A 249,352-nucleotide genomic window follows, 5' to 3' on the forward strand; every position below is an offset into this window, starting at 1 on the left:
CTCCTTTATGTCACAAACAGCTTAGGAGTGTGACAGCCTTACTTGGTTTTTCCGTATGGGGATCTAGGCTCTGCTTTGTTAGTCTGCACAAGCCCAACACTGTTGTCAAATCAATTACTAGTAGTGATCGCAATCATTGCCTTGCTAAGGCTTAAATTACAATCTTCTTCATAGTTCTGGAAAAAACAATTCTATTTTGTGACATTTTCTGAGAAAAAATGACATTTTTTTAACTCTCCTAGAGAAGTCATGGGAAGGATCACCTGTGTTTTATGGCAAGCCTTGGATGGGATTTTCCAAGTCTGAGTAGACAACGGAGGGCAAAAGCAGTCTTGATTGGATTTTAAACATCCATTTCAGGCAGTGTATATCCTTGAGACAAAGTAGAAGTAAGCAAGATCATGAGTATGAGCTTGAGTATGTTGCTAGCATGCTGTGTAAACTGTGTTACTGGCCCAGCATCCAGGTCTGGCACCCTGGGCTCCAGCTAAATGGAGAACAGAGGACCACCTGCATTGTGCAGCTTCTGGGAAATCCATCCTCCTTGTCCACTCCAAAGAGCTGGAACTGAGGAGTAACAGTGGAAAGTCTGAGACCTAGTTCTCATCTCTCTGAACAGGAAATACTGTCATTTTCTCTCTCTCCCCCCAGTGAAATTTCAGAGCATCTGTCATTTTTTTCTTCCTTCACCATTTAAATGATAGGAACCAAACAGAACTGAAAGTGCCTCCTGCAACTTACAGCACTGAGCTTTGATTCACACTGCCTTTAATTCACTGCAGTGAAAAATGGGCTGGCATCCTACTGTGAATTTAAATACTCCCAACCCAGGAATAAATGGATCCCATGGCTCATTTATCTTTCAGCTATTAATTAATAGTGGTTAATTGTAGTTATGAACTGCAGCATTCCAATCTCCAGCATCCATACCTTTTATTTAATATATTCTGATTAAAGTGGAGTCAGAGAGTTGCAGGATAAGTAAAAGAGCTCCTCGCCATTCTTCCAGAACTTCAGCTTCCTCAGGAATTCTCTCCTATAGGAAAAGAAGACAATTGCATCTGCTTCTTTAGTGAGGGAGTTGTTTTGTGACTGAAGCATAAAAACGCCTGTAAAAAATCCATTTGAACCACAGTACTCATTTGCTTGTCCTTGATGTCACAGATTAACCTCTTGTTACCTTTCCCAGCATTGCACTAAGAGACTAACATTGCACTTACATGACTGCAGTCCTGTTTACAATGTAAATAGGGTAGTTCATGCCTATACGAGTCTGCAACCAGAGATAATTCTTTGAACAGCTTCTTTCATATTTACTGAGAGACCCGTTGCCACCCAGAAAAGGATGGGTCATAGAACAGGGCTAGGGCAGTAGTTTTTGCCTTAATTTACTATTCACATTTCCTTGTTCTGGAAGCTCTTTCTGTGTTTTATTGAGACACCCTTTATTGGTGTCGTAATAAATAGGTTTTAGGTTGGTGGAAGTACAAAATGTTATTTATTTGAAAGTGTTGATGAGCTTTGGTTTCAGAGCTAATCCCCAAAGTTTTATTTTGGGTGTAGACATACACTTCCCACAGCTCCAGGCAAAGTGGGGGCCCATGAAGACTGGCAGGTGCTCAGGGCGCATGCATTGCAAGCTGCAAGGGTTGCTTCCTGCGAGACTTCCTCCCGAAGGCGGCTCTTGTTTGTTTAAGAGAAAGCCATATCCACTATGCTCCCGGCGGCATCCTGAGACATACTTGCAACCCAGCAGAAATGATGACTCTCAAATTGATTTGACGATAAAGCTTCCCCCCACCCCTCTGACATGCTCGTGGCTGAGCTCTGGCAGAGAGATGTCCTGTTGGAAATTGAACTTGGCTCATCTGTGCTCTGGTGAGAACCCTGTGTTCAAGATAAACATGCTAGTTCGCTTTGAAGTTGTTTGCTCATCAAAAGCGCAGTTATTTTATTTGTATTATGCTTGTTACTCCTGTGAGATGTAGGTCAATTTATGGTATAAAATCTTAGCCAAAGGAAGGCAGTTTCAAACCTCCCCCCACCCCCTGCCCCCTTTGCCCTGCTGGGAAGGTGGGAGTGTTGCCCTCGGAGTCCGTCGTATGATTCTTTTCATATTATTAACCAATTTTACTTGTACTGTTTTCATAGACAGTGTACATGAACTATCTTCCTCACCCCTCGCTAGTCTCATTGCTCCAATACTTCTCAAAGTATTCTTCGATAAGTTAGATGTAAAATCTCTTGAGATCTTGAACTGGGCCTGAGACTGTTTTAACAAGATGTAGCTACTTTTGTTACCATCTTTGACTCCTGTTGCTACAGGAGTAAAAATATCCCTGTGGAAGCAATCATTCATGCCTTCTGTCTGCATCCATGGAAGGTTGAAAGTTATTGGCATAACTTTGACTATGGCTTTTATATGGCTTCATTTCCTTCCCGATTTGAAAACATCCGTACACACAAACTCAGATCTTATGCTCTAGGTCAAGGTGAAGCACAGCTGTTGCAATTAGAGCATCAAGAGGCATCATGGTGGCTTTATGGCAGAATGTGGGGATAAGTAATGTTCCTAGTGAAGGCACCATCTTTTCTCCTGCGTTCCAGGACATATGCACAAGTGCTAGTGACCAAAGATAGTTGGAAGATATTTACATCAAGCTCATACGGTTCATTTCAGTTTTGTGCAAAGACTGGAGTATGTTCCTTCCCACTGGCTCACAGCTGTTGGGAGTTGAGCTTCACCTGGGAAAACCGTCTCTGTCCCGTACTGCTTTTTGTCTCATGGACTCAATATGAGTCCTACTAAGCTTGAGTTTTGGAAGCGCAGTATGTTTCCCTTGTAGTACGCTTGTTTTCACAACTAAGGGTTCCTTTCACTGGCTCATAGCCGCTGTTTTCCGATTTCTTTGATTCAAACTTACCTGGAACCTCCCAGGAAGCTTTTCCTGTGAACTGAAACATCTGAATTGGCAGCATATCATCTTCTGAGTTGAAAGTGAGAAATTTTCATCTGCAAGTTAAGTAAGTTTTGAGTGCTAATGGCAAACTGTAGTTTAGGTCTTTTTTTCCCGCAATTTGAAGAAAAAATGTGAAGTCATAATAACGAAGTACTCATTCCAAAATGCTGATTTGTAGGTTTTGTACAAAAATAATTACATAATCTCTAAGAGTGACCCATCTGTGAGTACTGGTAGTTTATAGCCAGGATTACGCTGTACCGTATGTTTAAAAGTGGATAAAAATGCATTCTGAACAGCCGTAATTTGCTTGAAGGGAGTTTGTACTGACTTGCTAAATGCTCAGCAAGCTAGGAAAGGAGTATGACTTATTTTTTTTCTGGTGTGTTTGCTTTTTATATATATATATATATATTCCCCTTCTTTTATTCTAGTCTATGTTAATGAAAATTGATATATCTGAAGAAGTAATGATAAATTAAATATAGTTTTAAGCTTCTCCAGTGCCTCCTGAGAATTTTAAAGTAATTTGCTCTTGATAAAGAATTTAAAAAGAATGCCACTGTTGTGAAAATGGCCATCATTATAATGATGATAATTTTTTAAAAGGTGGGGAGAACTAAATCATAGAAAAGCTAAGCTCAGGATTTTCAGAGCACTTTAAGTACATGAATTTTGTGGTTGCTTTCTTTCAGATTGCTTAATGTAGTCATCTAAAATTCAAGGCTCCTAAAATCACTCCATGGAGTCACTCTGTCACTACATGGATTTTGCCCAAGATCACAGTGGGAGTCTGTAATAATTCTGGGCCCAGAACCTACATGCTGATTCTGACCTTCCTTAAGCTAATCTTAAATCTTCTGTAGCTATTAATGTCAGTAGATTTACTTTTAATCTGTCCCTGAGATTACAGTTCAGATTTCCAGATTTTTCATCCTTTAGCTCAGCAGAAAATAATTCTTTCCCAGTTTGCTTTTTTTTTCTGTAAGCCTTAGAAAAAGTTCAGATGCTTATCTCAGTCTCTTCTTCTGGCACAAGTGAACTGGAAATCTCAGCTGGAGTCTTTTCTTCTGGTTGGGTCAGAAATCTCTCAAGAGGAGCTTTCTTTGCAGTGTTTCGGTGCTGCTGTTTCTGCTTGCATTCACAATGTCAGAAAGTACAAAACAAAACTGATATTCTGAGGGTGTTTATGCTTAAGAAAAGTGTTCTACCTGACTGGTTTAGCAGTTGTTTGAAAGAATTCGTATCTTTAAAATAGCGCTCTGTAGCTTGGAGAAGACATCACAAAACTTTTTTAGTAGATTTTAAGATCCAAAATACTTTTTGTGTTCATGTATTTTGAACACTTACATAATACCAAAGATTAGCATTTTAATATATAATTTCTGATGCAGCTCATAAGTCCACACTCAGCTGGACTGCTTAATATATCTAGCTTGTTGTGGAGACTTTCTTGCCATGTCATGCAGCAGTCAGCTTAGGGCCTTATGCACGCAACTGTTTGTCTTTCTCATCCTGTCTTTACTTCTGCCTGCATACAGTGGTAGTGATGATGGAAGGAGGCAAAGTTCAGGTGCACACAAATTTCAGGCTTTACCTGCTTGCTCTTGCTTATAAAATCATCCTTTTCCAAATGCATTTGACTTGCTTCTTCTCTAGCTATGAGCATCTCAAGCCAACCACCAATATAGTTATGGTTTTACTCATTTTGGGGAATATGCTTTAATCTAATCAAGATTGCCTTTTCTCTCCTGTGCACGGGAAGTGCTCGGATTGTGTCTGGGCCTCTTAGCTGTGGTTCAGGGTGAGAGAGCATGCTGCTTTTTGCAAGCAAACTTCACCAAAGGCTTCAGTAAAGTTAGTATTTTAAGCCCTTTCAGAGGCAAGTCTTTACATCTTCAACAAGTGCCTCTTGAGTCTTGGTTTAGGCTCGAGTACTTATAATGGTATATAATTGGCCATGAGAACAATCTCATGTATTCAGCTAAGGGGAGGCAGTGCCAGGTAGCCTGGCTCGCTCAAGCTAGCTGCATGAATGCCATGGTTTGTGCTGCTGTCTCAGCGTGTTTTACTTTGTGTGTCATCTTAGAGGGAGCCGACTCTGAAATTAAGAGTTGGTGGAATAAAGTTCGGCAGAGAACAAAAGAATATTTCCAGTATTCTGTAGAGTCCGGATAACCTGGTTTTGGACAGCACGTCTCCCGAGGAGTCTAGTCTATGCAAGTACTCATTAAAGTTGGTTATTCCTTAATGTCATGTCCTAGATAAAAAATGCAGTATTGTTGAGTGGATGAGCTACACTCTTTTTTCCCCTTCCTTCAGTTCAGTGTTTCTTCGTCTGGAACATCTATGTTTCAGTACTCTGTTTTTATTTCTGTGTGACTTTAAATAGATTCCGTTCTGCTAATGAAAATCAGAAGTCATCTATGAATCAGTAAGCACAGAGTTAAGTCAGGAAGCAACAGCTAAATAATTATTGCCAACAATTGAGCCGTCTCTAAAACGTACACATAGGCTGGAGGCCTCTTAGGATCCTTTTGTCAGGGTCTCCCCAGACATGGGTGGTGGGGACTCTGCCGGCAGGGCAGCTGTGGCAGCACGTGGGCTTTTGTTCCCCCATCCCTGGGGGATCAGCAGTGGAAAGAGAGGAGTCCTGACAAGCCAGAGCGCGGGTAGTCAGGTGCCTGGACTAGTCCTTGTGCACCTTTCCTTGGCTCTGCAGGTCTCCTAGGAAAAGTAGTGTTAGCAGAATGTGGCGAGCAGTGATTCTTGCTACTAAAACTTCATGGCAATGACTGCAGTAGCTCACAAGCTTTCAGGGTATGGGTTGAGGCTTTTTGTATTTTAAAACAGATTTTTTTTTTTTTTTTTAAAGATTCTTTCTGACTGACTTGCTTGATTACGGGAACTGGAATTGTAGGTGGAGTCTTACATTGCCTGTAGTTTAATTTGGTGTCTTATGACTTCAGCTTTTGAACTTGCTTCTCGTTTGATCAAAGAGCATCTCAGTTTATTGTCCTTCAGTGCCTGCCATATGAGGGCAGTCTGCCCTGACTCTCCGAGGCTGCAGGGAGGGGGCTTGAGGATGTTGGGGGATTTTGATGCTGTGTTAATGCAGGAAAAGGGGGGTGCGTTTTCAGTCTCGCATTTAAGAATTGTCACTGGCTACCCGCTCCTGTCCTCTTCGGCGTCAGTTCATTTAGCTAATGCCTTCTTAAATTGTTCCCTTCTGCTCAACGGCCTTCTCAACTTGTTTGCACCTCCCGTAGTCACTGCGGTCGTGTGTTCCTTTTCTGGGGGATATATTAGACTGTTTATTTAGGCTGAAAGCTGCTAAGGGAAGGTCTACAACTGTGTTTTCATGCTGCCTAGCACAAACAAACCCTGACCAATGTTTATTTCGGCATGCACTGCAGTAAAAACAATTGATGTTGCATGCATTAATCAAATAAGTTGTAACACAGTTAAAGCCAAATCCCTTTATTAAGTGGTGGCACCCCAAGTCCGTGGGAATAGGCCAGAGAATGGCAAACATGGCCCACAGCACCTCCAATACATGGCACAGTAATTGCTGCTTGAAGAGACCGATTCACCTGCTCTCTCCTCCTCGCTTGTTCCCGTCACTGTCTCCACTTAAAGCTTGTACTCATGGCTCCAATCAAGCGAGCACCCAAATTCCTAGAGGTACCATTTTGCAGCAATATGAGCCTAATTGTTTCTAGATTGAATTTTTTCATGGGATATCAGTCTCGGTGTTCCTGGAATTAGCATGCTCACTGAAGGATTGAAGATGCTTATCGGGCCCGACAGCTTTAGTGTCAGCGGGATCGTCGACAGCTCTGCGAAACTTAGCTGGGCTGGCGACAATATTTATTTATGCGGAATGGAGACATATGGCCAGAATCATCCGCTCCCTTTCCTCAGTAATTAAAACATCTGGGAGCACAAAAGGACTGTAAGAAGAAAAAACCGTCTCTCTGCTAAATAAAACAGGAGCGTGGTGCCTTTACATAATTGCCAAGGCTTTCTGTTGCAGTCGTGGCAGGGGTCTCTGGAGGACCAACCTTCTCTAATGTTTTTTGAATGTGTGACGGTCAATAGAAATACAACTGAACTAGCACAGCACTCAAACTTTTTATTAATACTGTATCTTACTTTATTTTCCAAAGGACAGATTTTAATGCTCCTGAGAGGAATGGGGGATTATTTAGAGTAGCAAAAGCATACTGAAATCATCAGCTGTTTTACAGACCATGGTTACACGTTGATAGCTTTCTCTGCCTAGTGCTCTGTAGATGTATCTTTGATAAACACTATTTCACTGAGAGTTTTAGAGTTCAAATTCAGACCAAGGCAGTATGACAACATATGTTTTTGTGAGATGGATGTTCAGTACAGTGTGTGAAGTGTGTTTAATACAGTTTTATGTAATTTTCAGAGATTAGATGTCCCAAACAGAGCACCATCACAAAATGAAGTAATCTGCTAACTTCTTGGCCCTTAAAAAAAAATCCCCAAATGAGCTGAATGCTCTCAGCCTTGTTGGGTTGGGCTTTAGAGGAGGGATTTTATTTTTGATATATGACATTTTTAAATCCTAAAGTCATCCTCTGCAGAGATGGGTAGCCATTTTCAGAGCTATTACTGTTTTATTATATACAGAGCTCACACTGTGCTCTCTCGGAGAGACTTTATTTGTCTTATTGTTTTTTTTCTTTAACCAGAATTAGGATCAGGGTTTGAGTGATCTTCTTAAAGTACTCGAACAACATCCCATCCCTGTTTTGTAAGCAACAGTGTATTTATCCTCAAAGGTATTTCCTGTGGGAAAAATGAGAAACTTGGGCAAAGAGATGGGATGGGATTTGCCCAAGATCATATAAAAAGTTTGTGGCTAACCTGGGAATGACATAGCGCTCATCTGAGGCTCCTGTGGTGGTAGCTCCTTGGGCTCTGAAAATGCAGCAAAGCAGCGTGCCCAGTGAGGAACCTGACTGAAGGGTCATAACGCTCTTTTACGATGTTAAAATCTGTGAAAGTGGAAAAGCCACTGCTGTCTAGGAATGACACAACAGCATATATTTGGGACAAACACTCATTTGTCAGTCTCCATCTGAGAGATCTGGAAGACAGAGCTGGTCCAAGCAAAGACTGAGTGGGTAATGATGGTGATCAGTGCACGATGCCTAAAGTAACTTGTCAGCACCTGGTCTTGTAGGGTGTGATGAGGGTGTGAAGCTGTAGGTGATGTAGGTGTAGGATGAGGGGGTTTGCTGTGGATGGGTGATAGAATTGATGCCTCTGCGTTCAGGAAAGGGTGCCAGGGGTTGTGAGGAAGGGCATGGTGGGTAAGACAGCAGGAGAGGGGCAGTGAGAGAGAGAAGAGTGTGAAGTTCTGAGTGAGAGTTTAGGAGAAAGCATGGGACCCCTGAGCTAGCTTGTTGATCTCGCTGGGTCACAGCAGACCGCACTGCGCTTTGGGCAGTACCGTTTGAGGCAGAAGTGAGGCATGTAAGGAGGGCAAAACAAGGAATCCTGTTATCCAGCTCTTTGCCTGGCTACTCCTGCTGCAGGTACTCTGAGGTTTCTGCTGGCTACAAGTGGCCAGTCCTGCATTCTTAGCAGCTATTACACTTATCAGAATACCCAAAGCAATCATAATAAGAGATTTTTTTCCTAAAGAAAACTTATCCCCATAGAGGTCCAGTCCAATATATTTATATGACAAACATTTGAAGTCTTGGCATTGTCTAGCTAGCTTAAAGATTCGATTAAACCCAGTCCAGTTATAGGTGTAGTTCCTAATTAAAGTATTTGACATCCACACAGACATAAATATTTATGCTTGGTAGAACCTATCCTGAACAGCAAAACAATTTGCTCTGACAACATGGAAAACGTGAATGCTCTCCGTGTGATGGCTCTATTATCTGCACTAATAGCTTAAGTTTCAGCAGGTGTCATTTTACAGGCGGTGGAAGGAGCTGTCAGATGTGTTCAGACGGCAGCTGACATCGCAGGGGCGGGTGCCGGTTTTAGCGGGCGAGAACAAGATGTCTGCAAGAACTACCTTGGGCCCAGTTCTGCCACGCTAGTGTCCTTCTGCCCTACCTTGGGCCCAGTTCTGCCACACTAGTGTCCTTCTGCCCTGCCTGTGTGCTGTAAGGACCCTGACAGTGCACGCAAATGTGGCAACAGATCATTTTTATCTTAGGAAATAGTAGATGAGTAGTTCAGTTCGGTGGGTTGCACATTACTGCCTCTCGCCTTGTGGCCAGCGCCCCAGCCAGATGCCTGTTCTGCTTCCATGATTCCTGGCTTCCTAACGAGTCCAAAAACCTTCCAGTCCCTAATAAATTCCAGCGCTATCAACCCGTAATTCCTTCAACCCCACAGTCTAGTACAGACAAGCACTTAACAAAATATTTAGGCTCTGTTTGCTGCTTGCTTTGGAAGATATAATTGCTGGCATAAGTGGAGTTTTTCTTAATTTATAGCATTAGTTAATTTGCACTGGAGACTCAGGATCCTACGCTGTCCTAATTCTGTATTTAGCCCATATCAAATGGCATAATGAGGGTGATCATGATTTACTGCTGTTCTGGCAGGAGTTAACTAAGGCTCTTGGATTCAGATAGACCCTGGTGGTCAAACAAAAAACAAATCTCGGGAAAAGAGTTCTCAACCAGCACACACACAACATGAGATGTTTCTGCTTTGTTTCTTTATCGGCCTTCATTTAACCCCCAATCTTCATTCCCGCCTGTGCTATGCTGCTAGAAATGAGATTTAAAAAAACAAGCCTAAGGCTGGGGACAGCCCAGACATCAGAAAACACTTGCATTTATTTAGCAGTGGTCATATATTTTTAAAGGAGTCAATAATCACTCACATCCCTGCTTCCAAGCAGGGAAAAAAAATGGTCATGAATAGTGTAATAGATTTGGTGACAGGCAGACATCTACATATTTTTTCCTTTTATCTCTCTTTGTGCCAGTGATTTTCCAGGGTCTCAGAAAACCATACTCAACTCCCTCCGCATCCTTGTCTCCAGCGCTGCAGTCACTTATGGGGCTGCCACCGCTTTATTCCGGTGACGGCAGTTGTTGCCCACACAAATGTGCCGTTGCGTCGGACTCCGTCCCGCGTAGGGGCATGTGAGCCAGCGCCGCTCATTTTAGAGCAAGGCCAGAGAGAGGTGTAAAGCACGATGCTCTTCAGGGGCAGCTCTCCTTCTGTGCCTTTTCCGCAGGCAGATCTACATTTGAAAGAACACAGTTAATAGACCCCTGTGGAGATGTTTATCAGAGTGCAAATGGCAGAGTGGAGAAACCCGCACAGGCTTACCGCAGAAAGCATTTATAGGACTTGTTACTTGGGAGAGAAGCCCATATTTACACTCCATGACTGTGTAGCTGGTTAGTGTTAACATTGCTTCTGTGAGCATAGGGGGAATTGTAGTAAATCTTCCAAGAATGGAGAGCTAGTTTCATCTTGTTTGACACATTGTTTCCTGATAAGGGCTGCTGGGAAAATACTTCAGTTTTCTTGTCAGCCCGAGCTTGCTGAGTTGCTGGGAGAGGCTCTGAATCCACAGGGTCCTGGAAAAGAAATTCAAACAGCCAAGCTCTGGAGGGAGGAAACAGTGAACTGTGAAATGGCTGGACATCGGGGGCAGCTTTCTGAAATATGGGCAAACATGGATATATATATGGAAGTTAAATGTCTCTTTGGCTCTGCTTGACAAAGAAAGGCAAAGCTTTTCATTTCTTCATGATTCCTGGTTTGCGCCTGCTTCTGGTTCCCCCTAACTGTGCCTCCTCTTGGGCTGTAGTGTGTAGAGCTGAGTGTCTGCACTGGTTGACTCTGGCTGAAACGTGCAGTAGCCAAAAGCTCTTAGTTTCAGGACTTGTTCAGACAGGGAAATTTTAGAAAGTTCAGTGACTCAAATGATGCTGTGCAGTTAATGCTCACAAGGAAAAAGGACACAAAGCCTCTCTGAGGTGTTCATGATTTGACTTAAGTGGTTCTTCTTTGCTGTAACTTAGGCCTGCTGGAAATCTGTTCCTTATGTTGTAGTTAGTGTTCCCATGCATCCCAAAGTCTCTAATAATCCTACTGATTCTTCTTGGAGTCGCAGTCTGTATTACAGATCAAATGGTTTTGAAAGAGTGTGTGTGCATGTGAGCCGGCAAACATGGAGGCTTATATTCTGAAACCCCAAAGCATGGATAATTCTTGTGCTTTTTTTTACAAAGTCAAACCTCAGTCTAGTTTTTGGTGGAAAACCCTCACTAAAATTTTATGTAAACCTGTGTTGCAAACCACAGACTGTTTGTGCTTGGACTCTACATGATTTGATTGCTAGTTTTTGCCTGAAGTTTTTTCAGACTCTGAAATTCAAGGGTTGCAAGCTCAGATGAAAACAAAGCAGACTTCCCATGAACCACAGTGAACTGAAGCTACTTATTTTCAGCAGAACTTGCATTGGTTTGTATTCAGCCCTGAACTTAGCACTGACTCCAGCAGAGCTAGGACATTTGCTATAAAACCATTGCAGATGTTTATTTTTAGCATCTCTGAAAATCCAGCCACTTACATAGGTGTCTAGTGAGGAGATATTTGGCCACCTGAACTGAAAAGTATTTCCTGTGCATCCAGCATGAAAAAACCCCCATCAAAACATGGATACAGAGAGGGATATATTTGTACCAGTTTATCAGCAGTGAAGTAAGAAATATACCTACATACTTGTCTGTTTTCTGTGAACATTTCTTTTCGGTCCGGATTACTTCCCGCAAAAGAGGATAAGCACTTGTGGAAGAGCACACTTGTGACAGACACACACAGTGACAAACTTTTTAAAAATAAATGTCCCTAATTTTCTGAGCAGCTGTTTAAAACTAGATACATGTCAAAAACTAGCCCAGTGATGTCAGCTCAGCCTTTTGCATTTTTCACTACCTGTCCCTAGGCAAATCCTGATACATCACCCTGCACAATCCAAAATGCGTTCCTTCTACAAATTGAAGTAGTTAAACAAAATGGGAGCTTGAATAAAAAAGTTTATAAATTAGCTATGAAGTTTTGTAAACATCAGCTTGCTGCTTTTTCTTTTAGATTTAATTGCAGCTCTAAATGTTTAATTCAGAGATTTCAGCAGCAGACATGGTAGACTTTCTGATGGGGCTGCTGCAATTCGGTCTCCTGTCTGTCAAATGGACAGCGCTCCCAGAAAGAGTAACCCAGATCCCCCAAAAGACATCTGTGTCAAATTGATGATGAGCTTGGCTGGCATCTGAGAAAGATCTTGAGATGACAGGATTAACCCTCAAATGCCCTGGGATGCAAAGGGCATGCCATTTGAAAAGAGGGCATGCAGAGGACTTGGCGGATGGAAGAAACTGCCGGGGTCAGCTATATGCAGGTCTTCTATCGCATGTGGAAATTTCAAAACTAGGAGAAAGAATGCAATTAATTCTGTTAGTTTCGGGCCTTTTTTTATGCTATTAACATGAGTACTGTGGAATGCTTCACAGAAGTTACAGACTGTGTAACATCTTTTCAGGCAGTATGTCAGGAGCATCTTCTCGCTAAGGCTTTAGCACTGTTGTCGTTAACTGGAGAAGTTCTTCACAGCAGGCATCCAGTGCTACTGCAGTGCTGTTGGTACTAATGAACCACCTAAAAAATGCAACAGTAGGTCTTTGGTGTTTCCCTGGAGGAAAAAAAAAAGCACTGAAGACTGTCACCCTGATAGTGAGGAGAGGGCAGTTGGCTGTGTTTGAATGCGTGTGCTAATTGCTGCTACCTTCGTGTCCGTGATGTGACTCTTGGAATGGAAAGAGCCGGTTCCTCCACTGGCACATACTGGTAGGTCTGTGCCGCAGGCAGCGGAGCAAGATTTATTTACGCCGGAGGAAGAGCTGACCTTCACAAATTGTAAACAGTCCTTGACAGAAATATGTACCTACGGCCTTGTCAGCTCTCGGAGGTTTCATCCGTGCTGGGCTACTGGCAAACTTTATTGGCAAACTTCCTCTAGCAAAGGCAGCAAAACTGCGTCCTTCCTGGCCTCTTATTCCAGCCCTCTCCCACTGCGGGAGAAGTCACTCTACCCAAAGGTGAATTTTGCTGTTACGATCGTGTCTTTCTCTGACATAGTTATATTGGTTAGAAATTGCATCTCACGGTGTTCCTGGCTAGCAGTATTCTTAGCAAAGGTGTGTATTGTAGGCATGGCTTGATGTACATCATAACTGCACCACTAGAGGGGAGTTGATTGTCTCAGTGAATTTAGGGTTATTTTTAAGGCCTATAAATATTTCTCGAACCATGAAAAGAATTTGCATCCTGGCCTTAAACAGCTACTATATCTCTCTCTCAAACATGTTCTTTAGATCCGATAAAGATACAGACCGAGGCAAAGATATCAGCTTATGACATACCACAGGATTCAGTTTGAGAATAGCCTTTTGAACCCGAAATAGAAATTGTGTGCAAGCTTTAATATTGCTAGTCGTGTTATGAGAGCATTAGAAGCCCCTGTGGTTTCCTCCATTTCTTTGGAATTAATCAAAGTGTGCACAAGTTTTTATAAGGGATCAAAAGAGATATTTAAGTGTGCATAAACACCAAGGGTTTTTTATTTTTTTTAATTCCTAAAAATGAGCAATAATTTGCCTAGAAATAGTCACTGAAAATATAAAAAGTGTTTAATATGTATTAGACAGAAGCTGATGGATCTCAAAGTCTGCATGTATAGATGTGAAATACTAATAGAGGCTTTTAGCAGAAGAGTTAGGACTCTCCTGGGATTTGCCATATTGGTTTAGACTGGTCGCAAGCAGAAGTTAGCAGCAAGTTGCAAAAGCTGTTATGTTTTTCCCCTGCTGTATATTGTCATTTCAGGGACTAAAATGAGAATATCTGAGAGAGTGAAGAGGAAGAAATAGACTGTGAAAATGAAAGCTTATATGAAAACATGCATTTGAAAAAAATTTGTGGCCATCTGAAGTATGTATACATAGTGTATGTAGTATATGAAGAAAAGTAGAAATCCTCAAAGTTTGAGAGTTTCAGTTAGGGCTGCAGGCTGAGATCAGGCTTAAGCAGAACCTGAACACAGCTGAGTGTATAAATTGGGATAGTAGATGCAGCTCGAAAGCTGAGACGGGCTGTGTGCAGCCTTCAGATACCCTTTCTCAGAGCGTGGGTGATGCTCAGGAGAATTGTGGCCTTGATGGAGATTGCGTGGGTGAATGGCTGCATCTAAGAGAAATATTTCCTATTGGTCTATTCATTAGTATCGTAAATGCAGGTGCCCAACATATTAGCCTTTGGTATAGCTGTGTGCGAGGACATCCACTATCCTTGGCTTTGTCTCTTACTAATATCTTGAAGTTTGAAACTGGCACAGACCGGAGTGGTTTACAGCAAGTGAATTAGATCAATGAATTTCCAAAGCAAACCTAATGGGCATTTTAGAAGAGGATTTAATGTCTCATTTACTCTCTATAGCTATCTTGTTAAATGCCAATTAAGTATCTAAATATTTCTTACAACCTTAATGAATTACAGTATAATAAGTAATAAATGATCACCAGTTTTTGCTAACATGCTGAAGTCTGCTGTTAACTTCAGAAAGTGGTCATTAAATTTCTCTAACATACTTGTTTGCGCCAGTAAGAAATATTTTCAATATTCAGATAATGTTTAAGAAACGTGGAATTACTAGCAGAATATAGACTTATATTGTCCAGGAGGATATTGTCAAGAAGTAAAAGTCGAAATGACCTTTAAGAGTCAAATGTTTGAATAAGTTTACAAAGTCATGTTTGCCCCTAAATTGTGCCAATACTTCAGTTTCTTCTAATTAGTTACTTGTTTATATAATTAACCCTATTTTCACACGCAGTTGCCCAGCTAAACTGGAAGTCTGGCCCCACATTTATTCAAACTGATGAAGATAATCTAGTGGAAATTATTAGTGCAGTGGCGCAGATATCCTTTTCCAGGTGTACTTGGTGTCCTCCAAAAACATCTGTGATTTTTTTTTTTTCATTTGCTGTGAACCCCAACTGAATGTATGTGAGCATGCAGGCACAAATAAAATACAGGTGATTTTTTTTTCTTTATTTGGGCTTCATCCTTTCCCTCTATTATTTGTGAATCATATGCAAACATCAAGGAGTTGATTTTTAATCATTCCTTTCTGTTATCTTCAAAGAGAAAGACATCTTGCTTGTTGTTCTGGACAAACTGGTTTATGTCAAGATAAGGGGTGCATAAAACTTCAATGAGATCGTGCAAACAGGGTCAGGAAGGCTGATTCAAAGGACGGGACTTTCACGTGCCTGTGAGTAACCCATGAAATAAAATGTCAACTGTTCATTTTCCACGACAACGTGCTGCTGTTGTGTTTCAACCTTATTGTGAATGGGCATCTTTGCAGGGAAAGGTGTTTCATTCTTGCAAGACCAGTTCAGGGGTTGGTCCCTCCTGTGGAGTGAACGTTAATAAAGTCACTCTGCACAATGTGCTCACTTGAGTTAGAAAAGATGCCCCACCTGCAATTATTTGACGTCCAACCACTCTTGCACAAGAGCAATCTCAGTCCGTTTTGCAGCAGTATGAAGCGTCTGCAGTTGGCAGCAGATTTTTCAAGAGTGTTGCAGCACCTAAATTCAGTGCGTGCATTTCCCTGGGTTGTGCTGAGCTGCTTGGAGAGCGACGGGTTTTGTCAGGTGCTAAGCGCTCTTACAGACATAGCTCCTGCTTTACGTTCCTGTGCAAGTGCTGTTACTCTCTGAAAAATCTGACCATCTGTCTTGCAATTTTTTTTTTTTCCAAGGGGTTTTCATGCCCTGTTCCCAGGACTGGTGCTTTTAAGAGTATTCTCCATGTATTTTTTCCAAGTATTGTCTTCTATGCTATATTAAAGAGAATGCAGAGGTATTTTAGGATTATCTTTCTTTAATGTTGCTCCTCCTATTTATGTCAGCAATTAGTTTAGTCTTAAAAGAAGGGAAGAAAATAGAAAAAAAAGCACACAAGCACTCAAACTGTACAGCTCCCTAAGTGCTTTTTTTCCAATTTATGAAACAAACAAAACAAAAAATACCCTCCGAAGTTAAACTAATATGAAACAGCCCCAGCATTTGAACTTGTCGCACGAAGCTGGTTTAAATTTTAATGTGAGCTCTGGAGTAGATTTGTGTAAGGCAAGGTAAAGCAAGGCCCATGAAATATTGATTCTGTACATTTTCTTATGAATTTTTATACTCCAATTTAGTAAATTTTTCATCTCGCCTGCACTTAGAGGTTGCCTATAAAGTCGTTACTACCAATTGTATTAACTGTTGTAAATAAATCATCTTAGTCTGGGCTATTTGTATGAACATGGGCCGACAGGACCCGGTTTTGTTTGAGCTCTGGCATTTCATGGCCTTAGTCTGAAAGGGCTAAAAAGGGATTATCAAAATTTAAAATCCGTCATGGCGCAGCAGCTGAAAGACAAAACTCATGAGCGCCTGTCAGAGGCAAGTGTCTTCCTTTAACGTGTCCCACCTGGATCAAATAAAGGAGCATGGAGAGCTCTCCAGTAGAATGGCTTTTTTCTGTTTCATGTTAGAAGAAAATGAGGGGACTGGCATTGCATCCTGCAGTCCTTACGCTTACAAATCTATCCATTGAAGATACAGGTAAAAACTAGAAAGATTAGTTCTGCTTTGGATGTCGCCTAGGCATTGCAAAAGCTCTCTCTCTCTATATATGTATACTTAAATATAATCCAAATGGGACCTTGGAACATCTGATTTGAGGGAAATTCCATAAGTAAAGATTTTTCATTTGGCAATTTTAAGTCTGTAACTCTCAGTTCTTTCTATACCTAGTGCTTTATCTCGAGTTCAAATTAATATCCTGTATCAAACCTAGCTTAGATGTTAACACTGCCTCCTCATCTCTAATTATAGCATATTAAGTGGGTAGGTAGGCAAGATGCTGTTCTGCTACTTTGTGTCTCTGTGTCAAATACAGTGAAATGTAGGTTTTCTGGTGCCTTTTTTTGTTAAAAGTACTCCAAAACAACTTTTAAAGCATTTTGGTTACATTCAGTTGAATAAACTTACATTTCCTTTTCTGTGAAGATTACCACGCGTCAACTGGACTGCTTCACTGTTAATAGAAAGCACAGCATAAGAGCAGCTCAAGGTGTGTTTGAATGTATTCTTCTATTAATGTTGAACTGATTTGCAAGGGAGGCATTTTTCATTATTGTTTATTATTTCTGCTTTTAATCCCTTTTTTTGTTGAGACTCAGCAGGTTTCATGAACATACCCTCTTCGTCTAACGTTGGTCAGGTCTGAGCTCCATGATGGACACAAGAGCAGGCTGTTTGCTGTTGACACTGTGCAACTCTGGATCATAATTGTCAGCAATCACTGGGTGAGGATCTGACTTTAGAAAAGTTTTCAGCATGTGCTTATATCCAGTCGTCCTGAGTGGTGCTTAGGTAAGTGGTTAAAGCTAAGCATATGCTTCAGTGTTGCTCTGAAGATGGATGACATGAATGTAGCTTACTGTGGCTGAGGTGTAAAGCAGAAGAGAGGTTTTTCCAGATTCTGGTTAATGGTAATCAAACCCTAATTTATTATTTTATCCAGAGTAAATCTTCATTGAATTTCTGGTTTTGTAAATATTCTGAAACAACATTTTTTGAAAAATTGTCATGAAAATTTGGGCTATTTTGGTTGAGGAGGAAGTCTTATAGCAATTTGATAACAAAACGTACCAGGTGCCCTTTTCCAGGTTCTTTGTTGGTTAGGTGTAGTTTTCTAATCAGTTTTTAGTTCCCCTACTTATAACTAAAGATTTTACATTCATTTTCATTAACTCCTAAAGTATTACTTAGTTAATAAAATTATTTCTTGAAGTATTTGGAGGCAACAGAAAAGCAATTCACAGCTGAAGGGAATTGAGTGAAAATGTTTGAATAGTACTCTGCCTGTCCCTCTCCTACACTAGCCTAGTCCAGCTCGGAAAGCAGCTACGCTTTGTTGTTTCATGTGCTGCTTCTAGACTGATTTGCTAAATGTGTTTAAAGCTCATTTAATTTAGAATAATAATACAAATAGCAATAGTATTTAAAGAAAAATAAAGTTTTTTTTGAAGAAAGACAGCACATCATTAGTTAAATGGCATTCTATAATAATCGCCTCCATATTCGGTTTAATTTGCACTAGGTATTTGAAGGTGACCTTTCAGCCGTCTGTGTATTTTAAGTGTTTATGTAAACAGCAAAGGATCCAGTTAATTACAGAGCCTTCCTCCCATTCAGCCAAGCGATGTCCGGCCTTCTCTGATTGCGAAGGAGATAGGAGAAGGCCACTCGGAGACAGGAAGGAGCTTGCAGAAAGGGAAAACGGCAGGCAGGAGGCACGCAGGAGTGCACGCTTAAATAAAGAAAAGTGAAATGGAGCAGGGCACAGCAGTAGCATCTCGCACTGGCTTCTCAGGAAGCTGTGAAAGGGATACGTATAATTACAGGGTTGAATTCTCTGTTTGTGTCGAGGTTACCAGGGTTATGCTGCTAACAGGCCTGGCCCTAAAAGTTCTCACCACATCTGTCTTACTGAATGCTGGAGTTCAATTTTGTATGGGAAATGCAGAACAGGTAACGGGTGGACTGACGTGCTGGCTAAGGGCTGATTGATATCTTTTCTTCAAATCTACAGCTACACTGACCTCCAACTTTTGTGGAATTAAAACAACCCATGTGGGTGCTGTTCCCCACACAGTTGTTGCTGAGTTGTCCTCTTCGGTTCAAAGTTTTGCATCTTCGAAGTCTGCCCGTCCCCTACCCTGAGGCAGCGTAGCTATTTCTTCAGTCCTGTGATGTTACACAGAGAGTGCTGGTCTCAGTTTGAGGTACCCGTTCTCCAGGGACATGGATTTTATGCATGCTGGTGAAAGGAGTTACTGCTATATATAGAGAGAGAGGTATCTGCATTTCCTTAGTGTACAGTGTGAAGACCGGAAAGGAAAAGGAATTGTAGAACACAATAATTCTGCTCAATTTTTGTATATTTATTTTTACAACCCTCATTGGTGTTGGATATTCTAGATTTCCATGCTGGTCAGCTTCATTGTAGATATGATTCTGTTGAAGTGATGGATGATGGTGTTTCACCAGTTTGGGGTGGATGGCTGCTCTGTCTAGAGCTGTAATATTTGGGGAAGCTTAGATGCGACTCTCTCATTGCAAACCTATATATTATTGATTCTTTTTTTTTTTTTTTGAAGGATACAAGTAAAATCATACTGTTTGGTTGGAACAGACAAACTGTAACTCAGTTGTATCTGAAAGCCTTCTGAGGGCAGCTAGAAACGAATATTGCATTAAGTTTGGTTGTTTAGACTTTAACGTACATGGCAAAAGTTGTATTTTTAAGTTTTTAAAAGCCATTTGGCTATGATAGCTTTCTGAACCTAAAATTATCATTTTTAATAGCCGTTAAATGCATCACCTTCAAATCCTGTATGTGCAAACAATTACAATATAGGCACAGCTAATTGATCTGTAAACAGAGTGTCAGAGAAGGAAGAGGAGTTGAATGCGTGGGAAATACCTTGCATGTATTCAACTGAGTTGTGAACAAATTGGATATTAAGAGCTGTCATTTTGGCTGTGATATTGTCTGATGTAATAACGCAAAATCACTCTCATTATAAATGAAACTCTCGGGTATTGCTCTGTATTCATGTAGCATCCTTCAGGGACCTAACTGTTGTACAGACACCGGCTAGCTAGGCCTCCCACTCGTTCTGTATGGCGAGGGCTGTGCAATATGAGTCCGGTGTTTTGTCAGCTGGGGAAGCAAAAGCTCAGAAAACTAAATGCTTTGATAAGAAAAGGTGTAATTTTTAAAAATACTTTCCTGCCTTTTGCATTTAGGGTATAAGTGGGAGAATGGATATCTAAATACTATTTTTATATGTTTAAATGGAACACTGAACGTGTAGGTATTAACTCCTAATTTAAGCTTTGGATTTGGCATGTATCTTCTTATTTGCCGACTTCCCTTAGCTCCTCATAACTCACTATGAAAAGACTTGAGTGTCAGGTGCTGGAAAGTTTAACAGAGAGCAAGGTCCAACCTAAGGACTGAGCATTTTAAGAGACAGGAGCAAACTAAGTTCACACTTCAACCCTCTCCTGTGAGAATCTGCCACTTCTGTAAACCCCTTTGCAGTCCCCACAAGTCTACCGAACAGAAACCAGAAACATTTCAGCATATATTTCTCCTGGAAGCAATCGGTGTCAAGAAATGCAATTTTGTTAGATGACTGCATTAGCCTTGAACTTTTCAGAAAAATCTCGGTGAAGGGAAAGAGCTTATTCTGGCGTCTAGAAACTCATGGGAGCCCTGCGGTGCATAGGTTCAAATTTTTAAGTGTTCACACCAAATCAGAGACTGGTATCCACCCCCTCAGAAGCTCGACGGGAGGAGAGAAGCAGAACATACCAGTAAGCACATGCAATCCTTCGGAGTTCATTATCCAGCAAGTGTGTTTCAAAGGACCTTGAGAGCATGTTTCCAAGGGAGGGGTAGGGTCGATGCTTGGATGGGAGAAGCCAATTGAAATCAATGGGAATTGATTTAGAGTCCAGGGGCACTGTGTTAAAATCTCCAGTCTTACGATATAGCTTCATGAATATTAACAGGGCTAGGATCAATACACAGCTGATTTTCAGATGTACAGCTGGCTCCTTTTCGTCTGTAGATTAAAGAAATGGCAATCTTTCGTTCTTTAGATAAGATTCAGAATTCCAGAAAGTGACTTGTGGCTTTAAATCCCATTCTCTAGGACTGTTTGATAAGGTTTATTATATTTCCCTACTTTTTAAGTGTGCGTTTCCCTAGTTATATTTATCTCTGGTGTCTCTTTCAAGGATTTCATCTGCAGTAGTAAAGATGAGTGGGTTTCTTTGGGGGCACTGAGATGCCTCTTGTGCATAGGTGGCTCTTGTGTTTTCCTAAATGTTGCGGGTTTTGGGGAAGCCCTGCGAGATAACTCTCCTTGCCTCCTACCTGCCAGCAGATGGCTGCCATTCTCTTAAGGAAGTGTATGGTTTTGCAGCACATTTTACCTTGTGCTTCACAGAAACGCATACACTGCTGCAAAATACTCTATTTGTCTAATATATGACAGGCCTGCCTCTGAATGCCTGATTCACCAATCTGCAAGCCCAGGTGACGGGCACCGTCCACTGGGAAGAGCTCCTCGAGGCTCAGAGGAAGAAAGCGGGGCGGCCGCCGTGCACTTGGTGTATCAGCTGAACCTCTGCTGTCCCACGCGCTGCCTTAGCTGCGAAAGCGAAATCAGCCTTGAAAACGCTCTCCGTTAACAAAAGATGCACGTTATTTGAAACATCCGGAACGTTTTTGTTTGTTTGTTTTGAAAGTGCGGGTCAGGATCCAAACTTGGCAGCTTGTCCTGATTTCCTCAAGGAGCTGAACAAATGCCCCTGGTCCAAACAACCTACTGAAACTTGGGGAATGTTTTGGGCTCTTCTCTGCAGCAGAAAAAGATTTCCTTATCCAGCATGGCTAATCACAGAGGGTCGTGTCTCATTTAAAAAAAAACAAAAACAAAAGCGTCCTCTAAATGGAGAGGATTTTGGTTAAGCCCTGATAAATTTGTTTTTGTTGTGTTTTCTTTGTTATCAGGAGTGTGTCACTTTAACCCCCTCGAGAGATGCGCTGCACTGAAGCGTTGCTAGTTGAGCAGCGCCCGCTTCGCAGCCGGGCTTCGAGCAGCAGCACTTTGCCCTCCGCTGGAGCGCGCAGCACTGTGTCGGTTCGGGAGCTGGTGCAGAGTTCCCACCATGGGGTTTTATGGACTGTTAGCTCTAGCAATCCCCATTTTGGGTACCGAGAGGAGGGAAGAGACCCTTCCATTCAGGATAACTTTGGGTAATTCAGGGATTTCCTCAGACTAAAACTTCAGACAGAGTTCAGCCCAAACCAAATACAGAAATTTGGGTTGGGGAGGCGGGGGAGGTAGATCTGAACCCAAACATTGTAGTGCTGGTCTAGCTTTACTCTTCAGCTATGGTCTCGCGTTCAGCTAGCCCTCTTTTCTATACCCCCTGCTCATCCTGACGTGCTTTATGTGGACACCACTACTGTAGTGGTCATTTGTCTCATGGTGGCACTGGAAAACTCGCTCAGGATGTGCTTATCTCTGTACCAAAACAAGATACGTATGAGCTACGGTCTGTAAAACCTCCAGAATGCCCCAAATCTCACTTTGGGAAGGGACCGCGGCAGATTAGGTGTCTTAGTCGTGTTTAAAGCAATGATAATTAAATTGCACATCCATTCAGGGCTTTTGGAAATCTTTCTACAGTGGGATGATTTGTTACTTGCGTGTTGGTGTAGTAGTGCTTCTGAGGTTGTCACGTCTCCACCAGGCCTTTAAATGATAGAACTGAAACCTTTCAGGGCTGATTCAAAGCTCTGTAAAGTTATTGGGAAATAAAAGTCAGTGAGTTATTCCTTTAGCTTAAATTTTGTCTGAACTGGGACTTTGAATGCACTGCAATGTACTTATGAAAAGCTGAGTCTTAGGACTGCTAGATTTAATGCTGTTCCCTATGGTAACTTTAGGTAGTATTTGTCAAACTGTATCAGAAGTTCATTGAAAATGTGTTTGTTTTATTCTAGTGGTATCACTGTGACTAGTGATAAAGGCATCCACAAATGCAAGGTACGTTGTCTCAGACAGCAGATAAGCTGAGTATGTTGCTATAGTTTAGCAGTTCACCATGGAGCTCATCTCATCCATGCGTGGTCTGATGTGCTTCAGTAGCTCAAGCCGTGAAGTCCACCTGTGGCGAGATTTGTTGCTGGCCGCTGCCTCTGTCTCTTCCTTCTGCTTCCCATCTGGGAGCAGCCAGCGGGGCAGCTCTTTGTCCGCGTCCCTGCTCTGCGTGCCTCTGCGTGGGGAGAAAGGGGAAGGTCATTCCCCAGTTCCCTAAACTGGTGGTTATTCCAAAAGTGGTGGACTTGGCTCCACACTGAGCACTGGTAACTGCTTGCCCTGCTAAAGGGATGATAGCTGCCTTTACACGCTCTGCTTGTTTGACATTTAGGGGAGTGCCCTGGTTGGGACAACTTGCTAAAATTGATTTTTTTCCACCAAATTCTGCAAAACTGGGACTTTGGAGGTTGAGCTGACATTTATGAAGAAACAGAGAAAACTTAAAAATTTAGTAAGAACACTAAAAAACGATTCCTTTGAGGTTTTTTTAAAGGTTCACAGAACAGTATTGCAGTGGGTTTCAGAACAATTTTTGCAAAATAAAAATGTGCATGAAGATAATGTGAACAATGAAATACAAAATGGGGTAAACTTTGAGGTTTTGTCTTTCTATACATTATTCATTGCGGTTAGTGAAAAGCAACTTGGCTTCTCTTGTGTTTTTGATGGCCAATTGGAAATGGTGAAAATGTTTGTAACTTCTATTGTGTTTTTTTCTAATTAGACAAGGCCAATAGTTTATGAGGAGCAAGGACAGAATTAATCATGGGCTCTTGCTCATCACAGCTGTGCTCTGAATGCCTGACAGAGCCACTCTATGGCATATAATTCAACATATAGAATAAATGTACTACAAAGAATGTAGTTGTGAAAGCATTGTCAGTGCCGGTCATGGTTTTTTCAGAAGTCCTGAGCACAAGCGATTACAATTGAACTGAATGGGAGCTATGAGATGCTTTGGAAAGTGAAATTCTTGCTGGCATTTTTTAAAAAGGAGATCTGAATCTGGATTACAGCTTTTTATACAATTTGGATATCATTTTCCTGTGTAATTTGGTGGCTGTATAAGCGTATTGAGTATTTTCTGCAGGTGGTTGGTTACCTAGGTGTCCAACTATCTGGGTGTAAAAGCATAAAAATCAGGAGGTTTGCAAGCCTTCTTAAAGGAATATTAACCAATTTGTTTATTGCACTTCAGAATTTTTTCTTCTGTTTTTGACCAAATCAATTAGCTAAACTGAAGAACATTGACTGCGCTTTTTTTTTAATGCTCTCTCCCACTCTTGCTTTAATAAGCATGTCCCAACTTTAGACTAAAGTTAGCCTTTGAATAGAAAAACATTAATTTATGTGTACAGGGTGCAGCTGGAAGTGACTTCTCAGTCTCTTTTACCTGAGCCAGGCTTCCAAAATGATTCACGATCATTTCCACTTGCAAATGGATGTTTGTCTGCGTTGTACCTACGTATTCTGAATAGCTGATCTACAAGTACAAATCCTATCTAGACATGCAAGCCCTATTAATTTGCAAGTTTAAGTAGCTGTGTCCACACTTTAAAGGTCTGTTTTAAATCACTGTGAGCATGTCACTGACAGACATAACTGTGAATGTAAATGCTAGTTTATAAAATGTACAGGATAAAAGAAAGGGTATAATTCTCTATTGTATCATTTTTATATTGCAGTGATGTCTCTAATGTCAGCTCTGAAGCACAAACTGAACTGAATGAGAATGTGGCTCTTTTGGCTCTCAGTTTATCCCCTGTTAGAATGAAATGTTCACAGATTGCTGTTTATTTTTGTTTAATATAGTGTGCTAAAACACCTGAATATTTTAAACTCTTCTGGCAATGCTGTTTTGAAATACTGAAAGTGTTGCAACTATACAGATCAGCGTTTCAGAGAGAGTAGATAAGTGTGTGAGTATACAGGTGCTTAGTAAAAAAAAAAAAAAAAAGGGGGGGGGAGTGGGGTTCTTCAAATCTTTTGAAGTTATCTCGTGTGATACAGTGTAAGCATATTGTGGATGTTGAATCAAATAGGCTTCTGGATATTGATTTTTAAGGCACCAGTTTCCATGGAGGAGAACGTTATTCTTGACTTGATCACTTGTATTATAAGTAAGTCACAACTGGCTGGTTTGTTGTTAGCAAATGCCAAGAAAACCCCAACCCTTTGTGTCTCAGGAAAATAAAGAAAATTTCTGATATCACAGGCACTTGAGTTTAGAAGAGGTCTTTTTACTTAATAGATCATGGAAAACAGAAGGGCTACTCCTTACTGGGATTTGATAGCATAGCAAATTGAAGTTTTACTTTGTTCAAAAATGCCAAAGCAGCACATATTATACTCAAAAAAAATATCAGCGTCTGGAAACGAAAAACATCTGCATCTAAAACAGGCCAATTAACAAGAAGACACGAGTGATGCTAACACTCTTGATCTATTTTTGGTCACTGTCTACGTGATCAGGAAAGACAAAGAGTGCTACTTCTGTAACTCTTTCATGCCTTTTTCCAAGCATTTCTCTTATTTTCAGTAGGGAAAGGTTGAGGAACAAGGCATGTCCATAATAGATTTACAAAAATGGCTGGAAGAGCTGAGCAAAGACATAGTCATTGGTAATTTACTTGATATATGTGAACTTCAGAATATAAACTTTCTGAAGCCCACTGAGGATAATTCTTCACCCTCCCATAAAGATAGCCAAGAAAGGTATTATTAAGTCATATTTATCTATCTAAAGCTTGGATTTTCAAATCTGCAATTTTTATTTAGTTGTGATTTCTGTTATCTTGTTTGACATTGTGTTTTAAAACTGAAGTGACAGTAAGCCAAAAGGAAACATAAATTTTAGTTTCAAAATCATTTGAGATCTTCCTCAGTGCAAAAATTGCTTTGAGGTTAGCTTTCTAATGCCGTTCTCTCCCTCTGGGAGCTCTCGCACGTCTTTGGGTTACTCAGTGCTTGTCTACATGTATCTCAATGACTTTGTGGCAAAAAGGCAAAAGTTTGGCCACTGTTAAAATTAATTCCCTTCTTCAGAAGTGACTTCTCCTACAGAACGCGAAAAACACTGTGTTTGTCTGTCAAATAATGTGCCATCGTAAGTGAAATACAGAAAAGTTTCAAATGTGCTGGTGTACAGTTATTTTTTGAGCCTTAAGTTTGAAGATGTGATCAGACTTGTAGCTGTTGGAGTGTACCAGGTTAATATTCACATCTCCTGAGCGTTCATGTGAATGATGCTTAACTGCTCCACTGTTATGTGGAGGTGATCTCCAGAGGAAAGTAAATGGTGAAAGAAACTCGCTTAGATATTTGTTTGGCATTACAGATGTTCTTCTCTTGAAGTGACTTCCTTACTGTTTGATGTATCTTGATTCGAGGAGCGTCCTGAGTTTGTGTGTAGGTTTTGTACAAATAACCATGAGAGACTGGCGGGTCCTGGTATCATCTTCTCTATGAATTCCTCATGTTTTTTTTTTTATCATCTCTCTTTTTCCAACGTCTTTGTTCTCCTTTTCCATTAACTTAAACCAAAATTGCTGTTGAAATAGAGACCAGAAAAAAGTGTGGTTTCCTTCTGTAAGTTTCTGTTATTAACAAGAAAGTGTATGTTAGTTATTCAGATGCATGAATGGTAATACCAAACACAAGTGATGTACTCATATTTGGGGTGAAAGAGTTGCTCAGAATCACACAGCAGCATTTTATAAACAGGACAGAGAGAGAAGACTTAACTCGTTAAAACTCAGAAGTTGTTCACAACGCTAAATTTTGTTTTTATTATTCTGGCCACAAATTTCAAGGGATCTGTAATCATTCGAAATAGGTTGGACCTCTGTTCTACTTGTTTCTTGCAAAAGATGAAGAACAGTCGTCTCTGATGCAATATGGTGTAGCTGCATTGTGCGAAATGCATTTAAAAATCTGACCTGAAGTCCAGATGTGAAATAGCTGGAGATTTGGTCTTGATCCCTTTTGAAAATGTTTTTATCCTTTGTTCCCCCGAAAAGTTTTAGTTTACTACCATCTTACTGCATATAATTTCTTATTTCAACCCAGATCTCTTCTGAACTATCCATGATGATGTCTAGACATTCTAAACCAGTGATTGATACCAAGCTATGCTGGCAGAAGAAATCTGAACAAGCCCTATCAAAGTTTCTTTAAATTCAGTTGATTTTCAGGGAACAGAAATATACCGTTCGTGTGGCTGCCTTTTCATGTGCGTATCTTTATTTTTAGTAATTTTATCATAAGATAGACTTCCTGAAAAATTTGTTGAAAGGTCTGTGAAAAACATGCTTTAGACTGTTGTAAAGCATAATGGTGAAACATGTTGTAGGCCTTCAGTTTTTTAGTCTGTTTGTCTGAATATTTCAGAGTCACTGAAGTATAGCAGAAGGACTCTGAATTTTCACAGTACTGCTAAGCCTGTGCACTTTTGCATCATTCATAAGTAAAAAGATTTATCCGTTCGGGAATCATGAATCATTGCTTCATATGCAAAGGCCATTTGCTTGCAGTACAAAGAGTTCTAGAGTTGTCAGGTGTGTGAAGGTTTGCCTGGATTGTCCAATACATGGGTCTGGATAAAATTGTGTCACAGGAATCTCAGAAAAGTTACTGTTGATGGAATGGCTTGTTTCCTGCCTTGGGGACCTACCTTCCAATTGCTTTGATTTTTCTTCCCCCTAGTTCAAAGGGCAAGTGGTAAAATATGATGGATAAGGTCAGCAGAAGACCTTGAGTAAATTCAGAAAGGGTAAAAGTTAACAGTCCCAGTGGATTAAATACAATAAGGGCAACTATGGACTTTTCTCATGGAAAAAAACAAGGCAGAGTGAACATCTTGGCTGTCTGTAAGAACATGACAGAACTGAGGAAGTGCTGACGGCAGTGAGCACTCTGGTGGAGTCCATGACTGTCAAGAGCCTTTTCTATGAGACATGTCAGAGAGTGGCTTGTTTAAGGCTTTTAGATGCCAAACTTCTCCCTTCTAGATTAAAGCCCAGACTTTCTCCTGAGCTGTACATTATTTATGGCTTTCTTCATGTACTTTTTCCACTGCTGGGAGTAGTAAAAATTGTGTAAAGGAGACTTTGTGGTCTGCAAAAATCTGATGGGGTCATAGAGAGTAACAGCTACAGTATAAGGAGAAGACAACAACAACAACAAAAAACATGTAATTTTGGATACCTTAAGTTCTGTGCATCCAGGACACCCTGAAAGGGCTTGTTTCATCAAACATTACTTAGAAAGTGTGAAGAGGATTGCCTAAAGCTTGAAGCATCCAAAATTGATGATTTTTGAAAGTTTGATGAAAATCTGAACCTTCATCCCTGCAAATTCCAAAAAATAGGGGTAATCGGGGTTTGCAGCCAGTCCCAACATGTTCAATTACTAAATGAATTTCTCTTCACTGTTTGATTGGAGAGAGAAAGAAATTCTTTTCATTTACTGAAGTCTTTGTTCTTTTTCTAAGAAAACCAGTCTTTTCCTTCATGTCCTGTCTTATATTACTGTATGATAGTTCTGGGTATTGGTGAGCTGCTGCCCTTTCTCTAAGAATGTGACTGTATTTTGACAGTGAGTGAAAGAAATCATGCATACCAGAGGTGCAAGGTAGTTAGTCTAGACATTCCTGTTTGGTTTTGGTTAGTTTTTCCACTTAAAAGATCTGGATATTTTTCTAATTAAAAACTATGTCGTGTATTCAGGAAGCAGAAACTATGTTAGGTGCATTGGATGACCAGCTGTAAAAAATGAGTAGCGAGTAAGATAAACATCTCATAGACAAGTCATGATCAAGAATTTATGTACACCACTTAATTTAGTGGGGGAAAGATACAATCAAGTCAAATTGGTACTGACCCAAGAAAAATACCTTAATTGGACATTAGACTGAGTTTGCAAGAAGTATAACCTGTAGCAAATAATTCTGTTACTTGCTATTTGTGTGAACTATGTTGGAAATTACCAAGGCTCAGCTTGAGAATTTGCATGAGTTCTGTTATGTACAGAGCATCTCCTCTGCAATTGCTCTTTTTCATCCTTCCAGAGGTCAGGTGTTGTCAGTACATAGTACTTACGGCACAGGAGGCCATATAGATGGATAACGGTGGCCGCTGGTAGGTGGAATCCCTGATGGCCTGCTTCAAATCCTTTGATATGAAGGCAAAGACTCAGGTGCATTCTTTTGGGTTTGAAGCTGTGCCTTAATGGCTTTGAAGCTGATCTGTGAATATTTTGGTGGTATTTTCTCTTGAATGTTTAGTGATTTCTTGTCCTGTCAGGTAAAACAAACTCAGATCTTAATTACTGTTTTTTCAAAGCATAGCATATGGGAAAGTCAAAAATGTGTCGCAGGTGCAGCAATAAAATAAAATCTTAATTGGTTATTGGGTAAAACTGACAACAAAAGAGGGCACCAGTTCTCCACAGATCCCAGAGTGGGGATGTTCGTTAGCTGCTTTCTCCGTAGGTTTGGATCAATGATAATGGGACAATTATCTTTTTGGGGTGGAGTGAAATCTCTGTTTACTCATATTTGTAATTTCTGTGGCATCCTTCCAATGCTATTTGTGAGACCTTGACTAGATTTGGAGATAATGAGCAGGCTACCCCACTGCGGAAATGCAGTAGGCTCTATTTTAATCCCTCAGACCTGATGCATTTGAGACCACTACTGTCTCATTGCTGCTATGGGTTAACAGTTGTGACCTTTTAAAGGGACCACTTACTTTGTGCAAAACTGCACAGAATCAAGTGAATAGGGCAACGTGCACCCTTGAGCAATTGTTCTGCAGTCAGTGCAGGATGGATTTGTACCATATTGGGGTTGCTGAGACCTCTGTATTGCTTTCAAAGTTTCTTTTTAGTGTCTGCTGAAATTAATGCTAAGACGCCCTGAGAGCTTTGCTGTGCTGACTTCGATGGCTTTCAGGTCTGGTTCAGAAAGTTCATAGCATCCATTTTTCTGTGCTGCAAAGCAATAGGTCTCTTATTACCTGAAAATTTTCTCTCTTTTTTGTCAGCAAGAGTTACGGAGGGTGACTAGCCCCTGGTTGGGGGAGAAATAAAGAATTAGCAATAATTTTACACCTTTCATCTTGCTGATTGCTTAGGCTCTGTGGTCTTCCAGACTTCGTATTTTGTGCATGTTAGCTGTGGTATCCTCCCCCAGGAAAGCAAATGGCTAAATTTGCACAGAGCTGGAAAATGTGATTGCAGTGTGAACTAGTTTAAAACTAGTTCAGATAAAATACGGGGAACCAATATCTTCTGTATCAGTCTCCAGAGGGCTTGAATGGACTAGTTAGAGGCATGCTGTTATTGCTACCGGCTATAGGTAGACTAGAGCTCTGAAACATCTCAACTCTGGTGAGAACAGAGTGTCTAAAAACCTGAGCAGCAAAAGTCCGGGTAGGACCGCTACTCAAACGCCTACTAAATAAAGTTTGTCATTTGTGTTTTTAAAGTATAACTTTGTCCCAGCTGTTTCCTTAGTTCCTTCATTTAAACTTTGACTTAAATGGTAGTACAGTTTCTAAAGATAGCCACTGGATAAACCAATGTGAACAGGAAATGATCCTACATATACTAGTTTTTCCAGCTGCAAATACGAATGATAGATAAAATCACAGTATATTTTTAACATAGTCATTTTGAAATGGTATTATTTAAATTCCAGGCATTTTCAGCATTCTGGATCCATTGAAATGGAGAAATGTAGTTAGTGTTTATTCTGTAGCTTTTGGAGTTTCTCATTTAGCACATTTGGTGACCAGCAGGATCTGTTTGTATTAGTAGATTATACATGTCAGCGAAACTAAAATCAAGCCAGTGATGTTGCTTAAACTTCCTCATGTAGTGGAAACATTGAAATCCTCTGACATTGCTTAAACTTGCATTTAGGTCTGGCAAAACTGGATGATGATTAGGCATCAGATGGTTCAAATACCTTATAACTGCTCTCTTTTATATACCTATTGATTTTTTTTTTTTTTTAATGTAGCACAGCCTGAGGTTTATCTCATACAAAAAGTAGGTCCTGCCTTTCCCAGATTGGAAGAGTTGATTCTGGAGAGATTTGCCAGTTTGAGGTTCCTGTTAAACTCTTGGTATTCCCGTACAATTCCCTAAGGTGTGTGGTGGTTTATTTTATTTTTAAGATTTGGAAGGGATATGATGAGTTGCATGGTCTGGTCACTACAGTAAAAAGATAATAGTGCTCTCGGGAGAAGTTGAATGTGGAAATTGTACGTGAGAAGCTGCCTGTCCATCCTTGGAAGCTGTAACAGCCTTGCCTTATGGGGTACTATAAAGAAGTTTTAACGGCCATAATCAGCAAGGACCATCACCACCACTCATGACAGAGGAATGGCTCTGCTGTATGATAACATCTGTTATTGCTGATGGCCACAACTGTAGGATTTTCTAAGCATGTGACTGTGCTCAAGTCCAAACTTGTCATGTGTTGAAATCGTTTGGATGGAAGACCACAGCGAGAGGAGGACTTTGGCTGGGGTCTGGCGTGGGGTGGGGGAAGCTTGGATTCACATTACGTCTGTCCATGAGCGCACTCCTCCATTAAAGGCGCAGTTATAAGGCCGTTTTGTTTGCCTGCGTCTTCTGCTGGCTACGTAATGCTGTGCAGCGGTGTCAGAGGGCCAGAGTAGAGCAGACTGGATATCTAGTTTCCTTCCTCAAAAAAAGAAGAGAAGGCATTAGCAGCAAGGCAGCAGGGGGGTGGCAGGCAGCGGAGCTAGCGTGATCCCCTTGCTGGCGGTGTGGCTGTGCCCAGCGCCTGGGGCAGCGGCAGCTTACTCCGGGCCGTTCCTGTGCACGCGCTTGGAGCCACGGTCCCCACGGGCTGGCTGGGGGGTGTTGTCACGACTCCTGTACTCCCGCAGTGCGTTACAAAGGTGCTTGTGGAGTCTCGCTAGTCACTTTGGTGTGTATTTGGCAAGGATGTGGAAGGAGTTGTGGCATGTGTCTGCATTAAAGCAAAGCGATGTGTTTTTGCAAGAGTTCTGGAGAGGTTTGCAGCGACTCCTGTGTCACAGCTTGCTGGCAGCGGTTTGCCCCGAGACCTCCCGGTGTCGCTTGCAGCCAGGGGACGCTGGAATTAAAACAGGTTGCTGTCCCAGCAGCCCAGCTTGAGTGCAAGAATAAAATAGCATGTGTCCTGCAGCAGGTTACTTTCTTGGTATCACTGCCCGTAGAACAGCAGAAGTGCAGGGATCCTGCTGTAGGGGTATTGCAGTAGTCTGTCTCTCTCTCTCTTTTTCTTTTGTACTGGAATTTGAGCGTTCTTATAGTTTGGTGCAGACATGTACGTGTTATTCAACATTTTGGAATGATAAAACAGGATTTTATCTCAAATCTTTGAAAACTATGCTTATTTTGAAGTCTGAAAAATTGTGAATGATGTAGCCTTTTTGGGGGGGGGGGTAGAGTTGCCCTCTAAATTAAAAAGGAAAAGCTGAATTTTTCCTTTAGAAATAACTAGTTGAAGGCACAGAAGACCTTTCCAGCGTACCGTGGCTCGAGCCTGCCGTGCTGAGTATTTCCGACATGGTTTGCATCCCTCCCTCTTCTCAGCCCTTCCCTCCCCACCTCCTCTCCCAGCACCATACATGTGTTTAATCTTAGACATGGATGTAAACCTGTCTATCCCGTATTTTGCATTCTTCAAGTATTATTATAATCAGGCCAGTTTATTAAGAATTAATGCCCCTTCGTGAACTGAGGATAATGGAATGGCCACATTTCCTCTTGTGCTGGACTGTGATTTACTAATAGGAGCTTCTAGGGAAAGGATCATAAAAGAGTGAGGCCCCCACCTCGGGATTAATATTTAATCAGGTGTTAAGAGAGCCTTGTGTAGGATCCCGGAGTTGCCAGCAGAAACCTGCAGGGGAAATGAGAGGGTCCTGCATCTTAAAGGGGCAATGCAATTATAATTAAAGGTTTGATGCAAATGCAAAAAAGCATTTTTCATAAATGAAAAGCTCCTGTTGATTTGAAGGACTTTGGATCTGGCTCAAAGGGAACCAAAAATAATGAATTGTTTTGCATGTGCGGCAGAAACAGAGAGGCGAGCGTGGTTTTTAATTCCAGGGATCTCAAAAAAGGTGAACACGCAGGAGTCTAGATTTAAAAGGAACAGCATGGAAAGGTCTGCTGTTAAAGACACACATTATATAACACAAGGGCCAAACTCTTCCAAACTCTTTGAATATTCAGATATAAATTCAGCTGGTTTCCTTCTTGCATAAATTAGCTAAACGGGGGCGAGTGGGTCGGTTCAGTTGTTCTACACTGCGTTGCAGCTTGTAGTCTGTAGAGCAAGGGAATCTATTTTTAAGCAGGCGGAGAGTAGTTCCCTTCAGTTTGCAAATAAAATTTGCCCCCCACCCCTGAATCAGCTGCAGGAGCAGATCAGGAGTGACGGCTCTCGTCTCTGCGAGCGCCTCGACGGGGCGCGTGGCTTCATGGACCGCCAGCACGGGAGTGAGGTGGCCCACCCGGCAGGGCACCCGTGAAGAAGTGCCTTCACGCACATCCAGGCTTAAAGCAGTGTTACTGCCTTGGACCAGTGTTGGGCAGGCAGGGTTGTTAGTCAATACAGTTGACTACTGTGTTTTAAACTTTGCCCTGTAAGAGGAGCCTCCAGCTGATACGGAATCCCTGATAAGCATAAAAGAGGCAAAAATCAGGGTTGCCCTGAGGGCAGTTATCTCCAAATGAGGTGGGAGAGAAGTGGCTGCTGCGCTCCTTCAGTTGATGAGAGAGAACGAAACTTGACCATGGCAGATTTCTCCTCGCTAGAGAGAATATTTTGCCTTCTGGCTAGTGTGTGTGTTACGAGGGGTCACCCAGCTGAACTCATTTATAGGATCTCACATCATCCTTTTAAACTGGCCCTTCCATCTGATATTCTCCAAATGTATGAAAATGCATTGAAATCACGCAGGAAGCGGGAAAGAGTTCACCTCTGCTGGTGTACACACTGCTGCTTGGCGTCGCTTACCAGGACCTGCTGTATTTTGTTGCAGGCTGCCATGTCCTAGGTCACTTTGTGTCAATTGGCTTGGGTTTGCATCTGCTGTGCGCCTGTGCTGCTTTTGCATTTTTGCTAAATGCAACGTAGATGGGGAGCAGTGATTAGGAAAAACGTTTGTGTCGAGAGATCTTCTCGCATTCTCTGCACATTCTCTGTGTGCGTTGCACAAGTTAACTCTGTGCGATACAGTACTGAATGATAACACGGTGCATTGCAGCTAGTTCATTTAGAAAATCTGCTGGTATTCTTTCAATTGATTTTGGCTTTTTGATTTAAAAAGAAAAAGAAAAAGACTAAAATAAAGCCTGCAGTTAAAGTGTTTGTACAAGTGATAAATCCTTTAAGAGAACTCAGGTTGGATGTTTTCTGTTCTTTGTTCTGTACTCTTGCAAAATTCTCAGGTATTGGATTTTAAACATGAATTCTAGTTTTAATGCTAAGTTACATCTCCTTCTATCCTACAGAGTTCAACACAGAGCTGTAAAATCTTGCATATTCCAAAACCAGTGGATCTGCATTTTCCTAGGCCATAGCCTGGATCTTGGAAGAAATTTTGTCCTACGGTCTGTTTTTCATCTTCTGCAGACCAACTTTCTTCTGTTAATGGTAGTGACACCCTTCTGTTGAAACTATGTTGTGTGTTTAATATGGAAAAGTGACATTAGTAATGTGCTGAATGTGATTGGTAGTGTTTGTGCAGTGGCAGCTGGAAAGAAGAAAAAGCCAGGAGGGTGTAACGAGGCAGGTCCTCCCATGCCACGAGCCGCTGGTTTGAAGACTGTTGGTGAGTATGTACTGAGAAGCTCTTCACGTGCATCTAGTGCACAGGACTGAACATGTAGAGGGGCAAGGAAATGCAGAATTGACAGTGCACAACTGAAATGGTTTATCATGTAAGCAATACATCTACAGCTGCATCATTGCATGGGCAAGTCCACTGCATAGTTTGTATGGGGCGGGGAGAGTAGGGTGCCTTTGAAGGACACTTAAGGTGTCACAGGATGTTTCTCGTATGGCCAGCAGAGTGGAACAAGGTTTTTTTTTGTTGCCTTTGGCTTCTGAATCTCTTGATAGATCAAGGGTATCGTGTTGTTCGTTTTCAGTGAGCGAAAACCGCAAAGCTGAGCACTTTTGCACCCAGAGGGTGCAACAACCTGGCCTTACGCTGCTTTTTGTGTTTATTTATTTTCTTTAAACTGTTCATTTAAAAAGTGCGTTAAAAAACCAAGCAAACTATATGTAGTGTTAGACAATTTTGAGGGGCTCTTGTAAGAAGAAGCTGGAAGGAGGTGTGACTTGTGTGCAGAACAAGACTAGATTTTTCTTTCCCTATCCATTAAGAAAGGCAGATATTCAGAAAGAAACGGATGGATGCCTTGGAACCGGATATGTGCTAAGTCTTAATAGCAAAATTCTTTTGTGTTATAACTAAAACCAAAGTATTTGTAATAAGCCTCTTCACTCCTCTTTCTTGCAGTCTTCTCCACGTTTGTCTGACTGTTTCTGATTTCACTGGACTTTGAGAATTTGAGGGAATTTTTAGCAGAATCTTTAAAATGCTGGGGTTTTTTTTCCCTTGGCTTTTTTGTAGCTAGAAATCAGAAACACTGTTTTTAGTTTAGGAATTGAGACCTGTGAAAATAGAGTATTTTTCACTTCAAAATTATACTGAAAAAGGGGATCTGATCATACCCTGGAGTCCTCATGATCTAAAGGCAAATAAAAACAGGCTGTACGCTTGGGTCTTTTTTTTTTTTTCTTTTTTTAATCTTGAGGTCTTTGCATCTACCTCAGGCTTCATAAAATGTTATGATTCCTGAATTTTGCATTTCGAAGTATTTGCAGTATGCCCATGCTCTCTGTGGAGTATGGAGAGGTTAATATGTTTGAGGATCAAGAGCACAGAGGCACAGAAAGGATGGCCACCGAAATCAGGAAACGCAGGGTGTAGTGAAGGTGGCAGAGTAACTGCTGCCTGCTAGGTCTTAGCTGCATTCCTGAACAACAAGGCCACATAGCTTCTGTCTGATTTTGGTTGCCAGACAGAGAAAGACAGAGAAAGTCTTTCCCTGAAAATCTCTTTCCAATGCCATCTAATAAGCAAGGCTTATTTCAGAATTTTTATTCCAACTCATTTAGGTTCAGGGACCTTCTCCGTTGCTTATTATTCTGAAGGAAAAACGTAGATGCAAGAAGTTCGGTCAGTGTGCAGCCACTCTAGATGAATCTGGGAAAGGTCTTTCCTTTCCCCCCGCTGGCTGAAGGTCAGGAGCCATGGCTGTTTTAAAACTCTCCTCAGCAAAGCAGTGCCCAATTACACAGTCTTTTAGGAGGGCTGGAGATTGTGAGACCATTACTACTGGATGGCAAGAACTAGATCTGTACGTAATTTGGTGGGAGATGAGAAATGATCATAGAAAACTGGTATTTGAAATGGAATAGGTAAGAGACTTCTGGCTTTTAATGAAATGGTAATGGCCACAATGGCCATTTTGTGGTTCAGCCTGCCGTCCTCTCTTGAAAATAATACAAAATTGTCCATTAATGGCACATAGCACTGCAATAAAACTTAGGAAAATTATTTATTGCTGCATCAAGCTGTATAGTCTCTTCTTATAAAGCAAGACATAGCAGAAATGGGGTAAATGCCAAGACATTTAGCATTTAGTTCCCAAATACTAAAGTCTTACCTAATGTGAAATCTATCCTTTTCAATTAGAGTAGAAGATAATGAAGTTTATGATGGTCCTTATTTTTTCACAGAGTAAATTTGGCAGTCTGGGGCTGGCTACAGAGCAAGTAGTCTGCAATTCATGCAAACTTCTGCCCTGCTGAAAAAAGCTTCCTTCTTTTCTAAGAACATACCTATTGACCTTATTTCCCCCTTTTTTGTCTCCAAGACTTTCATGCTCTCTTAGTTATCCTGCACTCAGCTGGTGGAGTGGCCTTACCGGTAAGAACGGAGACCTTAAATTTGATTGGAAATTCAGTGCAAAGGGCAGAGAATTGGTGTGATGTGCTCACGGTGATGTGTGTTACTGTGTCTCTTACATGGCTGAAGGCTTTGAGCTGAAGTACACTGTGTTGCTGTGGCCTGACTGAGTGGTAACGAAGGTGTGAATTATTTGGGCAGAGACCGCATCTGTTAGGGTTTTAGCCAGCCAGCCTCTGGGAGAGAAGTCATTTCTTGCAGATGTTGCTGCACAGAAGTTTGTTGTGGGTGTGCGATCTAAGAGCGCTCCTCACTCAACCAGTCCTTGTCCCCTTGGTGCTTGAGAACTTCAGCAGGTAACAGCAGATAGCTGGTCAGAGCAGCGGTTGCTTCTGCTTTGAATCTGTTGAAACCCACCATGTTTTGTGTGATAGGAAGTTCAGTGATGTTGATTCTTGGAGTAGATGTACATGAGTATGCACGTAAAATAAAGCAATAGAGCAGGGTGTTAGGCAAAGCTGAAGGCCTCATCTTGCTATGGTCCATGGAAATTTTGCTACTGACTTGTTAGACTTAGGATTTCAGCCCTAATGTTCTCAAAGAGATATTGATTATGCATGGTAAAAAAACACTACAAGGTATTTTATCAGAAAGACAAGCACAAATATGCAAATAAAAACACAGAGATAACAAAGGTCAATGTTGTTTGGTGGGCCTTCATAAAGTTATATACCACTTAAATTGTTATTAACTTCTATTTTGGGCAATTCAGTGGGATTTAATAAATAGACTTGTGGAGAACCTCTGCACAGGATTGAATTTCAACCTTTACAAAGAAAATGGGAGGATGTTAGTTTACATTAGGCATCTGTGTATTTTGTTCCCAAAGAAGCATTTAGGAAAATGGCCACAAACAGCACATGCTGTGTTACAGCCAGCAATTTAATCTACAGGCACTAGTATATAAAATCCGCGATGGGATGAAGCTGGCATTGCTGGGAGTGTTGTATAATGGAAGTCCTCACAAAAGCCAGAAGGCTTTGCAACAAGTGGTACCTCAAACCTCTGAGCTTTGCTAAAGCCTCGTGTATTTTGCACCCGATGGATATTTTTCTTAGGTTTCTTGTATTTCATATACTTCAATTATCATGGAAACAAGGAGGCTGCATTAGCATGGGTGGAGCTGAGTGGTGTTACTACAATGCGGAATAAAATCAATTTATTCTGTGGCTTGCAACTTATTTCATAGTTGGTGAAATATCAGTTTATGTGATGATTATGTTGCCCAAGTATGTGGTACACTGTCTCTGTGTCTCCTACAGGCCACAATTGCTGTATTTGGGTAGTATGTGTGGTTATAATGTGATGGTGGAGTGTGGTGCAGAGATTTTATCATGTGTTTAGGCTGATCACATTACTTACCAGTTCAGACTTTCCTTTTGGTCAAAATCTTAATATTTGTGCAGGTCATCCCAAATGAATGTGAGCAAAACCTTTACACCACAAAATTATCATCATATATTCTGCAGCCATCACATATGGAATGGGCACGTTATAGGTTCAAGGTTTGTAAAGTCTTTAGAAATGCGAGTGGGACTCCAGCTGGAAGGGCTGACTTCTTTACTGCCAACAGTTCTGTGGAACAAATTGCTAAGAAAAAAGGTAGTTAATTTCTTTATAAAGAAATGATACCTGGCTGTTATTAGCCTGGAGATGCTCTGTGTTGTCTCAAGATATTTTGGCAATACAGACATAAATTGTTGATGTCTTCTTGAAAGCGAATGGGGAACCTGCTCTGTCCAGTAGTGCATTTAGGTCGCAAGACACTGGAGTGTAAATCTGCCACTTTCTGGACTGATCCTGCTCTCCTCTTAATCTGTTCTCTGAGTTTATACCACAGAAAAATTATTTTCAGAACTGCAGAATCTGGAAAACAAAAGTGCTGCTACTCGTTTCCGCCTCAGTGCTGGTCCGAGTCCGGGCTGGGATGCCTCCGCTCCTCCGTGGCCAAGGCAGGTAGCAGGGCTGTCGCGGGCTGGCTCCCACCGTTCCTGGCAGCGTGTCTTCGTGCTCCTGGAGGTTATTCCCGGCCCCGGTGCTGTGTTTTGCAGGCTGACAGACAGCGGGTGCCCTGGGTGGAAGGTCTGGCTCAGGTAGGATGGGCGGCCCCATCGCAAAGTCCCTGTGAAGAGTCGGCACTCAGCTTTTGGTTAATCGCAGGTGGAAAAGAGGAGGCGAAGAGGGCTGGATGGAGCAATTTTCCTTCATAGCAGACAGATAAGTGCTACTGTCTTAAGACAGCATTTCAGTCTTGCCTCTTACTTGAACTCCCTCCCCCCATTCTCCCTTCAGCTTTAATACCTAGGTTTGTCTGATTTTAAACTGGGTTATTTGAATGTCAAACTTTCAATAACACTTTAATAGAGGTGTCCATTAACCCATGCTAAATTACAGCAGAACATCTCTGGAAATACGTGTGACATCCACATGAATACCAAATGAATTCATTAGGATCAGTGCTATTACAGTGAATACCAAATGAAACCCCCGGTGACGGGGACATCATCTCTCTGCGAATAATCGCCGGCGCTCCTTTGGCACTCGTCAGACAGATCAGCTGCTTGTCTCCGGTGACGAGAGGTGGCAATCTAGGTTTTGGTTAGGTAAACAAATTGCGGCACCAGTAATCACTTAGTTGGTGGCTGTAAAGCTCAATAATCGCATCCTGATATCATGCACAGTAGAAGCAGCGCTGCACTTTTTATGCATAATGAATCCCAAACACTTCATAAAAGGTGATAACTTTCTTTGACCACTGAATATATTATTTATAAAAGTGTTCTGTTCCCCTCCCCCTCCCACCCTTGGAGATCCTTTATTTATTTATTTTTTTTATCATGTAGAATACACTGGTAGCGCTTCCTAGACTATGAGGTCTCATCTTATACATAATTTATAAAACAATTTACAAGTGATTTATTTTTAGCAATGAGATAAAACATGGTGTGAAGGGTTTTGCCAACAGAGATATAGGCGGTTTGGGAGTCATACTTGTGGAGGAGCCTGGGGTCAAGTGAAATTTATTTTTCTGGTTTCCCCTGAGGTGAGCCTTAAGGAGACTGCTTTTGCGCTCATTTACACAGTGCACTAAATACACACACTTCCCTAAAATTACGGGAGGTTGTATGGCACCATATTCTGGATGGCCTTAAAAAATTCCTTTAGCTGAACATTTTGGTAGTTAGATCTATTTGATGATACTGCAGCAGTGTCCTTTTCAGATGTTCTCTGCCTGTTTTAATGACTAGTTCTTTCTAGTTGGAGCCCCTACTTAGTGGTGGAGCTGTTGCTGTCCATGTAAATGATACCGACTCCTGGTCTGTAATACACAACTTCTTGTCGATCGAGGAAGGACTGTGTTATCTCCTCTCTCCCAGGAGGTGGCAGTGTTTGAGAGCATTAGCAGGGCATCTGGAACGTCATTAACCTCGTGTCCTTGCACCAACTGTGGTTCTCAACAGTCAGTAGTTTGCAAATACCCATGCTAGTAGCCTGGTGGAAGAAGAATTACAAGTTGACCCAGGGATGGAGAGAGGGCCATGCTACAGCAGAGGCTCATTACATCAGCTGTAGTGGCCTCTGATGTGAATTAGTTGTTCTTCTTGGTTTGCATGTGGCAAGAACTTCAAAGACCTTGACCTTGTAGCTTTGTTCCATTCCCAATCTGCAGTTGCCTGTATTTCACAAGCAAACCCTCCAGCTGCCTTTTCTTTCATACTATACCTTGTTTCAGTCTAGCCGAGGCTTTCTGAAAAAAATGGAAAGCTCCTTTCTAAAGGGACCTTGCTTTAGACAGCTGGTAACCAGTGTGGCACAAAACGTAATGAGCATCAATGACAATTTGTGGTGACTGATAACCAGTGCGTTAGGTTTGAGCCTTCTTCTCTTCCTTAGTTTCTTCAAAGGGACATCAGGAAAAATTGCTGGTTGTCCCTGACTGTGTAGGAACGCTTGTTCAGAACTGCCTGCTGGGAACACCAACTGGTGGCTTGCAAAATTGAGGTAAAGCTACAGGCAGGGTTTTGCAGCATTGCGTGTTGCACAGTCATCTGCATCTGTGCAGTATGCTAGCTAATCAGCATGCTGGTACTTCACTAGGGTGCTCAGACGACCTCTTACATTTGTTTTACATGGATGTACATGATGGTTTGAGACAGCTGGGAACAAGACTCCAAATCTGTGCCCTCTATTTTCCATGTAACAAAGTGAACTGGTTCTGAGTGTTGGCATTTATATAATAGAATTGGGGAAATGCTTCGTTACTGCAGGCTTCCAGGTAGAATTAAGGTACCAGCACATGGGTGCTTAGAGGGAACGTTCTCCTGGAAGGTCTTCTGAAAGAGTAAATGGAAAAGTGGAAAAATTTCCTCTTTGCTAGAAACTTAACCAGAGCAGTGCCCAAAGCAGCGCTATGTGCAGACATTGAAATGACCGTGACATAAGGTGACAGTACAGAGATTATCTGTATTCAGCCATTTTTAGGGGACTTGTTGAAAAAATCTGAGAAAGCACTTGGATGTACAGCATGGGTTATTCTGGGGTCTGCTTTGTTGCAGGATTGTTTTTGGTGCTCTCTGCTCCTCCGTTTGTCTTGACCTGTGCTCCTGAGCTGTCACTGTATTCTCTTGCGCAATTCTGGCCTTGAAACTCTTCAGCCTTCCAACTCCTAGGGAGCTAATTCCCCAGTAATCTATTTGTTTTAAATTAGTATCTACAAAGTTAACTCCTCGAACAACCTGGACTTTGATTCAGGGAGATTGGGGACGTACACCCTGGAAAACCATAAGTGCAGGCGCTGCTTTCCTTTGCATCCAGAATTCAACAGAGCTGTCAGATAACACATGAGAGATGGTTAATAATAAATTAAAAACATTGCAGCCACAGGGAAACTGCATCTCTGCCCTCCCCCCAGACTCCCCCTCTCTTTTGCTTTTTTCTACCCCATGGGCTTAATCAGCATCAAAGAGTAACAAATCCAATAAAATGTTTCCCTGAGCCAGGAACCAGCCTGAACTGGATGCACACACATACTAGCTCTCTGCCTCTCCCTCACTGCCAGCCCCTTTTCAAAACAGCTGACAGTCGAGGTGAAAATAGAACAAAGAAAGGGATGGGAATGGTAAATCACAGACCCCCCCACCTCGTCTGGCATTAGAGAGCTGTAAGAGTTCTCCTGCGCTTTTAGGCTACCAGTCCAGAAAGAGCTTTTGCATCATCTTTCTTGTTTTTTATCCCACCAGGATCAGAGATTTGGGGAGAAGGCAGGGAATGAAAAGGGAAAAGCTTATATTAATTTCTGCCCCCTCCCCTTAAAGCTGAATTTGAACAGCCGCATTTCTGACCCATTGCAGCGGGCCATATCTCTACACATCTGATGGCCTTATGGCTGCTGCACTCACAGACACCTGTCAGCATTTTGCTAAGCTGAGGGAAATGCTGGAGCTGAGAGCAGATCCAGGATCCCGGAGAGGGACTGGTCTGTGCTTCGTCTCACCTCCCTGCCAGGGCGGGCTTGTCCTTGGCAGTATGGGCTCCTTGCAGAGTCAGGGAAGACATATGTCACCAGTGATAGCTTCCCAAGCAGAGGTAGAAGAAGGTGTAGGGCCAGGTGTTTGGGGTGAAAATTGGCATTGCTGTATTTGAAGTCACTGCACTGATATACTTCTCCTTAGTTGAAGATTCAGCCTAAGGTATCCATCTGCTTAGGCCAATGATCCCTGTCTGGGTGGTACGTGGACAGTGTGTGAGCCATTGACAGTACTCCAGTAATGCTTATGAGAAGATAAAAAGTGGTTTTTTTTTTTTTTTGTTTTAAAGAGGGTTAGTAGGAAGAACTAAGGAGAAAGTAGCCCCAGCAATGGATCGCTTGTCTGGGTATGTCTATGTCCCCCAAAGCTATAATATCTAAGCACTTTCTATTTATTAATATTGCAAGTGCCTCTTCTCCATCGCCCTGGAGAGAGAGTTGCCATCATCGCTGTCTTACAGATGAAGATGGAGCACAGAGAAAGGAAGGTTTTGCTCATGGCCATGATGGCTATGGCAGGGTTAAGAAATGTATCCATATACCTCGTACGCTGTTCTGTATTGGACTGTAGGCAGAGCATTGTTGTCTTTGCCTGGTCTGAGAGCCAAAACACTTTCAGGTGAGTTCAGGCAGTCTCACTTTCTGAACCTGCTGTACTCTGCCGGTGCATAACCATCCTAGAGGTAGAGGTTTAAAGTAGCTGACAGCTCCATCTGCCAGTGTAATGGTCATCTGGACAGTGAGCACTTTATAACTCAAAAAGTTTGGCTTAGCCTTCTGAGCAAGATGAATTGGGCTGTGCATTTTGCTTGTGCATATGTCTTTCAAATGAGAGCCTAAAAACCTGGTCTTGTACATCAGATGAAAGATCCCATGGCATTTTTCATAAGAACAGATACTGTACTACATTTCTTGTTATATAATAATTCATCGTGTGTGTTGCTGTGCTGTGGATGCTATCACCCTAGTTAATATCTATCTCCCAAAAGATAACTACTGAATGAGTGAATTCCGTTGTGTTTGGATAGACGAGGTAGGGTAAGAGGGACCTGTGGCTCCTGTGCTGACCCACTGTGTAGGGCTGGGTCACATCTATAGCATATACAGTATTGGGCATGAAAGGCACTACAAAAGGCTGAGGTGGTGCTGCTCATAAAGTAATTCTGCCGTAGTACCAGAACATTTTATCTCTTGCAGGGTGTAGTGCCTTGGATACTTTTTCTGTTATGAGATGCAAGTCTGTCCTGTGAGAAGCTCCAGCATGGCTGGTGCTATGAACTGGCCAGGCTTTAATGAACAAATTCTAAACTTCCAAAGAATTCCTATGGAAATGCAGCTGTATTATAGCCATAATTAATTAACCAATCAATTATGATGAATGCTATTTTAACGAATCAGTTGCAAATCGTTTTCAATTCTTATGGTTTTCATTGGGAGCGCATAAATCATGGCAGATGCTTTGGGCTGCACAGGAATGTCAGATGTTAACCCAAGACCTGAGTATATCTTTGACAGAGATGAGTCAGATTCTTGGCGATCAGGTCCAGATGCAGGTATGGAAAGCTCTCCCTGAAGGTCAGAGGCTCTTCAAATTTGGAAACGTAGTGCTGGCACATTATAGCGATTGGCCCAGAGTGTGAAACAACTGAAAGCAAGGTCTGAAACTGCCTCGGATTTGACATACAGAGTTTCCTGCTAATTCTGTTTATACTAGGAAGAAGGTAAAATCATCATAATAATAATTCATAGTAACTGTTTGTGAAATGTTGGATCGATCGTACTGCTTTTCTTCCTGATGCTAGTCTAGGTTTTTTGTAGTTTTGTATAGTGCAGTTGACTTCAGTGATACTTCTGCACAGGTGAAGTTACCTGAGTAGATCTGTTTGAAGGGCTGGGACTTAAATCTTTAAAAGCTGCTCTTGAATGTCTGCCTGGACGTTGCACTTAATTATTTTCAGTTTGAAGTTCCTTTACTCCTGTGGAGAGCATGCTCGGCTCTACCACTTCTGGGTGCTTCCAAGTAGTGTGATTAACAGAATACTATACACACTATAACACACTATAGAATGCCTATTTAAGTTAATGATTAGACTTAAACCCATGGGTATACCCATCTTTATTTAACTGCGTTATTGCCAGAACTCAGTGACTGCTGCTAGAATTAGCCAGGAGGGATGCTGGCTGAGTGCTGGCGGTTCGCAGAGCTATGCTTGCAGCTCCCTGGAGTCAAAGCTGCTATGGGCAAGTGCAGTAGATACATAAGGACCCATTTGCTATACACTGCAGACTAAAATGCACAGCGTAGTCCTGGCAAACAGGAGCCTAATATTCGTTTCCTGAAGTTACAGAAAAGTGTCTGCTGATTTTTTTGAAAGCTGTTGGAAGCCCTTGTCTCCTGATAGGATGTGGGCACCCAGTTCATGTAACAAATACAAAAGCTTGTGAGCGGTCCTGACATGGCTGTATTAAAAAATGTGAAGAAATATTTGTGGGATATTTTTCTGGAGTTTTTATACTGCTTTACTGGCAATCACATGAATTTTATATCTGTCATGAAATCTCCTGACATTTCCACCGATATGTTGCAAGGAGGTCATTAGAGCAATTACTGAGACGTGGGGAAAGAAGCAGCATTCCAGAGCATCAAGTGCCAGCGCTGCCATCTCTGAGCAATTAGAAATCGTGAGTGCAAAAGTCTGATGTTTTTCTGGACTGTGTACCGATAGGGTGCACTTGCGTTTTTCTTTTTGAGGTTTTCTGTACTGCTGTACCACTAGACTTCTTTTCTTGCAAAGGATGAAGCTGTCTGGAAAAATCAAACCTGATTGAAAAAAATCTCAGGGAAACTTTTTTTTCCCCCTTCCGTTAAGACTGGCTGACTTGATACATTAAAACATTTTATAGAAACTGTTTGATTTTGAGAACCGCGGAGGTTGTGGGGCTCCTGGGCTCGCCACCGCAGGAGGACCGAGGAGGAGCCAGAGTGGCCGAGAAGCTCGTCCTGACCAAGGCCCCTGGAAGCAGGGGGAGAACAGCGTTTCCAGGTTCCCAGCTCCGTATCAGCCTGACATGTTGCCAGGGACCCGGGGGTTTCACAGGCTTTTGGATCTCTGGGATCTTTCACTGCCAAATGGCTGCAACAGATCTGAAAACGAATGTGATTCTTTTCAGCACCGAGTGGCAGCGGCAAAATTGCTGAGACGCTGTTTCGCCCACCCTTGGCAGCGGTGGGCAACACTGGAGCCAATGAAAATCTTGTCAGGTTTGGGCTGTGGTGAGCAGGGGCTATCTGTTACACTCGCTCTAGTCCTCTAGGAAGGGATTTAGAGATCCGACAGAGCATAATTCATTGTGGAAATGGCATATTTCGGTATTAAAGTTGAATTTCAATTCCATGACATGGAGCTGAATTCTGGCTCCAGATGGAAAAAATTCCAAAACTTAAATAATTTAATGGTGCTGGTATCTGGTTTCCTGAGCAGCTCTATTTCCTATGCAGTGGTAAGCTAGAGTCCTTGAGAAAATTGTCAAGTATCGAAGGAATTGAGGAATGGGTGTACCGAAAGGCTCAACCGGTCTCCCGCTGGCAACGAGGCACGTAGGATTATTTTGCTGGAGACGCGGAGCGGAGCCTGCTGACAGCGTGGCCATTAATAATACAGGAGAAATACTAGGGAATGTTGTCCGAGACCTGCTTTCAGTTTGTGGAAACACCTTAGAGTCTTCCTGGATCCAAACACATGATTTATCCTTTTTAAGTCCAAAGTATAGAAAAAACAAAATAGACCTGAACTTCCTCACGTAAGTAAGGAAGTTAAGCACGTTGCGTTGCCAGCTCTTTGTTTCCCTCTCCCACCATGGACTGTGGGTTTATGGATTATTTCTTAGCGCAGCAAGGGGGCTTCTTCATTGCTTTGTGCCGGCTATGCCCCCCACTACGTACGGTCTCTGGACGTCTCTCTCCTTTGGGAGCGTTAGGGTTGACGGTCTGCATCAGTAGTAACACCGGCTCCGGATGGGGTGCGAGACGCCTCTGGGAGCTGAGGCGCGGGCAGAGCGGTGACGCGCGGCCTGAGGCAGGTTTCACCTGCTGCTTTTGCTCCGCCGGAGCCCCCTCTGCCTCCCCCCGGCAGGTCGCTGCCGCCGCAGAGGTGGTGGCTCGGCTCTCCCGAGCGAAGCGCGCGATGTTTCCTGCGACGCCGAACAAAGAGACGATTTGCCGCTTTGCGATCTGCGGGTGGGGGCGGCAGGGCTGAGTCAGGAAGCCCCCGGAGGGTGCTGGCTTTACTGGTTTCAGCTGTGAAATCAAAACACGCGCATGACTCAGTGCGGTGGTTGAGTCCTGCTCACTTTGAGGCCCTGGCTTTGATTAAACTCATGTGTCATTTTCAAAGGTCTGTGTTTAGCTTGGTTTTAGATCATGCTTGCATAATTAGTTTATTTAAACTATGTCTCATGTTAAATCAGATTTTGCCTGTGGACTTAAGTACAACTATGTAATAAGATATACCTATTAAACAGATGTTTAATCTTAATGACTATGTTCTTGACAATCAATTGAAATTGAACATCTAATAACTACACTGCAACTAGACATATCTCTTTGCGTTTAATAAGACACTATAGTAGTATAATTATAGTAATATGGGATATTATAAATAACATATTCATGGCAATACACCAGTGTTTGTATAATACATATATAAAATCATCTGAGAAGTGAGGAGGATTTAGCTCAGCTCATTTCCCTGATGGCAGAGAACGAAAATGCGAATGTTTCCCTGCCGCAGAGGAAGAGCGGTTTGTGTCGGCACTCGGGAGCGTGCGTCCTGCTGTATTGCTGTGTCTGCGGGCCGCTCGCCCCATCCGAGCTGTGTCTGGAGTGGTGCCGTCGAAGGCAGCGGTACCAAGCGAGCAGAGCTAAGCTCTGCCATTCCCAAAGAAAAGATAGGCACGTGTTCACCTATATGGTGCCTGTGAGAATATTTATTTTCAGGCTCGATAGGAAAAAAAGGGAATGAAGAAAAATAAAACTGAGAGAGTACAGGTGTGTAAATACATGTTGGAAAAAAAGCCAAGCAGCTGTGTGTGAATGGTTATTGCGATGGTGCTTACGGTTGCGTGTAAATATGACACTTCTGCATTTCCACACCTGAGTCCCTGATTTGCAATTGTAGCCATCCCTATAAATGAGCCCTTTCATTAGCAAACCCAACCGAATGTCTGGTTGTTCCAGCAACTTGATCTGATATTCCTGACTCAAGAGCTTTGTATTCTGCTGTTAGTACACATACAAATTAACTGGTTTTTATCCCTTTGTTATACTCTTTTACCATAAGCATATAGCGGTAAATATTTTGTTTGTTTTTTATAAATAAATGTTTGTATTGATCTGTTCAGAGTAACCTGCTGTGTGTCAAATAGCCAATTAAAACAATTGGATATTTTGGTAGATGTGCAGTATTTTAGGATTTTTCTCATTTAGGCCCCAGTTGAAGGGAGCCTTTAAACCATGCTTAAATATATCTTTTCAGGAGATCTGTTACACATGTGTTCAGTATTAAGGGCATGCTAACTAGAAATAAGCCAGTTAACTTTTGTCTTTTGTTTGGACCCAGTTTTCATTGGACTCCATAAAAAGATTTCCACTGAAACCCTGAGCTAAGCAGTTAAAAAATGTGGTTGAAAGCAGGGAGAGAGGATGGGCAACAGGTGGATTGAAACTAGACCTTGGATTATCTGGTGTTTTAGGCTATTAAATATGTACAGAATGGGACTCTTGTTAATGCACGTTACAAGTATGTTTCAGAATGTGTTTTATAGCACATATATGGACTAAATGAAGAAAGAAAATGATGGACTAGGAACTATGAAAAACACATCAGCGATGGGAAATGTTACCCTGGCCTTCTGCTCTCCAGCATTGCCCAAAAGGGGGAAAAAAAGTCTTCAAACTTTTCATGTTCCATGGAAATGGTTTTCAAGCTCCCTTTTCACTCAGCCTCCCAGATTCCTCTTTATAAACTAACTTGGTCCTGCAGGCATCTCTTTGCCAGTGCATTGTAGTTTCCACACACCTTCCTGTGTTAATTTTTATTATTGTTGTTGCCAACTTAGCAGTAAAAAAGGCATTAAGCAGGGAGAAGTGTGTGTGTGTGCATGCATGCACGTGTGCACGGTCCCTTCCCCCTTTCCTCATTTTAGACACCAGGCAAAAAAAAAAACCCACCCCAAACCATAATTTTTTAAAAAATCTTATCTCACACACAGCAGCTTTACAGTGTAAAGCTAGTGAATTCTCCAAAGTTAAGGCCAGTTTTGGTGGCCTTTTTGTGCTTGTACTGTTGAAGAAAATGCCTAGCTATCACTGTGCTTGGGTAAATTATAGGTAAAACTTGTCAAGCGATTATTTTTACTACCTTTCTTATTTAGTTCGCTTTATCTCCTGTTCAGGCTGAGAAGAGGATCGTGCTCTGGGGTTTTGTTTTGCTTTGTTTTTCCATTCAGCTTGGTAACTTTTTTTTCACACACCTTTATTGAAGACAGTGATTGCAAACACAGTCAACTTGATATTCAACTCACACTGGAAGTTAACAAGTGGTTCAAAGATTAATTACCACGAAACTTGCAGTTCATAGATTCTATTATGATACAGCTGAAGCAAAGCGAGCAGGGGGAGACACGGGCTGATTAGCCGCTGCTTCTGCGTTCGCTTGTGCTTACGGGATCTGACTGGTTGTCACTACATGATGCAAGAACTGCTACGTGGTTAGTTTTTCCCATCTATGTTAATTTTAATACAGTTAAGTTTCCAGGAGTTGAAAATATTAGTGGCAATATTTGTCAGGTTATTACCATTGAAATTGTTAATGCTTAAATAGGTGAAGTTAATCTTCGCAGCAGCTGAGCGAGGGAGCTCGTGTTATTCCCGTATTACGCAGGGCTATTTGGGCTGTGGTTCTGCTGTCATTGACAGCAGATTTGCACCCTGCCAGGTCACCTGCAGGACAAATCTGAGCGGGACCGAATGTGGACACGTCCGTGCTTCTGTGAAATCAGCCAGCGTGCAGCGTGCACGCTCCACTTGCTTTCTGTTTCTGTGCTGGCTTGCTGGCCCCAGGAGGACAGCTAAGGCCTGGCTGGGTGCTTTGTGCCCCACCGGACTTCTGGACAAATGTGAACCAGCCCACTGAGACCATGTGTGTGCAACCAAGCCACGTTCGAAGGCTCTTGCCTTACTGCAGTGCAAAACCAGACATTTCTTAGTATTCTGGTGGAGTTCATTGACGTGGCTCGTAGTGTGGCCTGCAAACAGCTTTTGTGGATACAACAGAGTGGAAAGCAGCCTGCTGTAGGGCAGGGATGCAGGTAAGGACAGGCAAGACAGAAATTCCCTAAGTTAGTGTTGCGGCCAAATACCCCGTAATACGGAAGCACAGCCTAAAACTGTGTTAGGTTTGTGTCTGTGGTGCTTTTGATTTGGTAGTGCCAATCCTAAGACTGGATTTAACATCTCCTCGAACTGTAGCATCCAGGGAAAGAGTAGTGTAGCAAGGTGTGGAAAGCCCCAGATGAACTGTAGTCCCTCCTGTTCCTCCTGTAGTGCCTCTGATGAGAACAGAAAATCTACATTTTAAAATTTGCAGAGTGAGACCTGTCAGAGATGTGATTAGAATTTGCTTCCCCCTCTGCTCTTGCTCTGAGCGACTGTTCCCCTTGTTCTGGAGTCAATTGGCCGGGACCAAGCAAAAGGCGCGGGAAGAACCTGCTTGGCGGCTCTCAAATGTCTCGGCCTGTTCGGGACTGTGCCTGGATCCCCGAGCAAGTGGGAGCTCTTTCTAGTGCGAATTCCCCGAATCCATGGTTTTGCTGGCTAACAAGGGAGGGCAATATACACAGGACAGAACAGGTTTCTATTCAGCCGTGGAGAAAGCACTTGTGAATGTTGCAGGAAATGAGATCTTAAGTCAGTGCATAAAACAATCTAATCCATCACAGCCCCTAGAATGGCCCCTCATAACTCAGGGGCTGTCATACCCCTTTGTGCGCGTGAAGGCAGTTGGGGAAGAAGTGACGAACTGTGCACATATTCTGCTAAATCCGTTCTGGCAGCTGAGGTAATATATTTTCAATGCCAAGTCACATAATTTTACTTTAGCTCATTTGACTCCAGGCTACAAAGCTATTCCAGAAAACAAAGGGATGGTGTTTGAATAATGAATAATAATGAATTTAATTCTGTGGGCTTGCGCTGGGCTGAAGCCTGTAGGAGGTTAAATGCAGATACAGTAATGGAAAGCAAAAGTTTTACCTTACAAAACAGTGTTATTTTATTCTAGTCGTCTTGACTTCATTAGGCACTGATACCTTTGGACAGATGCAGGTGGCATCTGAGTTTAGAAGTAATGTATCTTTAAGTATGATTTACAGATTTACGCCTATAAAATAGCATAAAATTCTTCACAGCATCTCCTTTTTGCCTTCTGGTTTGTCGTCTGTCCTGTTGTTTTCTCTTGCTTTTGCTGGTTGTAGACCTTCACAGGAGTTGCAAGGAGATGTGAGTGCATCCTTGCACAGTGATGGATATACGTGCACTTTTCTTGGTGTCACCCAACATCCTCAGCTGATAACTCAGCTGCTTTTCGAGGAAGAAAAAAGGCAGATCTTCCTCAGTTCTGGGCAAGGAAACAGTGCCTTTCTGCGCCTGTACAGCACCTAATATGCTGCACTTTTGATCGTAGTTTATTGGCAGGTGGGCCGGTAAGGAGAGGGGTTACCCTGTGGAGTGATCTGTGGTGGGCAACTTAGAAGACGACTTTGGTAGTTGTTGACTTGCCACAGACAGGAGATTAAACGCCGCAGTGGCATTAGAAATCATTGAGCCCTGGGTGCTTAATTCTGCTTTGTCTGTTTGAAAATCCCCCTTTCCTTTCATGTTTTAAGGGAGTATGTACGAAGTAATTAAGTTGTTCATGGAGTTGTTTAAGACCCTCAAAGACTCACACAGGCAGACTGAAGCCACCAGGAATGCGCCGAACTGCTACAGATGGTTGTCTGGGAGGTCTCGCCCCATCTGGAGAGGAAGCTGGTGAATGCGTGCACAAAGCTATGCTAACCTTTGTGTGTCCTATACGGCACGCGTATGTACTTGTGCTTGATCTGAGATGCTATTCCAGCTCAGCTGCTTTATCTGCGGGTGGGTCTTTTACTGCAGATGGTGTCCTCAGAGCCGTGGCAAGGGCATGTGGGAAGAGGTACGTGCCCCGATAGTGCTCTGGGAGAAGGGTGAGGCTAAAGAGGGAAGACGGGAACACACTCCTTCCGTCACTGTACGCTGCTTCCCCAGGAGCTGTGGAAAAGCCCTGGGAAGGGTCTCCCTGGAGAAGGTCAAAAAGGCCCATGGTCAGGGGAGCCTCCCTCCTCACCTACAGCATGGCTACGTGAAATTGGTAGCTGGCAATTGCAGGGGTTGTGCGGCTCTGACATTTCCTGTGTTTGTAACTTTGCAGCCTGGTGCAGTGGAAATCAGTGCAATGCCAAAGATTCAGCCTCCGTTAATGCATGGTGGAAGAGGATCAGATCAACCAGGAAGGCAAAACTGCCATTGGAAACCATTTGGTAGGTAGCAAGCATTTAAAGGAAAAAGGTCAAGAGACTTGACAGGCAAAGTGGGTTTATGTAGTGCCATTTGTGACAAAGAGGTAGATAATAATGTTTTCTGGTGCTGTTCATTGAGAAAACTGGTTTCTAGAAGAGCTATGTGTGGGATTGTTCTTTGTCTGCAGCCCAAATGTGGCAATACTTTGTTAACTTGAGAGAATGAGAAAGTGAAGCTGATGTATAAACAGAAGTGAAACAGGCATTCAGGCACCATGTGCATGGGACTTCCGGGGAGCTCCACTGGAGGTCCGGGCACTGAATATTTGGAGGATTATGTGTCATCTCATGGATCTGTTTTTACGTTCCAAGCCATCTGGCACACAGGGGTAAACAAACAGCAGAAAAGATGATAACTGATTTTTAACTATTTTTTTTCCAGTCTTAATGATGTAAGAGCAGAGGAAAAGACTTTCAATTCCTGAAAATAGATTAATTTTTAAATAGATCTAATATTAAGTTCAATGATACATGGAAAGTTTCCACCTTGCAGGAAGCCAGTCTCCTGCTCTCCTTGTCTACACAGCTGTGGACATGCGTTCTCTCCCACTTCTAGCTGTGGTGAGGAAGAAGGTGGCTTTTCCCAAGGCTGCTCCACTCTCAGGACTACCTGTAGGGCTGTTTGTGTGATTGTTCCTTCACTCATTTCGGTCGGTGGTAGAGGTTAACAAAGATTTATTATCTAAAGCAACTAATCTAACCTAGTTCATTTTGGGCCAAAGTGCGTTAGGAAGCAGTCGCACAAGCAGCTCAGCTGGCTGCTGGCAGGGCACGGTCACTTCTGGCATGGAAAAGGAAGATGAGCAGCAGGGTAGTGTCAGCGTCAGGCCTCTTAACTGACAGTGGTTTTGCAGCTGGAGAGTGATACGTACCCAGTGCTAGTGTAGGCAGCTCTGAGCCTGACTCTAGGTGTCACTGGGACAAGTTTTACTGTAGAGTATCTTTTGGTTACTACTGCCTTGTCCCACAGCAGTGAATCACAGGTGTTTTGTTGTAACGCTGAACACAGAATTTCACTGCAGTGAGAGAAGTAACATTAACCCAGATTTGTTTCTTTCCTTCTTTCACTGAAGAGAGTCTGCGTAGAAGGGTTATAGCTCCCCTTGCTTGAATACACAATATTGGTTTAGAAAAATAGTGTCGCACAATAGCTAAAACTGTTCTGAATATCGTCCACGTCTTGAGTCTTTAAAAAATTTCTGTTGCTGTCGATTAACCGTACACTAGTTTTAAAACGATGCCTTTGTTAAAGAAACTCAAACTCCTGTGTAGTCAAGGCCCACTGATACCAGCTCTCATCAGTATTGCATTATTTCATGATTTCCCTCGAAGCCCATGCTTTTGGTGTAATTTCATTTTGCAAGAATCTCACTTGGACAGGAAAGAATTTCTGTCTTTCCTGGCTACAGAGGAAACCCAGAACACTTCAACCTAAAAGCTTCCAAACCCAGAAATGATCTCAAGTTCTCATGTTTTGCAGGGAAGGGCCTCCATCATGCGTGAGGAATTACCCCACACCGCTTTTGCCCTTCCCTGTAGGGCGTTTGCAGAGCCACAGCCTGCCAGTGGCCATGCTGGCAGAAGGTGTTTGTGCTAGAGGTTATCACCTCTTCAGAACTGCTTCGAAGGCAGCTAGGTTAGACCTGTTTTTAAGAGGACCATGTGTGTTGGCTCAGGGTGCCATTTGTGAGCGTGGTGCTCTAGCACGTTCCTGCCTGCTTCGTTGCAGACGCTGGCATTGATGGGAGAAGTCAGGCCAGTGAGTCAAGCTGGCTGGGAAGGAACATTACGAAAAGACGAGTCCTCTGCCCGCGCAGCCACTTGGCTTGGCTCATAAGTCAAAGCTAGTGCAAAGGCAGGAACGGGAAGGTGTGGTGGACCAGCACCTTTGAAAGACAACTACCTGATAAACTGGTTTAGCTGTAATATTGTAGCGTGCCTTTGCCTGCTCTCATCTGAAGCTGTCTGCGGAGGTTTTGCAGGTGCCAGGCTGTGCGGGGCAGTAACCACTCCTGGGGGAGTCAGGAGAGCAGGAACAGCTGGAGGCAGACACGTATTTGGCACCGTAGGATCCAAGAGAGGAATCTTATCTACCTTAAACTGCGTACACCTAACCAGGTAGGTACTCTGTTTGTTTGAAGATGGAGAAGAATTTACAGCCATTTTTGTCTGGTCAGTGTGTCGCTTCCAGGAGCTCGGCTCCTTTTTTGGAGGCAAGGTGAAGGGCCCTCCCGTCGCAGACCGCTGTTTGTCGGAGCTTAAACCTCCTCCTAGAAAATGGCAAAGAAAGCAAAGCCCTTTGAAGCTGCTTGGTGTTGACATTCTCATTTCTGAAAGGTATATCATGCCTTCGAACGTTTTGAAGGGAATGAGACATGTTAAAGAGAGGATGTGGATTCCGGGGTCAGGGATTGTCTGGATGCTCTGAGGTGCTCAGGTGCCACGTTACTCCCTTGCGTGTACGTAAGCCGGTGTTTGTTTATGCCTGTTTGATCTCGATTCCCAAAAGTGTTTCCCAAGGTGTGCTCAGACAGAGGCTGTGGGAAGGAACTCTGACTGAAATGGAATCCCTTATTCAAGACGAAATATGATTATTATTACCTTTTTTGTTTGTTTGTTTTGGGTTTTTTTTTTTTATTTTTTTCGGTAAGCTGTTTCCTGGCAAGGTTTTCCTGTGACATTTGCTGGGAGGGTAACCCATTAATTTGAATCCAAGCACCAGCGGGAGCTAATCTGGATGACACTAGATCATGCTTGGCATTTGTTTCCTCACTGGTTAGGTGCCATGTGAAATATTTCCAGTGTTGACCCATGTTTCCAGCTCTGGAAGCAATACTGGAAAGTGCCGTTATGCTAGAAGAGTTGTCTGATGGGTTTTTTTTTTTCTTCACATTAATAGTGCAGTGGAAATGTTAACTAGTTCACAGAAAATTCAGGTGCAAGCACAATTTCACACCTGTGTCAGTACTGAAATGAGCAGTTGGCATGTGATTGCTGTCACTGTTATTTATTATGTTTATTGTGGAAACACTTAACTTCCCAACTGAGGATGAGGATTTTGCTGTGCTATGTCTATGCGTGCAGCTTAACCTGCTCTTGAACTTCACCGAACGCCTCAGCACAGCCTGTGTCCACACATACCGGGCCCATGAGACCGAGTCACTTGAGCTTTGGTCCTTGAGTTTGGCAGAGCTACACCTGGAAATGGCGGGTCATGCTCAGAGCTGGCACTTCGCGCGGTGTTGCATAGACTTAAGTAGCAGCCAAGATATGAGTACTGAGCAGGAAACTATTTTGATCATTCTGCGTTCATGTCAGCAAATAGCTGCTGCCCTGCTTCCCGTGGGCATTGAGTTTAAGTGCTCTTCCCGATAGGGAGCTGGGGCATGTATCGAGAGAAAGCTTGCAAATTATGTGATTCCATACCAGTTTCATACTTCACTGTTATGGTGCAGACTAGTTAGTTTCTAAGGACATGATATGGTTAAATATTTTGTATATATTTTTACCTCTATTCAGAAAAATGATTAAGACATTTGCCAGCAATTTCCTGGGGTGATAAAGGAGGGATGAGGGAGCAAATGGCTAAAGCAAAACAAACAGAAATCTTGTCTGGACAGGGTAATGTGTGTTGAGATGTAAGGGCTGACTACAAAGGAGTGAGCTCTTTGGGAAGCAGATTTTCGGTTTGTTCTGTCCCTTTCGCAGTACCTAGCGCACTGGGCTTCAAGATGCCACTGCAGTGTAAGTAGTAAACGACTACGAGGTGGAAAAACAGAGCGAGAATTGCAAGGAGGTCGAGGCGGTTACCTGGGCAGGCCAAGTGGTTCTGATAGTTGAGCATTGCCAGAAGACAGCTTTGAGAGTTGGATGAGGTTATTGACAGGAGTGAGGAACACCACGTCTGGAGCCAAGAGGCGGATGGGACATGTTTCCAGGGAAGGGGGCGGAGAAGAGAAGGAGGGATGGTTCCCCCTTTTGGTGACTGTGAGTCATATTGACTGTGAACCGTTTGTGGAATTGATTTATCTGGGATCGGAGAAGACCAGCAGGGCTAGAAATAGAAACCAAGTTTTCTGAAATGCAGTCCTTTTGCTGGGTCCTCTTTAAAAAAAGTAAAAAATAATTAGAAAAAGCTTTCCTTGCCAGGGCACTGAGTAGCAGTTAATAGTGCATAGCATGCCCCAGCGCCAAAAGCAAAGGGCAGGAACAATTCTTGAGCAGTTCTTGAGCACGCTAGCTAGGGAGTCCTTGTGCTTCAGCAGCTGGGCTGCTGGCGGCTGCCTTTCCCCGGCCCACTCTGAGAGCGAGAAGGAGCTTCTTCACCCTCACTTTGGGCTGAAGGAAGAAAGGACAAGACTGAAGAAAAAATTCCCTGCAGGAGTGAGGCCAGAACAGACCTAGATCCACTGTGGACATTTCCTAAATGGATTTTTAAGCGGCAGTTTTCAGCCCCTGAATTTTTGACTGTGTAACTGTCAAACCTAGGGTGAAGATTATTGTTCTCTTGCTCGAAGTACCATAAAAGAAATAGTGGGATCCTGATGTGTTTTTGCATCCCAGGATAATTTCCAGGGCAGAGTGCTGGAATTACCCTATTGCCAATTCTGCAATTGGGATTTGGGAATTCCGCTTCCTTTGCTATAGATGCTTAGCCTAAAGTGTGGTCAAGCTGTTGAGTGACAAGGTGAGCTTTAAAACATGCTAATTGGTTTTGAAAAGCCCTGGAGTAGAAAAGAACCTGCTTCCATTGAAACAGAGAAGCACGCAAATGGATTTCACCTGGAGTTGCTCCAGTTCCTAAGCCAGCCTCTGCTACAATGAGCTGATTTCTAAAGCTGGCAGCTGTCTTAATTGTAAATTGTAAATTCAAACCTCACTATTATCTTTTTTGCCAGTTTTGGATATCTAAGGCCTGATCTAATGCCTGTTGAGATTAGTGGGATTTTTTCAGTTTGCTTGAATAGAAGCTGGGTCAGGCCCCTGTTAGATGACTGTCACACTGGTATCTAAGCAATTTGTAATTCCATTGAGGCTTCAGGTTTGATTAAGAAATCTTTATTATATTTGCTTTTGCATTTAAGCAGCCCATTTGTAGAGACTTCTTTCCCTTCAACGATAGTAACCGGAGATATGTTTTACTCTAAGAAAATAGTTCTCAACCTATGTTTCTTTGCTCTTTTAACTTAAAAGAGCCTCTTGGCTTCTTTGTGGTCAGTGCAGCCCATTTGTAACTGCCTGGTGCAAACTGATGTCTGTACATTCTTATCTCCCTTGCTTTGTTTTTCCTGTACCAAACTGTAAGCAAACCCTGAAGTTTGTTCAGATTAGGGATCAAACACTGAATTTCTATTTCTTTCCTTGCAAATTCCTGGGGGAAAAAAAATCAATATGCTAACGCTGTTGCATCAAGCTTTCACTTCTGTGCACACATCAATAAGCAGCTGTTCCATGCTTTGTAACATTTTGGGCCAAGTTTCTGATCTCAAAGAGATTGATGTAAAACCAGGGGAACTTCAAAGGAAGTTCTCTAGATTTACACCCCTTGTTCAGACTGGGTCGGGCTGTTAAATCAATCCAGGATAAAAATTTTGATTTGCATCGACCATTAATATCATAATTAAAACTTGATGAGAAGTAAGGTCTTCACATCTTTATAGCTATTCCTCTGGGAAATTAAAACATAATTTTATGACATTGTATACAGCCCAATATATATGGCTGTTCTTGTTTGTTAAATGTATATGAAATAGTATTTGCTACTTCACCAATTTAATACAAAATAAAATCCTTTCAAGTCAGAGAGTAATGTTCAGGGGCTTTATATTTGAAAAAACGAATGAATCCCATGATACACCGTGATTTGCAATAAAGTTGATCAATGTGATCTACCCACCACAAATTGCAGAACATACCAATCACATTCTTTTGAGTAATACTGTTGTTCTACCTCGCAGTACATTGCTGTTGTTCCTGGTGTTAAGTATGGCATCTTAAGACTTTTTAATAGAGAGAAACTAAATGAAAATTGATTGATAAAAGCTCCGTCAAGGTGTTCATTGTTTTTGCCTAGGGGTAAAGCAGAAACTTTTGAAAACCATGTCATTTGTATTAGATACTGTTTTTCAAAGTGCATGGGCAATGGAGATGTGAACATAAAGGCAGGAAATTGCTTTTAATCATTAATAACTTGCACAGGGAGCTTGTAATACAAGGCAGAGTGTCCACCTTCGTGCTGGATGATGATGATTTGTTGCAAAAAGTAGTGTACGGAGGTGCAGCGGAAGATTGTGTATGCAGCTGTCGTACTGAAGCTGGCATCCAGAGCAGCTTCAAGCATATTTGAATGAATGAGAAAATACTTGATTAACAAGTGACACTGCATTATACTCCAGCTATATCGTACAGAAATACAGTAGTAGAAAGAGGATATGGCTTAGCAGCAGTTGATCGTAGGGCTTTTAAATGATCTTAACCCTTTGGAGTAGGGCCTGAAACGACTCACCGCTCCCCAGAGCTCGAAGTATTCTGGTATTACCATGGCAGAAACAAATCTGTTCTTGTCAGTAAGAGAGTTTTAGTGAGGGTGGGAGCTCTGAACTGTCCTATGTATATAGGGACGTAACACCCAGTCTGAGAGCCCAAAGTAAATAAGAGGAAAGACGATGTTAGCAGAAGGAGGCAAGGGGGCTGTTGGTTCGAGGCGGTTGTGATGTGATGCAGGCTTGCAAGCAGCCGCTACGGCAGTCGCCTGCTGCGTGGCTGCCATTTAGCCCTGGCTGTGTAGGCAAATGTGTTACTAGCTCAGCTGTAGGAGTGAGCAGGCTTGGGCTAAATGTGTTCTGCTTTGGGTTGATTTTGTGCAAGATTATTTTCCCAACTTTATTATCCCAGTTTCTTTTTTTCTTATCCCAGATTATCTCTAATTTTGAGGAAGCATGAATAGGGATTATGGTCAGAAACTTATTTCCTGCTCCTCATCACTCATGGTGGCAAGGAAGCCCAGCTACATTTTTCTTTGGTAACTTAAGATCATTCTACATTCTCAGGTCTCCCTGGGCCTTTTAGCACTTCAGAGTTGCTAACTGAGTTGGGCAGTGCCCCATTGTGAAGTGTTAAAGGCTGTTATTTGAAAAGACTGAGTCGGTGGGCCTGGCTCCCCTGTACGCAGATATGCTCAGTCAGTAGCAATGCAGGGCTTCCTTGTGTTGTCTAACCATCGTCAGTGGGGGGGGGGTGTGTGGCAGCAAAGCGAAGGGCTGGCCTTACAGTGCTGGACTCTGAAAACGCATGCTGTGACATCCAGCTCCTGGCTCAAAAATCCTCCAATCTAAATGGAAAATCCAAAACCCAATGGGAAATGGCTTTTGAAATTGGAAGATGTGACTTGCCCGAGATTGTGCAGAATCGTTGGCAGAGCCAGAACTGAATTCCAGAGTGCCTCTGCGGCAGCTATCACGGTGGATTAACCTGCCGTATTCATCACAAGACTCTAGCTGAATTTCTGGACTGAATTCTGGACCAACTCACTGGTTGAGTGTGGAGGAGTTTGCATATGTATGGTGATCTGGGTTTTTTTGTTGTTTTCTTTGAGCAATATAGACAACGTGTAAGTGGCATACATGGTGAGATTGCTTCTTTTAGCCTGTTGGGAAGGTAGCCATTAGATCCGTCTGGAAAGTATCCCAAATTTCCCTTCCACCTCTGATGGACTTTGGTTTTTCTACCTTTGTTGAAGAACATCTTTTTGGATTTTTCTAGGGAAAAATCAAAACTTTCTATTGAACAACGTACTGCTGTCTTTTGAATACGCAATTATCCATCAGTTAAATAATTCAGGTGGAAAATCGTTAGTACTACCCAGGATGCTCATGGTCAGAACACAGTTTAACAAAACCCAACAATCTAAAAGCGGGAACATAAATTCTTTGTTTCTATATACCATATATATCCACGTAAACTAATAGCGTTGCTTGGGAAGGAAGAGAGAAACTGTTCAATTAACTGGGAAAGGTTCAAACACTGTGGTGAAAATGTCCACGTTACTATGTGCCTAAGAAAGGTGTGTATTTGTAACGTTATTCTGTTACTTTTACTCTTTTCTGGTTTTGGCCTTTCTTATTCATAGTCATTTTCTGGAACCTGCACTGGGTGTGTGCATGTGCTTGTTTAAAAACACAAAAGAAGGTTTCACACTCGTTTGTAGCTATGTGGTGCAGCATCTCTTTCGTGCTTGAGTATCAGGTAAGTATTTGAGAAATAAACAATTTTGGGCATAATTGCTCAATGTGCACAAACGCTTGTAGTGACCATGCACGAATGGAACAGGCAAGACGTCCAGTTGAGATTAAACTCTTCCGAGGTCAAGCCCTACGAATATACTACATATCAGCTGTGCGAAGAGTTGGCGAGAGGACTTGAACTGAACATGTGACAAACATATGGCGAATATATTCCTTTCCTTTGTATGTTTAGAAATGGGTCATACTCGATGTGCTACTGCCTTTGAGGACTGTAAGATAAAATGTGACAAAGTTCAGTGAGATGGGAATCCTGGGTGCAATCCAGATGCAGGCCTGATACCAAAAGCCGCTCTCATCTTTGAACTTTAATGGCCCCAAGGAACTGAAATTCCTTTGAGGTTTCCCCCCACCCACTTTAAAACAACATGAGTACAAACGGTTTTCACTTGTTTTTGTCTCTGTGCCAATCTGTAGTTTGAGCACCGAGGAAAATTTTAGGAGTCCTGGCTCACAGGTCCTCTCAGAAGTCAATGGCTTGGGCTCTGGAGTTCTTTAGGAGGGTGTTAAAAGCCCAGCTCAAAGTGCTCTGAGGTTGTGACTCTCAGCGCAGCTATTCTGGGGTTGGCAGGAAAGCTGGTTTCAGAGGGTTGTTGCCCTTTATGCCTCTTTCTCAGCACCGTGCTCATATTTCACCCCTTCTCACCCTGGCTGGGCTGACGTGGTCATTTGTGGGTCTGATCTTTGAGGTGATCAGAACTAACCGTATGTGCATTTCTCCTTCCCTTTTCCATTTCATGGATGGTTATTTATACATGGCATCACTTCATGCTGTGGCCTCAGAAACACTTGCATTAGTCAACTGTCTGGGGGGTGGAGGGGGTGGGCAGGGAGGAGATATGAGTGTGGGAAGGGGTGCTGCTGGTACTAAAATCAACCATCCAACGATAGCAGCGGTACTTTGTGAGGCTTGTGCTCTTTATGCTGCTTTGGAGACACAAATCAGCTATTAACCTTGGAAACCAGATTGGTGTTTGAACACCCTGTGTGGATCCTGTATGATGGAGGATGTCTGGAGGACACTCCCTGGTAGAAGGTGCGAGAGAGGCAGGGTATAGCAGATGGTGAGTAAGGTTTGGCAGGAGATGACTGCTCTCTGGCATCTGCGGGGCAGAGCCTCACTGTAGCAGTGAAGAGGGTACAGCTGACATTGTGGCCAAGGCAATCTGATTGCTCACTGACGCTGAAGGAGCCATCCTCCTCCAGCCATCTCTCCTGCCCCTTCTCTGTGCAGTGCCGCTTTCTCCATTGCAATCCTGAGGTGAGCTGCTTCAGGCAGGAAAATGCTTTTTAAAGGCCTATTTTTGTTTCGTTCGAGTTCCCTAGACTGCTCTTTGCAGGGTTCTGCAGTTCGTTGCAGGATGTCAGTTTTGACACACAGTGTGCTGGGAAGTGGGACCTCCCTTTTTGGTATCACGGTTAAAGCACACACCGGTCTCTGTGCTGGTCCCAGCCATTCTGGTGGCTGCAATGTAGAAGGTGAAAAAATGCCTTAAGCCTAGCTTTTCCCTGCCTTCTTCCAGTCTTGTGCCAAATACGGAATGAAGAAATTGGCACAAAAGCCTTTATTTTTTCCTGTTCATTTTCTGTTATTTATTACTTTTCTTTTAAAGTGGAGTTCTAGGCTGAATGTGATTTTCCTGTGGGAGTAAATGCTGAGTCCGTCTGCGTTTTTATCTCCGTAGTTGACAATCATAAAAATTCCTAACAACTTCCCCCGCATTCCCTGCTTTGCTGTTGTCATGTTTTCTGCTGGTTGACAAAGTCACCTCTGTGGCCTTAATATTTGGGTACATTTATTTTGCAAAGTGCTGGGAGCTGCACGGCTTGTTGATGTTTTCAAAAGCTTTCACAAAAGCTGTTGAAACACTGCATGTTGCACAGTTAAGAATTTAGGAATTTTCCACTCCTACTCTCCAACTGTTTTTTAGATTAGTGTTTGTGTTTCTCTGAAGCACCCTGCAAACACCTCCTGTCAATAGGGGCTGGGACGGTGGCTGGGGAATCTGTACCGTAGTCTTGCTTTCATTTGCTTGTCCGCTGGATCCTGTAAGATAGTCCTGGAAGATTAGGTACATCTTCTCTCCTCCGCATGCACGGGCCTTTCAGTGGAAGTAAAATCACAAAGCACTGAGAACAGCTGCTTTTGTGGGTTTTGCTCTCCATTATATGCTCCTAATATATCTTCTCAGTGCTTACAGGTATCATTTTTCCCCTCAGGTTTTGTACTAGGTATAGATGCAGCCACTCTGGAAAACAGACGGAACTCGGGATGTGGATCCAGGTGTAAGGTTTTCCTTCTTTTCCTTGTTTCAGCAAACCAAGAACTTAAGATATACAGACACAAGATAGGCATGGTTCTGCTGGGCCGTTTCTGGCAGGAAGTACAGACCTGTCCTACACCACAGGGAAGCTGGTCTTAGTATCTAACACAACGTGGATTCATGGCGGGGGAGTCAGGCTGTAGGTAATGCGATATGGACACCTGTGCGTCTGTGATGAAGCAGAAACTGAATTCAGGTCATTAGTGGTTGCCACGGTCTGGTTGCTGGCAAGTCAACGGATAGAATAATCCAGTCTTTTTAGGCAATTTTTATGGAGCAAACATGAGTTAAATCCATCTCCTCCTTTCCCATTCCCTGCTTGCCTGTACCCTCCCCACACCCAGGTATTCCAGAATATATTTGCCTGCTCAGTAGCTCTGTTTAACCTACTTAAAGAGGAAAAAATACTGGGAGAAGTTAAAGGAAATGTAGCTCGAGAGACATTTGTTTGAGGAACAACAGGAGAAAAAGATAAGGCTTAACTTTACAGTCTGCAGTTGATGTGTGGCTAGGAGATCTGGAGTGAATGCTGCTCTGTCTGAGACAGGAAGGAACAAGCTATGATTTTTGTGCTCTTTTACCCATCTCATGTGACCCATGTATTCTTGGGCCAGGGGTGTCTGGTGGATGCTGGATGAGGAGAGTAAAGCTTTGATCATAGCGAGGACGAAGGGGAAACAAATCTTTTTTTTTTTTTTTTTTTTTTTTTCCTTACCGTCCATTTGCAAATGAAGAACCCACAGCAGAGACATCGCTGATTCCCCTGGCTTAGGGTCTAAGTGATCTTTAAACACTTTCTTGAAAGATCGATGCTTTATTTAAAGGCAGAAGATACTGTTCTCTGCACTCACAGCCTAGAATATGAAGCTTGAGACTTCCAAGGTGGGCTGAAGCAGAAAGGGCTCTGTGGAGCGTGGCCATCTCTGACAAATGCTGCAAAGCCTTCTCCTCCGAAAGGCTATTCCACCATTAAACGATACAGAGGCAACATCCCTTCTACTCAGTTTTCAACTAGCAAATCAACAATTCCAAATCTTACTAAGAAGCTAATGCAACTTACTGGTTGAAAACAAGACAAATAACAAAACAAAAATGAACACAACTCTCTCTAATGAAACAGAGGTCAATTAGAGTTTTTATTCCTCCGTCAGCTCCTGCCCTTTTCCCAGGCAAAGGGAGAAATATTGGAAACAGCACAAACTCCGCGTGTGACTTTGCTCTGACTGTTTATTCTAAGTGGGTAATGCTTGGACACCACGGCAGTGGATAACTAGTAGCCTCTGAATTAGAAGGAAAATAAAGACAAATTACTTCAAACACTGTCATATTTTTAATAGGCTTTGTTTATTCAACTGTAAATACTAGCTGTTTCATGGATAATGGTCTCTTTACACAAAGGTAGTATGTGTAAGCTATTCATCTCAGTCATGTGTTCTTAGTTAACAATGTTGTGTAAGATGTTTCTGATGCTGTGAGACAGGGCAGAGAAGTCACTGTTTGTATCTTGAGGAACACCAGGGGCAGAGTAGCTTAGCGTCCTCCAAGCATTAGCCTCTAGAAGTAAATCTTCCGGGCTCTGTCATCCTGATATGAAAAGATTGCACCTTCCAGAACTGCCAGACCTTGGCATGCACCAGCTTCTCTGTGTTTCCAAAATAACGCGAAAAATTAAATTGATTAATTTAACCCACTGAGCCTGCTTCCCCTTTCCTACATCTCCAGTAATACCAGTAAATATCGTTAACACCATTCATTTTTTAGTCCAATATTAAATATAACTAAATGGTACTTCATACCAACAAAGAATGCTGATAAGTGAACTTCCAGGCTGGATTTCAGATAACGTAGCAGTTCAGAAATTCCCACCCTTCATTTCAGCCCTGGGTTGTACAAGTCAAATTACAAACGAAGGCTGGTTCTGTTTGATGGTGCCAACAATCTGATAGAGGTCTTAGCTGGCTATTCCTTGTGGGTCTTAAGGGAATATACGAAATGAATGTTTGTAATTTTTATTGCTTTTGGAAACTACCATTTTTTATGCCCTACAAAAACTGTATAATCAATTTTCATCTTAAATCAATTTTCACAGAGACTTCTTTCTCTCTCCAGACTGTTAAGCTTTTGTATGCCTGAGTTTATCTTAATAATCACAAAAACAAAAAAACCCGATGACCCATAACAGGATTCACTTGGTTCCTTTTTTATGTTTCATTCTGTATACAATTTGGAAACGTCTGATTTTGAAGGGAGCTGTGACTGAGAGTCGTCCAGGACGGTCGGGGCACACCGAGTGTGAGCAGAAAGCCCGCACTACTTTGTCATCTCCACCAAGGTCAGCGTTCCCACTTGTGTCCTGACCCTAGGCTACAGTTGCATTTTAAGTTTCCTTTGATGGTTGTACTGCTTGGATTTTTGCTGTAAAAGTAAATAAGTAAGTACAAATCTGCTGTTTTAAACTCAGACTTGGCCCTTATGTGGTTGATAATGCCCCACTCCGGGCAGTTGCTGCTGGGGCAAGAGGGGGACACGCAGTGCTGGGCAAGCGCAGGCAGCTGCTCCGCACACCGGTTCAGCTCTGGAGGAGTGGAGTGGGAAAATGTAGTCCTCCTGTCTCCAATTATTCGTGCTATGCTTGGGCTCAAAGAAGTTGTCTCGGTTGGATGTTAGCACCAGTCCAAGTGGATTGATTTCTGCAAAGTGTTAATGAACTGAATTAGCACAACGATGAAGCTGATGTACAGTTCTTCTTGTATATTTGTTAAAAGGTTAGTATTATTTACTCCAGCTTACATGATTTCTAGTAATATGAATTTGTAGAAAGAGTTTTGTGTGTGTGAATATTGACATATATTCACATCAAGTAAGTTTGGAGTTTCTTATCATCTGCTGGAACCCTTTTTGAAGAGTTGAGTTTGCTTATTGTCCCTGTAACCTGCATTTATTGATTTTTGTACCCTAATTTCCGAAGCCTGGGCTATGTTCAGGTGTATGGATGAAACCTTCAGTCAAGCAGAGCTTGCTCCTTTAGATGGTTTGCTCCGTGCTTCCCAGCATGAGGAGGCAAGTGAGAAGGGGACACAGTAAGCAAGAGTGCTGAATAGCGAAACTACGGGCCGGGATGTCTCCACAATGATTAACATCATTATCAAAATGTAATTTACCCAATTAGTTGATTCCATTAAACAGAGTCGATTGACTGTTTTTCTCCTGCCACATTTTAACTTGTTTATATCTTGAAGGAATGAAAGATGTATTGTTTGACATGACAGCTTTCTTTGAGTGTAGCTACCTCTTTATTTCAATGCAATGACTGACAAAAGACAGGAGCGGGTCTTTTTGATGGAGTGTAGGGAATTGTTTCCTGATTTGACATCCTAATTGATTGGAGATTTCTTAATATATTAAGGAATTTTCCTTCTGAATTGCTCAGGAAAACAGTATCAGTGCCTTGCAGCAGGAGTGTGAAAGATGAAGATGTCAAGATGAATCAAAAAGGAAAAACTTTTAGGCACACTTTTCTGCACTGTGATTATTAGACGTGGTTAGTAAAAGGTTTCCCTCTCCCCTTACTCACTCCAGCCCCTGTGCCTCCCTTTGCTGGAGTGGCTTCCAAAAATGGGAAAATAAAAGGGCAAAAGGGTATGCTGGAGATTTTTAAGATTAAAAAAAAAAAAAAACACAGAATATTAGGAACAGGGATGATCCATCTATTATTGTTAGACAAAAAGAACGCTGTTTATAAGGAATTTGCAGATAGTGCTGGTTGAAAAATATGAAGCATTTTCCTGTAAAAAGTTGACAGTCTCTGTATTTCCACTGCAAAACCAAAACCATACTTTGAGTTTTTGATTACCCCCTCTCTCTTCAATGGCAAATGAAAAACAAATGGATTAAGATGATAAATGATAGGGGGCAGCGGGAAGAGAGGGCAGGATGGTGGAGAAGGCCTTTGGTGACAGAGGAAAGGTACTGCTAAAGGAAAATTTCATCCTCCTCTACTGAGCAAAATCTGGTAAGTCATATTAAGCCTGTGTGGTTTACTGCAGTGCAGAAATAGTGATGCCAGTGGGTGAGATGCAGGCGGAGGGTAAGCACGGACTCAGCACTAAGCTACCTTAAAAAAGTTCAACAAATGAAGCAAATTGGTTATTTTTACAGAGATTTTTCTTTAGGGAGAAGATTACTTTGATTTCTGGAAGGAGCCGGATATTTCGCCACATTTCTGTGTTTCAAAAAATGGAAAAAATAGTGGTGATGATGGTGATTGTTTTTAAAATGAAGCTGTCTGTAGTTATCTCTTGAGATAATAAGCCCCTGCTGGTTTAGTGCTTCCTTGATTTTGTTGTTATAAATCTGGAGAAAGAGGCACTGGGAACCCGCGTCAGCTCCCCCAGGCCACCTTCAGGTAACGCTTGATTGTCTCAGCCACCTTTCAAAGTATAGTTTCTAAACCTATTTTGTAAGGTTTTGGTGGGATGTTTTTGCTGTGTCATATTTTAATACCAAAGCCTGATTACAGCAGTTCTTTCTTCACTGTTTATAGGGTTTTATTGGAAGCTAATTATCTTTGATCCTTCAGTTTGCAGCAAATATGAGACCTTATGTCACGTCTTTGTTTTATGTTGAGGTGTTTCAGCTTCACTGAGGATGGCTCAGTTGTTGTCCTCCCCTGCCCAGTACCTCGATACTGGGTTGCCGCTGTGCAAAGCGGGTGTGAGTGGATGGAAGGTCCTGATTTCACTGCTTTCCATTTGCAGTTTGCCCGAGTGCAGAGGACCGTGTATAATGGCAGGCTGGGATTCAGGATTTGCAGGCTTACGCTGTTTTTGCTGCCTCACCGAGACCTTCAGCTGCAGTCGATGAATGAATTGACAGTTGTTCCTTTTTCATGGCAGCTTGGCTTTGTAGCTGCCCCTTAATTTTTTTATCCAAAGATCTGAAAGGGAATAACATAGGGAATGGAAAAGAAATTGGGGAGCAGCTGAGCATGCCTGCCACTCTGTGCTTCTTATAGCCACAGCTGGATCTAAACCAAGTTTGCCTCATGTCCACCCTTGCATAGTTACTGCGAGACAGTTGTTTTACATGAGATTTTCACACGTTTATTTTGTGCTTGCCCCATGGTCACTCTTATCTTGTTCTGTTAAAAAAAAATAATGGGTAGAGCTGCTCTTCAGAAGCAGGTTTATACTTTGATCCCTACAGTTTCATGTGAGAAGATCTGTGTTTGTGCTCACAGATGGGACACAACCTGTGTAATACTGGCAGTTGGACACCCAGCATGGTTTGATGGGTATTGCACTGGCAAAACAGGTTTGCTGCCCTTGTTGGCGGCTGGGCCACTGGAGGATAACAGTGTGCTGCTCCTGCTAGCTGGTGGAGTTAGTCTTTCAGTTGAAGATAGATGTCGGCGCAGCCATGCTGAAACTGTGGGGATTCAGTTGCCACCGAAGACTTTTACTTAGACAATGTGTATGCAAAACTGAAATTTAAAGGTAAAAGCGTAGCTGTGTATAGAACAGTTTAGAGACCTTTGGGAGCTGGAGGCTTGGAGCGCAATAGGCCTCTCCTCCGAGTTGTGTCAGGATAGCACAGCTGATTTGGGGACCCAAAAACACGTGCTTGATTCAAAGAAGTGTTTTCTCCAAATATCAAGTTAAAAAGAGTTGAAAGTATAATGGGGAGGGGGGGCAGACATGGGAAGGAAACCTCCCGGGAATCTGCCACGTGATCGTCCGAGAGTATGAAAAGCCACCGAGGGGTTAATCAGCCCCCACGGCATATGAAATGACAACAAGCTCTTGGCAACTTTCCCCATTCTTTATATAACACTTCCAAGCGCTGAAGCTTGTATCCTCCTAGTAATGCTTTTAATTTGTGTTCTGTTGGGGAGAGGCCAAGATTTAATCGAAATCATTAGAATGGCTTTGCTTGAAGTAGCTGAGGGCTTGTAGTGAGCCGGAGGAGGTTACTTCAGAATAATTAAAAGAAATACATGAGGTCGTCATTGGTGTCTGAGCTATTCCAGACACCAGGTTCAAGGGGGAAAGGTTGAGTTTAATGACAACTCCTCCTAACTTAAGTAGAATGCTTGCACAGCCACATAGTTTTAGTAATTAAACTTTGCCTTTTTCCTTTCCCACACACCTACCCAAGTGGACTTTGCTTCTAGTTTTATCTCAGTACAGTAAGGATGGATTTGAATCAGAGCCCGGGAGCCAGATTTCTTAGAGATTCAGGGCTTGTGGAGATCTACCACCTGATCCAGATCTAAAGTTTGTGCTTTATCTTTTATCACTAAAATGGTATGAGTCCAGATGTGCTTATAAACGTGTGTGAGTGTGAATGTGGTTATGTAGGTGTGTGAACACGTGTGCATGTTTGTGTAGAGTCTCAGCCGAGATCTGGTCTTGAATTTTGACTATTTGAAGGGGGCTGTCAAAGCTCTGGTGCTGTGTGCTTTCAGTCTGATACTGATGTCTATGTCCAGATTTTAGTCCTACATGTGCCTGAAAGGCAATGCCAGGGTTTAGGTGTGTGCACAGGAAAACAAAATGCTGAGATAATTTTGAATTTTGAGGCATGATACATGCTAATTGCGTGGGGTAAATTATTACCTGTACTTTCTTTCTTTGTTGGACATAAATTAAACAACAAGGTACTCAAAAAAGAGTAAAAATAAAATCAGATAATTTCATATCTCTTGCACTATACAGGCCCAGTTGCATGGAGTGACAGATAGGCAGCGATGGAACAGACTGGCGAGTGATGAGTGATGTGTGTGAGAAACTGTCTTTCTTGAATGACTTTTTATGTCTGCATTTGAATACAGCCTCTTACAGCAGACTAGGTTCAAATAATGAACTAACAGTGAATGTTAAAGATTTAGGGAATTGACTGTGAACTTGTGACCCTGGGAATATAAGGAGGTTTGCTTTTCAGGAGAATTAGTCTAGCTGGGCTAATGGGTGCCAATAAGGGCTGTAAGCAGTGTGTCAGGGACCAAATCTTTTAATTAACCGCTGAGTGAAAAGTAGTTTGGGAAATGCAGTAAGTCAGATTCAGGTCAGATCAAGCAGAATAATATGTGGGCACTGATGAAATTAGCATACTCGGAAATGCGAGCTGAAAATCTCAAAACTTCCTTTACTAGACTGAAAGAAAATAGGATTTCATTTGATTGCTTGAAGAAAACATTGGGCCTACTTCTACTGACTTGTCCTAGCAAGGTTTAGACTGTCTTGGCCAACATCATCCACAGATGGTAAAGATTAAACTGGATTAAACTGGAGACATACCGTGGTCCAGCTTTGGAAACAACTGTGACCTCTAGTGCCGGCTGACTTGGAAGCATCAATTCTGCTCCTACAGTTTTGTTCCAGGCCATGATGCCCACAAAGTTGCAACAAGAATTAATTGGTGCTATACTGGTAATTCAGCCTTCCTTGTTGAATAATGTTGTCTCTGGCTTTCTTTGCACTCTGACATTTTTCTGGATCTTCTGTAACGTTGCAGGTTTTGGGAGGTGGGGGGGCAGAGGGCAGAGTCTGTCTTTTTTGCCATGCTCATATCATACCTATCACAGTGGAGCCCTGATCTGAAGAGCAAATACTGCTAAGGATTAAGACAGCACTGATGATTACGATCAGTATTGTCCTTGTAGATGTAAGAATCTCAATTTAAGTTACACCTCATTAACAACAGTGTCAGTAGAATCCAAAGTACATCCAGAGAGTTTAGATGGTGAACTAGTGCATATCAATGCATCAGTAAGAAGCAGGGTTTAAATTATTTAATTCACATCTAATAAGATTTTAATCCTATTCTGATTGTTCTCTGTGCACCTGAAAAAGTATAATTTTACAGAGGCCCATGCCTTAAAGTTTGGTTCAAAGAGCTTTGAAATCAGAGTGGAAGAACTTCAGCTGAACTTAGTGAGCTTTGAATCAGTTTTGAGTCCTTTGCATCAATGCTGAAGTTTGAACATACTTATAAAACTTTGATTGCAAGACCGTAATTTCCCAAGGACCTCTGTCAACAGAAACAATGTGGTATCTGGTCTATCAAGTAGCTTATTGAAGCCTCTGCTGATGTCTCAGCCATTACTAACTACTCAAGTCATCTACTTTATTGGAAGGTGTGAGTGCCCTGACTTTAGTGTTACATGCAATGCAAGGTAGTGATGGAGTCCATAAGATCAGAAACAACTTCCCAAAACCCTATTGCATTCTGTCCTTGCTCTCTCACTGGCTTCTACTTGCAATGTTTAGGCAGAATAACATTTTCTTCTCTCATAATTGTTAAAAGTTTCAGCTCTTGCCAAAAATGAAAGGGCTAAATTGCATTCACTTGCTTAAAATCAGTCCTGCTGTCAACTGCAATGCACGTTTAATTGTTCTCTCTGTACATTGCTGGGCTGGAGCAGTTTCAAACAATCTACCAATCATGAGCAGAAGAAGAAATCATTAGAAAATCAATTTTTGCTTAATTGAAGATCCTTCTTCCAAATGGGAATGAAGGAAGATTTATAACCTCAGATTCACTGGCTACACAATGATGGCACTTTAGCTTGTCACGGTTTTCATTTGGTAGCTGTGGCATGGACAGCATTTACCTTCTCCGCCTGCCTGGAGTGAGCACAGAGGGAGGGACAACGGACTGCATACAGCATGTACCAGAGGGAGCAGAACAGGCTACGTTTACAAATCAAGAGTGGAGAAAAGGCATTACAGGAGGGAGAAAAGTAGTAGAAGGGCATTTCAGATGCATAGTTTATTTATACGTTGCTTCTGAATGCTACAAGTGGAAATCCCAGTGGCTAACTCATGGAGATGTCCCTTTGGCATCTGATCGCTACTGCTGACAGTGGTGTGCCCACATCCCAGAGCTCCTGGGCAGTTCTCACCTAGAGTCCTCTGCCCCCAGCACAAAGATCCCCAGAGATCGTACTCTAAGTCAGGGAGGGCTTTGCTGCTGCTTTCAGTAGGGTCACAATTTCACTTCAGCTCACCTAAAAACTTGTAGCCTAATTTTTTTTCTCCCTGTGAAAGTTGAGCAAATCTGCTGAAATGTTATGTGGTTGAATGGTGGTAGGCTAGGCTAGGATGGAAAACAGAAGGCTGGGATGGGAAAATCAGACCTTTTGTGGTTATCCTCGCCTTCTCCCCTTCCTGGTTTCACTTGCTGTGCTGAGCAAATGGGGCACCATTCTCCTTTAAGTCCAAAATGAGTAAAAGAGGGAGTCACAGTGTAAATACCAAGCAATAGCTAAAAGTGAATTTACCAAAGTTCAATAAACATAAAAATGATGAATTTAGATGTCATGTAATTAACTCAGAATTACACGAGCAATAACCGAGTAATTACACCTTTAATAATGCATTAAACTTGTCAGGAATACTTAGTCATTCAACTAGAATTTAACAAGATAGCCTATAGCAAGTTACAGTAATTAGATATCACTACTGAAAACATTGACAGTTCCTAACTGATACCTTTTATTATAAAGTTAAATGCCAAACATTTCTTTTGAGTGGATTAAGGAATAATATTAGCTGGGTTTAAGACCATAATGCCTCCTCTCATAAATTGTATGCAGGTATAAAAAAGCAACACCAGCAAAACCCTAAGAAAAAAAATACATCAGCTAAACCCATGAATCACTTCTACAAATTTGGTTCAAGTCTTCCCTCATGTGATTTAAATTACAACCGGAGAGTGTCTGTTCCCTGGCAGGTCTGTCAGCAGCAGAGGAGAAACAGAGGTGGAAGAGAAAACTTTGTGAAGCACGTTAAGGCAACAGTTGTGTCATCAGGAGCATGCAGGTCTTCCGCATGAGTGTGGCACATGGCAGCGTTTGGAAGAGCAGGAAAAAAAAGAGCTCAGGAGTTTGTAAGTTAGATATTAAGGTAGGGCTTGGGCTTGCTTGTTTTTGAGAAAGAGATAGAATAGGGTTAGAACTATGTGTTTGCCTGCTGTTTCTGAATGTGTTTCTAAATGCCAGTCTAACACTTGGAAAATTATGATTTATGCTTATTTTCCCTTGGTAACCAAACCAAAAAGTGAAATTTAGTTCAGAGAAAACAGGAAAAAAAAATTGAAAACAATTTAAACTATCCTTTTGTTCAGTTCAAAATGTAGTTCTTCTGAAATCAAAATGTTTCATTTAATTATTGGTATGTTTAACCTTTTAACCATTTTCTTATTTACAACAGTTTTTCCCACATTTGACCTGAATTCACAAATATTTTTTCCAATACTTCATCTTTTTAGCAAATTTCTGGGGAGAGAAAGTATGCAATTCTATTCTGGAAGTGTACTGCAATCTCTGATGCTATGAGGGATGTCTGTGCTTTAAAACAGACTGAATGTAGACTAATGCTCTCTGTATGAAACAGCAGAGATCAACTGGAATGATCACGTACATCTCTTACCATTGTCTTCAGCTGTATAATTATGAGGCTTATCAGGCTGCGTGCTGAACGATGTGATTGTCACCAAGACCTTTCCTGATTGCATCATGTAGAAATATTCCCTGTCAGTCTGTAGGATGCAATTCCAGGTTCCCAACGGCTGTAGCCGCATCCGCAAATGCAAGGCCCCTGGCCTTTTTTGCTAGACTGATAATTGAATTAATGCCTAAAATACAGGCTCTCAGCCACTAACTAGTTAATTCTGCTTCACCTTTAATGCAACTCCACTGCTGTGATGTATGGTGGCTCTGCTGAGCCCTTCTTTCCAGATACATAACATTATTCTTAACAATGAAATGACTACGTTTATTTTTACAGGATTCCCAGCCAGTTGCATGGCAATTAGAATTGTCTTTATTTTTATGCATATTATTACTCAATAGATACCTTTTTAGTAATTAATTGGTAATTAATGTAGAGGCTGTAGAATGCTCTATCTGATGTATTTAGGTTTTATCCCATGGTTAAACTAAGCAAGCTTTGTTTTTCTGTGTTAGGACTGCTTTAACAGGAGATGCCATGCACTGTCCTTAAAAATAACAGGCAGTAAACAAAACCCCGAAGGAGTCGGCTGACCTAGGCCAGCATCAAGGCTAGCCAAGGGTGTGCGTTTGTAACGTACGGCGCAGGAGGAGTATATGTTGCAGAGGCAGACTGCAAAATACAAGTTGTGAGGTAGACGGCAGCAATTCTCTTTGTGCTTTCAACACACCTGATGCTTTTGACAGTCTTCTCTTTGGACTCTCCCAATCTGCAGCACCAGCGTGCAGCTTTCCCTTCAAAAGGTGTTAACAGCAGAACAACAATGCAGTGGTTCAGAGTAGCTCTGTTAGCTCTGCAGCACTTCTCCTCCTCTCTTGATTATAAAATAAAGGGTTTCAATTACACATAGATAGTTAGGATTTATAGACTCAGTAAATACTCATCTAGGTCCCTTCCTGCTTTTTATCCTGGGCCACTCCAGCAAAAAAGTTGTCAACTGATGGCAAAACTTCCCCATTTAACCACATCACTTTGGCTGGCAAATTTGATCTGCCCATCCTACCTTTGGGCCTTTCTTGATAGTGAATGGGGATTCCAAAATCAAAATCTGTAGTGGCTGGAACTGGCCACTATTTCCTCTTCATTGGAAATGTCAGCAGGACCCATTCTAAAGAAAAGAAATCAGGGAAGGAAATCTCTGAACGGCTTTCATGATTGTTTTAACACATTGTTGAGTAAGAGGTTTCTTTACACTCTGAAACTCCTTTAACTGGACCTGGATGAGAAGAAATTCTCATGCTTAATAGGGAAGTTATATATAAGCTTGTTTTGCCTTGCTTGTCTTACACTAGTTTTGTGTGGATGTTCATGCAACTGAATTCATCAGTGAACTCACTCGCTGTGTTACTTCTCTCCTCGTCTTCAGTATATCCGTAGCTTAAACATCACTGTTTTGTCCTTGCTGCATTTCTGCTTGTATATATGCATGTGATGAATGGACGCCCTGCAGGGTCCTCACTAATTCTGTATGCCGCAGTAGCATGGTCAAGGTATCTTTTTGATGCTTCTTCCTTACTAGTACCATTAATGTAATAAATTAAATCAGTCGTGTTACTTTGTTTACAGATGCATGCATGTGTACATATATAGATACTGATCTATTTAATGCACTCATATCAGTTTGCTGCTATGAATTTTATTCTATAGAATATGACTTTGACATTCAAAGTTAGGTAAAACTAGGTATTCCCAGCGCCTGGGATGGGAACTTGCCCAGCTGCTAAGTGTATGCATCTCCCGCTTGTTCCTGCTGTTCCTCAGGTGGGTGCACAGTCACCATGGCTGCAAGATGCCATCATGGTAATTTTTGTAAACGAAGGATATTATTGATTGTTCATTTTGCACACACTTCTGAAAATAAGGCTTAGCCTGTAACTGGTTTTCAGGGGAGATGCACTGTGTTCACAAAATCACAGAATGCTTGAGGTTGGAAGGAATCATCTTTGGAGATCACCTAGTCCAACCTCCCTGCTCAAGCAGGGTCACCTGGAGCACATTGCCCAGAAGTGTGTCCAGGTGGCTTTTGAATAACTCCAAGGAAGGAGACTCCACAACCTCCCTGGGTAACCTGTTTCAGTGCACTGTCACCCTCCCAGTAAAGACATTTTTCCCTGTGTTCAGATGGAGCTTGATGTTGGCTGCATGCATTTGGATTCCCATACATTTTAGAGAGGTATTCATGCTGACTCTCCAAATCTTACCTAGTACTTTGAATTTCCTTCTAGATGTGCCTCTCTCTCAATTACTTTTGTGTTATGTACCTAAAACAGATGATGTGTGTAACCTTTCAGATATGCTGGCGCTGTTCTGCTTTACCTCTGCAAAACGAAAGAATTAAGTATTTCTCAAAAGTGTTCCCAGGTTTGTTCCCAGAAGTGAACGTGTAGGTGTTTGTTGATAGCCTGAGACAAGAAATGTGTGGAAGTAGGTTTGACGAAGTGGTTGGTGGGTATACTAATGAATGAGTTGAAGGGAAAATTCAGAGCAATCCCTTACTGAGATCCAAAGATCGCACAGTATTCATATTCAGGACTCTTAATGTTGATCCTAAAGGTGGGCAGCTGCAGGTGGGTGCTTTTCTGGGCCAGCCATCCCACTGTTCCCTGTGACAGACCTCACACCGTCCACAACAGAGGATGCACCTGTGTTCTCCCAGCCTGCCAACTAATGAAGTGACAATGGGGTGTGATAAGTCACCAGCCAGGGCTGGATTATATAGAGTCACTGCAGCCCATTAACACTTCGTAAAAATCCTGCATGGCTTAGATTCACTGAACCTGAAAGGCATTAGAATAAAGACTGAAAAGCTGAAGCCCATATGAAGTCAAGAGTGTTCCTGGGATAGCAAAACTAGAGGCTTTCAGATGATTTTTTGAGCCAATTTGAGACTGAGGTCTAAATAATTTTCTGTATGGCTGTCTGGTGTGTTGTATATGGGGATTTACAAAAGGGTGAATTCTTTGGGGTTTCTGCACAGGTGCTCTGCTCATCTCCCCTAGCATAGTTAAAACAGAGCAGGAGAAGGGGTACATTCAGTTACCGCCCAAGTATTTTGTGCTGACTTTCTTCAGGGACAGGTCTCCTGGAGACTGTGGAGTTTCAGCCTGTCCTCACATGACTTGATTCAGCTAAGGATCTGAACCTTCTTTGCATGTCCACTGTATGTCCTTTAGCCTGTCCTTTAGAGTCATGGACTTGGAGAAGAGTTGCTGGAAAAAGGCTGATCTGGTCTATTTGCTGTTGCTGAAAGGAGATCATCCGTTCCCCAGAACAGATTGTTTTGGGCCACTTAGCTGCTGCCTCCTGGGCTGGTGAGCTCAAATAGCTCAGTGAAGGGTCTCATGAGCAGCAAAGCTGGTGCAAGGGAAGGGAATTGTGCTGCTGGGAGAAGCAAAGGGAGAGGGAAAATGGGAGGACAGCACAGTTCCCACCCTTTCGGTGCCAGTGGCATATAAGATTTGTTGATGTGTCCAAGTAAGGTCATCCATAGAGCTTTCTTGCACTCCAGCGGGCAATCTTTCTTCTAGTTCCTAGCTTCTAGCTCTCAGGTCTGTCAGTTTTCTGTAGTAATAGTTCTGTAATAAGTGTCATAGTTAAGTGATACTTTCTTAGATCCCTTTTTACACTAATGTATTGTTCATTCCAAAATAATCATAAGCAATGTCTCTCCTGATTCATACACTCAGGCCTACTCACAGTCCTACAGCTAAGGCTGTGGTGCCACAAGACAGAGGCTTTGGTGGTTATACTGGGTATTGTTGCATTCGCCCCTGTGCTGTTTGATCCCAGGCACTTGCTGCAGTGTGCTGACCCTCCGAGTTCTGCGGGTGCAACTGTTTGTATGACTGTGCTGTGAACCAAGTGAGGAAACATATCTGGGTTGAGAATAACCCTGCAAAAAGGAGTTGGTTTTAGTCCATACCAGTTGGCTGTATGCAATTAAGGGGTCAACACGAAGAAAGGAACAAGCCAAAGGGAGTAAGAGATAAATGGAGAAAGAAGAATGTCTTAAGACATTGTACCACTGCTACCATGAAAATGGTGTATAGAAGAGCTTCTGTAGAGCTACAGAAGTTAATCTATTGGTTTTGTCATGTATTAATTGTATTTTGCTTAATGCATAAATTATCCTTTAGTGATGTGCACCGTATAATAATCTAGCTAGATAAATACACCTTAACTAATACCTTTCCCCAGTAGTGCAGGAGCACCGCACCAGTGCATTATGCCATAATTACGGGCAATCAGACTGTAGATACTTGGACTGGAAAGGTCCTCAGAGTATGTTTCTCATACTTCCTACTGGCCACACAACATTTTGCAATGACTTATTTAAGACCTAATGAAAAAGACCAAAAGACTATAGTACCCTAGAAGAAGAGAGCAGGAGAAATCAAAGTATCAGCAATGTCCGAAGGTCTGGGAACAACAGGTAACTTACTGAAATCCCCAGGCAACCTTAGGATGCTGACTGTGCCCCATGCTACAGGGCAAGACAAGAAATCTCTGGTGGTCATTGTCAAAGTGGCTTGGAGAAAAGTTCTTTCCTTCTTGATATGAAGTCTTGTAATGGGCTAAATTCTGAGCATGCAAGTAGGATATGCCAATCAACAGCTAATGCCTCTAATGTCACTGAAGGCCCCAGTGCACCTCTCCTGACCTCCTGTTTCTAGCTATGTCTGTCTTCAGTTGTCAGAGGAACACGGTAAAAACCCTGAGTCAATTTACATATGAAGAGTTGAAAAAACATCTTTGTGTTCCTTGCAACACATTAGTGGAAGCCCTGAAGTATGGGATTAACACGATATAAAAATGAGGGGGACATACTGTGAAAAGATTTGAAATGATATATTTATTACTTATTTATTCAAAGCAGTAACATTCAGTGATGGGAAGGGGGAAAATGAAGTTAGGATGACCTGGCTTTTTATAGCTGTATCTACAGATATCTCTGTTTCAGATAGTGATAGGAATTTTCACTTTCCACTAAAATCTAAATGTGAGTCTTTGTCTTATTAAAGCCCTGACTTAGCAAATTGCTCCAGCATCATTTTGCTTTCGATTAAATCATTCACAAACTGGCTTAAAAGCTTTGGGCTCCCCAGCTTGATTCCAAGTGGGATAGACAATGGCAAAACGTAGAACATGGAACCAAGAGGTGCACTAATCCCCTCATGTCCTTAGTGCCAAGATATATTTCAGATCTGGCCCATGTGCAAATAATTGTCTTCCCATTTTATAGTTCATTTAATCATGGGTGTTTTTGATAGAAACCAGCAAGATATCCTGGAATTACCTAACATGGTCCAAGTGATTGTCCCATGGTTTGTGTAGCGTTCCCATGCAGAGGTTATATAAAAATGTTCTGTTGCTATGTGAACTGAAGGTTTGTTTTGATGTAGCATCAATACCCAGGAGGGAAGAAAGGCTGGGGGGGAGGGAAGAAAAGACAAGACACTGGCATAATGCCAACCTCTGGAGTTTTTTGTGATGATAAATGGTTCACAAGGAGTCAGCGTGACCCGCCAAGTAAACCCAAATGCTCTCAAAGAGCCGTGGGCTTCAGATACTGCTGACAGACAAGTACTCCTTATCAGCTTTCTGTTTAAACATAAATGCAGAGCATGCACACATAGGATATCTGCTATAGCGAGCGGCAGGGCATGCCAGCAAAGTGGACTGGACTGGCAGATAATGTCCAGCCAGATGACAAGGTCTGATTTTTTTCCTCAGACTTCTACAGCAACTTTGCATTTCCTTTTAGCTAGAAGCCTAGGTCACAGTGCGTGCTCTTTGCTATTGCTTCGGATGCATCCATCACGGAGCACAACGAAGGCCTCTGCCTTGCTGGATTCTGAAGGGAAGAATTTCCTTAAGTACCGTAATTTTGGCTGAGCTATAGAGAGGGAGATCTTTCTGTAGTTGCTGGTTCAGAGCCAGAACTTCTGTTCCTCTTGTTTCGGGTTTGGTTTGTCTTACTTTTGTTTTGCACTGTATTTGACTCAGGTGAGAGATCTGGGAGTGACAGCCTTGAAAATGGGTGCCCTATTTATTGCCCCATATTTTGTTCCTCATCCACTTTCACCTAGAAAGCGTCAACCTCGCTCTGACGGGCAGGATTAGAAGTGAGCTTGGTGGTGGTTTGGGGAATATGTTTGTGCAGCACTTAGAAATTGTGACCTATTTTATGAATATCTATGTATAACTGTAATCCCTATGGTGCATCGAACAGCCATTTACTGACAGAGACCATAATACACACACACACACACACACACACACACACACACACACACACACGTTTACAGAAAACTACCAGAGGACAATCAAAGACGTTATTAATGTCTTTGGAACGACTGTTCCCTGGTAGGACAGTGAACAGACGAAGGGAACTGATCAAGCTGAAGAGAACTGTTTTGCTCCACTTACCCTCAGAGAGCGGTTTTGGAGCACTGGAAAATCTTCAGTAGTGTAACAAGACATATTAGAAAGATCCTGTTTTTAACTGAAGGGGAGCCATTCAGTCCCTCTAAACCTAAACAAAACAAAGCAAAAAAACCCCAAAACAAGATAGATCAAGAAATTAAAGGTGTGAACCAGAGAGAAATGATAAAGGGATTGAATTGCAAATCTTCCACTGTCTGGGTGAATTAATTCACCTATTTCTAATCCCCTTCCACCGCGTATGCAAAGGGGAGCAGAGGGGAAGTAGCAAGGACATTATGAAGCATAAGTAGTCACAGGACATTTGAAAATAGAAACCATGTTAGTAGTGATACCTCTGAGCAGAGTGGATTAAATAGGTGCCTTGGTGAATAGCCGGGTTAAACAGTCTGCAAGACAGGAGTCAGAAGGTGGTGTCGGCTGGAGCGAGACTGTGTTGGTGAACAGGCAGGAGAAATTTCTTCTGCGAGCGAAGGGAGAAGAGACGCTTGGAACACGCTGTGCCGTGTGTCCCTGAGACAGCGCTGAGTGAGCTGGGGCGTCTGTACCGAGCTGTGAAGTGTGCAGAAGAAATACTGGTGCGGTCTTCAGGAGTGGTGTAGCTACGTTAGCTTTGTGCCCCAGATTAATAGCTCAACACGTTAGCAGGGCTGATTAGCATCATGCTGTCGAGGCCGATCTCCTTCAGCACTGCGGTTGACTTCAGCAGTATTGGTGCAGAGTTTTGTGGGCTGCACATTCAGGTAAAGCATTGATGTGCCCTGAAGCTCATCATGACCATGAACTTGCGATCAAGTTAAATCCTCTGTGATTTCTATAAAGCTCATGGAGTTAGTGGAATAATACGTTGTGGTAGATAGACTGCAGATACAAGAGTTTGGTGCTCTGCAGTCCATACCTGGCTTTCAACTCAGTTGACTTTGTCATGACACTTTATTTATCACTTTATGCATCTGTAAAATGAGGAGAGGTGGCAGTAGGTATCACCTTTCTGTTGTGATTGGAGGAAAATGGTAAGCAGATGTTGAAATGGAGTCTAGGAGATAGGCTGCCGCAAGCGGGGAGGCTCCCAGAGATCGGGAGGTGGATTAGTTGATGGGTAGCTAACTGCTTCCTCTCTAACTTGTTTTTGTTGCCGTCAATGTGAAGGCCCAACGCCTGCCAGACATACTTGATTTTTGTGCGGTGGCACAGCTTCCCTGTCCTGCTGCTGTTGGCGCAGTATGGAATGGCTTCCCCCAATTTCCACCAGACCAAAGAAATAAAATACTGTTCTGTCAAAACCAAACTGCCTCTAGGCAGCAGATGAGGAGGGTTTTGGAGTTCTCTTTTATCTTTTTATTGTTTTAATTTTTTTTCCCTTTTCCATCCTGCGTTTGCACTTTAAGAAATTGTCGTTGAGGGGGGAAAAAGAGAAGGCAAACAAAAGTTGACTTTTGTTAAACGACTGAGACTTGGCAGTTGTGTGGAGGTCACGGTGCTCAGTCAGTGTCAGCCTCCATTCCCCAGAGTTGTATCCTGTAATGTATTTATTTATCATTACAGACGGCCAAAAATTTTTTTTTCCCTTTCAGTTTGTTCTGTCCAAGGCCGCAGGGTTCCGACAGAGATCAACAGCGTTCCCGCAGTGATGAAGCAGCTCGTCAAAAGCTGAATTAGATGTTAAATCTTTCTGAAGTGGGGAGGAGGTGGAAGGAGGGGAATCACATTGTGCTAAGAATTTATCATGTGTTGTTTCCTGTGAGATAATGTATAGGAGAAGATTTGTTATGGTGCAAGTTTCAAACTGCTGTTTCAGGGCTACAGTGTCTGCCAGGCTTATGATGTATTTGATCTTTTTTGAAAGACCTTCTTCTCCTCTACCTTTTGCTAAGTGGTGTGTCTTGGAGATGTAGGTACATACTTGAAATATTCCACCTAATTAAATATGTACAGGTAGCACCAAAATTTTCATGGATAAGGAACAAGCAGAAACCTGCTAGATTAGACGGTGAAATTCAGTGGGGCTCTAGCTCCTGTACAGAGGGTGAGAGACTTGAATTTTCTCCTAGATTTGCCATTGGGTATCTTAGATAAATTGTGTAGGCACGCAATTTTGACAAAACCATTACAAATTTTGGTATTGACCTTGAGAGAAATAAGGCCCAGCTTTTCAAAGGTGCTGCATACTCCCAGTGTTACTTAAAGCCAATGGGAGCAACAGCTTAATGGTGCCTCTTACAACATGTATTGAGGCATTCTGCATCAGTGATCAGCTTCTGCAGTGCAGGGCACTGTCTCAAGCTTGCCTGTAACGTGGTGGAAATGCTCTTTGTTTACTTTTTTTGCCTTTTCACCACACTCTTTTTTCCTCAGAAGGAAGTACAGGTGAGTATCGTATTCATTTGTACTTTCTGCTAAAATTATATGTTGTATAAAATTGTATGTGTCTGCAGTCATTGACCTAGGTTCATGGGACACTCGTGTACCTTCTTAATGGACCATAAAATGCACACCTTTTTAAATTAAGAGGGGGAAAGTGTCAGAAAGATTCTCTCTCTCATCCACTGAATAAATAAGCTGGTGGAAGAACCTTTTGGGTAAAATATTTTGTTCTGACTCTTAAATAAAATGTCAAGTACAATGATAGATGAACTGGCAGTCCTGCAGTTTACTCAGTTTTGTTTTGTTCTCGCTATCTAGGTCAAGATATTTCTGGTTTGCTTGGAACAGACAAAATTTCCACAGATCTTAAATAACATTGTTAATATTGTAAGTGGTTTGGTTATCAGGCAGGAAGGAAGCTTATTGATCAGCAGGATAAGCAGTGTGTGCATATGAGCCATCTCTTCCTGCTTAGCTGTAATGAATCTGAAGACCAGAAGTGTGTGCTGCAAGTCCCCTCTGCTGAGGGGTGCTGAAAGGAAGTAAAGCAGCTGGGACTTTATAAAACTATAATATACCTGGCTGGCTGCCTTAGCTACTTTCATGGTCTTCATTACCAGAGCCACCTGAATAATCTTTAATACAGCTTTTCCTTACAGCCCTGGGAACTGCTACTGTGCACCTCTTGCAGCTGAGGGAGTGAGGCTCAGAGAGGAAGCTTACACTGTCGTATCAATGTGAACTTCGACTTTACACTTAAACCCAGTCTAGTTGCTCCTCCTCACTGCCTGTGTGTTGGTTTGGCCTCTGGAGTGAGCCAAGAGGTTCGTCACGTGCTGGTTCCCACCTGAGTGTCCCTGCAGGGAAAAGACGTGGCTGGCTCAAGTCACTTAGCTCAGAGAATCTGAGCATATGCCAGATGCATCCTGGATGAGGGATGACTTTGGCTCTGCAACACTTAACTGCACTGCCCCCAAAGTTTAGGACACCAATTAGGTAGCCAGGTTGCCCGGTATGTGTATAAGAGGGTTAGAACTCAAATCTTATCTCTTCCATAAAAGTGCTCTGACTTTTCTAGAAGGCCCCAATTGGTGCTTTTTTCCATCCTTCCTTTTAGAAGTTTGCTGCATTGCCAAAAAAAAAAAAAAAAAAAAAATCTCAGATAAATTGTATTAGAAGAGTGACTGCGTAACCTGCCTTTGATCAAGTGGAAAGGGACATAAGTTATGCCACCTATCTTACAAATTGCTTACATCTTTCACATTAAACTCCAGAGAAACAGCTCATAGGACAGTAGCAGAAACCCCTGAGCACGACAGTCATGAGATTAAAGATAAAATCATGCTGTTTCCCCTGTGAAACTTGAAGTCACTGTCTAAAGTAGCACAGCTTTGACCAGAGCAGCGGAGAGCAGCTGGCAGCCGGGTGCTTAGAGCATCCTTCTGAGAAATAAGAGCTGTTTGTTTGCAGGCCTCTTGCTGGGGAGCAGAGCTGCTACAGGAGTGCAGTAGCATGGCATACCGTCACGGTCTGGACTGAAAGGAGGTGGCAGCGGCACGTTTTGGGAGGAGCACCTCCTGCCGAGGCGTGCAGCACCCACCCACTGGTCCCCTGAGGGGTTTGGGGAGAGGTATGCTGGTTTGGTGGATTCCGAACAGGGTTAGTTGTGAGCGTGGGGTGAGCCCAGCTCAGGTGCTGAGGTGTGTAGGGAGCTCTACTGCTGATAAGGAAGGCACATCAAAAGCTTGGGAATTAGGCACATCACCTTCCTCAGCGCTGGTGCCCGAGGGGGAAGTTGCACAAGGTGGCGGGAGCTGATCTGACAGTTCATCCCTGCCAAAAAGAGGGAAGTCTCTCTTTACCACCCAGCCCCTGTGAACTCTGCACTGAGCCAGTTCCACTCCCTGACTGCAGTGGTGGTGAGCTATCGGATCAGGTATCTCGTGGGACTTCATCCTGGCATGTGTTTGTAGAAGTTCATGATGAAGCAGAAAATTGAATCCTTGCACCTGGGGGACTGTGTTAGCACCTTATCAGCCAAGCAGTTTTATTTACCACATGTTCCTGCTTATGGTTTCTGGAGAATCTGGAAGAAAGGAGGAAAGTGGTGGTTATGAAAAGGGATGTTCTCCAGGTTGGTGAGATTGGCTCGCGCTCTGTTACCACATCGCCTCTTCCTGGCAGAATGGACACACTGGTGGTATTCCTTGACTTTCTTGAGCTCCCATATTAACTCTGGTAAGTGTATAGAAGTGGAAGAATGAGCATGGTAGAGCAAATAACATTTTAGTTTTCAGCTTTTTATAGAAGGCCTGTGTTTGAGTCTGGAAAACACTGCTGCAGTCCACTTGGATGGGAATGTTGCTGAATTGCTTTTCCTGGTTTTCGATTTGTTCCATATTCCTGTACGTGGTATCCAGCCTTCCAGTCTGTGTTTCAAGGAGGATCTAATCCTCGTTCTGACACTGCAGGTCACGTTGTGAAGCCCCCTGTTAAAGCAGTGTATCTGTCACAATAATATGCTTCCAGTTCACAGAAGAGAAATCCAATAGAAAAGTGACATGATAAAAGATAAGCTGTGTTAAACAAAGACATTTTCTGTGTATCACACCGAAACATGGTGTATTTCATAGCACAGCAGAGCACACTTCATCAGAGTCCTAGGGAAGAAACAGACCTGCTGAAAGAGTAACACTGTGGTGCCAGGGAAGTTATGCATTTAATAGATCTCTGCTGTATTTTGCAGAGAGATTTGCAGCTGCATTCATCCTTGGCTAAAATGTAATGGCAACATGTTCTAGGAGCCAGTTCTCCTTCGGGGTTCATATTGCAACAATGAAGCTGTAAATGCTGGTTTTGAAGTGGTAAGTGTCAGAAGGCAAGCAGGGTGTCATTTCCATTGGGAGGTGCCTTTGATTAATTGGCCTGTTTAAATGCTGAGCTGTCCATGAGAAAATAATGCAGTCATGATGCGTTTTAGACACTTGCAGAGGATGGAGTTTGATTGCGCCCTGTGTTGTAATGGATTCTGCTCTTTATCCAGATCCACCCTGGGTAGAGCAGGAACTCAGGGAGAAGGTTGATTTTCCCTCATGTAACTTCCCTTAGCCACGGTGACATGGTGCAGAGCGATGCCTTGCAGCTGCCAAGGTGACAGCTACCTTGCTGCGAGGCCAGGCAGATGACTGTGGCTGGAATCACGGGTCTTTTCTTAACCTGTCTCCTGCTGGCACCTCTTGCCCAAGAGAAACCTCAGCGAAGTATTTTAACTGGAAATCTCTGCTTACAGTGTCATCCTCTAGTGAAAAAATGAATGTGGTGCTTTGTGATGGGACCACCCTCAAGTTTGCGTAGAGGGTTTGAAAAAGAAAATCTACAGCGTGTCAGGGAATGACCATCTCTTGCAATCTTTTTATGGGCACTTCCTTTCTGCAGCATTTAGAAGAGCAAGGAGCTGATCCTCAAGTTACTTTTGTGTTTGCTTTGGAAAGGATCCTTCTCTAGCAAAACTGGGACCGTCTCTAAGAGACCAAGCTGTAATTACAAGTCCAGTGTATTCCGACTATTAAGAGGAAAAAAACCAAGTTCATAAAGAAATGCCTCCCTTTTCTGACCTTGTCTCCCCATACCCACCTACCCTCACTTTGAAAGCAGACCAAAAGGGAACTGGATGGCTGAGTACAACAGTAACAAGCCAAAAAAGGGCTGTTCATGGCACTGAAAGGGACAGTGCCAGCAGTAGAAGGACAAGAACTAGGTCTGAAGGGACTTATGATCGAATGGTTTGGGTAGAAAATACCAATAGGGATGTTTTATACTTTGGAGTCAGTGGGTTTGTCTTGTCTTTCCTCTCCCCTTTCTGGAGTTGTTAAGCCACTATTTTATGACCATAGCAAGAGGAACTGGTTGGGTGTTAGTCTGTAGCATATAAGAGTGGGAGATCTTACTGGGCTTGCGGTACTGCCGTGAGGAGGAGAGCATCAGTCGGTGGTGGGACGGTCTGGAAGGGCTTGACCCATGGACATGAGATGATGGGTGGGACTCTTCACAGTAGGCGTTTAACCCTAGTGCTTCAGGACCCGTGCTGTGGGGAGGCTAAAAAGGGTTCTCGACATACTGTGTTATGTCTTGGATCTTGGATCCTCTTTACTGAATAGATTACTTTGTTTCCCTAGTGTTACCCCTGCAGCTGCAAGCCACAGAGGCTTTTTGGCTGAAGTCCCCTAGTTTAAAAGAGCAAATACAGGATAGATCCCTGCTGCAGTGTGCATGACCAAATGCTCTCATTCTCCTCTGGCCTGGAAGAGTCCAGTTCCACTGACCTTGGGGCACATCTCATGTACCAGGCTTTGGAGAAAAGGGAAATAGTGTATGCAGAAGTTTTCAGTTTATATAGAAAGATTTGAGGTCTCTGGCCAGAGTCCTTTTTGTGCCTTCTTTGGCTTTTGGAAGTTACTGAGTTTATTTTTGTCTGTGTGAGTTGGCCTGTTTTTTTAATATATGGCAAAGGTGCCTAGAGTCCTGGATAGGCACTTTTTTATATTTCGTGTAAACCTAAACAAATACATTAAATAAAGGTCCTTTCACCTCTAGGTTGGTGGTTCAAATCCAGTCATGCTTGGGAACAGAACTATTCAAGCAGTAAAAATAAAACATCTCCTGATTTATGAATAGAAGTGTTAAGTTTCAACTTGTTCTGATTACTGGCATCACATTATTTGTGAACATTCAGAGAACTGCCAGAAATTCATGGAACACGTTTGTGAATCCCAGAAGTTTCATAAACTTCAGCCTGAGTGATTATTTGCTTTCTGGTGAATAAGTGGGCTGGCTAAAGCGGTGTGAAAAGAACGGCTAACTAATGCCTAGGTCCCATAGTAATCATGAGATGCAAAGGCCCTGTTTCTGTTAGCAAGAACAAGGGTGACAATTCTGCTCCAGTTTACATCAGTGCAATGCCGTTTGCTCTGAAGAATTATTATTACTGGTTTGAGAAAGATGAGGCGGAAGGAATCCGGCTTGATTTTCAGATCTTACGTTGTTTGCTGGGCCTGCAGTTGGAAAATGATGTCTTTCCTTGGAAGCTGAACTGATACACTGGAGAAACCATAAAATGCAATAATGATGCTAGGAAGTGCTGGTAGGGTATGGGAAGGGGGAAGAGTGGAGCTGCAGTTCAGAGCTGTGTGCGAGATGCGGGCTCACACTTCCCTCGCAGGGAGAGCTGCCCCGCAGTGCACGAGGAGAAGGTCAGTGGCTCTGTCTGAAGGTAATTCACACTGAATTTGCACAAGCGTTCAAAACGGGGCGCTCGGCCTCAAAAAGAATGCTGAATGAGCCAATCCTGGTGGCTAACCCACCCGGAGTGGAGATGCCACAATCAGAGGCCAAGTTCAAGGCATGGCTGTCCGAAGAGGACTCGCTCTCCTGAGCAGGTTCAGTCATACACCTATTTGTTAGGCATCCAGAAGCTATTGTTGAATACCAGGCCAGGGGAAACGTAACTAAACCAGTGGCAATCCACTGCCTAAAGTATTTCAGAGCTACTTTGGGACTAATTGTAAATGACATTTTAAACATTTTTTTTACATCCTTTTCCTTCCTCTGTGCGAGTCTTTGTATTCTCTCACTTCTTTGTTTCCATCTGCAGTAGGTAAAATTTAGAAAAGGTTATTGTAGCTGATTTGTCACAGCAGACGGTGCTTGCACATGGAAGTTGCAAGACAGGGATAACATGACATGGTCTGCTTCTGCTGCCGCTTTGCCTAAGTGTGACTTTAAGACATTACTTGTAATTTCTATTGGTATTATAAATAATAGATCAGGTCCACAATTTATTTGCTAAAGGCTCCAACAGATGTAGTGTAATTAAAAGACTGTAATCGTTAGGTCTTGGAGAGAGGGTGACATATCAACTTTTTAACTGCTTTTCAGCTTAGAAATACATCCAAGTAGTGATGCCTCCAGAGGGTTATACACATGGATGGATGTAGTTTATGCATGCCATTTTATATACATTCTCACTTTGCTTTCCAAGTATTAACTTGTGTAAATCCCTTTGGCATGTGCAGATACATGCAAGTCGGTTGTGCGTCTGCAGCACTTATTTGCATATGGAAGAAAACATATGTGGAATTGTGTGTGCTGAGTTATGTGTATGGTGAAGTCCTCTGAACATTTGACCTTCCATAATATCTCTTCAAGTCTGCAGCTCAACAACTTGGTTCCTTTTTGCCTTAAAAATAAAGGCAGGGTGACTTTGGATAGAGTAATAATGCTGCTATATTAGGAAAGAAAGCTTTGAGGCATACTACTCAGTTACTCTTCCTTTAATCTAATAACACAAAAGCCACAGAGGCAAAGAAACCTGATTTGGTGAAAGTCTACCAGTGCAGCTCAGTGGTGCACATATCTAACTGATACAAAAGCCTCCAGTGAACACACCCGGTTACAGCCGGGGAGATTGTTCTTTCTGCGTACGCCGCGTGTAACGCTGTGGCTGCAGCACAGCACCAGAGCTTCGTCACCGCTCTAGGTCCCATCCGTCAAACATCTTTGTCCAGCCAGTTGTATTTAGCTCATGGGGTCTTAGAGCAAGGGGGAGATCGCCGTGCTGGGATGCCAGTTCTCCACTGGAGCGGGAGACGTGGCCCGAAGAAGTGAGACGTGTGCAAGTGCGTTAGGGTAGTCACTGTAATAACTGCTGGTAACGTTAATACATCCACTTGCATTTTGACACTGGTTGAAATATGAAAGAAAGGTCTTGGGGAGAACGCTTTTTCTTCTAAGTTTTGGGAGGGCTTCTAAAGTTTAATTTTGCCCAGCAATTCCTAACTTCTGCCAGTAAATTCCGTTCTTTGTGCATGCGGGTAAAGATTATGATAACATTCAAAAGCTTTTCTTTGCAATGCCAGGTAAAATCCAAGAATTTTTACCAGGGACATACGTGCGAGTGTTGTGGCAACCTGACGGGTCTTCCACCTCCAAACAGCTACCCTTGATAATTATATGGAATTTTATGATAGGTAGATGAGAGTACACCTGCCTTTCCCCATGCAGGCAAATGTCCACAGATTTTCTCCCACTTTGGAAGAAATTGGGAATTTCGTTTTGTGTTTTGTGCTGCTCTAACACAGCTTCCCTGCTGTTATATCACTTTATTTAAGAACAGTGCTGGAAGCAGGAATCTGAACTGACTGCCTGGTGCTTAAGAAGGTGAATAATGACTTGAAGAAGACCTTGTGCGTATCTTTTGATCTTTGGGCTTCAGACACCCCTTCACCCATAATTAACTTCTGTGTTGACTGATCACCTGAGTGATCAAGGGAGACTCAGTATGTCAGTGGAAACCAGGAAACTATTATTCTATGGCAAAACAGCAATCAAGCCAACTCGTCTATGATACAAATCAGATACCTGCAAGAACAAGTCACGTAATGGTAAGCTGTACTGGAGATGGATGATATCCTAAATCATTATCTTCAATAGCATCAATTATGTTTAAAGGGTGAGTAAGACCATGATATCTTCATGGCAAGCGCTGCATTCAGATAACAGCAAGCAACAACAAAAATTAAAATTACAGCATGAATTTCAGAAGGGGGAGTGCACTGTACTTGACTAACCAATAAATCAAGGCCATCAGTGGGTTAGACGGAGTGGAACGGTAATGGTTATCATTCTGTTTTGGAAAATGCACAGCTTAAGGTATATAGATCATTTAAAATATATATGAATTTGAAATCAACCAAAATATATGGCAGACATTTTTCTTCTTAGAATTATGATATGTTTTTAAAGCATAAGTGCTTTTCAGGGAAAATTTTATCATGTTTGGCATTCAAATGAAACATCTACTATATGGGTGAAGCCATTGCATTCACTGCCTGTGCGAGTGAAGGAAATCATTGGATTTATAGGTTCTTCTGCACATTCCATCAAAGTTAGAGTTTCTGCCTAATGTAAGGCAAGAAAGGTTTTTATTGCAGAACTTTCCGTAAGCGAGAGATAGTGTTTACTGTCTGACACATTGCAACATGTAAACAAAGGCTCAAAATAGGTCTGTATTAAAAGGAGGAAATCCAACTGGAACAAGATTAACTTAATAATATTTTCCGTAATCTCATTATCAGCATTTCTGAGGCCAGTTTATGGTAATCAACTGAAAAAAAAAAGATCATGTTTGAGACAGAAGTAAATTTCAGTCAGATATGAGTGATGTACCTCATAACCAGTTATAATTAGAAGGGAGGTGAACTTCAGCACTGTTCCTCTATAAATCATAGGAGATATTACCCCAGCTTGTACAACAACTGGGAAATATGCTATGAAATGTGAAACTCTTGAAATCAGATGTTTTGTCCTCAAAAAAAGATCTGATTTTACAAGAGCTCTTGACGCTTTCTGAGGGGTTGCTTAAAAATGGGGTGAACAGCCCCAATTCCCCAGAAAAAATAATTTAACATTTAGTAATGACTGGGGTTTTTTTTCATGATCACAGTTTGTGCAAATTGAAAGCATTGTGTATTTTGATACAAAGAATCCTTTCTTGGAAGAATAGTTTTAAAGAAAACCTTGTCTATGGCACAAGCTTCATATTAAGCAAAGTTTTATACTAAACATGAAGTTAAAAATACCTGGACATGTTTGAAATAAGTAAGTTAGTAGAGAAACTGCAACATTTATTGGCGAAACCTGAATTTCTGCCATGACTTACAATGTTGTGTGTCTAACTTGAAGTACTGAGGAAGCATGCTTCAAACAGGAAATGCTTTGGAATTTAGGTTTTGCAGAGAAATCCCAAATTGGGCATCCAGCAGTGAAAAACACCCCAAACTAGTAATCATTTTTTGTAGTTTGTGTTGTCATTGGGTTACGATAACATACGCCTTTTTCTTTTTAAATTCCAGATGTCCATTTGTTACTGTTTTTGTCACCATGCTTTTCTTTTCAAGGGTAACTAAAAAGATGCATATTTTCCTTTATTCTTCTGATAGAGATTCGGCTTAGACCTGGCCTGGTGCCCATCCACGTTAATTCCAGATGTTACCATGGAAAGCCTATAGGGCCAGCAACCATAGGGAAGACGATGTTGCTGGCTCGAGGCCTAAAAACAAAGCAAAAAACAAATAGGAAAATATCCTGAGTCTTTTTCTTCTATTAGTATCTCAGTCTTTTTCCTCTGATGTTTTATTATTTTTTTGATAGAAAATGGATGGGTTTGTTTCAGGATCGCGCTCTGACAAAACCTACCAACCTTTCCGGACTGTTGGTATGGTAGGCCTGTAGCTGCCTCTATTGATCCTAATTTAAAGCTGTAATTGCAAATAAAAACATCATTATATCCCCCAGCTACCTTAATTGAAAGGATCGATTCACAGGAACAAAGCATGATAAGAACTTCTATATGGGCCAACTGCTTATGGACGATTTAACACCTTCATTTCAGCGCCGCCTGCACTCTTTCTCGCGTAGAGCAATGTCACAGGGACCAGGGGAGAAACCTCCGTTGTTCCAATACCTCCGTTGTTCTTGGACTCCGCGTGAAGCAATGCAGGGTAACTAGCTAGGACTCTGTAGGCAGCAGGAGGATCACTGGCTTTGTCTTTCACGTGTTAGAACTGCCCAGAGATGCTGCATGTGTGTGTCTGTCAAGGATTTGTGCTCTAGCTGTGTGAAAATACTAGCATAACAGGTTCCTAAAAGCATAGGAAGAAGAATATTATGACTGTGAACCAACCTTCTGGTCTGAAATGGATTAATTGTTTACCTCTTTGCAAATGCTCTTTCTTTCAGTCATGTCCTCATAGATAAACCATGAGACTCTTTAGCCTTGCAGTACTTTTTCCCTTGATACAGTGCAGAGTGAGCTAAAGCAAAGTCATCAATAGCATCAAACTGCTATTTTCCAGCATTTCTCATTGTAAAGGATTCAGCCCTGAAACTCATCTACTCTGCAGAATCATTTTCTATACCTCCTAAGCATATGCAATGACACCGTTGGTCCATATGTCAGCCTTTCAGCATTAGCCTATTTGCAGTCTCATGCCAAAACTTTTCTGGTCTCAGATGAGTATTTCAGTTAATTAAATAAATCCTTCAAAAATTAAATAGCATAAACATGCAGGGAATTTCTGTAAGTCCTTTTCTGAACAAACACACAAACAAATCTAGACCAATTTGACTGGGGCAAATATAGCCCCAGTATAAATGGTTCAAGCAGGGGATGTTATAGGGATGCAGTGAGCTTTGCACAAGCCAGTGTTAATAAGAACACAGGGCTTAATCTCTCCACCCCCTTTAAATCCCTTCCTAAATATTTGTTCTATAGAGCAATTGATGTGAGAGGTTTGGGGGAGACTTAAGAGCACGTTCCCCCTCTGCTCATGAAAGTTTTCAGGAATAAATGTCTCCTGAGGCTTTCAGGAGGAAGTAAAAGTAGAAGATTGTCCAATCGTAATTTCTCCTCGTATCTGTCTATATTACAGGACTAGGGCGTGCATAACACCGTAAGTATGCAAGGTCTTTTATCTTGACCGGTCCTCACAGAATATGAGAAACTGTGTGTGTAAAAGAAATTGTGAAGATTTCAGACACTGGATTCCACTTTCAAATATGAACCTGAAATACAGCAGCGGGCACTCCTTGCACTGGCATTTCCTCAACACGCAGGAACATGCCCCTTTCATAACAAGTCGAGGTCAACACCGATGTCCTCTGAGGTACCAAAATGCTTTCAAGGATCTCAGCCCAAGAAGTTTGCTATTCTGTAGCAACTCAGGATACATGTCTTCAGAGCCACGTAATTCTATTTATGATACAATATAATCATCCAGTCATATCTGCTTAATATACTCACTTCAGAGGAATAAAGCTGTAGGACTTGTTTTTATAAGTCTTTGATTAAGATGAACAGAAAAAAAGTTTTCCTCTTTGACTGGCTGGAAACAAGGGTGAGATTTCATTGCTCAAGAGCACATACTCTGTCATGCAAATAATTCAAATATATGGGACAAACTGAGATCCTTTTTTAAAAAAATAGAATCTTTAAAGAATTAAACAAAACTCTTGTTTATTAGATGAACTTATCGGTCATTTTATCTTCCAGAAGTAAACAAAGACCTGAAGGAGTCTCAAACAATCTCTCAGTCTTATGACCTTATGGTCACTGTCCAAAATACCAGTGGTAATACTGCATGCTGTATAACTAAGAAGAAAAGCAGATTCTCAGCAGGGTTAGCCTATGTCTTTCCAAGTAATCTCTTATTTTTGCAAAATATTTCCATATAGGAAACTAAGTCACTGAGCAGAAACACTGAAAACAGTGTGGCCAGTTCTTTGTATAGATACTGATATTGGCAGCTGGATACCTAACACAGTTTATAGGCCTTTACAGTGCTGTTCTGCATGTCCAAATGTAAAACTGTTCGCTAGCATTAATGCCCGAGGCTGAATATTGACTTTCAGTGTTAAACCCTAACCACAGAATGGATATGACCATTTGGAAGGGAAGCAGATAGCTCCTATCAGCTGCTCTGGAGAAGATGAGTAGCTAGAGAGGGTCTGAAGAACTGCAGATATGAAACCCTTGCCCTGAATTTTGTGAAAGATTTGGATCAAAATACTAATCTGCAGCATATACTTATCTCTCTAATGGCCCTGAGATGTAGCTCTGAATAGAAATCCTTCCTGCTGGGGAAAGTCTGGGATCTGACTCTTCACTGGCCTTGTGGGCAGACCCATCTACAACTAATCCTAGAAAGCAAACATAATTTCTTTTGAGAAAAAATTTCTCTCTTTTTTTTTTTTTGAAAGGGAAAATGTGTTGCGATAATATTCAGCATACAGAAAAACCGTGCTCTCTCTGGTTACAGCTGAACGACGCTACATCAGCAGCATGATATGTACAAATTAAACTGTAACAATGTACCAAGGAGAGGCACAGTAATATCATAAAAATTATCCACAGTACAATATGACTAATGTTGTGTGAAATGCATTCATTGGCGAAATGATGTTTAGGTGTATCTTAAGGAGTTATGCTGATGGAGATAATGGTTATGGAACATAGATAAAGGAAGGAAAGGCAAGTGAAAGACGAAAGGTTGCAGCAAGGGCAGTGTGGCTGCTCGGCTGGGGAGGGCTCTCCAGACGGCGTGTTTGAACGTGGGAGAACCGTGTCCCCGTGGCATATAAAGGGGAGTGGTGGAAATAAAGCTGCTCACACACCCTGCTTGGAAGTGTGTGCTCTCTGTTTCGGGCACACGTGCACATTCCTACCTTCTCTCTCACCTTTCACGCTTTTTTTTTAATCAGCCATCTATCTTATCTAAAAATACAGGTCTTATGTACTTTTATCGTTCTCTAGCAATATTACCGAGCGAAATTTTCTTCCTCCCCTATCCCCCATTACCGAAGCAAACAAAAATCCCAAAGAAAAAGGGCTGATATTTTATTGACGTGTCTAAAATGAAAAAGCCAGCCAAAACTCACCAGGAAAGGGGATGGAGAGAGCAAACACTTCATTGAGGTGCACCCTGAAGTCATCAGCTCCTTCCTTAGGCTGAGACTCCTTCTGAAGTCAGTAGATGTTTTGCCTGAATAAGCAACTCTGGTATTGGTAAACTAAATTGATTTTTCTCTCTCTCTGTTTAACATAGATTTGGAAGAACTTGTCCTGTGACCCATTATGCCAAGTAAGTGCTCTTTCACAGATGTTTGTGCAGTACTTAAACATTTTGTTCTTAAAGGAACTTAGGGATTATCCAAGTCCTTTTTTTTTAGCTAAATTCCATTTTCAGAAACAACTGAGGTGCTGAGGAGCTCACAACTTGCTGAATGTCCTTTAAAAAGCTCTCTAAGCACTTTTTAAAACTGGAGCACTGGACAGCAAAGTGGATCTGTCTGAAACAACATCAATCTTTGTGCAGTATGTTGTTGGAGTGCAGGGACTGATCTCTGACGCAGTCAGAAACTCAAATTCCTAGAAGAAAAGGAGTGCTTTTACGGAGTTCTTGATCGGTTTGCTACCTGCTTTGTTACAAAGTGAGAGCTTAGGACAAAATCATGGGAGAGTTCTTGTTTCTGATGCGTTGGAGTCCTGTTAGCTGAAATCTTGCTCGTTTGTAGATTTACACACGAATAGGAGGTAGTCCCAGCCAAAAACGTCAGCATTCAAATACTTTCAGAGTCCAGAGAGATACCCAGCGGTGGGAGTTCAGTTTGTTTCGTTGTGATGAAAGGGTCCACTAGCAATATTTCCATGAGGAGTAAAGCTTTCTTTCAGTGCTCGGTGTGCTGAGACTGAGCGTTTTGGTTGTGTTCCTCAGGCAAAAGGGGAGGGAGAGGAGTGATAAAATCAGTGTTTTTTATCACAAAGTTTGACTTTGATTTGGGGGTTCTTTGTGAACCTACCTCATAAACATAAAGCTTTTTCTCCAACCAGCTAAACGTGCCAGCAATTCCCTGTGGAGCAAAGCTGCCAAAATTCGCATAGCAGTGATAACCCTCCTTTATCGAGCTGCATAAAACTCACTGTCCGCGTTGCACTTTCCGCTGCGCAGGCAGGGCTGAAGCAGGACCAGACATGCATATTCTCCATGTGTAACGTGGCTCTGTGGCTGTGCTCTCACTCTGTGCCACAGGTTCTGTTTTTACAGGTCTGTGACAACTTCACAGGGACACATTTCTATCTGCCCTTCTTCATTTGGAGGATAAACTCCAGCCCTTTACTCTTTGCAAGGGAAAGTGTACTTCTCCTTAGCTTTGGCCGAAGGACGTACAGTAATGCTGAAAGCTCAACCTTGAGAAGGGGGGAGGCACCCTGGGAGCTGCCCTGGTTTATATCTCAGCTGATTCTCTTCTTTCTCTCTTCTGTAGCCCTTTAATAGCTTGACAGGGGAGCCGGAGGGAAGACACGGCTGTCGGACGAGCAGTGCCGGGGTGGAGGCCGCGGGGTGCCGGGGATGGGGGGAGCAGGGTGGCCGCCAGCCAAGTTCCAGCGAGAAACACAATCTCTGGCTTCCTCTAGTCTCTAGAGGAAAATTAAGTTACAAAAACCTTTAGTGGAAACTTTGCATACGTTCAGTACCATAGCCATGTCTGACAGAAAAAAACTGATATATTATTTAGTTTATAGTTATAGAATTAAAGGCATAAGCTTTCCCACCAGGAATGAAGAAAAAAATCCTCTCAAAAACCGAAGACAAAACTCCTTAAAAACCCCAGAACACTTGCGCTATCAGAGCTTTTGAGAAACTCTCCTTTTAGTGTTGATGGATGGTCATGGGTGAACTGCATGTCTGAACATCTTCCCAGATGAGTAGGATGACTTTTTGTTCCCTCGTCCAGGGAGAAATCCCGTCTCCTGTTGTCACGGCAGTTTGCGCTGCCTTCTGAAAGGGCAAAGTAAGGCAAGGGAGGAGGCTCTGCGTTGCCTTGAGAAGACATTGGTGGCCAAAGCAGGGCCTTGGGCTTCTGGTGCAGGTAGAGCGGTGAAGGGCTGACGTTGTCCTTGGGGTGGGCGCTCCTCGCCGCGGTGCCCAGGGCACCGTGCTTGTTAGGGACATGGGCAAGGCGGGGGGATTTCTCTCCCCTTTCCACGTCTGTCATCAAAGCGTTGATGAAAGATAGTGGAGTTTGATTTGAAAAAAAAAAAAAGCATAGGTGTAAGTGAGCAACAAGTCAGGGCCTATGGGCATGAGATAAATAGCTGATTAAAATTAAATAACCTTCTTGCAGGTGACACCTAAAGTAGTTACCATGTAGTAACCATGAGGAAAGTGTTATTTATCTGTTATCTAGTTTTATGAGAGGAAGAAAAGGAGCTAGATTCACTCATTAGATCCTTCCTTCATGTGGTCTTTAGCGATATGCATGGGGTGAGGTTTCTGCCACGTCTGAAGCAGGGCTTGTGGTTCTGAACCGCGTGGCATAGCTGGGCTGCGTGCGTTCCCGCGCCTGGCTGCCCTTTCCCCTTGCTGGTGTCTCGGGCTGCTGGGAGACGGGGTCTCTTTGCCCAGGGAGGAGAAGGGCTGGATGCATCGCGAGGCCGCCGCTTGCTCACGAGCATGCTTCCCTGCCACCCGCACGCCAGCAGGCCCTTCCTCGCATGATTCATTTACCAGCCTCATCCGAGGGGAACGTTTTCCACGCTGGGGAACATAACAGCCATGTTTACATGCCATTTCCCCTCTGGAGAGCTTTATTTCTCTTCAGCCTCAGGGACCTCAACACCAGCCAAAACGCAATATGGGGCTGAAATTGTATGCTGTCCGCCCCGGTCCCCGGACGGTCCCTGCGGCAGACTGAGAGGCTTGTGTTTGTGTAAGTGTGCATGTGCACGCACACAAAAACAGATGTGTGTTGTCCAGAATAAATGAGGCTATTCAAACTGTCACAAAATGGACAATTTATGGCCGGTTTCAGTAATTAGTCAGACCAAAGAAGTGACGTGGGTCAGTATTAAAAATGCACTGTTTTGTTTACTTTAAAAAAAGCAACAGGGAGTTCCAGCTGACGAGCAAAGATTCCGAAGGGAGGATAATTAAAGAGAAACAATCTTTGATGTTTGTCTTATTGCAGTTTCTCCTCGTTTTGGTGTGCTCCCCGTACTCTGTCTTGAAAAACAGAGCTGCTGCTTTCTTTTTGGGAGGGCAGCGAGTGGGTGGTTGCCTGGGCACTGCTGTGGCAGGAGTTAGCGACTCGCTTCCTGTCCTGGGCTCTTGCCCCCTTCAGGGATTCAAGTCCTTTGTGCAGAAGTGGTGGCACATATCAGAGCTTCTAGGAATCAGGCTACAGGACCATCCATTTATGGGACCACTTCCATTGTGCTAGTGGGAAAAAAATTCCCCTGGAAAGAATTGGTAGCTTCAAAAATATGCCCCACGCTACCCCAGGAGTAACTCCAGCAGAATAAATTAAACCTTAAGAGCTACCCCTGTCTCATAATTAACCACCTTATTTTAGTATAAATATACTGTTTCATTTGAATCAACTGTTTTATGTAATTAGGTCCCAGTTGTTCTGCCACTAACACTTGATTTTGTGGCACAGCTGTATGATCATGGATTTTAAAGGTGGCCTTAACAAATGCTCCTGAATAACCTAGAGCTTTGGCATGTCTGCAAGCAAGCTCTGGCCCTTTTAACTGCAGATCTCTAGCGAGGGTCTAGGTTGTGAAAGCACCAAACCTCAGGGAATGATGGTGCTTCCTGGCTTGAACTTCTCTGTGTGCTTGCTGTGTGTTTGCGTTTCTTGGTCCATATGAGCCCTATGTGACTGGCTGGCTACAGAGCATGGATTGGGAAGCCCTCTTCTTGCCAGCTACTTACTTGTCCTTCATCTGGTACACCTGCAGTCTTTTTTCTGTGGGCCACCATGATGGGTGGACCCTCTGAAGGGACATAAAAAAAAGGGAGGCTTTTTCTGACTTGCATCTTGGTCATATGTAGCGAAGCTCAGTCATGCTCAAGGATGCTTTTTTATGTGTGGGAATGTGGCTCCGAGGTGGAAAGTGGGAAGGAACAGTTGAGAGTTATTTAACAGATATGTTTTAATGAAACAAAAGATGATGTATTTAAATACGTGGTTTGTTTCACTGCAAATTTTTGGCAGTAGATGGGGCCCTTACTGTAATAAAATTCCAGTGTGTTGGGAAGCCTTCTGGAGATGGTGCCCAGATGCAGTATGTCGGCTGCGCCTCTGGGAAGATCAACCCTCATTTTACTCAGGAACTTTGTTGTTTCCACGTAGCTGGCTAGCATGAAAAGAAAAAAACCCCAATATATAGGCCTCTATGCCCACTTGTTTTCACTCTAGTCTGTCCTAATGCTTTCCTTTACTGCCCTCCTTTCTAAACAGCTACAAACTCCACATCTGTATTGTGGCTGGGCACCTTGACTGTGGCCCGGCCGTCTGTGGTCCGCACAGACGGTGTGATCGGGGTGAAGCACTCCTCAGGAGCAGGCTCTGGGGCAGAAGCAGGACCTCCACCGCCCGCCGCGACGCTGCGGACGAGGCGTTTCGGTCTCTCAGACGCGCGTTTCCTGGCAGTGCCGGGGCTGGCCTGGAAGGCAGACCTGCCCTCCTCGAGGTGCTGCCATTACCCTAAAGTGCTTTTATTGATCTGTTGCCTTTCTGTCTCCCTCCTTCCCTTCCTCCCTTTGCCCTGCCAGCCTCCTAAAGACTCATATCTTGTCTCATACAACCAAGGTATTTTAAGGGGCGAACAATGATTTTGAAGTCAGATCAGACAAGCTGTACTTGACCAGTGTGAAAGCAGATAGCCCCTGAATGACGCCTGAGGAAGGATCTGTCTCCACTTACCAACAGTCCTTCTTTCCCTCCCCCTCTTTTTTTCCCCCCCTCTATCTATGTTCCTGTGATCTTGAAAAATTTGAGAAGTGTGAGAGATGAATTTTGAGACCAAGCACACGTTTTTGCAGCAGCCTATTCCCCAGAGAATGGCAACGCCATATTGTCATGCTTTATTTTTGGTTGGTTGAAGAGAGCTATAATAATAAATCTATAAGCGTGCTGTGATATCCAGCAGTATTAAAGGCTGAGATTTACAAAGAGGCCTAAGAGACTTGGTACTTGAGGCCCACAGAAAGCCAATAAGAGCTGCTTGCCTTACTGGAAATTTCAGGCTAACCATGTTAGAGCGCAGTATATTACAGTGACCCAAGCTACAAATCCATTTGAGTTGGAGATAAAGGGAGAAAGATAAATACTGGAGAAAATGTTTACAATCCTGTGTATTAGCAAATACTAAGACAGGGGTTTGAAGTTGGTTGATTTATTTCGATTTGTTATTTCAGTGTTCACAGCTTCTGAGGTTCCTGGAAAATTGTCTGTCCTTCCAAGTAACAGTACTTTGTTAACTAATTAGCTAATGCATGGGCATTTAGGTAATGGCCTGAAAAATGTACAGGTACATACAGAACGGTTTGAAAAGGCTAAATTTGGTTATAGGAATGTATTTAATTTTTTTAAATACAGTATTTAAAGTCTTTTAATACCTGAGTATATTTCCACTGATGAATAGCATATTTGGCAGATAAGTTATCAGTAGTTTATAGTCAGGTAAACATAAGTATACATAAATGCCTGACCAGGGAATAGTTCTCTAATTGTTAAATATGGAAACAGTCTTAATAAAACCATACCTGAATAAAAAACAGACACTTGCTTTGAGCTATCTTTCCTCATTCTGGACAGGACTTCAGCCTGTGAGGAATACCACTGAAATTAATGTGAGTGTTTTGACTAGAAAATATTAATGAATAAGGACAAAAATGTCTCTAGTCACATTTATTCCTTATCCAGTTTATTCATATCACCATTAATTTTTCTTTTACTAATATTCATGGAGGAGAAGAAAAATTAGTCAGCAATACTAATGAGAACGGTTGCCCTTGCACTGCTGAAACCCTGTTTTTGAGCATACGCTGTCCCTTTTGCAGGCAAGGAACAGAAACAATGCTGTGTAACCCAAGTGCTGCACGAATCATGGATCGCGACTGGTGCTTGGGGCAGGAATCAACGTGAAGAGTTTTTAAGCAATCCACTGAGTGAAATATGTTCATGTGAAACATTTATCTAAGAACTTTGACTATAGTCAAATGCGTGTGGGGAAAAAAAATCAAAGCCTTCAAAAAAAGTTTTTTTGATGATCGGTTCCTCAGACCATGGGATGCCCCTGTTATGCATTGAAGCTAATGGACCTGCATTGGCTTTAGACCTAATGTAATGAAAAGCAGTTAACAGTTCACCGCATTGCAGATGGTTTAGCTGGTTATAAGAGTATTTCAGTAACAGGAAACTTTCTTTTTGAGATGCTGGGCAGTTAGAAGGGCACGGGGGAGTCCTGGACAAAGAGAATCTCGAGGAAAGATTGAGGCTTGACAAACACCTCTTGGTCGTTTACTTTCTCTTTTGTAGAGACTACAGCAGGACCAGCTTTATATAATCTAAACTGAGTTGCTAATGCAAATGAGCTTAATAGCATACAATGAGCAAGTGGATAAAAGCCAAAGTTGTCTTTACTTCCAAACAGTAGTTCAAACTGATGCTGCTGTTGAAGAAAACAAGTCAGTGTACTCCAAGCTAGACCCAAATTTGCATTTCCTCATTAAAAATGACAAATTAGAGCTCCTAGATTTTGAGGCAATACGTTTGGTTCGTTCTATAGAAATCTCAATGGAAGCACTGGCCAACCTTTGTGAGATGCTGCTAACTTCATTCAGTGTTTCCTGAATATAAGTAGATTAATAAATTTGCTTCTGTGTCTCAAAACCTAATTACGTAGTGAAACTACCTGAGTAAATGGGTTTTGCAGCCAGAGAAGTTTCAGAATCTTGCTCGTCTGGTGGAAGAAGTTATGAAAATAATGCTGATGTTCATTCTAAGAAGCAAATATTTCTTCATGCAGAGCAAGGTCAGCTTGTGGACATGGCTGCTGCAAGATGTTATCAGGTCAAGCCATGAAGTTGGGTATTTAAAATGGAGGAAGGTGATTTTCTGAACATCGGTATGCAAGTAAGTGCTGTAAGTAATTCTCAAGGTAGAGAAAGCTAGCCAAAAATCATGTTTCAAGGCATAAGTGATGCCTGACCAGAATTATGTAAAAGTGTTTTTCCTCCGACAGCAACACTGAACGTTGGCGAGTGCATTTAGTGATGTGGCACTGCTGTGTGTGGTCCAGCTCAGGAGACAAGAATTGGGGCAGGTGAGCTGATCTGCTGCGGGAAATCCTATATGGACATTAGTAGTCTTACCTGTAGTCTCTAGAGCTTTACATAAAAAGAAGTTTTCTACATACTAGAGTGCAGTGTTTGGTGTTTTCAATTACACAGCATTAAAAAAAAGCCCAGTGAAAAGGATTATGAGCTGGGGGCTGCTTGGTTATTTTCAGTGAGTATTTGTCAGTCGGGTGAGCCAGGCAACTATATGTCTGCTCTGTGGGACATAGATAAAATAGGAGGAACAGGGAAGGGAAACCTTCTCCAGTAATTTGGGGGAAGGAGTGAGCGGTGGAAGGAGCCCTAAGTACCTTCCAGCTCACACTGAACATAACTGCTGGTGGAGCAGTTGTGAGCTGCTAGGTGAAAGTCCCAAAAGAGCCCGCTGTAATTAGCCCTCCTAGCAAGGTGAGGAGGGGGTGTGAGCTCTGCGATAAGCTAATCAGCAGTGTTTGCAGCAATCCCCCCCTCTGCTCAGATGCCCTTTGGAAATCTGCAGCATGTTTTGTGTTTGTTTCAGAGCCAGGAACAAATGCTGGCAAATGCCAAGGTGTTAAATGTTGGCCAACCTATCCCAACATGCCCTACAAGGCACGGAAGGGAATATTATTCTAAGTGGATGATGAGCTCAGTTCAGCGGCTGTTAAGTTAGAGCTTATTACCCTCATTAAGCGATGTGTGTAATGTGGTTTTGGGCTTCTGATATGGGAAAAACAACATTTTTCAAGTGTTTTGTTGTCCCGACTGTTATGCTTGGAGGGGAATTCAGTTTCTATTTTCCACTGGGTCAAATTCAGCCCAGAGATAAGATTTGTTCACAGTGTCAGAGTTCGGAGCTCCCTCTGTGGAAGCAGAGGCTGAGTCCTGAGTGATGTGTTTTGACGGAAAGAGGAGAGGTTCCTCTGGGCTCCTAGTGGGGAGTGCTAGGGAGCAGAGTACAGGGACACTGAAGAGTTTCAGCCTGGAACCGGTCCTGGTCTGAGAGCACTGGGCCTGAAGTACAGTGCGATGCAAGTGTCTCTCCCTGCCCCACACTCCTGAGAGCCCTGCGTTCCAGGTGACCAGGTTGTTTTGCTCACAGCAGGGTGCAAATGCCAACAGCCTGCTTGAATTTAGCTTTCCATGCAGTTTAAGAAGCCCTGCAGAACCAGGAGCGCTGGAGCAGGAGGTGCAGAACAGGAAGCGGTTTAGATTCAGCAGATCTTCCTAGCCCTAGTTCAGGCCTGGCCCTGCAGGACTGGACTAGTTCGCACAAGAAGACTTGAGCATCTCTGCCGTGTGCTCCTCATCTTGATTATCTGTGTTTTTCTTTTATCTGGGGTACCAGAGCTCCTCCCAGTGATGGAGCGTTGGCTCTCTAGCCAGCTTTAATCCCTAGCTGTCTTTGGAGGGTCAGGTTGGGAGAGGTTTGAGGTCTTCAGCCCTGAAGTGAAGCCCTCCCTGCTTCAGACGGGACTGCAATTGAAACCAGCTGATCCCAAGTCGCTTGCAAACATTTCCATTTCAAACCACTGAAGTTTTATGCCTTTCTAGTAAATTTTTTTCTGAAGCCTCATAAATCTCATAAAGATCTGGAACAGCTAGTAAAGTTGGCCATTCAGATACATGTTTTCCAGTAAAGAGGATAATGATTTCTGTTTCTGATGCCACTTGCCCCCCCCACCCCCTCAGCTGTAGGACTGTGCCTCCCGGCGGTCTGACTGCTGCTTGCACGCAAATTGGGCCATCCTCTGAAAGCAGCTCATACGGGTTACGTTTGCATTGCTCGTTTTGTTGGGAAAATTAAAAGGGATTCTGGTCAGTGATTCAGAAAGCAGCTAGGAGTTTCTGGGTTACACAGTGGGGGTCTCAAAACTCCGGAGGGGCCGGGGGACTAGGGCCCCCCCAGAGTCCCCCACCGAACACGGAAGGTGAGAGGGCCGCGCTGTCAGCGGGGCCACAGCCATAGTGCCTCCCGCCCCTTCCCCTCCGAGCAGCTTGGTTTGCGACGATACCTGGGCAGACTGCAGAGCCGCGATTGTCTCCAGTCCCTGAGACAATCGAGAAGAAGAACTGTCTGCATCCTCCTCACCGTACCGATGGGCAGCCTGGTCTGATCTGTGGGGCTTGGATTTTCAGGTAGACTTGAAAGCGTATGAACCCAGGGACTCCACTTCTCAGACTGTCATTGGAAATGCCAGGCAAAAGTGCTGAAGATACTTAGGAAAACATACTTTAGAAATAGAAAATTGCAAGCGTATTTTCCCTTTTATTTGTTGTCTCCTAAATCCTAAACAAGCTTATTTCCTTTCCTGTAATGCTGCTTTTGATAATCTTATGCCAAAGGCATTGAATCTGTTCTTACTGCTGTCAATAGCAAGATGCCTGTTGCGTTTAATGGTTCAGCTATTAAAGCGCTGCATCCTAGCTGTTTGGCTGTGAGCGATCCCAAGATATTGCAGTGACAATATGGAACCTTTTTCCTCTCTGAATGTTTCTCTGCAAAGTTTGACCATTTTGGCTGGGGTAAAACATGTGTCTATCTGGGAATCTTTCCAAGGATGAGATTTTGACAGCTGTGCTCATGTTGGCAAAAATCCTGACATCTTGTGCTTCGTCGAAATAGCAGCTTCTTAGTGGAGAGGGGTGGGAATCTGATTTCATAGATGAACTCTTATGAATTGAAGACTGTGAGTCTAGTTTAATTCTTTATACTTGGGGGAAGATTTTAACCCATTGTCTGAGAGCAGGGTGGAACCTCTCTTTGGTCCCCCCTCCACCTGTGGGCGCAGATGGCTGATGGGCAGGGAACTGATAGGAGTCCTCTGTGCAGCTGCCAGCTTTGTGCAGCAGCTTGGGACATGCCTTGGACTGCACCCATAAAAGTGGGTGTCAGCCTGTTTTGAGTACAGCGCTAATGATTTTCATTTCCATATTAGATGTTTGGGCATGAATGGTGGGTGGTGTTAGCACACTTCCAGTGATAATCCACCTTTGCGGCCATGATCAAAGCTTGGCCTGTTGTTTATGCCAAATAGCTTATGAAAAAACAAAGCCCTGATATAGCTTGAAGTAGCCTATTTGGGGGCGTTTATTATTATTACTATGGTGATGATGGTTGGATGTTTATTTTTGCTTTTTTAATAGAACCTCCATCTTGACATAGAGAAATATTTTCAAGAAAAGCTATAATTATTCAAAGACACGTATTTTTCCAGTAGTCTTTGGTCTGGTGAACTGTCATCCTTCTAATGAAAAATCATGTATTTGGAGACTAGAATTCTTATATTTACAAACAGAGGACTGCAGCATAGAGAATTGTGTCACAAGATCACCCAGGAACTCCCTAGCAAAGCCGAGGATAAACTGGAACAGGACTGGTTGAAGATCACCAAAAAGTTTTTAGAAGGTATTTTGCAAATATTACATTTATTTCAGGTTATCTAATGCCAGTTCGTTCCTTTCTATTTTACCAGTACAAATGAAAAAAAACCAAAGCATTTTTAAATCATGTCAACAACTGTTTTCCATTTCTGGTATTTCATTGAAAAAGAAAGGAAAAGTTTATTTTATTAAGAAAAACAGCAATTAAACAACAGAACCCCAAACAAAACATACCTTCTGAAGAAAACAATTCAAACAATTTTGATCAGGAAAAGTTATGTCTTAGGGTTAGACACACAAAATGAGATATTTGTGGCTTTAGTCCATGGCAAATCTAAAGTCGTTTGTGTTACTTTAACCTTCAAGGAAGAACAGCTAAGCTAACTTAAGTTACTCATACTTGCTGTGCATTATTTGATGTATACAGACATTTACATATAGGCATATGTCATTTATAGACATTTAGATCAGCAGACACCTGATAGGCTTTAGGGCTTAGGCACATGAAGAGGCTATCTTAGGGTTTTGCGAGGCCGTAGGTCCCTGTAATATGGTAGATGAGGCAGATCTGAAATGGTTAAATTTGGGACAGCCCCAGAAAGAGAAATCAGGCATGTGCAGAGTGCCTGCACACAGTGCTGTGGTTGCAATCAGGCATGCATATGAGGTAGAGTGTCTCTGAACATTTATCTCCATGTACAGTTGGTGCTTTGCAGAAGGCTAGCAACCTAAGTTGAGTCACCAGAAAAATGACCAGTAACCATGAAGTTATTTGGGGAAAAGCTCTAAGCCATACACTTTTCTTATGGGTCATGGGGTTTAAGAGTATTGGAAAGGACGCTCTGTATTGTGCAGGGTGTTTGGTGAGCGTGGCACTGACTGATGGCCTGAGGGGCCCTTTCAAACTCGTGCCATAGTAACAACCTCTCCCTTCCTCTCCCACTCATTTCTTAAAAACCACGGCAAATATTAGCACGTCGCTGAGTGTTGTGCTGCTGTATTTAAAATGCTTCTAGGGCCCAGGTTAGCTTGATTAAAACTAGCACGTCCGTCTCTGCACTGAGGAATGCTGATTGCGTGTCTGCCATAAATTACACCAAAATTCTCGCTTTAAGTTGTCTTAGAGATCTGCAATACACATATTTACTCTGAGATAGCATAAGGCAGATGTCTTCATCTATGCTGATTCTGAACAGGTCATGGGCATTGATTTTAAATTACTTACAGCCTTTAAAACAATTTTTAAAATGCTTATTCCTTCCAACACAACTTTTAGCTGGCCTAACCCAGAAATACCAAGGATCACATGATGCTAAAACGGCCCACCGTAAACCATGCAACAGCTTTAAATCCACAGTGTGGTTGTTACCTGTAACCAGTGAAGAGGCTGGAATAATTATTGCTCGTGTTTACACTTCTGTCTCTCGGTGGGTTACATTCAATCCCTTAATGATGATGCTTAAAAACATCCTGAAAACACATAGCAATTAGAGAGAGCACTCACTGCGATGCTGGAAGCACGGAGGTAGCTTTGCAGCGTGACTGGACACAGTGACAGCTGCCAAAGCGCTGCGAGAGGGAGCACCGTGCAGCCGGGAGTTGATAACTCGAGGCCGGCTGAATGGGTGAAAATGTGTCCGGTTTGGTACCTGCCTGCTGCACCGACCTCACGGGTGCTTCTTGTGCATCAGCGGGACTTCCGCGAGCTGCAAAGGGAGCAGGTTGACTGTGGGTGAAAGATCACCTCAACACTCTGTTTTTTAATTTATGTAAAGCCGAAGGTGAACTTTGATTTCTTTCCGGGGGGGCTTTTTATTGCAGGGTGAGGCAGTATTTAAGAAGAGGGGGAGGAGGGAGGAAGTTTGGTTCGGGTGCTTTGTGCCCTGCTGGCACAAAAGAGTCACATACGAAAGCTCTGACATAGGAAATTTTTCTCTAATAGCATGCTATAAACCTCGTGTTTTAAGAGTGTTTCTGTGGTTGAGGGATGGGGCCATGTCTTCTGGAATGTATCCATTTGTTTGTTTTCTGCATTTAAATGAACAAACAAACTAACTCTCATTATAATAAGAAAAGATGGAGGGAGGAGTGATGGAGGTTGTGCTATAAAATTGGGTTTGCTGGAAAAGTTGTCCTGTTTTCCATCACTTAATTTGGACTGACAAGGGGAGTGCAAAGGCTAGAGAAAATACAGCTACTTTTTTGGAAATATTTTTGTGAGCGCAGGGGATGAGTTCTTTCAGGAAGGAGCAATTTAACCGTATCTAAAGAAAGCAGAGGCAGAGAAATGGGTGCTCCTCAGCATTTCCTAGTTTTCCTTGGAGGTTCAGTGGTCACTGTCTTCTATGTTTGTATACCGTAATCCTCGCTATTTTTTTCTGCAAACGCAAATTCAGCGTCTCCCTCTGCTGATGCCTCAGTTACCTGCTCAGACCAGATGCGTCTCCCGTTCCTGCAGTGTTCCTGGTGTTCCTGTCTAGCTGACGTCTCCTTGCAGATGACCGGCTGTCAGCTAATACTCAACATGGCTCAAGCAGGGCTCTTAATCACTTCCCCTAAGGCCTATTCTTTCTTAAGCACTGTGGACAGTCTTACGATCCTGCCTGTCACTCAGACCTGCAGACATTATCTTTGACTCAGACGCTCTCTCTTGGTTCGTGCCTTCAGGCTGTGTCTAAATCTTGCCACTTGTTTCTGCATAACCTCTCTAAAACACTGCCACTTCCGTCCCCTCTCATGGCTTATACACTTGTTCAGACTGTCATTATTGTGCTTCTCAATTACTAGTACAACATTGCTAATTCTGGCCTTGACAAATCCAATCTCACCCCGTGCTGCAAAAATGATGATGATTTGCCTAGCCTGCCTGTCACCCCTCTCTGTGCATCTCTCTTGCGAGTCTCTGCTTTTGATCATATCAAATATAATCTGCTTGTCTTCATTCTCAAGGTCTTTCATGGCCTATCTCCACCCAATATAATATTTTTCTTTTGTGGTTATGATGTTGGTTAAGGCCTGTGAGCAGCCCCCTGTGCCACTCTCTGTTGCCCACTTCTTAAAATTTCAGAGCATCCTCATGCATTTTCCTGTGCTGTTCAGGCCGCTTCATTATTCTCTTCCCAGTTTCTCTTCAGAACTCCTTTTCTGAGATACGTTTAAAGCCTTCACAGCAGTGAAGCTGTCGGTGTGCTGGCATCTATGGTGACTGTTAACTCTGGTGGTTTCCATGGACCCTCCTTGTCTGTAACATCATCTGGCAGCTTCCAGCTTGCAGCAAAACCTCCCTTGTTCAGGAACCATCTGTTTGTTCTGGCTTTGCCGGTTGTCTGTCCCTGTGGGGCTCTGTCCCACAAAGGGAATACCCAGGCTCTGCAGTAATACAAAGTAATAAAAATAAATAGAAAAAGCCAGCATTGATGGCACCATGGGTCTCTTGTCACTGGCCTGTCGTTGCTCATGTGACACTGAACGCGCACTGATCCTGGAGAAAGTTCATGGTTTTTACTTGCTTCTGGAAAAGTGCAGAGGAATGGACTCCCCTCCCTCTGCCATGTCTTTTGCCCAGGGCCCTTTCAGTATTCTGTCATCTGTTAAAATGAAGGTAAAATGCCTGAAAAACAGGATGCCAAGTGGTAGGACCAGCATTATGGAGTCCCACTTTTGGGTCTCCTGCCCATCCTGGTGGGGTTCAGAGCTCAGCGCTAGCTGGTGGATAGTTTGGGGGACTTGCAGAAAACGAGCTGGCATCTGGAGTCTGTTTACTAGAAGAGAGAGCAACGCCATGGGTCCACATCTGATTCAAGTTTTTATTCTTGTTGGTGTGTTCATCGGAGAAACCCGTGTGTACAGGGAGTCCACGCTGGCCTCTCTCAGCCCTGGCCTTGCAGGTCCGTGTCAACGCATACTGGTGAGGCTTTGCAGCACGCTCTGTAGCTGTACTTCAGCCCCCAGTTCCCTGGAGCTGCCAGTCACATCAAACCTGTGTGAACAGTGGGTTTAAATCTTTTTTTTTTCAAATGCAGTTTTGCCTATGGAAAAAAAAATCAGGTGCCAAAATGTCAGACTGCAAACCCCAACTGCAGAGCAGTTCGTTTTCCTCTCTGAGAAGGAAGAACTCTGGTGAAAACCAAAAAAACCCGCCCCGCGTCAGGAACAAAGGTCGCTGCCTCTGCAGCGGCCAAGTGCGTAGCCCAAGGCCAGGCAACATCTTGAGCTTTCTACTGTGGCTTTGGGACCTTTTACAAAAGCTGGGCACGTTTCCAGTGCTGAGCTGTAAGAGGACAGTTGACCCAGTTTGCACCTGGGGCATCTCGGCCTTATTTCAGTTTCACATAAGGCTTTGTCTCAGCTTATTTTATTTTATGAGTTTTTTTTTTTTTCTGGTTACACTGTCACAGGAAATTCTCGCTGTTCTATTACTTTTTTCCTGTTGGAAGTAGCCTTAAAATAAAAAGAATAAATAAATTTATGTACAGATACATAAAAATATGCAGACAGGAAAGCCATTCAGATCTGGAGCGGTCTTGATAACGCTGCTGATGAGGTTGCCAGAGTTTTCCCTGTGTCTGAGCTGAACAATTCCCCACCGCCTCCCCAGCCCCTGGGAACTGAGGCCGGGGTAGCTGTGAAGCATCTAATTCTGACTACAGGTGTTTGGTTTGAAAGACTCCACATGCCATGTTGTAATCTCATTTAGGAAAAAGCTAATTAAATAAAAATACAGATGTGTTACAGTCACAGTTCCTGAACATCTGAAATGCCCGTGGGTTTAAAAAAAGTACAGGATAAACCTCTCCAAATAAGCGCTATCCACTTGTCTTTGGTAATATTACCTAGTATTAGTAATTTAAATTAAAAAAAGAGAGAATTTTGAGTGCTAACATCTGCTTCTAACCATCTCTTTGCAGCAGGAACATTGTGTTTAAAAAACAAACAAAACAAGCAAGAAGGGAGTGCTTCTCCTCTGGTTCTGTCCCTCTACGTATCCAAATATTCTAGCTGCTGTTTACTTCTTGTATGTTGTGTACCATCATTTAGTGTTTAGCACTATTTTCTCAAAGTACCATCAACTGTCAAAAGCATTCCTGGGTGCAAAGCAGTAGCTAGATCTGGTCAACTTTGTCGTAACAAATTAGATAGTTGCTGACCTGGCTCTTTTGATTCATTAACTTGGTATCTGTAAATACCAGTATATTCTGCGTTATTTGGATGAAAAATTTATGTTGAAAAATGCTAGACAGCTTTTAACATGAGCTCTGTTCAGTAGTAATGATGATAGTGGTAATGATAATGGTAAACTAACTACAGCATTCATCTGGTCTTAATTCAGCAAAACATTTAATCCCATGCTTAGTTTTAAGCATGTGTGCATTCCTGTTCGTCAGAGTTGAGCATGTGCTTTAGCTGTTTGCTGTATTACTGTTTTTTGCGGCATGTGCTTCTACCATCCTTTGTTTGAGATGTGTTACTTCTGGTTTTGACTGGACAGAATAAGCTTTTGGAACTAGTAGATGCTGCGGAATGACTATATATGTTCTCCAGTATGATTTGGGGGGGGTTACAACGACAGCTGAGTGCTGTTAGCTTGTTTGTTTACTACTAGTTTTAGAAGGTTGCTTGTCTCTCATTGCTACCGTTTAACCAGTTTTCCACAGCACTCCCCAAAGGAGCAGATCCTCAGCTGGGGGTGGAGACTATTTGCCTTGGAGGGAGTGTATGAAGGTAGCTCTGTTACCAAACCTGGTAATTTTGTTGTGCATCTTCTGAGGAATGCGTCAGGTTTTTCTTAAAGCCTGAGCTCTTGGAGTCTTGCTTTTTCCCTGCACACTCACTTTTCATGCACACAGCACCAAACCCAGCACATTTTTTCTTCACACAGATGCAAGCAAGCACATTTCTGGTCTTCACGGTGGCGGGTGAGAACTTGAAGTGCGACCTGGCGGTTATGTTCTAGGCTCTCAAATCAAAAGGCAAATGAAGAGCACTTCACATTTATATGATTTTTTTCATGATTTTCAAGCCGATTTCAGGACTTTCCTGAGACCTGACTCACAGGTTTTGAACACTTTGTTTGGCAAGTCCTTGAGCTCCTGAAAGTCTAGCTTGCAGGGATTCAGATTTTTATCAAACTTTTTAGAGAGTCCATCCTTTCTTGCTGTGCCGAGCATTGTGGAAGCACCACGTAAGAGAAAGTGTGGGCCCTAAAGACTGTACAGTGTAAAGTGATTGCCAGAGAGCAGGGAGTGCCACTGCATCAGGTTTCCCAATCCCAGAGCACGCTGTGCAGCATGCGCTGCAGAGGGCAGAAGCCTAACGCAGCGCCGGGCTCCTTGCGTGCATGACTAACGTGCGGCTGCGGCTCGAGCTTCAGGCTGCCGAGGGATTTCTCAAGCCTGCCGCAGTGTCAGCACATGCCGTGGTGCCACGTGGCTGCGTGTGCAGCGAGTGCAAAAGCCTCAGCGACCAGGGAGAGCGCAGAATCCTAGCCGGCTCCGGAGAGCGCAGACTTTCCACGTGGAGTCATTGGGGTATTATTAAATGCCTACGAAATCAGTGAGAATGCATCCATTGTCCCGACTGGTCTTTGAATCAGGGGCACTGAAACAGGGAGATATTGTTATTCTTCTTTTGTTCCACATTCCCATGATTCTTTATTATTATTTTTTTTTAACTGAAATGCGATGATGTCAGTTTTATCCTGAACGCCAGAGGTGGAAGGAATGGTTAGCCAAGATTAAAGTCTCAGGATTTTCAATTTCCTTATGTAACTTATGGCTGTATGTCAGTAGTAGTAAGCAAAGGAAAATGCACTAGCTAGACCAGTGTTCTGTTCTGTTGCCTGAGGCCCCAGCTGAAATTTAATAAGCAAATGTAAGATTTTAGTGCTTTGGAATGGAAACTTTACGGTAACCTCTTTCTGCAGTCCCTTTCTAAGTGATGTATCACATGTATGGCTTGTGCAGTACACCTTAGATGCCGAATCCAGCTCTGTGATGCTGTTGTGTTGTCAGTCCTACCCTTCTGTTGCCTTTGCTCTGGACAGGACAGCATCAGCGTGGTTGTTGCAATGCGAAATGGCAGACCAGACCATGTGGTGACACGGCCTTCCTCTCCAAGCTTGGAGCCACGTGAGCCTTGAGGTCGCAGAGCAGTCTAGTGTTGAATATAGTTATGGCTGGGAATATATTCCCTGCAGCTGCCATTCAAACAGCTTCTGAAGCTGTTGGTTAAGGAGGGTGGGGAGATCTCTACTGGAGAGTTTTTTAAAGAAGAGATGATCAGAACATGTTCAGAGGTGGCTTATGGACAGCCGATCCTGGCTTGGGGAATGAGAGAAAGGGGGACATGACTTCTCTCAGCCCTGTTAGTTCTTATTCTTTGGCTCATTCTTCAGCTTCCAAAACACAGTGGTCTTCTACAGGATTCTCTCAAAATTTTTGGTTTTTATCAAGACAAAAATTCTGTTATTGCTCAAAGAGTCACCTGTCAGAGCAGGTTTGGCTCAGCAGTGAGAATGCAGAACCCTTTCATGGGAAATCAGAAAAAAGATTGCCGTTTTAAATATCCAGTGCCTCTGTCTCCTGCACAACAGTAGGTGACCAGTGTGTGCTCTCCCCTGTTTGTTGCTGGTTTGTGTCTGGCTCTACCTGATATTTAAAGTTTCTTCATTATGATGTTTCATGGAGACTTGTAAACTGATCCTCATCTTTCTCCAAGCATGAAAATCTAGTCTTTGAGGGCTGTGTTCAGAATCAGATCCTATCAGTAGCTGTTGGCAGGAACGCACTGAGATGGCAAAGGGAGTTTTACTCTTTCCTCAGCTCCCCACTGCCCTTCCCCATCTGTACCAGCTGGAACAGCCCATTAGTCTGCAGTTTTCTGCATGTTACTCAATACCTCCAATATCCGTTGCTGTCTTTAGATGAAGAGACTGAACAACTTTCAGGAAGTATATTGCATCTTGAATTCAGGCTAACCACAAAAAAAAAAAAAAAAAAGAAAAAAGAAAAAAAAAAGAAAAAAGAAAAAAGAAAAAAATCCTCCTTCCCTTGCACAACTGCATATTCTAGCTTTATGTCCAAACAGCACATGCAGGTGGTGTGCAAGTGGCCAGTCAAACATAGAGACTCCTGTCTAGGAAAGCACATAAACATGTTCTTAATGTTATGCCTGGGAGTAGACCCATAAAAGCCAGCAGTGTATGCAAGTTATGTTCCTTGGGTACCTTTCATGTGCTTTTCCTGGGTTAGGGCCCAAAATGAGGCTGTCTCACTCTACAGGTTCAGGCATGGTTATTGAGGATGGAAATTCGGTATACTCTGTTTTAATAATCAGATCTCCGTATCTGTAAAGTGTTTAGAGTTCAACTAGTGAAAGGTCCTACATGATAATAAACCACTGTTCATTCCTCTTTCCTTCCACATGTGTGTTTATTTCTGTTTGCTCCTCTTTCTTTTGCAGATGGCCGATAAATCTTGTCAGTGTTTTTTTGGCTTTATAGCCTTTTTTCAATCATCCTTCTTTTTGTGTCTCCAGCAATGTGCAAATCTGATCGTTTGCTATTTCTGCTAAGCGTATTTCCTTTCTGTGATGCTTGTCTAATTTTGGGGGCTTTTTTGCTGGATGATAGAAGGGACAAATTTGCAGTAGTCAAAAAATATCACCATCCCTAGTGCATGAAAAAAATGAATCCTTTTTAATCATTGATAAAATATAATAGTTTGATGGGAATTTCTTGTCAAGGTTGGAAGACTAACCAGTAGATTCCTGAGAAGCATCTTGTAACGTGTCTGTTAGATCAATTGGAATTGTATCTCAGGCCAGGGGAACAATACTACACAGGCCCTTAAAGTGGAGTGAACACAGATGACATTTTTATTCATTCTCAGCCAGATTGCTTGGTATTGTGTCCTCTCTGTGAAAAATGACACTCTGGCAACAGGCCACTGACTGCAAAAGAACTTGGCATGGATCTCCTGTTTGTCTCAGCCTGGGCTGAGCATCACCAGACTTGCCAGACCGCTACCCCCAGGCTAAGAGTGTGAAAGCACCCGCTTTCTTTAAGCAGCACCTCTCTGCCCTTTTTGATGGAAAATACTTGAGGGAGGAAGAATAGTTCCTGACTGTTGAGATCTTTGGCGGCACCAGTCATGTTACTTTGCTCTCCCTGTAGTCAGAGCATTAGCTCTGCCAGCTGAGCATAACTGGCAAGCTTGGAGCAGCCTAGCCAGCTCCAAACACAGATTTTTTTCAAGGCTTCCAGTTCTTTGTTTCCCATCTCCTTTTTCCTTTCAGGTATCTTAAGTGGGATTTTCAAAACCCTCCAAGTGATCCAGAAGACAAATCCAATTAACTTCCAGTTGTACCTGGGCCACCATAGCTAGTGCAGTGGGTACTGACAGCCAAACCCCACGGATTTCCCTAGGACTTTTCAGAGGGAGACTCCCCAGCTCCACAGTCTGTCTCAAGTGGAGAGCTTCTGTAAGGTGACGGGGTACACTGTGGACAAGCTGACACGCTGAGCAGCGGGTTATATTGCAGCAGGGGTCTTGCTATGAAAACCAGTGCAGTTCCAGGGTATTTACATCATTATCCAGTAATCCATATCATAAATCATCTTGACAAGGTTCCTGTTGGAACCTTCCAGCCTAAGAGAGTGGTTTAAAATAGAGTGTAGGAAGGTTTTTCCTCTTTGAAGAACACCAGTTTAACTATTAATTTTGTAGGATTCCCAGATACGTTGTGTGAGTTGAATAGTTTTCATTCCATCCATTCCATCCATCCTTCCTTCCAGTAGGAGCATGGTGAGATATACAGCAGCCACGGCTGTGCACTAGGACACACTGGACGGAAAAACTGTCTCTGGATTTCTGTTCTACCCGCTGGAACCAAATTCTCATTGTGCCACTATGGAGCGGGTATTTCTCTAGCTGAATAGTTGCATTTTTGGGGGTAAGGACAATGTCTTTGCTTTCAGCTGCAATGCAGTGTGACATGTACAGTAGGACCTGTCAGGATTCATGAAGTCAGTTCGGTTTCAATGTTAATAAGCGCTTAATCAAGTCGTTTGTCTCATCCAGGATGTCACATTCAGCAGTGGATTGTGAAATGCTTGAAAACAGGAATCATAGGAGCATTATTTAATGCTAAGTGTTATCCACATCATATCTGAAGCTTGAACATGCCAGGAAAGCATCCTTCACATTCTGCAGCTAATCTGTCCGGGCTTTCAGGATCAATCGTAAATTGGCCGGGTACGTACACTACTGTTCTCTGTATATGTGTGGCATAATATTATACGCTGTATTCAGTAATTCATTCTCATACTGCCTATCTGTTACCTATTTTCTATGTGTAGTTCTTTTGCTTTAAAATAATACTGTGCACTGTTGGACCATCGCTTTAGTCCAAGATAGACACTTTAAACCTAACAGAAACTTGCTGAAACGTAAAACCAATAGTCCTCCCTCTAGTCCACTTGTGATATGTAAGGAGAAAGAAAGAGGTTCAAGCCAAGCAGCTGCTGGTGGGATTAAGTTGGAAGCTATCCAGAGGGACCAGATTTATGATTATCATCTCCTGTTCTTGATGTAGCCTTCAAGAGGCACAGGACTAGGGGCCAAAATTGCATCTTTAATATTTAGGTCCCATAAGTTTTTTCCAGTTACAAAAAAGAAAAGAAAGCCATAGCGAACTCATGGTAAATATTGTCCCCATGTATTTTCCTAAAATGTTTAATTTACATTTGATGTTGCGTCACTTTTTTTTACAAGCTTGTTTCTGTCTGCAAATATGCAGGTATGGTACTCTCGGCAATAATAAAAAAACATACCGGAACACAGCATATGGGACATATGTTGTTGTACAGCTATGTCATTATGTAAAAAATTTCTGCAGAGTGAAACACTGAAAAGTCATTTTTTTTGTCTTAGGGAACCATTTTCATTTTGTATTGTAGATTTTTAGGACTCTTGCACGTAGGTGTACTTCTTGTGAACCAGACCCCTTGTGGTAGCTACTGTGCAGATACAGAACAAAAGAGTCCAGGTCATATCTGGGAAAAAAACACTTTGGTTTGGCATTTTTCCAAGAGTCTATCCTGAAATACTCGGTGAACAAAGATGGAGAAGGGGAATTATAAGAAAAGGAGAAAAATTTAATTTTCTCTGAATTTTATTTTATGCTTCCACAGGTTCAATCAAAATGAATCCTGCTTACTTCCAACCAGTACATCAAAAATACTGAATGTTTTCAGGATTAACGTTTTCTGTGAAAATTTTTTTGTTGTCCCAAAAGCCATTTCTCCCTAGAAAATGTTTTACCTGAATTTAGTACAAGATCTAATGAGTGCTGGAGCAATTAAAGATTCAGAGACTGTAAGGAGTCTCAGGAGTGCAGGAGACGGATAGAATCACGGCTTAAGCTACTGAAATACCTTCCATCAGAAATGAGTGTTTGGAAACCTCAGTTTCAAACAAAATGTTATGTTCACATATACCAAGTTCCAAATACTCATCTTCTCCTCCCACCCTCCCACTAAACAAATGGAAATCTATGAAATACTCAAATTTATATCTCCAGGAAGACAGAAAATGCTTTATTTCTATTTTAAAGTTTTGGGCAGGTGCTCAATATTTATGACGATAGGATCATAAAATGACATAGATAGGTTGGTGGGAAAGGTGCTGTGGGAATTTTGAATATGACTTTGTAAAGTGTCACATTTATCAAATCTTAAACTTCAAATTTGAACCAGGTTGTTGGTTCATTTGCATATATCATAGCATAGATATTGTGGGTAACAAAATTTTTAAATCAATGAAATGTGTATATGTAGGGCTGGATCATGCCTTCATATTCTACAATCAGTTAAGTTGCTTTTATTTAATTCTTGTAACCACTACCCTTTTTTTAAAAAAAGAAAAAGCCTTTTAAATATTTTTCATTAACACATACTATTAAGTGGGTAAGTGCCCTAAGTATATTTTAATTTAATTTAGATTTAACAGCAACATTTTTCCCATGCTAATTAAATGCCAGTTTGTTATTAAAAAAATATTTATTGAAGTTGAACTCAATGATAGATACATATCTATCACATCACTGTTAAACCTCATTAAATAGTGTTTTAATTGCAATTTGTTTTTAATTACCATTCATTAAGCATATTATTAAATCTAAATTGCATACTTATGAGTGGCGGGTTTGCCGATAAAAGTGGCTAAGGCTCTTAACTACTGCATTGCTTCTGGGTTCCCATAATTTGAGGTGTATAGGGTGAAATTTTGACCTATTCATGTTATTGCTAACTGTGTGCCCTCCCTGCCTGCCTGCGTGTCCCATCTTTCTTAAATAGAACTAAGAGTATCTGAACCAATCAACAGATATAAAAGGAAAATAAAGTATGAAAAATGGTGACAAAACAGCTCTTTGGGCAAAGAAGGAGGGAACCAGTGGGGAGGAAGCTGGAGCGAAGAGGGAACAAAGGCAGAGAGAATACAAGTTAAACAGGACATTGAAACCAATCATCTAGATTTAAAGAAGTACAGGTTGGGGACTGGCTGCCTGAAGGATGCAGAGGGATACTACTAGTGGGTTGCAGAACTTTTTTTCTTTAAGTCATCGTTACAAGTTCAGTCAAGGCCAGTTGCTGTTACCATCCGTTGACAGCCTGGTGGCTTTTCAGCAAAGTGAGCTGGTGGTCTCAGTCCATGTGATGCTGGCACAGCTGTTGGCATGGACAGCCCAGTCCCAGAGATCAGGACAGAAGCATGCTGTTTGTCGGTTGTTGTGCCATATCAGTTCACAGATAATAATTATCAAAAAAAAACAAAAAAACCCAGTGCCTTTCAATTTTTTGTGATGTGTGACCCTCTAATTTTTTTTTCCAGAGGCAGCGTGAACCCCATATAGAAGTGCTGCTCAGATGACCAGCCTTACGGTATGTGTCAGCTTGCTTTTCTCAGTCACATTTGCCAGACTTCTAAGAAGTAGTGCATGAACCTAAGGCAGACTGAAAAACCCCACTATAGAAGGTTTTCCTTTCTAAGGATAATCAATTTATATCTCAACAAAAAGACCTCAGTGAGTTGTCTTATCATTTGCTGTCCTTTTTTTATTTTAGTTTCCAAAAAAAAGAGAATTCTGGAGCCTTTCACCTGGAAGTGATGCCCTATTTTGCCAGAGGGGAGGAAAGGCTTGGAAGAATGGTGTAAGGGTGCTCTTCTGAGGGACACCAGCTCAGCATAACCAGTTAGCAAACTGGAGAGCCATTCCCCAGGCTGATTGGGGGGCGGGGGGGGGGGGGGGGGGTAACAGACCAACGGCCTTAGTGCCTCATGAGGTAGAGCCTTGCCATCCTCTAGACTTTTAAGGACCAAGAAAAGATCTCTGCAAGTGTCTGACCCTGTCAAAGGACTAGGGGAGGAATTAATGGGGACAGGGGCCATTGGGCAATGCCATAGGGCTCATAAGACAATGAAGGTGATGTATGTTGGAGTTTAAGGTGATGTATCTTGGAGATAGCTAAAGTAGCCTGAGCTATTGCAGACTTTCCCATGGGCTCGGTATGGAAACGGAGTCAGGCTTTGTACATTGACAGTACATGGAGCACTCTTTGGCTCAGATTCTCCGTGTACTGAGAATGGGTTTGTGCCAGGTTATCTCCATTGACTCATGGATTTTCTCCAATTCACAGTGCAGTTTAAATCGGATGCAGGACTTCTTTTCTCCTCTTTCCATTTCATGAATCTCTTTCAAAACCTTCTGTACCAGATGTTACAATGGTAAACAAATCATCCTGGCAAACCAAAGTATCTTCTCATATGTTAATGTCAGTGTCACAGTAGGCGAGGTCCTAGCAGCAGTGCCTGTATCTGCCTCTGGATCTTCTGCTCATAAAACATTAGTTATACAACATTTTTTTGGCAGATGGGTATCTTCCATGAAGAAGCCCTTTCCATTCCAATACAACAGTGCTTTTATATGGACTGTTTCAGTCTGTGTTGCGCAACCCTTTTGCACAATGATTCATTATGCTATCTTACTTCTTGATATGCTGAATCATTGGATGACATTTTGCCAGCTTTTCTGTATGCCAACAAAAACTTGCTCATGTTTCAAAGACAGAGAACGCTGCAGAAATTGCTGCAGCACAGTGAGCCTCAATGTTTGGCTGGGAGAAGTTCTCAGCAGGCTTTAAACTCCTCCACATGGGTGGGGAAGTTATCTTTCAGCTGCCGCTCGCTTTGGCTGGCTGCAGGGAGTTGCACATGGGTTCCACTTGTCATTAGAAAGCTGCAGAAGGCCCAGGAGGCTCCTGCTCCCTCTTAACTGATGGCAAGCAACTCTTTTTGCACTGTGTCACTTTAACTGGGAGGAAATAAATCAATCCATCTATCCATAAAGCACAACCTGCATTTGAAGACTTCACCTAGCGGAAACAGGGAACTGTGGAAAAGACTCGAGGAGTATTTGTGTTGCCATGTTGGGGGGACTGCGTATTGGTACAGGCTTCTCCCAGGGTTCCTCCATGACCCCGGGTGCTCTTGTTATTGCATAGAGCTGCTTATTTTTCATAACTCAGGGGCCTGATAATGATTTCTAACTTCCTTTTTAGAAATGAATTTACTTTTTGTCAATCCTCTGCAGTATTGGCTCCTTGCAGCGACGAATGACACTTGGCCATTCTGGGATTCTTTCTGATTTCTTTTTGTTAAGAGTTTTTAACTGTAAATATTTATCTGCTTACAAATATTTCAGAATTAACTGAGTGTATTCACAGCTGTTCTGAGAAGACGGACAAGATCTTGGCCTGAAAGGATTACATTACAGTGTTTGAATACAAGCTTTTTAAGGAAATACTGTTGTATTTTTTAAATGTGTTCTTTGAATACTTTGTTGTATTTCCCAATGTGCTTCAGTTATGTAGCGCAGCGTAGTGGTATGTACATTATGTGCTTTGTGGCAAACATTTGAAAGGCCATTGTTTTTCCTACAAGGAGATTAACTCTGAATCCCGAGGGAAAACTCTAGGTTTTCACTTTGAAGGAGATGTCCTCAAAGACCTTAAGGGTGCATTTGCTCATCTGATTTTTAAGTGTAATTATCACACTCCTTGCATATACAAAAATATCCAGTATTTTTGATGTCGTTACCTGAGACAGGCAGTTCTAGTGACTTTTATTTCCCCCTGTGCTTACTGCACACACAAATTCAGAGAATCGGTCCATCTGCAGTTAGGCTTTGATGTGAAATATAATAAGTATCAGATTTTAAAGAGCAGCATGTACATATTTGTCTGACACGTATATGTATAGACAAGGTCAAGGAACTTACTGTAAGTGTTTTTATTCAGGGTCCTGGCTATGTGAAACATTCTTCATATGGAAGCTGTAATTACCGTAACATGTATATCTGTGCTTTGGTATTGCCTTTCTATACGTCTGTCAGTTCACTGTCTCAGCCTTATTAAGAGTTGTGCATCATTTTTCAATGCAATGCAATTTTGCGATGTATTTATTTGTTTACATCTTCATTCCTCGTGCTACAAGCTGCATGTCACACTCTTGTCTCACCACCTCCTCTCATGCCCAAATGATTTTGCAGGGCTGCCCTGTCAAAGAAATAGGTCAGACAAGTTACAAGAACTGTAGTTTGGTTGGATGGGGATCCACCTAGCAACACCACCACACTAATGCGGGATTGGGAAATTTGCCCTACAGGAGTTTGTCTTGATTAAAGGCTTCAGCCTGTCTTTGCAACACAAACACAGGAGCCCCCATGCTGCTCGCTGAAATTTACAGCGTATTTTCTTTTTACTCAAGCATATTGAAGCAGAACAGAAGAAAGGATCAAAGGTACCGTAATGTTTCTATAAACAAGTACTACTTAGTTTGGTTTTTTTTATCTTGGGTTTATTTTTTTCCAAACAAATCTTCTAGGCACATTAAGCTCAGATTTCTTTTTATTGCCAAATCACCAGCTGGCAACAAAATCACATATGTCTGTGTAAATAAAGTAGATGAGAAGCTGAACAGGAGATTGGGAGATGATTCAAGGAGTCGTATTGGCTACTACACCTTAAAAATTGACTGTTTTATCTGTCTATTCAGCAGTGTCTTATACAGACCCCTTTTCAGCACAAAGTACAAAATAACCCCAAGCTGAGATTTTAGTCTGTGGTTTTCCTCCCTTCTAGTGAATTTACAGGAAAACAGATAATTCTCTGGATTCAGAGCTTTCTCAGAACTTCATTTTTTGTTTGCTCATCAAGTGATGAGTAATCCACTCCCTGTTACTCAAATATAGGTGTAACTCTTATGATGACTGATATTATTATGAGGCATTTTCACTTGGAGGGGAAGATCTTCCTTCCTTTGAAGGTAATGCGATTTTGCAATTGGCTTGAGGGCTCTATTACTGTCTTTTTGGTATGTTTGGATTCACTTGGCAATGAAACCTCAAAATTGATTAATTTATCTTTAAGGTGAATGTTACTATTCCTTCTCCATTTTTAGACTGAAATGGCACAATCACCTCAATCTGTAACCTTAAGTTACGTTTCTTCATGCCACCCAGTAATTTGTAGGGAAAAGAAAAAAAAAAAAAGGAGCCTGTCCATTTTTTTTTTTGACGAAAGTATCAAAAGCTAAGTAATCATCTTCTTACATCTAAAACCAGATGAACAAAAGCATCTCTTCAGACCTGGGTGATTATGAGACAGACTTCCCCAAGCAGATATGCAAAATGGGTTCCTTTTGCCGGTGCTTATACTCGTGTTAGGTCCCCGTTGAAAGAAAGTTTTGCATAAGTATTGAAGAAAAGGACATTTAGTTGTATTTGTCTGTTTGAATATCTCTAATCCAGGGGAGATGTTGCTAAGGAGAACGGAGTGACAGGATTCCCTTTGTCGGAGCAGTGGCACAGAAACCTTGTAACAGCTAGCCAGGATCTGTTTGCGGGGGCAATTTTGCCCTCAGTCAATAAGCTCTAAAAGAGCTTAATTAATGAGTGGAGAATGAGCTCCATTATCTGTGAGGTGGAGGACAGAAATGAAAGGGGTTAAGCATAGACAGGCTTTGTTTCTTGCTAAAACTTTTTAATCCTTGCCTTCTCCCTAACTTCCTCTTCTTGGGAGATTTCAGTCCCAACTGACTTCTTCAAGCTCTCGTCTCTACCACAAGATACGTTTTTCTCTGCAGGGACGTAGTTCTTTTGTTTCCTCCCAGTGTTTCCCCTTAGTCCCTTGGCTGTAATGTGAGGGTGAGGTGCTTCAGTTTGGGAAATATCAGTGCATGCTCACCAGCTGCATTTTTCCCAAATCGGAGAGAATAGAGAACACTTTCTACCCCACTCCAAATCATCTGCGTAGAAAGATAAACTGGGAGTTAACAAGGGTCAGGTTTATGACAGGGAAAGAAGACTGCTAATGACCATTATCTGTGCCACAGGTTTAACTTCATTACTTTCGCATTAAGTTCTTAATGCCCAAAGCAATAAGCAAACTGAGTCCTGTTGAACTGTAGTAACCTAATCTTCTCTCCAAATGAAATAGAGGGGAAAGCAGAGCCATTTGACGTGGGCTTTACTTCATCCTTTCTTTTCCCATCCTCCGTTATTAGGCATGATGGAGTTTCCCTCCCATCTCACAGCCTTTTTCTTTTTTTCTTTCTTTCCTTGAATTCCTTTTCCTGAATTTTGCCGGCTCTCCAAAGCTGTATTTGATGCAGTGATTTCACAACCATCTGATCAGAGGTGGATTTAGGCCTCCCATAGGAGTGAGGCCAGGATTTGTCACTCAGAAAAGTCTATGATGATAATTTTTGAAGGTAAAGGCCTATGCAAACTACGTCCGTAATCAAAAGCTTGTGCATTTCAGAGATAAGTCAAAGGGCCACCAAAATTGAGCTAGTCATGGCATTGTGGGTCCCAGTAAGTCAGAGCCCAAATCTACAGGAATATATTTACTAGATGTTTTGAAACGTGATCACATTTTTGCAAGGAGAATGGAAGATGATCTTGGGCAATTCTGCCTGAATGTGACTTGTAGGCATACAGTAGCCTTGATCCCACCCGTACGTTCCTCTTCTGCACATTTTCTAGTTAAAAGCCCTGCTGACATTTATGACCCCAGACTTGCATCGCTGCATGTGTAAACAGTTCAGGTGTAGTGAGGAATGAGCAGACACTAGCACAGAACTAATTATAATTCATGATTTTGAATGAGATCAGCATTCCTGTTGTTTCAACTCTTTTCCTTTTCACCCCCAACTTTATCAACCAAAAAATAATGAAATACCCTCTTCTGGTGTGACCTTGAGACTTTTGTTCTGTACCTGGAGAAGGAAAAGCCATAGAGTCAGAAGAGGGAGCACAAACAGATTTCCAAATAGCTGTGGTTCCTGGACTGAAATCCTTAGCTTTTGGCAAACGATGAACTCAACAGTGCATCGTTTTTTGGGTTCCCCAACAGAACTAGAGGGAAAGAACTGGTGTTGGCTGGTGAGTGATGTAACTGTCCAGTGGGGAAGAAATACAATACTGCTTAAGAAGAAGGATCCCAAAGTGATAGGTGCCTTAGAAAAATGATAGATTAGATAGGTATAAGAAAATAATATAAACTATGGAGAGTTAAGCAATGAAAGTGAAACCTATGAAAAAACCCTATCAGCAATGCAATGTAATATATTACCATAATCCAATATTATATGGTAACCTCCATATGCGAACCTTGCACTCTGAGTAATAAGTGCTGAAGGCTGAACATTTATCTTATGACCTGTTCCCTGTTCAGAATGATCAGGGTTACCAGATATTCAGGATGCTGAGAAAATTGTCCCTCTGTAATAATGTTTCCCTGCCATGCAGGACAAAGGGTTTTAGTTTCCTTGCCCTTCTCTGCTTTGGGAAGGCTACAGCAATGTTTATGTTCACTAACCAGGAAAGTGTGGCTGGAATCTGGGTCTATAAGTGTTGCATTAAGGCTTGATATATCAGTCTGACAGCCATCAACTGTTCTGACCAGTGCTGTCTTCTCTCTACAGACATGTCTGCTGTCTGACTGCTTGGCTTGACACTAAGGCCACCCTTGCCACTTGTATTGGTCTCAGATTCTTCTTCAAATTGCCAGCACCTTCAGGACTTTTCTCCCAAATGAGGTATTTCTTGTGTTTTGAAATGAGGGGGTCAAGTGAACTGCAGGGCATATTAATTCAGGCTGCTGGGAATGGCACAGATAGGAAGAAGTGAGTGGTGGATCCCACCTCAAGTATGTGTACATGCCGGCAAATTAAGTGGTCGTTATTGGGTCCTTAGTACTGACTTAGGAGGAGGAGGAGGATCAGCAGAGTGTATGAGAAACTGGAAATCCAGAAAGTCTGCTGTTACAGGATACGGAGCTTGTTCTGTGAGGTGCTCAGCTTTGCTTGCCTTCTGTGGGAGGGAAGGGAGTGTATTTTATCCCTGTGCTGGGCTCTTTAAGACTTGCTAACCCTAAAATTCAAATGTCTCCAACTTTGATAAGTTTCTAGCCTTTCCCACTTCTTATTTTCTTGGAGCTCTCTCCCATCAGTGAAGAGAATCTCAGAGATGCCAAACCCTCTTCTTCTTTTTTTTTTTTTTTTTTTTTTATCTTTTTAATCTTCTTTTACCTCTCTGGTAAAATAACCTACCCCTTCCATGAAAGAATTCAGAAGAGGTGCAACCTTTCTACATTCAGACTGCAGCCTCCTTTCGGGCACTGGAAACAGCTTCAGCAGCTGCCGGGCTGGGTACTTAGCCCTCGGTGCCTCCTGTTGAACAAACAAGCTGCCACAGTTCTGAAGTTCAGGGTGAAGAGGGCTTAGGGAGAAGCAACATTATTTTCTAGGAGCCCTGAGCAGACCAGGGGCCCCTGCGCAGTGAACTATGTCTGATGTAACGCAGCCTGCAAAATTAAATTTTGTTCAGTTTAAGCATTTAATCACTGCAGATGTTCAGGAGATACTCTGTGAAGCATCACCTACTGGGGCCCTTTGGACAGATGCTGTTTGCTTTGACACTCCATCTGCCACTTAGAAATAATCACTGAAGCTTTAACTAGCAAAACCCTGCAGGGCTGGCATCAGGGCATGGCATGTAAGAGGTTAAAAATAATCTCAAGGTCAGTGCATGCCATGCATGCTGGAAGGTCAGTGACTGATGATAACCAATTCTTGCTCTCCGTGCTTCTCAGCAGAGCACTGTGTGTATCATTACCAAAAGGTTTTTGTTTTGCTTTTTGGAAGATCTTCTAATACCAATGATATTGGCCCCATAGATTGTTAGAGTCCATGCATTCAGAGCGTATTTTGCAGATGAGCAAGATACAGCACCAAGTAATGGATGTGGCTTAAACCAAAGGAAAAACTTAGTCATTCCATACCAGCAAACAGAACTATGTAGTTTAGTATGGGAATGGGGCTCCATTGGGATCTAGCAAAAGACAGCATAGTTGCTTGAGAGGTGTAGTGCCTTTGAAAGACGTTTTCTTTTTATTTTGCAAGACAGCAGGAATTTGACCATATCTCTCAGGAAGAGCAAGCATGGAGACAACTAGTCCAGTAAATATTTTACACCATGTTCGTAAACCCTGATGAGCCCAGACACTGATAAGCCTAGACCATTCCAGGCCCTACTATGTCTGAATGGTGTGTCCCCACCGAGGCTCCCTGCCAGCAGCTCTTGTTGCTGGTGGCAGACTGTAGTTCCCCTTCACTGGTGTTCCCAACCCTGTTAGTACCGAGGATTATAAAACCAAAAGGTACAACAGAGCGCTCCATTTTGATCCATTGTATAACATTTGATTCTGTGTAAATCTATTATCAGATACCTCTCAGAAGTCTGATCGTCAGCTATTGCCTTTATTAGCTCCGTTTCTAATCTAAGAAGAGAAACCAGATTGGTCTGGTAGGCCGTAGTTGCCATAAACTCGTTGACTATGGATAGGTTTGTCCATTTCCATGTTTTGAGTTTTCCTTCTGTTCATTTGTTTTCATCAGGCTCAGTATCAGAGTAATGTATCATTCTGTTCATTGTTTTAAGACATTGGCATCATCAGGTTTATTTTCTGGAATTTGCCTTGTTCTAAGGTATACTGAAAACATTTGTTTCCCTGTTTGGAAGCTCTTAGATGGGAATTGCTTAGGCATGTTGTCTTGAAAAATGTCTTGCTCTGTTAGGATTTTGCAGTTGAACATCAGCTCTGAGCACAGATTCCATTGTTAAGATTCCTAATAGACTTTAAATTTACTGTATTTTATGCGTTGTTCTACTGGCTGAATATTTTTCCTTGCTCTTAATAGGCTTCTGCAATTTAACAGTGTGGATTAGTTATTTGACTGGTACCATCTCAAGAAACTCCTGTCAGTGAGGCTTTTTTCTTTCAACTGGTTTGCCTATTATAAGTTTCACGAAGGTGAAAACTGACCTTTTCAAGGCACCAAATATATAGCATTACTAGTCTGAACTTTGATTTTGTTGCCTGCAACAAGTGTGATGAACTCTTAAGTAACTGTACTTACATTATCATTAAGTCAGTTGTCTGATGAGTTCCTCTGTTTGTCAAGGGTAAGTTAGAGGGATTTTCCCCAGGATGGTGTCTTCTCCCCCAGCCTAATGGGTTACAGCCAAAATATTTATTGATTTTAAGGGGAGTGATAGGATGTGTTTGTAGAGAAAAACTGCTAGCATACATCTCTCATGTGGGACACCCTCAGGCTAATAGATTATCTTTTCATGCTACACCTCACAATCAGCCAGTTTTTTACATCAACTTTCCTGCTTTCTAGCATGATTATAGGGGATGTCAACAACTATGCCATTTTGTTGTTTTATCGGGGTCATCAAGAAGGAAGCATTCAGCATAGCTTTTTTCTGAGTTGTTAATGACTTGGAAATAGGTGATACCATCTTTTCCACTCCTCCTTTTCTTCCAAGACCTGGGCCATACCAAAATAGATGACAACCATTGATTTAAACATTTGGTCATGGAAATCATTGTAATGCTTCCGAAATCATTGTACAGCTTCAGTAATGCCAGCTAGGTTATATTAGTGCTCATAAATGACTAATTCTATTTCCTCTTTTTTATTACTCAGGCTCTTGTCATTGGTGTGTGGCTAATTAAATAATTTCTTCTTATTATTCTCCCTTTGTGTTTGATGCCTTCCCAAATTCCTTAGTCTCCAGCGGAATTCCACCGAGGGCAGAGTTTGTCTGATCCTGCTGATGGTCGGGTGTCTCCTCACCTCCCTGGGGTCCCTCCAAGTGAGAGCTGAGCACACCAGCACAAGAAGTTGCTGCCTTCTCTGCCATGCCTGACTTGTGTCTAAACTAAGAGCTGAGAGCACGGAGGTTAAAGGCTCCCTTGTGGCTTTTTGTTTGTCCTATAACATACACTCCTTTCTCCGTCTCTTCTCTGTCCTTCTGAATCAGCAGATCATTGTGCTTTGCCTTTTTTTGGTCCCTACCCTCTATTGAAAGATGTCTGAATTCAAGGGATGTGCCTTGCATCAGGAGATCAGTAAGGTTTGTTCAGTGTCCCTTCTGGAGCACCTTTTTTCTGATACCACGACTTACACTTCAGATTGTGGTTTGTATTACTGCTTGTCCTTTACATATACTTTGTTTCCTCCTTCATGTGAGGGAGAACATTTTTTCCTATTAAGTGATTCCTCATCCCAGGATTTAAATAGATTGGCAATTTTTCTTTTTTACCAGCACTAAATTCTCACAAAATAACAGAAAACCAGGCCTATACACTGTCAAACTGACACTCTCACAGTGTGATGACCCTCTTTCTGTCACCTGCCACATTTTTCATGTTCAACCTACAGCTGTGAAACTGTTTTTTCTTCCTCGCTTCCAACAACAAAGTCCAAAGAACACTCATCAGTTTGATGCCTGTCTCAATTTGCAGAACATCCTTGGGACAGAAATAACATTGAGAGAAGAGTCTTCTTGAAAGCAGTAGGAGCCTTTCATTGCCGGCTCCTCCAGTGGTCTGAGATAGTAACAGCCATGCTGTAAACTTCATTTAATTTGTATAGGCCTGTTCCAGAGCCGCCTCATTGACTTCAGGGGGCATTGGATCAGGCTGTATGTTAGCTACAGCAGCGCTTTATGACTCAGTATCACTGCTTTGGAACAGTCTCTGTCAGATCAGTCAAATTTTCCATTGAAACATTCTGTGAGGGGAATGAGAAATGTTGTTCAGCTAGCTGCCTAAGAAAAATGTCTGATTTTTCACTTTATTTTTTTTTTTCTTTCGCAAAGAACTTTCCCCTCCACCAGTAGAAACTTCTGGGTTTCAGGTGGGACACTCTGAGTGTCTTATAAAGAGTTGAAAATACCTGCTGAAAACTGAATTTTTAACAGCCAGTCCTGCTCATGTTTGCGTGTTCTTTATAGCCCTTCCATCCATTTCCATGATGTTACCTGAAATGAGAGGAAACAGATTTTTCAGAAGTAAAATTTGCAGACCACATTTCCAGTTAATCTTCCATAATAGCAGTTGCTATTGTATGACTCAGTGACCTGTGACTAAATAACTATAATAGTAGAATCATTTTAGCCTAACAGCATAAAAATCAAAGTTAAAGCTGTGACTGTAAAGCAGTATTTGTTACATGCTGAACATATACTTTATTAGAGAAAAGGAGGCTTTGTTTGCATTGCCAAGCTAAAGTATATACTTACCTCTTTGCATGTAAATGATTTCCAAAAGTTGCATTTTTGCTTGTATTTTTTCTGTTTTCAGAACTCAAACATGAGTTCTGTGATCTGGCGTGTGTTTCCTCTTGGTTCTTTTATGTGTGGAAATGATTACAGGTGTGAAGCTGATCTATCCATATAACACATCTACTGTTGCTCTGACCTCATTCCTTATCTACTCCAGGGTTTTAGTTGTTGATCCATCCGTCTTGCACCTAATGGTATTTCATGTCAGGACTAATGGGATTATTTTCTCTTCATACAGAGTAGCTTTTTGGTCACAGTTTTCTTCCAACCTTCTCCTTTAACTATTAGGGAGATGTGCAGACCTACAGAAAGACTTCAGCCAGCAGGAGAAGAATATGTATCTGAGCACTGGCAGAAGCAGACAAGTGCATAGTGAAGTGCAAGAAACTGTGAATAGAAATGCTGAAGTATCCCTTAATATCCATCTGATTATCTTTCACCCTAATGACAGGGAAAGATAGAAGGGCTGATCTGAGCAAATATAGGTAGAGGTAGGTGGAGCTTTATCTTGTGTAAGTCGACAGATCTTCAATGTCTTCATGGGAGCTATGAAAACCCCTACTGGTCTCCCTAGAAACTTAGAGTTTCACTTCTTTGATGGAGTTATGACTAAACAAGGAGAAGTTGAGATGGAGTAGACTGAAGTTACAGAGCACACCGTGGCACACAGTGGTGAAATCAGCTCATTAGCAGAAAGAACTTCCTTCATCTCAGTACTCAGAAAAAGAAAAGAAGTAAATAATAAATTGTTGTCAGTTTACGGTTTTGCTCTTCTCCTCTTGTTGGTTTTCTCCCCCTTTGTTCTAGGAATTCTATAGTCGTGTTCTGAGGAATAATCAATTAATGCTTAGAAAGCAATTATAATGATTCCCACTTTACACATGAATAAACAGAACGTAGTTTAGGTGCCTGAGTCACAATCGTTTTCTGAGTCTGATCGGGCATGGACAGCAATAAAGAGCCTGTCTCAGCACTTGTGCTCTAATTGCTATTTTGCCAGGAAAGTTGGGATCGGAGATCAAACAGACAGAAATGAGTTATGAAGCTCTCTGAATGTAAATTGCAGGGCACTTCGTGAAAAAAAAAAGAAGCCATTCAGTTTATTCTGTAGTGATTTCATAAGTATTACATGGCAAAGGCACGATTTGCTTGAGGTTTCACTGGATGACTGAGAGTTGCACCAAGGAGAGGACCTGGGAGTTGTGATGTTAGTGCTGTGCTGTGCGTAACCACACACCCATCCTTCTTGCTTCTTGATACTTGATATTTTAATATATTACAGAGTACCTTATCATATTAGTCTGTATGTAATCCTTTCTTACGTGTTCAGTCTGAAACATGGTTAATGTAAAATTGTCTTTTTCATGTGTGTCATAGCTCATAATCTCTTGCTTTTATAGGAGAAGTCAAAACCTCAATTCACACGACTGGTCTGGTACTATAATCGCTCATGGATGCTATTCATAGTTTTCCATATCCACTCTGTGACTTTTGTACTATGTGGTGTGATAGAAGAGGACATCTTACAAGGGTCACTTTATCTCTCTTTTCTCCTCCAGCGATGAAGATGTTACAGCAATGCAAAACCAGGTCAGAATGAATTTTCCTCTGTTCTGAGGACATGTTGTTGTTGTTTGAAAACTCTCAGAGACCATAGAACTGCAGAAGAACAAGCACAAGCCTTGCTATCCTACTTCATGTCCAATCAGCCAAATGAGCAAGCCAGCTTTTGAGTCCTCCAGGGTCATTTTATTTTTAGGGCTGATGCCTGAAGCAGGAAGAAAACAGCATGATCTGTAGGTTCTGCTTTGAGCTTCCAGTGCTGGCAGCAAAAAATAACTTATTTTGACATGCAAGCTGAGTTTAACCAATGGAAAAAAACCATATAGGCCAGTAAGTTGCTATATTTTGAGTGTTGCTGTTCAGAACCACAGTACAGTTCCTTGTCTATCATAGATTTACTTTTGATCTTTTCAGTCTATACTTGACATTCCAGCTGTTTTTCTGTCTCTTTATTTAATTTCAGGCTTTTTCTCTCCATGCTTTTTCAGGTTTTTCATTTTTCCTTGTTTGTATGAAATCCATCTTGGAGACACTTGTTGCCCTGTTCTCTGATCTGTCTTGAGCCTCTGCCAGCTGCTGCTGCCAGTGGATAAAATGACTGAGTCACCACTTTGTGAATTTTACATTTGCTTGTGGGGTGGCAGAGCCAGGGCCATCATGAACAAATCAAGCAACCACAACAAAGGCCCAAAACACAAACACTGGGGCTTAACCTCAAAGCACATGCTGGAGCCCAATGAAGTGACAGCCAGCAGAATGCATACCAAAGGCCCTCAAAGCATTACGCAATCTCAGCCCTTGATTAACCACATCAGAAGGATACACCTCACACAGCCCCAGATCAGGGGAGACGGTGGAGGGGAAAGGTAGCATGACCAAAGGACCTTTTTCCTCCTCACAGAATGAGTTTATCAGAGCAGAGCAGCAAATGAGGGCAAAAAAGGAAAAAAAGATGCCCAGCATACAGCAAAGCTTCAGTTGAACAAAGCAGCATTAAATGCAAGAGAAGAGAGAAGGTCCAGCTGGTCAGGATGGCTTTGTTCTGCAGTACCTTCTGTGGCTTTGGGCCCAGACAGCTGTTTTGCCTTGCTTCATCCATGGCAGGCTGGTGGGGCAGCTTGCTTCTCCACACCAGCTCCCCTAAAGCAGTGGTGGTGAACTGCTCCTGAGCAGGACTTCCACCGGTGGGGCTTTGCTCTGTACCTTGTTTCGTGAGGTTGCCCCAGCACTGACTTCTCTCCGTGACTGCATCTTATTGTTTCTCGTGCTTTCTAAAAGCCCTACTTGTTAGCTTGGGAAAAGAGAGTGTCTCTTGTTGACTTCCATACCTGAAGGGCCAGAGAGTGTTTGTGCTCTTCACACCTCCATTTGCTGGGGCTGGAGTTTGCCAGCAGATAATTTATTTGCTGTGTGCCAGCAACGATTAACTGAGCATGGGGTTTAACTGGTGCTGTGGAAGTTTTTTTGATTAATTTTGGCTTGACTGGGGTCAGTCCCATCCTTCCAGCAGAGGCGTGTGGGCATTTAAAATAAACCAGGTATCGGGGCTCCGTGGCCACCTTCGGATTTGGTCGCTTTTTTTGACTGAATATTTCATTAGAGATGGACAGGGGGTAGGTGGAAATGCGCTCATCTGGCCTGCAAGCAGAGGACGGGACCGTATCCACATGTTTAAAATACCCTGGCCTGTTTGGGGGTTAAAATAGCCCTATAATAGAAGATTTTTCATTCTTTAGGCCTGATGCGAAGGGGAAATGGGTTCCTATTTGCATGGTCCCCACAGTGTTGGTGTAATTAATGTACGTGGGGGTCCTCCCCTCCCCCACCCGCCTCCGAGGTAAAAAATGACCTTGTCAAAACTTAGATTACCAAATCTTAGTTACTAAGCAATGGGGAGGGCCCCACAGGGATGGCATCCCAGCTCCTGAAATGGTATGTATAGTAAAAACTAATAAAACCGGTGTCAGAGGCTCTCAGGCTTCCACATCCCCTGCTGGGTGACCCCCTGATCCCAATTTATTAGCTGAACCCGGGGAAGCAGGCGAGCTGCTCCGGCTCCAGACTGGAGGCTCCGGGAGAGGGAGGAGCGCGCGCTCAGGAGCCGCCGCCGCTCCGGAGCAGGGGTGGGGGGAGCCGGTGACGGGAGCCGGCTGAGCAGGAGGGAGAGGAAGACGTGCTCTGTGCCATCGCCCTACCTTGGCGTTCACGTGCTTTGAAGGTGGCAGGCAGGAAGGGGGTGGGGAGAGCGGCAAGAAGCCAAAGTTGTTTTCTTTTGCGTGTTGGCAGCGCGCTGCGGTTGGAGATCACCTTGTGCCGGTGACGGGAGGATTTAGCAGCTGGGGGCCGCAAATGGAGTGGCAGGGCCTGTGCCCCAGCGGCACGGGGGGGTGGGCACGGCTCTCCCTGCCCGCCACCGAACGGCAAGGATTTTCCCTTCCCGGCGTTCGAGGGGATGCGGCTCGCCACGTTACTGCCTGGCCTCTGTGTTTGCTTCTGGAGCACAGCAGCGGGAGCGTGGTGCACAAGGCGGGGGGTGATTTTTTTTCCTTTTTCTTTTTCTTTTTTTTTTCCCCCCTCAAAAAGCTGCCAAAGCAAAGCAGTATTGATGAGGATGGCTTGCTTTGATTAGCAGCGACTGGCTAAGGAACAGGCCCCTCCATGCCGCTTCCCTGCCCCCTTTTCTGCCTCAGACATGAAACCTCAGTATTTTCTCTGCTTTCACAGGTTTTCCCTCTGTTTTGTGCTGTTAATCTACGCTCAAATCAAGCTGAAGCAGGGGCAGGAAGCCTGACAATACCTCCCCTTGTCTAATGCCAGCCGTCGCATTTGGAGCGCCTTGGCTTCCCAAGGGCGATCTTATCAGGAGAAGGTGATGCACTTTTTCTAAAAGCGTGATTATGCAGTAAAGCAGCTAATGATGGACGCGAGCAGATTAAGGCCGTGCGGAGGGAAGCCTGCAGCGACAAAGGAGGCCTGTCCCATTTGCCAAGGCTTTATACGTGTGTAACTCGCTATTTGGAAACGAGTATCTGGGGGTGTCCTGAGGGGGCACAGGCCTTGCGTTTCTCCTAGCGTTGGCCTTCGTGCTTGTTTCGAAGAGCAAACAAAAGGGCTGGCCCTTGGCTTTGGCTGCCGTTCCTTCGTGCCCTCTGGCTGGTACAAAAAAGGGTTGCGATTACACTCCATCTTACCCGGAGATATTTTGGAGAAATACCCCTGGGTGTAAAGCCAGCACAGATGACAAATTTGGGGAGTGGAACAGCACGTGTGCACAGGCAAGGTTTTCTTGCTCACACCACTGGGAAGCAGGTTGCAGTTCTATAAATCTGGGCTTTCCTGGCTCTATTTTATTTCTTTTTAAACCACTGCCAAGGTGATCAGTTAAAACAATCATATCATTTTTGTTGTCAGTAGTCAAACACAGGATTTTTAAAGTGTTTAAATAAAAGAAGTATAACATACTCCTCCTCTCTACCTCTTTAGCTGTAATCAGTGCAAGTCTGACAGCTAGCAGAGGTCCTTGGTCTTCAGTGTAAGCTTGAGATGTACTTTCTTCTCTGGGTACACTCTGCAAAGAGAGACCAAACCTGCCACCCAGATGTGGCTCAAGCATTGCTGTTGTGGCATAGCGGAGCCTGAAACAGGTGATGATCTGCAGCTCGATGGTTCCCAGCGCCGCCACCACTCTGTCGTGTACAGAAATACTGTGGTTCTTCCATGGGAAGGATAGGCGGTGAGGAAGAGCTGAAGGCTGTGTCCACAAGAGCAGAGGGTGGAGATGAAGAGGACTGTGGCTGGATGTGATGCTGCACCTGCACTTGTAGTGCTGAGGGTTTCCACTTTTCTAATAAGGATGCAGTCCTGGCTACTGTTAGCTAGACCGTTCAAGTGGTGTGTCCATATGACTGAAAATAGAGGAGGAAAGATGTTCCCAACCAGGAAGGCATTCATTAGCTTCCTTCCTCCACAGACTTCAGCAACAAGCAGCCTCAAACCTGAGTTAATACTGTAGTCACACTGCATTAAGGTGTGTGTTAGGCTTTCTGCAGCACATGCGTGCATCATCTTGATAGAGGCCTGGGGATAGCTGCACAGTGCAGCCGTGCCTGATGGCTGCCGCTGAGGTTTGGGAAGGGGAAGGAAGCCCCTTGGATGAGTGCTAGTGCACAGTTTGGTTGCGGTGGAGCCTTGGCACCCACAACACGCTAGATCATGGCAGAGAGCCCCACTTGTCTGCTGAAGCAGCGCAGTGGTGAAGAGTCTGAGTTCTCCTTCATGTGGATTTCCCCATAACCTTTGGCAGGTTGTGTCCAGTGAATAGCCCTTGCTGTTTGTGTCTCAGGTATCATTTTTCTCAAGATAAGCTGGAATTCTGTGGATTGTTGGATGCTTTTTATCATGACATTGCACAGCTTGTGTGTGTGCTTTAAGTGTGAAAGAAGCAGGTTTGCTTTGAGAACTTGAGGATGGGGAGGGATGTTTTGTAAGAGGTCATGGGAGAGTGAGAGAAGTTACGGTCAAATTGTGCCCTTGGACACATTCTGGAATATGCTGTGGGATGAAGATGTGGAGTGTGATATTTTCACTTCTCTTCCTCTTTGTTGATGATTCAGAGCAGAAATGATCTGGGTCGTTTTATGTTAGGAAATATGATGGGCTGATTTGAAACAAAGGGAGGAGAGCAAGTCACTGTTCCAAGTGACTTTGTGGTTCACTTGAACCAAAGCCCAATCTTGCCAACTCATGATTTGATCACCAGTGCTGCAATGCATAGTCCTTTCTTATAGCTCCAGCTCTGAGTTCTGGAATCCACCCCTCTTACCCCCCAGCAGGTTTTGTGATTTCAAAGAAAATATGGGAAACATGACCTCAGTGTACCCTGAGGGCTGAGGAACTGGAAGGAAAAAGCCAATAGATATAAAACTGGTTCTCACATGAAGTGAGAAAGAAGGTGATAAACAGTTCATATAAAAAAGAAAAATGGGATTTTTGGTATCGTCAGCTCCCACTTTGAACAGCACAAGGGAAGTTCCTGGAGAGGGGATCTGAAAAGGAACTACAGATCGCCTGTTTGTAGCTCCATGCATGGAGCGGGTGGCAATTGAGTGTGCTGAAGTGCCATGGAGATCTACTTTGCACATGTGAAGACGGGAGAGCAACTTCTGTGACTCTTGACCAGCACTTTGATCTTGGTCATGTTTGTGTAAATCTGGAGGAACATAACTCTTGTGTAGAATTGATGACTTCTCATATTGTTGACCAAACCAAAAATGTGAGAAGTGATTCCCTTGTGCCTACCTGTGACCCCAAATGATGGAGGTTTTTGTTCTTTCTTTTTCCCTAGTCGTCTTAAAAATAAGTTTAGATGAAGGAAAAAGAAAGTTAAAACAAAATCCCTGCTTATCTTACGACACTGAAATATCCTTACTGGGACAAAGCAAGATACCTTATGATGCATGCACGTAGTAAGTATTGTGATTGATTACTATGAATGTCATTGTATATTCACATTTAGTGTCATTAGAAAATGCATGAATCAATAGAACAGTAACTGCTTTAAGAGAGCTGAGAGTTGCATATGGATTTGGAAGTATGGCAAATAAAATGATATGAGAGCAACTAACAAACTAATATTCAAGCTTGAATGAGAAATCTCCTACTCCCATGCCTGACCTTGAGAACATGCTTGGGAGCGTGAAAGGTATTTTGTCTCTTCCTGCTGTATCAGTTGGTCTAGCAAAGAGATCGCTTTTCCCTGCCAAGCCTCTCTCATCTGTTGGAGTGAGTGAGAATTACATGCTTTCAGATTTTTGTTATTGTTTGTTTTGAGTTTTTATGTCAAAATTACCTTTTTTTCTTATTTTGCAGGAAGTGGAGATTCAGTGGAAAAAACGACCCAGCTTTGCTTTGAGCCTTCCATTCATGAGATTATTTTTGCTCCATGTGAGTAATGATGCTATTAAGGTTTTTGCATGCAGCAATGTTTTGAAGTAGATTTTTGCTGACTTTGGACCATATGCATGATACAGTGGGATGGTTCATGGAGTTGCCTCTTGCCTGAAGAACTTACTTACAGATGGAGTCTACCATTTCTCCAAGACACTGTGGGGATATTCCTTCGGGGAATGCTTTTATTTCCTAAGGCACCAACTACTCGCATAGAATAAAGCAGAAGTGGAGTGAGGATGCTTGTGTCTTCACTTAGTGATACAGGAATCAGAGTGGTTTTACACCAGCTCAGAGCTTTGCACTGTGTGACTACTATGTTTTAATGAGGTACCACTCACCTTAAAGCCAACTTTATAAGCTGGCAGGGCTGTTCTTCTCTTGCTTACATGAGAGGTTTCTTGTTGGTGAAAGATACTCAAGAGGAGGTGTAGCTGCCACATTGCAGATTCTTAGAGATTTTGTTAAACTGATGCTGCTGATTGTAACGTTGTATGAGACAGCCTGCTCTGTGAGTCTCAGCTGGAGCTAAAGGTTGTCCCCGCAGCCAGGACTGGCAGTCTTGCATCCCCACAAGGCAGTGGCTGTTTGCTCCAACTGGGTCTGTGAAAGTGGTTTGAAGTAAATACCATTGCTTTCTTCTGCCTTCATGGGGCAGTGGAACCTGCCCCCCAAACCCACGATGTCTGTCTGATGGAGTTGGGAGCTGCTGCTGTCTTGATAGAGATGAGATACCCATTTGCCGTTTTATAAATTTGTTGAGGTTTTAGGACTTCAGCTTCGGGGACACGCAAGCAGAAACAATGTTGGTCTAAGATGTTTGCTTGATGTGAGCGAGCTGAACTGTGAGTGTGCTAAAATGCTCTGAGACTCCTGATTAGAGTGGTTGGTGAGTCCTTATTCCTTGGAAAGGAAAATGAAGAAGTATTCTGTAGTTAGTCAATTATGGGTTGGTTTCTGGCTGGCTGTGAAGGACAAGGTTAGATTAGACTGTAGCAGAGATACTTGACAGTATAAGTTTGCTGACAGTGGTTCAAGTAGTCAGTAAGAATGACACCTAGAGTGCTCACCTGTGTGTTTAAAACATGCTCAGTGAATTCATATGTGAAGTAAGCCAAAGAAGATACAAAAGACACATGAAATGAGTACAGGAGCTTTTCCCTAAGATGAGTTTTTGGATGCAATAACTTGTTCCTGTCAGGCTGTGTTAAATAGGTTAATAATTGTTTTGATTTTTACTATTAAAGAACATTAATCCTATCTCTGATTTCTATTTAAGTATATTTATGAGTTTGCCCTAGGGCTGGTCAAAGGTGAATTTAGCAAAGAAAAAAAAAAGTTCAGTGAGTCCACCTTAATTTCAGTGTAACCAGACAGAGATTGTGCAGACACACTGCTGCTGCTACAGAGCACGATAGTGCTGATTAGCCATGTCTTGCCTATTTGTATGGCAGTGATTTTTGGCATGGAAGCAAACTGGTGTGTTGTTTCTGTGAAGGCAGTAGCTCCCAAACCCTGCTGTGTTCCTGTAAGCGCTGCAGAGCACATGCTGCCCTTTGGACGGTTGAAATATCCTCTTTGCAGCACCTGCACTTTGCATCTGTCTGCTCTGTGCATGTGCTAGGAGATATAGTTTGAGGCTGAGCAGGCTTGAAGTAGGAACACGGGAGAGGAAAGTGGGGTATGGGGCAGAAAGGTAGAAGGCCTGTGCCCTGCTCTGGAGGAATGAGTGTGTGGGATTGGGAACTGGTTCAGGAAGAACATAGAAGTACCTTATATTTAAAGAATTGCCCTTTTTTTTTTCTAGTTCATTATTGTGGCAATTTCTATTTTAAATATTCTCTTTGTTATAGGAGAAAATCAGGTTTTTTTTTAAATTGAGCCTAACTTATGAAAAGATCAGGGACCTCTGGCCTACGCCATGTTTCCTGTAGCTCTGACATAAGGGATAAAACCAAAGGGCAGAGCTGAGCCTGGGGAAGAGAGAATAGCATTTTCAATGTAATCACGTTATCTGCAAAAACATTCCACTTAATAGTCCTAGCCAGAATCAGCCACCTTTCTAAAGAGAGGTTGTCTAATATGTACAGAGCTAGAAAGATGAGAGGGGTAGAAAAGCCAAGAACAGGACAGAATAAATACTGGTTACACAAAGCCTGAAGGGGAGGGAGCATCTAGTGATCAGACTATCGAGCTTTGGATCTATAAATAATGGTACCATGTTTATTCCCCCCAGGCCCCATTGTCAAAAAGACTTTTTTTTTCTTGTCAGCCAGAGAGAGACAGACATGGTTTATCTGAGTGAGAACAAAGTAAGTGCCCCTTTCCCAGGGCTTGCGAAAGCCGTGGGGATGTGGGTATGACAGGGAAAGGTGCATTTCAAATGGACCTTTTCAGGAAGGGAGCTCATTGTCACTTAAAGAATCAGATGATTTAGAGTGTCTGTTTATAGGCAAAAACATCTTTCTCCAACTTTCTGCAGTATACTTGGGAGAGATATAATAGCCTGGTCATGTGCTGGAAAGATATGACTCATTTCATGTTGGTTCTAAGTGAAACTAATGTATTACTCATTTTTATGCAACTCTAGTAAATTGTACTTATTAAAAAGGGGGGGGGGGTGGAGGAGAGAGAATTACCTAAAGCCTAACCAATATTTACTAGAAAATTAATTTAGAAATATGGTTGACCTCAGCTTCCTTGTAATGAAAATCTGCTGACATATCTTGTGATTTTGTTTCTCTTTTTAAAGCAGCCCTCAGGGTTGTTAATAGTTCAGGTATCAGGACCAGCTGCTGATTCCAATCAGGGCTGGATGATTTTGCCTGTGTTGTTCCAAAGAAAGGTGCTGGATTCAGTAGTCTTCTGGGATTTCTGCAGTGCTTACTGCTAAAGCATCTTAGCGCCTCCCCATTGCTAAGCTCTGCTCATCATGTGTCAAGGCACTGGGGCACATTGCTGTATTGGGTGCACAGCTTTAGTGGCTCTGAATATCATGGTGGTTGCTCATTTTTCTGATGGTACCAAAAGTGTCTGAGATGTCTATGGGCCAAGATAGACCTGATCCTTGCCTTAAAGCCCCTCTTTCATTTTTTTGCTGACCATCTTCTGCTCAGAGCAAACAATCCCCAAACCATTCTTATTCACAGCACCACTTATCACTGAATCCTGATTAATTGAAGCCACATATCCAGAGGAGCTAGGAAGACGGCAGCAATGTTCAATTAGAACATTAGAATATCCAGAACAACCTTGTCTTCTCTTTCATACTCATTGCATTTACTTTCAAAGGTTAAATAAGATCATTTTTAACAGCACAGAGTGCTATTTTTCTTCAGCCATGCTTGCAGTGTGTCTGTGTAGGACTCCCATGCACCACTAAACTGTGATTAAGATCAGAAAGAGGGCTCTGTGTTCTCCAATGTCCCTTTTTTCATCAGTGATTTCCATTCATATCTGCTGAGTTCACAGAATGGGAAGTTGGTGGTACCTGGGAGAAGTATGCTGTTTTGTGCATTACCATCCTCCTCCCTTTCTCTCCATAAAGTTTATGGAATTAGAACTAAGCTGGTGTTTCTGTCAATGTCATATGAAATATCGCGGAGTCTAGTTTGCTCTCCAGCAGCTCTGACACAGGGTCACTGCATTGGGAACAATCAAAGTTTCTTTTCTGTGGATTTTGGAGAGAGTTTGACTCAGGAAGAGACTAAAGGGAATAGATATCAAGCATCACAAAGGGGGATCTCCTTTTGGTTTTGCTTTTTGTTTTGTGTTTTTGTCCGTTTATGTTCTAAATCACTTTTCTGGCCGTACATAGGCATGCATACAAATGAAAAGGAAGATGCCTGGGAAAAAGAAAAGTGAGTAAAGCAAGTGGAATTATTCTGGCTGTCTTGAGGGATGGGTAGACACTTCGGTGAGAGTGGAGAGATCTCGTCATTGCCCTCCATTCAAGCAAGCTGTAAAAAGCCCTTAAGCTTCTGGGAACAAGTACTGAAAGCAAACCCAAGCAGAGCACGTGCTCCTCCAGCTTGAGGGATTTTCATAGACTTGTCTTAGTGACTGCAGGAGAAACTGGTTAGGAAGCACCTGGAAACTTGTCTAATTTTTCCAGCTATTCCCGTAGATCTAATGAAAAATCTTATTTCTGCCTACATTGTTCTGCCTAGGTCCTTAGACCTGCAAAGTTTGAGTAAAGCACTGCAAGAAAAATATTTGCAAGATTTAAGGGAAATACGATTTCTTCCTGTTGCTGGTCCCAACTTTACCCCAGTTCTCAAGGGGCTATGAAATCTTGTGCTTTATTGGTGCTCAGATGATGATGGAAAAAAGAAGTTATTTCCTTTTTTAGGTTTTTGTATTCACTTTTCAATTTGTCATTTAAAAAATGACTGAAGTTTGCTAGTAGGCTAATTTTGACATGTTTACAAAGTAGCACAGTGCTTTGGTTATATATAAGAACAGTCCGATTTCCATTGTTTCTTCCATTTCTAATTCAAAGCTCACTGAAAGGTGGAAGATTTTGTAGGAAAAAATGAGGAATAACTTAGATGGCTTGTAGCTGCGGAAAGTAGTTATGCAAATGTGGACAAAATAAAAGCAGAGTTGAACAAATTCACTGCCTCTTTATAAAAATCACATCTGTGAGTCAGCAAAACAAGATCCTCTCCTGTCTATAAATTTTCAACTCAGAAAAGTTCACAGCTTCCACATTTCCAAGTCCCAGCAGGGCTTGCGGGAAGAGTGGAACGGGTGCAGCTTGACTTCAGAAGCCGGCGGCCCCTGGCAGCGGTTCAGCCGTGCACTGACCATGCGGCTGCTGGCACACGCTTGCTCTCGATGCAAGTTTGTCCTGGCCGTGGCAGACGTGGGTTGAGCGCTGCTCCGGGAGCAGTGCCGCGCGCATGTGCTCCGCTGCACAACTTCGCCTCGCGCACAGATGCTGCTGCTCATCACTGATTCATCCGGTGGCTGCTGCACAAGCCGGCGTTGCAGCTCGCTCCGATTCCTGGACTGGACCGTGGTTCCCTGCACGCCCAGTGTGGGCTGGAGCAGCCCTGGCAGCCAGGGAGGTGGGCAACCAGGACTCGCATTAGTGGGGTTTTGTATTCTGCTCATGCCTGGATTTGCACTAACCTTTTGTTTCCAAAGAGCGTTTTTCATGCTGTGGAACCGATCCAGGCATCTGTCCTACTCTGTCAGCCTTTCCCTGGCAAAGCGGCCCTAACCTCCCCGACAGAGTGACTCAGGATGCTCGTCTTGCTGGCTAAGGCTTTCTTTCCCTCCCTACTTGCCACTGTACACCCTTTCTCTCCCTGACAGCCACTGCTCCCTCTCACTTTTAGCGGCAGAGCTCGTTGAAAAACAGAACCATCTTCTTTGGTGTTGTTCCGTCTTTGACATTTCCTGACCTGCTCCTCTGAGCTGTACGTTGCTGATCAGAATCTCAAACAAGTTCTTTCACCCACTAATGCTATGTTAAGACGATCAGCACTCAAATCCTTGAGATCTCTCCTTCTTCACAGAGGTTAAAGAGAATCGCTTTTGAAAACTTTAGCTTTCAGCTGAGTTAAAAGAGAGGAGATCAATGGGATCTGTGCAGTCCTGATACAATGGCCTTGAGGTTGCATTCCCAGCCTGCTGATAGTATCGAGGCTGCTGAGCCGTTCTGGTGCTTTCTGAATGTGCCCCATCTGGAATAGTTCGGGGAAAGCTGGGTCTGACGTGTTCAGGGCTCCATGGAGAGCTTTCTTGGGTAATCTGGGTGGCCCTCCCTAGCAGCGTCCTCCCTAGATGCAGCCACAGCTTGCCCATATGTAATTCTTAAGGCCCCTTCAGCAAAGCCATGCCTCCATTCAGCATGTCTGTGAGACTGTCTTTCAAGAGAGACTGTTCTCATTTGATCCTCTTGAGGTCAGTCCAGGTTGACCAGCCCAACGAGGGTGCTGCTTCTTCCTGGGAGTAGGCTTGTATCCTCCTCTCCATATGGTCAGAGCGTACTGAAGGGGTGACCTTCCACAACAACTTTGCTAAAGCCTCCCATAACTTGAGTGGGGAGAACTCTGCCCACTTCATCTGACAGGCCTCCAAGGTAGATTGGTGAGTAGTACTGAATTAAGATGGAGAAACTGGAGGGAGATAGCTTCAAAAATTGGGATGTCAACTCCTGAATGTGGATGGGAAGTGCAGGACTGCCTCTGGTAAGATGTTTTGCAGAAAGTTTTTGGCAAGGAAGTTACTTCCTAGCCTGTGATCATACATAGCTGTAGCAGAGGGCAGGCTGCCGGCAGCATGCCACCTCTGGGATTTATAGGGCCATTTGGCTGCTGCAAAGTGAGCCCATAATGATTTACACCAAACCATGATGAAGCAAGCAGAAAGGAATTAAGCGGGCAAAATATTACCCTGTGCAGCATCTGTGGCTTGGTCGGTGAAGTGATGTGCCGTGAAGACAAGTACTAGCACTAGAAGAACCAGCAAGGACCTCATAGTTTGGTGGTCGCTGTCTGCAGAAGGGCTTCTCTGACACTGCTGCCCCACAATGGCCACACATCTCCCTGCATTGCCTCTAAGCACCTGGGAGCTGGCTGCACAAGCTGGACTGCCAGCTGATGTTGTATGCACCCAAAGTCCTAAAACTGGAGAATCCAGTGAACCATCTTAATCTGTGGGCAACAGGCCAGGAAGGGTGACCACGCGTTTCCTTCAGTTTTGATGATAGCTATCTCTGGCCCAAGATAGTTTACCAAGTCATTGTGGGTCAGGAGGCAAAGAGCTGCTAGACAGAAGGGTAGGCAACAGGACATTTGGGATTCATGGGCTCTTGTGATGGGAGGGTATTTTGATGCTCAAGTCAGTGGACTTTATTTTGGGGGAAGGAGAGTTGACTGGGTTGTTACGGTGATCATGGTAATGGATATTCTTCATATGCCTGGGTGGACACAGTATCTATGAGGCAGTGTATTTCTGAAGAGCCTGTAGAGTCCAACCCAGAAGACAGTCTGTGCTTGTTTCCCAAAATTTTCCAAGATACTAAACCTAGAGAAAATATCCATGTGTACTTTAATATGAATTGTTTCGTAGAGAATTCATACAGCAACAGCACATGGGACAGAAGTGGGGGGAGTACTATCTATGCAATTAGGCATGGGACTGTCAAAGAGGTCCCAGTAAAAACAAATAACAACATAAAAGACTAAGGGTGAAAATACTTTGCAGCTGTGAATTCTGAATACTGTTTGCCAGTCTTTAAGTAAATGGTTTTTCTTGATTCTTGGACTTATGATGGAGCAGGCAGTCCCCTTGAGTGATGTTAAGTGGAGGCTGGATTTCTGGTGTTTCTCTTTGCCAGTAGTTTCTCTGTGTGGCCAATTTATTCTGCTTTTATTTGACAGCAGGAAAAGGTTTTATATGCTGGCATCAGAGTCTTTTTGCACTTTACAATAAGTGTCTGTTCACTGATTACATTTCTGGCCCAACAGTGCAGGGTCACCTGCAGTCCCTGTAGGTCAGCCACATAGGGCTGCAGATACCTAGGAAACAGGAAAAACATCTTCAGTGACAATACAGGTAGATATTTGTGTGTGTTGTCATGCTGTGGCAAGGAAATGTCTGCCTGTCCCAAACTGTAGATAGATACAGGAGTTACATGCATACATAATCCTTGTGGCTGTATAGTTGGTGGAAGTGTTCGTGCATTGTCCCCGGTGATCTGTGGGAGCCTGGGGTGTGACTGCATGACATCCCGTAGACCAGTGATGATCTCAGGCTCTTTCTGGTCATGTTGGATGGAAAAGTGTGTCCTACATATGACAGCACCATGTGTGGGAATGTCATATTTACTAGATGTGTTAGTGTTGTTCTGGACATCTCTGATAGTGACAGTGGTGTTTGGCAGCGGCATTATTATGGCAACAGTGGATTTGATGTCAAATTGCTGTGCCTCCCAGCTGAAAAATTTCTGTCTTGTCCGGCATCTAGTGGGTGATGCCCAGTTGCTTCTAGTGTGGGGTGGCTGTCTGGCAGCTCTCGCAAGTGCATGCCACCTGACAGTACTGGGCATGAGTTTCTTATCCTTTGACATTCTTGTATTAGCAGCCTGGTATTGCTTATCTCATGTAGGAGGTCAGTGGGTCTTCCCAGTGGATGCCAGTGAACTGTTGAGATGTATCAGGTGTCAGCTCAAGAGTGGGGTCCTCCAGCAGCTCAGCTATACTGGACAGTGACTCAAGCCTGGCTGATGTAGCCCCCAAGATGAGCACAGGTGTCTGTCACCCAGATGCACGCTGTCTCTCTTCCCCTGCCTAGCCCTCAGTGAAACCTTCAACACCATCTCTCTCCCTAGTCCTGCCTGTCCTGCTGCAGGAGCGTCAGACTGCTGGAGGGTGCTGCTGGGGCCTGATGTGGGTGCTGGAGGGTAGCGGTGGGAAGGGATTCCCAGTGTAGAGCTGTTTGCTGTCCTAGGACTCTGGGAAGAATGGAAGAAACAGGCAAATGGGGTGTGAGGTAAGGGTGGGTGTGAAAGGGCTGCAGGATACACTTTGGCCTTTGATGTACAGCATAGGGCAGTCAGTGAAGATCCCAGGAGCTTGTGGTATGGATATGAACAGGCCTTCACTGGGGCAACCCATGGGAATGACACAGTCACCCAGTGTGGGGATGTAGCCTAGGAGACGGTGAGCTCATGTGCCTCTCTGCTGTTAGTCTCTTAAGGCTATCTCTGCTAACCACAAAAAAAAAAAAAAAAAAAAAAAAGACAAATGGCAAAGACAAAATGTAGTTTAAGCTAGTGAAACACAACAAAAAATAGGGTTATTTATTTAAATTGAACTGTGTTTGAAAGTCTATTTTAATCTAGTCCCTGTGCTCCATTCGTCATGCTGCTGTCAGGGCATCATTTCCAGGGTTGTTGACCCCTGAGCGCGTTGATGCCGAGCTGGGAGTGCATTTCCCCGGTGGCTGAGCAGGCATCCACGTTAAAACTAGGGGTGAATTTCTCAGGGGAAGGGAGTAAGGGGGACCAAGGAGCCCCACCAGCCGTGTGGGAGTAATGCATGTGCTCGCTTGGTTTATGGTGGGGTTGTCTCTGACGGCAAAATTCTGTCTCTTCTGTCTGGATTAAGGCTAGGTCTGATCTGTAGAGGGTAGAGCAGGGGACTGGGAGGCAGAAATCTGGTTTCTATTTCAGGCTGTGCCACTGCAACATGCTTTTTAAGAGGGCTGGTGGATTGTGTGTTTCCCACAACCGAAGGGAAATGTCCTCAAGAGGGAATGTTAAAAGGCAGCCAGAGGAAAAAGGAAAGGGGTGATGTGATTTGATACCAGCTGACCTCCCTTGTATCGGCATATCTCCCCTTCTCTTGGGTACCCTGAGAAACACTGAACCTTCCACAGAACGGATATTCTCTCAGTATGCCCCCCCCTTTTCCCTTCCTTTAGCTCTTGATCTGTTGAGAAATTCCCATTTGTTTGTCTCTCCAGTTTCCATAACCTCACTGACTCTGAAGCAATGAGGAAAACCTAGCATTAGCCACTTAGCAGGGGAAGTTCAGTTCAGTCCAGCTGTGGGCTGTTCAGTGTTCACTCTGCTTTGGGGTTTTTTTCCACTACCATGTCCATTTCTGCAGAAGCAGCTGACACCTTAGTCACAAGATCAGAGTCACAGATCTACCAAAGCTCTTAATACCTAGTTGTATGTTTGTGTGTGCATTTTCTTTTTCAGGGTAAGTACATATTTTAGGGATGGAATAACAGTTTGTCCAAAAATCAACAGTCTACAGGGAGCCAACTAGTCTAGCAGCCAAGACTTGTGCTGTTTCCTTGAGGTTTTGGGGATGGGTTGCTTGCCTGTCCTCTTACATAAAAGCATAGCAAATTGTCAGAATAAACACATTTTTAAACATACGATACCATCAGTCAGAGCTGAAGAGAAGCTGATTGGCTGGAAAAGAGATCAAGGCAACTGGGAATTTGGATGACCTGACTCTGAGGCGTTTGGACTAAAAGGTTCTTTTTCATTCACTGGAGCTGTTTTTTTCTTTTTTTTTCTTTAGGTAATTGACAAGGAAAGAAATAAAATATCCTCCTCCTTCCTCCAGGCAGTGAATCTGGAATCAGAATCCTATTGTATTATTTTATCATTTTAATTTTTTGCAAAAGACAGATTGCTACTGGGTATGAATCCTTGCCTCAGGGCCTGCAGAAAAAGGAGCCAAAATGCAGATCTCCAGTCTCAGATCTGTGCTCACTGATTCACAAGCCACTGGTTAATTTAGGTTAACTTTGGTTATCTGGGGATGGTCAGTACTGCCCCAGGGGAAGCTCTGGCAGAAAGTGCACTGAGCAGGAGAAAAGCCCGATGCTTTACCTTTAGGTGAGCTGTGTGACATTTCCGTACAATTGGTTGGCCACATGGAGAGGAAAGTTCTTGCAGCTGCCCTTTCCCAGCCTTGCACGTCTATCCCAGGATGAGTTTGTGCTTCCTGGGCACTGCTAGAGTTGCCGTTTTCTGTACGATTGCCTCAAGGCCGGTGGAGAGGCAAGATGGGAATGTGCATTGAGTCATCTTTTCTGCATATCCTTAGAGCAGCGAGACGCTGTCTGGGCCATAAACTCAACGGAGTTGTCTATGAAATTTCGTTAAATTTACAAGGCAACAATCGTTATTCCAGAGCAAGGAGAAGAGATGGAAATAGGATGAAGTCCAGCTAGGAATTGGCTAGACTAGTTCTTGGATCGTTTTCTACACTTTGTGGTTATCCTTATCTACATCTGGAAACTAGAGTGTGTTTGTAAGAGTAAGCGGATGTGTGAAGTATTCTGGCAAGTCAGAAATCTCATTTTCCCTTCAGTATAATGCAGCCTAATTAGATTGCTATTAGTGTGCTGAGAACCTGCTAGAATTGTTACATCTATGTGAAAAGGCATCTGTATTTCTCTCCTGCCTTCTGCCTGCAAGGACTGCAGAGCTGGAAATGGGAAGGAACTTCCACACTGCAAGTTCCAGCTGTGAAATAAATCTATGAGGAGAGCGTGGTGCGCCCGCCAGCTGACCAGCAGTTTGACAATGTAAGGGGAACTATAAGCCAATTAACAGAAGTTTGGAACAATCAGTAATTCCCTACCAGAATAAAAAAGCCCCACATGATAAAAACCTCAAAACAAAACTGCTGCAGTATGCTGGATGTTTTTCATCCTGCAGATCATTGCTGATGAGATTTACTGTCAGTGGTTGGGTGACCGGTTCAAACAGTGGGGGTAGATTCTTACTTGTCTGACTTGATTCTACCATGTCACTCAGACACGTGGATCTGTGTGTTTTTGGATAACTTTTTTTAATATCTCTGACTGTTGAGGATAAGGCGGACAGGTGCACTGTGTCTACAGGTGACTGTGCAGAGTTACATGGATGTACTCGAGTTAGCTGTTTCGGGTGCTGTATCTGCAATTATGCAATGTGGAACTTGGCCTAACTCATTTGCACAGCTTGCCACGTTAATGTGTCTATGCTGCTCTTGGTACTCGCACTAACGTATCTAGTCTTAGCTTGGTTGCTTCTGCATAGCATTGCACTGTGGCTCACAGTGAAACCAAGAGAGGATGTGGACTAACTGGCTTAAGAATATTCTCCTTCCCCAAAAAGGCTCTTGTGAACCTCACACTGAGATGCTCTGATAGTGGCAATTTTCACATTCAGAATTTGCTTTTGCAAAATGCAGGGAGGGTTGGTCAAAATATCTTGGATGTTGCTGTCTTAGCTCACACGTGATCCAGCTGTCTTAGACCTCAAAAATCATCATACTGAAAGCTCTCTGAGGACTGATAGATCCCCAAGAATCATTTTGGCTTCAGTAAAATTGTGTGTTTCAGTGAAATGATGTTTCTTCTTGCTAGCTTATTTATATGTATCATAATTGTGTCACTGTGATGCGTCCTGTTCATTTGTTTGATCCACTTATCTTGCATCTTATTCTGATTCCGAGTGCTTCTTAGGGTAGTCCTGCCTTTCTAGAGCACGCATGAATATCCGTGGTTCCATATTAATCGTTTTAAAATGCTTGCAATAAGTACATGGCTAAGCAAAGAAAGGAGAGAAGCTGGGAGAGATGAGTGGAAAATGACTGCATGAAGAGGAAAGAATTGCAGTAGATGGCAAGGAGTTAATCAAATAAACAAAGGTCATTTTAAATCTCTCTGTTTCTCTCTGTTGCACTCGCTCTCTCTGTTTTTTTTTTTTTTTTAATAACCTCATTCTTGTAATGATTACACTGGCCAGCCCTTGATACTTCTCTGTCTGATTAGAGCAGAGTTGTAGTGGCCGTGATGAGTTACCACAACAGTCTATTTACTGGCATCGTTAACTAGTGTCCCTCCTTAAATTAAACTGAAAAGGACAGGGAGGGGAATCTTTCCAAGGTGTTACTCAGCTTATAATTATTTAAATTTATTTTAAAGGATAAATTTATTTTAATTTATCTCCTTATCTTGAAAATAAAAGCTCTTCTGATTTGGGGGCTTTTTTCCTTTTTTCTCTGAATTTATGCATTGGGGAGGGTTAATTCACTCTGCGAAGATTTTTTGAAGGTCATACTCAGTGCCATTAGCATTATACAGTACCTTTGAGAATAGCAGTTTGTCTGTGCAGGTATTTCTGTGGCCCCATATTGCTCGATGTACCAGATGCCATTTATCTACCAAAACAGTAGGCACCTTTCTGCCCGTTGGGGTTTATACGCTAGAGAGGAAATTCTTGTATATGAAAATACAAAAAAATATAGCAAAAGGGAGCTGCTGTTTTCCTCAGTCCTGGCTTGCTAATCTATGAAGAAGGCCATTACATGTGGTAACCACCCTAAAGGAGCAGAAGGGCTCCAGGAAGGCTGGATCTTTGAAGGAAACCCCCCTTTGGGGAGTTCAGTGGAAAGATGATCTGCTGGGCTTGTTCTCTCTTCTATTCTGCAAAAGTGTAGTGAGGAACTAGGGGAAGTTTTGCATTTGCTGTAAAGGATGAGTTTTCCCAAGGATAGAGATTTGTAAGGTGAGGGATGTGTCCAGTGATGGGGAAAAATAATTTACTACTCTTAAGGCAGAAGTCGAACCTACTGAAAATATACTTTAGGCCTCTGAAAGGTTTTCCTTAGGATAACAGCTCTTCTCTCAGGATTCCTGTGGATCTTTTAGTACTACGTAACTTCCCCTGCATGAACTCCGGTCCTAGAAATTGCACGAGGGACAAAGCAAAAACCTGTTTTTCTTTGCAGGAACAGAGCTGTGGGGGTAAACAGCCAGGTCCATTCCAGTCCCCTATGCTTACAGTTATTATACATGACGTGTAAGCCAGAAAATCCCCAGATTATCTATAAACCTTGGTGTAGGCAACAGAAGCTGCCAAATACTTCCTCATGCTTTAGGAAGAAAGAAAAGGTATCTAAAAAAAAAAAAAGTGCTACAACTGTGAGTCTAGAGTTGCGTTTGTGAACCGCTGAAGTAAGAAGGTATGATGCAAGATCATTTAGTTCCTTTTTAGTCTCTCTTGACTTCATTTTGTGTTGAGAGCTTTGAAGGTTTTCCCCTACCATCCAGCAGATTCCACGTTATGTGTGCTCCGCATTGATGAATACCAGTTCTGTCACATGTTTCATGGGAAACAGCACAGTAAGTTACTTCTGCTTGTAACTTGCCTTAAAAATCAAGTACAAACCATGTATCAGTCACCAGAAATAAATTGAGAAAGCTCTGAGATTGGAACCATCTGTGTACTTTAGGGGAAAAAAAATGTTCTCCCAAAGAATCCTGCATCTGCCCATGCCCCTTTGCTTACAGAGCCGCTTTTTATTTAGGATTATGGCTGCCCAGAAGAATGGTCTGGTGCCACGTCGGGTATCGGTTTACCCAGTCTTTTGGCTGGGAAAGTTGAGTTATAAAACTTCCTAGTAGCATTTACTGACTCCCACCATATCAATCTTGTGATTATAGCTGGCTGGTGAAGGAGCCTGCGCTTCCAGCGTGAGGATGAGAGAAGTAGGCAAGCTGGTTAGTATGTGTCTTATTTATCCAGTGTACAGATTATTGTTTTAAAATGTCGATATACCCATCTGAGGTGCTGGTACACTAGTCTGAAGTTCCAGCATGGTATGCTGATGTATAGCAACTCGATTTGAGGGTTGCAATAGCTCCCTGAGCAGATACATTTTTCAAAATGTCACCGCAGTATTGGCTGTGATGAGAGTTTGGATGAGCACAGGCAAGTAGTAACTAAAAGTCATTACCTGAGAGAGGAGGGTTGCTAGGAGCTTGTTGTGTATACTGCGAGTCGCTTCCTCGCAACTAAGCCTGGGACTTCGCCTTAGGTCCCGTGGCTAGGACCTCAGAGCTGTTACGCTCGTGGGGTCTGCTTGAGTCGCCCTCCTCTGGCCCCCGTTTCAGGGTCTTTCACCTGCTTGCAGTTCGCCTGCACCTTTGCTGCCCGAGGGTCCCAGGCAGCAGCTTCCACTGGTCCTCGGATCTGGCATTGCCACGCAGCATGCGGGCTGCCCGAGGGAGAAAGACGTGCTGTTTGTTAGCAGGTCAGAGAAGCGTGCTACACCCGTCTGCAAGCCGGTGGCGGTCGCATCCAGTACTGTTGTCTTCACCTGTATACCAGTGCACATGTATGCATCTGCTGTGGGATGGGTGCCCCTGATCCGAGATCACAGATATGACCGTGACTTACTGCATGGATCTCGAAAAAGATAGATATGGAAAGGTAGAGGTAGATTTTGAAATTGCCACTTAAGAATAGGGATATGCTGTTGTGGCGTCTCGCATTGTTTTCCTCCAGTCTGTTAGAGGAAACAGGAGGTTTGTCATTCTGTGCGGCTGACAGTGCGGTACGGTTCACCAAGCACTTGTCCCTTAAAGTATGAAGTGCTGCGAATGCTCCAGCTGCAGAAGTCATAAAGCCTTTGACTGGCAGGGGTGCTAGGAAGACATCTGAATGGGGCCAGACAAAATTAATGAGAGTCTCATTTTCAGCCTTTTGATTCAAAACCACATTTGATCGATGTTTACACTTGATGAGTGGTGAAAATAGGTTTGAGGGGAATGCCGTAAGTGTCTTTACACTGTGCTGTCCAACTATTGGCATTGAATTTGTGTGGTTGAGACTTGCAGTCTTCTTGCATCAGCTATGGTGTCTCAAAATTAGCTGAAGGAGCAAGCCAAGGAGAGGCTGTCTGATTTTGTTCTGTCTCAAACAACGTACTCAAAATGATAAAAACTATTGATGATTCCTTTTGTCAGGAATTTCAGGATGTCCTCTTCCTGACATCCAGATGACATGCGATGGAAATCTGGCATCTTGCACTCAACCGTTATTGGGAAAAGAGGAATCCCACCACTACTTTGTTTTTCATTGTATGTGAACAGCCTTTCTTAGTAGTGGTTAGTACTTAGGCAATACCCAGAAAACAAGTCATTAGAGCTTCTTACCTTCATGAACTACAGTCTTCTTCCTCGAAAAATGCCTGTGGCCCTGACTGCTTTTCTGTCTATTAAAACCAATAATGTGGGGTTATGATCTGAGCCCTGGGACTTCAGAGGGATGTAAGTCTGTACCTGAAATTAGACATCTGTATGTGCTTTGCTGCATCTGTATGTGTTTTGCTGAGTAAGGGTGTCCTAGCTAGGTACTTAAATTTTAAACGTGTTGGGGCCTTCACTCAAAAAGTAAGCAAATTTCAATCTAGACAGCAGTGAGAAGAATAAACATTAAGCTCCAAATATTCTGTTGTCAAAGTAGCTCTTCAAACTATGCAGAATTGCACTTTAAGATGGGCAGAACATCTTTAAAACCCTTTTGCAGTAGCTAAGAGCTTACACATTAGCTTTCATGAGAGGCATTACAGATGTCTGTGAATATTATATAAACACTAGCCTGTTTGCAACAGTTTATAAACCTGAATATTTTATAAGAAAATACTGAACGTTTAACTTGCCTTGTATTTTTTATATGACAATAAAAACACCATTTTTATCAAAAGATGCTGGAGGACTTGACTAATAATATGACATTTTGTTATAAACTAGGAGGAAAGCTCACTACTCTCAAATTAATAAAATGGGTAATTTTTACAGGAATTTCTACTCTAAAGGGGAAAACTTTGGCTTTGCTTGCTTTTGCATAAAGATGCATGTAATTTGTGAGGACGTTCTCGGGTGTGTCTTTATAGCTCTGTGGCTAAAGAGATTAGCAACACTTGAGATTTACAGTGCTTTTAGTGGTATCCAGCCGGACATTGCTTGGAAAATGAAAATACCATGTCTGCGCCTGATCTGATAAACACATGCCATTTCTTACCTTTGCAAAGAGACCTTCCTACAGGAGGCAGGGTTCAGCAAGTTTTATTCTCAAACATATTCTTCTAAAATGTATGTACCAATTTCAAGGAGACCCAGGATGTGCTTTGAGGACACTACAATGAGTTTCAATCCAAAATTCCTAGACAGACTCCAGTTAAGTAATGCCCTCATAAACGATACGGTCAGTGTGGCCAAATCTGACCCAAGAATGTGTCAGGATTAATTCCTTGGTGGCCTACAAAGTTTTTCCCATTTTACGTTTGGTATAAACAATGTAGAAAGTAGGGTTACCATTTATGCCATTTACAGAACAAGTATCAGTGCCAACCTGAGCAGAGCAAATTTCTTTTTGGTCTGTGTTCTTTCCTGTAGCTTAAATGATCCCTCTGATCTCCTTTATTCCGTGAGTATAGCAGGTCACGTCTATGTCCTGAGGCTGCAAAGGGGGACAGAGTTTTCTCTTTTTGTCTCCCTGAAGACACTTTTTTTGTTGTTTTACAAGGTTTATCAATTCCATTTCACAGTTTGGAAGCTAAGGCACCCAAATACTAACTGGCTTGGCCAAAGCCATAGATGAAATGGGGGACAGAGCACTGAACAGTTGCTACCAATTTCCAAGTGAGCTCTGAAACCACTGGACATCTCCTCAATTTCCAGTCTTTTCTGGCACTGCCAGAAAGTTTTCAACTTTCTGGGCCAATTCTTCAACTATGCTATACCTCTTACTCCCTCTTGTAAATAAAAGCAGCCTTGCAAGGTAACATACCTGAGCAATCAATAGGTAGCTAGTAATTTCCTTGGCCAGTTTGACTCCTCTTTCAGTTCACAACTTGTCCATCAACAAATTTATTCCTTGCTCGAAGCGTTTTACTGAATCATTTCTCTTAAACTGTCTGTTAGCACTTTGCTAAGCCTCAGATCTTTGATCCACCCATTTCAAGATTAGATGAATGACAGAACCCAAACTCTATATCCAAAAGCATTCAGGTTTTGGAGGTGCATTTGGAGGTACACCCTGAGCTTGGATTTGGCTCAGAGTGTAGTTGCTTTGATCTGGCTTCAGATCTGAATACTGTGTTCGGTGACACCTCTGTCTCCAGAACAAAATCTGGTGTTCCTGTCTCTGTGAGAGAGCTCTTAGCCTTGCTCGGTACTTCAGTGCCTTGGGTGGGAAGTGATACCTGCTCGTCCTCTCCAAATTCATTCAGATGGTGTTTGCATGCAGTGGTGGTGGTGGGGGGGGAGGTTAATAGTTGTTCATTTGGTTTTTTTAGTGGCATTTTGACAGAAGGAAGAGTGCCTAAGAAACCCCAGCGCAGCATGTTATTGTCACGGTCATCTCCCTCTTGCCTCTTTTCCTTGCAGTGTGCAACTGCTTCCCGCTTTCTAGAAATCAGATCACCACCACTCCTCCCTGTTTCTCTCTTTTCCCTGCACGATGAGAACATTGGATGTTTTTTTTCCCCTTGAATGGCAAAGTCAGGGCAAACTTGGTACTGTGGTCTTTTGCGCTAACAGCACATCGGCAGCACTTCACTCTTTCCAGGGAATTATTCTAGATTCATTCACCACAAAGCATCCAACCATAACAACTCAGTAATTTTAAGGCCTAAGGAAAAAATGTAACAAGATGTTCAAAAATTTTGGTTTGAGATAATTGGGAGTTGTTTATATCCTTGTGCTGCTGATTATGTTGTCATATACCACTGTTATTGGTGTCCTCAGGAGCAGGATTGTCTTTGCTTGGAAAAAAACCCTTTGTTTTAACCACCTAAATGCTGGTTAATGTAGCTCATAAATGGGAGGGAAAATACTCCCCTGCTGTTATTGGATTTATCAGATGCTCAAAAACCATAGCATTGAGGATGGAATAAATGACTAGATGGGTGGATAAACAGGACATGTTCATTGGAAGTTTTAGGATAAAACGTTAGGGCACTGCAGTTTTTCTGAAGCTTAACTAGGGCAGAAAGTTCCCAAAACACAGCAGAATACAGCCCTCACTCTTCTTGGGCTTGAAGATGCCTTTCTTTGCATACTGATCATACAGACCTTTTCAAGCTGTATCCTTCTTGGGTTTTATAGCATACTATTATTTCTATGTGAATCTGGAATTTGCATCTCTGGCCCATTGCTTACCCCCGGCTCACTGAAATGCAGGTGGTATCCATGAAGTCCCATGGACACTTGTTTGGATAAGATATGGGACTTGAAAGTGCTGCTCCTGTTGAGGTTCCCTGTGAGAGCTAGAACTAGTATCTCTTACTAATCCGGTGGAAAAGACTATGCAGAACGGGCTGGGAGCTAAATGCTCTTTACACTACCTTGACAACTTAAAAGAAGTTTAAGCCGATATAAATGATATTTGCAGTCATTTAAGACTTTCTGGATTTCCAGAGTGGCCTATCGAGGTTTTCCTGTAAAAAAGAATCAAGCCCTGTCAATAATGTGTTCTAATATTTTGTACCAAGTTCCAACCTCTCTGAGGTTTCCGTTAGCAATTTCACTCTGATTTCACAGGAACTGGGACCCACATTGCAGCAGGCTAGATGCATTATGTCAAGAGAAAGCATTGTCTGCATCTACAGTTTTCATATCATCTAATTTAAAGTGCATCCTGAATTTTGGGGCAAAAAAATCTCAACAACTGTAGAAAGGAAAATGAGCCATTTCCTTAGCTTGAACCTGCATGAATTAGTGTGAAGTGTTGATCTCTAAGCTTGCAGTTTCTGAACCATAAAAGCTGTTTATTTCACCCTATAAAAGAACATTTGAACTTATATAGCTATTTAAGTTTAAAAGCTATCAGAGAAATGGGGGGGTGGGGCGGGGGGTGGAGAAGAAGAGGCTTGAATCAGTAATCCAAGCTTGTAATACAATCTTCATCTGCTGCATAGCTTGCATAGAAATCCCCTTCAATGTGGATTTTCTCTGCTTGTAGCAGTCCTACCATATAGGAAATGTACAGTATATATTTCCAACATTATCCATAATTGCAGTAAAGCTTACAAAGCAATCCTTTCCTTGTGTATTCCTGGTGATCTGCAATAACTGGATATTCTTAAGTATTCGTTTAAAGAAAGGAAAATATAACAAGAGCTGGCAGGAACTAACATCTGCAGTGACTTTCTAAAGGGAGTGGTGGTGGTGGGGGTCTTTATTAACCAGCTCTGACTGCAGGAATAGTGACAGCTTTGAAACCTGGATTGAAAACTTGCCTGCTTGTGCTTTTATTATATCTGAATTTCAGGTGTTTCTGTATTTCCCTACAGGTTGGAAGTGCTGGGGCTGAAGTCAAGTCAGTTAAGTACCTCCTTGGTGGGCAGAAGAAAGCCACAGCACCCCAGGGAGAGCAGTGGTGTGTAACAAGGTGGCACCACTCTGAGCTGCGGGCCAGGGCTGAGGGAAGGGAGAGGAAGAAGTCGGATCCTGTGCTCAGCACCCTCCCTGCTCTGCTGTGGCCTGTTGCATCCCTGGGGAAGCAGAGTGGGACTTGCTCTGCTCTGGGTGTAGGGTCAGGGTTGTCCCTCTTTGCAGAATTGATAGAAAATTGTCAGTGCCCTAAGAGGGCATGCTTCATTTGAGCTGTGGAGGCTCTTTCTGTACTGACTAGCCCTGAACTTGCAGTACCTTACTAAAAATAGTTCAAAGCACAACCATGAGTCCCCTGAACTGTGAGCCTACCAGATCTGCATTATTCAGCTCGCCATTCCTTTGCAAGTATTCATCCTTCCCCTCATAAAACTTAAAATCAGCTCATTCTCTGATCCAAGAGTTGACATCATTATGATGTTACATCCTATGTAATGGTGTGAGAGCTGGAAAAGCATTCACAGCAAAACCACGCGCTGAATTGAATTTGCAGTGCCTCAGCCCTTGCTTGGGACCTAACCTCCCTCCCACCCTCCACGTTTACTTGTGCTTTTAAAACTTGTGTGCTCCCTTGGAAATACCTCAGCATGTTGCTGAGGGTCTCCTCAAGGGTCTTTTTAACGTTCCCATTTTCTTTCCATGACTCCATTTTTTTTACAGTGTTTGTGAGAGTAAAAGTGATTGTCTTACCAAATTAAGCGGGTGTTCTTGCCAGGAACAGTGGCTGGGATCTTGTTGACAGGTTTGGAAAAGATTATTCTTTCAATGCATTTTGAATGATTTTTTTGAGGACGTCTGCCATATACTGTCTCCAAACTCAGACCATATTTAACTGTTTAATATTGTACAGGGACAGGGACAAATTAGCACCTTTCATTTTCCTATCAAAATTAACACATCCTAATAGGCATTTCAGGAATTACAGGTGTCTTATTTAGAAATAAATGTAGGAAGCTACTTAGATGTATTAACTTGAAATCTGGGCCTCTTTGAAGTTGATGAGAGTTTCATTATTGATTTCAGAGGTCTTAGGATTTTATCCTTTTTGCTTACATGTGTTTGGAGTTACCTTTTTGCGCATGTGTGTCTTTTATATGATGATTTTTTCTTTTTGATGGACCACACTCTTCATGGTTGGCTCTGAACGCCACATCTCATTCCTTCTCTCCAGGGCCTCCTCAGGGCCATGAAAGATTTTTTTTTCCCCTTTGATGCATAGCTTGGCTTCTGGGTTTGTTTGTTCTTCCATCTTCCTCTGATGCATCAGGAATTGGCTACAGCTAGAAATGGGCTGTTAGACCACGTGTGCGGATGCTCCTGGTGGTGGTGAGAAACTTCTCAAGTGCCTCACTGGTGCTTATTTACCCCCAGCTCAGCTTGGCAGGGATCACTGTGCTTTGCTTTTTGTTATGCCTTTCTGTAGTGAAGGACACAGCTTTTTTTTTTTTTTAATTTATGATCATCTGGGCAAATTTCATGTGACAACACTAGAATCCAGGAGCCTAGGACACTGGTGGTATTCAAGGCTTTTGGTCTTTTCTGCTAGAAGTTTGTTATGAGGTACTGGAGGTTCCTGGGTGGCTTGTGTTGAAGGGGACGTTGCAGTTAAATTCCGAAGTTTAGCATCAGGATTTCTGTGCTGGTGGGGTCTAGATGATCCAGACAGTATTTCTAGCTGTATGTTCCTATAGTGCTATGGTATGTGATGCTGTATAGAGCCATTTTTGATGACACATGAAATGAGTATTTTGATCATTTCTGCTCATTGAAGGTGCTGTGCAATCTAGGTACATGAGAAGTCATATTCCCCCAGTTTTGGTCCATGCAGATACATAGGGTTAACGGAAGACAGAATCAGGATGCGAATCCAAGTCGGTCTGTGTGTGTATTTCAGTTTTCTGTCTGAGAATATTAAGGCCAGATTCTCATTTATACAGAGCCTGCTTCGATACTCCAGCAGCATAAAGATGTCTTAATGGGAATGTAAATTAAAGCCGCTTTATGCTTTTAATAGTGTTTGTAGTTTTGCTTGGCTGCAGTACAGGAATGACACATGTCTGTACAAATGGCATTTGCCATCCTGTTGATGGCTGCTGCTACTCTTCATGCCTGTACCCCTGACTAAACCAGCAGTCTGCCACAGTCATGTCTTTCTAATCTCAGGAAAACGTGCTGTAGAAAACAGCTAAACCAGGATTGAAGGTTAAAGTAACTTTACTGCCCTTCCTTCTCCATGCACTGACCCTGTACGTGTCTGCGTGCAATTCTATTAAATACCAGTTCTGCAATGCCCAGTACAGCTACATAAGCAGAGGGAAGTCACGATCCCATCACCAGCTTGTTGCTCAGGGCACCTCCTGGCCAAGCTCTTTCAGATCGTGTCCTGAATACCCAGCCCTTCTCTCACATTGCCTATTGGCAGCCCTGGTGCTTTCCTCAGGGTTCCTCCCTCTGCTTCTGGGGCCAAATCCCTAAAATGAGCTACAGCAGCATCCCAGCATTACATGGTTAAGTCCCTTTTCATTTCTGGTCATTAAGGCCTTGCGTATCCATGCCTCATCTTTCAGATGGGAACTACTGCCCTGCCTTATCTTACAGGGATGCTGGGAGTATGAAAAATATTCAAAATCTCAATAGTTTAAATAGCATAGTAATGAGGGACATGAAGTGCAAAGCTTGTAGAGAAGCCACATCTGAGCTATACAGACACATGGAAAAATGTCAATGCCAGCATGTACTTCATATATTTCAAAGAAAATACTGCTTTTCTAATGTCTGAAAGCATTTAAACATTTCATTTGATCGGTAGTTGTATTCTGACTGTAAGGTCTTGTTGCTGATTTACCACATGTCCAACTGTGCAGGGCTCAGAAGAGCCATAAAAAAGCCTCCAGAAGAATCCAAAATGTTTTTTTGTTTGTTTGGATGTTCTGTTTTTGTTTTGGTTTTTTTTAGGTAAATGCATACTAAGTGGTGACTTCAAAGTGCATTGCTGTGAGAAATTTGCCATAGATTGCCATAGAAAAAACGTGATGCTGTTCCCCCCGTGGAAATCTGGGGCTCTCCAGTGGTTTCAGTCCCCCATTCCTTTCTTCTCAAGGTCATGAGAACTTAGTCCAAAACCTGTTTGTGGTCTGGGACTGTCTGTTAGCTTGTCAGAGGCTCAGTTGCTACCAGTTTTAAATGGCAAAAATTCCACATGGAGACAATAGAAGGAAAGAAATGTCTCTAGCAAGCTAAAAAGGCAATGTTTGGAGCTGCAGAGGAGACTGAAATCTTAAAAGAACTGACGTAGGGGAGAAAGCTAAGGGGTCTCAGTGCAGGTGAAATGGCCCGAGACTTAGGAAATGCAAACATTTGTCATATGATTCTGTAATTTAGTAAATGGACTTTTAAAAACTAAGAGATGAATAGCATCTCCACGTACAATAAAGAATATGATGGCACTCTGCGAACCTTCATAGAGCAGAACATACAGTGCAATAGCATTTTTGCAGAAAGCTCCTTCTCCTGTATGTGCTTCCATCCTTGCTGTATTCTTTAGATTCTTCCCATAGATGGTGTGAGTGTCTTTACTGCAATGCCTTCTACCCCGACCAGCTGTTCACTACCTTTCTTTTTTCATACCTCATCTGAAAGTATATGTTCCTGCATTTCTAGATTAAATATTCTTCCTGTGTTGCTAGTTGACTCTGGAGGAATTGTCTGAGTGACTGATAAGATAAAGCGACCCATTTGGGGAACAGCTTGCATGAAGAGCATTATAAGGCTGAATGGGACTGTTAGAATTTAATCTGTCTGATGCTGTCACTGACGCTCTGCTGTCACGCGTTGTTGTGTTAGCACGCCATATTACCATTTTCTCAAGGATAAAATATTCTAAAACCAAACAAACTCAGAATTCAAGAAGAAAGGAGGACTCCACCAGCTCTCAGTTGCCTCCTGCGCTGCAGAGGGGAGTCACGACTCCTCCGAGACAGCCCTTTGCGAAGGTAGAGGCTTCTCTGGAGCCCTCATTAGTTCATTGCTTATTGTGGTCTGGCAGTGCCCGGGCTGCTGAGCTCGAAGCTGATGACAGGGGAGATGATAAAGTGTCTGCTGAAGCTGTACATGGCTGCGGGTCACTGCCTCGAAATGTGAGAACAAAATGGGTCCTAGCACTAATGACTTTCAGGTGTGCACGCCAGGGCCTGTCAGGGCAGTCAAGGAATTAGTGCTTGGCACACGGCGCAGACCTCTTGGCTGCCAAGCTAAACATAAATGGGGCCTCGTGTAAATAAACAAGGGGAAAGTGAGCTTTTACTCACACTAGATTGTATATCAAGCTTGTACACACACACACACAGAGCCCATCGCATGCACGCACACGCGCTACCCCCTCCCAGGGCAAGAAGCAATGAAGACTGAACGTCGCAGCCCCGCGGGGCAGCGGCACGGTGCACCCGCCGAGGCCGTTTCTCCTGTAAAGCCGAAGGGGACGAGACCCTGCCGGGCCTGGGGCTGTTAAACACCTGCTTACGGCATTGCTCTTTGTTTCCTTTCTCATACAGATAGACAAGTGCTTGCCTTTTAGCCTAATACCTTCAGTTTTTACCTTGGAAATATCCTCCGTGGTCTCTCAGGGTGATTCCCCTCTCTGCCCGCTGCCTCTCCTTTTCTCTTCCCGGCCCTCTCAGATAGACACCAAGATTAAATTTCTGCTTTGGCTGGGATTATGTCTTCCAGGCCAATATATCATGCCACCTTCACGCTCCCCTCCCTGCCCCATCTGGCTTCCGTCCTACCCCCAATAAAGATTATTAATATAGCCTGTTTGCAAGCGATTTATTAGCAGGGGCCAAACTGGTGCCATTTCCCATTTTAGTAGAGCACTGGAAATAATCCTGAGGAGTGTGCCCGGCTATAAAAATGTACTTACACTGTCATATTTGCAGTTTCAAACATGCACCACTTGATAGTCTCAAAAGTGCTGTTTAATTGGGTTTTATGGTTTCTAATTAATTATACCATGTAAAAAATTACTTGTCCCATTACAGCTCTCTGTGGTTTACTCTGAAGAGCAATGTAATTTAGAGATAAATCCTCCTTCTCTATCCCCCCTGCCCCCTTTTCCCAGCAAGTTTCAGAAAGGTTTAGTTCTCCTTAAACCTAGAAAGAGAGGAGAGAAGACAAACTGGGAGAAAGCCATATTTTGATCAGGAGACACAACTTTTCCCAGTACCCTGGAGCAGCTTTAAATGTGACTCGAAATGGTTCCACATTCCTGCTGCTGAATCAGGCTGATGAAATTATGAATAATCTCACAACTTTCCAAAGCTCAGATCTGTGGTGGCTGTGATTTTTGCAAAGACTTGCACATGTTTGCAGCGTTATATTTTATGGATTATTTCCACTGATTACACTGAGGCAGCAGTAGCTGAAACTGCGCATGTGTACAGGTTTTTGCTGGATTAAGGGCTAGGTTGAGATTTGAGAAGAGATTTGTTCAGGTACCTCTGCACTTCACCATGTGGTGTGGAAATAGTGTTAAATATCAGGCTGCCTTCATGGCATTTTGATGTGACTAGAAGCGCAGGAAACCTCTCAAGTTAAATTTCTATCCTGTCTTGCAGAATCAAGGAGCTTGGATTATTCAGACAAATTCTGGGATAGTCTTCTGACTTTTAAATGCTTGCTGGAATGACTTAGTGAAAAATGAAAATGGTTGTTTAAAATATACTCTTATATTACATCCATCACTGTAATAAATTGAGTCTCATGAGGCAAAGCATGAAATATAGTAGAGCTGAAGTAGACAAACATATCTTTTGGTCTCTGACTTTATCTGGAAATTAGGAAGTCAGAGTGTTAATTAATGGGAAAAGACATGGTGAAGAAACCTCTTTTTTTTGCATGTGTGCCTTATATAGGCAAATTTCTACTTATTTCAGACATGTCCTGTTGCACAATGTAAAGCTTTTATGTATGACAGGTACCTCCAAAACTACACTGCCCAGCACTAAAAAGAAAACTTAGTGAAATATCCCAAGGCACTAGTTTTGTTCTTAGCACTAAAAGGTTAGGATTTTTAATGTGCCTACACAGATGAGTGGTCTCTGGATCAAAAAGTTCATTAGTCATGCTTCACTAATTTGCTTATTTCATAAAATAAATAAACCAGCATGTCAGTTGCTGGAAACTTGGACCATCCTGGATGTCTCGATCACTGTGTTTCACACTCTGGAACACAAGTAGTAAGGTCTGCCAAAAAAATAGAAGAACCACCGCAGTCACACGGATTACTCATCAATCTGAAAAATAATAAGATTAATACTAAGAACTGTGTTTTCATAAAGTAATCCTCTACTGTAGTAAATTTAATTAAAGAAATTTTATTACATGTATCTAGCTAGTTATGTTGACAATCCTGCAAAGTTTTTATAGAATGGGTTAGCAAAACAGAGGCTAAACCTGAATATCTCCATGCAGTGTTTGGGTAAGCCCAAACAAACCTGGATACCTTGGGGTTTGTACAGTGTTTATGTTTGCTTTTCCATGGCTTTTACTACCTCAGAAAGCCATTTATGGAGGGGAAGCAACGTGAAATCTGCTTTTCTCATGTGATTTTCATCATCTAAGTATTTAAATAAGTGAGATCTGCTCTTTTCATGCTCTTCTGTCCCCATAAATTACTCAGTGAGGCATTAAAAGAGCCTATGAAGAGCATAGTAGTAAATACGTGGGGCTCAAATACAAATGTTGCAGACTGCTCACGCTGCTGTGGCAGCAGCTCTGCTGTTAATTTATTGAATCCAACTGATGAAGGACCCGAGTGAGTGCCTTTTGAGCACTACTGTATGCAGAGCCCAATTTTACACCACCAAAAGCAATGCTAAAAATTCCATGGACTTTTGTAACATTACAACGTCACGATCACTTGGGAGCTCACTGAGCTGCTCCAGTTATTCAGGAGGGGTTGTGAAAGAAGGAAAACAGAAATGATGGGAAAGAAGAAATACCAGCTGCTAAAGGATCTTCTAAGTTGTATCACCTGTGTTGGATCCTTACCCGTGGTGGACTGTACTTCGTGCTTTGAGGAAGGAGTTGCGTAACAGCGTGGGGCTCTGCCAGGTCCTTTCTCCTGACACATCCTAGACCACAAACACGGCCCCTGCGTCTGAGGACGAGAAGCAGCAGGGGCTCGCATGAGTCACCTCCCGCATGACAGGGGAATTCCTTGCTGGCTGCTGGCAGCTTCAGGTCTGAGTGGTTTTCACTGCCTGAGCAAGACGGAAAGATCCGTTCTCAGCTGAGTATTTCATTCCGATTTCTCACCTCCCTTCAAAATAGAAGGTCCGATAGACAGCTTTTTTCGATTAAAAAAGTTCTCACCCAGTTCTGCCCGATCCGTTGTGAACTAGGTTAACAGCAGGCCACTCGAGTGACCTTCGGAGGCATCTGAGTCATGTTGCACTTTGCACTGTGCTCTTCTCCTTGATAACAAGACACAAAAGGGCAAATTATCGGTCAGTGAAACAGTCAAACTATCCAGCTTTCCATCACATTTAATGCCTGCCTAGCCCAAACCCTAGTTTCTCCTTTTAAAAGTATTCTGTATCCGGCTACAGGTGCTGTGTTCCCTGCGCTCCCATGTGCAGGTCTGTCCGGCTTGGCACGGCTCTGGTCAGGAGTGTTGCATGCTGGAGTGACTGGAGCTATATGGAAAACTTGGGGCTGATGCTTCATGTATGAACCTGTAACAGGTCAGTGTCTCTTTTATGTTAAAGGGATGAAGATTTGCGTCTTTTCGCACAAGCATATGAAATGAGGCATGCGTGTGGGTGACGGGAGAACAAGGTTGCATTCCCAGCCTGCTCTGCCTAAATGGGGGAGGCAGTAAAACGATCTGGAAGAGGAGGGTACGTTCTGCTGACAGTTACTTTGGTATCAGTGTATTAAAAATAACACTTTGCACATAATAGGATTGTTACTAAAAAAAATTCTGTTCTACTGCAGTGGTATTTTAGAAATGGCTGGTCATATGTAACTGTACCTAAAACTAAGATTGTTTGAAACTTTCCAGCCTTCCCCCACCCTTTTAACTCTGTCAGACTCTGAACACACATGCTGAAATTTTCCATGTTGGTATCAGCTCAGGTTGATTTGTTTAGAACAATTTAAACACAACAGAATAAAATAATTTTTCAAGGGAAATTTGAAAGTTTGAGGCAGGGGGAGTGAGGTGTTCTTCCAATTCAGAATGAAATGAAATTACAAAGTAACTGAATTTCCTGCATGCTGGAAAAACTGAGCCATGCCTCCATATGTTTCTTCAGCAACGAACATTACACAATTACAATGGACCTGATTCAGCAAAGTACTGAGATCCTGATTCACTGAAACAGAAAGAGATAGACAAAATGCTGAACTGAAGCACATAGGCAGAGTTTGAAAAACTCGAATTACAACTTGAAAATTTTAATTATTTGGGCTTAGTGTTCTATGCCAGGTATGTTTTCTGGATTTTGGGAAAGTTCAGCTGATAAGATTTAGGAACAAGAATACAAGTATATATGCATACGTGTGTGTGCATATGTGTATGTATGTATAAAGGAAGGCAGTATTCTCCTTGGAAAGTTTATTATTTGGAACAGGTTGTTGGAAAACCATGAAATTAAGGTTTCCTGTGTAATGTTTGTTTGGCCTCCTTTTGTATGTGCATTTGGTATAGTCTTTAATTACATATTTACTGCAGGACCCTGGTCTCGTTCAGTGCAGAAGATGGAACTGCTCAGGAGATGAGTCAGGGCTGGGTAGTGGGGGAAGCCGGTGCCATTGAACTCTGGCTGTATTTGCTGTAGAAGCTGGGAGATGTGTAGTAAGAGACAGAGCACTGAAAAGAGGATGGGTGGCCTCATGTCCGAGGCATTTGAGTACTGTAAAGCTTATATCTAGTGCTAGAGAAGTCACTTTAAACTAAGTTCTCCACAGTTGGCTATTAATTTTATTTCGTTTTCTGCCTTCCCGTTTGCAGAATATAGAAAAGTTAGTGGTATTTTTCTTGACGTAAGATGCCATGCAGTATTAAACATCTGAGAAATCAATTCCCAGGCATCTCAGTTTGGGTACCCAACATAAGCAGAATGTTTTGATCTGAATCTCATTGTGTTTCAGTTTCCCATCTGTTAAACAGGAATAATAATATCCTCTCGTCTTACAGGGTGTTGTTAAAAGAAATTAATGTTGTGAAGCACTCTTTATGCCATACTGATAAGAGCTCTAGAAAAACTCGTGAGAAAATTGGCAATTGTGTCTTCCAAGCAGGTTTTGAATGCTATGCAGTAAATAAAGCCTCAAGCCACATGCCGAATAATGACGCTATAAGAAAATATTGAATATCTGCTTATTAAGTGAGCGCTGTCCATCCTGAGGTAGAATCTGGTGGAAAATAAGACATGATCCTATATTTAGAGGGTGAATCATAATGCAGATGAATAAGATTTCATGGGTAGCTTTGGTTCTAACATTTCCTAACTTTTGATCCCTTGGTTTTGCAAACAGATATAAATGGTACATTTGCGTAAGGATTCCTGTGCCTAAAAAGGAAGAAAATCTGTGTTCCAAAGTGCTTGTTGTTAAACAGATGCGCAGCAACGTAGCAGTTATCCCTGTAGATGAGCTGCTTCTTGGTACTGGTGGGTTTTGGAAAGGAAGAGACAGTGCAGCTTATATTATTTGGGAAACAGCCATTTCAAGAAAAGGTTAAGCGTGCTTAAGTGGCTGTAGCTTGTTGCCTCTCCTTTGTTTTTAAAAGATGAGAAAAGCTTTCTATTTGGGAAAGCCAGTAGTGGAAATGACTTTGAGATTAGTACATAGATACTTAGCTGGTTGAGCTCCTGCAAAATGTGCATGGTATATTACAGTAGGTTCTTGTATTAACACTTCTTCCTAAGCCTTGTGGAAGAGGAAAGTCTTGTGTTCTGTAGCAATCAAGTGTATAGCTTTCACAGAGCTGTACCGACTACTTATTTAAGCTAAAAGAATATATTGGCACGAGAACAAATGGGTATTAATTGACTATGACTAAATTCAGTCTGGAAATTAAATGAGGTTCTTTAGCCATTGCAGTAACAGGATTCTTGTGTGGCTTCCCAGTGGGAAGAAACATGGAGTTCCTTCGCGTGGGGTGTCATCAAAATAAAGAATGGGATTGCAGACCTGAAGATCTGTATGAGAGCATATTGGGTGTAGGAACCCAGGAGGTTCATTTCTAGTTGCATTTCTGCCGTTTCCTATTCCTGAAAGCAGCCCCCACAGTGTTAACATTTACCTTCTCCATTTCACCTGTGGAGAAACTGATCCCTGGAGGGATGAAAGGATAAATCCTGTCTCCTAAACCTCATAATGAGTACTCACAAACCCTTCTCTGCCCTCTGAAAGATGGAGTGCGTCCATAGGCCCAGGGTTTAGCACCACGTAGTGGTTGGACACTGCTCGTACCCCCAGGATTTGCTCTCCTCTTCCTCATTCTCCATTGCTTGCAGAGTAGAACTGCGTTGGCACAACTGATCAAGGACCCTTGGCCGACACAAAGACGAGGAACAGCACAGGCCACTTTGCAAGTCACTGGGAGCAGAAGATGGCTGCCCCGGCACCTCGTCCTTCGTGGGCCACGTAGAGCGTGTCCGATTGCTCAGCCGTCAGCAGGATGCGGCTTCGGGTGAACCACTTCTGCTTGTTCGCCGCTGTTAAGATCCAGCATTACCTTGATGTTTGCTCACTGGCAATAATTTGCAGGAAATTCTCCAGCCACTCTAAAATTAGTTCCAGGAGGCATTTTGTGCTTTCATTTCAGAACCCTCATGAGCCTTTCCTACTTTGTAATCTGCTGCAGGCTAATTACCTGACGGTTACAGTGCTCTCGAGAAGATTTCAAATATCTGTCTTTTCCGCTAGCCTAAAGACCCAAGTGGGGTTACTGTGTAGGACTTGTACCCGGAGCGGTTGCCAAACACTGTAACTAGCTCAGACAGCTTCGTGAGATGGGCAAATAAACCACTGCAGATAAAATTACCTTCATCCCGCGGCTCCACCCAAGATTCAGAGCAAACTTAGTTTGGGGCCTTTAAAAACACTTCTCGGAAACCCATTGAAACAAGTGCTTTTTTTGTGTCGAGCCTTCCACATCTGGCTGACCTGTTCGGGAGGCCGCAGAAGCGCAGCAGACATCTGCAGTCGGACTGACTTCAGGGCTGTGGCTTAGAAAGTTTGGAAGGAAGATTTCAGGTCGTCTTTTGACAACACGGGCAGCGCATGATGCTGCTGTCTGTTCCAGGGAGACATTGAGCTCTCAGGGCCTAACTGAGACAGACAGAAGTAGAATAGTTTGGGGAGAAGTGAGGAATCTCACATCAGCAAAGCACAGCTCCAAGAAGGCCATAGGCCCTCCATCTGCAGAAGTCCCCTGGCGGTAGTATCCCTTTTGGAAATAGAGTTTGCTGTGCTTGGTATTTCTGGCCACCTTTATGGGCCAGTACCTGTTAGGGCCATGCCATGGTCCTTTCTATTTTCTTCCCACTCCTTCCCAGATCATTTCACATGATTCATGTTCCGAATATATGTATGTGTCATGTATAAAAAGTTTTACTCTCCTGACCACAGCAGAAATCCAGAGGGGTTTGCTTCTTTACTTGTGATTTCTCAGGCTGATTTTTCACCTGGCACCATGCCAAAAGAAACAGGCCTTCTTTCACACACTTCTCAGAGTCATCCTCATTCTGGTCGCCTTTCAAAGCCTGCTTGCTCACTGCTTCTGATGCACAAGGACAGGCACAGCTTCGTCCACTAACCTTACTTTGTTAGGGTTTGTCATTGATGTTGCTGTTAAACCCATGGCAATGTGAAATGCACTGTATTCTTTTCTGAACCATTCTGTCCCTCCCAATACCACCAGCAAATGCTTCTTCTCTTTGAACCATCACTGAACAAACTGAAGTTCCTTCTCATTTAGTCTGCATGAAAGATGTCTATCAGATTCAGCAAGACATTCGTTGAAGCTGTCCACCACTATTGTCGGTGACTTAGGCGGGGAAAAAAAAGCCACTGTCCACTGCTGCTAACTTCTGGCACTGCATCACAGCATAGCTGAAGTTACGTTTTTCAAATATAGTTACCTAATGTGAAACTCCTAAGCTGTGAATAGCAAGACCCTGATCACGGTACCTAGCTATGGATTTCCTCTTAGCCAATAGCAAGACTTATTTGCCTCAACATGATGTTCAGTGTTTATACTTAGGTGCAATGTTTGAAAACTGTGCTCTGCGACTGAGATCCAGCTTCCTTTGAAGTCCATGGGAATCCCAGCTTTGACTTCCACAGCAGAAGGGTTGGGCACTTTGTTCTTTTGTCTAGTGCAATTTGTGAGTAATTACTGCGATCCAAGTGACGTGCTGGATTTTCTAGCTTGCTTCCGAGCTGCGCTCCTTCTGAGACCAGGCGCCTCTTCTGCCTCTCCCAAAACAAAATGCTGGAGGAGCATGGATAGAGGAAATCCGCTCAAACTAAGTAAACAGCTCTGAGAGTAGGCCAGCAGGATTCATTCATACTCCCTCAGCCCAGGCTGGCTGGTTTGATTCCAGTTGGAGCACTCTCTTCATTACAGCCCCCCTGGGGAATGTTAATCTGTACAGTATAAACATTTATAAACATCTACTAAATCATTACACTTCAGCTGCCCCATAAACACTCATGAATGCTTTCCTTAGGCAGCATTGGTTGGGTAGCGTGTGGCTTTTTGGAATGAATTTACGTGTGTCTGGCACTGGTAGAAATACAGGGAGAGGGCAAGGGAGGTTAAAAAACATTGTTTAAGCTCCATGACTTATTTAGGATAAAGACAGAAGCTGTTTGTGAAGGATTAAAATGGAACTAGGTGGTACATGTTGAGGAAGGCCCAGGGCTAAAACAGCCCTTCAGCTTTGCACGCTGGATTTTTAGCTGTCCCCTTGCCATAAACATCATGATAAAAAAAAAAAAAAAAAAGATGAAAAAACATTGAGCACACCAGATCTTTCCTCTGCTGTCCATATGAAAAGTGGCCTAGTGGTGTTTCTGGATCTAGAGAATCTATCATTATTCATGTATGACCACAGCAGTAGTTGTCTCTGAAAATACTGCCCAATTCCAGGAAAAAAAAAAAGACATAACTTTGGAGAACTGAGCCAGAATTAACGTAACCTATAGAGCTCTAATCAGCCAGGCAGCAGATGCAGGGCTTGCTTGTATGCACTTACAGGACATGTGAGGGTAGAAAAAAGCAAAGCAAAACTTTTGCCTTGAAAAGTTGAACTTCTTAATTATTGGATGTGATCTGTCCCTTTGCCTTGAGGTGCTGGCGTGAGTAAGCCTCATCAGTGCTGGGGCCGCAGTAACTCTGTACCCAGCTCGAAATATGGATGTGAACATAGAAATAGTAAGTAAAAAAAAAAACCAAAAAACTTGTGGCTTGGTCTCGGATGGGTAAAGGACCATTCCCTCAAATTATTACTGTTTTTTGTTGGGAGGGATTTGGGGAAGCTGGGACCTGGTAGAGGTATCATGAATTGCCAGAAGGCTCGTGCATGTGCGTGGTAACCTGAGCAGAAGTTAAACATGTTGTTTGTGAAAGAGATGGGTTTACTGACATCCTGATGAGTAGATAATAACTTGATTTTTAAAAAGTACCTTGGAAAATATTATTTAATTAGGTCTAATTATGTAGTATCCTAGACTTGAGCAAATATGCCTGTGTTTACATAAAATTTCTATTTTACTTGTGCATATCACAGTCGCATAGTGGAACGTAGTGGTTTGGTTCAGGGAAGCAGCCCTCAGAAGCTGCGAACAGGAGCCTCTTTCTGTCTCCTCTCCCTGTCGTGTTTTAGGCTCTGTACTCACAATCGGCAGCCGCTGCCTTCCAGCTACCGCCACACCTAGTTGTGAAATGAGGGCAGCGAAAACAGCAGATTTTTCCCCAGTGGATCTGGATACACAATACAGGCAAGGCAGCGGGAAGAAATCCTTCCTGATAAACACAGAGCCACGGCTGCTGCTGCTGCCGCTCCTGCCCGGGCCTCTCGGGGCTGTTGTTGCCAAATTAACAGCTAGAGTGAGAACTTGCAAATGGAAGAGCTCCAAAACCCTTTGTGCAATCGAAAGGCCTCGGGGGCAGCCGGCTGCCGGGTCTCCCCTCCCGCCCGACCTGCCCGGCCCTGCTCGGACGCCGACGCCGGCCCCTCGGCCCCTTCCGACGCTCCTGGGGCTTCGTTACCTCGCGAGACAAGGGGACGCTCAGGATCGATTTTACTACTCACGTTTACTGAAGCCTCTTAAAACATGAAATCAAAACAGACCATCATAGGCTAAAGGTGGCTTGGCTATATCTGCACTTCCCGACTTTCAAATCTCCTTATAGCATCAGTAGGAGAGAGTGAATTTTCCACAGCTTTTTTTTTTTAATGGCATTTTTGCATGTAATGAGTGATTTTAAATCAGTTCTGTATAGTCAAGAATCCATCTCACAAAAAGCAGTACACATTATTAGCTTCAATTGGTCTTTTAACATCCGTCTGAAAGGGTCAATAAATGAGCTGGCCTAGAGGTAAAACAGTTGTTATCGTGTGTACAGTTATGGTCAGAGCTGGAGGGCAGTGTCAGGGACAGGCTGTCTGTCTGCAGTGGTAGGAGACTTCAGTCTCTAGAGTTTGTGTACTATTAATTTTACAGCATTTTAAATTCATGTTATGATTATGAGAAATAAGCAGAGAGAAAGATCATCTTTTAATAGAAAATGGGTTTTAAAAAATCTGGAGCATATTACCCCACCAAATAATGATGGTATTACAGCAGGACTTTTATCTCAGTACGCTCCAAATAAATTCAGACGGAGGTAGCTTGGGTATGTGTTTCCCAACTTGGCATCAGGAACTTGTGGACAGGCAAAAGGAGAGAGCAGAGCAAAGCAACCAGCATGAAGTTTCAGGTTTTGAATTTTAGTTTTTCATCTTTAAATACCTCGGCTGAAATCTGGTGACTTAATTCAAAAGCAAAAGTAAATTTAGTGGTCTCATACAAGCCCCTAGTGGACATCATTTATCCAGTTGAAAAGATCACCATATATTTTAACATTATGAGGTCTCTGATTAGAAAATAAAGCTTGGAATATTCTTGGTCAAGAGGATTGGGAGACAGAAACTTTTAAAAGTGAAGGCTGATCTACATCATCCCCACAGCTATCTGGGATGAAATATGGTGCAATACAGCAATCGCATATATGTGGGGAGCCCAGAGCTACAAAAGTAAGAGAATTTGCATATCTGACTTGATGAGCATTGACTGAATCATGCTCAAAGCTGGGAACTAAATTATTTGGGTACTTCAGCTGTGATTTGAAGCACAGAGTGAGGGAACCTTACTTACTTACATCTGCCATGCTGTCACTAGCCAAAGCTCTTTTGTTTTCATTAATGCACACAGATGCCATATAGTCAAAAGCCATCAGCGAGAGAGGCCTGCAAACATCACTGTATGTGATGTCTTACGACGTCAAGAACTCAAGGCATCCTGTAAGCACAAGGTTAGTGTTTGACCCTTCCTCCCCAGCAATCGTGGCTTTCAGTTGCAGAGTCCCTGGGTAGTTGCCGGCAACATCCGGACATTTAAGAAGGCTGGTCTAATCTAAGCTCCATTAGAGGCATTTAATATTGGCTTGACATGATCTACTGCAGCCTTTGTTCATATTTCTTCCTATCTCCATGGGATCAGATAGTGGTGGTGCTGGTGAAGGGGGAGGGAAGAGCAGAGAATTGAGACCGCAGCTTCTCTCAGAGCTTTACCTGGAGGACAGCGTAAAGCACTGTCCTTGCAAGGTTAAGAGCAAGCCTGAGGCTAAGCCCGGTGCTCCCCTGCCTCTCTGCCGCTTCCAAGCTCCCAGCTCACGCGTCTTGGGATTTCTCCCGGGAGTTGGAACCAGTGAGTCATCTGAGCCATCCCTCTGCAGCCTTCTTGTTTTGTTTCTCCCCTTCTCATAGGATCGACTGCTTAAAAGAAACCTGGTTTGTAGCAGCTCAGAAAATGATGTTTGGTTATGGGTCTCTCTCATCTCTCAAAGTGGGCACTGTGATTTTGGGGGAGCAGTGAACAACTTCTGCTTAGGAACAGCTTGTGGAACATAGGTATGACTGGCCCCTGCTTAGGTCGGTCTGTGAGAAGGTGTTATATGTAAACCTTGCTCTTTCCTTCCAGTTGGGCACCTCCTGGGAGGAGGAGGGGTTGTATCGCAGTAGCACCGAGTGCCAGGACGGAGATCTGATGCCCTCCGTGTGTGGAGAGCTGTCTCACCACAGTCACACCGGCTCGGTGCAGAAACGTGCCCTGCCTTAGAGCACTCCTGTCCCTGCCCTCCCTCTCTTTTCCTTTCCAGTCCTTTGTGTTTCCCTCTTTGTGAGCGTACTTTCTTTTCGCTGCGTTTCCTTCCCCCTAGTAATTCCCATCCCCAGCCCGGTGGGCTGAGTCGTGGTTCCTGCCTGTTTCTACACTCCAGCAAACCTCCCTGCGCTGCTCACAACTCGGCTGTCACAGGGGCCTGAACTCTGCTTTCCAGGAATACTCCAGGGAATGGATTTACAGGCAGGAATATCTGTGGAGACAGAGTTGTTTTCCTTAAACATAAATATCAGCAAGTATTCGCAGGAAGCACATTTGTAATCCTGGGGGAGCAGCTGTACCCATATAACTGATTCTAATGTTGTTCTCATCTAATTAAGGCACCAGAACATGCGCTCTTTATCCAGAAAAGTCAGCTCCATTTCAAATGCGAAGCATCATGATCTCGCCCACAAAGTCAATACTGAGTGTCTTTCACAAAAGCTATTTGCCAAATCATTTCAAATAGAAATTGGACATGGGAAAAATTAAAGATTGTTCACAAATAAGTAGAAACTGGAAAAGAAGCAAGGTCAATTGTGGAGGTCCTTATAATTTTGTTCCTTGTGAGAATATACTTAAGTTGTACATAATCCTTAGGTTGACCCTATGCATAAAAGCAAATCCTGCAGCCAGCTTTAGAGATAAGCACTGCTTCTGAGTTCCCTGGACAGTATGTGCCAATGCTAACATGCAATCCGAGCCAGTGACTTCAGGCAAATGAAAGCAGATTTGGCTCTGCTGACGGTTCAGTGCTTTTTCTTTCCTTGCAGTAGAAGCTTGGGGAGCAGGAAAACTTAATTCTTAGAAGTTTAACACTGTTAGAGTGATTTCAGTAAGTTATTGTTCCTCTGTCTTAGCCTTCAGCAAATATTATGCAGTGAAACACGAGCATGAGACCTTGTCTAACTTTACTGCTGCTTTATTTTGCCAATATTTTGAGTAGTAGCCAGAAGTGTTGGGATGGTCATGTGAACGATGCAGGTCTCTCATAATTAGTTCCCTGTAGATTACATTTGTTCCTATCAAGTAACTTGTGATATGCTTGGTCTGAAGTGGGATGCTTATTGCACCTTGCCAGGAAGGGAGCGACTGTTTGCACTAACCTCTGGTTGCTGAAAAGGTCCTTTCTCATGGCTGCAGTGGATGTGTTTTGGAGAGAGGGACAAGGGGAAGGAAATGTGAACAGCTCTTGCCAAAGCAGTACATGTTCTTTGGCTGTTTTCCAAAGGTGTCAAATCAGGACCATTCCTTAACAAGACATTCGTAAAGGATTTGATGCAAAGACTACTTGGATTGGGCCCTAAATCCTACAGCTTTGCCTATTAATAATTGAGTAAAAAGGGTTGGCAAAGTTTTTCATCCACCGTAAACAAATATGTTTCCCCTATGAAGTGCATTTAATGGAGTTTTGCAGCATTGGTCTCCCGGGCAAGCATATTAGTCTCTGCTTTCCCTCCCTGTCCTAATGGCCACAGCCGGGGGGGGCGAGGGGGGACCGGGTTTGAACTGCGGAGGAGGCTGGTTTTTATCCGCGTTGAGTGGAGAGGCATAAATTGGCATTCCATATCATCATAAAAAAATTCCCAGCAATTATTAAAAGATTCTTATCTGTTGCTCCCTACATGGATAATGAGATCCCTCTCTGCTGGACTGAGACAGCCTGTCTCTTAGCTCACTTAATGAAACGGACCCACATTTGCAAATTAGCATAGCCCTGACTCCAAACGTAACCTCTCGTTGTCTAGTTGTACATCAAGGCTCCTGGCTTATGTCTTTTCTTATTAACACCCCGTAATCATGTCAGCCCTTTTTAGTTTTCATTTCCTGTTTCCTTTTACAAATTCACTTTTGGGTTTTGAGCACATTTTGGGGTGCTTTTGGACAAGCTGGGATTTTATTTTTATCTCATTTTAACCTTATTGAAATACCAGTTTGTCTGTGGGCACTGGGCTGGGTTTAGGGCATCTGTGTTTGGTGTCACATTTTTGCTGGTCATCTGCCACATGATCTTAAAGTAACTCATTTCATTAGTCTGCCTTTTTCATTTTGATTTTTATATTTTAGACTGTAACATCGTAGGGGCAGAGATTTTGCCTTGCTGTGTTTGGTCGGTGCCTTGCAGCATACATTCATTTCTGGTTTCCATGAGGGTGTCTGTGTAATAGATGACCATTAATAATAGTGCGGAACAATGATACTGTACAGCAGCAATCACAATATGCTAAATGCCTTCTAAGAAGGCAGCGAACCCTTTGAAACCCTTTTTTCCTTCGCTCTCCCCTGATGTGAAACTTCATTGTTAGGCCTTTAGAGCAATAAATCAAAGCAACCCAAAGAAGTGAATCATGCTTTATTTTGCCCATATGTGGCTGCCCTTATCTGTCTTTGATAAGGCAGTGCCCTTCCACTTTATCCACTACTCTGCTAATTATCTTTCATCCACTCGCACATTAGAATAAAAAAAGAAGCAGGGAGGTGATTAGCTGTGTACAGGTAAGAAGCAGCCCACAGTGTTAGCTGGGTAATACTGTTTTTCTAAGCTTTCTGTTTTTCTGGGATTCGTGCTGCATTTTCTTAGCTCCGTTGCAGTAAAAAATACTTACAGTTTGTAACACAAAGCATAACTCTTCAATGCAAAGCTTCAGTATATGTCTTCAAAAGATTTATTCCTTTATCAAGTATTAATTTAAGAAGGAGTGCCTTGTAGGTAAGGCAGTGACATCAGTGGTAGGCTACAGGGCAGCAGATTTATTAATTTAATAGGTTTATCCATTTTACAGCTTGGATAATCATATTTCACTAAACTGGTACACAAGGAGGCTTCAGCCCATCTGACAGCTTTATTCTTGTGTAAGTTAACAAGCACATTTTGTACTCATGACCTTGTGAATTATAAAAGTGCGAGGAGCTAGAGAGGAATGACAGACCCAATCCAAGAAACGTGTTAGCATTTCAGTTTTCCTGAGCTAGATTTATAAAGGGAGCAGTGAGGAATCTCAGCTGCAAAGATAACTTAAACGTTTGTTCATTTATTTGGTTTAAGAAAATATGCAGCATTCTTAAAAAAAAAAAAAATCTAATGGAATGTTACCTTAAAAATTATGGACCTAATTTGTTTATCAAAGACATCAGTTTAACAGCAAAATCGTTCCCTTCCCAATAGATGAGTTGTTCTCGATCTGGAACAACGAGAAGAGAATTGGGCCAGCTTCGTCTGACGGGAAGGTGTTGGAAACAACTTGCCGCGTTCTGTGCTTGCTAAATCCACTACATTCCCTAAATAAGTGTTTAAAGTTCTTGAAACTGGCTGAGAAATAATGAGACTAAACCAAAAGTGGAGGTATACTTTTGAAAAATGCATCTTATAGTTTAAAAATTCTTAGACGTTTGTGTCATGTTTTTAAACATTTCTTGTTTACTATATGGGAAAGGAAGCACACACTCCTTTAGGCTTTTTTTTTTTTAATGGAACTGTTAGAGAAAAATGAAGTTTTTTTGTATTTGTGTAAAGGTTTTCATTTAAAGCTGGACTTTTCATAAAAAGCATGTTTTGGTTTCTTATTGAAGTGATGATACATTCTGGAAGAAGACACTTTCTGTGCAAAAGAGCATTCAGCTGAAAGCTAACTTCCCTTCAGAAAATTTAACATAAAATGTAGGGGCCAGGTCCTACTTTGTACTTCTAATAAAAGCTGAGCTACTTGCATAGTACTAACTGCAAGCTCTTCAAATAAAACAACAAATACCTTGGAACTCATCATAAAATGGTACGTTTGGCAACACTGAAAGAACTGAAAGAACTGTAGACCTCAGGGATTTATTTGCATTTACATTCAAACTCCTTTATGACATTCTTGACATGTTAAAAGGAATATTTTGCACAAATCAGAATTAAGCCACAAAGATAGGAATTTCAAAACTTGGATATTAGTAGAACATGACAGGCCAGTACTGAGCTTATTGCGTGCTCTCAATTTCCTTACCTCTGTATTCTTCACTTTCGGCATGTCACTCATCTTTGACAGCAGACGATGAACGTTCTGAGCAGATGCCAAGATCTGCCTGTCCGGTTTTTGGCACGGAGCAGAACTGGGCGCTTGCTGTGCGTGGCCCGTGGCTTGAGCGCGTGTGTCAGCCTCGTGCCCAGCTGCCACCCTGGGACGTGTAAGCGAGAGCTGTGCGAGCACAAAAATCACACGTGGCTTTGCGAACGCCGTTACACAAGCCTGGCTGTGCAGCAGTGTTGGAGGAGCAGAAGTTATGAGTGTGGGCCTTTGCTGGCTCCTTTGGTAAACTTTACGTCCTGTTCCAAGTGCTCTTACTTTCTGGTTCGTACACAGGAACACTTAGTGTTTGGGTTTAAAACACTGTATGAGGATATTTATCTTTGCAAAAGAATTTACTCTTGAAGAAAATGTTATAAATCATACTGTATTTTGAGTTGAGTCTACAACATTTACAATAATTTCTGGACTTTCACCTTCAAGTGCACAACCATGTGTCACGTGGGGAAAGCATTTCTCTTCTAACGTATTGTTAGCAACTTAATGGAATTACCTGGTCTGCACTAGACCAAAGACATCAAAAGGGTCTTTTAAAATTTGCTCAGCCTGAAATTCGTGTTTTAACGCATGCTATTTGGTGTGTTCTTTCACAGGTCTAGCAGGACTCCTCCAGTGGCCTTTGCTGACATCCATGGAGGTTTTGTCTTTCTGGGCACTGTGCTCTGGAAGATCGCTGCTTTGCCCTGGTCGGAAGGGCTGTTGGTCAGATGGCGGTGAGTTGGGGTAATGTTTCCAAAGCATTTTTGCATAAACAACCCCCCATTTAATTTCCTACCATAAGGTGTACGCAAAGAAGTCAACATGGTTACTGCTGTTAGAGGATGCCAGAAGTATCCCAGCAGGCTCTAGACGCTTTGATCCTTCCCTTTTCTGTTCTTCAAAAGGGAGAACTTGGTTCACTGAAACACGCTCTGTCACAGGGACGTTTTATAGTCGGCCATGGATGCGTTACCAGTTGGGATCCCTAATTATTATCAATTTGCAGATTGCCTTGAATGTCTTATTAAGATTCTTGGGGAATGATTGATCATAATCAAAAAATTAATCACCAATCAGCCCTGGCAATTAACATTAGCAAGTCTTTTTGCATATATCTGAAAATTTATGCTGCTGCTGGAAGAGGGGACTTTTGCTGAATATTATTGATCAGGGGAGAAGAGCCAGATGCTTCTATCATTGGGACATTAGACTTTATTAGATATGGCTACTAACATGTAAGAAATTGAAGGACAGTCCTGCAGTCTGCCACAATGTAAGAATCTTCCAGTTTCTAACAGGAATTTCTGAAATGCATCCACTAAAATTTCTTAAAAGATGTGGGATGTTCTGCATTAAAGAGTCTTTGAATTTTGGCTCTTATTTACTGCAGATACTTTAAATATCTTTTATGATAGAAAAGATTGATAATATCAGGCTAGATTGTGAGATTTACATTACAAGAAGTTACTCAGTAGTAATAATTATTTGCTGTTATGAATAAAGGGTTTGTAGGCTTTTGATGAACTTGACTTATTGTTGTATTATTTAAAGTATGAAGAATTGCATAATAAAGTCCTAGAAGTGGTTGACAATAATCTACGCTTTTCAGTCAGCACATTTTCTTTAATGAATTCATAATCTTCATAAATTTTTCTTTGCAAACTGGTATTTTCTTAATACATTTTTAAAGAAAGATTTGTTATCTATATCATCAACATTGGTTTCATCTTGAAATTGTCTTGAAATTGCTTACAGAATAATACATATGTTTAAAATGTTAGAGTGCCACATTTTCTGATACTTATATTCTTTTAAGCACAATAGCCTTCCATTTTGCTTTAACACATTTCTGTATGTCTCATACCCTGTGTTGTGTCTGCAGCAACATGGAAATGCAGAGTCTACTATCGTATATTCAGATTTGGCCCTCATTTATAGCTGCTCAAAGATGAGGAAAAAATTCATTTAAGCCAATAGGCAGAGTGATAACCATTTATCCTGTTTAGCCATCACAGCCATATAAATGATAGCAAAATTAAAGCTATGTCCTGTAAACAGAGCTGGTCAACATTTTAAGTAGCAAAACTGTGTTGAAGACAAAGGACAACAAAAACAGGATTTATCTTTCCAGTTTCTGAATTTAAAAAGGTGGAATAATTCAAAAGATGTTTTCATAAAAAATTTTGCATTCTTTTGATCAATGTTAATTTTCAGTTGTAGCTTTATTGCAAGCTAGAAATCTTTGCAGTTCTTATAGGATTTTGGAATAATCTTTTGTACTGAACCTCTAAAACTCCGAGTGAATTTTAAAGCTGAAAAGTGTTCTCTTTAAAAAACATGAGTAAGTGGTAAAATTCATCCTTAACTTACCTGGGCTGGTTTATTCTCTGATGTCAGCTCTGTGCTTATCTCAGTCTTTCTTGAACAAATAATTTTTTATTTATCTGTAGGTGCACTATAATCTGTATTGCAGGCTTTAAATGCCTGTGTCCTTAATGTCATTAATATACTTCCTTGGGTCTTACGACTTTGTTTTCCTCCCGTTAGTGAATTCTGCAGTTGATTTATAAATCGGAACAGAATCAGAACCCAACTCCAGCTTAATAACATTAAGTAAGTCTGAAATTTTATTCATTTTTCTTTTGATGAGTGATTTGAAGGGACTCTCATCAAATCCTGACTAGACGCTATCTGAGGTTGGGTTAACTGGTTGTAACATCTGGGTTTTGCTGAAGTTAGTTGGTAACCATGAGATCTTGTCACCAGGAGGTGCAAAGGTTAATTGAAATCAGAGAAGCATAACCCATTCGATTGTCCAGTTAATGATGCCCAGCTCCCTTCTCCCTCCTGTCCCCTCCCGGGCCCCGACGCAGCCGATGCTCGCGGGCAAGCGCGGGGCGAAGCCATCACCGGCCTGCTGTCATTCAGCCTGACGGTTGGGGTAAGTTTAACGGCTGAGTCACTGAAGCCGATAAAAAATGCCTGTACTAGGGGAAAGGGGTATGTGTGTGTGAGGGGGAGTTGGTGACATCCCCATACATCATCCCCCAGTTGTAATGTTCCGAGTTTTCGTTGAAAGCTGGTAATGCCTGGAGATCTATGGCAGGTGTGCTTTGCTGAATGCATAGCGTTGGGTGGAAAAACTGGGGACACGTTGATTGGGATCCTGCAAGATGAGTGGAGATTTCTGGCAGTGGCTTGCAAGGATGCTCTTTATGCTGCAGGAGTTCATATTGCCTTGAACGAGTAATATATTATGTTTAAAATATATAAATTTTACCTTCTTCTCTCCCCAAACCGATATGAACAGTGGAATTTTGCTAATGAGTATTAAATACCAGAGGTTGATTGTGATGGTAACTTTGCCAGTGTTTCTGGAGTCAGCAGTTATGTGCTATTTACCTTAAAGTAGCCAGACAAGCAAAGCAGATTTCAGAACTGAAGACACATTAATACATTAAAATCTGAATCTTGTAACCCTGTGCTGCAGCTGGGGACAAAGTCTCCATTGGGAATTGGCTTGGTTAAGCAGAAAGAGAAGTCTTCCCCTTTGGGATACTTCTGAAGTTTTGAGCTTGAAGATGGAAAATAACTTTGAGACATTTTATTTAGAGCTATGGGCTTCTTAAAAACTGAGGCTCTTGGATAATCACTCTAAAAATCTCATGTCATATGTTTGTCCAAATTAACTGGTCTAAAACCTAATCTTCTTGTGGTATAATATAAATATTAAGCATAGGTCTGCAGAATATCTCCCTCTTTTTTTTCTCGCAGCCTTCATCTTCCAGCAAAAGCTTGACTCTTGCATGTATTCCAGTTGGCCTGGAGAGGAGGCCTGTTCTTTTGCTGATTTTTATTGTTGTGTATCTGTATTTTTGTCATTGTTATGTCACTTGGGAAATGCACTCTTGAATCAGGACCCCATTTTCATGCGCTGTGCAAACCTGTGACAAAGGTCCCTTTTCTTGAGTATCTCCTGCCTGATTTTAATCTCTGCTATCTTTAATCTAGATTTCAGTGACTGTTCTCCTCCATAGTACATCTGCCTGTGGGTAGAAACTCGGAGCATTGCAGCCTGAAATGAGATCCTTGTTCCAATCACAAGAAAGTATATAATTCACATAAATGATTCTTAGGAATAATTCTCCAGTATCTTGTTACTCATTCCCCAGACATAACAATGTAGCAGTGCTAGTAGAAATTTTCTTCTGTAAACATGGTCCCATAAAAATGAAGCATCTTTGGATTTCCTTGTTTCAAAGGGTCAAAAACAAAGCCCAAACTGTTGAAATCTTTTCTTAATGAAAACTGAAAGCTGTCTGAATTTCATAACTCTTAGTATTTTCCAAAAAAAACCCCGCAAAACTCCTGAAAATGGACTTATTTTACAGCCCAAAGCATTTTCTGTTTGTTCCTTTGTTTAATTAAAAAATAATCTAAGTTATTTTATTTTACTAAAATTATCATTTTGAAGTGAGGCCATATTTCTGTGGAGCAACTAAAACTTTTGTGTATTCTTAGAGCTTCATAAAAGCTGCTCCTGTGCTGGGGTGACAATGTGTACCCTTTGCACAACCATGGAAGGTGTTCTTTAGGTAATTTATGTGCCTGAGCCATACGACTCCCACACACTACTGAGGAGGAGAAGCTAAATCAATCAAGAGAGATTTCTTGTGAACAGCCATATTACATCTACCACCCGTTTGCTCTTGGCTAGCTGAGGAATGAAGCAATTTAAGCCTGTTGGGTCATGCTGAAATGGGGGCCAAAAGCTTATCAATGTGCTGTGCAGGACTAAGCCTCATTTCATCTTCATTTCCAGAGGTTCGTGGACTGCAGCACTTCCCCCTAGCCCAGCAGTTTCCCTGGTATACATGCTGGCTCTGTTGCTGCTGCGCTGGGGCCAGAGGTTGGGAAAACAACATTTTGATACAAATGGAGAGCCTGTAGATAGGATTTTTTGCTATCTGTGGAAGACTGTTGAGCAAAATGCAATTAGTCTTTAGTTGTTACGTGGCTTTGAAGATAATAAGAAGTTTGCTGTGGATTATTAGGTGAAAAAGCAAAGTTTTCTGTTTACTTGTCTAATGTTGCTTGCAGTCTTGGAGATGTTCTGCCTGATCCTTGTGCCTTCAGATTATTCCCGCGTCTTTCTCAAAGCTGCATCCTCCTCAGATGGACCGGGCAGCTACATTCTTAGTTAAAAAAATAAAATAAAAGAACACCCCAAGCAAACTGAACATCCCCATAGCGCTCTGTCCGTGCGGAGGAGAGCACCTGAAAAGGCTCAGCCGCTGACACATGCTCGCAGGCAGAAGTAACGCACGGCATGAGCTCGCGGTTGGGTTTCCTATTTCTTGTAGGTTCATATTAAACATGAAATTCCATATGGGCCTTTTAATGGTTGCTTGGAAATTGGATGTCTGTCACCCCAGAGGGATGTATTGGCATTCTGCACCTGATTGCATTTTTCCCTTCTCCCCCACAGGACAAGTCAAAGGTTACGGTTCAGAGGGGAGCGAGCTTGTCGACAGCAGGTTCTCTTCAAGCTGAGAGGGGGCTTTTTCTCTTTAATGGACTGGCTAGGTTGTGCGTAGGTGTAGATTGTTGCTTGTGTGTATGAATTTAGGAACCTAAGCCAAAGTAAACTGACACAACCAGAAAAGTTGATACTGACTCCAAAATAAATTGTTCTGATTCTAAGCATGGTCTGAAGAATAAAGCAAAACAAGCAGAAATAAAGAAATAGTTCAGAACTTGTCACAAATTTCCATCCATATCTCCTTTCCACGCCTGTGTAGGAAAAGAGAAAAGGGCTATCAAATGAACTGTAAATATTTCTCAGAAAGCAAAGTTACCTTTTTAAATCTGAAAACTTAAGAAATTGAAATATTTTCATGATCTCTTGTAATTCTGCTCTCTCCAGCGTGACGTTACGCAGTGCCGTTCCTCCCCGGCGAGGCAGCGCACAGTGCTGACGTACCCGAGCCCTCTGCGGTGGAGCCAGCTCACGACTGTAAGTGTCCCCGTCGCGCTTGTCCATGCTGCTTTGGTGCACATCTCTGAGCTAGCATCTCTGCCAGGCATCTTTGCTGTTCATGCAGACATACAGGCTCTCCTAAAGTGAGTCTGTACCAGACTCTCCAAGTGTGGCGTAGTGATGCCCTGGGCCCCATTATTGTGTTAATTATGCATTTGTTAATAGTTCTCAGCTATGAGGATTAGCAGTGCTGTTATCTCTCTTTTACACTTGGGGGATTCAAGCACAGGAGGCCAAGGCACAGATCTCCAGCACCTAATTCACCTAAGGGGCCTGAACATTGCCTGCAGTAGCCAGGGTCACACGGGACAGTTTATAGCAAAATCTGATATTGAGTATTCCAAAATATAGCCTAGTGCCCTGGGATGCTCTGCTTTTCGACGTCTGCAGTGATACTTGCACAGGCTGGATGGGTGGGAGACTGAGTGCCAACATTTAGTGTTGAATCTAAGCTGTTAAAGTATGAGTCTGCAAGTTACTCCAATAAATCTGTTCGCTTAGATTTAGTTGAGGAGATAAAAATCTGTCCTTGAGTCTGGGTGACACAGTATGAAGCAATGGTGACCAGATATCAGCAGTATTTCTAGTTCCAAGTATTTAGAAATTATGAGTCAGGCTTTCCAAATCTCAGAAATAATGAAATAGGTTTTTGAAAAGAACATTTCAGAATATGTTTACTTATTTTCTGCTTTCTCAGCTCTTTGGGTGCAGCTGGTTTACTTGTGAAGTTTTTCACCAGAAATGTATGTTTTCTAAGCTTCCTTTTGAAAATGAAACTCAGATTCTCATATATTCCTGTGTTCTAGATCTGGGCTTTAACCAAGCACCAAAAACAGCAAGACTAAACATTCTTGATAAATTTATGTGTGTTAATCAGTGCAAATTCCTTGCTAAATTTCAAAACCTCCACACTAAACAAGGAGCATCAGAAGTGAAAAGTAAATTGAATCCATGAGTATTTCCATTTTAATTCAGCACTAGAGGTTGCACAAATTTAAAGCGAACGTGGATTATAGCCAAGTTCTGCTACACTGGTTTCATTCATGATGACTTTGCTGCTATCAGCTATCCAGTAATGCCTACTTCAGCCTTCAAATGTGATCACTAAAAAAGCAAGGTAGGTAAGAAATAATGACTGTAATCATCTGTTAGCTCAAGATTGGCATTGTTAACGTGTGGATAAAGCAATCCTCTTGGAGCTGGTTCTCATCTGGCCAGAGAAACTCCTATCACTGCTGCATCCTGCAGCCCGTGGCATTTGTGTCCTGCTCTCCAAAACGTAAATGCAGGCAGGGTTCAATCCGCAGTGCAGGCTGATTGCTGTAGCTCTAGTGATGGCAAAAATTAGCTTAACTTGACTTCAGTTGTAGTTATAAAACTTTACAGATGCTGAAGATTTAGCTGCTCCTCAGGTATATAGGCTCTCTGGTGTTTGGTGGAATTTGCAGGCGTTTGCCTGCTCTGAGGATCCACACTAGTGTTTTTAGGAAGGCTTTACAAAAATGCTTATTTCAATTGTTACCTCTAATTGAAATAATATAGCAGAAATCTGTGTAGCTTATTGCCCTGACAGAGTGTAAACAGCTTTTTGGAGGCATTCTGGTATGAAATTTTCTAGTCCTTGTATTGTTCTTGCACACTAAGTGCACGGAGAGAATAAGCAATAAAATACCAGATGGATTTTCTTTGAAACATAATTACTGTCCAGGTGCAGACCCCACTTTTGATAGTCAAAGATTTCCATCATTTTAATAGGATTCTTTTTAGTCACAGTATCAGCATCCCTTGACCTGAACTATCGGTCAGCAGAGTGCACATAAGAGTCCTGGTGAAACGAGAAAGGAGTTTGCTTTTCAGTCGTCTTTGGCCACTGTCCTTTTTCACAAAGCTGGTAATTGAGATGCCACGTGGTGTCCATTCTGGCAGTGACTTTCTGAAGGGGACACCTGGCTGCAGGGAACTGTACTGAAACTCATTTGTTCTCTGCAAAGAGCCAAGTAAGAACATTTTTTGATTGTTTTTCCTCTTTTCCTTGTGAGGGAACGGAGCAATAAAATAATAAAAAAGGCATAGCCCGTCTCGCCTCCCCTTCTGACATGTTGAGTGCCAAAATTCAGATCAAGTCTTTAAGGCAAAGTGAGAACGCAATGAAAACAGGGGCTTTATTATAAAGGCAGGGCTGTGAACTTTCTAACTCGAGCAGTGCTCCCGGATGTGACTCTTCACACTGTACACAGCTGCTGAACGCTTCCAGGGACTGTGGGTGGTGGGTGAGGAAAGGGGAAGAGGTGGTTTAGCTATGCACAATATTTCCCATAAGAAATAAAGCAGTAGAGTCTCACCTCACTGCCTGTTTTTCCACATATATTGAGACGGGAATGTATTTATATAACCCTATTAAAAGGGAACACTCAGTAGCAAGCTTGGTCTTTAAATAGCTACTGTTCTGCATATTCCAGTCTCCAAACTCTTCAATTTCAACTCACACCCACTTACATTCTTTTGACATATTCCTCAGTTTTTTGTGACTTTGGGGTCAAATCCAAAACTTATTGAAAGCAGTGGAAAGACACTCGCTGAATTCAGTGGAATTTGGATAATACCCATAGAGCTCAGATACCATGGTGATAAATGCAATAAATTATAGAGAAAAGTTGCCCATGTTGGGTTAGCTCCACTTCTGAAACAAATGAAGCTGCTGCTCTTGACTGCCACAGGAATAGGTTCTGGTCCCTTGGTGGTGGCATTTAAGCTTTATGGTGTGCAACAGCACCTCTCAAAACACCTTACAAAGCAGGGAAATATCTTTATCTCCCATTTACAGATGAATAAACTGAGACTCGGAGCCATGCTTTAACCTGTGTGTCAGTCATGCAGTGCTACAGAGCTAGAATTAGACCCAGATAGCAGCCCCTGGACCACCCAGTGGAAAAATAGAGGCTATTAGCTGCTAGCAGTCTCAGAATCGCCCAGCACTACCAGGTCCTATTGATGCCAACAGGAGCGGAGGGCAACCACCATCCTCCCAGGGCAACCAACATCCTCCCATAAATCTTTGAGCATTAATAAGCTGACCAGTTTTTCAGAAGCATTTTGTTTTTACCACCAGGACACATTATTTCATCTTTTTTTTTTTCCCCAGCATTCATATTTTCCCTTTGACTCCTGTTATTTCAGTTCCATTTAGCAAATACTTTCTTGTGTTTTTTTCCCTTGTGTCCCTCCAGCCACCTTAGTTTGCCTTTTTTTTTGCCTCTTTCCCTTAAAAACTTTTTTCCTCATTCAGTGCACTAAGTGGATTTACGACCCATTTAGGCAGCGTACAGTGGCATTGCTTTTACAGTTCAGAGGCAGAAGGGCCATAAAAAGATTTACAGTTACAGCAAGAGTCAGTTGCATGGAAGCTCGAGATCCAAATTAGACAAAGGGAGCTGGGCTGTGTGAGTGGCCAGTAAAAGAAGCTTGGAAACAAAAACAAATGAAACTGCTGTTAGAGGAGGAGGTTGGGGTAGGGGGAGAGAAAGAGGAGGAAAAGTTGCCTGTTAACTTCACGTTACTATTGCAACAGCTCTGTTAATTCTGTTATATAAAGCCTTTTTTCCTCCTTTTTTTCCTCTCTCTCGATGTTGTTGTTGGACAGATTTCCTTTGCAAACACAACTCTCAAACTGGAGAGCAGCAACTTCACACAGTAGTTGAGATTCCAAAACAGATATTCCCAGGATGCTGGCAGCTGTTCTTGCTGCTGTCGCTGGGACTCCAGGATACAAACTCCAGAGGATAAAACCTAGTGGCTAAAGGAGTGGGACCAGTTAGAGTGAAGGACTTCAGGTTGCATTGCATGAGGTTAATCTGACACTTGAAAGAAGCTAGAGAATGGGAAAAGATTTTATCCTGTCCCCCACTAGAGTTTTCCTGCTGACTTCAAAAGGAACAAGACCAGGCTTGACCAAATCCTTAACAAGCTGAGGCAAAAGAGAGATTTGCCACTGACATTAAAGTAACATGTTTGGGCACATAAAGAGAGAGAGACTGGTGGGAGGCTGCAGAAGGCTGGGGGCTGAGCTTCTGTGAGACTCTCGGTCATATCCCGTATAGTAAGAGCTAATGGACATAAACCACTTGGAAAGATATGTGTTCTTTATGAGCAGCCTAAATGGGTACTGCATTTGTTTGAGTGTAAAGGGGTGTTCAGCTGGATGAGTACAGGTAGTCGCACCTGCTCAGCTACAGTCCATGCACCATATAGTCTGTACCAGGGCACCTCTGCCAATAAGCCTTTTGGGGGATCTGAGCTTAACAGTTCAGGAATAACAACACGCTAATGCAGGAACATGGCTTGAAACTGGCTTGGCGTGGAGGTGGCACAAGCACAGGACTGTCTGCACGTGTTCACAGAGATACACTTTGTTTGAGTGCAGCATGAGAATGGCTCCAGTAGTGTTTTCAGTGAGCCCGTACTTGACTTCTCCTTCTGCTGTTAGGCCTTTATTTTACATATGTAAGTTTAGAGTGTGGAAGTAATCATAAATAAGCTGTATACATAAGAAAGACGATACTTTCTATTTCTTCCCTAAATGCTTTTTTTCCCAGATAATTGAAATGCACACCATTGGTTTATTTTTCTTCTTGTTGACTTTAATTTCTGCTGCTCCCATTTTTAACCAACTTTCTGTTCAAAATACCGCCTTTAGTTTCAAATAGGTATGACAGTCCTCATTTCCTGATGTCTGTCACATAGTGATGCTATCAAACCATCTTCTGGATTCCACTCAGTTGATGTCCAGATTTCAGAGGTGGCTGATGTGCCTAATAGTTGCCTATTCTTAGCAGCTGTTGGCTATAGGGTAGCAGCAGCGCAGGAGCTTTTATTTCCCAATTTCTTGAATACGAGCTTCACTTGTGAAGCTGGTGAAGTTCTTGACCTTACTGGGTCCCATGGACCTTGTTTCTGTAGGGCCTTAGTTATCCTTTACTTGCTATGCGCTCATAGCTCTCCAGCGAGATGAGTGTTACTGGTGGTGTAGAGGTCACTGAGATCCTTTGGATGAAAAAACACTCCCTAAAGATAGGCTTGTGCTTTGCTCCCACACGTTCTCGCGTGGATGTTAACATTCAGGTTATCTATAAGAGGAAAAAGCAGTCACAACGCTGTTCCCTACATCTTTTATAGGAGCAGTTCTTCCTTTCTTAGAAGAAGAATCTCCTGATATGAGTGGTAATATTTTAGAAAGATTTGGCTAGCATTTGCTTTCTAAAGGAAGAAGCAGCCAGCCTCACAGAGAGAGGCTTCAATCTAACCCAGAAATAAAATACCAGGCAGGCCCCTATCAAAATTTAAAAGCTAATTGACAATAGGCAGATTTTCTCCCCTCTCCTCCCTGTGGCAACCCATAGCTGCTGCCATCCCCTTGCAAGCCTTGGGCACGCGAAGCGTGGGGGTCTGGGTTTCCTTCATACATATTTGCAGCATTGGGCTCTGCAGCTCTGCAGTGTTAGCTGCCCTGCCAGCTGGCTCCTTTTCTAATCGATGTTATATGTGGTGCCGTATAAACCTCAAGTGAGAAGTCGTTCGGGACACTGATGGATTTCTGTGGCTACCACTGGAGATTTTCAACAGGACACTGAACTGTAACAAATTCTGCTGTGTCAGGGTTGTTCTCCTCATCTCTTCCTTTTTTGCATTCCCTGCCTTGCGCTCTCTTTCGTCTCATTCTCCTTTTCTCCTTTCTTTTTCAGTGCGAAGGGCCTTGAACTTCTGGTGGTGACTTTGACTTACGAGAGAAAGCGTTGAAAAGGAGAAAAGACTATATTTTATGAGTGATGGTTAAAAGGTGTTCTTCAAGTACTTTTTTTTCTTTTTCTAGCTGAATATAGTTGTGTGGACAATACAGCAATTTTCATGAAAAATTCTTACAGTGGTAAAATGCTTCACTTTTTTGGGGAAAAAAGATTGAGAACGAATACAGTCTTTCGGGAGACTTATCAGGCTTGTGTTTCTGGTCGATTTTTCCTCTCATTCGCTCCTTTTATTTTTTTTCCTTTTTCTTCTACATTTATACAAGAAATAAGTATTAAAAGAAAACCAGTCAAATAGTAATCTCAGAGCCTTCAGGCATCTTTATTTTGATTCTGGTCATTTTAAAAACCAAATCAGTGTTTTCAGTTTGAATCAGTTTGGCAAAAACCTGAAAAACTTTTTAGAAATATTTCGAAAGTGCCTCCTAATGTTGAGTTTCTTTGCAGAAAAGAATATGCATTTCCTAAGGGGTGGACCAACCTTTTTATAAAAGAAAATACAGAGAACATAAAAGGCTTGATTTGATGGTATCAATGACATCAAAGCTCCTAGGTCAGTACAGCTGGAATCCACTGCCAAGTCGAAGATCCTCAGAACAGGTAGGCTGCTTAGTTTCTCTTTTCTTGAAATTATTTTGTATTCTTCCCCCTTCCGTTTTAGTTCTCATTTATCACCTCATTCAGAACTGAACTGAACTGAGGGTGCATCCTTTATCTGCAGCCATGCTCAGGCCATGTGAGTGAGCTGAGTCTCAGAAATGACTTTTACTTAACCTAGGAGGCCCCCACATCCCCTTTAAGCTGTTTTTGACTGTGTCTTCTAGTGTGTAATGTGCTCCGTAAACAAATAACCTGTGTTTTTTTAACTGGGTCAATATGAGTTGAGTTGTACTTCAAGCACGGGACGTGGGGAGGAAGTGGTGGGACCAGCAGCAGAAGGGTAGACGGCAGCAGCCTCAGACCCAGAGCAGTGCAAGGAAGCAAAATATGGACTGCTGCCAGAACAAATGCAGAGCCTTTTGGGAAACCATTTCTAGGCCTTATGAAAAAGTGTGAGAACAAAGAGGTAAAGGAAGGTGCAAATAATGTCAGACCTCCAGGAGAGCCGTTCTCTGTGGGCAGGTAGCTCTGACAAGGCTTTGCCCAGCATTGCCATTGCGCTCCATGTTATCATACCTTCAGTAAGGTTATCTGCAGAGGATGAGCTCAGAGACTCTGGTCTGAAAAGATCATGAGGTGTTGCCAAAATAAGTTTAAGAAAAAAAAAAGTGTATTAGGTTGAAAACAGCAGCAATTTTGAACGTCTCCATACATGGTCTAACTTTGGGGGCTGGAGTGAGGATCCTCAAAGGCGTTTATGTGGCTAGGAGTTTGCGAGGCCGAGTCAAAGCACAGTGTTGTGCAAGAGAACATAACATTTGTGAAAATTGCTTTGCATGTTTTTCTCCCAAGTTGATCTGTATGAGTGTTATGGCCCTCTGGCTTGTTTATTGAATTTTACCTTTTGGATTTAAATCATCACTAAAACTGACTGTTAGGAAAAAAAAGAAATACATCTCAGCCTCTGCTTACTCAAAACTGAATGCAAAAAGTTGTATTTTCACTCCTTGATTTCTCTAGGATTTTGAGTGTAGTAAGTCCCTTTTTTATTCCAGAAATTACTATATTCAGTGTTGTTTTGGAATAGCTATTAGTAAACTATAGTTTCAAAACCTGCAGGCGTCACCCAAGAGCATGAAATATGACTTTTCTAAGCTCTGTATTTTTATCGGCCAGATTCTGATCTCAGACACCTTATGAAACTTTGCTGGCTGATAAAGATAAGATCAGAGTCTGGTCTCGCATTTCAGTTAAATGAGGCTTCAGTGATTTACAGCTGAAAGAAAAGTCCCTCACAGCTTCTTGGTCCCTTGAGTTGATGGCTTCATTTTGCTGTTCAACGGTCCATAGAAGACTTCTTGGGTGCTGGTTTTAGGAGTGGGTATGGTAACAGAGACCACTGGTAATGAGCTGGGGAAGTAAAGAGTCTCACCCTCATTGACAGGAGCAAGGGAAATAGCTCATGAACATACTGAAGCAAAATGTGCAGTTACAGGGATATGATGGCGATACAGTAGATAGGTTATCCTGCCAAAACACTGGCTAAGTAGCCATTAATGGACATCTGAGTTTTGTTAAATAATTAATGTGCCTGTTGCATTTTTTTTCTTATAGATCTTTCAAGGAATTTCATTTCTGTTCCTTTGCATTTAGTTTCTCTTCCTTGAAATGCTGCTTTCGAGTCTGTCTTCTCATGAGTTTAGAGACATTGTCTATTAGGCAATTTTCTAATAGTAGCTCATGTCTACTATGGACAGAAACTTCTCTATGCGGTTTTCTCATTATATAGTTAGGAAAATGAGGCATAGCTGGCTGAAGGGGATTTGCCAAAGTCAAACAGTAGGTCTATATAGTAAGCAAGAACAGGTCTGTTGTCTATAGGACTCTGTCTTCTTCAACCAACACAAAGAAAAATTTTAGTAGAGCTTTAAAAATTAGTAAGTGATCTCTGTCTGAATCCCAGCATCCAAGGAGTTCTGAATAACACTTTTTTGACCATCTCCACCTGTGAACAAAAACTGTTCTCATTGTTGTTGTTCCTACCTAAAATACCTGAAAATCTCTCAGGCTTTGCGCTCTGGGTTTGCAAACTCATGTGATGCAGAAATCTCATACAAACGATGGGGTGTTGAAGCACTGACAAAAACCACTTCCCAGAACTTAATTGGTCCTTCCCTAATTATTCCTCACTATCTCCGTCACTGGGCTGACTGCCCTAGATGCCTGGAAAAGGCTCTATTCCTAGTTTATCCGAAAGCCTGTACACCTGGGGATTCTTGCCACCTTCCTCCAAAACACTCACCACGAGTGTGCGAAGGACATTGGATGCAACACAGCAACTCGTATTCTTATCTTCTTATCACCAGTTATTTTCCTTGAGTGCTAAATGACCGCTTTGGCTTTAGCTTGCTCTTCTCACAGGATAGAAAGCAATATAATCATAGTATTAGTGGCTAGATCAAACGTTTCCCAGAGACTGGGGAGCACGCAGAGTTGAGTTTTTGGTTTGGCCTTTGCTGAATGTGGGGGATATTCACTAACTTCAGTTATGGCTCTGGATGTGGCTCCAGACCGGGCAGACTGTAGGTCTGGCCTGTTCGAGCCCTCGCAGACAGGACCCGGTGGTGAGTGCTGTGCTCTGCTCTTCTGCAAGCAGCAGGTACATCACATCCTGAGGTGAGAGCTTAGCTCCAAATGACAGTCACTTCTCTAAAACAACCCAAATCTTTCATTACATCCGCTTAGGACAAGGTGTTTCTCCTCTTCTGAAGCACAAAGGAAGGAAATGTATCTTCAGGAAATGTTTATTTTACCAACAGATTGTCCGAAGCAAGGTTCGACAATACCCGGAAAAAAATCCCCACAAAAATTAATATAAAAACAGGAGGGGTTGGAAGAAAAAAAAAGTGCAACTTTTATGAGCTAGAGAAAATAAAATGTTCAGTAATGTTCTCCCTGGTGCCGGTGGCCAGGAGTACGGCCGTGGGGCTGTGGTTCCCCAGCTGGTGTGCGCCCTGGGGACCCTGCTGGCCTGCAGGGAGGTGAGCCGGGAGGCAGGGTCCCCTCTCCTGGCCCCCTCTCTTAACTGTGTCTTAAAGCAGCCTTTAAAAAACAAAGCAAGTGAGACATGTACCAATGTAAATGTTTGCGTACTAGAGGGAGAGATGCTGCATAACACCTAACCGAGAGCGGTAGCTTAGCGCCCCGAACCTGTAGCAAGCTTCCCTCCATCTGCAGACCCTGGGAGAGGTGTTAAACATATTTCTTCTGAATATTGTGGCTCTACTTCCCCTCCTTATTTTCCCACCCTTATTTTTTTCCTAGGCTAGGGGAGCTGTGGAAGAAAGCCTTTCACATGGTTCTTGAAGGCAGCTGCTATCTGGAAATGAAACCTAAGAGGTTTAATGCCTTGCCTAAGAACGAAGGAGTTAAAATGAAAGTAAAAGAAATACTTAATTTAGTTGCCTAAAACAGGGCTCTGCCCAGTCCCCTTCTCCCACGTATGCACCATCGACACCCCACCACAGAAAACAAAACCCTCAGTTATTGCATAAGCCGACCCAGCATGTCCCTGCAGTCTGCCGCAGACCTATAACCTCCTGCTCCTTCAGGCTGGCTCCAACATGCTACAGCGCGAGTCTGCGTCGACTCAAATAAGCATGGAGAGAGGCTTCCACAGAAACCTCTAAATGGGTTTTAATGTCTCCCCACCGTAGGATTCCCGGAATTAATTTGTGTCTGGCTTTTGAAATCGGGGATGCTGTGTTAAAGAAGATGGATGTCTCTAAGAAATATTGAAAAGAATGAAGGGATGACAGTGGTGGTTTATTTAGTAACCCTGGCCATGAGCTGCAGAGTAGTAAGTGTGGTTGGTTGATTAAGATCAGATTTTTTTTCCAGTGGCAACGCCCGTATAGTTTATTTATTTATTTTTCCCCTATCACTTCAAGGCACCTAACAACAACTTAGTATTTTCTAAATCTCTGTGATTATAAATCTAGAAGGACAGCATTCTTGGTTGCCTCAGAGGCCAGGAGCCTCTACCCACAGGAGATGTACAGGAGAAGCAGCCAGCAAGCTTGCTTTATTATTACATAGCATTGCAGGGACTGGTTTTGGCTCGCATTGCGTGGGGGAACGCTGTCTGCATGGAGCATCTCCGTTTACTGGTTCCTCCATGTGCAGGGCAGCCGAGATTGTATTGCTCATGCTCACTGCACACAACTGCTAGAGAGGGGAGACTGGCACGTCTGCCCTGCAAAAGCCACAGCTTTGCATCAGCCGTTTCCCCGTCCCTCGGGTGGGCTGCAGCCCAGCATGGTTAGAGCTGCTTGCTGTAACCCTGCAAAGCTGGTGTGAGACTCCGTGCTGGTTCAGCTCCTTTCTCCCTTTTCACTGCTGTGCCTTGTGCCAGCAGAATGGCTCCGGGAACTGCAGGAAGCCTGGCGACCCTTACTTTCTCCAGCAGGGCAGCAGCAGCCAGTGAGACCTTCAGAGACCCCCTGAGATTTGGACAGCAAATGTAGATTATTGCTTCAGGATGAGTCAGAATACACTGCAAGGTTAGGAAGCGTTCTTCTGAAGTTTAGTAGTTGAGCTTTAAAAGCAGAGGATTTAGTTTACATTTTTTTATGGGCCATAAGATCAGCTCTGGAATTAGAGATGGGTTTAGCTGTAGAGCCATCTCTGAGCTTTGAAGAAAAAAAATAAATCAGGGGTGTTTGATTCCAGTGCTTTGCTTCTTACTCTCGCTGCCCTGGGAATGGAGGGAGGGCTGTTTGTGGCACTGTGAGGGCAGCCCCACAAGATCTCTGATCGTTCCCTCCCCTTCCTATCATTCACCTCCTCCCCAGCCCTACCAGAGTCAAATATAAACTTTCTTAAAATGAACACAAGATTCATCCCACTTGACCAAGTCTGACTTCCCAGAAAATAAACAGCTACAGCTGAGCCAGCCAGCCCCCCTCTTCCTGTGCTGCCAGCCTCCAGAGAGGTGATAAATGGATCAAGAGCAATTCTGAGCCTTTTGCAATAGAGAAGTATGTGCTAAGGAGAGGGATCTAACCTAAGGGACTTGCTGGAGTCCCCTGTAAAATAGCAACATTGCTACGTGCCTTAATTTTCACAGGAAAGTTCTAATTTCTTTTTTAGCCTTAATTGTGTCCTGGATAACTGATTTCCCTTCTGTTTCCAAGCCCTCCTAATGGATCAAAAAGGGTTAGGTCAGTAGTACTTACTGTCGTAAGAAGAGGGCATTTCAGGCCTCAATGCTGAAACTAATTTGAACTGTGCAATAGTTGATTCGCTATTTTGAACACTTTCTCTCTTGCCCTTTGTCTTCCTTCTGTGCAGTGTTGCTCTTACTAAAAGGAAAAAAGAAAAAGCAGTCTTTCCCTAGTGCACAGTCATCCAAAGATTGACAAAAAGGTACAGAGCACAACATGCTGAACAGTTTTCCCACCCAATTTTGCCTTCACAGTGGATTAATCAGACACCTGGAATAGATACTCATTCGTTTCTGCTACACAGTGGTCACCTAGCGCTGCATTGACTAGGACGTGCTCGTGCTGTCCCAGCGGGACGAACACGGGAACACGTGGAGGGCTCTGGGTGCTGTTCTCCAGGGCAGCTCTCCAGGAGCTGGGTGCTCCCTGGCCGTATCTCACAGCATGCTCTCAGCAGGGTAGCTTGCTGGGGCAGCTGCCCTAAAACTACAGGACTAGCCGTGACCTTTTGGACTCTACTTAAGTCCATGCTTTTCTTAGATTCTCAACCCCATGGGCGCTCCCTGTTCACAGCTGAATTCCTTGGGCACTTGTTTTGGGAGCAGCGTACATTCAGATGTTGCTGAAGATGGTACTGAAATAATTCACTCTTAAATAGCATGAGAATGAAATGAGTGTAGACAAAATAATAAATACACCTGTGTAGAACTGACTCCTTTTCCTTACCAAGTGGTAGATGTTTTGGGACTTATGTCAGAGTTATCTGATATGTCCCAGATTCCCTTTTCCTGTACTCTTCACTAACTTATGATGTTTATCTGCCTTTTCTTTCCCAGGACAGGTATCTTGATCTTAGCTGCTCTCACTGTTAAACAGTGGAATGGTAAAACAGTTAACCTCTCTTTCAGTGAAAGCCTGAGCTTCTGATCCTCTCTAATCCCCAAACATCCTGTCCGATTGTGTGAAGCTGTCAACTTTCTTCATCCTACTAGCAATACCTGGTGCTTTTTTTCTGTATTTTTTTTTTAAGTGAGAGCCTTTGTACTGCACTAAACCTGCTCTCTACAGAAAAAAATCCTGAACGAAGACAGCAAAAATGTTCCCTTCTGATGGCTAATTGCAGTAAGTAATAGTAGGCGCAGAATGCTGAACCCAAACGCCTTCCTCTGGGAGTCTTCCCGCTTTATATAGGCTGATATTCACAGACAGTCTTAATGAAGACAAATGTAGTCAATGAAGATTTGCCAACACTTCTGTAAATTGAGTATGTGCTACTAATGATGAAATTAAAAGTTCTAAAAAATGAAAAAAATATTTTCATGTTAGGTTTCAATTTATTGCTATCTGCTATTTTCAACTATAAGCATTATCTATTCAAGCCAGAATAGATTAAAACTAATTGTTAGGCCCTTATGTTTTTCATTCTTATTGTTTTATCTCCTAAGCAACTTTATTTGGTAAAAGACAAATAATCTGAATTCCTAAAGTCAGAAACAAGGAGTGGGAGTCCGGGAAACTGGCTGCTGATCTAATGCCCTTTTTGCAAGTGTGGTTATGGTTAGAAACTCTAAATATGGCACCATGTTACTGTACACACTGCAACTGCACCCTGTGTGTCAATGTCTGAGTCACAGCAGTTTAATTTACTGACAAAAACATGTTTTACTACTCTCGGCTGTGAGAAGTCAGTAGAGCTAGGAGTGAATGAGCCGAGTTCACTGCGTCGAACGTTACCGACCGAATGACCGGGCTCGGTGCGTGTGCAGGGCTTGCTGCTGATGTGAGTGATGTAAGAAGCAGAAGGGACATGTTTTGACAGGCAGATGTTGCGCCTAGAGGCGTTTAAGCAGAGGGGAACGGTTTGTTCGCAAGGTTTGTGCGACACAAGGATGTCAGCAAGTGGGGTTTCCTCCCTGCCGCCCCAAGAGAGCAGGGGCGCTGCTCTCGGCGGGGCGTCCGGAGAGCTGCCCGGGGCCCGCGGCACTCGAACCCGTTCCCCTTTAGTGAAAACACGTGAAAAGTTTTCTTTCCATCACAACAGAGAACAAAAGCATGTTTCCGAGCCTTGATGCCGGGAGAGGGAATTGTCCTCCTCTGGTTCTCTCTCCTGAAGCAGTTCAGATTCTTTTTCGTCAGGAAATGAACTGGCAAAACCCTCTTTTTTTTTTTGTTTTTTTTTTTGTTTTTGACTTCTGAACTGAACTGATGTGATCTGAAAGTTACTGGCAGAGACTAAATTATGGGGCCAATATAAAGTTTCCCTTTTAACAGATTCCCCTCCCTTTTTTATCTTTAAATAATACGTATCCACAAAGGAGACCAGCTGGCATTCCCATACTGTACACATTCATGCTAACCCTTACTATTGCCTGACTCATACATCTGAGAGAGTTTTTAATGGAAAGTATTAAATAAATTTGGTTTAATATTTGGTAAATAGGAGGTATCTTTTCTTTGTGCTTGAATTTGTGTTTCAAATGTCTATGTTTATTAATATATTTCATGAGCTGCTTAATAATAATAGCAATTAAGATAATAACAATAAATACTAATAATACTGAGTTCTTCTGCTTTTCATCAAAGGAGGTCAAGACTCAAGGGTATACCTCTGGGGCTGGTATAATGTAGATCTGATCTACTCCTGCTATTTCTTTTTATGGAAAGTTAGGAGTATCACGCAAAGATCGGATCGCCTGTATTTTGGCCTCTGGAATGTCTCTGAGGCATTATAAATGCCAGTGAAAAACATAAAATTGGAAAGAAAACAAACACCAGGACATTGAAAAATGTAACCACAAATACTGACCTATTTGTTTTTTTTTTCTGATTTAGCAGAATGCTATTAATATTATAATTAAAGCTATTTTGTAGCCTGGGGGCTAGAGCACCTGGCTCTTATTAGAGCTAGATCCATAGCACGTGGTGAAAGAAGAGGACAAGAAGGGAGATGGCCCAAGCAAGAACACAAGAGGGCACAGTAGCACCTGTGGTGCACTTTTTGTTCAATGGCTTTTTGAAAAGTTGGCTCTATCGAGGTCTTTTAGCTTTGCAGAAATGAAGGCAGGGCAAATTTAGGCCTATGCTTGCATGACATAAGAAGTAATTTGCATTTTAAGACAGTTGATGTATAGCAGCTAAAATTATGGTAAGTGTGTTGATTAGTTGGAATGGTAAAACCATGATTTTGTCAACTTAGAGTGGATTGTTTACCAGAATTATTTTTGGTTAGTAATGAGGTTCAGAGGTAAGATGTGATGACTATATCATCTAAGGGTAATATGATAATAAGTCTCATTGTAAGTTTGACAGAGTGAATTTGGGGAGTCAGTAAGGTTGATACTCCAGTGTGTTCCCCAATAAGGCCAAAAAAGTGCGTTCAAAGTGGTGGCTTTCTGCAACTTTCCTGATCTGTTCCACTATTCTTCTACCCTATCATTTCAGAAGCAAAGGATATTAATGCTACTTTCCATTTTTTGTTTAAGGAAGACTTTATTTCTGCAAAGACTTTTTATATGGTGGATCAGGAGTGGCCCAAGCAAAAGTAACTCAGGTTACTTGAACCCTAAGCAACGTCACCCTGATGGACTCTGCTGAACTGAGTGGTCATTGGTGAAAATACAGTATTATTCTGAGAGGATTAGTGCCGTAAATGGGTTTTTGGAAAAGGGTAACACGGCAATAAGATCATATACCAGTTCTTTAGTTTAAGTTCAAAGATGACGTTCTTGCATAGACGTTTCATTCAGGATGCTTGCTAGGGAAGCAAACGATCTCCTTGTACCATGACCACTTGCCTCTGCTGGGTTTTGATGAGAAGAAATGGGGTCAGAACAACTGCAACTGGAACAAGGCCAGCAAAGGTTAACACACAGTTTCTTCTGGATTTGGCTGGTCACTGTTTCTGACTTTTGCAGGAGGTTGTCAACTGGGCCTTTGCTAAGGGAACTGTGGTTGAAACCTCTGATACTGTAATCCATGGCCTATATTTACTTCGTAATTAAAGAATGAACAACAACCTCCTTTTTTTGCAAAGAACATCTCATTCTTGGGTCTCCAGTTCCTACTGTTTGCAAGGCAGAATTTCCCTCCTGTCCAAAGCAGCCTCCAGTGGTTTCATAGCCTCCCTGAAGTCACTCTCTGTCATTGTATATGGAGATCAGAAAGGAAGATGTGATACTATGCTGCATGCAAAAAAGTAAAGAAACAAGATCATTAACATCTTAATATCCTGTCCTGACATCTCACAAATTATTTTAGACTTCATAGCCAATGTAAACAGGTTTGTTTTCAACTCCCCTAATTGCCTGCTAATTGAGAGCAGATGCAGGCCTTAACTTTCTGCAGATAAAGAACAGCCTCTTCTCTAGGGTTTAGCATCTATCATGAGGTCTCTGATGTATGCCTGCAAGCTCCCCTGGTTAGTGATGCTGAGGCAGAGAGGGATTGCAACTGCTCCTCTTGAATTACGGCTGAAACCTTAGCGAGACAGAAGGGAAGACAGAGCTGTGGGACTCATCAGTAACATCATCATCATTATTGTTTCATTTCGTACTCCAGTGCACTTTCTGCAACAGTGTAGGCTTCCCTTTTTTTTGGGGTGGGGGGGTGGGGAGGGAGTTCTCCGAATTATAGATGGGTTTCTCATTATGATAGAAATCACTGGGTTTATGAAAAATGCATTGCTGTCATATTCCATTATCTACTTCCTCCCATGCTGCAATTCTGTAGCTTGCAAGTCATTACATTCTTTTTCAGAGTTCCTTTGAAATAATCCTTTCAAAAAAACACTATTCATTGGGTTTGACCCCAGAGAGATACTGTCTGTTACTAAAGCTCTCTTTTAGTTCTGTGAGGGAGACCTGTAACAACAAGATAAGTGCATGTATATTCCGAGTAACGTCTAGAGTTTGCTCCCTCCCATTAAATGCAATAGGAGCTCACAGTTCAAATGCTGGAATTTTGCTTTGTAAATGTAGGAGAAAATTTAGTTTAGAAATCTAGGTAAATTTGCAATTGGTAGTGATTTAATGTGCCATAGTCTGTTTTAGTTCCAACTTAAATATTACATTAAAACCAGCAATAAAAAAAATGAAAAAGCGTGCTAACTGCTGGGTTCAGAAAGAGCGGAGATGATTTTGTTCTTGCTGTCAGTGTAGCAGTGAGCTGCCTTTTACTTTCTCCTTTTCATTTAGCAAGTCAGCAGCGGTAGTTAAATGATAGCCCTCCAGTCTTCCTTCAGGACTGTTTCTGCAAATGAAAGCAGTAACTTCAAATCCTTGTGTTTTTCATATCCCTTACAAGGTGTTCGTGAATTTTAAAAATTTTTGCATCTGTTTGCAAAAAAGGTGTTCGTTGGTGGGCACTGGCAGTTCTTCTCTGTAAGAAATGCCCTTTGTGCAGGGAGGCTGCATAGTTTCGTACCACTGGGGTCAGGTTTGCGAATGATAAATGGGTAGACAAAAAGAAGGAAGAATTCCCTTCTAACCCATGTCATTCAGAAATACTTAAAGCACCTGGCATCTGGGTTATTAAATACTGTTCGCTCTCAGAACTGCCAAACCTCAGCGCTTCGCTGTGATTCCTCCACGACGCCCCATGCCGCAGCAGAGCCCTTCTCGCCTCCCAGGCCAGCCCGGGGCCCGTTGCGAGCGCCGTCGCCCCTGCTGACATTATCGCTCTGTGGAAAGTTGCCAGAAACCTTGCAGAAGAAAGTTCTGATGGAGCAGCCTTGCAGGCAGTTTAATAGGAGGGCAGGGGGGCTTGGAGTCAGTAGCACAAGGCATAACAGACTAAAGCAGCGGTCCATTAAATCAGCGCACTGGGGCCTAGGCATTTACAGTCACACAGTCAGATGTTTCCAGTAATTATTTCGCCATAGCATTTTTATTAGGTGCTCCATAAATAATATTCACTGCCATGCTCCTCTCGTGGTCTTTTTTTAAAAAGCGAGGAGAGGGACGAGAAAAAGAGAGAAAGTGAATTAGCTTTGCCTTCAACTCGATTTTGAGGTAATACTGCCTTTCAATCATACTGAAACAGCTCTGAGCTCAGAAAATACTAGCAAATTAGTTCCTCGTAGACCCAACGTCGTTCCCTGGAACCGTAACTAGACAGACTTAACACAAGGCAAGTTTCTCTTTCAGATTTAGATTTGTCTTCTTGTCATGGAAATTTTTCTGGACAATTGAAACGAATCAGGCGCCTCGAACTCCCGGCGCCTGCGCAGAGCTGTGCCAGGCGTCCCACCTCCGGGACGTGGCTGCGGCAGGCAGCCCGGAGACCGGGGAGAAGTGGAAGTCCCTATCTGGAAACGTGCCCTGTCGCAAGGCTTGTTCCTCATTTTCAGAAGCAAACTTTGCTCGACTTTGCTGCTGCAGGATCAGGCCCGCTAGAGATCGCCTACAGCCCAAGGATGGGCGGGAAAGAAAGTGCTGGGATTGCAGTGGGACTTTTTTTTCCTGTATACCCTTTGTTTAGTGTTAATTTTTGTTTTCTTGTATAATTTACGTAGTTCAAACGCAGGGTCATGGCATCAACGGCCAACACCCGTCCTCTCCTCTCTGAGAGACCTTCCCATACCTCCACGCCGTCGCTATGTGATCTGGCCTGAACATGCAGCACCTATTGAACCGGGCTGGCTTTTTGACGGAGGCCGTTGGGCAAAGGCTTTTTCCAGAAAATATCACACTGTTGCCTGAGGTATAGTATTAGTGTTAAGCAGTACAGCTTCTTTCCTGGCATTAAGACCTTGTGTTTTACAAAGGGAGGTTTACTCTTTGATTTTCAACATTAATTTTCTAGCCAAAGAAAGACTGCCCGAATGAACTTGAGGATTTTGGGGCTTATTTTCGTATCGCACTGCAATGTTGTGACCAACCCCAAGCAAAACTCAGGGGAGCAACAGAAAAATGAGGTGTAGTAAGTAGACGTGGTGCAGTTTTGCTACTATGAGATTCGCAAGCTTCCATCGGTGTGTGCAGAACCTTTAAGAAGCAGCAGTGTGTACTTGCGTCTAGGCTTAAAATCTGTGCATCGAGTATAGATGTGCACTGGGAGCACAGAAATTGTTAATAGCTGGGCTGAAAATAGGGTTTTAACTCTTAAGTTCTCAGAGGCTACCTTTTAGACCTTCAATCTGAAGCTGGCTTGACTTTGGAAGATACCAGGATCTCGTAAGCTCTTCCCTTATTTCCATCAGTCATTACTTCTAGTTTTTTATCGGTGCACTTCACACTATACCTACAGCAAGCAAATAAACTCTTGTTTTGGTGTCTAACCAAGCTCTGAAATCACATATGTGTGTTTGCATCCTGGTGTTCAGATTTGAAATTCCCTGTTGGTACGTTCTCACCCCTTGACAAGCGTGGGAGTCAGGCATATTGCTTATGGTAGCCATCAGCATCTGCTCAGGTTTGGTGGCCTTGTTCTTCTGGGGGTATGTATGAGGGTATGGTGCCACGTGGCTGTATTTCAAGGGGAATAAAGCATTTTTGTGCAGCTTATTGTCTGTCAGTGGGCTTGGGCTATCTTACTAGCCCAGCACTGCTGGCTGAAATCTGCAGTATGCTCGTCTGATCCAAGACTTGGGTCGGATGTGGTGGAGCCCTTCCACGCCATCCAGAAGTGGCATGTGACAGGGAGCTCCCTGTAGCTCTGCCAGCGGCAGGCTGGCTCAGCTGGAGGATGCTTTGTTACTGGCCTGGGCTTTAGCAATACCCGGGGCCATCCTGTCAAGAGAAAAAGACAAATCATCTGTTTCTCAGAAAACATCTTCTCCAAATAGTTTCTCAGTTCCTTTTGTTCTCTCTTTCGTTTCTGGACTCCTCTAGTTAGGGAAGTTGCAGCCCTTCTGATACAAATGTATATATTCATTTTGTGGTATAGAAAGACTCAGTTCAATGAACCCAGGACATTGGCTTTTCTAATTTTCTCTTGCTGCAGCAGGTAATGGATTAACTCCTTGTTACTCCTCTCTAAAGAAGCAGAGAAAGTGATGCACTCTGTAAAGACCTTGATAAAAAAAAAAATCCACTGGGTTTCTAAAGAAATACTTTATTAGAACCATAAGGTTTCTTTTTTCTTTCTTTCTTTTTTTCTTTTTTTTTTTTTTTTGAGAAAATTTGAAATCCGGAGTTTATTTTTCCTTCAGTGTCTCTCCTAAGAACCAACAGGAATTGAGATATTTTTTTTTTCTCTCTTGTGTTTGTGCCTACTTATTAAACACACATGTGGCCTGGATTCCTTGCGTAGGTGCAAAGAGGTTTGAAAAAAGAAAAAGAAAAAAAGGTGTAACCCAGTCCATTGACCTGTCTCTTTGCCCTTAGGACTCTTTCGAACAGCTGTGAGAAAAAGAAAAAAAGAGGAGGGGGGAGAAAAAAGGAGGCAGTTTAACAAGCCAAATCCAGATGTTCATTTCATACACACACCCTGAACAGCTTTTGCATGGTTTATTTCGTTTTCTGAAACCATTTTTCACCAGCCTGTTTTCTCAGCTGGGAAACTTCTGGTGTAGTGTTTTCAAAAAAATATTGCATTTGGCATTACAAGAAAACAGAGCCTTTAAGACATTAAAAGGACAATATCCTTGTTTGACTTGGCCCAGGGAAGCAGGGCTATAGGAATTTTAGATTTTTGTACCACCCAAAGAATAGGTAAAAGAAATTTTCCACTCTTAAACCCAGTTTACATGGGAATTTGAGAGTTGATTTAGCTTGATTTTTTTCCCTTTTAAAGACTTCTCTGAGTACTTTGTGTTAGCGTAGTGAGACTTTATTAGAGTGAAGGAATAAGCAAAGTGATAGGGATCAGTTCACATCTAGATTCTGATAAACCATGGTCCAAAACTTCAACTGAAGCTGAGTGGACCTCATTTTTATTTGGCTAGGAGCAGATCCTGATACGCTTGCTCAAACAGACATTTACAAAGTGTAGACGGACAAATTTGAAATGATTTAATACTGGTGCGTTATGTCTCTACTTAAGGCAAAGGTAAGCTGCATAATGTGAATGGTGACTTCTGTCAGCTTTGTGGATAGCTCTAATAGCAGAGAGGGCAGTGATTAGGTGACAGGGCAGTGTCGGTATTAGGGTTTATAGGTACCCTAATGACTGATAAGTGATGGATGAGATTAGGGACAATCAAGTACAAAAAAGTTACGCTGGTATCAGTTAGCTAACTAAAGGATATATAGCTCTTCAGAGAGCTCAAAGTGTTTTGAGTTTTCTCCCTGACTCCCTTCAAGCCAATGGGTGATTTGGCGTTTGCTGTTATGGCCACCTACTATTTTTACATATGAGAACCTACAAGTGCTGTTACTTACTGTATTACAGACTTGGTCCAAAAATCTCCATGTAAAAAATGGTCCTAAGTTTGAGAAAGGATGGGGCAATAATGCTCTGACGCTCCTTTTGTTCACTTGTTCTAAAACAGAAAAGTAGCTGCTATTCTTGTTAGAAACTTCACCATCCTATATAGTTTTTAGGCCCTATCAGCTAAGAAATAAAAGCAGAAGATTGGAATTGTTAGTAGTATAAGGTGGAAGTCAGACAATTTCAAATACAGACTTTGAAGACAGATACATTGCTGTTAAATAAATAGAGGGGAAAAATAGATTAAAAGATCTTAACTGGAAAAAGTGCAACATAACTTAAGTAAATACAAATGCTTAAGATATTTAAACATTGCATGCCATGTTTTCCTTTCACTATGCTACTGCTAAAATAAGGGTAGATGATCAGATACCTTTCTTTTGGCATTGTAGAGCCTTGATGTACATGGTGTGTGTGTCTGCCTGTTTGTGCCTGTGTGTAGATGAATGTGCATATCCTTAGGCCTTGGCAGCGCCTGGTAGTGAGAACATTGGCACTTCGGCATCTGAACACCATCAAGTGGGCTATAAATACATGGTCCTTGAGCTGATATTCTCTTCAGGTGGAAAAAAATGTAAGAAAAATCTAATTAAGGATTAAAATGCATTAGTCAGATTATTTGGCCAGTATAGATCTAGGATGAAAAGCTGCCAAGGAGTACTAGGAAGTTTTGTCGAGCAAGCTGGTAGTCTTTTTAAAGACGCTGACTTGGTACACAAACAAAATAATCCTGGGGAGAGCTTATATTGTCTCTCCATTTCAGGAGACTACAAATTCCTGATGTAAAGTGAATGCTGATCCTTTCTTTTGGGACCGTAGGAGGGACTTTTCTGACCACAAAAACGTCTGACTAGGGCCATCTTTACAGACAGTGGAGAGACACGGGCGTTCCTACTGTAAAACTGCACCTTATCCTACTGCAGATGTCTAAAATAGGTCCAGTGACCCAACAGTCATTGGTCCAGTGCCCTAATGTGGCTTCTTCATCTGTCAGTGTGTATTGCATATATGTGTCTATATCTTTATATTTGTGTGTGTGTACACTTGCACATGAGAAAGAACACATTAATTGCTTGGGTAAAGAGGACGGTCTGTGTGGATATGAAAACCTAGAACTTGGGCAGCTTCACATATGACTTTGGGTATTGAGCTTTCCTAATAATCAAGTTCAGAGACAGACAAGTCCAGGTACTTCTACATGGATAGTGTCAAGACTCCATATTTGGAAATATTGTTCTTTAGGTCCATATGTATACAGTGAACTAATATATTTGCCTTTGGAAAATGTTATTTTAGGCTCTCCCTAAATCGCAAGCGAACTGGTGATATCAGAATATCAGTATATACAAATATCAATATGAACACCTCTGCTGAAATGAGAGTCTTTTAGCCGTCTTGAAACTGGTGGCAGGGTTTCATTCTGTGCTTGCACTGGGCCCAGTGCGATGTGGCCTTGGCCCACTGGTGCGGCAGTTATGTGCTAGTGTAACACAAAATCGGTAAAAATGATTCAGGAGCTGAAAAGAAAATGGGGAGGGAAGAGAGTTTTATAGGGGAATTTGCAATAATGCTGTCTTGTGCTATCAGCCTGGACCCTTCTAGTCATGTAAATGGAAAATAGTAAATCTGGTAAAGCGTGAGGGTTGTTATCTTGTTCCGTCTTTCAGCGAAGCAGTGACCCATGCCACATGGCCTCCCAAAAATGCATTCTTTGTTTAGCCAAGAGTTACACCCTGTAAACATTCCCCAGTCACTGCACTGAAATGGTTGCATTTATCGTTACAGCCTGCCATAAACTTTGGTCCGATAGTCTGTTCTGCGAGAGGTTGATGCTTGCTCTGGGAACAACATTGTCAGTGCTGAGAATCGTGGCAGCAGTCACTGAGATCGCAGCCGCTGCCACACAGACCAGGAGAAGCTGAGTGTTGCCCATGGTGCTCCGTGCTCTGTCTTGCTCATTTTTCCATACAACTTTAACCCAAGTTTACCTAATATTTTGTAAAGCACAGGGAAATACATCCCATTTTGTTTAGATTGAAGTCAAGGGGAAATCATATATTTTTTTTTGTCATACCCCAGTAGATTAATTTATATACCACTAATTGTCACTGCTGGGAAGTCAGATGTCATTTTTAGTTGTCTTCTTTACAGACCCTCTACTGTTATGGTTGTGTCACTGAGAGTAGATACATCATGTTTTAATGGCAGTTCTTTTATCTGCGTTGTTGCACCATTTTCTGGAAACAAGCTAAGCTAATGAAGCGTAGTATCCACATCCCTGGCTTTGCCAGCTTAGTGACCATAGGAAAGGAGTGAGATTTGTTGACTTGCCGCGATGACAGAGCATGGGTCAATACAGAACTGGTCCCAGTCATCCATAAATGGTGCTGTGGGGAAGGTGCAGTGGGTTCTTAAGCACTGAACAAAAAGAAGATTTCAACTTTGCTGCATGTTTCTGTAGCTTCTAGCACAACAGTGTCTTCTTCCACAGTGGGATATCCTTTATTTTGTCTTCTGGTTTGTGAGAGTAAAAGTAAAGGTTTAGATTATAGTTGACATTGGAGATGGAGCTTTCTGAAAGCAAATGCCTACATCATTGAAAAAATATTAAATATTCTTAGAATAATTTAAATATTCTTAGAATAATTAAGGCTGGAAAGGGCCTTTGTGGATCATCTGGTCCAACCTCCTGCTTAATACAGGGCCAACTTCAAAGGTAGGTCAGGTTGCTCAGGGCCTTGTGCTGCCAACTGTTAAATATCTTAAAGGATGGATATTTCACCATCTCTTAGTGCAGCCTGTTCCATCCTCCTTGTGAATTTTTTTTAACCAAATTGGAATTGGCCTTACTGTGACTTGTGCTGTTTTTTTTTAACCAAATTGGAATTGGCCTTACTGTGACTTGTGCTGGTTGCCTCTCATCCTTTCCTTGTGAGCACCTGAGAAAAATTGGATGGTCCTCTTTGTAGCCATCTACTAGTTAGTTGAAGGGACCACCTAGATCCCCTCCCTTCACCTTCTCCAGGCTGAACAAATTCCCTCCCTCAGCCTCTCCCCATATGTTCACCCATCCTGAGGGTCCACAGCTGGACTCTCTCTAGTTTGTTCATGTCGTTCTTGTCCTGGGAGCGGGGGGAAGTGGTCCAAAACTGAGCAACATGCTCTGGATGTGCTGTAGATGTGGATAATATTGTTTATTAACCACCTAATAATGTAGTGCCAAGTTAACTGTGAAACATTTGGGAAGGCGTTTCTTTGGTGCTGGCTTCATTAAACCTTCAATACCCAAATGTATGCTCTGTCAGCGTCAGCTCCAGTGCTTTGTCCTGTCCCAGTCACTGTAATGGACTTGTGGAAGGCAGGGAAAGGGAGAAGAAGATTATTGTTGCCGTTTTGCATTTTGGGTGCGTGAGTTCTATTAACTTACAATGAGAAAAAAAACAGGAATCCGTACAAAAAGAAAGAATAAAGCCCCGAGCCACATGAGCCTTCCAAAATTTACACTCCTTTCGGGCATACTGGCCACCCTCTGTCGCATTCGGGTGCACTTTGCCACATTCCAGCCCCTTTCTCTGGAACAAGTGTTTTAATCAGAGTATTATATTCTCGTCTGCAAAGCTCTAAGCAGCACAACGAGTGGGACCTCCTTCACTTGGCAACAGTTTCCATCAGCGATCTGTCTTCTGTAACTATTTCCGTGGGAAGGCCTTCCATCTGGTGCTTGGCAGAGAGGGGAACTTTCCTCTCAAATGTTTTTTCTCTCTCTCTCTCTCTCTCTCTCGCCCTGTTTAAGGTATACCCTTTGGAAGTCTACAGCTTTCAAGATTTATTTTTGCGCAGGGTACATACTTTGTTTTACGTGGTCTGGATTTCTTTTCTTTTAACGAAACGCCACCCCCATACCCTGCTTATCCTGGCAAAGCGAGAAGAATGCTGTTTGCTTTAACATTACCTTCGGTCCCAGTATGCAACAGGTCAAAAGATGTGACAAGTACACATACTAATCCCTTTCCCTTTCAGTTAATAGAATAACACAGATGGGAAAGTTTACATTGGGATCTGACACTTGCTCCAAGCTAAAGTTAAGAAAGAGACAGGGTTGGACATTGCCTTTCAGATCAGAGCAGTTACTGCATAAACTCACCTTCCCAGTGAGCATCGAGAAGCTCGTCATCCTAAACAATGTTTGCTCTGCTAAGAACTCCCTTTTCCCCTTTCCCTTCTATTCTCCTTTTGAGGCTTGTAGGTAGAATTGAATAAAATACTGAAAGTTTTTGTAGAATGAAGTATTCCCCAAGAATCAGTGATGTTCTAGTGAAAAAATGCTAACATTTTCCATCGAGACACCACTATTTGTTTTGAAATGGCGACTTTTAAATATTAGACATTTTTGAGTGCTGAACTATCATGTAGGAAAATTCCCACTAAACCGAGCTGTTTTTCCTGCAAATATTAATTTGATTTTATTAGAATCCCATACTGCCAGTTTTATTTTGCGTAATCGGACCATTTATGTTTTATTTGATTCCATTTTCTTTATAGCCCCCAGAATATGCTCTCTGATATTCTGCACAGCGCATCCTATTCACAGGTCTGCGTTTCTGAAGATTTGCCCCTGTATGCCTGCAAGAAACATAGAGAAGAATACAACCTTTGGAAGGTTATGCCTAAGAATATGCCTATGAAGGGAAAAGTAAGAGCACTGAGTAACTGAACGGGTTGATCTGTCCCTCACCAGACATCACCGTCTCTCCATAAGGTACGTACCTCATACCATGAGAGCTTTCTGCCTGCTTCCTCAAGGTAGCATGTTTCTGGTTACTGGGAGCTCCTTAATTGAAGGTGTTGAGGATAATGCTGCAGTAGAGTTGATAGCTAAGAGCTATTCCAACAGACACTGGCCTCAGAGTACAAATCTAAGCAGGGAGAAATTGCATTTTCTTCAGTAAGTTTTACTGACATGAAGAGGGATATTTGCACTGAACTTAGTAGCAGTGAAAATACTTCAGTTAATTTGTATTAGAAACTGTGCCTTTAAGATCTACATAACCACAAATGTACTGTTTGCGGCAAGCATTTGGTTAGTGACCTGCTTTCTGATTAGAGAACTAACATTCGGTTGTGTTTGGGAATCACTGTGTATCTTTTTTATTTAGTTTCTTACAACGTGCAGTTTCAGAATTGCTTTTCCACATTGCTTTCAGCCTGCTAATTACTAGTACTCTTGATAACTCACTAATGCTTGATTTAGCTGTGGATTTGGCTTGGCTATGGATTTACAGGCTCTGGTAATGTGGGTCTAATGAATAGGAAAAAGGCAGTTGGAGTTCTACAAAAAGACACTAGAAAAAGGCAGGGAATAAAAACTAGCAGTGTGATTTGACTATCAGGATGACTTTCAAGCTTCTAAGTCATTTAGGCGTGCTTGACAGTGTGGCTGGTGCTGGTGTTACTGTGTTTGGAAATGAACAGTGTAAGGGAGGCAGCTTGGCTTAGGTAGAGGCAGTGCTCCTCTTGCAGTGCGTGTAACAGTCATACCGATCTCCCTGGCCTGGCCTGGCAGCATCTCCAAGGCTCACCCATGCTGCAGGGACCATCCAGAGGAGAGAAAAAGAGCAATCTGAGAGCAGGTTAGAAGAAACCTGAGGCCTCGAGTTGAAGTGGAGGGTTCCTCTAGGTCGATGGAGAGATGCCTCCCCAGAGGGAGCCTAAGGAGGACCAGCTTAGACTAGTTGCTGGTATTTTGGTGTCTAGCATGAGGTCAGAGAAATCCTACCCTCGGCGCTGGTCCACAGAGTGACATAGATACATAGGCCAGGATTCATGACATCTTGGTTTAGGCAGTTATCTGAGGTGTTAGAGTTAGGGGTCTCCCTGGTCCTTTCTGGTTAACGAATGAGACAGGCACTTCCAGGGGAGCGGGCTGTCCCCTGAAAGCTCTGATTTGACTTCCGGAGGTGGCTTTCTCTCTCAAGAGAGACAAAAGCATCTTGAAGTAAGCACTGGGGTGACTAACTGTAGGTGAGTCCAGGTCTCGATTCCTATGTAGGGACCAACATGCCCGTTAGTTTCAGTGGAAGTTTAAGAGCCTTCTTTGGTGCAAGGCACTTAAATGCTTTTGTCAAGCTGACCTTTATTCCCTGTTCTAATTCCATTTCTGGCTTCTTGGCTAAGAGCTCAGCAAGGAGAGGCAATTAGTGCCAATCACTAGGAAAGCTTTTGCAACATGGGTGACTGTCCACAAGAAACACAGTTGAGACCACCAACTATTTTATTTGTTTTTGTTCCCAACTGTGCTGATTGAGAAGCTCATGAGATATATCCCATTTCCTTGGGGGTCCCCAGGGAAGTAGCAGTCAGACAGTCCTTTCCTAGCCTGCTTTGGTCACTATAAGCAGTGTAACACTGCTGGCACTGCACTGAACTTGCTACGCTGGTAGGTCTCGTAGCACAGGGAGCTACATAGGTTCTTAAAGTGTGCCCAAATGGGAGTCTGACTGAATGCAACAGCCAGCTTATTTCAGCCACTGAACTGTTGTCATTAGATGGTAAACATTTAATTTGTTGTCACTCCAAGCCTGATTTGAACTAGTGACCTAGAGACAAAAGGCTCAATGTCCTGAGCTACCCAATTGTGATCAATAAAACTCTCATAATGGAGATAGTGCTAGAGAGACTCCATCGTCACTGGGAGCCACTTCCCTTGGCTTTGTAAAAACAATCTCCACGCATGCCGAAGTGCTAGATGGAGGTTTTTTGATCTATATTTGCCGTATGGTTGTATGGTATGTTCGTATCTTTCTGCTCTAGGTCATGCCCACAGGTATCACACAGTGCAGTAGGTGGTGTGGAAACGTCATCATCCTTTGGTTAATCTGAGCAGGAATTTAAGTGTCCCTTGGAATCACACTCTTTCATGCTTCCTCCACTTTGAGGGAGGCCAGTAATTTGTTGGTAGCCTTGTAACCCCAAGGGGCCTTTTTGCCTTCCTGTCTCATACCCCACACAGGCAGAGAGCCTCTTGCCAGCAAACCGAGCTAAGGCTTGCTTCATTTCCTCTCCTGTAATCTCACCCTCTGCTTGGAGGAGAAAGGGGCTGAATAGATTCCACTTACTCCTTCCTCTGTGGCCAGTCTGTCAATCGTTCCTGGGTATGGGAACGCAGACCAAGTTGCATTCAGTCTAGTCATGATTCAGAGAGAGACACAGCTTGCACTTTAACTGGACTTTGTATCTAAATATCTCCAAGTACTTTAAAAATTACAGTTCTGCAGTGTAAATAAAATATGCCAGCCCATCCATTTTACGAACCATCATTGCTGTCTTTAGGACTTTCCTCTACTGACATTTTTAGGAGTGTTTCCACCAAGTGTAGTTTGAGCTGAATGACCTCCTTAGAAACCATTTTTTGACCATGTTGTTTATGTCTCGGTGTCAATTTCTTTTATTCAACATATTTTGATGAAGGAAGGATCCTTGCTTCCTAACGCAATTGGAACAGCACAGACCTGATCCCTATAACTTCACAAGCCAGAAACAGCTACAAGACAATAGTCCATAGTAAACATTTGCTTTTATAAAAATGTCTCATCTATTCAGAAAATGTGTTTTCGTAATGGGACTAAGGCACAGCAGTTCGTCATTTAAAGCATACAATTAAATATGCATGTGTGTAGATTATAAAATTGTTTGGGAAACACAGATAGAAGAGAAATATCCAGTGAGTTATTTGTGTGTTAAGATATTGTCTGTTTATTCTCATCCCAGAGATCACATGGCTGATCAAAACAAACTCATGACACAACATTCAAAATACAGAATATTTTTGGACCAAGAAAGCAAAGTTTTCCTCTGCTGTGATGTCTACAAGAGGAGCTGGCAATGCCAGGGAACGTGGTGTGCTGAGAGTACTACTTGTCGTGGTTGTCTCGTAGATCTCTTTTTTCTTCTTGTTTGTTTTCCCTCTCTTGTCCTACATTTAGATATTAGGCTCCTTGGGCAGAGCATGATTTGGCATTCAGTGTTAGAACAGTCTGTCATTATCCAAAAGGAGCCTGTGATTTGGAACCAAATTGTGATGGTTATGATATATATTGAATGTAAGTCACAAAGCAAGCTCCACAGCTGAGCTTGAATTTAAAGATATAACTTTATAAAGAGTTTATGAGAAAACACAAATTTTGCATAGTCATCTTTAGTTCCTCTTTCAGTCCCTCATGTATGACAGCTGTGTATTCTAGGAAAAGGGTAATCACACACATTTTGCCAAGTTTACTTCCTGATGATACCCCAGTGAGGACATCAGACAACATTTGGGCCCAAGTTTGAATTTCATGTGAATTTCCTATGCATCAAGTCTCCTTTTGTCACGAGGGCATCTCGTGACTTGCTCTGCAAGAGTTTACTGGACTCCTCACTCCTAAGTTGCTTTTTACTAGGTATGTTTCTCTTTCACTTCATCTGATACCAGCCCTGCCTTATTCCTTGGTGCTATTCTAAAATAAATACGCATTTCGGTGCCATCTGCAGAGCCAAACTGTGCCATGTGAACACAATCCTAGAGGAGGCAGTAGGGTAGGGTGGCACCATACCTGGAAGTATGCCATGAATTTGAGCCTATTTTCAGGAACCCTAAATTCAACCTATGTTTTCATGCCTAGTGTTATCCATAAGATATTCTGGACCTTCAGAGTTGCCAAACCGAAACCAAGGCTGAACTTGGAGAATAAGATGGAATACAGCTGTTGGAGGCCACGTGAGTTTGTGTCCTTCACAGTCAGGGAGCTTACGGGCAAAGCTGTGTGAGTAATGGACTATTTCTGTTTTCTGCCAATTCTGAAAACATACAGCAAAAATATTCTTCAAAGAGCTTTGAGTGTATTCAAAACAATCCGTCCTCTAAAAGTGCGTGAATTGAAAAGCTGTCAGACTTCCTTTTTGGGTTGAACAAGAAGTTTCACTTCATTTTTGTACATTTAATTTTTTTTGTTCATTTAGCTTTAAGTTCTAAATAAAAACCCCACAAAATCTGAAGCAGTTTTAAAAATTATGAATGAAAAAATGCAGATATTTTCCTCTGAAAATTGGAAAACAATTTGAATGCTTGTGACTTGTTTTTATTGTTTAAAATTGTTATTTTAAACTGCTGGATTTTGCAGAAAATGACACAAAATATAATACTATAGTATTATTTTATATAATAAGAATAATATTTAATAGTAATATTACATAGTAATAATAATATTTTGATTGATCAGAGGTGAGATTTTGGCCAAATCTTGGCTATAACATTTTCACCAACGATATTGCCTCTTCTGCCTCCCTGTATAAACTCTTCATGATACCAAAGACACTATATAGTCTCACTTGAGGTAGTGGCTGCAATGTTGTTTGGTCCTAACAAAACCTGTACAAGTAGAGAAAAAGCTCATTATCTTCTTTGTCACTTGGACTCTTTGACTCTCTAAGGGTTTATAATGAAATACTGTCCATACTACAGCCAGAAAGGCAGACAGCCCAAGGCAAATGCAGCCCTAATTGAAATGAGGGTCTGTATGCTACAAATGACATAGGATCATGTAAACATTTCTGCATGGGATTATGGGCACACTGGATTGACTGTGTAAATACTGCACAGATAGCTATGCACATCGAGTAAGTGTGATGTGTCCTTGACGCTGGTATGCTGGTACGCACATGCCTATATCCGTGTGTGCTCTGGAAGACTTAAGGCTCCTTCCCTGTCTGCTAAATCTGTGCTGGGGAGCTTAGCAGCTGAACTAAATCCAGCTTTTCATAAAGCTTCTGCCTCCAGCCTCTCATATTTATATATGTGTGTGTATATATGTGCATATGATTTGAGTAATGGAGCTCCAATCTGGGATGATTGTTCCATCGGTTGCCACCAGAACCACCTCTTCTGCTTTTCTGCTTTGTGGCAGGCAGTGTTGGTCAGATTGCTGAGCTGTGGATTTATACTGTTTTAGGTGCTCTCTGCAGTGATGTACATATGTATTCATACAAGGGGAAAAGGTGGTTACCCATGCATTTCCAAAGAAAGAGCCAGTACTCCCTCCCTCTGTTCTGCAGTAAGTGTATTCGTCCGTTGATCCTCCTGGCAGATGGAGAAAGGTAGTTAAAGTGATGGAGGCAAGGTTAATATGTGGACCTTTACTTGGAAACAGGCCAGTAAAAAAGAACTAAATGACCAAAAAGAGTGGAAGATGATGAATTAAAACTCCTTTAGAAGGAGGATGCTGTTGGTACTTCTCTAGGAACTTGAGGTAAAGTCCCAGTTCATGCTCACTGTCAGATTATACTTCACTGTGTAAGTCACAAAATTGCCTGGAAAAGTTATTCAGCGAAGTAGAATTTGCCATTTGCCTCGGATCACCCACAGATGTCCTGGGATGTCAAAAAATGCAAAACAATTTTTTTTAATAAGAGGGCAGTGGGACTGGATCAACAGAGACCATGAGAGACATGTTTGGTGCATGTGATTCTCACGTGCAATTCATATGCTACTTCTTGAAAACATGGAATTTGGCAAAAAATGGATCTGTGTGTCTGAAAAGCAGAAAGTTAATATCAGGCCGGGCTCAGCTGTAGTTTTCACATGAGAGGACTTAAGTAGAATGAATTAAAAGTGAAATCTGTGGTGCACCTCATAGCACAATGCACTCCTTTTTTACCACTTTACACACAACTCTGGTGTTACTTTCCTTTTCCGGATTGAGAATATCTTCTCTTGGAAAGCATGTTTCCAAGTGATTCAGGGAAAGAGCTTCTTTAATGCCTTTTCTACCCCTTCTTTTTTCTGCTTAAGAAGTTTTACCTTACCTTGGTATCCTAATGAACCTGAGACTATGGTAGTTTTTCCTTATACTTACAGTAGGATGTAAACTGTCATCGTGATGTGATAGGGTTCAGCAAATGGCAACTGTCTTGTGCGCTGGTGTGGTTTTGTGTAAATACAAAAATTCTGGGCCAGACTGAGCCTTTCGGAGAGCAGGGCTGTCCCTCCACAGTGATCATGGTGACAAACATGAAATATTTGTACAAAGGGAATGTATCAGTCACCAGCTGTTATTATAAGCCTTTCACATTATTTAGTGGTCAGAGCTGGCCTTAGGCAGCCAAGCAGGGGTCTGTATGGCCCCCAAGTGCCTCTCAGAGCCTTGTAAAACCGGGGCATGATCCTGCCCTCTCTTATCTCTAATGCTACTTGTGCAACAAAACATGCAGGTATTTGGCCTATTAACCATAGATGCAAACCGCAGCAGAGCTTGAGGGTGTTTTATTAGAAATCTATTAAAAAAAAAAAATCAAGATTTTAAAAAAAAGAGAATCCTGAGAACAAAGCCTCACAGTGTAAAATCTCCCAGTCTCCGTTGCCTTTCCGTTGGGTATCTGTGTGTTTCTTTTAATTTGTGACTCTTGCAAGTGTTAGGAGTGGCAGAGTACTTTATTTATTTATTTAAGCAGGGTTTTAAAGCCCTGCGCAAATCTGGGCACAGGCGTGTAAAAGCGAACAAGCAAAGGCTTGGCGTGGCATTGTGTTGTTCTGCTTGTGGATGCAATTTTATACATCGCTGCAGCTGGCTGTTCCTCTTTTAACAGCCGGGCTCTTCAAACCATGTGCTTAGGATAGCTTATAAATTGCCAGGCTAGATAGAGATGATTATGTCTGGCAGAATGTCTTTATGGTGCTGGCCATAAGGGAAAAGCATATGTAACGCTATTGAACGCTGATGGAAATATGATACCTGACTGGTGCCTAGTGCCATCTATGATCCAAGTGATGGTGGTTATGAAGTGACAGTCTGCTTGATATTGGTTTTAAGCTGTTTTCCCTTATTAGTGGCAGGCCTGAGGGATATCTAAAACAAACTTTTAAGAGAATTTAAGACAGATGAACTCTGGAGTTTTGTTTTGACTCAAGATAATTAGGGCCCAGGGTGATTAAATCTGGACACACCTCTGGTCTGTGCTAGCACCAGTTGTTAGTGAGGTATCTTCATAGAGCTGCCAAAGAAAGGTTGATAGAAGGGTGACAAAAGGAATAACAGACAACTGCTTGGGTATTTTAGAAGATCAACGCTAGTTTTTTTCAGACAGTGTTTTGAGGCTCTGCTGTCATCAGGAATAGGGTGAAATACGAGTGAATATTCTACATGGTGTCACTCAGTGGTCTCAGGGAAGCAAGTGGTAGTAAATTGAAATCATCAGGAAACCAAATTTCATAGCGTTAGGTTGCTAGAGCATCCATGTTCGGCACAGATAATCCAGGCCTTGCTCATCCAGCATCCTCAAACAAATAAAAAAGGGATCTGGGCTCAATAACTATCACTTTCACGTGCCACTCTGTCTCTGCCACACGGCAAATCATTTTGGGTACAGACGCCAACAGAAGGGGCACTATTCTGAACACATTTATGATTAACTCTATTCGTCTCAGCTGTCCTTTCCAGGCCTCTGAAAAGCCGGTAGACACAAAAGTTCATAAACCTTTGCAGTGTTGGGTTCTTGGTATGGAGTGTCTGTGAAACACAGTTTTCTTTTTAACCATCTTTTTTTCTTCTTTAACCAAGATGAGTTGAGAATTCAAGATCTCAAAATACCTGGCAAATTTCAGCATCTTTTGGCATTTTAACCTAATCGTTTTGAAAAAAATTGTTTGAATTTTAATCTCTAAGGTGTTATTTTTTTAGGCGTAAACACATTCACCTTTTGAAATGAAAAGTTGATTCTACTAGAATGTCTTTTGCTCAAAACTTCAGAATATTTCAGCAGTTTTGATAATTTTCCCCCCTGTTTTAATCAATTGGGTAAAGTTGTCAATCTTACACTTTTCTGCAAATAATTTTAAAGTCAGCATTTCCCGGTGAAAAAAAAATTAGGAGAACATTTTGCAGTTTGTTCTCCCTGAGGGGGTGCGGAGCCAGCACACACAGGGATTCGCACATCTGAAATGGCGAGCTGTGCACTTCAGCTCTGCTATTCCAGTGCTCAGTGGAGAATAGGCACCCAATTTTTGCAATTCCGAAGGGATTACTGTGCCTTACTCCCTTAGTGCCATATGCAGTTCCAGTTTGACTTTTTTCCTTGCTGCTTCTCTTTCTTAGGAAGCCGGTTGCTGGGGGGGGAGGCACAAAGTGTGCCCTTTGCTGTGACCTCTCCCTGCGGTGGAGGGACAGGGGCTGCGATACGGGAGGGCTCGTGCTGGTGACCGTGAGCCCCGGCTTTGTACCACGTTGCTGATGAAGTGAAGGAATTGTGTGCTGCTGGCTCTGAAGTGAAAACAATCACTCTGAAATCTCAGAGCTTCCTTAGAAATGTAAAAAAATGGGGTGGGAGCATAAGTTAATTGTGCTTTTACACACTGTTATACTTGTCACCGTGCCAGACTCTACATTTCTTCCAAGGGTGAAATGAAAACTCCAAATTCATGTGGTTATGAAACAATTTCAGTATGAGCACTCGGTGAAGAATTATAAAGTGGGAAAGACACAGTCCTGGGTCTCAGCTGGTTGAGAAGGGTCTGAATAGATCAAGGCTTCTTCCAGCTTGGAGGAGTCTTCGGAGTGTATTGAAACCATTCTTCATCTGTATGTTGAATGTATATAAGGTATTACAGAAAAGCTGATTTGTTATGACATTTCTTTGATTAGGAGACGAGGCAACTGGCAGAAGGCATCACTGTCATCCCAAGAAATCTCTTTCCTCTACAACTGAAGATTTTAAGAAATGAGTCTGATTTGCCCTGATCTACACCAAGATAAATCCATACGTTGGAAAGTGGACATAGGAAGAAATCACTGGCGCTGCAGGAGACCTCTGGAGTCATACTGGTTGCAGTGGGAGACATCGATGCACAGGGACAAAGCAGTATTTGCTGTAGCTGCAGGAATGGAGCTTCAGGTACCGGGAGGCCTCTGGAGGCCAGGCTGGCATCAGCCCCCTTTGTTTTAGTCCGGAGACTGAGGGAGTGCAAAGATATTGTAAAATTACGCTTACCCTTGGGATTTGATTCTGGAGCACGTGTGTTTCACTGAGATTAGAATTACAAGGTCACTCACTTCTGATTTACACCAGAAACAGGCCCAAATAAGATCAAACGAGATCAGTACCTTGTTCGACAAATAGCGTTCTGCTTATTTTTGCTATTAGAGATGAGTCAAGAGGAAAAAAGTGCAGCAGAAAGGGGTCAAAATACCCTGAGGCTAAATTGAAACCGGAGGCAGTCCATGTTAAAAACTTGGGCGTACCTAAAGTTAGTACATTCAGATCTACTCTTATAGATACCTAAACCCAGATCCTCAAGGCTGCCTTGTTGGCAAGCTCCCGCTCGGGTGCTTCCCTCCCATTGATAACACCACGCGCTAATTCAGGCACCCGAGTTTTGAAGTGATGTTCGTACTATGAAGAACAGTTGGTCTTAAGGGAAAACATTTACATAATGACAGCTATTTTCAGGAAAATGAAAAGTACTGGGTGAAAAAGGTTTTGACATTGCGTGAAATATGGGATTTACACACAGTAGTTTTCACCGTGTGTATATAAATGGGTGATTTACCATATATTGATTCACACACCATTTGTAAGTGTCTAATTTATTTATTTGTAGAGATGTATGGAAACCCTGGTTTGAAAAGCAGTTTGCATAACATCTGGTATGTCAACAATGTAACCTTTCAATTTACTTGTTGGTGAAAATGTCAATATAATGAACCTGAACTCAGCATTGGTTTACACAAATTTCCTGGCAGACAAAGCAGTAATGATTTGCATGTCAGTGTAAGTGACACGTGCCCTCCAGTTTTGAATTGTTTATATGACAAAGAGGTATGAAAGGAATCAAGCACATTGCTGGTTACTTACAGACTTGTGCTGGCAGTATAAACTGCATGTATTTGTATAGTGTGAAACACTGTCTCATTTTGACTTCCAGTTTTTCAGAAATGGCCTTTGATTTTTCCCTGAAATGGCTTTTTTTTTTTTTTTTTTTGATACACAGAAGAAAAGAGTAAAATTGTAGCCCTGAAGGTGACTTTAGATCCTGGTACTATGCAGTCCCTGAGCCTTTCCTGGGTACATATTGTTTCAATTACTTTTAAAATTTATATGCTTTCTATAGACAAAGATGTTGTACTTGGATATACTGATACTTGGAGAGGAATCTAGTAGACTCTTGATTGCTGTTAAAAATATACCAACAGCAATGACAACAATAATACATTGTTTTCACCTCTTAGATTACTGCCCTTATGAGATAGGTCACATAAATTATATGGCCTTTTTTTTCACTCTGTGACTTGTTGCCTCAAACTTTTGGAGCAGAAAAATAATAATTGCTTCTAATACAGAATAGCAACAAACTCACTTTGAGAGCAGAATCAAAGTCCATTGATGCCATCAGATGTTCCTCCTGAATTTTAGAGGGTTTAGGCCTGTATAGAGAAGTTCACTGCCTAACTCATGTCTCCAAACTACGTGTGTGAGAAGGTGGGAGACCTGCTCTTAAAAAAATGCATCCCAACCCATCAGTCAGCCTTGCGTTGCAGTAGGTGCTGCGCCACCGCCTGACGCCCGCCAGCCTCGACGATGCCGCTCGCGGCCAGCTTCGCTCCCCTCCGTGTGCCTTTGCAGGAAGGGTGCTGGGTTGACAGAGCAGGTTATCTCCTTCCGTTTCTCTTCCTTCCTTTCCTCCCCTTGTTCTCCACCCCAAAGATCTGCTTTGCGGTTTGGATTTCAATCAAGTTACCAAAAAAGAAAAAAGAAACAAGTAGGGGAGGGAGGAGGGAAGGAGATAGTTACTTAACTAGCTAGTATATGCCTTTTCTTTTTCCTTTCTTTCTTTCTTTCCTTTTTTTTTTTTTTTAATTTTAAAGACCAGATGCTATCTGTTTCCCATTGTTCTGCCCACACTATCCGGTTTGGATCTGATTTTGGGTGGCGTATGTCTGTACGTGTGAGGGAGAGGGTCACAGCGAAGGCAGTGTGTGTCTGTTACTATCTGACAGCTTTAAAAAAATTAAAGCCATGTACGACCCCACAGTCACAGCTAAGAAAAAGTAATTTCACAAGGCTTTCCAGAGCTTTTAATTTTGCAGGAGAGTTTCTAATATATAGTCTGAATAAATAGACTGAACCAATGATAATCGTTTGTGAGAGCTTCTCAGGCTTTTTTTAATCATTGTATATTATCCTCTGCATACGTTTTCTGTCTGCCCATTGTTTATAGCTCCTTTATATGGTTAAAAAATTGTCGTCAGGTGATATTTTCCTTCCAAGCCGGTTGGCCGCAATCCTGGAAGTGTTCCCACAACGTGGGAGCCCAGGGTGCCTCCAGTCGCCTTGCTGGGGGCTCCTGCTCCAGCCCTGCTGCGACCGCGTGCTGGGAGGAGATACGAGAGCAGAGCTTCCCCGCTAAAGTCTCCCTCGTACCCAGTTTCCACGTAGGGCAAATGCAGGCTGGAGAGGATCTGCAGCGAGGTCCCACATACCCTGACCTGGTGGCCAGGACGCTGGGACACAGCGAATGTGGTGGAGCGTGCTTGCCCTCCAGTCTAGACAGATCCTGTGATGCTCTCAGATGTCCCAAGATCTGATTTTTTTAATCATTTCTTCAAAAATCACAGTAATTATGCAAGCGCTTGTGGTTATAACACTGTTTAAGCAAAGGTTTTTATTGGTAGATGTGATGCTTTAAATAAATGTGCAAACAGAACTAACTCAGTTTGCAAATAATCGAGGTGCAAAACAGAAAGTAGCAGAGACATGAAAAATCAAGAACGGAGCAGCAGTCTCCTTACTCCCATGTTAACGATCTTTTTACCATATTAGTTCCTGGCCTAATGAGCTGCTACAGTGAGTCAGGTAAGTTGCAAAGACTAGCTCTGAGCTTCCCACCTGCACCTGAGGGGATAAGATGCACCTGAAACTGTTTAGGCCTGAGCTTTGATAAGGGTATGGGTGGAAGAAGGAAGTGATGGTGAATTTGGGGTTGGGCTGGGCAGGGCAAGGTGGATGAGCTAAACTGAGCTAAAGTGAGTTTTCTCTTTATGTTTTTAGAGAGGTAATATTCAAAGATTGCTAGCTGCACAATGGAAATATAGTTAAGGACTTTATTGGCTGATTTCAGGGTTTTTAATGCACCTAAACAATAATGACAAAATCCTGTAAATATCTGAATGGCGCTGAAGTTTTTTATTTATTTATTTGCTGCTTTAGCATGGGACTCCTGCTGAGTTTTCCCTCCAGCTGTGTCGGCTCAGGACCCTGCCTGGCTGGAGCTCTGTGTAATATTACAGCAAACACAGAGCATTATTTAGAATCCTGGGCACACTTCCCACTGCATTAAAATAAAATTGAGTTCTCCTAGGTCATGTTGCTGGCCTAGCTGGTGCAGTCCTTTAAAGGTCTTTCCCCTTTCCTCCTTTTGTTGGGCGTTCATTCCTCTCTTTCTTCACCTGGGTTTGGAAATGAGGTCACGACTGAGCCGCTGCCCTAATCCCATCGTGTTTCTTTGCTCTGTAGCCAAAACCTGCTAAAGACTCTCTTTCTCTCTACTGTATTTTTTCTGTAATGTTAACTTGCTCTGCTCCTTGTTTACACAGATGGAGGCAACACGTTTAACTGAGAAAACAAAAGCACATAACTGCATCTACATAACTTTTGCACATACGTGCGACCTCTTTTGTGTGACCTCTGGTTTCTCGGCTCTAGACTAAATCTTGGCTGCTTGGCTTCAGGCGCCTGGAGAGCTGTGAAGCCCTTGAGTACCCACCTGACCGCTTTCTTTCATTTTAATGCTCGTTTGTCTTTACGGCTCTTCTGTGCTCTGGACAGTTGACAAAGCAAGAAGGTGCTTCTCAGGCTAAAAACTCCTTGCTTTTTGTTTTCAGAAATGGATAAGGGCTGAAAGCAAAGCTGCTAAGCTGCGTTTGGAGGGGAAGGTCTACCAGCCGCCTCCACGCGCGCTGGGTGGCTGCATTCACTTGCGCTAAGGAGGTGGGTGAACGGCAGCGACTAGCTCCAGAGGTGAGTTTGGCCTGACTGGAAATGAGGAGGGGATGAGACCAACAGAGAGGACAAAAAAAAGAGTCGGGCACAGTTAGTTCAGAGGGGGAGTGCTCCTATGGGCTCGGCTTTCATTTTCAGGTTCTGATTTATCAGAGCTGAGCATGGCATCAGCTGAAATTCAGAATGAAACTAGGACACAAACTTAATTGCAAAACCAGCTGAAACCACAGGACTCAGTCACAGAAAATTCTCACTCGTCTGACGCTGGCATAGAGTTTCACTCAGAGTTTCAGCAGAAGGTTTTGGGGCCCCCAAAACAGGTTCAGGGAGTTAAAATGCAGTTTTATTTCCAAATCAAACCTGGACTGGCAGAAGTATCGAGAGGTGTGATTGCAAAGTGTTCATCCAAGGAGCAGTGGTGGCGGGGCTGGTGCAATGATTTTCCACCTAACAGTGAGATTTGCAGGGGATGTTTCATAACTGGTGGTGTAAATAGATATGGTCGTCTTAAAATATCTCTGTTCAGTGCCATGACAATGAGTGACACAGAAAAACCGAAGATCAACAGCTGTTTCTATTGCAAAAATGAACCAAGAACCTCCGACCTACTGGAACTGCCCAACCACAGCGCGTATGCTGTTTTTCTGATTGTCAACTGTTGATGGCTGTGATGCTGATTCCTGGAAATAACCGGGGAGAGAGAGGCCTGTTCCTAGCATGAACAGCCTTGCGGTTGTGTTGACAGAGCCAAAACAACAGCTTAAAGCGGATTATTGCAGCAGTATCGCTCCCTGGTCTGTCACTGTCTCTCTGCTGCTCCCTCCGAGGGTATCTCCTGCTGCAGACATTTATCACACCACAGGATTTCTCTCCTCCCGCCCCCTCCTGCCACTAGACTGTTTTTGCCTACAAAAACAGCAGTGTGCCCCAAAGTATACCACTTCCTCCTCGGCTCGCAGGAGCTTCTCGCATACTCTTTTTTTATACTAAGAGCAGTCGGGAGGCATTGCTCAGAGGGGCTGCCCGGCACGAGCTCTTGCCCGGAGCTGATGGGGTCCTTCCACCTCTCTCCTGGCTCCCTGGATATCGTGGCTCCCTGGATATCATGGGGGCAAGGACCCAAGAGATTGTGGGGTTTTTGTTTCTTTGTGATATTTGGGAAAGCGAAGTATTTCTGAGGTTGAGATACACCATGCCTTTAGCTCTAAGCTCTGCTCTCCTTGGGTACTTTGAAGGGCGTGAGGTTTTCAGGGGTCTGACCAGGTGCAGAGCGGGGAAGCCGAGCGCGGTGCCCGTTCAGATTGGAAGAATCGTTGCTGCTGAGCTGCGTGGGGCTCGGGGTAGCAGCTTACCTGGTGGCGTGGCGGGGAGGTGAGTCCCATTGCTGGGACAGGCGAGCAGTTGAAATGTGCAGATTTCCTGGTGCCTTCGGTGTTTTTCATTTATGGGAGTGAAACTGGGCTTTTCTTCTTTTCTTCTGCATGCTTATTGCTATGTGTGTATGGCGTGGAGTTTTGCAATCAGTAGATTTCCCTGTCGGGATTGGTTTGTTTCTCTGATTTTACAAGGGCAGAACAGGGCATCACTTCTGGGCAAAAAATTACAGTAGTATATTGGTGGGGCGGGGGGAGTCCAAGTAAAACAATATCTGAGTTTTATTTGTCTTGCAAGCAAGCACACGTAGGCATTTATTATTTCTGAAGGCTCTCTTGTCAATCGGACGTTGAACAATCGTGACATCTGTTACAAGTTACTGTCCCCAGAGTCATTCCGCACAGTGTGGAGTTCGCTCTTTTCATCCTCCATAAATGAAGCCCAGAGTGGGCTCGCTGTCCCCACGGAGACGCGCTGGGAAGACACTGCCAACTCCAAGGAGGAGAGATTTTGCAGAAGAGGGTGTTTGCACCATCTCTGCCCCGCTGTGCGTTGAGCAGTGAAACCCTCCAACGCGCATCCTAGGAGGGAAACCGCAGCTTTCAGGGGAACCCCGCTGAGGTCCTCCTGGGATGAGAAAACAGGCATTCCCTTAAAATAAAGCCAAAAGATTGGGTGCGAACGCTGGCTGCAGCAGGGATGGTTTCCTCCAGGTCACCTGCAGCTCCAAGCGTCGTGAGCTGCTGCTCGGGTGCCAGCGTTGGTGTTTCTAGGTTTGTGCATCGCTGACACCTCCGGCGCTGCTGCCATGCGCGCTGCTGCTGGGAGCTGGGCTGGCCGCCACCACGCCGCCTTTGCCTTCCAGCCCGTCCGCCTTTACCAGGGAAGAAATACTGTCTGTTTGTTTAGGTGAGATATTAGTCTGCCCCTAGAGATCCAGGTCACTGTAAATGTAACACAAGCCCTATTTCCTGTTAGGAAAGGGGAAAAAATATGCCTGTGAATTGTCTCTGATGTGCTGCCAATTGTCAGAGAAGATTCAATTTGGTGGAGAATTACCATGCTCTTAAAGAGCTGCACTAGTGACAGAGATTTAGGGCAGCTATTCCTGCCAGAAATGGGAGATTTGCCTTTAATTTCCATAAAACCAGGGTTGTGGCTGGTGGTGAGTTGTCCCTCCGGATCACCCTGGGGAAAGCACCCGGCTCAGAGGAGAGGTGGAAGTGGTGATACCTGTTAACCCAGCGTCTGGGAGGGTTCGAGCCCTCGTGTGGCCGGAGGGCCGGGCTCAAGCTGGTGGAGAGCTGGGGGCAGAGCTTTTCGTGAACGCTCTGCGTGGAAAGAAGAGAAGCGGCACGTTCTTGCTGCATAGCCGACAAGCCAGGACCAAAAAGAGAGAAGAAGTTGCCCTGTGTGTGTGTGTGTGTGTGTGTGTGTGTGCAATGCACCCGTGTTCACCAATAATCCAATAAGGCAAATACGTGACCTGTGGAATGACCCAAAGCTGCTACAACAAATAGTGGTATAGATCACTCATGTATTTTTCCTTTCTTTTGCCTTTCCTGGATGGAGGCCAATTGCAGCTGTCCTCTGGGGCAGGGTATGTCCTCCAGGAATGCAGCAGTGTGAGGACAGGCAAACCAGACTGACCTATTTGGGCTCTTGTATGATAGAAAGGTTAAAAAAAAAAAAAAAAACTGGCAGTGAAGTTGTTTTTCCTTATCTGTCCTTATGCTTATTGGAAAGAGTTTTCAATATTTAAGCTTAGGCCTGGGTAAAGGCCCACTACACTTGAGCAAAGCTGAGCTTCACATACTAGGCCCAGGAGCATTCCTGTCTTCAGAAACATTCATCCTCAAAAGTTGTCTGTGGCAAAAAAAATTAAAATAAAAAAAGAGTCTATGGAACATGCCCCACAGAGTTATCCACCTGTTAACTGGATGTTAAACAGGCACTTTGCAGGTTGGCATTCTTAGTGCGTTTACATGCCAATGGTGAATCTTCCACAAAAGAGACCATCTTTTCCATGTTAGCTTTAGTGGCAGAGTAATTGTTAAATAAAAGCTGTACAATCCATCAGAATAACCCTAGACAGGCATTATTTTTATTTAGCTTAACTACCACAACAAACTATACCTTGCTCAATGATTGCAAGGGGACCAGAAGAAATGCAGAAAAACAATTTTTAAGAAGGCAAAGGATGAGGCATGGGTTTTTTTCATGGCTGGTGCTCTCTCCTTGCCATCACAAAGTCGTCCGGGTGATGAGGGGCGATTCACCCAGTGCCCGATGCTCTCTTTTTCTCTCCCCAGTACTCAGCAGGAGAAGGCACGTTTTCACTGGTCTCTCTCCATCTGTGGGCACTCACCCTGGTAATGCCTAAGTGTCTCTGAATCAGCTGGGGCATGCCTCACATCAGCAAAATTACCCTCCCTGCGGTCCTTTGCAAGCTGTTAACGTCCTGCACTACGGTCCAGGCTTCCAGGCAAGGTAGTGGAGATTTACCAAATTCTCTCCAGCCGTTTTTCAGATTTATCAAGGTTTTGCCTGGAGGGCTGGAGCTCGGTGGGGTGGGTGGGCCGATGGGCAGCTGGATTCCTCGGTGGTGATACAAGGCACTGGTGCGAGCTCACAGGGCCGGCCCCGTGCAATATTCCTGGCCTTTGACTTCACCCTCGTGCTGTGGAAAGTACAGAAACTGCTTCTAGCATGAATGTGTTTTTTTTTTTTCCTCCTTTTTTTTTTTTCCACTGTGGCTCTTGCTTCAGAATAATGCTGGTGCAGGGGAGGGAAATGCCTATTTTTTATGCAAATGCAGCATTTTATTTCATCAAACGTTGCTTAACAGAGACATGGGTTATTGGCTGGAGAGTTGGACAAACTGGTCCAAAGCCAGTGCTGCAGCCCAAAGCAGATGCCTGTGAGGCTCGTGACTTTGCTTTTAGCTGCTGTGGCACTGGCTTGTGTGGAGCAACCCATTACACTAGTGAGAATCAATTCCTTGGGTGTTTCCCATCACCATCCCCTGCTTCTGGAAGAGCTGCTGAACTGATGATTTTTCTCCTGTTCCTTCAGCCTTTCCCTGTCTCTCTCCTAAATGTGCTCCAAGCTTAGACGATTCATATTTTCCCTGATTGCATCCCTGTTGCAATGTAATCTCTCTATTTATGGAAACAGGTGATTGCGCATGTTTTGCACTAAATCAAGGTGGGAGGGTATTAACTAGAAAGCAAAATGTGGGGAAAGGTCCTCCTTTCAGCCTCCATTTCCTTATGTTCTGAAATCTCCTTTATGGAAGGCTCCTTCTTTCCAAACACCCTAAATCCTATTAATCCCTTTTGTTGTTGTAGTCCGTTGAAAACTATGCCATGATTGCTTGAGGAAGTCTGAGATCCACTTTGAGGGGGTAAAAATGGACTTAATCTGTTTCTTGTGTGATAAATCCGTTTTAAGCTTCTTGGTCTGCCTTCACCAAAAATGTCAAAATTTAATGCTTTATAATCAATGTAGGTGATAGGTGTTTTAATCTACCTTCCAGCCTATGAGTTTAGAATACTTTCTACCTTTACAAACATATTCACATGAGACCAATGCTGTTCAGGATGCGGGTAGGTATATATGAAATACCTAGGGAAAAAGTATCTTATACAACAGTGTCATGGACTTTTGGGGAAAATAACTCTAACTCGCCAAATCTAGCATCCTGGGAAAAAGATAATTTCTCCTGAAAACACCTGCAGGGCAAAGTTTATTCCCCTTCTGGCAGTCTGAGTAACAAAATAAGGATGCTCTAATAAATGATGACAGAGGCTGAAAAAGATGTAGGAGTGCGGAAAAGAAATCACTAGTCTACCTCAACTCTGCTGGATCTGATAATCACTAGGAGATACGGGGCTGCCCGCACGTCACTTCTATCTGCAGGGTTATCTTGTCATGTTTGTTTTGCTTGTTTTTTCCCCTTCAGCAGCTCTGAATCTTGTCCCTTCTGTGGCATGACACACGCACCCGTCGCAGATGTACTCAACTTGGCTCGTCATCTTCATTTCCTGCAAGAGCATTTCCTAAAAATCTCTCTCTGTTCCTCCCCTTACTGCTATCTTTTGCAGCTCTGTAGGTAGCCAGTGGAAAACATCTTAACAAGGTTACCACTGTGTCATGCTGAAAGTAGCCAGCAACTCTTTTTAGTTTATTATTTGTGCTGTTAAGTATGACCTGGAAATTTGTATCGTTGTATAACCAGATGTCAGTTCCTTCAATTCCTACAAAGCAACTCTTTTTTTTCCCCTTTCCCCTCCTTCCCTGGCTACCCAGTGAAATGAAAAGCCCACAACGTGAGTTCATGCTCCTAACAAGATGAGTATTGTCAGGAATATACAAGCTGTGGTTTTTCTTTTCTGCATCCTGAAAGTGAAGAAAAAAGTCCTTTGATGTATCCAAAGCTGTTATTCTTTTTTTCTTCATTGAGCTAATAAAAGGTATCATTATATTATCACACTTGTGTCCCTTCCATGTTTTTTCTGGCCCATATGCTGCTTTGCAACAACAAGAACATAAAACATCCCATGAGAAACCCTAGGTTAAGTTTATTTGACTTTTTTTTTTTAACCTATGTTGTAATCAGGATTGTTTTGCTAACTTAGTTCACTGAGGTAGTTTTTGGTAAAGGCAAAGATTTGCTTAAGTGGCCAGAAAGAAAATACATATGACTGGTTTATGCCTTGCCACCCTGAATTGTAATGTTTTGTTTATTATGACTTTGGGCATGTTTTATTGGTGAGTGGAGAGGTCACAGCCTCGCATTTAGAACCTGTATTTGTGCTTTATAGGTTCTGGGATTTGAAACCACAAGCAGTCACTGAACTTTTGGCTGCCCTAGGTAATGCTGTGTTGTGACTGAGTGGGTAGCGCAGGTCCTCCCTGCCATGCGCAGCCTGCCAGGACCGACTGGGTGACACTGGCCTGTGACATGAAGCATCTGAAAGAGCAGATAAGAAAAAGAGACTGAAATAGCCCCCCAGCTTACTCCTTTCCTCTCTCCCAGCTTCTTGCCCTTTTTAATGTTCTTCAATTCCGAGCCTCCTTGTCAATCTTGGCTTTTGAAAATAAATGATCTTTCAGTACTTCATGCATTTATACCTCACCTAGAAAACACGTCCACGTTATGCCCAGATTCTACAGTGATGGATCCCAATGTAAGTATCCAGCAGAAAAGCATCTCCACTATGCAGACGGGAATGTGGCTTTGGGATTTGCCCAAGGTTTTGTTTTTTCAAAGAAAACAGCAGCAGAACCAAGGCACCTTCACTTCCAGAGGGTTTTCCTAGCCTTAGACAGCAGTGCCATGTTACACAGTGAGGGCAGTAGCATTGCCAAGGAGTGCTTGGAGTTGTGGTGAACTTGAAAATACTTGAGGCAGTTCTGCTTTATCTCTGTTCAAACAAAGGGGTAAGAATTTCTCATATAAAGCATTAAGTGATGGATGTTAAGGTAGATGAAGAACAGTCATGTACTAATTGTGCTGTTTAGTTTAAAGGATGAGCAATTATGGTATAACACAAACATATATTTACTGTAATCAGTGAAATCGCAAATTCCACCCTGGATGCCAGATGTGCAGGTGGTTCGCTGCCACACGTACCACGTAAAGCCTGATCCTGGGATACTCCAAGGAGCCCAGACCAAAGGCCTTTTCTTTCGTATTGTGTGTCCATGGCGGATGCCATGTTCAAGGCAGCACGCGAGGATTAACTAATTCCCACTAGCATAATGGCTTGTTCCTGTTTTACAGAGGGGGGAACTGAGGCCCAGAGAGTTCATCTGATTGCGTTAGGTCTCTCCACAGAAACAAACGGCAACCTCCAGACCGATGATTGCCTGCCTGCCTGCCACTCCCAAGTTTCGCTCATCTGATGATGATTTATGTCACATACTGATAGCAACGGCGGTGGTGCACCCGTGCCTTCCCGAAAGTGTCATAGTGGCATTTGGAGTGTGGGTGATGAAGTGAAGCTACTACAGCGTTCACTGTTGGCCAACATAAGCTCGTAAATCTCCTTAAAATATTCCCAAATTCAGCATGTTCTGTTTGATCACTCCTAATTAGGAGACTCCTTCTGTCAAATACTATTTTTCTTCAGTTCTTGGTGGGATGAGCAAAATAACTGTACTAATTTGTAAAATCAGCCAGGGCAGAGAGCCCGGTTCAGTTTTCACCTCCAGGTATTTTGTTCTAGGCTAGTATGGGATGAGTTACTGACGACCAGCCCTTTAGCCTTGGTCTGTTTTTCTTGAAGAGAATGAATGCAATGAAATTGTCCTGCTTAAACGAAATGATCCCTTGAAATGTCAAATTAATATGTTATAAATATAATAAAAATATACAGTCTTCTTTCCAGGATGTATATTTTTCTTCCATTCTCCATGTTTTCTGATGTTATTTTTTCATGGCCATTACTAAATATATATACATTCTACTTATTTACTTCAGTATTCAGCTTCAAGACTTCTTGTGGTTTCCCTGGAATTGCACAAGCCATTTATAGCTCAGTCCTTGGAGGAAAGATGCCGCCGGAAGTCACCGAGGAAAGGGATCAGCCTGCCGGCTCGTTAGGAACAGGTATTGATGGACTTTGGTGCAGGACTCACTGGTGGAGCGTGGGGATTGATGAGGAGAAAAAGGAGTCCCTCCAAAAGCTGTTTAAAGATTTTCTGTGCTCATACTTTCACTACTGTTTTCACAAGAGTATGAAAACTGGAAACAGAGCAATGCAAATTCGCACAGACGGGCAAGCAGCTGTGTATAAACGAGTAGAGCAAATATGGTCAAAACCGTCAGGCTGTCTTAGTACCTGGGCTTTGGATGAGGGAAAAGGGAAGATGCGTAAAAGCTGTTGTCTCCTGAGAAAGGGAGGAGTGCTGGGATTCTGGGATGCAAGGGAAATACGGTGTAGTACAACTGGGAGGCGTAGTGCTGTGTAGCAGAGAAAGCTTTTTTTGTACTAATTGGAATATTTTTACATTTGCCCCAGTTCTCTCTGCCTGATAATGGTCGTTTGCCCATCAGCCCACAGTGGGAAAGCTCTTTTCCACCAGTCAGCGTACATTGGCAGAGATTCGGCTTTCCACTTTGAGAACAACCCGCTCTGCTACCAGCAGAAGCTGTGAGAGTTTTGCTTTGTTTGTTGTTTTTACCCCCTAAGAGGAGGTCGTTCCCGAAAATGCTTACAACTGATTCTTGCCTCAGGTATACGTTCCTCCTGTGGCTTTGCTAGCTGTGGTCTGTGGAGTATGAATAGCACATGAGTTCATTCCTGTTGATACCCACAATGAAACATAAGAAAATTGTGTGACAATTTTAGTGTTGGTGGAGAAGGGCAAAGTACCACATTACCCATCTTTTATCAAACTGCATTGCACAGTTCAGCTCTGGCAAGTGGGTATTTTCAGATCAATCACCAGAGGGGTTTTTTTGTTTTTTTGTTTTACTTTTTTTTTGCATGCATTTTTTCCATCTTTTTCCATTCCACTTTGGGACAGATCCTGCAAGCATCAGCTTGCATGGTTGTGCAACGAGCTCTTCAGTGTCCAAAGTGAATGTGCCTCATGACAAAGTAGCAACTAACTCTAGTCTCAGCTGAACTCTCTTATTTCTCATTGCTACATGGCACTGCACTCAGGCATGTGTGTGTGTGTGGAGTGCAATGGATGACAATTTGCTGGCCTGGAAAGGGACCAAGCGCTCGCCTCCTGGGTAAGCTGGGCTGCGCGTTAAGTGGAGACTTTCATTATTCACTAACCAGTCAAAATGCTTTTGCTATTGACAGAGGCTTCGTTAAGTCAGCCGTTCCGTTCTTTGAAAACACGGACAAAACAGAGAAAGAATGGTGGCAGGCAGGGGGGAAATTCCATTTCTTCCTAAATTGAGTGGAAACATCTTCAGGAAAATTAAAGAAAAACCTGAGAGGAGGAGAAGAGCAAAAGAAATAACTGTAGCCAAAGCCACTTTCCTTTTTCTTTTTCAATCTCCCTTCCAACATGCTCCTGGTAAAATCATTACAAAGGCCGTTTATTTTTAAAATTGAAAGATTGGGGAGAGTCATAATGAGATATTATGTGTAAAAGTTGCACATAAATTTCCTTCTGTCATATTTTGGGCTCGCCTAACGCATCCCCTTGGCAGGCCTGAGGGAAGCTGATCACTTTAGTATAGATTGTGTGTGCTTCAATAATATTGCCCAAGGACAGAGCTACTGGGTGGCTGAGTTGGCTACATGCTGATTTAAAAATTAGCTGGGCTTTTATTGGCCACACTAAATTGTTCTTTAAAAAAAAAAAAAAATTATCCCAGAACGACAGGAGGAGGAAGCATGATTGGAACAAGGCTCTTCTCTCCTTTGTCTTTCAGGGAGTGCAATTTGTACTTAGTGGAGAGTTTTTTGTTCCTGCTCACCCTTATGGGGAGCTATGGAAGAAAGGAGATGTGACTGTGATGTGTAATACAGAGGAAACATCTTAGACTGAGTTTTGGTCCCTGGAGGGTGGCTCTGTACAGATCTCAAGGACATGGAGTTTGGCGGTACAGTGTTAGACTACACCTTGGTCTCAACATCAGGATGACAAGCTTTCTTTTCCTCTTTTAAGCTTAAGGACGGGGGATGTCATAAATTGATTACAGAATAGTGCTAAAATGTTTTTGTTACTGTGTCCATGATTAGGACAGTTTGAAACTTACTGTAATATGTGCAACCTGGGATCTATTTCCCTTCTCTGAGTCCTGGGCTTGCTCCAAAGGCCACAGGAAGTCATTGGTGGTTTTGTCTGCTGAAAAGAAGAAGGAGCATAGCCAAGAGACCAAGGGAAGTTCTTACCCTTTTTCCTTAGCACTGATGAGGCTTCCCCTCAAATACAGTGTCCATATACAATATCAATACAATGTTTTGGTCCACAAGGGAGATGCGGAGAAACGGGACAGGGTTCAGTGAAGGGCTATCAAGGTGGTCAGGTACTGAGAGGCTGGGTCAAAGCTGAGCTTGTTTAGTCTGGCAAAGGGAGGCTGTGGTAGGGGAAAAACAGCTGAAATTGTGAACATTAACTCCCTGTGCCCTGATTAAGATTTTCTTTGTACGTTGTATTTTGTCTTCATTGTCCCCATCTCTTTATTTCTGACATTTTAGTGCTTCCAAGGTCTCGTCTGAGAGAGAGATCTCCACAGTTGCCAGGAGCTGGGACATTTCCTTCCGTTCCTGGTCATCCAGGAGGACAAAGACCATCGAAGTGCGTAAGGATAAAAAGTAATTCATAACAGCGTTTGCTGATATGCTTAATTTAGAGCTCTGGAGTCCAAGTCCTAGCCACATCTCCTCTGTACTTCATTATGGGGTACTTGACCTATTTACTTGCTTTTTGACCTAAAAAATGAAAAAAGAAATGTAAGATGGAAAAGACGTGACCAAAATGAGAGTTTTAAATAAATAACCTTTTGTGTGGGAGAAGGCCAAATTCACTGTAACTGTAAACATGGTTTTTGAGATGAGCCAGATCTGAATACCCTTATACTTCAGGCAAATTCGAGTGGATCTGAGCTTTGCATGTAGGCTGTGCCTCAGTCCCATGCCAAATGAAAACTTGAATAGGAACTTGGAAAGCCAATAATTTAGCTCAATTGGTTCAGATAATCATCCTCTGAACCAAACCTCCTAAGCTCGTCCTATTGGGAGTTATATTTAATTAAATTAAGTTTTCACTCTTCTTCACTGATAGCTTCATCTCTGGGTAGCAGCCTTGGGCGAGGTTGAAAGTGAAACTCGCTTCCTTTGCTTCAAGGCAGCTTTGTCTAAAATTGACTGCAGAATCAAAAGCACCATGTGCAGCTATTAAAACGCTCTCACCACAAGCTGCTCTGCCAGCATTTCTGAATACCCAGATCCTACAGGTAACCCAGTGTGCTTTCATCTTAGGTGAATTGTAAAAGAAGGCATCAGGGTTTATTAAAGAGTTTGTGTTGCTAACGTGTCATACATCATGCCATTAATTAAGAGAAATTCCTTTTTCCCCAGTTGGGTGGCTACATCATGCTGCCAGCATGTATATATTATCCACGTCTCCCCACCCCAGCCTAACGCAAGCGCTGCATGACTGATTGTACCCGAGGGAACCTCCGGCCTCTTCAGGTAATTCGATTGCTGAGTCTCCAAAACCAAGGAATTAAAGAAACCTCCGCACTGGGCTCTGCTCCCCTTGTAATTGGTGCCAGAGCGTGCGGAGCGAAGCGGGGTGCGGCAGGGCCATGTGTTCCCAATCAGGGCCCACACAATGCAAATGTTTTCTTTCTGGGACGATCCGAAGAAACCCTATGGGGATTTGGGGCTTTTATATATATGTAGATGTAATAATAATAATAATCCTCATTAGAAATTGAGCTCCAAGGCTCTGTGACATGCTTTAGAATTGGTGGGAGAGCCGGCTGATGCTCCGAACGATAACAGCCCACGCCTGACCTCTCGCGTGGCTCCGTATGTGCGGAACAGGCGAGTGATGAGGCGCCGTGGGCAGCGGGTTTCTGGCAGATCCTGGCCCTGCCCGAGGCAATTTTGTTCAAGGCGAGAGGCTGAATTCGCCTGGCTTCAGCTAGGGCCGGACATTTAAGAAGGGAAACTCCTGTGTCCTTCCCTCTTCCCACTGCGTGCAGCACATAGAAGCCAGCTGCTTTTATAACACTTACCCGTCCTGCTTGGATCATACAGTCGTGGAGGATTTGATTTATCCAGGGTGGTCAGAAAAACAGCACTCAACCACTGAACATGTCCCCCAAATTTCTCTTCTCCTCCCCAGCACTTCCCCTCTGAAGTCCCAGGGCTAAGTGGTCCGTGATGCTGCGCGAGCCCCCAATTTTCAGAGGGTACCAGGATTCTCCCTCAGACGGGGCCGGGGGGATAATTAGAGCTCTGCATGAATTTCGTTATTAATAGACTTTTGTTTGGAAAATGCCAATTCTTTGAAACAACCCTTTTCAGAGTAAAGGAAACTATTTCTCATGTCAGAGGGACAAACGCTGGAATAACTGCTAGCCTTGGGGTAAAGCAGATTTGTGTGCAGGTCCCAGCTCCAGTCAAAGTGCAAATTACTTATATATAAAAAACAGTACTACATAAGAGTGGGGAATGTTTATATGCTCAGCCAGTACGGGGGCAAACAGTAAGGAGGTGGCTTCAAAGAGCTCCTCCATGTCTAAGCAGAGGGTCCTGACTAGCAGGTGCTTTTGTGCTGCTGGGAGGCGAAGGCGCCTTGGCTTCTTCATTGGCTCAGGGGCATCCCCACGGCTGGGGACTTGTTGTGTAGCAGAATGAGCCTTTTTGAGATGGCAGAATTGAAAAATCAGTGCGGGGAGGGGTGGCCACGGGCCCTGAGAAGTGCTGTGGCTGTAGCGCGGTGGCACCAGGATGTGTGGCCGAGACATGAGTGTCCTCCCCGCTGCCCACGGCTGCACCGCTACCGCAAGGGTGTGAATTCACTAGACTGGCAGGAGAAGTGAGGGTTGAGGACGGAAAGCTAAAGGTTTCTCTGGTGCAGAAAGCTGCACGTGTTTTAGGGAGTCCTGAGGTAAGTGCTCGTGGTCCTGGTGAGCGAGGTGGCGATGCCTACAGAAATGTTATTCTCCGGTCACTGCACATCCTGGGCTGGATGGGGAAGAAAAGGGGCTGGGAATGCTGTTTGGGAAGCAAGTCGGGTTTCAACCCTCTGTGCATTATGGCATATAAAAAAAATAACCAGAGGAGGCAACCATTTTGAAACGAAGCACCATGCTTCGTTAAGCTGGCTGGGCTCACTCCTTGATCTGTATGTGAAAAAAGAGCTTTTTGATAAAGAATTTTGCTGCTGGTCACAAAGTTGGTTTCACTGCATGATTTCTACTTTAGTGAAGTCTATCCAGTTTCTCTGGGAAAGGCTGGCTTTGATGAATGCTGAGATTTGAAGGAATTCTGGAAAAAATTACTGAAATGGGACTTTTCAACATTTTCATAAAGACAGCTTTGTTTCTCATTTGAAAGTGATTTCATGGTTTGAAATTTGAATGGCGTGTTTTTTTAGATAGGAAAAAGGCAATTGCTGAAACAGTTTCGCCTTTCTCAATATCTTTATTGACCTGTTATCACTATTATTAGAATTTTTATTTGCAATTATTATTGCAAAAGGAAAATATTTGAGCTCATTTCTTTTTCTTTTTTCCAAATTTGTGGTGAGAGAAATGTTTTTGAAATTTCAAGCAGTCTCACATGTAGGAAAATCTTTTTTCTCCTGTTTCAAGTATCACTTACTTTAATGGACATGCATGGCATCTAACACTGTTTTTACTTTTGGCTGAGTTTGTTCTGTTTTAAGATTTTTTTAGTTTGCATTAAAAAAAAAAAAAAGTCCATGTAGTGGCCACTGAGGAGTTGTGCTACTGGCAAACGTTGCTAGAAGCTGCCGATCCAGGAAACCGAATGGAGGAAATCTGCTACTAGAGACTCAATCTCAAAAAAAGTCCAGAAATTGGAAGGGCGCGTAGAGCCCCATGAGTTGCTATTGCCAGGGCCTGAGCATTGATATACCAAGTGGGAGATAAAATTGGGAAATGAATGTTGAGGTTCGGGGAGGCTGTATCAGAGAAAACAGTCACTAGTCGCTAGAAGGATGAGTGTAGCAGGATAGGTAACATGAATATGGTTACTGTTCTGGTTTTATGTGTGTAGAGCACTTGATGCATGACTCCTTGGCAGCATGACTTCTCTCAATGAGGCGGATTTCCATAGGAACCAACTCTGAGACCTGGTGGAATATTTGAGCTTCCTTTTTTGGGGAGGGATGGAAGGGATATTTTTCAGCAACAAGGAATAAAATCTGCTTAAGCATCATGTAGTCACACAATAAGTGGTGTTCTTTTGTTGATTTGACTTCGTGCCAGTGCTGTATTTCCAGGAGGACTGTAGGCTGGGCTAACCTACCATGAGATCAAACAACAAGCTTCCCCCCCAGTCTCCCTGATTCTGTTTACTTGAAACATTTTAAATAATGAAATACAGGATGTCTGTTCATTCTGTCTAAACTTTAACATAGGCTTCTGTATATGGGCAAAATTTCTTCTGTGCTAAAATCAAAAATGAGTGAACTGTGCAAACCCTTTGGCTTCCCTTTGTAAACTTCTCCCAGATAAAAATGGATTCATTTTTAGTAACGACCTCTTCTTTCTGTGTTTCATTTTCAGGTACTGTTTCTGATCTGTTGCCAGGTTATCAGCTCACTAGCATGAGAGTTTCCTTACCGTGTTTAGGATGCAAAGGACAGACGTGAAATGACATACATTACCTACACTTTCCCCTTTTAGGAAGCTCTTCATGCTAAACCTGTTTTGATGCATGTATATTTTTGCTTTAGATTTTAGTCAGAAACAGAACTCAGTAACTTGAATTTAGCCTGAACTGAACATCTCAAGCAATGGACAGGTTCTGAGTCTTGGTTTGCAACTGTGTCCGTTGTATGAATTTCAAGATCAAATTGTAGTTCATACCTGAAACCCCTTTAGTATGCACAGTGCTAGCTATGAGGGCTTTGCAATAAAGCCTGAATGCTTGGATTAGTCTGACATTTTTAAATTTGAAAACAAAATCGTCTGAGTTGCATTTTCAAGGACATAAAAAAATGAGGCATTTCATACTATATTTTCAAAAGTGTATGTGCAATTATATTTTCGAAAGTGTATGTGCATTTGACTGCCCCATTTTGTGAGGACTTTTGCAGGAAGGGCCGTACAGATGGCCAGCTCTGCAGTGAATAGACACTTTGGGAACACAGTAACTGCTACTGAGCGTGTGGATTAGGTGCACTTTTTGTGTGTGCAATTAACCACTCCAGAAATTTGACAACAAAGGAATCATTATGTTCCTGAAAATGTTTATTATATAAATATTGTCCTTTCTGGTTCAGTAGTGTATTATTCTCATTCCTTTTGTATGGCCATAAAACTATCCCTGTTCTTGCTTTTCCGAACTGGTGTAACTGGCATGTGGAATGCAACAGCTGGTTAACTCTGCAATGATCCAAGAGCAGCAGAAGACAAGGAGTACGGAGGGGCCTGGTTTCTTGTGCCAAGTGTAGAACTAAGCAGCTGCTCTGTATTTTCAGACGAACCAAAATGTTTTGTTAACTGCTTCGGTGCCAAGGAAGGTCCAAGGTATGTATAGTGGGATATGGTTGCTGGACTCCAGGGATACTTGGCTTCAAGAAGCTTAGTGATTCTCCTTTTGTTGCAAGTGGTGGCTGAGAGCATCTAGGACAAATGCCACTGTCACAGGAGGGAAGCTTGTAGAACAATTTCCCATCAAATTTGTTTTTTCTCTATGACGTTAAGCATGCCCATATGTGCAAAAATCTCCCCCTAAAAGAACACTCTTAAGTTTGTAAAGTAAAAATACTCAAAAGTTGAGAGATGCCACTGGAGAAATGTGTTTTCTGATAGTCTTTAATTACATAAAATAATAGACTCATAAAAGCATAGGGGTGGAAGAGACCTTAACATGTCATCCAGTTTTCCCTGCCTCAAGGATGGATCAGTTCTATCATTTTACTATTATCTAACCTGTTTGGTATTATCTCGAGTCCTCAAGATCACAAGCTGATTTTTTTTTCGAAGAAAGTGTGGCTTTCGGGGATGCTAGGGAGACTGCATTAAACCTGTCCAGAACTGAAGATGTGCATCTTATTATAAAGATAGAAATGGAGGATTAGGAAACTAACGTTAATTAGAAGAAAACTGAGATTCCTGTGTTTAGAATGAGAGTATCAAAAGTGATACTGAGAAGAGAGCATTATATTCTTCAAAGTAAATCCAGTGGAGGCTGCCTGGAGCAATTGCGTCCAGAGATACAGGTATCAAGGGGAGATGTGAACCTCATATGATAAGAACAGCACCCAACACTCGTCCTGCTTCACCGGTAAGTGGATGCTGTGGCCACGCTAGAAAGAGGCTAATGAGCTAAGACATTGCGTGCTATGTGTACTCATGTGCAGATAAAAGAGGTGACGTGGGGAAAGTACAGCTGTAATCTCAAAAGGAGGTTCTGTAGGAAGTGAAAAAGATACACTGCAAATATTCGTGCTCTGGGCTCTCCCCCTCCCTGGGAAAGGAACAAGGTCTTTAGACCATGAAGTGCCAGAAATAAGCCCACAGTTAAGCTGCTGGAGAGCCAGCTTGTGTTGCCAGTGGGCATGGGATAAATGCAGACCTCTTGGTGACTGTCCTCCTCAACAAGTAGAAAAGCTGGGGCAGGAGTCCACGGTGGGACACAGCACTGAAGCCTTGAGTAGTGTGGAGCACGAGCCTGTACAGTGGCTGTACTCAAGAAATTCAGCAGGAAATTAGGTGGGTCTTACAAGATCTGTTTGGGTTGTGAAATACATTGTGTATAACTTAGGATGTCTGTGGGGCTGGGTGCTGACAGCAAGCTCTACCGAGCTTGAAGATTGCAGTTGGAAGGAAGGAAGGAAACATTTGCTTGCAATATGATGCGAGGAAGTGGGACAGCTTTCACTCCTGTGGGCATGAGCAGGGAGTTCACCTTCTAAGAGCATGAAGTGCCTGGTTTCACGCGGAGTATTCACATTCATCTCCCAAGCTTAGCTGCGCACACTCTGATGTGCAGGGCAAGGCCTGATGAATTCTAGATAAAGCAAAGGCAACTAGAGAGTGACCTAATTGTAGTGTTAAGGGTCTGTGCTTTATGTTTGTTCTATTCATAACCCCCTCTTCAAACTCAGCTTTGAGTTTAACTTGCTAAACGAACCTTTCTTACTGATAAGTTTCTGTGGTTTAAGGGGTGGACAGGGAATTAATCAGGGTGAGACTAACAGACAGTGTGAAGTCCTTCCAGGAAGGCAGTGCATCGCATTACAGAGATACCCCTGTCTTGAGGAATAAGTATCCAGGAATATGTTTAGGGAAACCAGGGGATGGAGAGCATTTGCAGCCAGACTGGAATGGGTCACTGTGGGGGCTAGTGAGGCCAAGTGCCAAGTCTGGGAAACGTTACCTTCTGGCAGGCCTGTGCCAGAAGAAAAGACAGCAGATAGCAGAGGAATGTTCTTAGTGGACCAAAGTGTAATGTCAGTACTCAGTGCGTGGGCTGCGGGTGAGAGCACTGCCAAGAGCAGCAGGGAGGGCAGAGCAGTGTGCGGCCTGTGGGACCCCAGGCTGCTTTGCTTTGCAGAACTTGCAAAGCACACAGTGAGTGCAGCAGTGGGCTGCAGGAGGTGGAAAGCTGATCTCCTGGTGGAGGCTGTCCTGGAGAACTGGAACCTGACCTGCCTCTGCCATGGAGTGCGGAAATGGGGCAAAGCAAGTCGGCTGATCACAACTTTCCCGTGGCATCAAATACTGTGGATTCTCAGCTTTCTGGGGGTCTAACAGGCGTGCTGTGGTGTGAGTGGCAGCGATGCTGAGTAACCTCATCTGCCCGAAAGCACTGGAGCAGGCTCGCAAACCTAGGAAGTGCTGTGAAATGTTAACTCTGAAAAGAGTGTGTCTCTGCTTTCTTGTTGGGCATGCTAAACTCATGGCAACTTCTTATCCTAGTCTTTGTGTCTCTGGACCTCATCTTTACACAGCCTCATCAGAGTGCTCTGAAGAGACATCTGTAGATGTTTCTGAAGCACTTGGATGCTGTAGTGATGAGCACTATTGAAAAATCCCTGAGGAAATGAATAATTCTGTACTTGAAGAAGGGTTTGAAAGGTATGCTGTATAAAATGCATAAAGAGCTGTGTTTAGGCATAGGAACATAGAATATGGAGTAGCTGCTCATTCTGACAGCATCATCTATCACAGCATCACCTGTATCCTGAAAAAGTTTAGAGGGCTTTGGAGAAAAATAGTGTATGATCACTTAATGAAAGGCTGTGTCACTGCACATATGTGCCAGTGGCCCAGAGTGCTGCTTCTCCCTTTTTGCTCCCTCCTGTGAGCCCAGCTGAGATGTCTCATCTGCTGCCACTCCTCCCACAAGCTCCTCTTGGAAGGGCAACCTGCTGAACTCCCCTCTCTTTCCTTCCAGCCCCTAATTGAAAACTGTGGGAGGAAAAGAGTTGTAACTGGGAAAAGTGAAGCAGCAGCTACAGAGGCCGAGGAAGGGACAGGGGCTGGAAAGGTGGAGTTGCTGACAGAGGAGCTCTGCGTTGGGGAGGGACAGACCTCCCACTATAGCTGATGGTGACCTGGGCAAACACGCTCAGTGTAAGATACTGTGCAAACATAGGGTAGCCTGAACCTGTGTTCAGAAATAGATTCAGATGAAAAAGGTAGTGGTACAGCTCAAAGATAGTGGTATTTATCTGGCAACCCTCCCAGTTTCCAGTAACCTGCAGTTCAGAAACTTTCTGAGCTGGATGTTGAGTGTACATCCTTGTGTTGAATGATAGGCCTTTCTTTCTTGACCTGTAATCACTGAGTAGTAGATACTTTCAGCATCCATAACATCCTTGCAATTAATTTATTAATTTAACAAAGTGCAGTACACGAGTGCATCCTTTCGTTTGTTTTATATCTTCTGCCTTCTCATTTTCTGGTGCCACCTATATCTTTTGTAGGAGGAAACAGCAAGGAAGCATTTTCTGGGCAAAATGGAAATGTAGCTGGGGAGTGTAGAGCAGGAACATAATTGTCGAGAAGGCTTGGAGGGCAGGAACTGGCAGATTTTGCATTATCAAAGAGCCAGATCCATTTTTCCGATGAGGTGGGGAGAGCTGATAACATCACAGCACCCCAGACAGCACACTGCAGAAATGCAGGAAGCAGAAATCAGAGATGAAGAAATCCGTGCTTGCGTGCTCTCTTTAATTCATGATTTTAGGGTCTGACTTCTCACTTTGCGATCTGTTGAAGATGGCTGTACTGAAATCCACAATATACCTTCCTGTTTGGTTTGTTGCAAAGTTTTACTTTCCTGTGGCAAAAATCCAGGCCTGAGTCTGTCTGGAAGTTTTGTCGAATAGTGGAACATTCTGGTGTCGTTCAAAAAATGGGCATCAGATTTTGCCATTGTTTCCTTGCAACACTCAGGACTTATGGACAGCAGCAGCTTGTGCCTAGTCAAAGGAATTAATAACAGAGCCAAAACTAATACAGTCTTCACATAATTAGGAAAAAGAAATTCCAAAAAAGGGCCATTTTCTTTCCATAACGTTAACTGAAAAAGCTAGTGGAGGGCCTACTTAGTCTCTCATATTCTGCTCTTACTTTGTGTTAGATCAGGAGACATGACTCTGAAAGAACCCTGATCTTACAAACATTTGGAAATCTTGGGAATTTCCAAAAGTTGGTGTTGGGGTCTATGTTGAAAGCTGCATGAACTATGTATTCAAATACACCAGTTCTGCATCGCTCAAGTCTCACAGCTCCATTATACTTTGAGGAATAAAAGTCTTTTCTTCTTATATCCCCTGAGAATTTGAACTCCTTTCTCATCTCCTGACACACCAAAATTACTATTTTAAGTAGCACTCAATGTCGTAGTTTCAAGAAAAAGTAGTTAAGTATGTGTTTAGCTTTACTCATATTGAGAAGCTTCTCTGAGGATTTTGCTACCATATACTTAAGGCTAAGCACAAACTGAACATTACCAAACTAGGAGAGTCAGCATAGGTTTGGATAAATTTAAATAATTAGCTTTAAAGTTTTGGTGAGCCGTCAGGTGTTTGTTTACTAGAACTTGGCCCTCCAACTGAACAGCAACTCCAGTATCCCCCAAAGTAGGGAGGACATACTGCATGCAAATCAAGTTCTGACTCTGAATATGGCATCTTGCTTATATTTTAAAAATCTGATGGGTAGATGTGCTAGTCTTTTATACAGTCTGAGTTTTGGATATTCAGTGCAAATGTGTCTATGTTATGTATCACCAAGTTATTTTATGACATAGCTTCAGGAAGAAGAGGGGGAAAATGATACTTGAAACATACCTTTTTTTAAACAAATTATAGTTTTAAGAAAACCCAGATAAATTATTGGTCGATTCTCTTTCAGCCATTATTTACTGGACATTTTCAGAGATTATCTATTTATTTATTGCCCTCTGAGACTACTAGAGAGGAAGGAAAATGCAGTTAGTCCATCACTTCCCTGGATAAAGAGAGATGCAAACTCTTAATAAAGTATCGATGGCACCCCAAGGGGACAAAAAGAGATTTGCATCCCAGTGGCCCAGCTGACTGACCACATAAGTTACTGCAGCAGCAGCTAGGTCCTGTCAGTGAAAGAGGAGCACAATGAGAGAAGAGGGAGCAAAACATGATTGGTACTAGCATGCAGTGAACAAGCTAAGCTGTGTAAAAATGAATACATGAAATTAAAAGGATTAATGGGGCAAGTTAGTGCAGGGTAGCAGGGAAAGTCCCCTGTCTAGGCCATTCTGCCAAGTTCCACCCAGACAGGTTGTGTTTTTAAACCTTCTTTCTATTGTAAGTGAAATTTCATCTGGTGGGCACCTAGTGAACAAAATTCAATTCCTTCCCCCCATCTCCACCTGGATAAGCTCTTGGAGCTCTTAAAATTTGGGTTTTGTTTAAAAAAATCATAGCTGTTTTTACTAAAGCCTGAAATGTTGGCTTGGTACAAGGAAGGCTAATGTCATGTTAGCAATCAAAAATAATGCAGTGAGTTCATTTGCATTGAGTATTCCTCTTAACCTCATGTTCTAAATCACTGTTAAATAGCTATGCTGCTTCACGCCAGAGCTGGCTGCATTTCAGGAGTGAGCAGAGTAGTTCCTACTTATACCACGAAGGCCTTTGAAATCAGTTGTGATAAAGATGTATAGATGTAAGGTTTTTATGATTTAAATCAGAAAGCAGGGCCTAAATATTTTTTACAACAACATTTTGCCATGCAGTACAGACTGTTCTTTTCAAGCCTATCCACTCCCACCTCAGAAGTTAAACAAAGCTATGTATAAATGTGCAGCATTTGCCCCACTTGGTGGTTGGGTTTTTTTTTACTACAATACCTGGTTTTCATCTTGCAAAAGGCAATTACAACATTCACAAGATGACAGTCATTTTACGCAACAGAAGGCTGACTAATTGAGGAAAAGGGATGATATTTGGGAATGAAAAACAAAGCTGTGACATGTAAAATTACATATAAAGTGGGTCTTTTTTATTCATAAAATTCTCAGCAAGTGAACTCCAGATGTCAGCATTTAAACACTGTCAGGTATTACTTGTATTACTGTAGCATCTACAGGCCCATGGGGAAATCACAGGTGTTGCGTTCCCAACCTGAGGGGCAGGTTATGCATGGAGGAGCTTATGGCTTTTGGTGGGCAAGTTAGAAAACGTGAAGAAAAGGAAACATTGGCACTATTTTATTTCAATTTCTTTCTCCCTTTAAAAATAACTGCAACAAGTTACCGCTGATGTAGATTAATCAGAATTTAAGATGATGTAGTGACTGGCTGTGTGGAAAAAAAACCCCAAAACCCAAACCCAGAGAAACTCAGAAGTCCTCTACAGGTACAGTAACAATCCAGTCATATCAACCTAAGTGTTCAAGTGAGTGTGTAATTAGAGTCGAGAATAGGCCTGGGCAGCTTCTGTGGTCGGCTGTTGCTGCTTCTTGGTAGATGCGAGCTATGTGGATAGACAGGTCTACGCCTTGGTACTGCTGTGGTCACACAGTTGGCGTCTAGGCAGGAGAAACACTGTATGGTGGTGTCCTTCACCAGGTCAGTCGTATTCAGTCCTGAACAAGTTATTTTTGACTGTGTGCAGCTGTAAGCATTCAAAGTACATCACCTTTAAAGGTGAAACAGCTTCTCTGTTGTCTGTGGGAGAAGTGGGAAGAGGCAGTTTGAGACAGCTGCCACTACACCAGCTCTGGCAAGCATGTTCTGATCTTTTCACAGAAGTTTTTGCATGTATTTCTCCTGGTTTGTTGTTTTTCTTGATCTAGAAGGAAACTTAAGTCAGAAAACTTAAGTGCCCCGGGAGACATTAGCATGAAATCTTGGATGGATTCACTGGGAGTGTTACTTTTTTTCTATTTGATCTGACAGGGTTTTATTCAGTAGCACAAGGTCTTCCTCCTCTGCTCACCGCTGTCTTGCTCCATGGTCATGCTGCCTGGAGGAGCGCACACAACCCAGGCCCTACATGTGGCCACTGGAAAACAGGGGAGCCAGCAGTAATCCCTCGTTTTCCTCAGAGGAGAATGCTCTGTCTGAATGTAAAAATGTATCTATAAATCCATCAGATTATCAAATATAGTAAATGCTAACACCAAGCCTTTCCGCTAAGGAGAGTTAAGCCTAAGCAAGCGTTGGCCAGAAGGGTAATGTGAGTCAGAGATGGAAAAAAAAAGAATTGTACTTCAAAAATAATGTTTTGCTTAGACTGTTGAATTGTGGTCAAGGGAGTGAAACAGGGGACAGGGCTGTTGCTAGGAATTTCACTGTGACAGGGCATGTGTGTGTGTAGGAACATCTGGTATGTTTGGTCCTAACGCTCCAGGTCTTTTACCATATCCTGCCCAGCACCACTGAAGTAAACCAGGTGTAAGTGGTTTTGACAGAACAGCCAAAACCACATCTTACTCTGAGAAACCGTGTCTTGAACATGAAGGCTTTGTTCTCTAGGGCCAGAGCTCCTCTTTCCGCACTGGTAGTCCGTGAACGTGTTTACAGAGGCCAGCAGCCCAAAGGAATTGAATTCGGGATCTTGAAAGCTTCAGCCTTTGCAAAATAAACCTTCAAAGGAGATTCAGAACTATCAGCAACAAAATACTTTCTATTCTCATCCACGGCAGCCCCCTCCATTCCTGTCTCATGTTTATTTAATAATTTAAAAAATAAATCCATTGCTTTGAGCTCAGGGGATTGATATTTTTAAGGTCTGTGGGTTTTTTTTTTCCATATACACTTCCCATAATATTCTATTTTTTCTTTTTCTTTTTGCTATTTTACTTTAACCATCATTCGCTCTTATTGGCAATTACAACTCTTGCTTTTTCCTCTTGTTGGTAATACGATAGGTGAGGTGAGGAAATGCTGATGAGAAGAGGTCCTATACTCCTCTTCTTACTTTACCTGAGTGGTCCAAATTGATGTCTCTCTTCCACATGGGACGTTTGGCACAAAATAGATCCAAAAGGCCCTATTTTCAGATATCAGTGCTTATACTGTTTCTACAGCATCTGTTCCCTGTGCTGTTAACGCTTAAAGTGATGCGAGCCTTCCAAAGAGCATAGTCAGGAGGCTGTTTGAGCTACATTAAAAAATAAATAAAGCTCAAATTCCTGGGGTCGACTTAGTTGTCTCCCAAACTGGACAAACTCAAGAGTTAATTTGAACTCTTTACTCTAAATTACTGTTGCGAGTTTAGCTCTTTGCTTGATTACTATATAGTTCAGGAGTCAACCCAAATATATGGAGCAGTCCTAAAATTTCAGAAAAAAATAGAGGGATTTTTTTCATTGCATCCACGTTGTTGCATTTGATTATTGTGTGATGAGCTTGACTGCCTATATCACATCATGTTGTTTCTGTTCCCTCCTTGTGTGGCCAAAACATTACAAACAAGGAAAACAAAAGCAAACCACCAAAACAATTAAAAATAAACAAAAAAAGCCATAATGACTTTCTTATGCATATTTTAAAGGGAATTCAAGCCTGCTTTTCTATCTCCTGTCTAACAAATAATATTATTTCTTCTATAGGCATTTTCTTTTTTTCTGATGAATATATAATAGAAAAGATCTTGCTTCACCCGGGTTTGCTTCCATTCCCATGAATGCTAAGTCAGTCATACACACCAGACCAGAGTGCCTTAAAAGTGTGAGCAAAGAGAAAGAAATTAGCCAATTCATGTATTATCTAACTGGTTCTGATGTTCAGATGCTGGGTCAGGCTGCATTGGAGATGGTTCTCAGCAGCTGTCCAGCCATATGAAAATAGAGACAATAAAGCTTTCAGCCATCTGATCTTCAGGGCTTAACTCACTTTTCTCATTCAATAAAAACTAACTGCTGGTCATGTGTTCATCATCTAGCTCTGTGCTTGCTTTGTGTAGGATTTCAATCTGTAACAGTCCCACCAGGGAAAGCTTCTCTACTTGAGAACAACTTCTCTAGCTGTGAGCATTGTCTCCTGTTAGTGCTTCTGCAGTACCTTAGCCAAGGCGGCAGTTTTCACACGGAGACAAGGTGATGGGGAAAGACCACATCCTAACAACTATCTTACTGCTAAACCCACTCACCCCATATTGGATCAGGACTCAAAGGCCTCCAATGAAGAATTAGCAAATACTCAACAGCCAGAGGTAGATAACTATTTTAAGGCGATGATGTCTATTGGGTCCGTTAATGGGGGGCTAGTAACACTTGAAGCACTAGTGTGCAAGGAGATGTGAGGACTCATCAAAAGACTAATCAATATGCCTGTACACAAGACAGTGCTGTAGACTGAATGCATGCCTGGCAGACACTCATGGTGTTTGCTCACAGCAGGAGAGAGCACTGAACACCTGGATGGTGACAAACTTTACTCCTGCAGGCCTGCCAGGAAATGGCCCATGCCACAAGGCCTTTTCTGATCTGTTCTTCAGAGCTCCCTCCAGTTTCGATGGTCTGACAGTAAGAGGACTCGCACAGAAAAAGCTCTGTGATTTTACTTTACTTTTCTCACCACAACTACTTTATTAGGACTGCAAGACAAGACAAGACTACCTGACAGGACAAAACAAACATGTTAGAAATATGTGAGGGGGAAAAAAAACAGAAGGAAGCTGTACTCATCAATGTTATTCTTATTGCTTATATTCCCTTCCTCCACCTCCCTGAAAACAACTTTGCACAAAAAGCGTGCAAGTCTGCCTAGTGAGAAGGAGACATCATGCACCTTGTGGCTGAGCGTGCGGTTAGAAGGCTTCTCACTGCAGTACGTCAGTGTGTCTCCTGCAGGGCTAAATGTATCACACAGGGCAGCTGATTTTCGAACCAGTTCAGCGTGCCATTGCTTGTGCAAAACACGTGTCCAGCCACCAGGCTTGCATAAATTGGCTGTAAATAGTTAATTAAATGCATTTGTACCCCACCACCTGATTTGCATGCAGAATTGTCAAAACAGCGTGCTAAGATTAGACACAATGTACTCTCCGAACACAATTGTGTGACTGAAACAGTCTGAAAATCTGGCGCATTGAGTTAAATTTTCACATTGTGCCTTCTTGTGTAATAACAATAATCTCCTCTGCCTTGGAGTATAATCGCAATAAAGAGCTTTTTGTGATTCATTCAGTGTTTATTCACTCAGTAAACAGCCCTTTATTGCTTTTTATACTACAAAGCAAATGAGATTATTGCTTAAATTGTCCGGTAGCAACTAGCTTCTGTCCTCTGGCTTGCTTGTTCAGTTTGTTTTTGTGTTGTGGTTTTGGAAAAGAAAACTTGTTTAAAATTAGCTCCCCAATAAATCACAGTAACAATGAAGTGAGAGTTTCTGCAGTGTGACAGATTTGTAGCTTTTTATGTTTGTAATGATGATGATACGTTTTCTTATTTATTCCCCTCTGCCTTTATTCTCCCAAACTCTGGACTCCTGCAGTGAAGAAAGTCCTAAGATGCTGGAATCTGGGACGGGGGAGCTTGGATTCCTTGTCCTTGGCTTGCACAGCTGCCTCTGTGCTGTTTCGCAGGATGGAAAGGTGCAGGAAGCAAAGAAAGGCGAAGGGCAGGAGTCCAATGCTCCCAGTTGAGAGGCCTCACCTATAGTTCCAGTTCTGCCCTGCTCCTAAAAGCTTGAGCAATTTCCTTTGCTTGTCTGTGCCTATACGCTAAGGCTGGTGATGTTACCTCCCTTGGAAAGTGCCCCAAGCTCTTTGGATTGTAAGAAATTATTTTCAGCACTCGGTGAATCTTCACATGGTTCCCAAGAGCAGCTCTTATAATGTTGTTCCAAGAAGGTGCATCCTGAAGGAGCTCCACAGGCCCCAAAATACCAGGATCGTGAACACCATTGTGTTCATCAAACGGAGAACAGCAAATCAGCTGTAGCCAGCATTTGTTCATTCACCCCTTTCCTGAGCATGCAGATGGGACAGTCCATAATTACTCCTTGCCAGGAGCCTATGTGGTGTATTCACCAAAAGAACGGGAAAGAATATTTCTCTTTCAGGCAGTAACACATAAATGGCATCTCTTATTTCAGTGTTGCCAACTTTCAGATGTTAGCAAAGCATTTCACTGATAATTATTGATCTTCTGCATTTATAGAAAGCTAGTACCTAGTGCAATTCAATATTCAGGAGATGCCAATTTTCTATAAATACCTGAAAATGACTTGGTCATTCTCCATTTCTGCAATTGCCTTCATTTTCCTAGGGCATGAATAGCATTCTTTAAAATCCACCTAGAAATGGAATGTAGATGAGAAACTATGCCTAAATTTCTTTCTTCTTGCTAAAGCCAAGCATGTTCTTTTCAATTTGGGCACCTCAAGTATTGCTTAATTTCTCACTTCATTTACCTATTTCTAGTGTCAGTTTCCACAATCAACCAGATACCTTAAATTAATTGATCAAAAATTGCAAATTGGGACTCTCAATCTGTTAAATATGCAATTTGTTGTGTATTTTCTCTAATGGAAAATATATTATCTACAGGAATCTTTGTGCTTAGCTAGTCTTCACAGCTTTTGAGTGACCAGATTTCTCCATCAGGAAGAAGGAGAGCCTGATCTACTTGTGTCTGGTCTAGTGCCAAGTGTCACATGTGAGCTACTGCCTACCACGTGCCCATCATTCCTCACTGCGGTCACCAGGTAGCTTGCTTGCTCCAGAGGCTGGGATCACTCTTGTGTGGTCGTCTGGGTATCTCCTAGCACTTGAAAGCAGGAGCAAGCCCTGGACTGCCATGATAGCATGGTTTTGACAAGGAACCCTCCAGAGATTCCTCTTTGGGAGACTACAATATAAAAGCTCTCCTAATCTTAGGCAGAAATTCATTAAACAACCCATATTTCTGAGGTGCTAAAATAATTAATTTTCAACTACTGAATATCATCAGCTACATGTACCTTAAAGGGGAGATTTTTCAGACCCAGTATTGACAATTAAGCAATGTCTTTCCTTTAGAAGGGAAAGGAAAATAGATATCAAATTGTCAGGGAGGCCTTCAAAGGTCTGCCCTTAGTTAATCTCATGCCAGTAATCCTTGCAGAGCTAATGGCTCAGAGCAGGCATCCGGACTTTCCAGGTTTGCTTTGAAAGTGCACTGGAAATAACCTGCCCACTTGCAGGAGGTGTGCACTGGCACCCCATGGCCTGCGCCTTCCAGGGAGGTTTCTGT

The 249,352-nt window shown here is 42.7% G+C and overlaps 1 long non-coding RNA gene across 1 annotated transcript; it reads left to right on the top strand.

Moving 5' to 3' along the window:
• Positions 1–83,922: 83,922 nt before the first annotated feature.
• Positions 83,923–219,749, top strand: LOC112979098 (uncharacterized). The gene is made up of 17 exons (XR_010391867.1): positions 83,923–84,228; positions 115,175–115,348; positions 117,986–118,035; positions 124,139–124,252; positions 127,295–130,745; positions 133,140–133,284; positions 135,760–135,880; positions 136,284–136,358; positions 163,679–163,813; positions 171,564–171,663; positions 177,172–177,291; positions 179,105–179,170; positions 182,484–182,573; positions 188,336–188,430; positions 188,843–188,995; positions 208,132–208,348; positions 217,260–219,749. It is a non-coding gene; the product is annotated as an uncharacterized LOC112979098 (long non-coding RNA).
• The last annotated feature ends 29,603 nt before the right edge of the window (positions 219,750–249,352 follow it).

This window comes from Dromaius novaehollandiae, chromosome 16, assembly GCF_036370855.1.
Source record: "Dromaius novaehollandiae isolate bDroNov1 chromosome 16, bDroNov1.hap1, whole genome shotgun sequence".
Taxonomy (NCBI): Eukaryota; Metazoa; Chordata; class Aves; order Casuariiformes; family Dromaiidae; genus Dromaius; species Dromaius novaehollandiae.